The sequence below is a fragment of the Indicator indicator genome, chromosome 11 (assembly GCF_027791375.1).
Source record: "Indicator indicator isolate 239-I01 chromosome 11, UM_Iind_1.1, whole genome shotgun sequence".
Taxonomy (NCBI): Eukaryota; Metazoa; Chordata; class Aves; order Piciformes; family Indicatoridae; genus Indicator; species Indicator indicator.
Genome location: NC_072020.1, coordinates 18,743,726 through 18,980,306, shown reverse-complemented (window position 1 = coordinate 18,980,306; position 236,581 = coordinate 18,743,726). Strand labels below are relative to the sequence as shown.

The window sequence follows — 236,581 nt, the reverse complement described above, 5'->3', positions numbered from 1 at the left end:
CAGTTTGTAAATGCACTTCTCTAGTAAAACCGCTGCTTGTCGAAATAACTGCGATTAGGAAATCATGCACTGTATCGATGGTACCTGCCTTAATTGCTGGCTTGTAATTGGCAAATAGGTTGTTTCAGATTCTTATTTACTTCATTCAGTCAAAAAACCAACCAACCAAACAAAAAGAGATTAAAAATACCCTAAAAGAAAAAAGATTTTCCTTAATTTCTTGGTGCCTTGCACAGTGTTTAGAAAAATGATGTATTTATGAAGCTAGAAATAAATCTTTCAAACAGATGCACTCATGGTGTTCTGTTCCAGAGGAGCCAGGTGCAACAGGCTTCAGCTGGAGACTTAGCTTTAAGGTCAAATGAACATTTGGACACGGAGGCTAGAAGAACACCTGCAGCTTGAGAATAAAGACACCTGAAGTGTCCCCAGTGTAGGAAAGACATCTGTTGCTGAAAAACTCAACATGAGCCAGTAGTGGTCCCTTGCCGCCCAGAAGGCAGCTGTGTGCTGGGCTGTATCAAAACCAGTGAGAGCAGCAGGACAAAGAGGGGATTCTGCCCCTCTGCTCTGCTCTGCTGAGACCCCCCCCACCTGCAGCACTGCCTCCACTTCTGATGCCCCCAGCATAAGAAGGACTTGGAGCTGTTGGAACCAGCGCAGAGGAAGCAATGAAGATGACCAGAGGACTGGAGCACCTCCCCTGTGGGGACAGGCTGGGAGAGTTTGGGCTGTTCAGCCTGGAGAAGATAAGGCTCCAGGGAGACCTTAGAGCAGCCTTCCAGTACCTGGGGGTGGTGAGGCTACAAGAAAGCTGGGGAGGGACTTTTTGCAAGGGCTTGTAGTGATAGGATGAATGGGGAATGGATTGAAGCTGGAAGAGGGCAGCTTTAGACTGGAGATTAGGAAGAAATTATTTACAGTGAGGGTGGTGAGACACTGGAACAGGTTGCCCAGGGATGTGGTGAGGCCCTGTCCCTGGACAGATTGAAGACCAGACTCGATGTGGCCCTGGGCATCCTGATTTAGTTGGAGGTGCCCCTGCTGACCGCACTGGGGTTAGACAAGATGACCTTTGAGAGTCCCTTCCAGCCCAACGCATTCTGTGAATCTGTTCAGTCCTTCTGCCCTTCTTTCTAGTAGAGGATGGAGGCAGGGGCAGAAGGGTTGAAGATCTACCATCTCCTTCATGAACATGCAGCCCAGGCTAAACCATTCCAAAGCATGTTGCAGCTCTGCCCAGAGAGCCTGGGAAAGATCTGTGCCCATAGCAAGCTTCCTGCAGACACAGAAGGTTGTATTCCTGCTCCGAGAAGGTTCCAGGCCAGACCATGTTAGCTTGCCTTACAAACAAACTGAAGGTCCTGAGGACAAGTTGTCTGTCCTCTTTGGGTGTCTGCCTGAGTTGTGCAAAGCGTGGGAGGGCCAGGATCAAATATAGCCTCACTTGCTTCTTGCAGCCCAGCTGCCTCCTCAGGAGAGCACTTCCAGAACAAAGAAACAACAAGAGGCTGGTGATGTTACCCATCAGCAGGAGGGGGGTGGCCTGTCCTGGAGCTGCTACCTCTCCCATTTGTCCAGCAGAGGCTGAGGGATCTTTTCTGCCTGGTCCCCAGGGAACAGGTTGGCTTGGAGCTGGCTTGAAGCATCAGTGGTTGCAGGCTACTGTTGTGAGCAAACATATCATGGGCTCCAAAAATAGCCTGGGCAGGTTTTTCTAAAGGTGCTGAAAGTAAGAAACCTGACAAACTGCTCCACATCTTCCTTTAGAGGGGACAGCCTGCTCAGGCACTCCATGATGTACACATCATCCTGAGCAACTCGGTACTCCAGCATGTGCAGAGGTATGGACAGGAATCATGGAATGAGTTGGGTTGGAAGGGACCTTAAAGATCAAGTTCCAAGTGCCATGAACACGTCTGCTAGCCCAGCTTGCTCAAGGACCCCCCAGCCTGTCTTTGAACACTTCCAGGCTTGGACCCTCCACAGCTTCTCTGGGCAACCTGTCCCAGGGCCTCACCACCCTCATGGGGAAGAATGGCGTCCTCATAATTTAACTTCAGTCGAGCTGCTTCCAGTTTGAAGCCATCACCTCCATGCTTTTGTCAAAAGTCCCTCTGCAGTTCTTCCAGAGCCCCATTCAAATACAGGAAGGCTGCTCTAAAGTCTCCCTCTTCTCCTCTCCAGGCTGAACAAGCCCAACTCTCTGACTTCTTCCAGCTTTGTTGTCTCAGCACTTGGACTGTTTGCAGTTGAACTATTTGCCTTTTTTGCACAAGCTAGAAGAGGATTTCCAGAGACAGAGATGATCTGTCAGTGATTTAACAGTTGAGGATGCAGACATCTCGAGACCTTTGTATCTTAAATGTCTCCACAGAGCTTCAAATGCAGCAACTAACCCAGAAGCAGCCTGGGGTGAAGTGGTTTCTTTAAGGCCACGTGCTCTGGTGCTGCTTTCTGCTTGGGCTGCAAGCAGGGGCAGCCTCTCCCAGCGTTGAACACGAGGACGTCAGCTTGCTGTGCCTCTGCCTGTGCATGGCTTGTGAGCCACCAATGGCCAAAGCCCTTCCCACTTCCATTTTGCAAGGCCTCAGCCTTGCCCGCACACAGAGGCAACACTTAGGTGGGCTTTCTTGAAAGGAAAATGGAGAAACAGGAGAAAAAAAAGACCACCAACCTGGAGATGATGTCTGTACTGCTGCTTTGTGGTGTCTTGGCCCGCTGGTTATCAGCATTCACCTTTAAGCTACAAAATGCTGCTGGTTCTTCAGGACAGTTCCCAGGGGAGCAGAAGGAACACAAGGCTCCAGTCTCATGGAGCCATCAGAAGGTCAGGAGATGCATCTCAGCTGTGTGATCCAGGGCAAGGTCTCCCTTACCACAGCCCACCTGGGCATGCACTTTGGCCAGCTGTTGACCAGCAGCCCCAGATCTTCCTCTGCTGGGCAGTTTTCAGCCATTCTGCCCCAAGCCTGGAGCCTTCATGAGGTTTTTGTGATCCAAGTGCAGGACCCACACTTGGCCTTGTTTAACCTCATACAATTGGCCTCAACCCATTAAATCCAGCCTGTCCAGATCCCACTTTAGAGCCTTACTACCCTCAAGCTCCAATCAGGTTTTCTTCAATGAAGCCTCCACCCATTCAGGCCCTGAAGCCACCACTGAGCACTGACCACGCTGCAACAGGCTGGGTTTGATACCTTTTATTGGCAGCAGCAGTGTCCTACAGGGGACCCATGGCCCCTGTGTCAGCCCATTAGTGTTAACTTGCATGCCAAGTACTGGTGACCAACCTGGCCTAGAGCTGCAGTGCCTAGAAATAACCAGCATCTTTAAGAACAAAAATGAGGGAAGGAAACATCAAGCCAACCTTCACAGCTGTGACACCTTAAGCAGCAGTGCTGTCCTGTGGCTGTGTGGCCATGGAAGGACAGCGCGGCTCTCCCATTCCGCTCATGCTTTGGGGTCGTTACTTTAATGCTTGCCAATAAATAGGTTCCATGCAGCACACCGCAATAAATAAGGAGCAGCAAGTTCTGTAGAGTACACCCATTCATAATGTAAGTCACCATGTGAAACACCACATCTAAAAGCCTTTGGCCCAGGCCCAGACAAGTGGAGCACACCACCACATCTGCACGTAATCATATCTGCCTTCATATGGATTCAATAGGGCTGTGCCAGAAGGGCAACGCGAGCACGAGTTTAACCAGGGGTTCCTAGCTATTAAATACAGCTACTAAGTAGTTAAAAGGCAACAACTAAACCCATAAAGGGTTGATTTGTCTTCTCTTTCTTACTTCTCAGACAGAAATATAAAGTATGAAAACGCTCTGGAGATCATCAGCCTGGTGTAAAGCGGTGGGATTAGCATGGAATGCTTGGAGCAATACTGGCACGTACACTGGCATCAAAAGCCACAGCAGGACTGACTCTGACACTGGATGCCGCCTGCTCAGCGGGGTGAAGCTGCTGGGCCGGGCTGCTCCTTCTCCTCCTCCCCTAGGCCGACAGCTCCACTGCCCCTTCCTCCTCGCTGTCTGCGCGGTTGGCACGGATCTCCACCAGGGTCCGAGCGAAGCGGGTCCATTCGTCATTGTGGGGAACAGCCAGCTGGGGGGAGAAACGAACAGGGCGTGAAAAGACCATGTGGGGAGACCATTTTGGGAGGCCTTGTGCTCTGGCCCAAAATAGAGGCACTTCCTTCAAGGAGAGCTTCTATCACAAGCAGTGCTGTGGTGGTGCAACACTGTGCTGAAACGATTTTCCTGACAGTCATTAAAGTTCTTATTAGTAAAACAAATCAGAATCATGGAATAAATTGGGTTGGGAAGGGACCTTCAAGATCATCCAGTTCCACCCCCCTACCATAGGCAGGGACACTTCCTACCAGACCAGCTTGCTCAAGGCCTGAGCCAACCTGCCTTTGAACAGTGCCAGGCTTGGAGCCTCCACAGCTTCTCTAGGCAACCTGTTCCAGTGCCTCATCACCCTCATGAGCAAGAATTGCTTCCTAATGTCTCATCTCAATCCAGCTTTTCCAGTCTGAAGCCATTACCTCTTGTCCTGTCACTCCATGCCTTTGCCAGAAATCCCTCTCTAGCTCTGCTGGAGACTGCCCTGAAATTCTGGAAGGCTGCTCTAAGGTCTTGCTGCAGCCTTCTCTTCTCTGGGTTGAACAACCCCAACTCTCTCAGCCTGTCCTCACAGGAGGGGTGCTGCAGCCCTGTGACCATCTTTGTGCCCTTCTCTGGACCCACTCCAACAGGTCTGTGTCCTTCTTGTGCCTCTTGTGTTTAGTTACCCTCCTCTATGCTAAGGATTTGCCAACCACAAGAGACAGTTTCTAACGGAAATGTGACACCAGCTGGCTGCTGCATCACTGCTCTGACTTTTCCTATCATGATGCAAGATCCACCTCCATGTAGCACCACTGATGACTCTTAATGAAGAGCTCCTGGAACATCAGGCTTCAAGAAGGATGTGTCATCTAAACAGCTAAACTTCCAGACAAAGCACTGCAGTGCTATGGCAGAAGAACCCTGCTGTCATTTCCAGCTGGATACAGCACTGCAGTTTCTGGAAGATAATAGAGTGGAGATAATAAGAAAAACAAACCAACCAAACAACAACAACAAAACAACCTCCAAACCTCCAAACAAAAAGGCCAAGCAGTGTTCTCAGACTCAATCTTCGCACCAACTCAAACCCCAGACAACAGCAGCAAGAATCCCGATGAGCCATGCACATTTTTACTGCTCTCTTAGAATCACAGAATAGTTTGGTTTGGAAAAGACCTTTAAGATCATCCAGTCCAACCATTTTCTAACTCTGCCAAGACTGGTAGCTGTGCCTCTGTACCCACTATGTGGAAGCCACCTTGGCCCTCAGTAACAGGTGTGGCTGCAATTCAGGGTTTTCCTTTCTTTGAATTCCACTTGTTGCATTTTTCCCCAGGAATGGAGACCAGAGTTACAGGTGTAAATAAATTTGGGGTTTTTCAGCCTGGAGAAAAGAAGGCTGACAGGAGACCTTCTCACTCTTTAAAACTCCCTGAAGGGAGGTTGGAGCCGGGTGGGGGTTGATATTTTCTCCATAGTAACAAGTAATAGGAGGAGAGCAAATGGCCTCAAGTTGCACCAGGGGAAGTTTAGTTTGGATATGAGAAGAAACTTCTTGACTGAAAGGGTTCTCAAAAGTCTGGAACAGGCTGCCCAGAGAGATGCTTGAACCCCCATCCCTGGAGGGGTTTCAAAGAGGCGAGGATGTGGTGCTGAGGGACATGGTTTAGCCCCAGCCTTGGTGGAGTTAGAGTGATTGGACTGGATGATCTGAAAGCTCTTTTCCAACCCAAATGATTCTGTGAATCTGCTTTGGAACAGCTGCCTCTTGGGCTCACATGCAGGGATGTAGGTCTGCTATGGTCCTTGTTTGAAAGACAGCTCTGCTCTGGGAGAAACCTTCAGCAGAAGGAAATGTGACAGCAGGATGGAGGTCAGTACACAAGTACCTGTAACACAGGTTTGGTGACAGCCACACACCTATACAAGCTCCTCCATAGTAAACTATGGACCAGTGCAGAGATCCTTCTGTCACAGCTGCAACCCAAACTGGCTGTGCAGCAACTTCCCTGCTTCGGTCCTAGATTTAATCTCTTCTGATGTGCAGGGCACCATCACTTATAAAACTCTAGAATGAAAACATGGAAGCAGTCTCTCTTAAGGAGTAAAATCATTAAAGTGAAACAGCATCTCAGGCAAAGGACTGACTGAGTTTAATAAAACTGCATCTCTCCTTGTCTGCTCAAGGCCTAACCAGCATGACATGTATGAAGTGGCTGAAGAAGACAATGTCAGTCCACAGAAAGAACAAAAGGAATGCATCTATGGCATTAGCATCGTTTCATTTCCTTTACTGCACAGCATGGCCACAGACAGATCAAATCCAAGTGCAGCCTATTCAAACTTGGTGTCTCAGACTTGCAGAGTCTTCCCACAAATGTATGCATCACCTGTTGTTGTTATCATAGAATCATTAAAGTTGAAAAACGTCTCAAGATCATCACCTGACCTTCTATCCAATACTGTCATGGTGATTAGACCATGTCCCAGAGTGTCCTGTCTACATGCTTCTCGAACACCTCCAGGCATGGTGGTTCCACCACCAACCTGGGCAGCCTGTTCCAATGCCTGACCACTCCTTCCATAAAGAAATTCTCCTAATGTCCAACCTAAACCTCCCCTGGTGCAACCTGAAACCATGTCCTCTCATTCTATCACCTGATATTAGGGAGAAGAGACTGAGCCCCACCTCACTCTGACCTTCTTTCAGGGAGCTGTAGAAGGCAGTGAGGTCTTCCCTCAGCCTCCTCTTCTCCAAACAACTTGGCATGGCAGGGAGGTTGGAGCAGATGATCCCTGAGGTACCTTTGAACCTAAGCCATTCTATGATTATTCAGAGAAAGGAGATGCTCTGACCAGACTTTGCAAAGGCGTGGAGTAACAGGACAAGGAGTAATGGCTTCAAACTGGAAGATGCAAGACTGACGTTAGCCATTAGGAAGCTACTCTTGCTCATGAGGGTGGTGAGGCACTGGAACAGGTTGCCCAGAGAAGCTGTGGAGGCTCCAAGCCTGGCAGTGTTCAGGGCCAGGTCGGATGGGACCTTGAGCAAGCTGGTCTGTGGAAGGTGTTCCTGCTCATGGCAGAGGGGTTCAAACTGGATGATCCAGATCCTTTCCAACCCATACCATTCCATGATTCTGTGATCCGTGTCAGCTAGTGGTGGGCTCCCCAAGCAAGCAGAGCAAGCAGAACAGCAACAACAAAACAGCTCCTGAAGACACACATCAGCGTAACTTTCATTTTCAGATCATTCATACACTTTCTAGTAACATTCACTCCTTGGTCTATTAAAATATAGATATATTTATTTCCTCTTTTATATATCTATATCTCTCTCTCTCTCTCTCTCTATATATATATATAAGGAAAGATTTTGAGACCAAAAAAGTCCTCACTTTCCATGTGCCTCTAAATGGAATCCATCCAGAAGGCTGAAATCAGATATTACAACATATTGCAAGAGTTTTATGTATTCCCCTCCTATCCATCTTTTTTATGGCTGAGAGTTTCAGCTCCATTTGTCCAAATATCTGTATAGCTCCAGTTCCCCTGAAAAACCACTTTCCAGCAAATGAATTATTCATTGAGGATATTTCCCTTTATCCCTGGCTCCTTGCCTTCCGTGGAGCCTTTAAATCTTTGGGATGGGTGCAGACAAACTCTTCCTGCCTTTATCCCTCCATGCTTTTGTCCAGCACAGCTCTCCTCTGAGGGCTGGGGACTCTCCCAAGGAGGAGCTAAAATGCAATTGCAGCAGCCTCCACTTTGGAGGACCCTGTGTTCCATAGGCTCAGAGGGAGTTGTCCACATTCAGCCTACTGCATTTCTTTTGAATGACTGCACCTATGGCTCAACCTGTCACTGAGACACTGGGTCACACCCTGTAGTCCCAACCACCCAGTTAATAACCATGCTTGATTTTGTCTTCACCTACAATCACAGGAAGTTAGGGGTTGAAAGGGTCTCAGAAGATTGCTGGTCTAGTAGGAGGTGTCCCTACCCATGGCAGAGGGTTGGAACTAGATGATCTTCAAGGTCCCTTCCAACCCAAACCATTCTATGATTCTAAGATCACCCTGTCCAATCCCCCTGCCTGATTCAGACTACTCAAAACAAAAATAGCTGTGGGAAGTACCTTGAGTACTGGGTTCAGTTTTGAGGCACTCACTACAAGAAGGACATGGAGATGCTGCAACAAGTCCAGAGAAGGGCAATAAGCTGATGAAGGGTCTGGAGAACAGGAGTGGTGAGGAGCAGCTGAGGGAGCTGGGGATGTTTAGTCTGGAGGCAGAGGAGGGGTCTTCATGCTCTCTATAGCTCCCTGACAGGAGGTTGGAGCCAGGTCTCTTCTCCCTAGTTACACGTGATAGGACAAGTGGTAATGGCCTCAAGTTGCAGCAGGGGATGTTTAGTTTGGATATTATAAGAAAATTCTTGATTCAAAGGGTTCTCAAAGACTGGCACAGGCTGCCAGGGGTGGGGGGTGCCTGAATCCCTATCCATGGAGGTGTTTCCAAGAGGCAGATATGGTGCTGAGGGCCATGGTTTAGCCCCAGCCTTGGTAGAGTTAGAGAATGGCTGCACTGGATGATCTGAAGGCTCTTTTCCAAACAAAACAATTCTGTGATTCTCTGAACCTCCTCAGCACTATCTCTGACTGAGGGGTTGCTTTGAAGGGGTGGATTTTTCCAACCACAGCAGTCTGTAATCATTTCTACAACACACACCTTGTGGACACAAGGTGTAAAAGGAGAATCTGCAAAGGAACCATGGCTGGGGAGGACCTGTCAGAGCCTGTGGGCTGCAGCTGGCCAGATTGCCACATGCTGGTTTCAATTAGACATTTGCAGGCAAGCCTGCATGGTGGTCCAGGGGATACTCTGAAGGTGACAGTGGTTCCCAAGTCAAAACTCTGTGACCCACTCAAACACATGTCAGGGGAACACACTGCTTGCTTAGGTTTGTGTCTAGAAACCCTTACTCTGATCTAAGTTGATGGGTTCTGTAGCTAGGCACCACGTTCTTCTGACTGGCATGCACCTTTGGGTTTGTTGCTCTTTGGAAGTAAAGGCTGATCTTATTTTAGACAGCCCTGTTTGTTTGTCTCTGCTCCAACCTAGCTGTATTTGCAATAAAAACCTATATGAAAAATGAACGTTCCTCTCTAAAATACTCTGTTGCTCTTCTAACTCTTGAGAAGGGCAAGTTAACCACTCTTGGAATAGACAGCTAATGATTAAAGCTTAGAAAATATTCAGATTAATTTGAGTTGGTGGAAAACAGCCAGTCTGGTAAACTAATTTATTGACTGACATCTCAGGCTTCACACCAAGTAACTTGCGTATGTGTTTTATCACCATTTTTATATTCTTTCAATTTCAAAGCATCATCTAATAAATACAACTTTGGGAGAATAGAACTTGTGCTGTTTTCCCTAAGCAGAATTTTTGTCAAGCTATATTGTTCAGATCAGCCTCTGAAACGATAGCTACTGTATCACCATCTAAAATGCTATCACCCTGTCTTCAAAAAGCAAAATACTCTGTGCAATGGATTAACATCTGAATGTAGTTATTATATTTTTAATGATGACAAAAATATCATAGAATTGTCAGGATTGGAAGGGACCTCAATGGTCATCTAGTCTTGACCCCTCTTCCATGGGGAGGGACACCTCACTGCATCAGGTTGCTCAGAGCCCCATGCTCCTTGACCTTGAAAACTTTCAGGGATGGAGCTTCTACCACCTCCCTGGGCAACCTGTTCTAGTGTCTCACCACCCTCATGGTGAAGAACTTGCTAACATCTAATCTGAATCTACCCACTTCTAGTTTAGCCTGAAGGTGGTTGCAGGAAAAGTGGAGTAAAGAATCAGGTTAGTTTTCTGGATTGGAAAAAAAAAAAAACAAACCACGTGCAGAATGAGGATTGTAATGCTTCCAAACGAAAAACAAGAATTAACAGTTCCACTTTCAGCAGCTGATCCTATCTTCCAGGCTTCCACAGATGTTTTATCCCTCCCACTGAGGTGAAAACAGGTACAGAAATGTAAATATTACATCTCTTGATACGCACACACACACTGAGCAGGCAGGCGTGCACCTCTTCTGGCCCCACTCTTTCCCTCCCCAAATCAACTACAGACCACCTTTGATATTTTTCTCAACCTATATGGATTTTGTATTTTTTTTTTCCCCCTGAAAAAAGCCTGTATTTTTCCAGGCAACACCCTGTGCCACACACATGGATGGAAACAAAGTGGGAGGTAATATGCAAGGAAATGGCCACCAAAGTAACCAAGAGCACCCTTTTCACATAGCTGCAGTCCCACTGTCGTTAACTCCGGGGAGAGCCCAGCATCACTGCTAACAATGGATGAAACCACTGGCAGGAACTCAAACCCTGCATGCTGCTTGCAGATGATTTTAATAAGACACAGTGTTTGGACCACAAAGGATACACTCCAGAGTAGCTCTCTATATATTTGTTTACTTAATTGAAGGGGTGGAATACCATAGGCAGCCTAAATGCTGCATTTATTCTATGCACAGCAGTCAGTCTAGTGCCACAGACACACTATACGCCACCCTTCCACGAAGTTAATTACTTAGCCCTCATCTAGATTAATGTCTGTTGTGATTTATTTCTTTGCAGTTCACCAGCAGGGTCTGATTTAACTGGTGCTGCCATAGTAAAAAGAAGACAAAATATTAGCTTGTATGACAGGGGGAAAAAAAAGGCAAAAAGCTTAATCTCAAACAGAAACTGAATCCATTTGCAGCAAACTTTGACTTTTTCTCCTAAGGAGAACAGTAGCTGCTGAGTTGTGACACAGTTGATGGTAAATTATGTTTTGAATACCAAGCAAACAATGGTGTTATTTTAATAATTTATATGTAATGTGCAAAGATACACTGAAGAAGGGGCCTGCATAGGAAGATCGAAAGCATTTGAATTCATTCTTTTCTAAACTCTGTCCTCTTTTTCTGCAGCAGTCATTTTGATGCCAGTCTAACAGGAGAACAGCCTGCAATGTAGACCCTGAATTAGACGTACATGACACATAAATGCATCTTCACAGAACATGAAGGCTGCAGACTGGAACACTTCAAAGATAGGAAATGTCAGAGACAAGGCTAACTCCCTCAGTCGGAGCATGCTCTTCATTCTGTGTTATGATCCTGTCTTTAATCTCAAGGAAAAATGTAAGAAACAACAAAACCTGTGCTGGAAGCAAACACCAATTATGAAAAACTTCAGCCTGAAGGATGAAAACTTGGTAGGGCATATGGAAAAGAAAACAAGGAAGTGGAAAGGATCTTTAATTGCAGACAATGCTGCAGTTCCACCTATATAATATCAGAGCTGGCTCAGGCTCTCCTGAATTAACCAGAAAGAACGATCAGAGAATAGTTTTGGTTGGAAAAGACCTTTCAGATCATCCATTCTCTTAACTCTACCAAGACTAACCCATATCACTCAGCACCACATCACTGCCTCTTGGAAACACCTCCAGGGATGAGGATTCAACCACCTCCCTGGGCGCCTGTGCCACTGTAGATGTCCAAGCTATGAGGCAGATCACACTTTCCTCAGTTAATCAAAATGCTGCACTGGGCATTGACCCCAGAGGATAAAGCACTGAGTCATCACCAGCTGTCCTGAAAGAGATGACTGAAAGTTGAAATGTAGATGATTCTGTTTCCTTAGATCACTTCTTACTTTCAAAAGAAACACTTGAAGCTATAAGCTTATAGCCTGTTCTGAAGCACACCAGAGTGCTTCTACCAGTCCCCAGTGGGGATCCTCTCCTACAGATCTTCTCAAGTGATCCCTTCCATGGCAGGGACTATTGGCCTGTTGAAGTTCTAGGAAAGAGATTTCTAATCATTAATCAGCTACAAGAACAGAAGGAGCATCTGTCACACTTCAGAAAAGCTAATAATTTTGCTTAAAAAAAAGGTGGTGCCCTAAAAGCTCTTGCAGTTCCAACCTTTCCACCACTTCTGCAATGCTATCATTTTACAGGTTGATTAAGAAACACCGTGAGGCACACTGCCTGCTGTTCATCTCCCAAGGGATTCCAGCCCTGCTCTGAATTGCCATTTCCTCAAAGTCACTGAAAGCTCAGTGAATAGGAAGAAGATATGCAAAGAAAATATGCAGAACAGGAATACTGTGTCCAGTTCTAGGCGCCTCGGTTCAAGAAGGACAGGGACTTGGTGGAGAGGGTGCAGCAAAGGGCTGCAAAGATGATGAGGGGACTGTGATGAGGAAAGACTGAGAGAATTGGGGCTTTTTAGTCTGGAAAAGAGGAGCCTGAGGAGATCTCATCAATGCTGATCACTTAAAGGCCATGTGTCAGGAAGAGGGGACCAGGCTTTTTTTCAGTGGTGCCCAGTGACAGGACAAGGGGTAACAGGCACAACATGAACATACGAAGTTCCATCTAGACATGAGGAGGAACTTCTTCATTTTAAGGGTGACAGAGCACTGGAGTAGGCTGTCCATAGAGGTGGTGGAGTCTCCATCTCTGGAGACATTAAAAACCTGCCTAGATGTATTCCTGTGTGACCTTCTCTAGGTGACCCTGCCTTGCCAGGGGGATTGGACTGGGTGATCTCCAGAGGTCCCTTCCAATCCCTACCATTCTCTGATTCTGGTAGAAAAAGAATTCTCACAAATTCTGTTATCAGTTCTCATTATTTCACTAGAAAGCTTAAAAATACCAAATGGATGAAAACTGGAAGGTAAGGAGCCTTCAACCCACTGCTCTTTCCAATATCTACATTTTTTTTACTGACAGCTACATTAATTGGAAGAGCTGTCCCATCATTTTCCCTTGAAACACCAGAGCTGCAGCCTATGGGCAGCTGTGCTGGCAGAGGTGCCTCCCTGGAAGTTCAGCTGAATGAAGGGTTATTGCCTCAGGGAAGAAATAAATCACGGTGTCTTCAGCTCAGCTTGCTTCCTTTCCAAACCAAGCCAGCCACATCCACGCCATGATTCACGCCACGAAATCTGGCAGAACAGGAACTGTGAAGGACTTTTGCCACAGCTTTCTGGCTCCCACTTGGCAAATGGCCTCTCACCAAAAGCAGCTTATGAACTGCACAAAGATTTTTTGGTTTGCAGGAGAGCTGCTGCTTTCCCTGAGATTTTGCACACGATCCATTAGCAGCAAAAGCTCATCCATGAAATAGCAGGGGGTTTGTTTTGTTGGGGTTTTGTTTTCATTTCAGACAGACTTTTTTCCATCACTCTAGGCTGAAGGATACATTTCACATTTAAATTAAGCACTGAATATGAAATTTTAGGCACTGAAGAGGATGTGTTAAGGCCCAGAGTTATCCTCAGTTGATATTTTAGGTTTAACTGTTACTTTCCAAGTCACGAATTAAATAGTTCTTCATGTTCAAAACAGACCACTTTGCAAATCATTTAAAAAAAATTGAAAATATAGTTAAGGATTCTCAGAATGAAAACTGCCTCTGGATGTGACAGGTTGAAACCACAGAAGCATCATGAAGAAAATTAATTACACAAAGCAGCTCTTGCTTCAGAAGTGCAGAATGATAACACATGAATGTCAATGAAATTTGCAAACTGCTGCACACACACTGAGCTCAAAACCGATTTTTGCATTGGGTGCTTTGCCCCTTTCTGTTACTTAAAGCTATGAACATTTTTCTGTTACACTTCTTTGCACATCAGAAAGAGGGTAAAAGCTTTCAGAGGAATTATCACCCAACAGACTAACTAGTTATTTAAAACACATACTCTCATACTGTTAACATGTAGTGACTTCAGCTCTGAATACTGGTGGGGGATCAGGATGCAGGGTCAAGATTCATAGATTGACGGAATGGTTTGGGTTGGAAGGGACCTTAAAGATACCTAGTTCCAACCCCACCTTCCACTAGACCAGATTGTTCAAGGCCTCATCCAGCCAGCCTTGAACACTTCCAGGGAAGGGGAATCCACAACCTCCTTGGACAGACCAGCTAAAGCACTGGCTCATCTTCCCCTGCCTCATCTACAATGACCACAGAAAGCCTGGACCCAGATTATCTTTTCCACTAAGCCTCATGAAAGGTTTTCAGGAGAAGCAGTAACTGAGGAGCCAAGAGTAAAGCCACTGGTAGAGCTGATGTGCTAAAACATACAGTGGAGGGACTGGCATGCCCAGTCTGGAGCCTGCCTTTCTCCATTCTCTCCTGACCTTTACAGTGTTTCCCAGCTCAGCAGGAAAATACTGTCAGGAAGATTGTCACATTCAGCTCTCCCTGCTCCCCCTCCTGCAGAAGGGGAATGATCTCTTACAGCTTCTCTTCTGCTGCTCTCATCACTTCATTATCTGAGTGCCTTCTAATAGTGCATTAAGCTACATGATTAACTCCTGTCACATGTGGCTTGTTCCCTCTGATCCTCTCTGCAGGGGGAGGATCTGGGCCTTTGCAAGGGAAAAGGAAACACACGTCGGCTTTACAAGTAGTGTGCCAAGGAATCAAAAGTACTGGAGCCAGCTTTCTGTTGGTTGGTTTACTGGTTTTCTTAAAGCTTTTTATTTCACATGATGAGGACTTGAGGAATTCTTATAAAAGATGTTTGTATCATAGTGGAAACTCCTGTCTTTTTACCCCCATTACATTCTCCAAGGAGCTAATCAGCTGCCTCTGGAGAAATACTGACATCGTTCATGAGAAACAACTGGGAGGTGAGGATGAAGAATCAATCAAATTTTTAGGATGATGATTTGTTCCTCCTCCTCCCTGTCTGTTTTCACTCATGTCCATTTGATTCCACTCTCTAATCAACAAAAGAAAGGGCATCTTCATTAAACATCTGGTACTTCCTCCTGTAATTTTAACAAGTCAGATTAAACCAGAAGGCGAATTCCGTGTTCAGTGAGATGTATACTGAAAGAGAAGCAGCTCTGTCACCAGGGACGAGTGTAGCTCATAGCACAGGCAGAAGAGTGACCCTACAGGCCAGGTGTGGCCCACTGCTGTGTCATACACAAGAACATCACAAAATCTTGTTGACAGGCGCCACTTCCAGAGGCTGTTTGTCCCACTGGCCCTACCTGCTCTGCAGCTTCAATATTCTTCTAATCTTGGGCTCAAATCCATGGCCAGTGTGCAGCCACATGATAGTGGCAGCGTGTCCTCAGCTTCACCAGTTCTCCCTCTCTGGCCCCAAGTGCTCCTGTATCTCCAAGTACATGAACCATCCGTATCACCACCAGGCCTCAGAAGTCTTTGGCTAGCCACACCAAGTTCTTCACTCTTTCTGCTCTCCCAGTAGCCCAGATGCACATCTCTCACTGGTATGTTTTAAAAAATACACATTTTTATACAAGAGGGAAATTGGTTTTGAAGTCAGCTTTTCAACAACATTGGGTTTATGAAGCTGCTTTGTAAGTCAGAAGACCACAAAGAAGGTGACTGAAATGGGCATAGAGACAGCAATGCTGCCAGATTTTCAAGAGGTGACAGGGAACGAAAGGGCAGCTCCAGCCCTCAGCAACAAGCCTTGGGTAAATAAGATGAGTCAGATCATTGAACCACAGAATCCTTTTGGCTGGAAAAGGCCTTACAGATCATTGAGACCAACCATTCTCTAACTCTGCTAAGTCTAGGGCTAAGCCATGGCCCTCAGCACCACATCACTTGTTACTAGGAAGAAGAGAGACCAGCATCCGCCTCACTCCAACCTCCTTTCAGAGAGTTGTTCAGAGAGTGAGTAAATCTCTCAGCCTCCTTTTCTCAACACTAAATAACCCCAGTTCCCTCAGCTGTGACTCACCAGCCCTGTCCTCTGGACCCTTCATCAGTTTCATTGTCCTTCTCTGGACCTGCTCCAGCACCTCAATGTCTTTCTTGTAGTGAGTGCCCCAAAACTGAACCCAGGACTCAAGGTGTGGCCTCACCAGTGCTGAGCACGTGAGGCTCAGTACACTGTGGCTGTTTTCCCTCTTGAAAAGTACTTCCCTAACCAAGATCATTACTAGGAACACAGGTCTCAAACTTACTTAGCTATCAAAACAAACTGAGAGAAGAAAGTAACTCAGAACCTTTCCCATTTTTATCAGACTAGCACAACCACACCGACAAGCACCCAGCCAGGAACAGGAGTGCACAGAGGTATTTAGAGGCAGAAGTGGACACATTTCTGTGTCTGGATGTAGCCAAGCCCCATTTTAAACTGTAAAAGTACATAAATGCTTGGCTTTTAACTTATAACAACATTGTTTTTCTGCAGGAGAATAACCCAGTGCTTACATAAAGACCTCAAAGCATTTAGAGTAACCTAAAGTAATGAATATTGTAATGAGAAACACAAGTATTTAGGGTGATAATGACTGGACTTTGCTCTACTTAGATCAGCTCACCCCCTATGGAGGCTACCAAAGCTTAAAGATTTTATCACCCTAGTAATCAGCAATGGGTAATGGCCTTCATAAACCACAGTAATTAAATTGACTGATTTCAAACTAGTGCATTTTTTTCATTAGGGGAGTTCTTATTTAACCTACTTCAAAAATCCCTTTGTGGATACTGGCTGTATCAGTCCAAGTTCAAACAGCAAGGGATGGAGAGCTTGTTCTGTTCAATATTTCAGATATTATTCAAGTGAAAAATCAGAAGTTTTATTTGGTCATCTTAAAGAGCTCCCAGTTTTAAAAGTTTCTCAAGACTGAAGATTCTAAAATTGAGGACAGAGGGGAAGTACATCAAAACCTTATTCTCTTTACACTTTCCAACAACTCTGATGAGATTCTGCTTTGTTAAAACACACTTTCTAAATTGTTTGAGCACTTTGCAGGAAAACCTGGTTGTAAGCACAATCCCTTCTCTATTCACTCAAATTTGCATTCGTGATGTGTGTGTGAGCCATTTGTCTGTGGTCCATGAATACCTGTAACTCAACACAGATTTTAAAATACAATATTTTATGAAGAGTCTCAACTCTGCTTTTGTGGCAAAAACCCCTCCGTTTCCTAACTCAATATATTGTCTGCAGGAGCTTTATGATGGCAGAAGTAGACCTACTGGAAAATCCAGCTGGATAACTACTCTGGGCTACAGCAGGTTTTAACAGCATGAAGGAGATGCTGGATGTGTTTTCCATATGATATCTATAGTGAAACACAGGGATCTAAAGACTGGAGTACAAAGTACCAACCTCACTACAAGAAAGACACTGAAGTCCTGGAGCAGGTCCAGAGAAGGCAATAAAGCTGGCGAAGAGTCTGGAGAACAGGGCTGGTGAGGAGCAGCTGAGGGAACTGTGGTTGCTTTGTTTGAAGAAAAGGAGGCTGAGGGGAGACCTGGGTCTTTACACCTTTACAGAAAGGAGGGTGGACTGAGGTAGGTGTGAGTCTCTTCTCCCTTGTAACAAGTGGTAGGACAAGAGGAAATGGCTTCAAGTTACACCAGGTTTGGATATTAGAAGAAAATTCTAAACTGAAAGGGTCCTCAAAGCCTGGTGCAGGCTCCCCAGACAGGTGGTTGGATCCCCATCCCTGGAGATGTTTCAAAGAAGCAGAGATGTGGTGCTGAGGGACATGGTTTAGCTCCTTACTTGGTAGAGTTAGAGAATGGTTGGATTGGATGATCTGAAAGGTCTTTTTCAACCAAAATGGTTCTCTGATTCCATGACTCTAACCCTTTCCCACTCTATCCAGAAAATCAAGTGACTCAGTGGCCATGCTGGAATGTGAGAGCTGCTCACAAATATGCATTCCTCCCTGACTCGAAACCTGAGAATCCCAGAGGACCTGTTAAAGGCTGCTGAAACTAAAGGAAATTATTTTCTAGGCACCAGTGGGATATTCCTTACGGTATCACTTCATCCACATATTTCAGGCAGCTGCCAGCTTGTCCCTCACTGGTCATGCACTTGAAGATGACACACAGCATTGATACCCATCATGGAGCAAATGGGAAATGCACCAACAGCTAACACAGCAACCTGAAAAGAGCTTGAGGAGATACAGACTCTGAAACCTAGTGAAGTCTGGCCCCTGCCAACCCCTATGATTTTATCAAAGCCCCATGAACACCATTCTGATTCCACTACAAGGAAACAAGGCCAGAGGTAATAACTGGGTAAAGAATCCCATATAACTGCTTTCTTTGGCAAGGCCAGCCCTTCTAGAAGGTCTGGGGAAAGACCTTTTCTTCTTTTTCTCCAGTTCTACCTGTCATACTGATCACCCTTTAAAAGCATGACCAGAATGGCGATCTTTCAGATAGCTAAAAGAGATGCAATAGTTTCTCCTGTAACTAGTTTTACAAAATCCTGTACAGTAATGACTCCTTGTGATGACATTTTCAAACTCTCCAATCCTGTGCTGCAAACTTGCTTTTTAGCTTGTATTACAATCAAATAAGAAATCATTGATCTACAGTTTCTATCTATTTATTCACAGTGCAAGCAGAATATGACCTGGAAGACATTAATGGGGACAACAGGAAAAAAGAACTAATGGAAGGTGGACGAGAAGCTGTTTCTTTCACAACCAAAGGTGCAAAGAACATTCTCAGTAAGCTAGGTAAGCAACAAAGATGGTTGTTAGAGAATATTTCTGACAGCAGCAACTGTGTAACCTCACTGAAGCATGCAGAATGGGAGCAAGCTTTCTAGAAAATGTATCTACAAGACAGACACGCAGTTAGCTCTAACTATCAATCATCTGGACAGGTGAATAAATCTCTAGGCAGTGGTCCATGCTCTGTTCACATCAGCTCCTACCATATTACAGAACCTTTGCTGCCCAGTAAATAAACCCACAGAAACTAAAATAGGTTAGACATGCTACCACAATAATAACATCTCAACTGCCAAAGCAGCAGAGGTTTGAATATTTAGGTCTGAGAGAGAGTCAAGTGCATTTACAAGGACTGGTTATATACTCTGGTTAATTCATACAGCTTTAAGATTCCATCACACTGAAACAACCAGATTTTCGTCTGTTTGGCTGGGGTTTTTACTTCATTTTATAATTCACAGTCTTTAAATCAGTGGTTACTGATCCACAAGAGCACCTCTCTGTCAGCCTGTTGCAGTCTTCCCTCCCCTGGAAGTGTGTGTGTGACTCCCATTACTGCTAATGGGCATAAAGCACAGCATCGAGGAGAAAATAGACCCCTCACTGTGAAAATAAATGTGTTCACTTCTTTTCAGACACCATGCCAAAAATCAAACAACTAAAACTACATACTCTAAGGAAATAACATTACATGGCCTAACTGAAAATCTCACCCTTATTTTTAACTACCTGGTCATGGACCCTGCCATATTCTCCATCTTTCTGCCATTTCTTGGCTCATAAAAACCATGACTAGACAACACATCCAAAAACTGGACTGCTACAGACTCTTAATGACTGGAGAGGCTGTTACTCACTGTACAAGCCCTCAGTTCCAGCCTCTTGAGATGCAAAAGTACTTCTGCATCTCACTTAAGGCTTTATAGTGAGAAGACTTGTGCTGGAGAATATATATGAGCACCCTTCTTTTTTAAACTAGAAAAGGCCACCAACAACCCAGCAGCCCTGGTAGCATCTGAAGTTGTTGCAGTCCAGAGCACCTCTCTTAAATTTGGTACACTGATTACTGCAGAGCCTGATGCTGCCAAAATGAACCAGGCAACAAGTTAATGAGCTCCTTCATTCATTATGGATGAGGAGGAGGGGTTGCAATGGCCCAGGACCTGTCAGCACTCATGTGGATGGACATCTATCTGTTTGCTTAAGCGTGGATGGAGCTGGCTGGAGATGCTGGGGCTCTGCAGGGGCAGGGTGTGCAACACCCATGAAGCAGAACACTTTGTGTAACACTGATCTGGACTCAAATAAATACTGCTCAATTACTCTTTTTCCTTTTCAGGTCTCTCTTTGTGATCTGAATGCATCACTGTGACTGATTTTGCAAGCTGAAGTCAGAGAGGAAAGGCCAAAAACCTCTTCTGCACAGAACACAAAATCTTTCTTCTGGGTGAGTTTGCATGGATAAACAATCCTATGAATGTTTTGGTGCATGATATGCAAAAAGAGACATTTCTATAGCCTGTCTAGACTGCCAGGCAAGATCAGGTTGTTCTGTCATGAAAGACATTTCCACAGCCTGTCATATCAGTTGGAAGACAGAAAAAAACCCCACCTTTTCAAAACAATCATGGAAAACTGAAAAAATAAATACAAACAGCCTGACCTGCCAGTGTTACAGCAGAAATCTGAACACAGTAACCTTAGACAATTCAGAAATTATGCTAACAATAGAGCAAGAAGTTTCAGCAAACATTTTTGAGGAAAGGCAACTCCTGCACAAGTGAAAGCAATCCAAAACCATGAGTCATGCACAAGTAATTTTGCTGCGGGCCATAAAATCACTTTATGAGAGGTACAGATAATTCTGTATGTATTCTATAATGTTTCCCTACTGTGTAGAGATGGATATCTCAGTATCCTATCAGAGATAATGATGGAAAACAAATTCTCCACATAAAAGCTGATTGCTCAGAGATTCACCCTTTCATTCTTCCAAGGGCTTGTAATGCCAGCAGAAGGCTCTATGCCACACTCCTCAACAAAGAGGTAGATCCCATCAGTGCCAAACAGGCTGCAGTTCAGGTGGTTTTCATAAGATGTAGTAGAGTGAATTGAAAGCAGCCTTAGACAGAGAACGTGCACCCTGCTACTTCTCAGCACCTACTGAGTCTTTATCATACATGGAACCACCATCCCACCCAGTGACACATCTCATTTCCTGTTAGTACTTTTGCACATACTCAGACATATTCACAGTTATTTAGTATTCTGTACACATCTTGATAAGAAAAAAAAAACAACATAGAATCATAGAACTGTTGAGGTTGGAAGAGACCTCTGAGACCTCTGTGATCAAGTCCAACTTCTCACCTAGAGCTCACAATCCCACCACTACTGCTAAGCCATTACCACTGAACCACACCCCTGAGCAACACATCCACACATCTTTTTAATACCCCCGGGGATGGTGACCCCTCCACCTCCCTGGCCAGTCTGTTCCAATGCCTGAGAAACCTTTCTGGGAAGAAGTTTTTCCTAATATTCAACTTGAAGCTTCCTTGGCACAACTTGAGCCTGTTTCCTCTCGTCCTGTCACTTGCTGCAAGAAGAGACCAACCCCCACCTCACTCCAACCTCCTCTGAGGTAATTGTAAAGGGTGATGAAGTCTCTCTCCCCTCAGCCCCCTTTTCTGAAGGCTAAACAGCCCCAGCTGCCTCACCTGTTTATCACAAGACTTGTGTTCAAGGCCCTTCACCAGCTTTTATGACTAAGCCAGTCATGAAATAAAAGATACTGGAATATAAAAGGTGAACCCTTCAGGACCAGCTTTGGAATAATGCAGCTGCTTTTTGCACCTCTTTTTCCAATTGTGCCCATAGAGCCATTAAAACCATTTTAAAAAACACACAAAACTTTCAAAGAAGACTTTTCTTTCTTTTCTAACTCTAGTTAATTCTTTAACATGATAGCTTGAAGACTGACACACTCAAAGGGGACTCCACCGAAAGAAATCTGGCTTCCTCTTTGGAGGTGCCCTGCTCAGATGTTACAATACATGATCCTGTCTCAAAGTTGGATGTGGCATTCTCCAGGAGCCAAGCTCTAACCAAAAACCAAACCCCCAAACAATTTTACCTCTCCAACATCATAGATCCATATGCGACCTTCTGAGTCACCAACTGCTACCTCCTTCCCAGCCTGGGCCCAGCGCACACGGTTGAGGGCAGAAGCTCCTTCTATGGTGACACTGGCTGTGGGAACCTGTCAAAACAACAAGAAGGACAATAAAATCAGGCTGTCTGCAAACCCAGGGGTCAGTTTTGAATGTCCTGCTTAGCTGGGTGAGTCAGAAGTCCCTTGGTGTTGCTGGAAGTAACACACAACAGTCATTGAGGGAAGCACAAAAAAGGGTTCATTGTTTTTTCAATCACATGTGCTAAAAGGAGGAAAGAGTAAAGATCGCCTGGAATGAGCAGGGAAGAGTTTTCTGCTGTAAAGGGCAGTAAATGAAATAGTCTTTTCCCCCTTAACCTTGGAGACACACAAAACCCACATCTGCTTCCGCTGAGAAAGTCAGTTACTTATGACCAAGAACCAATGTGGCTTCAGTCCTGGCCTGGCTCCTGGCCTCTGGCTCAGGCCCAGATAACCTGAAGGTCAGCAGACACATCCCTGTGTTCATGCTGACTCATCCTTTAAAACCATACTCACCTCTGTGGCTAGATGCAGAGGTCACAACTTAGGTATTAGAGCAGAAAATCCTGAGCTAATCACTTCAGAGTGAGGATCCAGCAGTAGTGAGAAGAGCTGAGCTGACATTTAGGAACTCCTACAACATATTCCCACAATTCTCTTTTACGTCCCCAGGAGAGTTCTTCTGCTTTAAATACACCTGGATACTGTCTAAATGCCACCCCCCCCCCTCCCAGCACCAAGTCAACCAACTTAACAGGTGATCCACAAGAATACACAAAGACTCTGGTTAATGTGTGGGATGAATAAAGCAATGAGCAGGATCTTAGCAGAAGCATTTGTAATCTGTGCTGGAATGAGGGCATCAAAAGATGCTGCAGGAAGAAGGAACTGTGTGGGTGTTTGTCCCAGATAGGTAGATCACTCAGTTGATTTAGGTCGCCTCATAAGACAAATGATGGTAACCTGCAAATCTGCTAGTGCTCCACCCAGCCACCTTTAGTAGCAGCCTAAAGATTGGCATGATAGTCTTCCAGAAAGGCTTTTTAGCTTTAATGGTTTTTAGCTTTAATGCTTTTCAGGTCAGGGCAAACCGGACAGGACAGGTGCAAAAGCAGCTCTTCCACCAGACCCATCTGTGGGAACAGGCCGTGGTCACATGGTGAGATGGGGACATGGGGGTGTCCTGGCATCTAGAAACAGACATGCTCTCCACAGCAGTCACAGAATCACAGAGTGGTTTGGGTTGGAGGGGACTTTCAAGATCACCTAGTTCCAATCCCCCTGCTGTAGGCACAGACACCCCCTGCTAGACCGGCTTGCTCAAGGCCTCATCCAACCTGGCTTTGAACACTTCCAAGCTTGAAGTTTCCACAAATCCTCTGGACAACCTTTTCCAGTGCCTCACCACCTTCATGGGCAAGAATTGCTTCCTCATGTCTCATCTCAGTCAAGCTTCTTCTAGTTTGAAGCCATTACCCCTTGTCCTGTCACTCTCCAGGCAAGAAAAGAGAGTTGGACAGGAGAGTCCAGGCTGTCTCTGGAGCAGTGACAGGTACGCCTGTCCTCATTGTCAGCACAATGCAGCATACGCAGTAATAAAGCAACCTCAAGGTGGTATTAAAGCCTGCTGTGCAGTACCAGACACTGACACAAGATGAGTGACAGTAGGAAACTGAACCTTTGCAGACTTCCCAAGACTCTCCTTATGGCTGCAGCCTGTGTGCAGCCACACCAGCAGCAGGACAAGAACTGGGCAGCAGGGCTACTTGCTTTGCTCTTTTTTTCCCTGGAGATTCCCAGCTCCTCCTGCTCCTCACCGACCTCACCGACCTGGACACAAGGCTGCACAACCAAAGTGGCACCTCGAGCACAATGAGCCTGCCGAGCTAAAGTGCAGCCTCTGCAAAGGGCTTCCCATAGCATCCTGAGCACTCCAAGTGAAATCCAAGAGGATTTTGTTTGCAAAATGATGAAGAAACAGTTTTGGAGAGCAAAGAGAAAGCAGATACCATCCTCACTCCCTTCAAAAGTCATTCAAATGCAAATAAGCTACTGGACTCATCTCCCTATTGTGCAAGGTCCTATCCCAGGCAAGTATTAACCAAAAAAGCTGGCATGCTCCTCCTGCTCCTGTCTCAAGTCTGTTACAGCTTAGTGGGCAAGAATCAGTGTCCCAAACCTGACATGGGGTCACTGGTCCATGATGAAATCAGTGGAAAACGAGCAAGTTTGACTCCTGTGATCACTGATTTCTAAAAAATAATAAAAAATAAAAAAATGAAATAACTTAAAAGATCTTAAAAATAAATTTCAAAAAAAGAGTCCATTTCAATTCCAGCTAAAATTAATTTCATAACATTTGGAAATGGGTTTCTTCAAAGAAAAACAAAATGCCACATTTCAGAGGACTAGTGCACTAAGCAGCAACATTTCTCAGCAAGCTGTAGATTAAAGATACTTGTTTCACATACAACTAGACACAGCGTATATTGGAGGCACTGAATTTTCACCAAATCTTTCAGAAGACATAACTCTGGAGCTGGGGCTGAGGTGTTGTTTGTTGGGTGGTTTTGTTTGTTTGTTCGTTTGTTTTTTCTGTTAATACAGCATTCCTTCAGTGTTCCACAGGAAAATAAGCAATATTCATGCCACAGACACAAGACCACAGCCAATGCTTTTTTCCCAAAACCTGATGGTTTTGTCATATACTGCTACTATTCCACAAAGTTATCTACCCAAATAAAAACACAGTGATGAAACAGGCTTGAAAAATCTAAATAAAAATCTTTTCCTCCAGTATAGTCTAACCAGAGGATCTTAAAATAGCTTTGCCTGCTCTTGGTAGTGATAGGTTCAATTACACATGCCCATTTTAGATTTCAGAGAGAAGAATTTATTTGATAATGGCAGCATTAGGGGGGTTTTGTTTGTTTGCTGGGGTTTTTCTGTTGTGTTTTTGGTTGGTTGGTTGGTTGGTTGTTTTTTTTAAATCAGGTTTGAAATACTTTCCAAAAATCTCCTAAAGTTGGTGCTTGTCAGATTCTGTAACGTTTTGGAGATGCAATTTTAGCAGGTAGCAGATAAAGGAAGACGCAGTCAGAAAAAACCTGCACCGTAAGAATATTCCTTTTGAGGTTTCACTTTTATTGCTCACAGAGTGTCAAAACCTGCTTGCAAATGTATCTGTTGCCTGCTTCTAGAAACAGCCACCATCTTCACGCTTTGAAAGCTAAGGAATGGCATGCAAAAAAGGAAAAAAACCCCACAACCCAGAAAACACCTGAATGGGTTGGAGCACAGCAGAAACAAGCAAGTTTGAATGTCGATTTAATACCAGGTCATAAACAGGACTCATCAATAACTTACAGATTTTCTCCAATTTTGATAAAAAAGATAAATGTTAGGGATACACAGGTAAGAAATTGACATTCAGGATCCTGAATCCTTCTGCAAAATTTCACTACACAGCTCCACAAAAATAATATTCAGTTGGGAAAAGAAATCAGGAGTAGGCAAGTAATATTTTTAATTTTTTTTTCTATTCATTTATGAAATATAAAATAAAATGTGATGACTTCCATTGCTATTACAAAACCAGTTTCTGGTGTCCACAGAGCAACACTAAGCACACAAACACTCTTTGCTACTTTGAGAATAGTTACATTGGTTAACTCTGTTATACAATCTTATTATTTTAGTTATTTTGATGAGAAAGCACCCAGCTTTCAGGAGAAATGCTTTGACTAAATCTGGGGAGTAACACCAGTGGAAAATGTGTTATAGCTCAAAAATCTGAAGGCAGCATTTTGTAACTAAACCCAGGTGTTTTCTTAATTGGTTTACAAAATAACTAATAACGTGGCTTATTATTTCCCCAATTAAACAAAACCAGGTCTCATTAATAACAGTAATACCTAGCTCTTACACAGCTAGTTAAACATTTTAATATCATTTTCTACTGTTCACAAATACTTTGCCATCTTGTTTCTGAAATCTAAAAGCAATAATGATCTAAGAAATGAGTGTTGGAAGATTTCTTATTACAATAATGCTGACAAGGACTTTTTCCCAGGGGGAAAAAAAAAACCAAAACCAAAAACGCAGTGCAGACTTAAATGGCATAATCAATTAGAGAAATCTTGAAAATTATAAACTCATTATCACCTATCAGAGAGCTGGTAAAAGCAAACAAGGATCACTCCCAGTTAGTGTTTACAGGAACTGCTTACATTTATCTCTCTCAGTGCTGCTTCTCCCACACAACAAAACCTCACATCTAGCCACAATCTGCCAGTTTTATCATTTACAGATATTTTTAAAATTTGTTTCCTCAGCACTCAGTAAGGAAACCAAATGGTTATTTCTGACTCCAGAGAACCAAATGCAGTTCTCACAAAAATACAAAGCTCAGATACCACAGAAATAATTCTAGCATGATCCTTACACCAGAGCTGATTTTGACCTCTCAAAATCATTTGTGAAATCAGGGATGGTCTTGCAGGCAGAGTTGGATTGAGCTTGATTTTTTTTTCCTTAATGTTGCTATGTATTTATATGTAAACACACAGAACATATATCAGCAGTTCTCTCTGTACAGCCTTATTATTGATGGGAATGGGATCAAGCAGACCATACTTTTTTTTTTTTTTTTAAAGAAATTATAGTTTCATTGAGCTAAATGGCAAAACATCAGTGGATTTCAAGCAGAGCAGGATTGCAGCCCTAGTATGTGGGGAAAAAGGTTTTTTTTCGTTTTTGATTTGAGTTGGTTTTTTCCCCTCAAAATGCTGGGGTTTATGCTCTGTGTTTAAGCCTGCATTAATGAGAACACCTGAAGGATATGTCCCTCCCTTCCCAAAATAAATTCTGAGGAGCCTCCTCCTGTATATCCTCCAGCTGTATGTACTCTAATTAAAAAGGCTGTGCTGCTTCCTGCTCCCTGCACTTCAAAAGGCCTCACTGCTCCCCTTGACAATGCAGCGCCCGGTGCTGGTTCCTCTTACCTGTCTATGCTTATTTATGGCAAGCACCATTCACTGGAAGCCATAAACTGTGCCCATATTTTACTCTGTCTGAAATGTATAGCATGTATACATGAAAGAAATATTTAATGATCAGACTAATCTTAAAAAAAAAAACAAACTGTAAAAAATAGGCTGTATGGGGGGGAAATACTGCAGCTTGCTCTTTGGTCATCTGGTTTTTGGAAATAAAAAGAAATTGTCAGTTAATATATGACTTTTTTTTTTTTCCTAATAGTCTGTTTTTAATTTTACATGGCATTAAGGCAAGGCTTCAGCTGTGGAAAAAATATTTTGATTTTTATGCTGAATAATGATTGCTGGCCATCTAAAACTGACCTCAAACAACATGACAGGTTTTCTCAAAACCATTTTTTAGGGGAAATTCAGAGGTAGAAAAAATAGTATCAATATAAATCTGCAGATTTTTTTTTAATCTGAAGTAATAGCAGAATTAAATTAATTACTTTTTAAAAACCACAGTATTCACCATTCTCGATCTTTGCAAAAAGCAACCTGAGTAAGCCTTTCTTGTCAGGGAAACTCAAAGGTACAATGTTTCCTCCCCAATAGTCCCTGCTACTAGCTAGCAGCAATGGAAAGAAAACTTGTTATTTTTCATTTGCATTTGTGCTTTTAAAACTTTCCCAGTAACTTTTAAAAGAGAAAAGAGGTGAGGGTATAAAAATCACAAATAACATGTAAGAGAGATGCTGTGTGCTTAAAAAACTCAAGTGATTCTGACTGGAGGTGAAGGAAGACTCATGGGTATAGGGCTTGCAAGTTGTAATCTCCAAAGGATTCAGAGCACAGGACAAATCCAAAGAGGAATGAACTCTCCTACTCAGACACAAAACATCTCTAGAGCACAGGAGGCTTGGAGGCGAGCTGCCCAGCACCCCTGCCCATGCTGCAGGTGGGAGTGCTGACAGGCCTGTAGTGGCTGTGGCCAGGCTGTCGAGGGGTGACTACCTGAGCCCTGGGAGAGTTGACAAGGGGTAACTACCTAAGCGAGGGGAGGGCTGCCAAGAGATGACCACCTGAGCAAGGGAGGGCTGACAAGGGGTGACCTCCTGAGCAAGGCGAGAGCTGACTGAGGGGCGACCTCCTCAGCAGGAGGAGGCATGCCAAGGGGTGACCACCTGAGCAAGGTGAGAGCTGGCAAGAGGTCATCCTCTTTTTTGATGCATCGGGATGCATCAAAACGTGTCTGAAACATGATGTGTTAGAAACAGGTGGGGGCAAAATAATAGTAATAAAAAACAAACAAACCCAAAACACTACAAAACTGGTGCGGTTTAAAAGTGCACCTTAAAATAACAGAGACAGCAGGGAGCCTCCTTTTCCCGAGTCGGCACCGTGGCTTTTTTATTTGCGTTGGCTTTCTGCCGGGGGTGCCGGAGTCGGCCCTCCCCGTCCCTGACAGGTACCCGAGTGCAGCAGCGGCAGCAGCCCCGCCGAGAGGGAGGCGGGAGAGAAAGAAGGGAAGAAAGGCGGGCGGGAGAGGGGGGCGGTCAGAGCAACCGACAGCGGGACCTGCCCTCCCCGCCGCGCCCCGGGGCGCGGGCGGCGGCCGACGCCGAGCTCCCCGCGCCTTGAGGGCCAGCCCAGCGCCCCCGGCCTTCACAGGGTTAAGGTCTCTCCCGGCAGCTCGCCGCCCGCCCGCCCTCGCCTCCCAGTCACCGGCCGCCGTCGGGCCGCCTCACCTCGGTGTCGTTATTCAGGTTCCACAGATCCAGGCGCCCCATCCCGTCCACACAGGCGAAGAGCGCGGGATGCACTGGCGACCACATGACATCGTAGACATAGTCGGCATTGTCTTCAAAGGAGTAGAGCGGCTTGTTGTGCTGTAAAGCAGAGAGAAGCATGAAGACTTCGTGGCGCTAGTGCTGCCCGGGGCTGTCTGGCGAGTCTAATTAAAAACTTTGCACATTTACAAAGTGTCATAAAACTTCCCCAGATGAAAGGTCCTGGCGAAGGGTGGGGCTTGCGCTTTAATGGGGCAACAACTGTCCGGTGGGATAAATTAAATGCCCGGCGTGAGCTGGGTGGGACGCGCGGGTGACGGGGAGGCGAGAGCGAGGGGAGAGCGCTCGCGGCCTCTCCCGCTGCCGGCCAGCACCCCGGTGGCGGGAGGGAGTGGTGCGGGAGGCTGGCACCCAAGCACCGCTGCGCCCGCTCCAGCCAACCGCGCTTGCGGTCGCCCGCGATGAAGGACCGTGAGAGCGGCGGGGAGCAGTGCGATGCCCTCCGCGGCCCTTCCGCGCACCGCGGGCGGCGCCTGACACCTAGCGGCGGGCGGGCCGACCGAGCACCCGCGCGCAGCTCCACTTTCCGCCTCTCCCCTCAGCGCCCCATTTCCCGCCGCCGTCCTCGGGGCCCTTCTTCCAGCCGTTCCCCTCGGGCCCCGCTTCCCACCGCCGGCACCTCTCACCGCGGGTACCCCTGCCCGGTGAGGCCGTCAGGGAAGGCTGGCATCTCCAGCGGGTGGGAAAGAAGTTCGGAAGTACATCAGGAATAAAGTGTAATTGTCCGTCATGAATTATTCATCGCATCTGGCTCGTCTTAATTTTTGCATAATGGTTTCGCTAATCCCCGATCAATTAATGGGAAATGAGATTTGAATGAGAATGAAAACTCCAGAGATGAAGGGAATTAAATATTCTCATGGCTTGTGACAGGAAGCTAAACAATGGGACTTCTCCGAGTGTCTCCTGCCTCCCCCGGCCCTGCCGCCTCCCTGGCAAGCGGGGCACGGTGGGACAAGGGCCCGCAGCCCCCCGTCCCCCTTCTGCAAGGAATAAGGCGAAGGTCCCAGTCCTGCCTGCGGAACATCTCTGCCAGGTCCCTCTGGAACGTTCCCTCAACCCTTTTACAAAGGAAACAACATCAGGAAGGCCTCAATGTTTTATGTACCCATGCGGTATTTGTCTGTAGAGGGGGTAATGACAACTATATAATTTTTTACTTATGTGTTATTAATTTAAGAGATAAAGCAGTCTGTTTAATCTATGTTTACAGCTGGGCCCTTGCCACTTGATTTTGGTCCTCTTGCACTACATGCTGGCTTTGCCAGATGGTGGGGGTCAAGCAGTGTGGTGTTAGTGTTCTTTACTACTGTTTGGTAAATAATGTTGAAATATTTCTGTTCATCACAGGTATTTAAAAAAACCCAAATTATTCAGAGATCTAAAAAAAAAAAAAAAGTTACAAAAGAATCCATTCTGTGGGCTCACTTTCCCTCTGCCTGAATTAAGGAAAGACACTCCGAATGATTTACAGGACCAGGTCCTTAATGGGTTTTGTACATTTCCTAAAAATAGTAAACATTGACAAAAAATGAAACTGGACCTTGAGCTTATTAACTGACATTTCTACAACATTTTAATTTCTTTTGCCAAGCTGGAGTTATGCAAAAGAAAAGGGGGAAAAATATATATTAAAGGAATATTTTATTAGCTAAACAAGGTCTTGTTCTCCAACCTGCTTAGTGTGGGGTTACTTATATGTGTTAATGGAATTGCTTACTTGCCTGTGCCAAAGCATTTGCAGGGTTGAGGGCCCAATGCAGGCTAAGCTTTTGAAGAGGCAGAGAGATTTCATAGGAAATTTCCAAGTGAATCCTTACAACTGGGTGCTGGGAAATAGTATTTAGAGTGGGCCATGCAGATCCACAATGTCTGTCTGCTGTATTGTACATTTTCACTGAAAACATCTCATTTAGGTTCAAATATCAGCTAAACGCTGGGAAAATGAGCATTGTACACATTAGGGTACTGAAAAGAAATCTGTTCAGCTGATAGATGGCTGCTGTTTTTCTTAATCATGGGAAACGTGCTGCAATGTCATTTAACATGCAATGTCATGGAGAAGTAACAGAATTCAACAGAATTCAGAGGACTATTAAGACATCAATCAATCCAAGGTGAATTTCAATCAGCATTTCTTTTTCATCAACATATCCAAACTTGTCTGCCACTCTATTTTCCAATTAATACCTAAAGACCAAGGCATTGAAAGGAAGGGTCAGAAGCTTTGGTTCTAGTCTGCACCTTGCTGTTCACACCCCTTTTATTGTCTCTGGCAAATAGATTTAGCTGATGTGCCTCAGTTTGCCTTGTTAGCAAAATAAAACCACTTGGAGAGCACTGGTATTTGAGGTGGAAAGTACAGCTGATAGACAGCATGTGTTGCTTTTACCATAACAGTGGAAATATTCAGTCAGATGGGAAATCAGAGGGAAAATGTAGGCAACAGGAATTACACAACTTTTGAGAAAGGCCTTAGACACACAAGTGGACATGTTCCTATGTGATCTGCTTTAGGTGATCCTGCTCCAGCAGGGCGGTTGGACTTGATGAGCTTCCAACCCCTACCATTCTGTGATTCTGAGATGAGTTTGGAGTGGGACACTGAGAGGAAATAAGAAATTTGAGCCAGGTGAGCAGCCCAACCAAAAGGCAAAAATAACGGCAGCATGATGGGAGAAACAGGGAGACCTGTGATGAGGTACAGGTAGGCAGTGGAGCTGAACTACCTTCCCAGTGCTCCCACTATCTCCCCTCCCAGCTTGAGCAACCTTCAGTGGTGAAAAACAAAGTATTTCCCATACTGTGTCTTTTTGCCTTTCACCCTTTAACACAGAGGAACATAACTGCATCAGTCCAGGCTGGAGTTCCTTTTTGCTTAGCATCCTGTCTTCAGTCATGAGAGAAAGTGACCTTTCTTAAAAGCTGACATTTCATCCCGGTCTGATCTTTCCCCCTGAGAGCAGTTATGCTGATTTCATTGTGTAGCCTGGATTTCTAAGGCTAAGTGTGTATATAAATGTGTGCAGGATTTTCTCACTGGAACCCCGTTAACTAAGGGCAAAGAGCTGCAGAGTTTTTCAGTGTAAGGATTTGTGAGTAAGGGCCAACACCCACTACTCTCAGAGCACGATGAAATGGAACCACATAGAGGTCACTTTGTAGCAGTTTTAAATTACCAGCACTTCAGACTTACACACTATATAACTACTATGTAGCTATTATTATAAAACAACTGGAATTTAAACTTGACAAGCTTTCTTAAATACCAACCCATTCTCTTTTTCAACAGACAAACTTGGGCCAAACCTACTACAATCAGGGGATTGAGTCCATCATCAGTAAATTTGCAGATGACACCAAGCTGGGAGCAGGTGTTGATCTGTTAGAAGGTAGAAGGGCTCTGCAGAAGGACCTTGACAGGCTGGACAGATGGGCAGAGTCCAACATGATGGCATTCAACAAATCCAAGTGCCAGGTGCTGCACTTCGGCCACAACAACCCCATGCAGAGCTACAGGCTGGGGTCAGAGTGGCTGGAGAGCAGCCAGGTGGAAAGGGACCTGGGGGTACTGGGTGACAGCCGCCTGAACATGAGCCAGCAGTGTGCCCAGGTGGCCAAGAGAGCCAATGGCATCCTGGCCTGCATCAGGAATAGTGTGGCCAGCAGGAGCAGGGAGGTCATTGTACCCCTGTACTCAGCACTGGTTAGGCCACACCTTGAGTACTGTGTCCAGTTCTGGGCCCCTCAGTTTAGGAAAGATGTTGAATTGCTGGAGCATGTCCAGAGAAGGGCAACGAGGCTGGGGAGAGGCCTTGAGCACAAGCCCTATGAGGAGAGGCTGAGGGAGCTGGGACTGTTTAGCCTGGAGAAGAGGAGGCTCAAGGGTGACCTCATTGCTGTCTACAACTACCTGAAGGGAGGTTGTAGCCAGGAGGGGTTTGGTCTCTTCTCCCAGGCAACCAGCACCAGAACAAGAGGACACAGTCTCAAGCTGTGCCAGGGGAGGTTTAGGCTGGAGGTGAGGAGAAAGTTCTTCACAGAGAGAGTGGTTGGCCATTGGAATGTGCTGCCCAGGGAGGTGGTGGAGTCACCACCCCTGGAGGTGTTCAAGAGGGGATTGGACGTGGCACTTGGTGCCATGGTTTAGATAGGCATGAGGTGTAGGGTGACAGGTTGGACTCGATGATCTTTGAGGTCTCTTCCAGCCTTCTTGATTCTATGATTCTATGATTCTACTTATCATAGAATGGTTTAGTTTGGAAGGGACCTCAGAGATTACCTGCTCCAACCTCCCTGCTGTGGACAGGGATGCCTCACAACTACCTCATCCAGCCTGGCCTTGAACATTCCCAGGGAGGAAACATCACAACCTCCCAGGGCAACCTATTTCAGAGTCTCACAACCCTTGTACTGAAGACCTTCTTCCAGTCTAAACCTGCTCTCCCTCAGCTTCAAACCATTCCCCCTTGTCCTATTGCTAGACACCCTTATGAAAAGTGCCTCTCCAGCCTTCCTGTAGCACCCCTTCAGGTACTGGAAAGCAGCTATATGGTGCCCCCAGAGTGTTCTCTAGGCTCCCTCAGCCTATCCTCATAGCAGAGGGGCTCCAGCACTTGGATCGTATTTGTGGGCCTCCTCTGGACTCATTCCAACAGCTGTGTCCTTCTTATATTGGGAATACCAGAACTGGATGCAGTTACTTATTACTGAAAAAGAGAATTTGGGGTGAAAATGTGGTCCTACTGAATTGATGGGGGTTTGCCATTGATTTCAACAGGGCAGGATTTGAGCATTTAGTGGAAGAAGGTGATAAAGGCAATTCCAAGACAAGTGGATTTGCCTCATTTACTTAAGCACCTCAAAGTATCTATTGTGGATCCTCAGTGCTTGTAGACTGGTATTGTTCAAAGGAACAATGCAGAGTGAACTTGTAAACACATGGGAGCTGTCTAGGAACTGGTGTTTGTCTATGAGATAAGAAACTTACCAAAATAAATACTATGTATTTATATAAAAAGATATTTCCCCCCCTCCCCATATAAATCTGACCAGTCTATCCCACTTCTTATTTGCATAGAAGAATGTTCTTTAATCCAGGAGGCGCCACCCGTAAAGCAGCTAATTACCCATGTAAAGGAATGTGGACATGTCCACAGGTTTTAACTAGCATCTGACTTCTGAGAGCCTTGGAAAAAGCTATTGGCCTTGCCTCTTTCATGAAAGGAGCATTTTACACCTTGGCACAATTCCTGTGGGAGTCAGCTGCACCTAAAGGTACTTCTCTAGACTGTTCCTTCAGCAGTACAGATGTGTATTCTGGGGTATCCCCTTCTTTCTTTCTTTCCATTTTGAAGACATTAAGTCAAACCTGTACTTCCAGCTCACACTGTACTAACAACGGCCATGAGTGTTGCGTGGTCTTCTTAAAAGATGATTCAAGCTAACTGGGTTTTTCTAGGTGTCCAGCAAATACGACAGATTCATTATTCCTTGGCATAGAAAATTTCTGAACAAGCTGATATTTGTTTAGGCTCAAGCTTGGGCTCTTGGGCACTTGGAATGAGAAGAGCCAGAGTGGTCCTGAGCAGAGTGGCTGCTCTTGTGTCTGGCCCTTGAAAAATTAGGGAATGGAAGATTGAAACTAGATGATAAGGTCCATAGATAAGGAATTAGAGGTCCCTAGACAAAGAACTAGATATTAAGGTCCCTTCCAACTTAAAACCATTCTCTAATTTTATTTATTTGGCCCCTATAGGACCAAATATTCTACAAATATTTTTATAGCCTTTACTCATTTGAAAAATAAAACAACCAAAATACCTGCAAAATGGCAACAAAGGAAGACATCTCTTCCAGCATAAATAACATGGAGGCAAGCAAAACTCTGCTGTCTTTAAAGCAAGTGCCATGGTGTCACACCAACCAGAGGGATGCAGAAGAAACTGGGACAGGGCATATCTTGTGTGACTTTCACTCCTGTTAGGATCTGAGCTTTTTCACTGTTTTATTGACCCTATCTGCTAGGTCATCTTGATCTTAAGAGAGACATCTTACTAGTTGGCTGAATCCAGGCTCATCTTTTCCTTTCTGACCCTGCCAGTTAGCCAGGCTGACCCAAAGGATGCAGACAATATAAATAGAAATAAAAAGCTGCTAGGAATTGTGAGCCAAATACTCCTCAAATCAGCTTTACTTTAGTCTCGACCTTTCCTCTTTCAACAGACTCCTTCTTGGGACACCAGCTGAAGCTGTTTGGGGCTTACTTGTGCATATCACTTGTGGTGGGGATCAAGTCTGCTGTGTGTAAGGCTCTAGTAGTCTTGTAAGCCTTCATGTTCTCCACTTCTATGTGGTCTTTTTATTCAGGCTGATGGATCTCCATAGGAATTTTGCCAGTTCTGACTACCACATTTCTCCCAAATATGTTTTCTAATTGTTATGATAATTTTGGGTCATCCAGTAGTTCCTAATTTAATACTACTCTTACAAGACTCAACTGAGTTCAGATTATGCTAGCTCCTGAAAGCTACAGCAGTCCCAGGAACTGTTGTGAGATGCCATATATCCAAGGTGCTCATTACAGGTACATCCCTGATGGCACAGCAAAGCCTGTCTGTGTTCTCCCTGAAGAATATTCTTATCCCACAGACCCCAATCCTACACAACTCACAATGTGCAGTCTGCTCTATCTCTTCCAGGACCAGCCAGACCTTCAAGGATGGCAATGGGAAAGCAAAATGGGGATGCTTATGCTCTTCAGCCCTGGCCACCCAATGTCACTGGCTAACTGAGGTGCCCTAAATTGAGTTATATGAGTAATGGCTCCTTCACCTGTCTTTAAATTCCTTCCAGCAGCCAGATTTAGTGTTGAATCATGGGTGAACCTCTGGGACTCAATGGATGTTTGACTGGGCTGTGATTTCACGTGTCATCTCACTGTCTATTAGTGCACAGAATCACATCTAAACTGCATTTTTGGGCAAGGGAACAGGCTTCATTTTTACATTCAGTAGCAACATAGGGAAAGAAATTAGTGTGGAAATGACCCTTACACCTCACAACCCTGTTTTGTTTAAGTAGCATTACTACAACTAGTTGGCTTTGGGCGTCCTAAAAGTGGCAATCAGGGCAGAAAACTGCTCTTAGAAATGAATTGCTCTTGCAGAAATGCTGAAGCTGTTGCCTCTCTTAATCGCCAATAATAAAGTCCAATATTTTTTGCATAAACATGTGGGAATTATTATAGATGGAGGAGGGGACAAGGATGAAGCCAAAAGGAAAGGGGCTATGGGAGCAGACCAAGTCTGCAGATAACATGATGATTACATATTTGTGGTTTCCTTCAAAGTCAAAGCATCATGGGTGAGCATACAAGAAGGAATCAAAGGAAAAAGAAAAAGCTGGATGATTGGCACAGGCTGTTCCGATGAGAACTGATCTTAAAGGCTAATGCTGTGGCATAGAGGATAAAAAAAGAAAAAACCTGGGTAATCGGACATTACCTGAATTGCAGGGGCATCAGAAAAATCAAACAGCAGAGCTTTTGGGGGTCTGTGGAGGCAATCTGAAAGCTATGCCAACAGGTGTACGCTATACTTGGTTAATCTTCCTTACCTGTTTTAAGTGCTCTGCAGAGGTGCAACACATTCCAGCTGTACTGCCTAGACTTCAGTTGTTTTCTTCTACCTTTCCACTTGCCTGGTGGAGAAAGACCTTTGTATCCTCGAAGAAAAGAAGCAGAAAGCACAGCCTTCCTCTATACCACTGCCTATTAGCTGAGGAATTATTTTCAGTGAGTTGTGTATAAATTGTATTACTTGATGTCTAATGTAAATTTGAATCGATGACACCTGCTTGCAACAGATGATTTCTGCAAACATCAGAAGGTGTGAGGCCTTGAAACTTGACAGAACAGACTTAAAGTTTTTATGAAGAAGCTAATGAGCAGACAGGTTTATAGTGAGGCACCAAGGAGAACAGTATTCCCCAGCTCACTTTTCTCCCCAGTTCCTGCTGGCCAGGCTGGTGTATGCTTGTTTCTGTGCTTTAGATCATCCAGGTTCACTCCCAGGCTCTAGCCCCTCTTATTCCACACTTGCAAATGCTGTGCCTACAGGTTTCCTCTGCTTGAGGTTTAATGCCTTCTGCTCCACTCACCCACATCAAGCTGGGCGCAGCGTGGATGTCAACAACAGAGAAGCCTGCACAGGTATTTGCCATTTGTTCTGTATTTTCCTCAGCCTGCTGACATCATCACACATTATAATCACATTTTCCACCGTTTAGTTAAAACATGCTTTAAGCAAGCCAGCACTACTTCTTATGATACTAGCCATGCATTTCAGTCCCTTTAGAAATGCTATCATTTCTTTTGGGATTTCAACCTATTTCTAAAGATGCTTCAACTACTTCCTTTCAGAAGCTCAAAACACTACTGGTCATATTGTCCTTGCCTAGCAAACTGATTCACAGTTTCTGTAGGTCATACTCATGCCTTTCTGTGATTATATTCCTACATTTTTTTTTTTCAGAGAAGGAGTTGGGGGACTTGCTAAGAAATATGAGCAAGGTATGGTTTCCCTAGAATGGTGGAAGAATCACCAGAGGAAACACTGAACACAGAGTGAAATGCTGAAGGGCAGATTTGGCCTTCTAATTCTAGTTGTCACTCCTTGTTTATATCCTGCATAGGTGGGATCAGGGAACAGAGCTGAAGAGTGAGTGGGATGCCTTGGGAAGAGCTGGATCACTGTGCTAGTGCTCTGCTGTCATGCAGGAGAGGTGGTGCCTCATGCACTTAGGTCGTGAGCCTACTCTTGTTGGAGACTGATCTCCCTGCTTCAGGTCTCAGGTTATTGAAGAGAGGTACTTTGTCTCTAACTGTGAGGCAAGGAGAGGAGTGGGAAAATTTTAACTGCATTTCCCACTCCTGTGATTCTGACTGGAACATTCAATATGAGGCCCCTGAAAATTCGATTTTTTTTTTTAATGGAAAATGCTGTTTCATCCCAGGGTACTCAGCCCAGTATTGCATGTGGACTCAGCCAATTACCAGGCTGCTGCAGTTCCAGCTGCCAGGAATTGCAGGCAGGAGCATAGGAACATTGCAGGATGCCTGACACAGCCTGATATTACAGCACTGTCTGCTGAACAGTCAGGATTAGTATCTGTAGCTGCTGCCACCAGGATGCCTGCGGAGCTTTCATGGGTCAGCAAGCAATGGTTTTGAGGCTAATTATTCTTGAAGAGAACTCCATCTTGCAGGATATTGCAGGAACTCCATCTTTTTACTGACAGTAAAAGTCTGCGACCTGGCAGAGAAAGGATGAATACATGAAGCAGATGGGACAAAATTTTCACTAGGGAAGAAGTCCTGGGTTTTATATTTTAATAAGTTCCCTGAAATGTTTCACTGTTACATGTGAGCTCAATCCTCCAGCATCATTCTGCAGCAGAACAGACAGTGGGAGGTTTGCAGTTTGATTTCAGGGGAAAAAGGAATGACGACTTCGGTTTGTACCCTGAAATTCAATTCTGCTTTCTATGGGCAAAGGAAGCTTTCACTGCTACAGCTGGATTTATGCTAAGGGTTGCTGAAATAGTTTAGCCCACTGAGTTTTTCAGCACAGCTTTGGTATTTTAGATGACTGTTTTATTTTTCTGTGTTTCACAAAGACGGAGCATGGTTTGTGAGAGTAAAATGAAGTATGTTGGCCAGCTGAAGAATATTTTCCTATCACTCTTCAAATATGGCTACACCAAAAACCAGAATCATGAGAAACATTTCATGTGAAGAACTTGGGGCTAATTTCAAGCCACCTGACTTCACTTTAGTTTTGCTCTTTAAAATTACCTAGAAAATACCATAATCATCTTTTTTATACAGCTGGATGAGAGCCAGACCTCTGGCTCCAGAGGTAAAGGGCGAAAACTAAAAAAATCCTGTCTGAACAGGCAACTCCACCCTCTTCCCAAGTCAGCTTGGCCTTTTGACAGAAAGTGAGCTCTGAAGCAAATTCATTCATTGCCTTGCTTTTGGATCAAGCTCAACATTCTGAACTCACGCCACAGAGAGACAGTTTCCATGAAATCCAGCGTGCTATTTTATCACCCTTTGTCTTTCTCTGTAAGCAGACAGAATTAGCATTTGGACAGTGATTAATCAGATGAATCATTTGAATTGCTTTTATCAAAGAGAAAAGGCAGCACTGGAAATGCAGTGTTGTCAAAAAAGGAGGGTGGCTGCCCTATGAGCAGAGTCAAGATGGAGATCTGTGCTGTAATGCAGCAGGAACAGGGACCCTTCTAGCCAAGTAACCAAAGTAAGAGGAATGAAATTACCCCGAGAGAGACATTTGAGCCCCAAAAAAATCAGTGGGTGGGAGGAGTGGTAAAGGATTCCACAGAGAGAAGAAAATAGGGAGAACTGTCTGTATTCATCCCACCTACTCCCAAACCAGACTGAAGTCTTGGTCTCGCTCACAGTTCGTTGTTTCTTTCCCCCTTTTTTCTTCTTGATGTTATTTCTTCTACCTTCCTAAAGTCCCCATACTCTTTTGCGATGGCACTAGACGCAGATGCAAATCCAGATTTGGTGATGTGGTAGTGAAGAATGTAGGTCAGCATTTGGGCAGAACACACCACGGCTTTCTTCTGCTTATATCTCAGCTATTCTTTGAGTGGCATGGGTTAAAGAGGCTGATTCCTTCCTGACAGTAGTTTGGGAGAATCCAAAATGAGAAGATAGACCCAGGAACTCAGAGATGCTGCCCCATCTGCCAGTTTAGAGGTGACCTGAGGCTGTCCAGATGCAAGAGAGCCATCAAAAGCTACAACAATTAATTATTTGCCAGACTAGGGCTCCTGTGTAGTCAATGGTGGGAAGCAATGGTAATACCTTCAATAAATGTCTAATGTATGTGTTGCAATTACTTCTTTCCAGTGGCTGCATAAGAAATCAAAGTATGGAGGCCCTAAATAATAAAGGATGTGCAGTCACCTAAAATGCCTCATGTGTTAATGTGAACATGGCCATAAGGATTTAAGAAAGATTAGAAAATAACACTAAAAGTGAATAAATTCAAGACTGAAAGTAGTGATACTTTCTGAACTTCACAAAGTCCAGCTCCCATCTACACTTGGGGATATGCAAGTAACCTCTCCATTTCACTCTTGGGTACCTGGCTGATCCTGTTACAAAGTAGGAGAAGTAGGGTTGGCCCAAAGTGGACAAAACTGGTTTTCATTAGAAAGTGTCAGCACATTAAAATCAAAGCTTTACTCTGAGAAGATCCTACTTTCAGTGAAACCAGAGTTACTCACGGGAACAAGATACATCTCAGAACAAAATGGTAAGACCGTCACAGCACTTCCTCCTCTCAGGGAAGACCTGTGTTCCAGTCCCACTCAGGGAGACCTTTGCAGCATGGCTTGGTGCACAAACCCCTGGCTTACAGGATGTTCTTATGGAGCTCCTACACTCCTCATGGCTAGCTGCATATTCATTGGTGTAGGCCCATCATCTATAAGGCAGGGGAATGCTTTACACCATTTACCAGCAACACAGGATCATAGAATCACAGAACTGTTTTGATTGGAAAAGGCCTCTAAGATCATTGAGTCCAACCATTGACCTAGCACCACTATGGCCATTTATGCCACATCCTGAAGTGCCATGTCCACACATTTCACCAACGCCTCCAGGATAGTGACTCCTCCACCTCCCTGAGCAGCCTGTTTCAATGCCTGACCACTCTTTCAGCAAATAGATTTTTTGTAATATCCAACATAAGCTCCCACTGACACAATTTCATACAATGTCCTTTTGTCCTATCACTTAATAGTAGAGAAAAGAGACCAACACCCACCTCACACCAGCCTCCTTTGAGGGAGTTGTAGAGAGCAATGAGGTCTCCCCTCAGCCTCCTGTTCTCCAGACTAAACCCCAGTTCCCTCAGCTGCTCCTCATAAGACTTGTTCTCTAGACCCTTTACCAGCTGTGACTCTGATCCACTCTAATTATCTGTTATGGGACTTCACTAAATCAACTCATTGACCCCAGCATTGCCAGTTACAATTAAAACAATTTTCATGAGAGAGAATTCACCAAGTTGTTGTACTCAGTTCATTGAGTTTACTGTCCTTTTGTCACAACTACAGGTCTGACTACCTTTTTGTCTAGATCTTTAACTTCAGGCAGTGCCATCTCTAACCCAAGAGGCTCACCCATTTAATGTGATGCAATAATACTAAAAATCTGAGCCATAGCCAGATATCTTAATACATAACATCTGTCATGTAAAAAAATAAAAAGTTCTTAATCATGAGAAAAGTGATGGCCTGACCCTGTTATTGTAGTAAACTAAAAATTGCCCACTTGTGAGCACATTGGTTTCTTGGTGACTAATCCACACCATCATGCAATGCTTTGATTCATTCTGCTGCGCCATTTTCCATCACAGAAAGTTTGATCTATCAGGATGATCCCAACAGATCCTACCAGCCAGGCTTTTGAGGAAGGAGACTGAATGAATAGAGATACCTATCCTAAGCACCTCTACATGCTTCTTTGCATTGTTCTAGTGATAGGCTTCAGACTGCCCACAGACAAGGGCCTCTAGACCCAATTAAAAACAAAGGAGTTTGAAGTCATATGCTGATACGAAAGTGCAAAGTAAAATAACTTACTCCAAGAGTCAGGAGGATTGGGTCACGCCAAGGTAATAAGTAAACAGATGGGCAAAAGATACTGAAGGTACAGAAATGCATGCAAAAGCAACATAGGATAGAAATGTGAAATTTTGCTGTTCAGAATGTGGTTTGTAAAACGCATGACAGACTGCAGAGTGGAACAGCACAGGACACCAAAAGAAAAAAGCAGAGTGTGAAGAGCCTAAAGGAGGCTAAAAAAGGAGAGGGTCTAGCAAGGAGCTACCACTGATGCACTCAGTGAGTGCATCATCCTAGTGGTGGAGTCACCATACCTGGAGAAGTTAAAAAAACATGCAGACATGGCACTTGGGGACATGGTTTAGCGTGCATGGTGCTGTTGGGTTGGCAGCTGGACTTGATCTTTCCAGCTGAAATGATTCTGACACGCTAAGTAAGGCAAAACTGAGCAGGGACGACACAAAAGCAGGGAGTCTGTCACTGAAGGCGTGTGTCCTCTGGTACATTGAGTCCTTGCTAATGCCTGTGTGGTAGTCCTGCTACCAGTCTGCTCATCTCTGTCCCTCCTGATTATGGCACTCACCACCATTACTTAAATGTTAGGCAAGGAGGAAGATAAGCATGGAAGAGGTTACAGCCATGCTGTTACACGTACTCCAATCTTTCCTCAACTGTCCATCTGAGTGTGACCTAGGCATAGATGCAGGAGGAGAAAACCAGTCATTAGCACCTCTAGTCAATGGAAGAATAAGAGATAAAGAAGACATGTGAAGGATGAAAGAGGTAACAAAATCTATCTCTCTGTCCATACATTTATTGACTCCATGTGCAGCAAACAAGCTGTCTTCTAGGCTTTAGTTGAAACAGTCCCAACAGTCCCAAGGAAGCTCCTCTCCCTTGACACAATATGTGAAGACCTGCACTCCAAACAGCAATTGCTGCAATAATAACAATACTTACAGTTCATCATTTAACCTCATGCTATTCCTTCATGAGGATTAGTGCTTAATTAATTAACAACACTTAGCATTTCCACTTAGCAAGCCTCATAGAAACAATACCTAATTAAGGGCAGAGCTCTGCAGACACTTCACATCAGGACTTCCCTTTGCCAGATCTGCATCCATGATTTGCTCACATGCTGTAGCACGAATTCAAGTTGATAGACCTTTTGACTTGATCAGGAACCAGATAATGCCCTGGCTATCAAGTGACTATCTCTGCAAATTTCTTTCCTCCTGCTTCTGGTTGCTTACAGTTTACACAGGGATCTAATCATTGGCTAACAGGACAGGTGATAACGTGAACCTTGTATTAGTGTTATCTACAAGACCTTCTTTCTTTTCTCAGTGCAAACCTTATTCTCAGTCACCTGGTTGCACTGCCTTTGGAGGGAAAATGTGTTAACCACAAAACCAGATAAAATGTCAAGCCAGAGTTTTAAAGGGAAATGTTGCTTTCAATCCATCAATCAAATACCTGTTAAGAAAGTGCCTTTCTTGTAAGCACCCCAGGGTGCTACACAACATCAATAGACAATACAGACACAGAGCTTTTATGGTTCACTTTACAATTGGAACTTGACTCTGAACCTGTGAAACAGAAAGGAATTGAATTTCATGACCAAAGAGGATAATGTGCACAGGATTAAGCAGACAACACTGGTAGAAGCAGGAAAGCAATGCAGCATTGTATGCTGATAGAGAGATTAAATGTACAAATGAGAAACCAGAGGAACAAACCGTTTCTGAGTAAACTCTCCTAAACCAACACCCAATGCTTTGTATCAATCCACTATTTTTTCAGAGAATCAAACATGCTGATGGGTTTCTTCAAAGCCCACTGACTGACCAGGCCCTGACTGAACAAAGAGAGCCCTAAATATATAATAGCTCTGGCCAAGAGAATTATCCAGACAGCATCACATCATAGAATCACACCACACAATCATTTTGGTTGGAAAAGATCTTTGAGACCATTGAGGCCAACAATTACCTAACTCTACCAAGTCCGACGCTAAACCATGACCTTCAGTACCACATCTGCTTCTTTGGAATGCCTCTTGGGACGGGGATTCAACCACCTCCTGTCTTTAAGAACCCTTTCAGGGAAGAAGTTCCTTCTAATATCCAACCTAAATCCCTCCCCTGGTGCAACATAAGGGCATTTTCTCTCCTCCTTTCATTTTTTAGTAGGGAGAAGAGACCAACCTCACCTGGCTTCAACCTCCTTTCAGGGAGCTGTAGAGAGCCAGAAGATCTCCCCTCAGCTAAACAACCCCATTTCCCTCAGCTGCTCCTCACCAGCCCTGTTCTCCAGACCCTTCACCAGCTTCATTGCCCTTCTCTGGATGTGCTCCAGCAGCTCAATGTCTTTCTTGTAGTGAGGGCCCCAAAACTGAACCCAGGATTCATGGTGTGGTCTCACCAGTGCTGAGTACAGAGCGACAATCACTTTCCTGGTCCTGGTTTATGGAAAGAAACTTCTGCCAGAGTGAAATTGAAAGTGTGCTGGTTTGAGGCCAGACAGATCGTCTCTTGCCCCAAAAGGGACAAAAGAATGACACTCACACAAACGGATTGGAGAGTGATGGAAAGTTTAAATGGAAAAGCAATTGGTGAAGCTACAAAAGACTACAAAGGATAGTGCCAAGATTATCCCAAAAGCATACAGAACCCCTCACAGAATTCCCAAAGCTTCCCAATCCTTCCCTTCTCCCCACCTGAGGGTAAACCCAAACCCCCATGGCTCTTTGTTCCCCCTCCCACTGCTAGGCGAGTCTCAGGCTGGCCAGCTCTGAGACTGCCCCCCCGCCCCCTCTCCATTCTCCTCCTGGCATTAGGCCTAGACAGGCCTAAGTGGCCTAGAGAGATACTCCCCTGGCATTACCCGATAAGAGAGAGAGCATCTCCCATGGGGGCGGAGAGGGAAGAAAGAGAAAGAGAACGGGTTTGCAGATGGATTTATAGGGTGCAGGATTTATGGGTAGAAATACGCCATTTCCTGTGTCCACCCCTATTGGGTGGGCACCCAGGACACCAGAGGTGTATCTCATGTAGCAGTGGCAGGGGGCACCCAGCCTAAACTGCCACAGAAAGAAAAAGAAAATATTCATCACAACTCAAGAACTTGTCTAGTGTCTCAGAGGATGTCCTCACAGCCTGGGGCTGCTGCTGCTCAGCCCTGCTCCAGAAGAAAGCAAGCAATCCAGTACAGCATCATGGCTTCCAGCTCTGAGTGGAGCTGTCGTGTGTCACATACACATCACAGCTCACATCAGCTAAGTCAAACAGCCTCCTCCTCAGGAAGCCCCTCTTCCCAGATGAGCCACAGCTTGATAGTAGAAATGTAAATGGTTTGGATCTTTGAAAACTGACTGTATTGGATCTGACCTAACCATTTCAGCAACAAATTCTTCCACAAGGATAACTGTGCAGTGCTAACTGCAGTGTCTTTGTGTCCAAAATATGCTGTGCTAGAGTTACTGCTAACTTCTAAAATCTCAGGGGCTCAAAATAAAACCCATGTTTTATTATCATTTAATATAATTTCATCTAAGCTGCAAATGGGTGTGACCCTTGTGGCCATATTCAGCATCAAGCTGAGGGTCAGATACTCATCCTAGACTTTTCTGAACATCTGTGTTTGGAATTCAGTACCTGTGTTTCAATTTCTCAGTCCTCACAGACTCTTTTCCCCTTACTCAGCTCCAGCTTCACTCCTCCAATACTTCTTTGCCAGCAGTTACCACTGTCCAGGACTCCATTATCTCAGATATCAAACAGCCTAGCCAGCCCCAACCAGCTAACATCTAAACTCTCCATCACATGGTTACCCTTTTTATATCCTTGGTTATCCTGAGGTTTACCACCCAGGACCCATCTCAGATCCATTCCAGAAGGCCCAGGATTACTCCCCTGGACCACTTCTGCATTGGTTAAGATTGGGTTCACTGGTGTATGTGGTCACATGCAAATCAGGTAAATTATCCACCTCTTTGTTGAATGAGTTAGGTCCTAAAATGTAATACTCAAACAAAACCTTCAGTTGCGGTCAGTGTGGGTCAGGAAAAGATACCACCTGTTAATTAGCATGCAACTCGGGTAAGACCATTAACAAACTATGAAAACTGATTCCAGTTCTTGTCTAGGAAACTGTGCTTCTGTTTGCAGCACAAGGCTCTCACATGAGCCCTTCTGTTCCCTTTTGTATATACATTTGCTGTGCATCTGTCCTAGCACCTCCAAGCACTGATGCCTTGGAAGAACACATGCTGAGATACTTCCTGACTGGGCTCAACTTCCAGCACTTGAACTTTGCCGGGTGCAGTTCAAGATGTGAAATAAATACAGGCATGAACACATGAATAAGACAAAAGCCTGGCAGCTCCCTCCTCTGGCATATGACAAAAAGAGCTGATTAGATGACTTATACTACTGGGATTTTACTGCTCATTCTCCTGTGTGACTCAGCCTATACAAGGAATCAGGTTGGTTTCTTTAGTCATAGAATCATAGAATGTTAAGGGTCGGAAGAAACGTCTGGAAATCATCAAGTCCAACCTCCCTGCCAGAGCAGGATCACTTAGGGCAAGGTCACACAGGAAGGCATCCAGACTGGTCTTGAAAGGCTCCAGAGGAGGAGACTCCACAGCCTCTCTGGGCAGCCTGTTCCAGTGCTCTGGCACCCTCACAGTAAAGAAATTTTTTTTCATGTTGAGGTGGAACCTCCTCTGTTCCAGTTTGTATCCATTTCCCCTTGTCCTATCACAGAATGCCATTGAAAATAGACTGGTCCCTTGTTCCTTGACACCCACCTTTCAGATATTTATAAACACTAATAAGATCTCCACTCAGTCTTCTCTTCTCCAGGCTAAACGGCCCCAGGTCTCTCAGCTTTTCCTCGTAAGACAGATTTTCAGTCCCATCACCATCCTCACAGCCTCCATTGGACATTCTTTAGTATAACCCTGTCCCTCTTGAGCTGGGGAGCCCAGAACTGAACACAATACTCCAATGTGGTCTCAGCAGGGCAGAGGAGAGGGGGAGGAGACCTGCCCTTACCTGCTGGCCACACCTTTCTTACTGCACCCCAGGATACCATCGGCCTTCTTAACCACAAGGGCACACTGCTGTCCATGAATAACTTGTTGCCCACCAGGTCTCCAAAGTCCTGCTCCATAGGTTGCCATTACCCTGTATTCCTATAGTGCTATGGGGTGTTGGGGTTTCAGAGCTCCACAGATCTGTGTATTCATTGCTGTTGTTCATAATGCCCTCCACGTAAGAGGTCAAGGAGATACCTCAACAGAGTAGTCAACAACCCATCCATGGTGATCACGGATGCAAGCTCCAGCATATATTTCCTCCCTGCTTCCAGCAGTCAGTGTCAATTTGTACTTTGTGACTATCACAGCCTCCTAGGGCAAGGAATTTCATGAGTGACATTGATTAAGATGAACATGCTTCCCCTCCTGCTTCATCACAGCAAAGTGTTCCTGCAGCTGCACCACCACGGTGTGCAGCATTAGCCTTGCAATTTAGATTGCACAGGGACTCCTGGCTGGATTGTTTGATGACTTACAGTGTAAGATATCCCCATCTTGCTTTGTGGAATTGCTCAGTGCTAGGGTTCATACTGAAGTGCAGGCCAGCTGAAACTACCATTGAAAGGCATATTCCAGGGTGAACACGGCTGACACAGTTACACTAGGTCTACATTTTACTTATCATTCTACCACTACACCTGTTCTAAGCACAGCCTCTCAATGAATTGATGCTTAGGATCTGGTGGAATGAAATACTGAAATGTTGTGACAGTGGCATTTTCAGAAGTTGCATTTCCCAGCCCACCCCAGCTCGGAGTTCTCACCTTTGTGGTCCACAACTTGACTGTCCAGTCAAATGACGATGTGACAAAGAGATGGGAAAAGTCAATTGGACCCACTGCCATGTGACAGTTGATTCCTGTGACAGGTCCTTGGTGGCCTTCAAAAATTTCCCCAATGCCAGCTTTACTGCAGGAAGAAGAGACATTGGCATGATTCAGAGAGTGGTTTAACATCTGGTGATTAAACATTTTTCTTTAATCTTAGGTTCCTGTTTCCTTTTACAGTTCCATTTAATCTGTAAATCTCTCCTTTCAGTAAAACCTTTGCCTGCAGAGGTTTACTTCCATGGGCACAATTAATTAATTCTCAGGATCCATCACAGGGAGACTTTTAATTCTGATGATTTGCCTTACTCACTTTTACATACACTACCTACTACTGTAGCTCAAATAACATTTATGTATAATTATAATATAATTCTAAATTATAATTATACTATATCTTATGCCTCTGAGTAAGCCATTATCACAAAGAATAACCATGAAAAAAAATGCAAATATTTTAATGACAGATCATGAGCAATTCTTTTGCTCTTAGATATCTAAAATAACTTTCTCCAGCAGTCAATCAAGTTACTAGGAAGCCAATCATTTTGCATGAAGAGTGAAGGAACTGTTGCTGTGATCAGGCATCCTACAGCCATCACTTTGAAGAAGGGGATGTGTGCATTTCATCAGCCTGAGGCTGGAACAGCTCTTAGGAAGGAAAAGCACAACACTGTGTAAGGAAGCAGAGATATGCCAGATCACTTGTCACTGCTGTCTCCCAGCACATGCAGAAAGAGGGGTCATGAAATGACCCTTTTAGTTACCTAGTAGAAAAAATGCCAGTGGAAGAAAATACATCAAAACTAGCCACAGCTCTGACAAAGCTGCCAGCCCTGTGCCAGGGTGAAGGCAGCATACCCAAAGAGATGAGGAGCTGCACGAGAGGAAATTGGTTCCTCATACTGCTAGCGTGGTGTCCCCTCACCTGTTCTAGTGACCATGACAGCATGGCTTCTCTGGAGACTTTCAAAACCTGCCTGGACAAGTTTCTGTGCAACCTGATCTAGGGGAGGCTGCTCTACCTGTGGGTTGGATTAGATGATCTTTGGAAGTCACTTCCAACCCCTACCATTCTTCTGTGATTTTGCCTGCTCATAGATTTCAACTATCTGTCTAAACCTCTGTCTCACCTCACAGGTGAGAAAGAGAAATTCTGAGGTCCCAGTTGTCTCTTCTTCAGGCAGATATCTGAAAAAGGTAAAGGCAATCAAACCCTAAGAGCAGCCTTTGCTTCCCACCAAGCAGGCAGGGAACATGGGGCAACTACCCCAGTACAACAGGCTGTTGCACAGATGCTCAGGGTCAGGAGACTCCTGTCCTTGACATGCAAAGTAGAAGAGTACAGATACCATTGATCCAAGGGAAAAAAAGACATCCACCACTCTCCACAGACACTTGGCCACCTCACACCCATACAGGTATACAATCTTATTTAAATACAAAGTGCTGAGCATCACCTTCCATGACGACAGGCTGTGTAGACTGTGCCCTCTTCACTGCCCACAACAAAGTTATTGACGTCTCCGGTTGGGAAAGCCATTCCTGTAACTGCCACTGGTTTGGACTTATTGTACACCAGCTCCATGCTCTCCTAACAAAACAGATCTGTGTTATTATTCTGCGATCATTGTTTTGTTTCCCTGGTTTAAGTTTTATTTTCTAATTCATTTCTAAATGTTACATGGTGTGCTGGTTTGAGGCCAGACAGATCATCTCTTGCCCCGAAAGGGACAAAAGAATGAGACTCACACAAACGGATTGGAGAGTGATGGAGAGTTTAAATGGAAAAGCGATTGGTGAAGCTACAGAAAACTACAAAGCATAGTGGAAAAGAACATCCCAAAAGCATACAGAGTCCCTTACACAATTCCCAGAGGCTTCCAATCCTTCCCTTCTCCCACCTGAGGGTCTACCCAAAACTCCCAGGGCTCTTTCTTCCCCCCCCTCCTCATTGCTAGGCAAGTCTCAGACTGGCCAGGTCTGAGACTGCCCCCCCCTCCATTCTCCTCCTGGCATTAGGCCTAGTCAGGCCTAAGGGGCCTGAGATACTCCCCCACCGTTACCCGATAAGAAAGCATCTCCCACGGGGACAGAGAGGGAAGAAAGAGGAAGAGAATGACTCTGCAGATGGATTTATAGGGCGCAGGATTTATGGGTAGAAATAGGCCATTTCCTGTGTCCACCCCTATTGGGTGGGTACCCAGGACACCAGAGGTGTAATTTATGTGGCAGTAGGAGGGGGCACCCAGCCTAAACTGCCACACATGGGGAGCAGGAGGGGAGGAAGAAAGTATTTGACATAAGACTTCGGTTTCTACAAAGGATGAGAGATAATGGCCTTCAGTTGTGCCAGAGAGGTTTAGGTTTGGATATTAGGAAGTTTCTTTACTGAAGAGTGGTCAGGCATTGGAACAGGCTGCCCAGGAAGGTGGTGGAGTCACAATCCCTGGAGGTGTTCAAGAAATATGTGGACATGGCACTTTGGGACATGGTGTAGTGGGCATGGTGGTGCTGTGTTGACATTTGGACTTGATGATCTTGGAGTCTTTTCCAACCTTAATGATTCTATGATACTATGACACTGCAAGAAGATGCAGTGCCATGAACCCCATGGGATGCACTGGTCCTACCATCCCCAACAGTGTCTGTCACATGTTTGAGAGCACCTGGAACGCACTGGTCTTTGCCACATCATCTTCAATCAGGCAGAGATGACAGGTGAGAATTTCAAATCAAATGGTGCAGAAACTAAAGATAATACCTTAATGGTTACACTTGCCAGCCCCAGGGTCTAATGAACCATGCAATACCCTTCTATTTACAAACCTTTTGGAAACAAATCGTTTATCAAGCAATGTATAATATTGTGTGCTCCTGAGGACTGTGCCATTTGTCCTGCTGCAGAACAAAATGAAAAACTGGGCTCCTGTCATTGCCACCATTCTAAGCACTGTTTCTCAGGGATTTGCTGAGGTAACCAGAAACACTCCCTCTAGACCCCACCATCAAGCTAGAAACCAACAAGGATTTTTTCATTTGGTACAGCAGCATGCTTGGTTTTGCTATTGCAAATGCAGCCAGCATGAACAGTTCGTGGCCGTTGCAAGATGCACACAGTTGGAGCAGGTTCTGCACAGCTTTGTGGTTGTTCAGCCTAAATGGAGCAACCCAAGAATCCACAGAGGGGCTGAATGATGTAGCCATTCCCATTTTTAGCTATTTAAATGGGTATGGTTTCTCTGTTTAAGCTGCTGTTCTTCTAGGGCCAAAGCCTGTGGAATAGATTGCCCAAGGAGGTGGTGGAGGGACCATTCCTGGAGGTATTCAAGAAACTTGTGGACACAGCATTTTGGGACATGGTTGGTATTGGTTGATGATTAAGACCTGATGATCTTAGAGGGCTTTTCCAACCAAAATAATTCTATAATTCTGTGTTACTCAGAAGGGCTTTTTGCTGTAGCTAAAAAAATTGGTCATCCCTTTTAAGAGGAGAGGGCTGCTAACCCCTACTTGGTTTCTACTTCTATTTGAAATACATTTTGTTCTATTAAAAAGGCAAAACAAGACTTGGAAATTCACTGGCAGAGTGCCTGTGGATCATATATCTTTGTGAAAATCTTCTGGAATGAGATAATAATTTAGTATTTAGACAATTTGAACTCTCTTCCCAGTGCCTACACCAAAGCTGTACAGAGATGCTCTGGATCTGTGTCTTTGGAATGTTTCAGACTGTCACACATCAGCAACACTCTGCTCCTACCAGTTTAAAGCTATGGTATGTAGCTTGACATCAAGTCCTATGTCTTTATTCTCTACATCCCCACAAGCCATGTGCCATCCTCCAAAAGTACCCAGTCTTTCTGGACATTAACTGTAAAGGGAACTCAATTTACTGCCTTAGACTTAACATGGGCCTAACTGTTAGATGGCTCACATTAGGACAGAGGAGTCCCACCTCTTCAGTGATGCTTTGGAATAGAAATTGTGCTACTCCAGAAAATAATGCTTTAAAGATGCTTTGCATGGACCTTTCTCAGAATCAGATTCTTTGTTTTGTTTCCATTATTCTAATCATTGGTGGTTTGGACAATTTTCTTGTGTTTCTTTTCATTTCTGATAAAAAGAATGGAAGGAGGAGGAGAAGGGAACATTTCAGAGTGGGAAAATTTGTTCTAAAACTTTTCATTTGCATTATTTGTTGTTTTGGCTACTGAAGGCAAAGGAAACTTTCTGACTGTGTGCCCTGGAAGGCTGTGGTGCCTCAGGAGTGTTCAGCAGCAGCAGTGCAATCGAGTCCATATTTGTTAAACAATGCTGTAGATTAACAACAATTCCTGCCATGGGTGACTTCTGTAATTGCTCTGCTTTAAAATGGATTATTTCATTTTCACTTGAAACTGACCTATGTATTAAGGTATTACAATAATTACATGATTTGTGGTAAAGGAAATGGGGCTTGGCTCTTGGCAGAGACTGCTGGAAGCAAGCTGTACTCTTTCAAGTGCATCCCTTGGTTTTAGTTTGTAAAGGATGTGAGGGTTTGGGGTTTTGGGAGCTATGTTCCATTAAGCAGGTATCCTACTCTACGAAAGGTGCATTTTCTTTTTTTTTTTCCCATTTATAGGTGAAAAAAACCCCACCTGTGGAGTTGAGAGCATGTCCAGGCTCCAGGAGCACATTTTGCCGTCTGTAGAGACGGTGATGAGATTGTGCGCATTCTGCGTTCCAACGACGTTCACACAATACACAGGATGCTGAAAACACAGGAACGTGGAAATCAGAGCCATTCTCACATCTGCAGGACCTCACATCTTCTAATGTCTCAGATGCTACCTTAAAGAATGATTAAGTGCTCACAGAACACCTGGAAAATGCAGGACTTAGGTTTTCATAGAATCATAGAATGTTTTGGGTTGGAAGAGACCTTAAAGATCATTCAGTTCCAGGGCCCCTGCCATGAGGCAAAAGCAGCTTCCCCTACACCATGTTGCTCAAGGCCTCATCCAACCTGCCTTTGAATACTTCTAGGGAGGAGGTATCCACAAATTCCCTGAGTAAACTGTTCCAACGTCTCACCACCCTCATTACAAAGAATTTCTTCCTAATCTCCAGTTTAAATCTCCCTTCTTCCAGCTTCAATCCATTGCCCCTCACCACTACAAGCCCTTGTAAAAAGTCCCTTCTCAGCTTTCTTGTAGGCTCCTTTCAGCTACTGGAAGGCCGCTCTAAGGTCTCCCTGCAGCCTTCTCTTCTCCAGGGAGAACAACCCCAACTCTCTCAGCCTGTCCCCACAGAGAAGGTGCTCCAGCCCTCTGATCACCTTCATGGCCCAGACAGGAATTGTTTTGGTTTAATTTAAATTTTAAGAGGTACATTATGCAGGTGGAAATATTTTCAGTTTCATTTTCCTCATAATAATGGTTTAGCATCAGACTTTTTAGACTTAGATAATGGTTGGGCTTGATGATCTTTTCCAACTGAACCGATCCTACCGTTCTATAATACAACAACCCAGTTAAGTAATACTGCGCACCCACAGGGACACATATTCTACTGATGGCTTTTGACACTGAAAATAACTGGCAGAAAGAGGGAAATTGCCCATAGATTCAAAAATAAAAGCTTTATGCAAGAAAATAGCTGCATAACACTCAAACTTCCACAGAATTTGGCTTGCATGCTAAATATTTGCGAATGTACTCCAGCTGAAAAACGTGGACAAGTCCATCAGAATTCTCCAGCTCTGGCCAATATGTCTTTTTAAATCATCGTTATAAATGTAGAGTGACTAAATTTAGGGTGTTACACCTGGGTCACCACAGCACAATTATTCCATAGAGGATGAATTATACTTAGTATGCAACAATGAAACTTAGCATATTCCTTTTCCAAGGAACCTGGTAATGTTTTGAGCCTAAAGCCTCATCTGGAGACATAAAAGGGATGGTTCAAGTTCAGCTATCTCAGAGAGAAGAATCAGACTGAACAATAAGATTTAATTTCCTCTGACTGGTATCAGTGATACTGCTAAATTAAGGGTAAGACAAATACACAAGTCAAGCAAAGAAAAACTGCATTTCTCTGCCTCTTTTGCCAACAAACAGAAGATCTGCATCTTCAGGTTCAAGAAAGGTGGACTTGATGATCTTAGAGTTTTTTTTCCAACCTTAATGATTCTATGATTCCAGGAAGAAAAGATACTTTTCACTAATACTTTACCTATTAAAAGAAAATTAGGACCACCTTACAAGAGACCCCTACAGAACTTCTAAGCCAGCTGCATGTAGTGTTAGAAAACTAAACCTAGCATTTGTCCTGCTGAAAGGAATGGCAGAACTACCACTTATTTTAGGCAATTTTAAGATCCAACTGCAGGTCACCAACCCTTGGACCTTCTTGCTGCTCAGTGGTGAGCTAATGACTGCAGTGCTAAGCATGATTAGCATGTGCTGCTGTGTGAAATAAGCAGAGACCTATTTTTTTTCATTGGTGTTTGAACTCCAGTAGTCCAAGCAGACAGGAACAGAGTAGGTGGAAGGAAGCAAAAGCAAGCAATGGAGTACCCAGAATATTTAACAGGGAGGGAGAGAGCAAGTCATATCTTTCCAGTAGCACCTCAGTGTGCCAGGTCTGGCTTTAATCAGGGCTACCAACCATCAATTTCATGCACAATAAAACTCATGGCAGAAATGAAAAGACCTAAGAAAAATGGATGTAAAAGACAACCAAGTGCCTGTAAGAAAAAGGCTAAACAGGATCCTTCCTTTCAAAGGGTTGCTGCCAGCTTGCTTTTATTTACTTTGGAAATAAAATCATCATGCAAAAGGGTTTTGTCTTAATTAAAATTTCCTGTTATCCCAAGTGCAGATGTGTGGTGGGTGTGAAGGGAAATTAATGAGTAAGCTGTGGGTAGAATTCTCTTTCCTGGTGAATCCAGGGGCAATCAGTGATGCTAAACTTCAAGAAGGTTTTAGCCAGTGATAACAACACATTCTATCTGTTTCAAATAAACTGAGCAAGAGAAAGAAAAGAGAAAATTCCTTTTTTCACATATGGCATCAGTTCAAATTAAAAAATGGCTGTTCAGCTCATGGATCTAGCAGCACACAAAGTAACACTGCCACAGCAGTTGTCTTAATTTAATCTTTTTTTTTTTTTTTTTTTTTTTAAATCTTGGCAGCTAGGATTCAAACCAGCCTCTTTCAACCAAGACTTCATTTACAGTTTATGTAAGTGATTCCTATAGAAAAGAACATAAAGCAAGCACTCTTTCATTGTAAAATCTGATCACTCCTTCAAACCATCATATTTCCTCATGTTAGGCTGTGTAAACACTTATTTATACCAACCCATGACAGCATAGAAAGTGCCCATCCACAAGTGAAAGTAATTTATATTTATATTTGCCAAAAGCAAAACATCACTTATTGTCCTACTGCAATAATCAAACCAGTTTCATGTATAATTCCAGGAGGTACAATTTTTGTCTTAAATGGTTGGGGGTTCTGAGTGTAAACAAATTAATTCCTGTCAATCTTTTCTTTTCTACTAGATTTTGAGTCCCAGTTGTTCAATTTTCAGTGACAGTCAGCTTCTTGACACTAGTTTTCTGTTCTGCTATATCTACATCTCTAAATTGCACTTCCAGAAGAGACTGTTTCTTTTCCTGCAGATTTAACATTACTGGCAACAAAATGAGCAGAAACATTAGGGAAATGAAAAAGCAATGTTGAAGTTGCAACCCATGACACAACTCATTATATGACTACATGAACATACATGATAGTGGAAATTGAGGGAACAATATTTGTGCTGCCTGGCCCACTAAATGTGTCAATGCACACCTGCCATTTCTTGATATGAGACTTGCCATCATCATCATAGAATCATAGAGTGGCTTAGGTTAGAAGGAACCTCAGAGATCATCTACTCCAACCTCCCCACCATGGGCAGGGATGCCTCTCAGCTAGACTCAGCTGCTCAAGGCCTCATTGAACCTGGCCTGGAACACCCCCAGGGAGGAGGAATCTACAGCCTCCCTGCGCAGCCTATTCCAGAGTCTCACCACTCTTATATTGAAGAATTTATTTCTAAGATCCAGTCTAAACCTATTCTCCCTCAGCTTCAAACCATTCCCTCTTGTCCTGTCTCTAAACACCCTCATGAAAAGACCCTCTGCAGCCTTCCTGTAGGATCCCTTCAGGTATTGGAAGGCAGCTCTAAGGTCCCCCTGGAGTCTTTTCTTCTCCAGGCTGAACAACCCCAGCTTCCTCAGCCTGTCCTCATAGCAGAGATGCTCCAGCCCTTGGATCATCTTCATGGCCCTCCTCTGGACACACTCCAACAGCTCTGTGTCCTTCTCGTGATGGGGACACCAGAACCGGATGCAGTATTCAAGGTGGGGTCTCACTAGAGCCCAGTAAAGGGGAAGAATCACCTCTCTGTATATTTTACATTAATTCTTGTGCTGTGGCTTCTAGAGTTGTCTTTTAACTCCAAGGATAATGTTGTCACAGTCAACTAAAAACTGAACCTTGATCTGCAAATCCCAAAGATAAGAACCCCAGAACTGTAAAAGCTGGAGGTGCAGAAGATCTATCACTTTGTCTGATCCTTCACTCTGCTACAACAAGATTACAATATGCCTTGGAAAGGAAGATCATCTCCCAACTTGACAGTACAAAGTGCAATGATTAAGCACGTACAGGAGATGGTTGTACTTATCTTTTGCCTACTTCTTTCCCTTGGACTAGATGATCTCCAGAGGTCCCTTCCAACCCCTACCATTCTGTGATTCAAGGGCCACACTTTAGTTTTCTTGTGTTTGGCAACCAGCATTATAGACACAGCTACACAGATACACTTCCTCTGAGGACCATTCCTGAGGAAAGGAAGAGGTGACTTTTGTCCTTACCGTGTGAGCAGCAGCAGATAAGGGAGTTCTCTGAACCGGAGTGCGCCTGTGGCTGCGGTTATCCCACAAGACAATCTGGCCAGAGTATGTTCCACCAACCACCAGGTTTGGGTGAAAGCGAGCAAAACAGACAGACATCACAGAGGACTGGAATAAAACAGGTAGAGAAGAAGGAGAGGTTACATGGTCAATCATCTTCAATTGTCTCCTTAAGGAAACATATTGGAATTAGCATTTTGTGTTTTAGAAACCACGGTGTGAGCTCAATTCTCGTTCCTTGCACGCCAGTAGTTCTGCTAAAGCCAACGGGACATGTGCAAAGGGCTAATTTTGACCCTAAAAGCTGTAGTTCCAGTGGTCCTGGGGAAAATACGCACCACAGGATGAGTATTAGCCTGATGCTAAAAACATCTTCATGACAGTGATTGGGAAAGTGCTTAATTTCATCTCCAAAAGCGAAAACTTCAAGTAACCAGCTGCCCACTCAGCAGAAGCTGGCATCCTGGCCCATGATTTCTCATCAGAGAGACCTCTTCTCATTTTGCTCCTCTAACTTTTAACTCAAACAATTTGAGGTGACTTTGTGATAGACCCTCCAAAGTTCACCTCAAGGTGTGCTGCCTTGACAGCATCAAGCTGACAACCTGCATTGTCTCATTGTGGCATCTATGATTTCTCTGCTACTAAGAAGTCATCTTCTGATAACAGAGGGAATCACACTTTCCCTTACAATGAGCAGAAATCGGTTTTTCTTCATTTTAATGACAGCTGGGTTGCTTTTGTACATTTTCTGTAGCTGGGGATGCTGAGGAGCCAGACTGGAGAGGTCTAAAGAAGGGCAATGAAGCTGGTGAATGGTCTGGAGAGCAGGGCTGGTAAGGAGCAGCTGAAGGAACTGGAAGAAAAGGAGACTGAGGGGAGATGTTCTTGGTCTTCACAACTCCACTCTTGCAGCAAAGAATTTTTTTCTTAATATCCAACCTAAACCTCCTCTTGCACAATTTCAAGCCATTTCCTCTCATTCTATCACCTGATACTAGAGAGAGACCAACCCCCACCTCATTGCAACCTTCTTTCAGGGACTTGCAGAGAGCAGTGAAGTCTCCCCTCAGCCTCCTTTCCTCCAGACTAAACAACCCCAGTTCCCTCAGCTGCTCATCACCAGCCCTGTCCTCCAGACCCTTCACCAGCTTTGTTGCCCTTCTCTGGACCTGCACCAGCATCTCAATGTCCTTCCTGCAGTGAGTGGCCCAAAACTTGAACCCAGTACTCATGACGTGGCCTCACCAGTGCCAAGTAGAGGGGTACAATCACTTCCCTACTGCTGATCACACCATTCCTGATCCAGGCCAGGATGCTGTTTGCCTTCATGGCCAACCGAGCACATTGCTGACTCATATTCAGACCACTGTCAACCAACACCCCCAGATCCTTTTCCACCAGTTACAATGTGGTCAGTCATAGCAACAAAAGGTAGCTTCCAAACTGATTTACAAGTAAGAAAACCCACCTCTGAGTAAGAGAACTTCAGCACTGCTAAGAAGGGCTCTATACTCGGCTACAGTGCAGCTGCCATCCAGTTTCCTCAGATTCCCCACAGGTTATAATTATAAGGACCCTACAGCACATGTTCTACATTTTAGCTCTTTGTTTAATGGCTTCATGAGTTGTTTTAATCAGCCCCTCTCATTCCTTATAATGAAGCTGACAGATATTCTTACATGAAGTGAAATGGCCAGATGATTTTAAAATAGCACAGCTCCACCACTGTGTACACCCCACAGCAGCTACAAGGCTCCACATGTATTTTAAGAAACCCCAACTCAAACAGTCCTTCCACAACAAAGTTCTCAGCTTGCCCCAGATGAACTTGGGAGACCCTGAAGCAGGGCAAAGAAGCCAAGTGGACAGTGTATTTTTAAATGTTGTGTTTTCATGGTTAGCATGGGGTTTGGAATCCAGAATCCCAGAAGTACAGTCGAATGGTCAGGACAGAAACTGCTGAAGTGTGTTTTTCATAAAGTTCCAAAATAACCTGCAGCCATGACATGGCCTTGAGCCCTCTGCACTGCTTCTTGTTTTACGTAGCTCTCCCAAGTAACTTGCATTCTTCAACTGGTGAAATGTTCACATCCTTTTAATTATTTCAATATTATTTTGCTGCTGAGGAAAAACTTCTGTCAAAAGATGAGAATTTAATGATTTAAGGACTCTGCTGCGTAGCACTTAATACAGTGATTATTTTCTTACAGTTAATGGCAGTACTTGGATGAGTAAGGGCTATAAGATCCAGCCCATTCATTTAACAACTTTAAAAGCATTCATTTCTTAGCCTTAATGGGAGAGAGCAGCAGACAGGTCTCCATTCTGTCTGAACAGCTCTGTGCTCAAGGAGGGCAGCAGAAACCATAACCCTGTAAGCCTCTTCTGCCCCCAGGCTGCCTCTTGTTTCCCAATCAGGGCTTTGCCAGTGACTTCAAAGGAGCAGGAACCAGCACACGGTCAGGTTTTAAAACAACAGCTTTGCCCTTCTACCACACCTTTCTAGGGAAATCTCACAGCACTTTCCAACAACCATGGTAAAGCTTCCCAGTTTTTCAGTCAGGCATATCTCAGAAGCTGTAGGAGCTCAGTTACAGAACCACAGAATTGTCAGGGTTGGAAGGGACCTCAAAGATCATCCAGTTCCAACCCCACTGCCATGGGCAGGGACACATCACACTAGATCAGGTTGCCCAGAGCCACATCCAGCCTGGCTTTAAAAACTTCCAGGGATGGGGCTTCCACTCCCTGGGCAACATGTTCCAGTGTCTCACCACTCTCATGGTGAAGAACTTTTTCCTAATATCCAATCTGAATCTATCCACTTCTAGTTTTGTTCCATTCTCTCTAGTCCTAGTCCTATTCCTCCTACCCAACATCCTAAAAAGTCCCTCACCAGCTTTCTTGTAGGCCCCCTTCAGATCCTGGAAGGCCACAATAAGGTCTCCTCAGGGCATTGTCCAGACTGAATAACCCAAACTTTCTCAGTCTGTCTCAATTGCAGAGGACAGAAGAAGCTCATTTCATAGTATGTGGCAAGAGTGCATGAAAAAATATAAGAGGGATCACGTCAGGAGGTAATTCCACAGGGAGTTTTGTGTCCACAGTGTATAAGCAGCATTTAGAAGAGGAGGTTCTCAGTATTATCTTTTTATGGGTGCCACAGAGCATCTGTGTCTGCAGGTTGTTGGCATCTGTAAGAGACAGGCAAGCTGCAGTGTTTGGTCACCCTCTTTTCTCTGCATTGCAAATAGTCTAGTGGATTTAGCTTTCTCTGCCTCTCCTCAGATTTCCCAGCAACCCTAACAAAATATTTCTGATAATTCTGGCCTTGTGATCTCCCACACAGATTTTCCACTCATGTATCTTGGTGATGGATTTCTGGGAGGTACCACTACACTGGTGCAGCTGCCACATCCCCTGTGTGTGCTCTGCCTGTCCACAGAGGTGAGTAGTTCTCAAAGAGCTTGAGGAATGAGCCTGAATTACAGAATCACAGAATGGTGGAGGTTGGAAGGGGCTTCTGGAGATCATCTAGTCCAAGCCCCCTGATAGAGCAGGTTATCTTAGATCAGGTTGCACAGGAACACATCCATCAATGTTTTGAAAGTCTCCAGAAAAGAAGACTTCACAACTTCTCTGGGTAGCTTGTTCCAGGGCTCTGTTATCCTCACAGTACAGAGCTTTTGCCTTATGTTTAAATGTAACCTCCTGTATTCTAGTCTGTGCCCACTGACTCTTGTCCTGTGACTGAGCACTACTGAAAAGAATCCAGCCCCATCCTCATGACCTCTACCCTTTAGATATTGATAAGATCCCCTCTCAGTCTTTCCTGTCTAGGTTGAATAGCCCCAGCTCTCTCAGCCTCTCTTCATAATAGAGGTGCTCCACTCCATCATCTTAGTGGGCCTCCATTGGATTCTATCCAGTAGTTCTCTGTGTCTCTTGACCTGGGGAGCCCAGAACTGGACACAATACTCCAGGTGTGGCCTCATCAGGGCAGAGTAGAGGGGGAGGAGAACCTCCCTCAACCTCTGGCCACACTCTTCTGAATGCACCCTAGGAGACCATCAGCCTGCTTGGCCACAGGGGCACATTGCTGGCTCATGGTGAGTTTGTTGCTCACCAGAAAACTCAGATTCTTCTCCACAGAGATGCTTTGCAGCAGGTCAGTCCTGGGGGGAGGGGTTATTCCTCCCCAGGTGCAGGACTCTACACTTGCCCTTCTGGCTGCTGTCAGCTCGTCTCAGCCTGTACATATAGAAGTGCAATAGAGGTGAGGGGGCAGTGGCTTTGCTCAGCAATCTCTCCCTCCTCCCTCCCCCCCTCCTCCCTTCCTGCTGAAGCACTCAACTCAAACAAGCCCTGAGCCCTCTTCAAGTGGCTAGCAGAGCTGGTTTTCATTTCAAAAGCTTAATCCAGCCCAGATTTGGATTAATGATGGCATATCCCTTCAACCACAGATACACATGCTCAGGACACACAGAGAATTTGGATTCTCCTTACTAAGAAGCCTGACCTCAGTACCCACATCTGATGTGTGTAAGGCCCCAGAGACTTAGCTGACTGTGCTCATGTCCATAGATTTGGATGGCACTCTGCCCAGCCACCAGTTGAACAAGTTCACAAAGAGCTGGGTGCTAGCAATAATGACTTTCAACAGGTAATGAATACTGCATCCAGCAAAACCTCTTCTGCAGGAAACCACCCCCGTAGGCAGCACTGCCATACTGGTGCCATATGCCTACACTTGACACCAGATGGATCTCAAAACAATACTTTGTCAGTGGGAAGAAGCGATCTGAGGAGTTCACAGACATTTCTAGACTCCAAAATACCAGGTTATGTTGCAGCAGGCACTCAGGAAACTCCTGGGTTGATTTTCTAGCTGAGTAAACACATGTGAAAAAGCACTACAGGCTGTGGTGACCAACTACAGGTCAGTCTAACATAGACAATAGTGAGAAATAAAATGAGCTGCAGCTGAGGTGAAGAGGCAGATCCTTTTCCATGCTTGAAGGACTTGGCTTAGAGGGACTGAGAGCAGAGGGACAAAGCTGTGGTACTGACAATTAGCTAGAACTGTGAAAAGATTCTATAGGAACTGAAGAATAGTCACTGCACCTCTGACCACCTATGCCCCCTCTTCTAATGTATAAATAAATACAGACAAAGGCCAAAAGTACTTGCACAATTTCCTCACAAGCTTTTGCTCTCCCTTCTCTTTGCTCACCAAGAACAGCATTTAAAGACTCTGAACACTCCCAGTCACCTTGAGAGCTGCTCTTCCAATCTTAGAATCATAGAATGGATTAAGTTGGAAGGGACCTCTAGTCCAACCACCCTGCAGCACAAAGGAACATCCCCCACTACATCAGGTTGCTTGGGGCCCCATTGAGCCTGATCTTGAAAATCTTCAGGGATGGGGCCTCCAGCACCTCCCTGGGCAGCCTGTTCCAGTGTTCCACCACTCTCATAGTAAAGAACTTTTTCCTAATGTTCAGTATTTTTCTGGCTAGGCAACCAGGAGACCATGTCCTCATACTCACATTGCTACACACACTTATCTGTGTCCCCAGAACAGACATGGGTGATATACATTAACTGCAAAGGTGGATTAAAATCATCATCTAGAAACAAAACAGGAACTGAGTTACTAAATAAAGCCCATTGTTGTTGTTGTTGTTGTTGTTGTTCCTACCAGGCCAAGGAGTGAGAATCAGCACGGAAAGCAGTGGTATCGTATCTGAACATTAGTTTGTTTGGTTTAGAGCCCTATTTCACCCTTTTTGCAATACCAAGAAGTTCTGAGATACCTTCAAAGAGGCAATTCTAGGATGATAATGCCCTGGCTAATGAGATCATAGAATTACAGAATGGTCTGGGTTGGAAGGGACCTCCGAAGGTCATCTAGTCCAATCCCCTCTGCAATAAGCAGGGACATCCTCAACTAGATCAGGATTTGTACACTGAAACATGAATATGTTCCTTCCAAGAGATTTGCTTATTTTTAGTATCACCTATTACAAATCTGGATTATTTCTGTGTTTCACATAAATGTCTAAGTATAATTCATAGTAATAAGCAAACAACAGAGAGGATAGCAGCAGAATGACAACTGGTTTTCCCCATTCAATTTGAAAAAGTACTTAAGACACGATTTCTGTGTATTGGAAAGCTTTACCAAAGAGATTAACTCTTAATTCTAAAAACTTAAACGTCAAGACTTCTGTCCTGCCCCCAACAACTCTCTTCCTATTCAGTTAAGAAATAACATCTGAAGGATTTTGTTCTAGAGATTATTTGTGGCTCCATACAAAACTCTTCTACTAAAATAAAAGCAGTTGACATCCTTCACATATTAAAATAAATAAATAAACCCAAACAAACCCTTCTTCAAACCAAATGTCAGAATCCTGTTTAATTAAAAATAAAAAAGGAAGTTTATATTTGGTTATGGTGTGTGTTGACATCTATCCCTTTGATTTACAAGAGTAGGGACTGGAAAGAGCAGATTGCTTTATTCAAGAGAAAGAAAGGAGGGGGTGGGGGGACCCAGTGTGACAGGAAAGAGTGTAGGATGTATTAACTTCAGTGCTTGTTAAAACATGAAGGATTAATGGTAGAAAGGGAGGGAAGAATTGTGAACGTCTCCAGTTTAGGATCTTCAAAAATGTTTGGGGATTCTAAGAATGTCTCACCCAACCACATGAAAGCTGTGCAGAGAGAGTCAGCCACACGACTGCTCTAAATCCAAAGCTGGTATTGCTCCACTTATACCATCAAACCAATGGAGCTGAGATGTAGCCACAAATTAAATTTATTTTTATTGAAAAAGTACTAAGTCCTTAAAAAGGAGGAAAAGAGTATGTCAGGAAACGCAGCTCTCTCTTAGCTGAGTTTACAGGGTAGGTAGCTGCCATCTAACCTCAGTGCTGACAACTGAGCATTGCAGCAGAATCACAGCATTCTGCCCAAGTCTGCAGAAAGGCAACCTCCAGCCTCATGCCTTCGTTTTAAGCAGGGCAGAAAGCTGAAGCTTTCTACTTTCATCTCTGTCAGTGCAGGTTCAGCCCTTGTAACTACAAGAATTAAATAATCAGAAGAAAGTCCGCAAGATGACTTGCCAAAAGGGAATCTGCACTTCAGCCCCTGGAAAGAGCATTTGCTAGAGTTCTTCATTCGGTGGTGTTGTCATGACTCAGAAAAACAGCAAAACTGCTTGCTGTGCTGCAAAAGCAGATAGACATGATCCCTTCCAAATGTGAAACAGGGAGATCCTGTCTGCTTTGATCTGTGACTGCAACAACCCACCAGTGTGCTAGCCCTGTATTACTACACCTGTGTGAGAGCCTAAGGATAGAGTCTTTGCTGAGTATCAGACTTTCCTCGTTAGATTGACCATCAGAGAATTAAAGCCTGGAGAAATAAGGACCAATTTCATACCAGCAGCTTTCATGGTCATAGGATCAAACCCGTAACATCCATGTGCCCACAAAGCATGTCCTTGGTGTGTCTGCTTTATTTAGGTCATGATAATCCAACCGTTATACAAGAGCATCTTGTTTTGATTGATTCACAGGCCTGAAGTGATGGATCTGCACTACTGTTGCAGACCTGGAGAAGCCTAACAGCAGCCTTCCAGTACCTGAAGGGGGCTACAAGAAGGCTGCAGAGGGACTATTTTCAGTGGCCTGTAGTGATAGGATGAGGGGCAACGGTTTGAGATTAGAGAAGAGAAGATTTAGATTGGATGTTAGGAATCAGTTCTGCACCATGAGGGTGCTGGAACGTTGCAACAGGTTTCCCAGGGATGTAGCTCAGGCTCCTCCCAGGAGATATTCATGTTCAGGCTCTATAAGGCCCTGAGCAACCTACTCTAGTTGAGGATGTCTCTGCTCACTGCAGGGGGGTTGGAGGAGATGACATTTAGAAGTCCCTTCCAACACAAACCATTCTATGATTCTATGAATTTGTGTGTCTGTGGGTGCAGTGGTCAGAAATGCCATTGAGTAAGAAGCAGATCTTCAACTGAAGACTGTTCAGTTGCATTCTCCCAACACAGAGCTGGTGGCAGAATGTCCCTGTTTACTACTAGAAATCCTTTAGAAATCAGTTATCACCTACATGGAACATGACAAAACAGAAGCTGTGTGGTGTGTTTCTATTGACACTTTTGAATCTGTTTTCATACAGAAGGAAATGCCAAGAGATTTTAGAAGTTAAAATCTTTGGTGAATTGCAGCCAGAATAATTTTCTAGTGGTGAAACCTCTAGAAAATGTGTTCTGCACACATTTACATTTAGTCACCATGATTTCTGTTTGAAAAAGCATCTCCAACACAAAAGGTGTCTATCCATGCACCCGCTGGTTGGTGAGACAAAGGTATTTAGGTGTTGCAAAGTGCAGCCTTTCTCTTCATCATTAGGCACTTAACCACATTTGTAAATCTAGCACTGGAAACTTAAAGTACTGTTTATATTTCCATGTATTATTATCCACACCTGTGGATGGCAGGATAGAGATAAAGAAATTAGCGTCCATAGTAAAAAATAAACTAGGAAGAAGAGTTCAGTTTAGCCTGTTTTGGTCAATCTATTAATTATCATAAGTCTTTGGTGGGTTTGGTGGTGGTGGTGGTGGTGTTTTTGGGGGGGGGCTTTTTATTTTGTTTTGGTTTGGCTTGGTTGGTTGGATTGGTTTGTTTTTTGTTGTTGTTTGGTTTTGGTTCTGTTTTGGGAGGAATATTTTAAGCACTGCAAAATGAAATACAGATCTAAACTAAAGCCCTCTCTAAACACTGCAGTTAGGCAACTCCAGGCAAAAGCATATATGAAGGTGAAGCCACTTCTATCTAGCAAATGTCTGCAAAATCTGTCTGGGAGGGACAAGTCCAGGTCACTTTTCCTGAATTTCTTCTGCATATTCCTTGATATTATCCAATACAAAACAAAGTTACAGTCTTGGCAGCTCAGCACCATGCTCATAAAATATGACAGCCACTGGGCTTGAGCTTCTTTTTGTAGCACACTTCTTCTCCAGGCAGAGTCTGTTTTCTACTGGAACCATGATGTGGCCTCAAGAGTGAGGCTCAAGAGTCGCTTTCCAGAGTGTTTCCCACCTAGCACTATGCAAAAGCAGAAGAGTGAGGTATGAGCTGGGCTTGCCTGGCATCTTGGTGTCCTGGACTCTTCCTGTCACAGATAAAGCACAGCAGATAACCACTTGATGGCAAGTTCTAGAAAAAAACACAGTTGGGCTTTTCACAGCTGTGATGGTTTGAAACTGTCTTTTTAATTTTTCCTTGCAAAGTTCAGAACAGAGAAAGTGAAAGAGTGTAAATAAGTCACTATTGGGTGTAAGAAAGCAAAATACTGATTGTTCTAAACACTTCCATTGGATAGATAGAAATGTTTAAGAACTATTACCCAAAACAAAGTGGGCACTCTGCACATTCTGCGCTCTGCAGTGGGGGCAGTTGCTGGGCTGTCTGGCTGCTGTTTCTTCTTCTCTTCTGGCTGAAGATAACACACTGACCTTGGCAGCTAAGTTAACAACTTTCTGCTCTAACTAACTCTGCTTTCTGTCCAAGGGGGGTCTGGGGGGAAGCTCCTGGGAGAGGGAGGCCCCTTTGGGAAGGGTCCCTTTGGGGGGAAGCAAAGGGAGATCGGTTGTGCTTTTTCTGTTGATTGTATATATTTGTGAATGTTGTGAATTTTGTATATTTGTACATATTCATTGCATTTCATGGTAGATTTTAGACTCTGCTTGTAAATACAGCTTTTCATTTGCTTCCAGACTGAGCTAGCCTGGTTATTGTCGGTGGTGGGGGGGCGGAATTTCAGCTCACACCGACACAACAGCACAGAGAGATGGATAAATTCCAGACTTGGAGAGCAGGAATAGAAACATGAGTTGTTCTTGAGCTGTGGTGGTAGCTTGGTGGTTTCTATGGCAGCAGTTCCCCAAACCATGCATTTGATCAATCAAACTACGTGAAGCCACAGATTAATTAGAAGCCAGGACAGATGCTGCAAGAACTATTATCTACAGCTCAGCCTGTGAAGCTGCTCCCAAGAGAGCTGCAGATAAATCTCAAGTGTAGCACTCAGTCCAAATCCTCACAGTAAATGCACAGGCCATGAGAACCCTGGCATGGTTGGAAGATCAAGAATATCAAACCAAGAACACTTTAAATAGCCAGCTGAGGAAATAATTTATCTCTGTACTTAAGTCCATCTTTTCTCAGAAGTCCATAAATTCATAAATTAATTATAGTCAATTCCAAGTTCTGCATGACTTCAGTGACTCAAAAGCCTGCACACAGCCAAGAAAATTGGGAAGTGCTTTCCTATACAGGGCTTCTGAGAGACAGTGACCTTCTTTTCCAGGGAGGAAAAAATGATGCCATGATGTTCAGCTGGTCCTGAGAAGACTGCGGAATTCAAGAATGTCATGTCTCAGTTGACTTCTGCATAACCTCAGAGGGAGGGAAGGGAAAAGGAAAATGGAGCACAGAGAGTCAGAGACAGACTCACTGAATTGCCAAGGTTGGAAAGCACACATGTAGACTGTTCAGTCCAACACCTTGTTCACATCAGGGTCAGAGGGTGCAGACTGCCCATGCTCATGTAGTTAGGTTTTGAGAATCTCTGTGGATGGAGACCCCACAACCTCTCTGAGCAACCTGTGCCAGTAGTCAGTCACCCTCACACTAAAAGAAGGATTTTCCCTGCATTTAAATGCAATTTCCTGTATTTCATTTTGTATCCATTGCCTCTTGTCCTGGGTGCCACTGAGCAGGACCTGGCCCCATTCTCTTTAGCACTCCTTTAAATATTTAGACACACTAATAAGATCCCCCTGAGCCTTTCCTTCTGCAGGATGAGCAGCTCAAGCTCTCTCAGCTTCTCCTCAAATGAGATGATCTGGTTCCTAAATCATCTTAGAGGCCTTTTGCTGGACTAGCCCCAGTATGTCCAAGTCTCTCTTGCTCTGGGGAGCCTGGAACTGAATGAATCTCCATTTACTGTACTCTTTACTTATCAAAGATCCTACAAGTCTTTCACTGAATGGAGCTCTGCCTGATCCTGGAGACAGGTCATTTGGGTTTCCAGGTTACAGCTAAATGACAACAGTATTATCTTATTTTACTTGTTTCTAAGCAGTTGGCATTTTGTACTCTGTAGTCTGTTTCATTTGGGCAAACTTCTATGAGTTCACTGTCAAAATAATTACAGTAATTTTTCTTATCTTTTTTATTTAATTGCAGCTTCTAGTGAAGAGTGACAAGCTGTTATATTTGCCCAAATCCATCACTTTCACTGATCTATCATTTATAAGCAGTGTCACTACATAATTTGGAAATAATTGAAAATTAATTAAACATTGCACATGGATATGAGGACTGAGAGGCACAGATAAACAGCTTGTCTAGGGGAAACACAGGAGGTAACACAGGAAAGTCTGTAAGAATCATGGTGGGAACATGAGATGCCTTTGCACTGCTCACATCTCCTACAGTATATTACAGTACAAATTCTGATCTGAGCAGCCTGGCTCTGCACCCATACAGCATCAGGGAGCAGCTAAGGCCAGAAGGAAGAGATTGCTACTTCCCATTATAGACCAAATTTTCTCAAAATGTCATTTTCCTGAAGTTTTACATCCCTTTTTTCTCACCTGAAAAGTTCAGCTCTTTGGTTTCTGCTATTTGGTTCCATGAGTGGTCTTGTAGAGGAGAAAGGAATGAGGTAAGTGATTTTCCAGTCTCAGGGTCAAAGCCTTAGTTACCATAAATCACCACAGCTATGCCAGCTTACATTTGCTGACTCCTGCAGTAACAGAGAACCACATCTTGCTAGGTCATCCACTCTCACCAGTGATGGGACATTTTATAATGTACAAATAAGAATGGCTTTACCACAGACAACTCACAGCAAACAGCAGTTCTGCACAACTTCCATACAGCAGTAACTCAGCCCAAACTTTGGCTTAGTCTATTTATTTATAGATGTAAACATGAGATGGGAAACATCAAGCATATTCTTCTCCCCATTATGACTGATGGCTCAATATATGTTCAGGAACAACGTGGAGCTGAAGTGGAATTCTGTGCCACTCAATTCAAGAAAGATATTGAGGTGTTGGAGCAGATCCAGAAGAGAGCGACGAGACTGGTGAAGGGACTGCAAGGAAAGTCTTATGAGGCTGAGGAAGCTGGGGGTGTTTAGCCTGGAGGAGACTCAGGGGGACCTTATCACACTCTACAACTATTTGAAGGGAAGTTGTAGTAAGGTGAGGGTCAGGCTCTTCTCCCAGGCAACTTGTGACAAGAGGGCATGGCCTGAAGCTGCACCAGGGGAGGTTTAGGTTGGAAGTTGGGAAGCACTTCCTCATGGAAAGGGTAATTAAACACTCAAATGGGAGGTGGTGGAGTCACCGCCCCTGGAGGTGTTTAAAGAAAGATTGGATGTGGCACTTGGTGACATGGTCTAGTCAATATGGTGACGTTAGGTCATAGGCTGAACTTGATGATCTCAGAGGTCTATTCCAGCCTCAATAATTCAGTTATTCTGGAATCAATATTTGTCTCAGCTACAAAAATACCAAACACTGTAAGAGCAATCAAAATGAATTAATCACAGGTCCTAATGCATCCTGGCACATACTGCTGTGGAGGCAATGAAAACAGCTCAGATCTCTCCAATGTGACAAGATTTTTAAAGCATATTGCTCCTTGCATGTAGGACATTTGCTTGTCATCTCATGATAAAATAAATGCACTTTAGCTTTTCTCCTCTGAGATTTTTCATCAGAAAGACAGTCCTGTTGGAATAGAAAAATTCACTAGGTAGATCTGTTTTGTGCAAGTTAAATCTAGGGTATTTGTCATCGTTCCTATTCTGTTATTGTAGTTATATAATGGATTGTGAAATCTTCACAAAACACTGCAAATGATTTCATACAGGCACTTATTACTAAAAACTCTCAGTTTTTATAATCATAGGATAGAATCATAGACTTGTAGGCTCATGGAATCATAGAATCACAGTCATGGAATGATGGAATCATAGAATCATAGACTCATGGAAGCACAGAATCATAAACTCATATTGTAATGGAATCATAGAATCATAAACTCACAGAATCACAGAATTACAGGATCATAATCATGGAATCATAGAATCATAAACTCATAAAGACACAGAATTATAGGATCATAGACTCATAGTGTCATGGAACCATAGAATCACAGACTCAGAGTCATGGAATCATAGAATCATAGTAGAATCATGGCATTATGCAATCATAGAATGCACTGGGTTGGAAGGGACCTTTAAAAGTCAGCTAGTCCAAGCCTCCTGCAGTAAGAAGGGACATCCCCAACTACATTGGGTTGCTCATAGCCCCATCAAGTCTGACCTTGAATGCTTCCAGGGATGGGGCCTCCAACACCTCTCTGCCCAACCTGTTCCAGTATTTCACTACTCCCATTGTGAAGAACTTCCTCCTAAGGTTCAAGCTACATCTGTCCTGCCCCAGTTTAAAACCATTCCCCCTCATCCAGTTGTCACAAGCCCTTCTAAACAGTGCCTCCCCAGCCTTCCTCTAGGTCTCCTTCAGATATTGAAATGAAGCTATAATGTCTCCCAGGAGCCTTCTCGTCTTCTTGGCTGAACAATTCCAACTCTCCCAGCCTGTCTTCATAGGAGTGGTGCTCCAGCCTTTTGATCATCTTTTCATCATAGAATGCACTGGGATGGAAGGGACCTCCAAAGGTCACCTAGTCCCACCCCCATGCAGTCAGCAGGGACATCCACAACTACATCAGGTTGCTCAGAGCCCCACCAAGACTGACCCTGAATGTCTCCAGGGATGGGACCTCCACCACCTTCCTGGACAATCTGTTGCAGTATTCCACTGCTCTCACAGTAAAGAACTTTTTCCTAATGTCCAATCTAAATCTAAATCTAAATCTAAATCTACCCTTCTAATGAGAACCATCACTATAGTGACAGCAAATATGATGACACTACACAAAGCAGTGCTCAAACAGTAAGAATTACTGGCCAGTATCTGGGGGAGTTGGTAGAAACTCCTCTTTCTGCCACTTTCCAGAAGACTTTCTGCCTCATGGGAAATGACTTCCAAGGATAATATCAGTATCTCAGCCAGGGATAACATCAGTATCCCATGCAGCCAGCACGTGCTTCTGCTTTCCCTTTGTGGGAAGCAGGGAGTGTTAATCATCATCAAATCAATGTTGCCCATGTACAAAAGATCTTTTGAGGGACTTGTCAGTCATCCAGCTGTGGGGCCAGAGGATGGAAAGCTGTTGATTTTAGACCTAAGGCAGAAGACAGTTGTATCCTGGGCTGTAATGATGGATTCCTTGGGTTTGGGGGCCTTTTACAGCACTTTAAAAGAGTAACTGTTTTATATTTTGTGCCAGGTAACACAGAAAGAGGCTTCACTCTTCACATAGAGCTCCCACAGAGACAAAAATCATGAGGTGAAATGATTTTCTTGAGTTTGGACCAAATGTACTCTCCATTGCAAGGAGCTTGCACTGTGAGCAGTTACATAATCCAAACAGAGAAGTCATGCCTATGGCTGTTTATCTGTAATTTGCAGTGCAGCTAGGGAATTGCAGGGTATTTTATATCCTCTAGGAAAAAAGAATTCTGTGGAAGGATCCCAGTGACTTATTGATTTCACATCTGATCCCACATTTCTTGTTCCCCCAAAACTCTGTCAGCACTGGGAGTTTCAGATATACAAGACATACTTTAAAATGCAATGTTCACAACAACAAAGGAAAGTTAAGGATTTCCTCCCCCCCCTTCCTTCCTCCCTTTTTCTTAAAATATTTCACACGAGGTCATGCTGAGATGTAACCAAATCAACCAAGCTAAGCTACAAAACACCTTCAGGAACAATTGCAGGAATGGGCGATTTTTTTTTATTCTCTCTGTGATTTTGGGATAGTGTAACAAATTTGCATTTTTTATGAAGAGAGTTTTTCAGTGTTCTGAGTTGAATGAATCCTGTCATGTGTTTTGAAGTATCAATAATCTAAGCCATCTGCAAAGAAATGGTTTTGCAAAGGCATCTCCTTCAGGACACTCTGTGGATTTTGTCACTGCTTGAGGTTTTGGCAAACCATCAATATCACTATAATTTTCTTTTATGAAATGTAATTTTTGCCTGAGATTTTTTTCCCCCTTAGTTAGCTAAAGCTTAAATATACTGCATGGCGAACCCTTCAAATCCAAAGGTTAGGATTTCTCCCAACTGCATTATTTGCATGGTGCATATTAGATGCCAGTAGTTCAGAAAGCTACAGAGCAAGTTAGCAGTAAAACAGTCTTTCTTAAAAAAGAAGGCTTGCTGTATTGGGTAGAATCATCATAGAATGGGCTGGAAAGGACCTCCAAAGGTCATCTAGTCCAACCCCCCTGCAGTCAGTAGGGACATCCTCCATTAGAGCAGGTTCCTCAGAGTCCTGTTAAGTCTGACCTTGAATATCACCCAGGATGGGGCCTCAACTACCTCCCTGGGCAACCTGTTGCAGTGTTCCACCCTCATACTCTTCATATTTGGTCTGAAAAGAAGAATTCATTAACTTCAAGAAGAGAACCAGTATCTTAAAGTGCAGATTCATTACAAACTGCTATTTTAATACTTACTACTATTACTAGTAGTGACAGCATATCATTTATGCATATGACATTCTGCCCCCTCCAAAAAAAGGACTTAAACACAGGAACCTCTTAAAATTCTCTATCCAAGAGAAGCACATTTGTCACTTCTTAATTCTTTGATTCATAACTGAGATCTGATTTTCAGCTGAGTGAGATGATCCCTGTTAAGCACTGCTCGAAGCAAAGGAGCAGTCTGTTGCTGGCAGACTTTGTACGTATGAAAACAGTCCTCAAGCAATTAAAAATGTTAATTGCTAATAGGGAAACTGCTCCCTCCTTCTGTACTGGCTCCTAGACTGATGGGATAGGGCATATAATTAGGCTGTTACAATGTACACACTGGCTTTGATGGATGTGTTGCTCTTCGGGGTTCTGCATGAGATACCCAACTGGGAGGACTGGCTGATACACCAAAAGGCTGTGCAGCCATTCAGTGAGACCTGGACAGACTGGAGAGCTGGGGAACCTAATGAGCTTCAACAAGAATAAATGCAATGTGTCCCTGAGGCCAAGAGGGCCAATGCTATCCTGGGGTGCATTGAGACGAGTGTGGCCAGAAGGTCAAGAAAGGTTATCTGCCCCTTCTACTCTGCCACGGTGAGGCCACATCAGGAGATCTGTAGTCCAACCCTCTGTTCAGAGCAGGGTGAGACTAGACAAGGTTGCTGAGGGTTACATCCAACCTCTCTTCAAAAGACACTGATGGAGGCTCCATGACCTGTCTGAACAACCTGCTTCAGTGCTTAACTGTCCTCTAGGGGAAATTCTTTTGCTTCCATGCAGTTTGAACCTCTCTTCTTCCACTGTCTCTCATACTTCAACCAGGCACCAAATTTCAGTGGCTATTCATCAAACCCACTTCTCCTTTGTAGACCAGTTCTGTTTTAACATATGGACACTTTTTAATGGAGAAAAAAAAAGCACAAAAAAACAACAATGACAAAAAAACCCCAAACGACTTTTCTAAAGGCAGGTTTGTGTTTCTTCAAATTTGCAGTCAGCTCAGAGCCATGACTTCTGTGAGACTTCCAGCACTTTAAAGACCAACCACAGATGCCCAGAGTTCCTCTCACTAGAAACTGAGGAAACTAAACAAGTCAGCTATGCTGCTGGTTCTTCAGCTGATTTTACTTATGAAATTCTGGGATGCTTTTGGAGGAAGTTTAGGGTCTGTCATTTCTTTCATGGTTCTAAAGAGATGAATCCTTACTTGAAGCTTAGATAGGAGCAAAGAAGTGAGGAAGTCTTTGTGGAAAACCATCAACATAATTTCCAGAGAAGACCTGCTTAATTTGTTAAGTATTCCAAGCATACTTCATTGACAATTAAACTTGTAATAAGTTTTAAAGTTCTGGAGGGACTGAGCTCTGGTCTAGCTTCCAGAGAGAAAGAAACTCAAGGGTAAGAGAAAAAGGAGGATATTAATCACTAGTGCAGTTACCTCAGCCCACTCCATACACAAGTCTTGTGGATTTGGGTGCTCCGTACCTCTAGAAGGCAGGCTGCTGGAATAAAAAAGTCTATCTGAAGGAATTTATGCTTATTTTGAAAGAGCAGGCAACAACAAAGGAACCAAATCAGGGAGGAAAAAAAAGGCAACTGCTGCCAATATCAGCCACTAAATAAAGCCCTTCACTTACCTCAGTGCATCTAATTCTAAGATAGGCATTTCTGACTCCATCCATTCAGTTGAAAAGGGAAAGACCACACCAGGATAAGCAATGAAGAGTGGTCAAACACATAACTTAATGACAGTGTATAGAAGCCACTACAAAAAAGCTAGGGGAGAATGAAGCATTTTGTGGTGCAGCTGAGTGGCTGATTTCTGTATCCAAGCCACCAATATTTTCCAAGCATGGACAGCTTTTCTTGAAATCAAAATAGAAAACACAAGTCTCATATACCACAAAAAAAAAAAAAAAAAAAAAAAAAGACAGTTTGGTAAAGAGATGGAACGAACTGGGTAAATCTGACTGCATGGCACTTTAGGAAAAGAACAGAAATAGCTGCAGCTATTAAAAGTGATACACAGCTGAAATCTTGTTGTGATTATGCTAAAAGTCAATCTGATTCCTTGAAAGAACTCTTAAATGGTTACTGGTTCCCCAGATAAAAGCTACTTCACATGTGCTTTCCTTCCTTAAGAATACTCTCAGTGGAGTCACTTCTGAGTGTCAGATTTGTTCTTCTCACTGTCCTTTTGAGACATTTGAAAAAGACATAGCTGAGAAAGAGGAAATTAATAGATCAGGAAATAATCTATACTAAATCAAAATGCAGCCAAGGTAGTAATCTTTTCTTGTTGCTGCCATCCTTAGACTGAGTGCAGGAAAGGAGAATTCATTACACTTTCCAAACACAATGCAGAGTCCTCCAAATCAGGAAGTAACCTTCAATTTGGTTTATTTACATGAAACTAAAATCTTTAGCTGTCTTTGCCTCTCTATTCTCTTGAAGCCATGGATGTTTGAAGCTGAGGTCCAGGTATCTCAACTGACTTTAATAACCTCTCTTTACTTCCAGAAGAAAGGAAATGGTTTACAATATACTGAAGTCCACTAGGCACATTGATTATTTCTTTCCCTTCTATCTTCCATCTCTGTGGATCAGCTCTAACCCAAAAGTTATGAATTATAGCAGCAGTGCTGTATCCATACTAACAGGCTTTGCTCAAAGGAAAGGCAGATTTCCACTAGACTAAGTCTGAGTTTGCCTCACTCAACCAGGTATGTTGAAACAAAGTTTCAGATACTTCTTCATATCACTGGCTTTAAAAGCTTAAATCAGTCCACTGGGAAATAGAAACAACATCATGGGCAGAGGTCATAGAATCATTGAATGCACTGGGTTGGAAGGGACCTTTAAAGGTCATCTAGTCCAACACCCCTGCAGTAAGCAGGGATATCCACAACTACATCAGGTTGCTAAGAGCTCCATCAAGCCTGACCTTGAATGTCTCCAGGGATGGGGTCTCCATCACCTTTCTGGGGAACCTGTTGCAGTGTTCCACCACCCTCATAGTAATGAATATTTTCCCAATGACCAGTAGTACATAAAAAATAAGCATTGCATTACAAATAATCCTTATAATGAATGGGTGATGGGGATTTTTATTTGTTTTCTCAGAGGCAAAGGACATTAAGGACATGCAAGTCCTTTCTAAGAAAGCACTAAGACTGAGAAGCATCATTGCCACTCAACCACAGTATATGAATGTATAAGGACAGCTCTGTGCTTTGCATAAATTGATGTAGAACTGAGCTCACATTGAGTCATATCACCAATAACCTGTGCCACACTATTTTTGTTGTTGTCACCTTCACCTAAACACAGACCAACAGTAGCTGAGTGTGAACCACTGTTTAAAATTCTCCTACCAAACCGAGGGAGAGTCAATGTCATTTCCATGCCTTTGCTGGAATTCATTCCCTCTCTGGATACTGCCAAACCAACCCAACCAGGGATGACTCATCTGAAGGGCCTCATAAAATACTTCTGAAAGGCTTGGGTTTTGCTTTTGGAATGCACTGGATTACACTAAGAGTTTGTAATGCTCCAGCATGGGGCAAGAGGACATCCCTGACTCTTCCCTACAAGGACATTCCCAGCCAGCACTCTGCAATGTTAGCTGCATGCTCAATGTATTCCTGACGACCTACAGAAAGCATGGAGCACTCATTCCTTTGGCAAATGATATCACCCTTCCACTTTGATTTTGCTCCTGAGACAACATTTTTTTTGCTTGCATAGGAAAACAAATGAACAAATTGCTCGCTCCCTCACTCTTCCTTCTTTTCCTATTTCTAACCTTGTGGTAAAGAGATGTATGATGAGCTGTAGAGGAAAAAATCTGTGGCAGTCCTAGCTAAAGTGCTGTCAGCACATCACTGGGTAAAGTAGAAATATAAAAACCCAAAGAAGGGCAAAACCCAAACAAGCAGAAGAAAAGAAATATTCCACAGGATGAGAGAGTAGAAGCCAGTAGGAGCCAGCTACGTTTAGAAAGGATTTGGCAGATCCCATGGCAGTTCACATGAATTAATGAGTAAAGAAAACCGCTTGGCTGATAGGAATTTTCCCCTTAATTTATGGTAACTAAAATTGAACCCAGTATTTGTAGCACAACATACTGTAGAATTGTGAAAAGCCATTGTTCTGGTTATGACAATTTCAACATCCTGAAAAAGATTACAAAAAGTCCTAAGAAGAGGTACAGAAAATAAAGAAATCTCTCTTCAATCTGTGTAATACACCAGGAAAGATAGAAAAACTTTATGGTTCCTAGCTTCAAGAAGTTACCAGATGTACACAAGAGGTATCTGAAGTTCTACCTGCTGAAGTTCAGCCAGTTCTTTAGCTGATACCCAGAAATACTTCACATTCTATTTCTGTTGATGCTACCACAACGCCTGAGGAGGAATTTCTTTAAAGTTCCTCAGAAATGGCTATTTATTGATTTTGCATCTCAGAATTAGCTTGCACAAATTCCTCAACAGTCACATCTGAAATGAGTTTCTACTTGTCTCTATCTCACTCTCTGAGCCCAAAAATAGAAAGGCAAGTGTTATATTAGTCAGCACCACAGGGTGTTTATTAAGACCAAGTCTTTATAGACAGACTTTGGAAAGAATATAGAAGTCCACTGGAAAAGTACACTCAAAGTACCATCACATCTGTAATGATAAGGTGTGTGTCAATCTCCAGCTCCTGGGCTGGACTGTTACAAGGTCATGTGTTGCAGAATGAAAATTGGGCCCATCTCACAGAAGGCCTAGAGGGGGGACTGAATCAGGATGGGATAAGGGAATATTTCTCCTGCGAAATGGTAATACAAATGATATGGGGCTGGCTAATAACACAGTTGGTTTCCACTAACTAACAGCATAACATGATCCACAGAACTGAATTCCAGACTCTGAGCTATGTTTTTTTTTTCTTATTTTCCATCTGAGTCAGTCAGAACAAAACCTGTGTTCAAGACACCAAGTCTCATGTTTTTTCCTTCCCCATTTAATCTCATGTGGGTATCCTCATCTGATCTGAGATGCAGAAGAGCTTTCATATATCAGAAGCCAAACAATGGTGGTTCAAACATAGATACAACTCATAAAGGGCATATAGTGCAAATTATCTGTGAACAGTTTGACCAACACAATAAATACTTCTCATGAACAGAAGAACTGACTTCATGTAACTGAATGATGATGAATCCAGGATGCATGTGAGAGCACAGTGCCATGTGTGCTTCTCAATTCACAGGTTTTAAGGTGCCAGTTATAAAAAGGGGGACATCCAGCTTCATGGGAGATTCAGGCAGAAGCTCAGTCAGGCCAAATTTCTGGCCACCACTTTGTCCTGAGTGCATTTTTCTAGTGGAGAGTTTAGCCTGTCTCAGTGCTCTCAGTTTAGTGAGTCATAACTCCCTTGTTGAAGTGTTCTTACTTTTAAAACCAGATAGAATTTTTAATCAATGGAGCATATTGTTATGTCTGTAGTCAATCCCTCCTCGGTGTATTCAGAAGGGCAACCTTGAATCTAGATATTAGCTTGCAAAATCACAGGATCACAGGATGTTAGGAGTTGGAAGGGACCTCTGGAGATCAAGTTCAACCTCCTTGCCAGAGCAGGTCACACAAGAATGCATCCACACAGGGCTTGAAATTCTCCATAGAAGCAGACTCTACCACCTCTCTGGGAAGCCTGTTCCAGTGCTCTGTGACTCTTACAGTGAGTAAGAGTCACATTGAGATGGAACTTCCTGTGCTGTAGTTTACATCCACTGCCCTTGTCCTATCACAGGGCACAAGTGAGCACAGGCTGTCCTTCATTCCTGACCCCCAGCCCTCAACTATTTATAGGCATTTATTGAACTGGGCAGCCCGGAACTGGATGCAATATTCCAGTTGGGACCTCACTAGGGCAGAGTAGAGGGTAAGGAAAACCTACATCTATCTGCCAGACACACTCTTCTTAATGTACCCCAGGATACCGTTGGCCTTCTTGGCTACAAGGGCACATTGCTGTCCCAAATCAATCTAATTTCAGGATTATTCTTCCTGAAAATGCAATAGGCAACCTCTTCTCTTAGATATTTCATTTAAAACGTTAAGCTGCATGACCATCCTAGAAGAATCTGAACATGGGATCTGAACTACAGTCTTAAGCAATCTAAAAGAACACACAACTCTGCTGAATATGATATCCAGAAAAAGACAAGTTCTCATTTCAAAGGTAACACACACATACATATATATGCACATAAATCCTTATAGCATGTTTGTTGTGCAGGCCTAGACTCCTTGTGAAGTTGTTTTGCAGTAGAGCAAATTAGAAAAACATGCCCAGAATTAAAGGTTACTTAATCGGGTTGAAGCAGTAACTTCAAATCCAGCAACTCCCTCCCACTATGTTACATCTGATAATGTCCCCAAGTCCAAACATAAACTTAGTTCAAAAAGATGTTTGGTCCTTGAATGTAAAATGACACTTAGCTTACACAATTAGTCAGGTAATACATATCCTTCCAAAAGAAGCAATTTTTACCACAGAATAATCTGCATTTCACTAATCTCAGATTGTTAAATTCTACGTGCTGAACCTTTTCCATATGGCTTTTGAATACCTCTGCCCTGTATTTAATTACCACAGAAGGATATTAATGAAAGGTTGGAAATTTGGCCCACTTCTTGTTCCCCAGTTTGGGCAGTTTGATGGAGATAGAGATGACGAGCAGAATATTTTAGTTGATACAAGGCTGTGCCATTTCACATGCAAAAGCAGTAGCAAAAGAGGAGTAAACAGATAGGATCACAGGATGTTAGGGGTTGGAAGGGACCTCTGGAGATCCCAACCCTAGAGCAGGACCATAGAATCCAGTGCAGGTTGCACAGGAACACATCCAGACTGGGCTTGAAAGACTCTGCAACCTCTCTGGGGAGCCTGTTCCAGTGCTCTGTGACCCTTACAGTAAAGTTCTTCCTCATGTCAAGGTGGACCTTCCTGTGCTGTAGCTTACATCCATTGCCCCTTGTCCTATCACAGGGCACAAGTGAGCACAGGCTGTCCCTTCCTTCCTGACTCCCAGCCCTCATCTATTTATAGACATTGATTAGATCCCCTCTCAGTTGTCTTCTCTCGAGACTGAACAGCCCCAGGTCTCTCAGTCTTTCCTCATAAGGCAGTGCTGCAGTCCCTTCACTGTCCTTGTAGCCCCCCATTGGACTCTCTAAAGTAGATCCCTGTCCCTCTTGAACTGGGCAGCCCAGAACTGGATGCAATATTCCAGGTGGGGCCTCACTAGGGCAGAGTAGATCTCCAGAAATAAACCACCCAATTATTTCTGAATTGTCCAGAGGCTTGTAAAATAGCATGGTCATAAGATAGCACTGAGTGAAGTGAAACAAAACTGGTCTGCTAACATAAGGGACAACCAGACAGGAACTGGTGGAGTAGTCCTTGCAATGTAGACCTTTTCTATTAGGCTGTAAGACAGACATGTGCCCAGAAATGCAAAGCCTTCTGCCCAATTTTCAAGGCAAAAGATGATACTGAGCAGAATCAAGGCTAGAGTAGGCAGCTTGGAGTGCAGAGGATGCAAGGAAGCTAACGTGGGTGGGAAAGCATATGTTGCTGCCTGGCTGAGGAAGTGGTACACCACAGTTACTTCATAAGTGCAAAGGCTTTATAAACTAAATCTCCTAGGGACTGTTTTAAATAGACAAAGAATGACACGCAGCCCTGACAGCCTTTCAGCATTGTTTGAGGAGGCTGCTTGCCTTCTGAAAACACTGGACTGGCAAGATTGTACCTCTTCCAAAAACACCTATTTTTATCCTCTAGCTCTTCATAGATGCACCATGTAGTAAACTGTTTTGTCTAGTGTGAAATTAATGACTTCCTCAGTCTTACCTGGCAATGGAAAACATATTCCGGTGTGGTTTTCTTGAACTTCATGTTCCAAACCAGGGCTACCCCATCAGGCTCATGTGGAGCATCTTCGTTATTGTTATAAGATGCAACCATCAACTCAGGATACTGGAAAGGAAAGAAAAGCAAAAGCAAACTTAAACAAGATGGATGATGAAGAACCTATGCAAAATGAGATGAGACAGAAATAATCTGCACTAAATGTGCAATATCTGGTTTCAATTATGATACACTCTAGTCCCATCATGGTATTCAGCTTCTTCTTGATCTTATATTTGCCTCGTTCTTACAGCTCCTGCTCCTTGCTCTCTATCAGTTACTCTCAGATACCACAGAGGTTGTTTTCTGTTCATAAAGAGAATCCAAAGCAAGGCAGAGAAAAAATCTGAAAGCTTGAGTAATTCTAACATACTTAACCATTTCCCCAGGGACAAACCCTTGTCTTAACTGATTTTGATACCAAAAACATTATCCCCATAGCACTGACTGGCTTTTATTCTGGAATTCACAGGTTTTTCAGCATCCCTGAAAACGATTCTCTGTTATTTCACTCTTCATTCTTCCTATTCACTTACATGAAGAATCAACTTGAAAGCTCTTCTTTTAGCAAACAAAACATTTCCTTCACAGAAGCTCAATTTTGCAAGATGCTGAGGTCACTTTGTAAAGTACAGGGTGACCTCCAATTCCACTGGCTCAGTAAGACTGATGCAATGAGCACTCTAAAATAAGATCTGTATTGTCTTGTACACCTCTTATCCAGTGGTGGATCAAAGTAGATACAGAGCAGACCTGTGTATTTGCTGTTTATACCTATCCACATCTAGCCACGCACATGTAACATCTTACATGACAAATCACATTTTCACTTTCTGTTCATGACTTTGTATGGTTTCAAAATACCATAAAAAGTGACAATTTGCCTATAAAACATCAGTTTCTGCCTAGACCACTGCACCCAGTTGTTCACTCTCACATCTGAAACTAGGCACCTCTGTCTTTCCTTCTAAATAGTCAAAGCAAAGCAGTGGACCTTATGGGATGTCCAGAAAAAAGCACCTGGCTTCTACAAACCAATGTGCCAGCAGCCCAAGCTCAGCAGGATCCATACTAAGCTAGGAATGCTTTCCCTTGAATTTTTTCAATGGTCTTTGAAAATTATTGTTACTTTTTGCTTTTCTCAGGTAAATGCCTGCCAAGCCATTTACCACTTTATAAGGGAACAGTGCAGCTGGGAGATGTAAAGGAAGCAGGGCAAAGAAACTGTCAATAGTGCTGTTGGAAGCTTTGAATTTGGTCCAAACCAGGCATTTGAAAACTAAAAGGAAAAAAAAAACACCACCCTTTATATCATTATCTGAACCTCTCTGCTCTCAAAATCCATTTGGAAGGAATAACACACACAGCTATAACTTTTGCCATCAGCAACTGTTCTTTCCCACTTTGTGTACACTTCTGTGGACAATACATCATGGGGCTGATGATTTCTATTCAAAGTCATTGTTTCAAATGAGCCTGGCCCCACGTGTGGGAGAACCAGCAATGACACATGGCTCCCAAAGCTGCCTCTTTCCCATTTTAGGGTGGCTCTGACTAGGTTTTAGCTGCATCCTGGCAGACTCTGGCTGCTTGAACACCTTGTAAGAGCAATTTAGCACCCAAATCACTTGCATGGGATTTAGAGAATGGCGCAAACTACCTACCTCTTCTCTCTCCTAAAGAACACTTTGGGACGTGGTTTAATGGCTGTGGTGGTCTTGAGTTGACGACTGGACTCAATGACCTTAAAGGTCTTTTCCACCCAAAACAATTCTATGATTCTATGAACAGAGGGAGTCTTGAGGGTGGTTTAATCCCACACCCAATACACCACCTCTCTGGACACAGCTGTGCCAACCTGCCCTCCACTTTTCTCACTCACCTCAACCCCCTCTTCTTTCTCCCGCAACAGAGATTACAACCACTTCCGAACAATGAGCTCAGCTGCCCCTTTGAACCTTTTCACCTCACACTGGCCCAGGTCCAGTAACACCAGGCACAGCAGCCTCTTGCCAGGGCATTTCATTTTGGCTGAACAGGTTCAGTACCATTTGCACAAGGAGCTGAGCTCAGGAGTCATGAAGGAGCAGATACCTTGGCAGACAGAAGCAATCAGCCCTTCTACCAGCATGATTGCAGCCAGATAGGGTGTGTGACAAGGTCTGAAGCACCAGCTTAGAGACACTTTGGAGTTGGTTCACACTCCTGGGATGTTTAGCAAGCATGTTCTTGTTGGCAGCATCTCTGGCCATAAACAAATATTGACTCAAACCTTGCTGGTCTATGTATAGGTATTGCAATCACAATTTACGTATCTGACTGGAAATACAGCTTGAAGTAAGATGCTGGGGTCACACCTAGCTGGGCACCCCTATTATGAGGCTTTTTGACTCTTAAAAAAGCACCCTAAATGCATGCTAGGATTGCACACTCACTGCTTCATTCCATCTTGCATTTACAGAGTTTTGCTCCTTCCCAGGTGCCCAGCTGTCCTGTGACTGCAGCTGAGAACAATGTGGAAATGGTTCTGTGGGAAACAATATTCAAGGCTGCTGCCTGAGAGTCCGGGGACAGGCCAGTATCCCTGAGACTGTGGTGTTCTTGGCTTTAGGTGAGCTCAGTTACTGCCTCATGGATAGAGCAAGGTGATCCCGCTCTGTTTCTCTGTTTATACTCAATCTGCTGGGTCTTTCCCTTAGATCCTTGATGAACCATCTAAGCCCTTTTCCCTTTGCTCTGCAAAAGAATCAAGGGCTAATGGGTTAGCTTTAATGGTATGAACGATCCCACATGTTTGGGACCGTATTTTACATGTGACTGGGAACAGAATAATTTATTTAATCAATGCATCAAGGTCCTTTGTGTGATTAAGCTTCTATTTGCCTCCAGGCTGTTTTGCAGCAATGCTTTTATCACGGAAAATTGGGCAATGTGTTCTGCAGCTCCCAGGAGTATTCAAGCCTTCCTTTGGCATAGTGGACACTGCCATGTCCTGGAGCATGGGTGAGAAGCAGAGCTAGTGGTTATGTGAAATACCTCCATGCATCTCCAGCTCCTGCCCCAGGACACACCTCAAAGCAGGCAAGAGAGGAGGCAAGTCCCTTCTCCCAAGCTACTGTGGGGCAGTGTCCAGAAGCCCCTGGGCATTGAGACACTACTGGGGTAGAGAAGCCCAGGCCAGGGTGCCAGGGAGCTGAGTGTGAGGAGTTAACAGAGAGAAAGGCAGGAGGGGCCACCCTGGAACAAAGAGGTGGGAAGCAGAACGTGCCTGGGAGCCCCAGGGGCTGAGCAATTACATTTGGCAGTGCTCTTCTGAGGCAGCTTTTTTTCTTGCTGCCCTGGGAATACAGTAAGAGCTGCCTGTTAGGAAAACATCAGATAAGAATTCCATGTAATTTCCAGCCCCTGAACAAGTGAACAACATAAGATAAGTGTTTCCTCAGGCTTATATTCGATTTCTGTGGAAATCCATATGTGCTTAAAGGCCACCCACATCACACCAGTGCATACCTGTTGTCAAGCTGACATTTGGTATGAAAGCAAAGAGATAAAGCCTTCACTTCACACATGGGGCGTGAGCTGGATATTATAAGATGCCTCTCTGCAGCTGGCTGTTGTGCACCACATCTGGTTGGACAGGCAGACCAGTACAGCCTACCAGCAACACTCAGTGGGACCCTCCAACTCCTCTCCTCCCTGCTTGCTGGCCAGCTTACCTGAGAAATACCTGGAGGGATGGAAGCAGCCCCACTGCCATTCCAAGGGGAAGGAGAGAAGGATGGGTGTGAGAGTCACTGTGCTCCTCACCCACTGCCTCTCTCCAGCCTCCACACACCATCTGGGGACTTGGCCTCATGTGTCTACCTGCACATCTAACACGGTACAGAAGGAGCAGCTACTTCAAAGATTAGGTTATGCGAAGCTTGTTCTTAGCAGTGGGCTGAGCTACTTATGCAGCATCTTTGCTACCCACAGAAGGCTGCATCATGGCTCTGAACACACCAAAGAATCATAGAATTGTTTTGGTTGGAAGAGACCTTTAAGATCATCAAGTCCTACCATTCTCCAACTCTACTAAGGCTAAACCATGTCCCTCAGTTCCACATCTCTGCCCCTTTTCAACACCTCCAGGGATGAGTATTCAACCATCTCCCTGAGGAGCTTATTCCAGGCTTTGAGAACCCTTCGGTGAAGAAGTTTCTTCTCAAATCCAACCTAAACATCCCCTGGCACTACTTGAGGCCATTTCCTCTCTTCCTGTCATTTGTTATTATAACGGCAGAAGAGACCAACCCCCACCTGACTACAACCTCCTTTCAAGGAGCTGTAGAAAGCAATGAGGTCTCCCCTCAACCTCCTATTCTCCAGACTAAACAATCCCAGTTCCCTCAGCTGCTCCTCACCAGACCTGTTCTTCAGAGCATGCCTGAGGCTGGCTTTGGGGCCAACTAGGCAGACTGGCTTGTATTAACACTTTCCAAGTGTATGTCCTCCTGAAGAGACTTTGTTTTATCTGTACTGTGGACCATGGAGCAGAGTCTCCTTGATTTCCTCCACCGGGAAACCAGCTGCTTTGCACCAGGCTGGAACAGAGAAACAGGCTAACAGGGATGAAGCAGAGAGGATGAGGGGGACTGGAGAGAAACTGACATTGAATTTGACAGGACCTGTGAAGATGGTGATGATGATGATGATGATGTGTGCGCACTAATCCTGGCTCTCCAACAAAGTAATTAATTAACCTGGTTTCTGTGCTTTGCTGATGTGGCTGTATTGGTTTGCAGAAGCTTAAGCAGCTCTACCATCAGTTTTATTTTGCAATATGACATTGCTTTGTGGTGCACAGAACCTGGATATGTTCCAGAAACACTGCTTCAGTGTATCCCCAGGCCAGCTGTAGTCCTCTTCCACTGCTGGAAGAGAGGACCAGCATTTTTCAAAAGACCTCTTTTCAATCTTGTCAAGCTGTTCAGATACTTCCACATTCTGAGTTTTAATATATTAGAAAAAATATTTTTATTTCTCACTTTCATTATTTATTTTATATATTATTATGTCTAACCATTTATTAAGTCATTTGCTAAGCATTTAGTAAATTATTTTTAATTGCTTTAATTTCAAATCTTTTGCCCTAAGAAAATTTCCAGGTGCTGAAGGAAGGGAGGGAGAAGGAAACATAAAGATTCCTTCATCTTAGCAGGCTTGTTAACCTATGTATTTAATACAAGACTCTGGTTGGGAAGACAAAGTAACATACCAAAAAAAAAAAAGACATCTTCATTACTGACCATTGCTCTTTGTGAAGAAATATGCATTCAGTAACTGTTAGCTAAGTAATCATGGAATCAGTAAGGTTGGAAAAGACCTTAATAACATAACACTCTGCAGAATGAAGAGCAAACTGAGGCAGATCTTATTTTTTTTGGGGGGGGAGAAGTTGGAAGGGATGTAGAAACATCTCTCAGCTTCACATCTTACCTGAAGAGACCAATCCATACAGGTGACGACGCGATGCTTTGACCAGTGCTCATCATAAAACTGACGGTTAAAGGAAAGGTTGGCTCCTGCTTGAACATCTCTGTGTGGATTTGAACAAAGTGACAGTTGGTAAGTATCAGGGTTTGAATGCTTTGAAAAGCAATGTAAAGGTTTCTGAGTACCTCTCAAACTTCTGCCCAGCCTGGGGAAGTCTGCCACTTCAATTTAATTGCTCTCACTGAACTGCTTTCACAGAGTCATAGCATGGTTTGGGTTGGAAGGGACCTTAAGGATCATCTTCCTGCCCCTTGCTGATCTGATAACGAATCTGCACCAAGAAACAAATTTTACAAATTTTCCTGACTCTTCTGGGTAGCTGACTCTCTCAGCCACCTGAGAACTGAACCTGGCCCTAGCATTCAGCTCTGCTGAATCTTCACCTCCAAGCTATAACTCTTTTATATTTGATTCCTGAAAACTTAAAGTTGCAGCACCTCCTCCCAGTGATGAAGATGGTGGGTGTCTTCTAGCAGCATGAGGATGGGCTGAAGCTCAGAGCTGGCCCAGCATCACCACACTGATGCATTTAGCTGCTCACAAGGAGTATGCTGTAGAGTACCCTCCAGTAAGCAACTTCAGAACAACACAGCTACTGATTTGTAATGAAGTTTCAAGAGATGTGCATCTGTTGAAATGTAAATACTCCCTCTCCTCCTAACATCTTCTACTCCCCTATCAGTTGCTGTATACACAGCCTGTCACCTCTTGTCTTATGCGTTTAGACTGCAAACACTTTGGGAGATCATTTTCATCCACACAATGCAGAGCAGAGTGGGATCCACAACAGATCTGAGGCAGTAATAGAATATAAATACATCTTAAGCTGTCATGATACAGGCACACAAGAACATACACGTGTACCTACACACAGACATGTGTGTACACACATTCACCTGTTTCAATTTTTAATGCTTTTCTTCAGAATTTGAAATTTCATCCCCCAAATGAAACAACAAATTAAACCACCTGCATGACCTGTCACAGGAAAAAACTCAAAGCAATAAAGCATGAAGATATTTAACAAAATAAGTTTGCTTTATGAAGCACTCAGGCCTTCAGTGAGGTTTTAAACTTCTCTTAACTATAAAAACATTTCACTTAGTTTTAAAATTAAGGCTTTCTGGCATTGGAATTAATTTTATACAGGTTGCTCAAAAAAAAAAGCAAACAAACCCCAAACTGACCCATCTTTCTCTTCTACATCTCTGCCACTGTAGTCGAAGAAGATGTCTGAATCTTCAGCCAAAGCTCGTTCAATTACACGTATTGTCCGGTCAAAAAATATCAGGAATTCTTCTGAATGGAGAACTTGTTGTTTTTCTTCTTCTGTCAGTTCTCTAGGAGGAGCTTGAAAATGAATAGATGTAGTCAAGGGTATGAGATTTCAACCCTTTCCCAATGAATCAGTATCTACAGTGAGTTTCTTTTGACATGAAAGCTTGCCGTAGCAACATCAAGACAAGAATCAAAGCTTTGCTCTTAAAATCATGACTAAGAATTTTTAAGTGTATTTAAACATACTCCTGTCTGTTCCTAGAATGTAGCATTTACATAGAGGAGATCCTATATCCTATATATTTATTATTCTGAAACGAAAAACACTTAAAGCCCTCAAATTAAATAAACAGAGTGTTCCCATTTCAGGAAATGGCCGTGACTGACATTTAGGCAATGCCTAACTCAGAAAAGCAGAACCCTTATGTAACAGGGGAGTTGTCAGAGGAGCCAAAGATAAAATAATCTTCTTAACTCATACTACAGCTCTTTGTGTTAAAAGTGCTCACATAATCTCTTCCTTCACTTCTTCCTGTTTCTCTTTGGTGTCACTGATAAGTTCTGTCGTTCCTTTACAGCTTCTCTCAAGCAATGAAGTAAATAACAAAAGATATTCTCTGAGGCAGCAAAATGGAAAGTAATGTACCAAGTACCAGCTTCTTTAAGGCAGTTTTATTTCCTTACAGAGGAATCTTAAGAGCCAAAGCAAGCAAAACCACTGAGCTGAGGCTAAAGCTGCACTGGGATGCACCCATAAGGATAGCCTGTCCCCCACAAGATCAAGTTGCTTCTTTAAAGGTAGGCAGAGATGCTAAACCTTTGCTTCCAAACAAATATTTGCATTATGGACCTTCATTTGAAAAAGACTCTTTGCAGGATACACTAAAGGTACATCTCCATCACTTTAATGACCTATTGGCAAATCCTAACTTAAATGTGAGCATCAGAGGGAAAGGAATTTGGGATGCTGCTGTTGCTGCAGTGGAAAATTCTGTGCTCAATTACACCAGCAGGGTGATACTGATATTGCGGGAATGCTGTATATCATTTAACTGCTTTCAAAGCATCATTTCAGTTAGATTAGAGAACAACTTCCATTTCAAAAATGCCATCAGTTTATTCACAGTTGCAACTAGCTTCGATTCCCATCATGAAAAGCACTGTTGACATTGCAGGAATTATGCAAACAGAGAATCTTGTTCCAAACCTATAAGTAGGTAACCAATCCATTGTAAACAGATTTATTGCAGATTTACAGAGGCTCAGAGTTTATCTGATGATCAAAGGTCTCTGGCTTTACACTACAGATTTGAGGTGTTTACTTGTGAAAATGACCCTTGCAGTCTCCTTAGGCCATACTGGGTTAAAACACCAGCAGCCAAAGCAGATAATTCAACCTGGTTCCTCAGAGAACACTCAGTATACCTTTAAGTTTAACTCACAGCCCTGTCACATATACCTGATTTTAATTAAACAATGAGTGACACAGTTTCAAGCTGTAGTTTGAAATTATTTTCTAGTTGCTGTGCCAGGTCACACAGCTGCTTTCAGCTATCAGGGAGATACTCACCATTTGATTTTCCTGTGGTTAACACTAGATTCATGAGGTCCAGTGCCCAAGCACAAGGTCGTTACCAGCCCCAGGGCCAAGGATGAATTGAAAAGTGCAATGAGCAGGACTAATGACATGGTCAGATCACTGCAGTACTCAGGTCCCCAATTTTCAGTGTACCTGCTTTCAGAGCACTCTGTGGTTGGGAGAGGCTGTTATCACCATGCTTAGGTTTGCCTCACCTGGTCAAAGCATTAGCTCTGAAAGACAAAATCCCCCTGAACTATACCTGGGCTAAATACAGAGGGTAGGAGAGATGCAAAAGGTAGAGGAGCAATTTGTCCCTCAGGAGAGGGTTGTGAAGAAGCTGTGAAGTTAGAAACTTTAGCCTTGATGATCTCCTATGGTCTTGGCCCTATGCCTCCTACCACATGGTCCCTGTGGAGCTCCACATATCCAGAGAATATCTACATCCCCCTGCATGGTCCCCCTGAGTAGCAGAGCAACAATTACCAAGGCAGGAGCACAATTTGCCTCTAAGTGCTTTAGACAGAAGAAATTCATGTGAAGAAAAAGAAAAAAAGAATGACTAGCAAGAAGTCCAGGCTGACCTATTGCAGCATCCACTGCTGAATAGTAATTGGCACTAAGGGATCTCATCTGGCAAGGGAGCCTGTAATGAGGCAATATCCCACTGTCACCACTAAAGCATCGCTTCCTGAGAATCAAAGACAACAAGCATGACAATGCAGCAAAATGGCCTGAAAGGGGAGAAAATAACTGCAAAGGCAACTGGAAAACTCATTTTAAAACTGCCCCAAATGGTAAAAATTATTTGCTAAATCAAACCCTCTCTACAGCTTGAAAATATAAATTTATTACTCGGCCATTTGCCAACTATAAATGGCAAAAATAATACAACCCCCAAAAAATCAATAGAAAGGGAAAAGGCAAAAAAAATAAACAGCTTGGGAGCTGTGGAGTGTTCCTAAGCAATGGAGACACACATGGACTGCAGTTCTTCCTCAGCAAAATGTCCCTTGCAGTTAGCAATGATCTGTGGGAGGCCAGCAGTCTATTAAACCCTCTTCAGCATCAGAAAACACCTTGGTTCAAGTTTGCAGGGAATAAATCAGCTTACCTCATTCATCTGACTGACACACCAGATGCCCCCTGGCAATATTAAGCTTCATATTTTAACCTTATTTTCTTCTTTCATTCGGCTGCCTCTGAAGTTTTATTTGAGGCAATCTCTTCTTAAAAGAATGTTAACATCATTACTTTTTTTCCAGTGTAAAACATTTCTGTAACAACTGCAAATACATGAAATACAAGCAAGAAAGCCAAAGCAGGCAGGCTTGTTCTTTCAAATATGAAGATTTTCTAACCATTTATCTTTCAGAGCTGCTTCCATTTTCCCCTTGTTCCTGCTCCCTGTCTGTCCATTATCTCAAATAAAATAAAAAGAATCTGTGTAATTTTCTGCAATTTTTCTTCCTATCTGGGAGCTTACAGTTACTTTGATCTCAGCTTTCAGGAGACACAGGCTCTCTTCAAGAAAAACTCTGAAAAACGTAAGTAGCTGATCAAAGTAATTTTGTCTTGTTTTGTTTTGTTTTGTCAGAGGGACCTATGTGATGTGACAATACCTTCAGAAATTTCTTCTAAGAATACAAGCATTTGCCTTCAAGGATCTGCTCTCCCTGGTGTAAAAACCAACCAAACCACATCTAATCTTCTGTGCCTCACAAAGCCTGGTGTGATTCTCAGCATAGCGGTGCTAAACGTTCCGTGCTTATTGCCTGGAGTGCAATGACAGCTCCTGCAAGGGAAAGCCTCGACTTTGCTCTTGCTCCTATACCAGAGCTTCATGATGAACTATTGTGCCTGTGAGGAGCTGAACCTATCTGCAGCCATGAATTGGTCACAGCAGAAGAAATCAAAGAATCGTAGAATGGTTTGTGTTGGAAGGAACCTTAAAGACCATCCAGTTCCAATCCCCCTGCCATGGGCAGGGACATCTCCCACTAGAACAGGTTGCTCAAGGACTTGCCCAATCTGGCCTTGAATACCTCCTGGGATACGGCATCCACAGCCTCCCTGAGCAACCTGTTCCAGTGTCTCACTACCCTCACTGTAAAGATTTTCTTCTTAATCTCCAGTCTAAATCTGCGCTCCTCAAGCTTCAATCCATTCTCTCTCATCCTATTGCTACAAGCCGTTGTAAAAAGTCTTTCCCCAGCTTTCTTGTAGGTCTCCTTCAGGTACTGGAAGGCTGCTCTAAGGTCTCCCCAGAGCCCTCTCTTCTCCAGGCTGAACAGCCCCAACTCTTGCAGCCATAGGGAAGATGATCCAGTCCATGGTACAGCAACCACGTTCTGCCTGATGGTCACTAAACATCCCATGGACACACTGAAACATGGATGGGATCATGTAACCAGAAGAGAGTGATGTCCAGGTGGTTCTGTGGTTATGAGAACGAAAAAGACCTCTAAATTACCAAGTCCAACCATGGATCCAACACAACAATGCCTGCTAAACAATATCACAAAGTGCCATGTCTACACCTTTTTGAACACCTCCAGGGATGGTAACTCCACCACCTCCCTGGGCAGCCTGTTCTAATGCCTGACCACTCTTCCAAGCAAAGAAATTTTTCCTTGTATCCAACCTACATCTGCACATCTGTAATGAAAGACATAGCATGCTTGTGCATGAGCAAAAAGGTCTAGAAGATGTAACAAAAATGGAATGTGACATGAAAACAGATTTGTTCAACATTTATCCCTGGAAAATAAGAGCCTTTTATTACTTCATGGGATTTAACATGATCCTCAGAAATACTCTATTTCAGATCAGGTCTTTTGCCTACAAATTTCTTTGGACTGAACAAAATTAAAACATTTCCTTCAGATCTTTAGAAGCAAAGATAAAAAATGCTGGAGACTCATTGTTATCTGGCAGAAGCAGGTTTGTCATAAACATAAATAGTTCTGACAACAGTGCAGGATCAAATTCAAAAATGTTTAAGTACTGGCATTGGAGCCTTCTCCCAAGGAAGCCCAAAAGCTATTTAACAACCAACTGAGCAACAAAACAGAAAAAGGGGAAAAAAAAATAAATAAGGAGAAAATAATTATTTAAAATACTCTCCTGAAACCTCAGCAACTGCAAAAACCTGACAAAAGAAATGAACTCTGTTGAAGGCAATAAAAAAAAAGAAAAAGCAAAACCTAACAAGAAGAGCAAATGAATGGAAAAAAGGATGAATTAATGAAACCAGCAGAGCAGGTATAAGCCCAGAGATACAACAAGAGGCAGAAGATCCATAAAACCCTTTTAAGAGCTGCATTATTTCTTCCATCCTGTATTTAAACCCATGTGAATCGTAGATGTGTTGACAGCTGAGGATGGTGGAAAGGTACAGCATGAGAACATGAGGTTCTAAGGGCCTCTCAGCAGCTTTTCGCCCTCGTCTGCCCATAGCTTGTGGTACTGTTGTTTCTTCTCACTTTCAGGTCAGGTTTGATAAGTGCCTTATCCTGGTTTCATGTGAGCTGTATTCTGGTTGTGCTAGGGCTAAAGTGCAAGACCCTTCATGGCACAATTGGTGAAGATGTAAGGGGAGATTTCCAGGTGCATTTATGGATTTTTCGGTTCTGGAGTAGCAAGGTGCAGAGCCTTTGCTTTGAAGCACTGCCAGTCAGGGCTGTTCCTGTTGATTGTGCTTCTGCAGGGGCCATGCTGAGCAACATCCCTGAGTACACCTGAGCTGGGCTATCAGGATGGGTTGACGTAGCTGAGCTCACTGTGGTGCTGGTAGCAGTGAAATCATGCTGTTACAGCTATTACAAACCTCGAAGAGATCACAGGGGCAAAGCCTGCAACCCTGTCCTGCTTCTTCAATGCTGGTGCTGGCTGATCTAGTGTAATTTCTCACTTTCTTCTTTCTTGACCCGTGTTCCTCCCTTTCCTTTCTTGACCTCAGCTCCTCCCTTTCCTCACCTTGGGACTCTGTTTTCAGTTTTCAGTGATACTATACTTCAGAATGTAAACTGGAATGAAGCTTGCACCCTCCTATTGCAGTTCTTGCTGAACAATGACAGAGTCTTGTAACACTTAATTGAAGACCTAAACCATCTCCTCCACCACAGCCTGCTGCAGGGACAGATGAGCCCCATGCACAGGGCCAGGGCAAGAGATAGCCACAGCAGCACTTTGAAGCTGCACATTTCAGCCTTCCCCAGCACAGCCTTTCATGCAAGTTTCTGTGTATATAGTCAAGGCTTTGGATAAATGCAGGTTGAGGCTCACCTTCAAGACTCTGCCCGTCCCACTGTTGCTGTGGTTTCTACTGACACAAAGAGGTGCCTTAGGTGGAGCTCCAGAGCTCTCTGGTGGTGGAAAGCCCCAACCCACTTGATGCCACAGTTTGAGACTTTGTTTATATGTTCAGGAAAGGCTGGGAACAGGCAGAACCCAGCCCAGTTCATCAACCATATCCCACACTTCGCTCTTCCAAACAGCTGGGGAGAGCACACACCGGAGACATGGGTGGCAACAGGCAGCTCCATGGAAGAAACACAAGGGGGTCCCAAGGTTTCATATGATTCAAACAGCCAACAGACCAGGTCCTCACCTCCCACTCCAGAAACACTTTGGGGAGTTCAAACTGCTACTCTGCCCTTAACATCTCCATAGCATTCCCAATGTTCCATATGCTTCAAACAGCCAACAGACCAAGGGTTCACCTCCCACTCCAAAAACACTTTGCATGGTTCAGGATGCTTCTTGGTCCTTAGCACCTCCATGGCACTGAAATGCTGTTGTGCCAGGCAGTCTGCCCTATTGCAAGTGATTCATCATGTGTCTTATGGTGATGCTGAGACAGGTCCAGAAGTAGAGTCAGACCCTGCAAACAGTTGTGTCTACTGTTTGCAGTATCAAACTATTATCCTACCAAACCCCACAGAGGAACTCTGGGGTGTCTGAGGGCAAGATAAGGAAATGAAGCATGCAGTAAATGTCTGTAGAATTAAACTGGACTACCAATAAACCTCAGAGAAAAAAAGAAAAATCCAACCTATCACATTTCCTCTTAAAAATGTCATCATAAAAATAGAGCACTCCTGTCCTGTTGGCTTGGGGAGACTGAATAAACTGGATCCAAGCTTTATTTTTTTTTATTCTGACCTATTCTTGAGTTATATTGATGAAAAACTGTCTTTTGCTTTCTGCACTTCTCTCTCCCATGTTTTTTTTTCTTACACTCCTATAGCTCCAAAAAGGCCACGCTGATTTTTTTTTTTTTTAATCTGTTAAAAAATGTGCTCCCTGAGCTGAAACCAAATTTCAGCCCAGAGCAAATTTTTATGGCTGGGTTATAAATCCCTGAAAAACAGGATTCATAATGGAAGTGCTGACACAGCCTTAACTGCTCTAGAGCAGTGTGAATGGCGCCACTATAATATCTATTAGAGATTCTTTCAAAAGTTTGCAAAATATTGTCTTGCCTGGCAGAGAAAAAGAAGCCAGAGCACTTAATGCCAACATAAACATGCTTTTAACCCATTATGTGCTAATTTGCAGGAAAAAAAAAAAGGCAGCTATTAATTCTGAGGAGGCACACACAGAGTGCAGCACCAACAGGAAATGTTCTTCTAAACTCCTGCTTGACTTGTAACATGGTTTTAATCACTTCCATGAAACACAAACGATGGCTTCAAACTCCAAACGTTGCTCAGAACATGAGAAGGGTGATTACAACAGAGGGGAAAATGGCATTTTTTTGGCAAAAAGGCTAAAGCCAACAGGGAGAGAATGACACCAAATGCTGAAGAATGGGACTCTGTTTTCTGTCAGTGTAGGGATGACTGCTTCATTTGATGGCCATCAGCACACCACTGGTTTTATCAGTCTGCAACAAGTCCTGCAAGTCAACTTCACTTCTGTGAGGCACTGAGGATGTTTTCTTCTTCCTTGAACCCAGTCAAGTGTAAGCACCTCACAAAGCTCGTTCTGCTAAACCAAGCTGTGCCTTGATTCTCCAGCCTGCAGTGTGTGTCTGACCTTAGGGCTAAACTAGCCCAGGTGATCTGGGCAGGGAGGGGGTCCCTGGAGGGGTCTGCTGGGCATGGAAAGGGAGCACTGTCCCAAGACTACAGCACAATGAAGAAATAAAAGGTGTTGGCAGTGGCACTTGCACAGCAAAGTACATAAAAGGCTAACTTGAAAGCCCATGAAAAAGTGAAATAAATCAGTTTAGGATTGTATTCAGATTTTGTCCTCTCTTCATGCAGGAGTTTTTCCCTCCAGCACTAATGTTGCTTTTATGTGGAAATAAACGGGGGTAGGATTGGCTGTAAACTGAGGGATATTCAGTAACTAAGAACAGTGCTTATGCACTAGGTGCAGTGGCACTGGTTTTCATGCTTCCTGTTGCCATCAGCAGAAGACACCTTGTGTACTGTGTTAGGTCCAGTGACTGCTAGACCTATCTGTGAATTTACCCCCCAGTTTTGGGAGGAAAGGTAATTTTCAGTAAGTTTTTCTGTTTTAACATATTTCCTGCTTATGTCTTCATTTCTGCCTTTGCAGACTCTTGTGTGAGTCCTGTTCCTGCTGTCACCACTGCTCCCCTCCACCCATGGCAGCGGCAGCTGGGGGCAGTGGAAGAAGAAGAGGGGTGAGGATTGAGAGGAGTGGGTCCTGAGAAGGGCCACTAAGATGATCAGAGGGCTGGAGCACCTCTGCTATGAAGGCTGAAAGAATTGGGGATGTTCAGCCTGGAGAAGGGAAGTCTTCAGGGAGACCTTATAGCTACATTTCAGTATCTGAAGAAGACCTACAGGAAACCTGTGGAGGGACTCTTTAGAAGGGCTTGTAGTGATAGGACGAGGGGCAATGGTTTGAAACTGGAGCAGGGGAGATAAAGGTTGGACATAAGGAGGAAGTTCTTCACAAAGAGAGTGGTGAAATACTGAAACAGGATGCCCAGGGATGTGAATGAGGCTCCATCCCTGGAGACATTCAGGATCAGACTCAGTGTGGCACTGGGCAGCCTGATCTAGTTGGAGGTGTCCCTGCCCACTGCAGGGGGGTTGGACAAGACCTAATGCAATCTGTGAATCTGTGAGTGAGCTCCCCTCTCTGTTTCTAAAAGGACCTAGTGAGCAATGGACACTGCAGGATTGATGGCATGGGTGATGCTCTTTAGATGGAAGAAAGATCAATTTATAATCAAACCAGCATGGCTGGTACTGCAGGTCACATCAGTGTGTGAGGAGAGACAATATGAGCACTATCCACCAGACTCAGGTTTTGGGGACACTTCTGTAAACCATGAGAAGGGAGCATCCACTGCTGTATTCAAGTTAACAATTTGATGGGCTCCTCTCTGTGAAATGACTCCGTATTTTTTCCCATAGTGAGATCTTTTTTTAGTGAAAACAAAAGCCAGGGCCACAGAATAATCTTGATAACGACCACCATAGCACAAAGTCACTTAGACTCTACTTGAGGAAGCTACCTTTCAAGAAGGTAAAGTGAGCAGTCCTGGCAATACAGAAATTGCTGAAGAAGTAACTCATTTCCTCTCACATTGGAGCTGCTGATATTTTAGCTCTTCCCCCTTGACTCCACACAGGGGTGAGCATTGACTGCTCAAGGTGACACACCAGAACTGCAAATTATCTAGTAAATTTCCAGATGAGGAAGACCAAATATCACATCCCTCTTCCAATTATGAAAGCTAGAACAAGTCAAGAGAAGCAATCAAGAGAAACCCAGCATATCTACCATGTCCAATGTTGATGAGAGCCACTTCAGCAGCTGTCTCTTGTCTGCACCAGAAAGAAGTAGCAACTTGAATTTTTATCTTTTGGAGAATGTCTCAGTCCACAGAAATGGATAGAGGGGGTGGACCTGCCTGGTTTCAGCTTTAACCTTAAGTAGGGGCAGCTTCTACAAAAAAAAAAAAAAACAAACCAAAAACCAAAAAACCAAACAAAAAAACCCCACTTGATTTTGACAGTGAACATTTTCCAGTGAAATGGTTTTCTGCTGGAGGATTTCTGACCATCACAAGGTTTAAGTTTGCTCCTCTCAAACAAGCAAACAGTTATGGTCTTTAAGTACTTCTGAAGACCAACCAATTTTATGGAGCTGCTGGAATGCCTGGTATTCCCATTTTAAATCTTTCTTGTAAGCAGGCTATTTCAGCCAGAGGACAAGTAACTACCAGTCCTGGAATCCAAGAATCTCTACTTTGTTCCCAGACTATGCGGATGTGTAGCTTCTTCTAAACAGATGAAGTCTTGTGCCTTCCACAAGCTTCTCAGACCTACCAGCTGAGTCACTAGGATACAATTTTCTGCTTTTATGTTGTTCATATGGTTTTTAATCAATAAAACTGGAGACTGGTTTGATTTTGCAGTGTTCTCAATAATAGAAACTACCTATGAGAATAACTGTTTGCAGGATCCAGTCCTTTAAAGCTGTAACAAAATCCTTTTCATTTTTTCAAGTACCTTCTTTCACTTCCTGCTTCTGGTCCTGATTTTGTGTCTCCAAGTCATCCTGTGCTTTGGGCTCCACCAGCTCTTCATCATCTTCATCCTCTAAAATAATAAAAATAAGAAGGAAGAAAAAAGATTTGTAAAAGTCTCCTCTTTAAAAGAAATGGAAATAGTGTGATCTGCTTTATGAATACAAACTGCTAGTAAACACAGGTAAAGCAAAGTGGAATGGAAATGTCTACATCTGTACTCAGAGGGACACTCTCAGACATTTCCCCCCCAGACTGCAAGACAATCTGCTAACACAGGGCACCTGCCACTTCTGTTCCCTGTGGCAACTTCCCATCTCAGATGTCAGCTGAATATCTCCCTGACCTCACAGATGACTTCTTGGATGGCATAAGAACAGATGCAAACATGTTTCAGCCTGGCAGCTATTCCACAGCTGGGACACCTGCTCTCCAGACACCTCATTTCCAATTCAATTCTCACCAGATTAATTTGTCTTTTGACCTACAGGAAGGGGTTAAATAGAAATCTGACCTCAGGTCAGATGCCACTAGCAAGTAAACAAGCCTGGTACAGTTCTGAAAAGTCATCACCATCAACTAGGAGAACACAGCAACCAAAAGTGGCATTTGGAGCTTAAAAGCCATTCTTGCATTAATAGGAATTTAATGAACACTAAAATTTGACACATGTCAGTTACTACTGCCAGATGTTTTAATGACCTTGCCTGACCTATGCAAATGCCTCTCTCCCTTCCTCTCTCTCCCCACACTCACATGTTCTCATTTTATTCAGCAAGGTAAACCATTCATCCCCTCATGTCTCTCTGAAGTTATAAGGGTTCTCATTGTCCAGACCAAAACATCATACAAGCAGAGCTGGAAAGACAGTGGTACACCAAAATTACCCTCATAACCCAAGGCCAGCACCCAACCCCCTCACACACTTGAGAGGGCAGGGATGCTCAGCCTTCTAGATTTGGTGAATTACAAAGATTGAAAATAGATCTGATCCTAAAAAAATAAATTATGGCAATTGACAACTAGCATCAGCAAATGCACAGGCTATGAAGGAAGTATATTGGAGTGATTCTGCGGCTTGATGTACCTCCAGGCTCCACTGGCACCCTGGGCTTGTCCATCATATGAAAGAACACATCCTGGCCCTGGGGCTGCAGTTCCTTCAGGGCTTTCTGAGCAGTCTGCCTGTCACCAAATGGCACCTCTCCAGGCACACTCCCTGCTCTTCACACTGCCATGTTAACATGGCCTGAAAATGGGCAGGGGGCAACATGTCAAGCTTCTCCAGCTGCTCATCTACTGGCACCTTCTCCTGTGAAGGCTGGCTGCAATCAGGCCTGGCTTCTTGGGGAGATGTTGGTGCTGACAGGTTGCATTCAGCCAACAGTAACAGGCAGCTGCATTTTGTTTTCAGTAATGTAATAAGCACCATACTGTTCCCACCATGTTGCCTACACTGGGAGTTCTCCCCGCCAGAAGCCCAGAGCATATGTTGCTAGCTGACATCTTGGCTGGAGAGCATGGCTTAGCCACTTACTGTTAGGAAGTGTCTCATCATGGCCAGACATGCTTTTCCCTCTTGGGAAAACAAGGTGATCTCAGCATAATCTCCCTCTACCACTAGCAACTGCAGGGAGAAGAAATGGAAAGCTTAGCTCTCCACAGAGAGGTGGGATAACCATGTGCTCCTCAAGATGGGAAAAGAGGAGAAATCCAGCATGGATGGGCAGGCATTTCCAGAACTAAAAGTACCACTAAGGAATGCCACTCTTTTATGGATTTTCCACACCATCAAACTTGGGGTAGGGAAAAGGCAGGGTGTTCAAGATGCCTCCCTTTGATGCCTCACTTGACAATTATGTTTCCTAGGTACCCTATGTAGAAGGGCTACAGAGAAGAGCTTTTAGAGAACAAGTCAGGATGTTTGACTTCAGCAGGATAGACGCAATGCTCTGTCCACTGCTGGAAAGACAGACAACATCCCACACAGTCAGCAGAGAGTCAGGGAGAAAAACTCTCCTGCAATACACACATAGGAGAGGTTAAAAAAAGATCCTTCTGCCACTGATGTGTTCTGCTAGCAGAGCTGGGGACGTATGAAAGAGAGAGGCACTCCCAGTTTCAAAGGACAGATGAGAAATGTGAGAAGAGAGAGGAGTGAGCAGCAGAGCAGCGAGGGAATGCTCTGCCAACCTCAGGTACATATGCACCCACAGATAGGATCGCAACGGTGTGCAGATACCTGCGCACAGACACACTTATGGCAGATACTCAACAGAGCCAACTCCCACAAGAGTTTTGTGAGTCTTGCATCACAAGTTTTCATTCCCTAGAGCATCAGCCCTTGGAGCCAGCTGTTTACATAAGGATTTCAGCTTCCATTTTTAACCTCTTTCCAACCTGTCAGCTTGTTCCAGGATGTTTGAGAAGGGAAATGATTTGAGAAAACCTGCAGACAGCAAACAAAACCCCAACGATATTTAAACAGACAATCTTGGGATTTTTAAGGCAGCATACTATGCATTTTAATGCCTCGCTTGTCATTTGGTAGTGGATAGGGACAATGCAGAAAATACGGAACTTGAGATTTAGTAGTTTTCAGACTGAGGTGAAACAAATGTATAATCTGTCCTCTAGAAGTCTCTGATCCTTGTGCTTTTGGCTGCGTGGCTATAGCCCATTCCTGCTTCTAAAGCAGAGTAGTTACGAATGGCTGAGGCACAGTTGGAGCAGGGAGATGTACTGATACTTCAGCATTCATTAAAGTAGATCTTCTTCACTTCCATTCCTTGCTTCTCTGGGAACAATCGAAGTTTCCCTAGATCTAATTGCAGCAGAAAAAAATAATTAAGGGCTATTATATTCCTGTGAGACAGGTGAGGCACTGGAATGGGTTGTCCAAAGAGGTTGAGATACCCCATCCTTGAATTGTTCAAAGGCAGGATGGATGGGGCTTTGAGCAACCTGATCTAGTGGAAGTTGTCCCTGCCCATGGCAGGGGAGGTGGAACTAGATGATCTTTAGGGTCCCTTCTAAGCCAAACCATTCTATGATTCTATGATTCCATTACAACACATGCAACGCCTCCTGCCAAGGGGATACACATCAACTAATTAGTTTTACTAAGAACACAGTGCAAGAGCTTTTAGCAGGTAACCCACAGTTCAGATTCCCTTATTTATGTAGAGAGAAATGCATACGTAGAGAGAAATGCATACATAGAGAGAAATTCAGATAAGAGAATGAAAAGGTTGTGAGCAAAACGCTAAAATGTTAGCAAATGCCAGAACTTGGGTTGCTTGGGCACGATTAGCTCCTTCCCCCTCCCCATGTGTCGGCATGATGACATCATTCTGGAATTTCCTCCTTCTTGAGAGTTTGGCCTTATTTTCTGGGTGCTCAGTACAAGACACCTGGGGCCTGGAAGTGCAGAAGTGCTGAGAGCTAAAGCCAACTGGCCCTGTGCTTTGAGTGGAGAAAGTGCTAGGGAAATGTTACACGTGCCAAAGCTCCCACATCTCTCAGCTTCCACCAAAGTTGTCATTCTGACATTTTTGTCATTTCTCTCCCTGTGTTTCAGTGCTCTTGTATGATGGTGTTAATCCTGTGAAGATAATAATGTTCTCACCCTGCACAGATTTGTTGCAGAGATATGTTCAACAGGATTTGGAGCATATTAAGATGGTATCATGGCAGTAACAGAAGGGAAAAAAAAACTTAGAAGGGGATTAATATTGTCTTTGCTTGGTGTTAACACTTGGACCATGTGCATTAATGTGAGATCTGAGGCTAGAAAACCAAATGGAAGAAGATAAAACCTAAAATAGTTAAAAACCTGCCTCCCCATTGACTGACTGAAAAAAGAATCTGTTAAAGAAAAAAACCCTACATGTTATCATGTAATGAAAGAGTCCACCATTAGTAAGTTTGCAGACAACACCAAGTTGGGAGCAGGTGTTGATCTGTTGGAGGGTAGGAGGGCTCTGCAGAGGGACCTTGACAGGCTGGACAGATGGGCAGAGTCCAACATGATGGCATCCAACAAGTCCAAGTGCTGGGTGCTGCACTTTGGCCACAACAACCCCATGCAGAGCTACAGGCTGGGGTCAGAGTGGCTGGAGAGCAGCCAGGCTGAAAGGGACCTGGGGGTGCCGGTTCACAGTAGGTTGAACATGAGCCAGCAGTGTGCCCAGGTAGCCAGAAAGGCTAATGGCATTCTAGCCTGCATCAGAAATAGTGTGGCCAGCAGGAGCAGGGAAGTCATTCTTCCCCTATACTCAACACTGGTTAGACCACACCTTGAGTACGGTGTCCAGTTCTGGGCTCCTCAGTTTAAGAAGGACATTGAGATACTTGAACGTGTCCAGAGAAGGGCAATGAGGCTGGGGAGAGGTCTCAAGCACAAGCCCTATGAGGAATTTGAGGGAACTAGGGTTGTTTAGCCTGGAGAAGAGGAGGCTCAGGGGAGACCTCATTGCTCTCTACAACTACCTGAAAGGAGGTTGTAGACAGGTGGGGGTTGGCCTCTTCTTCAGTGACAGAACAAGAGGACAGTCTCAATCTGCACCAGGGGAAGTTTAGGCTTGAGGTGAGGAGAAAGTTCTTCACAGAAAGAGTAACTGGCCATTGGAACGGGCTGCCTGGGGAGGTGGTGGAGTCACCGTCCCTGGAGATGTTCAAGAGAAGACTGAATGTGGCAACTGGAGCCACGGTTTAGTTGTCGTAAGGTGCTAGGTATTAGGTAATAGGTTGGACTTGGTGATCTCCGAGGTCTGTTCCAACCTGGTTGATACTGCGATTCTGTGATTTTGTGAAAACTGTATCATCATACATATTCAAAGGGCTAATTAAGGACGCCCAGGAAACCTGCATTCTGGAATATCCAATGCTGCTCAGCTTTGCAACCTGAATGTGGTACTGGGGGACATGCTTTAGTACCAGGCTTGGTAGATAATGGTTGGACTTGATAACCTGAAAGATCTTTTCCAAGTGAAACAATTCTATGATTCTGTGATACTCAGATTGGATGTTCCATTACAATAATTGTCCAGGGAGATGATGACACTTCTGTTGTTCCTGAAGACAAACAGCCTTTCCCTGTTAAGACATAGCTGAAACTGGGAAGTTTAGAGAAATAACTTTTTAACTGCTTGCATTACAGCAGTAGGAGTTGTCTTAGTCACATTTGGCAACCACAGAGCTGCTCCTAGCACCAGTAGTGAAACACTGCTCAGAAGATCTACATCAGAACCCAACTGTCTTTTAAAGGAACCACATGAAAAAGAGCTAGTAACAAAGTATGTAGCTGCTGTGTAACACCCCTCCTTTGTAGATCTCAAAGGACTTTTCAAGAAGGGCAGTTTTATTATGCCCATTTACCACACAGAAGCCAACAGATAGACCCACTCATTGCAGATCACTCCTTAGACCAGCAGCTGAGTCAGTAGAGGGTTGGCTTCAGAGTTTCAGCCTAGAGTCCTGCCCACTAAGGCCACTCTGCCTTTTACTGTAAATAAATAATTATTGAATGGGAATGGTCATTAAATACTCAGGTTAAAGATGTTTGCCTGCTGAAGCTTGTGGAGCTGTATGTGGCATTAACATAGACTGACAGAGCTGGACCAAATACCGTTTCTTCTTAACTCAGAGATGATGGATCCCCAGGCTCTAAAAGGTGGCCAGCTACTCCCAACAGTGTTTTGTTTAACATGACAAAGTAAAAGCAGAGCAATTGTTCTCAGCTTGTATTTAGCTTGAACACTCCTGCTTCTGTTCCAGACCAGAAGTGGTCTTGTTTCTCTACAAGCTTGCCAGAAGTGGTCTGGTTTGTCTGAAAAAGTGCCTGTTTTATTCCAGCTATAGAAGTTGCTCTAATAAAAAAGGGTGACCTTTTCCTACAAACCTGGTTTTATTTAATCTGTGTGCAAACTACTAGTTTTCAAATATTGTGCAACTACAGGCTTCAATGAGTCTGCTCTATGCTTGATCTTCTCTTGGCCTCCACAAGGATGGATCACCTGTTTGCAATGGCAATAAACGGAGGGGAAAGCCCTGTAAGAACATGGCTAACACCCTGGGCACCTGCAGGAGAAATGCCTAGGTGTGCTGAACTAGATCAAATGTTCACAGAGAACACAAATGATCTCAGAAAGTCATCTTCTGCATTTCTACAGAGCTGGATTATTTATTACCTACTTGGATTTTCCAGGGTTTAAATCACTGTATTTATTTTTACAGTGTATAAAAACACACCAGGTACATTCAGGACAAACTAGAACACAGTAATTACATCTTAGAAGACTGCACATGACACTGGCTTAGGGTTTTAATTCTTGAGATGAACACTCTTGCGCTTAGGTTATCACATTCTTTGTTGGTTGGCTGAGGTTTGGGTTGCCAGTGTCCAGCAGCCACCACTAAGTAGCTCTTTTTTTTTTTAACCCTAGGATTTATGTAATTACAGCTCCCTGCTCTGCTAATACAGGTACCACCAGTCAAACAGCAGGCAGCATGGTGTGCATTTTTCTGGGGTAGAAAATGTACACCTCCTCAGACCAGCATCTCTAAGATTAGCTAAGCTGGAGCTTCTCTGTGTTGATTTGAGTATTGACAGCTACACTGAATTAGGCTGAGAGCTCTGGTTTTAATTCTGGGTAGGTACAAACAATCCCTTTACTAAAGGCCTATCTTTAATAATAACAATTTAATTAGCATCACAATTACATCTTTTTTGGCCTGAGTCATTGATCTATGGGAAGCCAGTGGGTTATTATATGGGGTTTTATATCAGCATGGACCTTCCTTCAGTGCATGAAGATCAGCCATGTATATGACACATTCAATAAAATTAAGTGTCTTCACAAGAAGCAAACTTGATATTTGCAACTACATAATGGCTAATGGCTGGACTTGATGATCTTCAAGGATTCCATGATTCTATGAAATAACAAAAACTGTTGTATCACTTCTATATTTACAACTGTTTCAATTAATTTTGCTGTTTTGGTCATGAAAGAATTACAAACTGAGCAAGGACAAGTGTGTTGTGTTTGTACTGATATAAGCCTTGATCAAACAAGTTGAGTACTACAGAATCACAGAATGGTAGGGGTTGCAAGGCAGGGTCAGCTAAAGAAGGTCACACAGGAACACATCCAGGAGGGTTTTGAATGTCTCCAGAGATGGAGACTCCACCACCTCTCTGGGCAGCCTGTTCCGTTGTTCCATCACCCTTGAATTGAAGAAGTTCCTCCTCTTATGTTCAAGTTTTACCTGATACTCCTTGTCCTGTCACTGTGCATCACTGAAAAGAGTGGCCGTGTCCTCCTGCCCCCCACCTTCTAAGTACTGATCCAGCACTGATGAGATCCCCCTCCAAGTCTTCTCTTTTCCAGACTAAAAAGCCCCAATCCTCTTTTCTCATGAAAGATGTTCAAGTCCCCTAATCATCTTTGTACCCTTTGCTGTACCCTCTGCAGCAGTTCCCTATCCTTCTTGAACTGGGTTGCCCAGAACTAGACACAGTATTTCAGATGTGGCCTCCCTAGGGCAGAGTAGAAGGGGAGAGGAACCTCCCTTGACCTGCTGGCCACACTTAATGCACCCCAGGATGCCTTCTTGGCCACAAGGGCACATTGTAGGCTCACAGTCATCCTGTTGTCTCCCAGGTCCTGGTCCTTTTTCTCAGAGCTGCCTCCAGCAGGTCAGCACCCAGCCTGTACTGGTGCAGGGCACTGTTCTTCCCCAGATGCAGGACTCTACACTTTCCCTTATTGAATTTCATTAGATTTCTCCCTGCCAAACTCTCCAGCCTGTCCAGGTCTGGCTGCATGGCAACACAGCCTGCTGGAGTGTCAGCCACTCCTCCCAGTTTCATATCATCAGCAAACTGGCTGAGGGTCCACTCTGCCCCTCCATCCAGACCAATGATAAATATATTGAATAGGGCTGGACCCAGTACTGACCCCTGAGGGACACAACTAGCCACATGCCTCCATCTAGACAACTGCCCCACAATGTTGGCATTCCCTTTTTAACCACATTCTTTCCATCACTAGCAAAGCATGCACCAAGCAAGGGAACGCTTAACTTTTTCAAATAGGATTGCTTGACATTTTACATTTTTCAAAATCTATGATTTGCAGTCTGGCTGAATGACCTATTTTTCATATAATGTAATTTTTGGAAATCTGTCCAGTTTTTTCACTTTCATCTTCTGACTGCCCTTTGAAGCAAGAAGAGAATTAATTCATCAGTGGATTTTGTTTGCAGAGTGGGATGTGAGACTGGACGTACATTGGGCACATGTTAGTCATCCCAGATGGAAATATCCTTGCATGTGGGCTCTTCCTGGCAATAGGCAGCTGTCTCCTAAAACGTATTTCACTTAGCCAAAGCAGGGAAGACTACTCAATGCTGAACACTGCAAAAAAACAGAGGGGAGCAGATCTTGGCCCAAGCTCTGTGCAACAGACAACTAATTTCAGATGAGAAAGATACTGAAGTGTGCATTGGACAATATAAGGAAGTTCCAAGTCATCCTTCCAGAGTTCCCAATCCCTGATATGACACATTCCCAGCACACCAGGAAGAAGTTCTTTACTATGAGGGTGGTGGAACACTGGAAGAGGTTGCCCACGGAGGTGCCGGAGGCCCCATTCCTGGAGGTATCCAAGGTCAGGCTTGATGGGGCTCTGAGCCACCTGATCTAGTGGGGGATTGGACTAGATGATCTTTAAAGGTCCTTTCCATCCCAGTGCATTCTATGCTTCTATGATTCACAGAGTCACAGAATCAACCAGGTTGGAAGAGCCCTCCAATCGACTAGACCATGGCACTAATTGCCTCATCCAGGCTTCTCTTGAATATCTCCAGGGTCAGCAACCCCACCACCTCCCTGGGTAGCACATTCCAATGGGCAATCACTCTCTCAGTGAAGAACTTCCTCCTAACATCCAGCCTATACCTCCCCTGGCACAACTTGAGATTGTGTCCCCTCGCTCTGCTGCTGGTTGCCTGGGAGAAGAGACAAACCCCCACCTGCCTACAACCTCCCCTCAGGTAGTTGTAGACAGCAATGAGGTCTCCCCTGAGCCTCCTCTTCTCCAGGCTAAACAGTCCCAGCTCCCTCAGCCTCTCCTCATAGGGTTTGTGTTCCAGACCCCTCCCCAGCTTCCTTGCCCTTCTCTGGACACGTTCCAGTACCTCAACATCTCTCTTAAATTGAGGAGCCCAGAACTGGACACAGTACTCAAGGTGTGGCCTGATCAGTGCTGAGTACAGGGGAAGAATAACCTTCCTTGTCCTGCTGGCCACACTATTCCTGATCCAGGCCAGGATGCCACTGGCTCTCCTGACCACCTGGGCACACTGCTGGCTCATGTTCAGCCTACTATCAACCAGCACCCCCATGTCCCTTTCTGCCTGGCTGCTCTCCAGCCACTCTGTCCCCAGCCTGTAATGCTGCATGGGGTTGTTGTGGCCAAAGTGTAGAACCCTGCACTTAGCCTTGTAAAACCTCATCCCATTGGCCTCTGCCCACCCATCCAGCCTGTCCAGGTCCCTCTGCAGGGCCCTCCTCCAACAGATCAACACCTGCTCCTAACTTGGTGTCATCTGCAAACTTACTGATGATGGACTCAATTCCCTCATCCAGATCATCAATAAAGACTAGGATGGGGCCCAGCACCGATGCCTGGGGGACACCACTAGTGACAGGCTGCCAGCTGGATGTGGCACTATTCACCACCACTCTCTGGGCCCGGCCATCCAGCCAGTTCTTGACCCATTTCAGAGTGAATCTGTCCAAACCATGAGCTGCCAGCTTTGCCAGGACAGTGTCAAAGACTTTGCTGAAGTCCAGGTAGACTCCATCCACAGCCTTCCCCGCATTCACCAGGTGGGTAACCTGATCATAAAAGCAGATCAGGTTGGTCAGGCAGGACCTGCCCCTCCTGAATCCACGCTGGCTGGGCCTGATCCCTTGACCATCCTGTAGGTTCTGTGTAATTGTACTCAAGATGTTCCATAACCTTGCCTGGCACTGAAGTCAGGCTGACAGGTCTGTAATTTCCTGGTTCTTCCTTCAGGCCCTTCTTGTGGATGGGCATCACATTGGCCAGCCTCCAGTCATCTGGGACCTCTTCAGTGAGCCAGGACTGCTGATAAATGATGGAGAGAGGCTTGGCCAGCTCATCTGCCAGCTCTCTCAGCACCCTAGGATGGATCCCATCTGGCCCTACGGACTTGTGAGGATCCAAGTGGCCCAGCAGGTCCCCTACCGCTTCCTCCTGGATTACAGGGGGACTATACTGGTCCCTGGCTCCATCTGCCAGTTCAGGAGGCCAGTTGTCCTGAAGACAGCCTGTCCCACTATTGAAGATTGAGGTAAAGAAGGTGTCCTCAACCTTTGTTACTATATTCCCCTCCGCATCCAATATGGAGTGGAGGTTGTCCTTGCTTCTTCTTTTGCCATTATTATAGTTATAGAAATATTTTTGATTCTCCTTTATGGCAGTGGCCAGCCTAAGTTCTAAATGGGCTTTTGCCTCTCTAATTTTTTTCCTACAAGATCTTACCTTGTCCTTGTGAACTAGTACAGTGAAGTTGTGCTATCTAATGACCGTCAGATTAAAATAGAACATTAGGAAAAGAAAGAGTAAAATTGGATGGATGGATGAATGAATGTCTGGAACTATCATATGGCCACATTACCTAAAAGGCTTGAACAGAAGCATGTGACAGTCTTCCTTCACTTTCCACCTATGAGATTTTTAACTGTCTGAAGAAAAAGCTCTGTCTGCGTGTTCTGTGACTGCTGTTCTACAAAAGCAAGAACAAATCCCAGCACTATGAGAACTTCAAGCCTAGCATGTTCAAGCTCCCCTGACTTTTTGTTACCTTGAAGTGCTGTGGTGCCCTTGCATGAAAGACAGGCTTCACCTACTGATAAAACACAGGCTGTATGAGTCACAGTACTTTTACCAGACTCAAGTATATTGACAATCTTTTGGAAGAAAATGTTGGTTTAAAGTTTAATCGTAAAGTAATAGAAAGTTTGACACATTTGCCACTTTAATCTAGAAGATTGCAGGACACTTCCCTGTGGAATTAACTTATTAAGCCTGAGTTTTCTTGCTTCTTGCAACATGGAGTACTACTCTTTTATCTCTGCCACATCTCAGAAGGCTTTTCTGATCCCATTTCTTGTTGTGAAATGCAAAGCTATGTAAAGTTCAACTCATCCCAGAAGGAGCAGGTGGCATTGCCAGGCATTACAACCAGATCCCTGAAGCCCTCCTCTCAGGCTTCAGCCATCCTTGCACTAGCATAGCAAAGGAAATCCATATTTCATGCCAAAACCAAACACTGCAGCTTGGCTGACTGAGAGGAGTCATTTAGTTCAGAAAATTTATTTAGCTGACAACATAGGTCATGCCTGTACTCTTGCCACTTAAAAATTTGTCTTGAAATTTACTACACTTCCCTCTTAAAACAAGCAGCCCCTAAGTAATTTTCACTCAACATTTCTTTTTAAAGCTCTCCTTAACAATTACCACATTCAATTACTCCTGGACTCTCAGGTCTCCTGGAGTATGATTTTTTTCAAAACCATCTCCTGATCCAGAGTTCCACCACTCAGCTGCAGTCCCTATGACTCTTCCTGACTTGTGTTTGCAGGCAGACTTCTTTTTGGTGTATTATGAAGACAGATCTTATTTTTCCATTTTGTGACAAATGATAGCCTATCACAGCCAAATGGCAAGAAAATGTCACAGAAAAAGAAGTGTTTTACTGTTGCATTTCACTAAGATCCTTATAAAACTATCCAGATCTTGTCACAGCCCTGATTGCAACCCTTTGCATTGGTTCAAGTGTTAGAATCAATGCTTCAGAATACAGTAATTTCTTTACCAATAAAAATGGAAAACTGTCTCTGATTCTTCAGGGAAGCATTTCTCTAATCCAAGAAACTGATTTTCCAGTTACTTGGCCTTAGCAGAGTTTTCAGTTGTGGTGAGAGTCTCAGAATTCAAAGTGTCCCTTGTTTTTAGTTTCTGGTCGGTCTAGACCAGACATGGATTTTTCTTTCCTCTTTGGACTGTTGCAACATCACACTGGTTGAAAGCATTTTTCAGTCCCCTGAGAACTAAACTGCAGAGAACCCCACTGGAGTCATCATCTCTTCTAGCTGATTCCCTTTTCTCCTCTTCCTCCCTCCTCAAAGTTCATGCTCAATTCTATTGTGATTGAAAACATTTCAGTTGGAAGATGTAATACAAAAAGAAAAGTACACAAGTTTCCTTTTCTTGGGCATGGTTGGGTCTTCAAATAAAAATGTCAACATGAAATAATGGTTGAACAGCAGAAGCCTTACAGCAGCATTTACAGACCTCTAGCTCCATAACCAAATAGCATAAATTAAAGATATCCTGCTACAGTATAACTGTGGTTGTATTATCCTTAGGGAAGAAAGGGATGGGGACCCTCTGCTTCTGTGGGGGAAGAAGGGGTTTCTAAACCATGGAGGTTTTCACAACCAATGAAATCTGTAAGGATTTCCTCCTGCTGTGCCGCTGGAAGACATCCCAATGTCCCAGGAGTGTGAAACGACTCCTGCTTGGGAAAGGGCACGGAGACACGTGGCAGACTTTGTGTACTGGGCCTGCTCAAGTCATTTTCAAACACTCAGATCATGTCAGAGTGTTAAATCACAAAAGCCTAAGTATGTTAATGAAAACCAGGCCCCACAACCTATGGCACCAGCAGCAGCTGTAAAACAAAAGCTGCTTTCACATTACACACACACATACACATGCACACAGATGATGGACCTGGCACTTGCACAGTGCCTGGTTTGGAAGGCAGTCACAGAAGAGGTTACTTCAGCTGGGCACTAGGCACGGAAAACCTTAATACAATATAGACCAATTAAATTGTAAGGGATTTGTACTGCTGACATACATAGGCTAGGACTTGTAGACTTGTTTAATCCAAGTGCAAACGACTTTGGACTCCACAGGCCACCTCTCCTATTTTCACTGTGTTTTTGCTTGAGCAAGATTACAAAACCTTGCTATTATGGAAGAAATTGAGTCTCCACTTCCATACTTTGTCCCCAACCCATTAAACCACACTAATGTGCTTCAGGTTGCATTCTCCAGCCCTGACTCCAAGCTTTAACTTCTCCTGCAGGCATTAGCACAAGTTCTGGCCTTTTGTAATTTCTCCTTTATTTTTGGGGCTATGAGATAACATTTCAGCCCAAGGCCCTGAAATTGACTGTGTGGCTACATAGTTGTTTGTATGTCTGTGGATGAACTTTCAACTTCATGGCATCATTAAGGTTGGAAAAGACCTCTAAGATCATGAAGTCCAACTGTCAACCCAACACCACCATAGCCATTAAACCACAGGCCAAAGTTCCATGGCCACCCGTTTCTTGAGCACCTCCAGAGGTGGTGACTACACAACTTCCCTGGGCAGCCTATGCCAATGCCTGACCACTCTTGCATTAAAGACATTTTCCCTCACATCCAACCTAAACCTCCCGTGGTGCAACCTGAGGCCATTTCCTTGTCTCTCTGTATTCTTTGACAATTTATGAATATAAATCAACACTTCAGATGAAGATGTTACTTTTGTAACTGTAATATGTGAAAGCATAAACCTCTCCTTTTTTACACAAACCTCAGCAGAGAGAAATGGAAACAAGACTGGTGATGGACTGCAAGTATAATTGGAAAAAACAAATATATTCATAAACAATTACCACAGCAAAAACACAAAAGACTCTCTCCCTTTGTCTCTCTGACACAAACAGGCATCTGCTTTGCTCATCGCCTCAAAACCAATCATTAGTCATATGACAGATGTATTTTACATGAGCAAAGCTTCCTTTCAATATTTGTCTCTTAAAAAAAGGCAGGGAAAATAATTTTATTAAAAAATTAAGCTACAGAAAAATAGTGAGGTCAGGGCTCATTACTCAGATGGGAACTGAACAGATCCTGCTTCACTGTTTCCCACTGACGCCAGTTCACCTTAAGTCCCTGGTGTTAGGTCTGATTTGCATCAGTGTGTGTGAAAAAGGAATTCCCTCTGACAGTTTTGAACTTGTTAGATTTTAATTTCAGGGGTTTTTGTCCTGCCATACTGGGAGAGTAGAGGCTTTCTCTTCTAGTGTCTCAGTTTCAAGGCTATCGAAGCGAGCAACAGCCTTTGGCGGTGGGGAGAGCAAGGTGCAAGCACATCAGCTACTTGCTCAAAGGCACTCCTGAAATAGCTGCAGGTGATGGAATCAAACCCTGGTCTCCTGATTCCTAGGCTGATACTTCAGCCACTGCTTCCACCAGGGCATGAGATCACGGCTCAGCTTTCATTATATCAAACCAGCTGTTAAATAACATAGCCGGTTTCTCCCAGCTGCCTGCTGCAACCTGTCTGGTGAACACCTGGCTCCTGGTGCTGCCATCCCCCACTGCTGGTGGCCCCCTGGCCACAGGTCCTCCTCCCTGTCCCTTCACTTCCACAGCTGCTTCCACAGATGCTTGCACCTTACTGCCTGCCCCAGCGGCCCCTTGCCTTTGCACCACCCATGGTTCTGCTTGGGGTCACACTTTCAAGTCTCCCACCCCTCCAGGTGGGCCTCTTCCTTCCTCCTGGCCCCTCTCCAGCTTTCCTGGCATCAGTATTCCTCACGCAGATATCAAAAATCCCCTACTTGCAACCCAGGGGTTTGTGCACGCCAAGAGCCATACCCACCTGCAGATACCTGTTTGACACAGATGAACACTTCAAGGTCTTTCTAAGAACTTGGTTTGTAAGACATTAATTAAAAAAAAAAATAACCCAATTCCCCCCCCTCCCCCCCCCCGCTTCAAGTTTCCAATTGCCATGGTTATTATCCAATGCAGCCAGGAGGAACAGAAATGTTTTTTTTCTGTGCTTAACCTCAATGGTAGCTTCAGATGTCTAGTTGGGGTACACAGTTTAGTTGGCTCTGCAGTTGGGGTGCACTGGAAGATTAAACTGCATTGCAACAGCTCACTGGAATATGCCTCCCTTTCCCCACTTCACCGTTCAGGCTCATCAGGAAAGTAATTTCTGTGATGACTTTCTATCACACATTAGAAAATGGATGCTTTGAAGTTCTGTACAAGGGGCTGCCTCTACATCAAAATCCTCCCTTTGCTCCTGAAACACTGTAAAGACCCTCTCCTCACCCAACTCACAGGTACAAATGGGCATTAAGTCAGGGGAAGCAAATGAAAATGGAGATAAAATAAACTGGGTCATACTACCTCATAGTTCTTCACTCCAAGAATTATAGAATAGTATGTGTTGGAAGGAATCTTAAAGATCATTTAGTTCCAAGTCCCCACCGTGGGCAGGGACACTTCCCACTAGACCAGGCTGCTCAAGGCCTGGTCCAGTCTGGCCTTGAACACCTCAAGGACAATCTGATTTGGTTGGAAAAGACCTCTAAGATTGAGTCCAACCATCAACCTATGATCCAGACAGGTTTGGGGTTTTTTTGTGGGTTTTGTTTGTTGTTTGTTTATTTGGAGGTTTGGGGTTTTTTGTTTTGGTTTGGTTTGGTTTGGGGGGGAGAAGGTAATTTTGGGGAGAGAAGGTGGAAGATAACAGGGCTGGAGCCTTCTCTTCTCCACTCTGAACAACCCAAACTCTCAGCCTGTCTTCACAGGAGAGGTGCTCCAGCCCTGACACCATCTTTGTGGCCTCCTCTGGACCCATTCTAACAGTTCCATGTCCTTCTGTGTAGGGTGCTGTAGAGCTAGACACAGCATTCCAGGTGGGTTGTCACAAGACAGAGTTCTTTCAACCTGGAACAAAACTATATTCTGAAATCTCAAATCTCCCAGCAGTGCATGAAGAAGGATCCTTCTGGGCCTGACTTTCATGCTGTAGTGCCTGAGGTGATGTAGTCTTAGTTGAATGGTGTTGAATCAGGCTTTAAAATCTGATATCAAAGCAACACAGAAGCACAAACTGAACTGAGGGTAAGGATGTCTTTCATCATAGTAATGACAAGATCTCTTATCCTGTGATCAGATATTCTCTCTCCTATGACTTCAGGCTAATAATTTGTTTTAGATGGGACACGCTTCAAGTCATGCTCCCAGTACTGAGTGTCTGAAGGCAAATTTCACATCCATGTCCTGAGAACAAGGTAACAGACAATAGGGACAGATCTACTTAGTTACATTTGAAACACAGCCCAATACACCAGACAGTGCCAATATTCAGAGGAGATATGCAAAGGGGCATTTATAACTTTTGAGGCCTGCTCCTGGTTTTTTTTTTCCACAAGTAGAACTCCAAATGAATAGCACAAACACATTACAAAGCCAACAAAGTACTACCAATTTGCTTTAACAGATCTTGCATGGAGAAATAACTCCCCAAGCAAGTCTGATGAGCTTCTCAGAAACTATTGCCTCAGTTGTCTGTACTGTTACAGAGTTGGACAAAAAAGGAAAAATCCCCACAACAGAGCTGTTTGCTTTTGGGGGTGAGCTACGTTCAGCAGCCACAGCAGAACAAATAGAAACTGTAAGCTTTCCACTGCATTAATGAAACTTCATTCAAAAGGTGGAGAATAATGTTCTTCAAGATGGATAATTCACATAAGCTGTGTGATTCAGGCACTCAGGTCTCCACACCACCTCGGGATTTATGTTTTATTTCAGTTTTCATCAGACTGCTCATGAATGACCAAGGACAAAAGAGCATGTGTGCATTTTTCTTTCTCACAAGTTCCTGTTAATGAGGACTCTGTTGCATTAAGACAATCAGGATTGTCTCTGGCAAAAAGTGTTGAGCCAAGGTGTTTGTGCCTGCATAAAATTAAGCCACAAGTAAAGCACTTATTTCTGACAGCAGATTTATAATAGTAAAATCCCAGCAGGGATGAAGAGTTAGAAACCCCTGTTGTAGCCTTTTTCATAAACTTCACCTTGATTTAGTGTCTCAAACAAGTAGCAGGAAAGGCTAACAGCAGAGGTAATCCTATCATCTTTGCTCCGACAGCACTATTCCATCTTTTTGCCTTCTTCATGCTGCTAACACGAATTCAAATCATCTGTGTTTAAAGTTAAATGCAGTGATTGACAGATCTTTGTAGTCTCAGTCCATACTGAAGATTATTCTAGATACCTATCAGTTATTACTACAAGCTCTGTCTGATATTCAATACCTACAGGGAAAATTGTTTTTAACAGTGTAATGTCTGATCTATTTTGAAAGCTATTTTAAAATAAGAAACTAACTATAACCAGGTGGTTCAAATCCAGACAGGTTTTGGGTTTTTTTCCTGGGTTGTTTTGTTTGTTGTTTGTTTATTTGGAGGTTTGGGTTTTTTGTTTTGGTTTGGTTAGGTTTTGGGGGGGGAGGGTAATTTTGGGAAGAGAAGGTGGAAGATAACAGCAGAACTCTGTTATACTGCAGTAACAACCATGATTCAGAGCAAAACACAGTCAAAGAAGCAGAATTTTGTTTTGATTCCATGACATCAATTTCTGCAAAAACACCTAGTCCAGTAACCAAGGACAAAGGAAAGTTAGGATTTTGCTCCTGGCTCATTGTAGAGACTGATGACAGTATGAGTTAATTGCTTGCTGTCATGAACAAAAGTCACTTTAGAGCTCAGTTGCTATGCTAGGAAACCAGGATGCTGGAAGAGAACTCTGGGTGTCCTACATGTCTTCATGTGGACACAACTGCAAAATGAAATAGTGATTTCAGTGCTCAGACCATCCACTGTGCTAAAAGGCCAGTAGTGCAGAAAGGCAGAAGGATGTCCTCTTTAATAGCCCCTGAGCTCAACTCTGTCACCCCCACAGCTGGGATGCAACCATAGCCTTGCTGCTGCAGATTGCAGCATGGCAGAACAGGCTGCTTTAGGCATGAGAAGGTCAGCCAGTTGGGTAGGAAAGCACCCCAGTAAATGACCCTGCACCATGCTGCCATCAGCAGTCACCCAGTCAATGGCCCTGCACAGATGGGGGGGAAAGTGGAAGCAATGCCCTCCCACATGGGCAGCCCACCAAAGACTGAAGATGGGAGGACTAATAGTCAGGCAATGCCAGCTGATGCCCTTCTTCAGTTCCCTGAGCTGATTACTCAGAGCCTGTCTCACCCTTCCCCACGACTTGGTTTTGCTGCTGAAAGATTTGAATAATTCTGGCTGACAGTGTCATGCTCTCAGTGCTTCCCCTACAGCACTGAAATGTAGTATCAGGAAAAGAACAGAATCCTAGAATCATTTTGGCTGGAAAAGACCTTTCAGATCATCAAGTCCAGCCACTAACTACCAAGTCTGGTGCTAAACCATGTCCCTCAGCACCACATCTCTGCCTCTTTAAAACACCTCCACCAGGGATGGGGATTCAACCACCTCCCGGGGCAGCCTGTTCCAGGCTTTGAGAACTCTTTCAGTCAAGAATTTTATTCTAATATCCAACCTAAACCTCCCCTGGTACAACTTGAGGCCATTTCTTCTCATATTGTCACTTGTTACTAGGGAGAAGAGACCAACACTCACATCACTACAAGAGGAGAAGCTTGGCACAAATAGCTCTTAACCTCCACCATTTTTCAGAGCTCCTACTAACATGACTGAGATCACACCCAGATCATTGTGATACTTGCATAACTTTTTGCTTACTGCTAAATGAATCTGAAAATGTTAGATGAGGGCTTAACAGTGCTGCTCATCTCACAGAATCACAGAATTCTCAAGAAAGTCTTTCCTGGTTTTGTGATTGGGATGTGAGGAGCCAGCACAGCTCTTGTGTTTTGGCTGTAAACCACAGTAGAAAAAGAATAAACAAAACTGGGGAATGGAGCTTGTGTGTGTTTGGTTAGACAAGATGGTTCAGGCTTCTGAATTCCTAGTTTCTTTTTCAAGATTTAATTTATCCCTGGTTGTTACTCTCTGTGCTTAGCAATGAAAAGAAGTACAAAAGAGATGAAAATACAGACTTTACAAAGCCAGACTCTGCCCCTTGAAGTCAAAGGCAGTAAAGGCATCAGTAAATGCCTCAATAGTTTGGCTAAATGGGAAGTCACAAAGATGGGCAAATTCCATCAGCAGAATGACAGCTAAAAATAACCTCACATGGAAACGTGCATGGAAGTTCATTTTTCATGCATTAGGCAAATCAAATCCAATCAGTTTTTACATTCTCAGTATTGTCCCATTACATTACAAGGGAGCTGAAAGACGACAACAATTTAAACAAAAAGATCCTCCCCTGTTTGTCAAGCTGTCATTTTTCCATCTGCAAATAATGAAACATAAGCTACTCTGAAAGGGAGAGAGATGGAAGGGAATGTGTTCCATGGATCTGTGGAGAACCACATAGAAACACATACAGAAAACGAAGCTGCAGCACAGAGCATTTCCTGACCTCCTCTTGGCTACAAGTCTGAAAGAAGTCTCCAAGGCAAGAAGCATGAAAGAGCTTAAACAAGAAACCCTTCAGAAGTACAGCTCTTTGCTGCATGAATACCACAACACAGGGAAAATCTGCTGTGTAGGAGTACAGTCCTCCCACTTGAAAAGAGCTGGTAATGCCATCATGTCACGGAAAGATTTTCCTCATGGCTTTTGTGCATTGAAGGCATTAGCAAAGTGGGAAAAGTGTGAGCTGACAATTGTGCGAGAAGCAAGGCTTCTTAATTACACTGTAAAGCAGGTCTCACTTCAACATGCAGCAGAATTAATGGGGAAAAGACATGTCTTTGCATACAAATGGAGGCAAAATCAGTGCAGGTTAATCTAGCAGACAGTATGCTGCAGAGCTTTTTACAAATCTTAAGGAGATAAGCTTCAGCAACGGCGCGTAAATATTACTACTGCTCGAGCTTCCTCCTGTAGTGTTTGCTACAGCAGTACTCACCAGCTCCCTGGGCTACCTTCTGGTTGGACCTTCATACAGTCAGTCCAGTGTTTGGCCTAATGCTTTGTCTTGTCCTGCCTGTTCAGCATTTCCCACTTCACAGACTTCCGGCTCAAGATGTGTTGACTCTTTCCTATTTAGCCATGTCTGGATGCCTGCTCACGTTCTGTGTGCCATGTGGTTTCAACCAGTTACATCCATCCTGCTTGCGGAGATGAGATTTGAGCTCAGATCAGTGTCTTGCCGTGTTCCCACCAAGGCGAGTTTCACAGCTGTGCTGGACTGCAATTCAACAATCAGGCAATATGGAGCATTAAGGCATTCAGCTCAAACTCTGAACCCTCATGACAACAGAAGGCACAGCCCAAGTGTCAGAGTCAAGAACTAAATCCAGGGCTCTGTATTTTATCTGATATCTTACACACAAAGCTGTGTAAGCACCCAAAGCCAGCATAAGATCTGCTGGATTTCAAATCAGTAGCACTGCCTGAAGACTACACCAGGAGGATGTCAGCTTTGCTGTTAATGCCAGACTTGCTGGCTATGCTGAATATAAACATGCTTATTCATATCACTTCCTTTTGTTACATGTTGGTGAATGGCAGCCTTCATCTCTCTGCATGTCTTTTTTCTCGTCTCGGTTGGTGTATCAATCACATTGCAAGGACTAAAGAATATTCTCTACAAATTAGCAACACAGACTGCTCACGGAGTACAAAACCCTCACATCAGATGAATACCAGAGACACATTTCTCTCCCTGTCCTACTGATGGAATTCAGATTTAAAGGCCAGACTTGCTTTCTTTCCTTGCCCTTGGAAAACTCTAAATAGCATTATTCTCCTTCTGCCCACTAATCCTTCAAATGGCATTTTCTTCAACTAGCATGCTTTAGAATTCAGGAAACATGTTTTTCTTTTCCTTCATTTGCCATGGAAGTTCTCTGTGATCCACACAAACCACAACCTCTGGCTCCTGTGACCTGTGTGCACAAGGTGTAGTGTCCATGTGCAAGCAGACACATGCACTGGTGCAGTTCAGCACTCCCCCTTGCTTTTGGCTATGCTTTAATACGACAGGCACCAGGACCCTGACATGTAGCAGTAACAAGCTGTTCCAAACATGTTTTTGTGTTTTGTTTTCAGAGGAGGTAGGGTGGGGACACAAGGGATGCTTAATCATAAAAATGCTGAATATTTAAGCCCTTTCCCCCTCCCACCACCCCATTTAAATCAGCAATGCAGATGGAATGAAATACAACTCGGCTTTCAAACATTTTCCTATTTAATTCAATTTACTTCTAGATTGATAGCTAAACTCAAACCAGGTTTTTACCCCTTTTCTACTGGATGGGGAAACAGAGATGAACAAGTTCCCTTTGAACTCAGTTTAGAATGTTTCTGGGGTTTCCTATTAACCAAAAACAAACAAAAGAAAGCAATTATTAAAGTGGTCCATAACCTATTTCCAGTAGAGGATTGCATTGAAATGGGGTGAAGAGCTGAGTCCCTCTCCAAGTCTAAGGGACAGGTGTTTCCAGGAACAGACATGTGGGCTGGCTGTCTCAACAAGAGGACAAGATCTTGACTGCCATGTAAGAGAAACATCACACTGCTGGAGTGAGTCTAGAGGAGGGCCACAAAGATGATCAGAGGGCTGGAGAAGCTCCCTGGAGACAGGCTGAAAGAGCTGGGGATGTTCAGCCTGGTGAGGAAAAGGCTCTGGGAAGACCATAGAGCAGTATCTGAAGGGGGCCTACAAGAAAGCCAGGAAGGAACTTTTTACAAGGGCTTGTAGAGATAGGATGAGACGGAATGGATTGAAGCTTGAAGAGGCTAGATTTGGACTGGAGATTAGGAAGAAATTCTTTACAGTGAGGGTGGTGAAACACTGGAACAGGTTGCCCAGGGAGGTCATGGAAGTGTTCAAGGCCAGGTTGGAGGCCTTGAAAGTCCTGGTCTAGGGGAAGATGTCTGTGCCTATATGGCAGGGGGGTTGGAACTAGATGATCTTTAAGGTCCCATCCAACCTAAACCATTCTATGAATCCATGAATGAATCTATGAATGAACCGTTTATTTTTAGAAGCATGCTTTCTGCATTTATGAAGTGCTATGAGGCAGTAGGAACCGTGACTTTTGGGGTAGGTGGCTCTGAGAAGAAGTCATGGGTATAGATCACAAGAGGTCAGACCAAGAGGTGAAACTACTGCACCACCCATTGTTTGTATCATACCAGTTGACTTCTGGGAGGAGTGACACTGAAGTAACACTTCATCAACTACTTTGGGAAAAACATGAGTAAAGAAAATAGAAACTGACAACAAAATCACAATTTCCATTGATTCAAGTGATAAAAGTCACCAGCTAGGCATTTCTAATACTAAACAGGGAATATTGGGACTTACTTTGAGTGATCCTTCAGCAGAACACAAGAATTAAAGGGTTGTGGACACAAGAGAGTTCACTTGAGGGAAAGAACTACCTCAGTCCAACCCTGACTGTGAGCCGATGCTGCCAATAGCTCCATTATCAGAGATGTTTGATCTCCACAAATATCAATCTTGCCTCTTTCATAAACATTCATTGCATTTTAATACTAATTTCTTATGTTTTTAAGTTTGGTGTTGGTGACTATCCCAGAGTTCCGATGTTACTCCAAAGTTTAGAGGATTTCATTCCAACATCAATGTTTTATTTTTCTGAAAGTATACTGGAAATTTCACCAGAAAATTTTTTCACTCTCAAGTCTCCACATCATTCAGGTTTCATCTGGGACAGAGCAGCTTGCTCACATTTTTCTTACGCAGGTTTACTCAAGTCCAACAGGTAATACAGGAAAATGATTAGGGGATGACCTTCAGAGGTCCCTTCCAGCCTTGACCATGTTGTGGACTAAAAAAATATGAGTGGCTTGAATTTTGGACAGAAGATGAATCTGTGGGATTTCTGATTTGAACATTCTTATTGCCAGCACTTCTAATAAAATGCTAAAAGCGTTTCTGAACAAACAGCTACCCTCATAGTGTTTGCAGCTAAAGTATCTGTCTCATCCTTTTTGATAGCCTGAGACCAACATCTCCTCCCTGGAGATGCAGTTACCTGTATCTAGGAGGAAGGACTGTTGTTTTACTTCTACAATTCTTCCAGAGCCTACAATAATGAAGCACATCTAGAACCTCCTTTACATTTCATTTCCATTCCGGGGATAATTTTACAACCCACGAGCACGGCTCAATTTCACACCTCTCTCTTAATTTCAGTGAGTGCAAGTTCAGGCACAAAGCCAGCCCTGCTTCTAAAGGGCTCAGCTCTGCAAAGTCTGTTCATGCTCAGTTCCCCTCTGATGTTTGGAAGCACCCAGCCTCCCTTTAGAAGCACTTTACAATTCAAAAGGGAGGGTGAGCTGGTTTCTGTTCAGAAAACTTTGCTCTGGCCTTGTTTGCAGACCCAGGCCTTCCATGTGCACAGGAATGCCAGAAGCACACAGGGAGAGAAAGGTCTGTGAGGCAAATAATTTAGAAATCAAAAGGTCATAATCTACTACTTAAAGTATTTTGTGGATTAAATTACTGAATAATAAGGAAAGATGAGAGATTAATGGCAACCTGGTCCAAAGCCCCCTATTTATACCCAGGCCAAATAAAATGGCAGGCAGGTGCACTGTATCCCTGACTCTATAGAGGACTTCTGTCTGCCCCTCACTTTTCAATCCCATTAAAGTTATTATACAAGCTTTTGTAAAAAGACAAAAAATACTTCCCAGAGTTAACGACAAATATATGTTATCTTTAGTATTTACCTCCATCAATTACATTTTTTTTGGCAGTACTATAGAACAATGCAGAGCAAAAAAACCCCAAACCTCCCCTCAATCCATTCTAAGCAGAGCTCATTCCAAAATTACTTTGATCTTTGTTTAGAGGAAATCCAGACAGACTATTAAAATATTTTCCCCCCCTTTCTTTCTTCCTGGCACTAACAATCATCTGAGATTTTTCTATTTTTTTTAAGAATTTCCAGAATTTTAATTCTGTTCTCTGTTTCGCCACTTTGCTGCCATTCACAAAATTTCCAGAACAGAGAATGCTAACATAGCAGTAAATAATTTCTAGATAAAATAAAACATGTATTTCTTGCCTCCGAATAGTCTTTTTTAAAGTTCATCTATAGATGAGGCTATGCCTTTTATAACTCCTGTTCCAAAAGCTCTTCCACAATTTTCTATTGCACAATTATACTTTGTTCTGTAACAAAGAGAAAAGCCTAAACAAATTAATTTTCTGGCAACAAGTTTGCTCATTTATAAAGTCTCTTAAAAACATGGCAAAAAAAAAAAAAAAGATGCTCTGTTAGAAATTTATTACATCAGATCCTGATTTTATTTCCCCTAAGTTAAAGTTTTATGTGATAAAGAACCACACCAGAGAACATCAACAAAGACCAGAAGCTGAACATAATGGACTTTCTAAGCTATACCTTAAACAGCAGAGCAACTATTGTAGTGTTCAAGTTAGAAGGAAGAGTAATGACTGGGGAAATAAATACAGATGCAGAGAAATGGCCTTCTGTGGATCAAATCCTGTCTGATGGTAAGGAGTTGGTAACTGAAAACTGTTCACCAGAGTACACAAAGTAAGAAGGTGACCTTAGTCTAATTCCTAACTTTAATGAAATTAAGCTTTTGGTGCAAAAAAGGCACCATTTTTTGGCAGTCACAAGATACCTGCGATTTCAAACTGCATGAAATATCTTTTAGCACTTTGCAAGTCCAATGGGAGATCCTGGAAGTGTTCAAAACCAGGTTGGATGGGACCAACATGGTCTAACAGCAGGTGTCCCTGCCCATGTCAGGAGATTGGAACTAGATGATCTTTAAGGCCCCTTCCAACCCAACCCATTCTGTGACTCTATGACATACAGAAAATGCAGCAGACATGATTGCAAAGTGAAGCCCTACAGAGAGGAACACACTTTAAACCACTAAAAAGTGTGGGAGGAAAGGAAATAATGGGAGCTCAGCTCTCTAATTCTTTTTTAGGCCAAACCCTCCTAGAAAATCAAGCGCAAAGGCTGAGTGCTCAGCACTTTGGGTAACCAGGCTATTTGTTTAAGTGCCTGTACACAGATTTATGAGCCAAGGTTTCAGCTGTTTATAAATCCTTAAGCACAAAAGCAGAGGGTTAATATTCCAGAAGTGCTCAGTTCTTAATTATATTTAACAAAATTAGGTGCAAATCTATGCTGTAGAGAAGGTTTTCAAAAGACCTCAATACCAAAGAACTCCCAGCAAGGCTGCCTTGAGGCTTCTGGAGAATCAATCACAAAATTTGCTTATCTCAGACCTAAATATATTTACAGGCATGACCCTAGGCCTCTACTCCTAAACACACTAAAAGTTAACTTTTGTGCCTACGACTAGTAGATGCACTGTGTAAGACCAGTCCTGTCTCTGAGGCCTCAGCTCTGCACCTTCAGCTCCAGTGAATTTCCCCAACACACAGAGTTCTGAAAATTCTTATTTCAGTGCAAAATTGCCATCATAATGTGAGGGCTGGAAGGGTTGCAGAAGACATGGGTACATCAGAGGTGACCCAACCACCCTTTCTGTGTGAATCCATGGTCTCCAGCACATCCCCAAGTTCAAAACGTGAGGTGCTGCTCTCATGGCATGCCTGAGAGGAGACCATATCACCATTTTCCTGAGGACAAATACATCGCTGAAAGAAATCTTGAGGAGGGGGATGGAGAAAGGAACAGAGGGGTGGGGAGGAGGGGTGGAAATAATTTTTAAAATGAGGGGAATCGACTCAAACCAACCTAAGGAATATTTTTCTTATTTTAGCACAAAATGTTGACAGAATCAAATGTGGGATTAAAAAACCCAGCCTTCTAACGTGCAGTTTCGTATTACCTCCACAAGAGTTTTGATTCCACTTATGAGACTTCCCGAATGAAAATGCTGGCTGTGTGCCTGCCTCCAAAATACATTTTTTTTTTCCCCTCAGCAGAGTGGATTTAGCAGTTGTCAATGCCACTTCTTTGCTAGCCAGCAAAATACGTTCATACTCACAGCAGGCAATTACCGTTCTTTTCTCTGCTGGTAAGGGGTATGACTTCACTCCTAGGCCTAAGATGCCTGGATCCTTTCACTGTTGCGTAGCCCAGTTAGCCAGCATATTTAACTCTTCAAGCAAATGGAACAATTATTTCCTTTCTTTTTAAATGGTTTCATCTGAGGATGGTTTTGTAAACAGGCAAATCTGTGTTACACATTTTCAGCCTAGCTCCAAGGGGCACCGGTTGCTGGGAACACCATCGAAGGAGGGCCACCTCGCACCGTGGCTTGAAAACCACGGTTACAGTCAGCTCTCCAAACACAGAAACATCAGGAATCGGATCCAAGACTTCTTGAAGTTAATGGGAGCCTTTTAATTAGTTTCAGTGTCTTTAGGGAAGGCCCTCAGGGCAAATATTCCTTTTTGAAACTTGTTCTCCAACTCCTGAGGCCAGGAGGTGGTATTTTTGACGCATACACAACAGTGCTGCAAATGCTCCCAAGCACTCTTATTACCAGCCCCAAACCACAAAGGGGAAAAAAAAAGGAAAAAGAACAACAGGTCTGTAGAATACAAAAACCTGATCTGCTTTGTCTGATAACAGCAAGAGTAGTTCAGAGAACACTGAATGGGACAAAGCTAACAGATCTGCACCTCACTCACATCGTGCAGACAGGGCTCATTACTGTTAGTGTCCAGATCTGAGTAAAGCATAACATGCTAATCACTGAGAGGTGTCACAGGAGAGAAAAGAAAAAGAAACAGAAACAAGAAGAAAAAGAAGAAGGAAAGAAAAGGGGAAGGGGAAAGAGGAAGGAGAAAGAGAATAGGGAAAGGGGAAAGAAATGAAACATTTAGGGTCCTCATAAAAAAGTGGTTGCAAATTCAGCTGTATAAACCAGCTGCCTGAAAGTGCTGGGCTCAGAGATTTTCTGTGATCAGTCAGATCTTGCAAAGCACAGCTGGGAACTTTGGGGCTGAAGTCCTGGATATCCACGTTCATTTCTAGAACACAAGGATGACATCTTTCCTTGTCAGATAGAAGCAGCACGGTGTCTTATTTCTGCTACTGCACAACACTCAGGCCAAAGCCAGCATTGTGCTAGAGACAGAAAGCCTGACCTTGGTCACACTCTGATATTCGTGCAACACAGCTCCTTGCTCAAAGAAGCAAAGTTAACTGTCTTACCCCGTGTTTGTGCCATGAAAAATAGAATCAGAATCTGCACCACAGTACATGGGCTGTAACCTTCCAGCCCAAATATAATCCTGAACTGGAGTTATGTAGAACAACCTGTCTGTACCAGAAAATGCAGACAGCTTCTTAAGGGTTACATTTCCTTTTTACATACTTCTACATCAAAACCATATTGCAGCATGGCGTGGGATTCGAACGCATCCTACAAAAACAGGCAGCATAACTCTGATACTGAACTCCAGCCCAGTTTTAATTGACTGCCAGCTCTCAGCCACTTCCTAAAGCTCCAAATAGCCAATAACAATGGTGTAATTTCTGAATGTGTGCTTCTCTTAGCTGGAGATGAAATCTGAAGACTTTGGCTTGCCTGTTGTAATATAAACATGATCTCTTAACTTTGTGAAGGCAGCAAAAAAAGAATTCAGGATGGCGGCAAACAGGCAGTCACTTATTAAGAGGATATCCCTGAAGTATAAACAAGCCAATGTTTTCATAATTCATTGACAAATAATTTACAGTGCTGCTGGTGAAATCCCTTAGAAACCTCTTCAGGCACTGGCAACAGGGTAGGCTGATAAGTATTTTTAATTAATGCCACTGTAATCATGCATTCCACACACTTAGGATAGTGTTACCATGCCAATACTTAACAGCAAAATGGCTTTCTGTGCATTCTACAGTTCCCCAAAACGTGACTCTACAAAATCCAGAAGCAGCAGTCTTGGGCAAGAGGACTGTTTGATGACAGGAATTTAGGTGAATACTAGACACTCTACATCGTCCAGCTGGCTGCCAACTGACATTTTTTGGTCTTAGGTAGGTGTCCAAGAGCAGTCTCACTAACATTTCTAGGCTTATCATGCCAGGCAGTGTTGATGGTGTAAGTCATCTGTTGAAGTAAACTGGGGGCTCATGAGTCCCTTCCTTCACCCCATGGGTTACTCCCCATTCTGAATGTCCATATTCTCCCAGTTCTGCAACACTCACTAACACCTCCAAATACCTTCCATTTCCTCTGCAGAAGCGTCTCAGTGACATCCTGACCCTTCCTGTCAAGTCAAAGTAAATTTTTAGGCCCACGCTAAAGACTAAAACAGCTATGCTAAGGTCTGAAGGACGCTCATCTTGATAGCAGTAGCCCACAACAGGAAGCAACACTAGTTTTGTTTATTTACAGCACTGGCTGAAAACGGCAGTGAAAAACATAATGTCACTTCCCGAAGCAGGCATAAAGATGCAGGAAAAGATGCTCTCTAGGCAGCCAGAGAATGTCGCTTTGGTAGCAGCAAGGAGGCCACCTCTGTCACTCTGGGAAATGCACTTAAAGGAAGGCTGAGTTCCAGTGCTGGCTGCCAGTGTAAGGGGAGGGTGATTTAGTAATTATTACTCTTGTTCATTAGCGTTTTGTGCCAGCAAGCTTGCAGAATACTGGCACTCTCCCAAAATATCTCCAGCGCTGAACCGACATCACAAAGCAGCAGAGAGCAATGATGCATCATCACCTCCCCACACAGCAACATGACATGAACAGTCACTAAAGAACAAGACAGTGACTTTATCACTGAGTAATTTAATTGATGACTTGAGCTCTAAATAGCCACTTCCTTTCACCTCCTCAGCTGCATCCCTCCTTCTAAAGATGTCACCCACACTAAACTAGCACTTACTGTTGTGATAGTGATTGATGCTTCATGGCAGCAAGTAGCAGGAAAGAACTCAAGTGAAAGTTCATTAACCTTAAGCTAATGCATTTCATGTTCAAAAAAAAAAAAAACAAACCCACCAAACACACCAAACCGAATCAGTAGAGGAGGGAAAACAAATTTGATTAGCAGGAGATGATCTGTAAAACATCAGGAATGCCCGAAAGCCAGATGGAGTAAAGAGTGAAACAGGAAGATGGAGGAAGCTAGAAGAACAGAGGAAGAAGAGAATACTGTCTTGGAGCACAAGACTGGCAACACAATAAAAAACCCAAGATGCAGGTTTCCTAAGTGTTTAGTAGACAAAGTAGACATCTGTCCCACAGATGCCTAAGTTGTTTGCCTATTTTGTTCTTTTTCAGAAAAAATCCAAACATATGGAGAAGCTGAGGGTAGAAGCGGATATGAAACCATGCCAGTTTATGACTATTTCATAGCAGCATAGAATTAACCAGGTTGGAAGAGACCTCCAAGATCATCCAGTCCAACCTACCAGCTAGCCCTATCCAAGCAACTAGACCATGGCACCTCATCCAGTCTTCTCTTGAACATCTCCAGGGACGGTGACTGCACTATCTCCCTGGGCAGCCCATTCCAATGTACCATGACTCAAACGACCTTTGTTGGTCAGCAGCAGTTTCAAGATAACTTGAGTGGTCAGGTTTCTCCTGATCAGATTGCAGAGAAGCTGTGAACTCATCTCACAGTTTCACCAAACTCAGTGATTGTATTGGAGGCTGGCCAGAGGGTTCTCCAGTAGCTCAGACACTGACAGAGCTACTCATACATCTCTGCCTTTCCCACCCAGCCCCTTCTCATTTCTACTCCAAAACTTCTTTCTCTAGTCATACCTTGAATCCACTTTGTCCTTTCGTGCAAGTGTATTCTGTATATCCTCTACTCAGACAACTGGTCAAAAGATTCCAGGTGGATCAGGACAGAAACCAAACTTAGGACCCTTTCTATATTTCTAGGTATTGTTACCTAACAAGACTAAGCTTTCTTAAATCCCCAGTAGTAGTGGGATAGAGGCAAATTCTCACAGTGCAACTCAGAATTTCACAGTCTTCAAAAATACCTCCGAATTTCTTCGTTCAGTCTCTAAACAGAGTAGAGATGTGGAACATGCCGATACTTGAAACTTAGAACTACCACTTGGTTAATTATACAGCTGATTATGTACGACTCTGTTGGCTGACTTACACATAAAAGCCTGGGCATTTCAGTTAAAAAAAAAATAAAAAAAGAAAATAAAAAGTAAAATAAATACAAAGACCTACTGCCACAGCGTGGCAGGAGCTAGAAACGATGAGAAACAAGGTCTTCTGGCTTCATGTGTGGCATTTACAATATGGAAAACTCCATGCCACACATGAAGTACAGTAGAAGGAACAGAAACAACAAAGTAGCTCTTGGTTTCCTTATTTAAACACTTCAGCTACAGCTGGAAGCTCCTCTTCTGCAAAACCAACTCAGTCAGCACAAGCCCTCTGAACTTTTTCACCCAAGTTGCCTTGCAGAAAAAAAAAAAGTTTCTTGCTTTACAGAAACTGAATTTTGAAAAGTAAGTGCATCTATTTCGTGAGGTTGTTGAATTTGGGAAACCAGAGCTACACCCAGATAACACTCCTTTAAAAAAAATAAGTCTTTTGTGCATTTTGATGGGGATGGCTGCTAAAAATACTCCCATGCAGCTGTTTCATTTGCTGTAGCTGGAATGTTAGTTTTATACTTTTAATTGCTACTGTACAAAATTCTTTGATTGCATTTGATGAAATTAAGATTTTCAGTGTCTAATGATTAAACCTAGGGGAAAAAAAAAATGTAGCCACATGTTAGTTAAAATGTAAATTGTCTGTGCAGGGAGAAAGGCAGGTAAATCTTCTGAGACAGTTGTAAAAGATCGAATTATAAACTTCATACAAACTGTTCATTCTACAGTCTTCTAAAGGTCAAGAAAAGGTTTTCTCTTATTAAAGAGTCTAGATCCCAGTCACAGAAGTTTTGCACTTATTTCTGAGGACAAACTATGTCCCTGTAAAAGCAAATGCTACATTTTCAAAGACCCAGAATAGTCTGGTTTGGATACACATAATTTTGTGGATGCAGTTTTTACACACTGGCCCTCAGGCACGCAAACACTGGGATTCACATGGACAAAGCCCACAGCTGGGAGTGTGCAAATACACATTTGTGTAAATAAGAGAGATGTTTACAAGAGCAGGCAGAGCTTAGTGGTTGAGGTGTTTTGCCATGAATATGGAGACAGAGACTCTGAATTCTTCTGGAGTGATGCCGAAAGCCACCTGCAATTAACCAGATATTCTTTTGTGTTTTGTATCCTGACCATGTCAACACAATGGCCTGCAGAGGAGAGAGCAGAGTTCCCAATTTTAGAACATCAGAGCCCTCCATGTACAATCACTGTTCAATTGCAGAATATTGGCAGAAGATACATGCCACAGATCTTCCGTCTGTAAATTTTGGAGTGCTCCAGAATTTTCAGCCCTACTGTAAAGCTGTGGTAAGAGCTGTGCACATCAGCTGACATCTTTCCTCTAGCTGGGATAGGTGACTGTTGTGTCAACAACTCGGGTAATGAGGCTGATGTTCACATTACCCTCTGGAAACTCCAGTCTACCACTCCAGACAACATTACTCAAGCATAGAGCAAGCCATATGAAAGGGAAAGCTGAAGTGCCAAGGAAGAAATAGAGAATGTATTAATAGAAGAACAGACTTCAGGAGCATTTGTCCTCAACAAACCTCTTAGGAACCACAGCAACAACTGTAGCATGCTGAAACCTACAGCAGATTCTGAGTGTTGGTGCAACTGCACTACAAGCATTGGACTTTGCTGCTAAATAAAAATGGTGCATCAAATTCACAAGCTGCACAGTGCCCCCAGGAATTGAAGAGAAGCCTCTGCTCCTGTGCATGTATGCAGAAGGCTGTACTTAATTCAGACACGCCATTTTTTATTTCCTTATACTTGTACATTTTTACCTAGCAATTATATTACAAAGGCATGCAGGCAAAGGACAAGCACACAAAGCACACTCTCTTTCCACTTTTTTTTCCCTCCCTGGAGAAAATGCCAGGATTTGAAATGATCTCTCTGACTGATTCTCACAGGGCTAAATTGTACCTTCATTTACAAATCTAGCATATTTCCTACAACCAAACTTTTAATTAACTTAAATATTTTAAGTCAGGCACACTTGATTCTGCCTCCTGAGTGCTATACACTTTGCTCCAGTGTAACAAGCTCTTGTTATACACATATATATAATAATACTGCAAAAAAAAATTTTATCAAGTAAAATCTTATAGTACCCCAAATGAAAGCAGTATGAAGTCCATCTTCATGTCCCACAGGTTACAATAGAAGTGGCATGCACATGTGTGCATCTGGGGGTTTTAAGTTCCAGGGGGTTTGTTGGTTTAGTTTTGATTTGTGTTTTTGGGGGGGGTTGTTTGATTGGTTGGGTTTTAATTAGTTTTTTTAGGATGGGAAATAAAGGAAAACATGCTGTGTTAATGGGTGCAAAAAAAAAGTGGCCTAGTTTTCTAGCCCAGAGATCTGAGGTGCTGTTACAAGACTCAGAGCAAGACTGGGATCAAGAGTCATGCAAACTCTGTTTCTGCAAAGGAGTTGATCATGTATTAGGAAAAATTTCTTTTCTGCAAGACTGGTCAGACATTAGAATAGGCTGTCCAGGGAGATGGTGGAGTCACCCCACCCCTGAAGGTGTTCAAGAAATGTGTGGACGTGGCACTCTTGGACATGGTTTGATGGCAATGGTGGTGTTAGGCAGACATTTGGACTCGATCTTGGAAATCTTTCCCAACCAGAATAATTGTAAGATTCTCTGGTGTGTCTATATGACATGTTACTAAGGGTGGGCAGGGTATAAATGTGGGACAAGAGTTCCTGTATCTGCCCAAAATCCCTGTGCAGCCAATGATCATTCATGATCCTTGCTGCAGCCTGTGCTTGTGTACAATCCAGAACATGCAAGAGGTAAAGGATGAGCTCCTGTATCCCAGCTGCCCTAGATATGGCCAGTAGTGCACAATATGGAAGTGGGAGCACAGGGCATTGTGCTTTATAGCTCAGCCCCTGCCCCATCTGCCTACAAACAGAATGGATGTAGCCAGCATCTATAGTATAGTCTCACACTTTCCTTGCATTGCTTTCCCTGCTACAGACCATAGAGGAAAAATCATGATTTGTCTAATCTCTGAGTGTGTAGCCATGGCTAGAATGGTTTTAGGAAATCACAGCAGAAATATTTAGATGCATTTGGATCCTTAAAGGCTCCTCAGGACTTAAGTCAGTCCACCCCTATCCTGCTAAATATACGCTTGCAAAAGTTAAAAGAATGTTATCAAGAAAGCTGTGATCTTCCCGCAGTCATCTCAGACATTTGCTAAATCTGCCCTTTTCCGTGGTGTTTTCTGTGATCAGTCTGATGCCTGCAGCTCCAACAGGGTAGGAACATCAGGAGCACTTGTTTATACAAGACACAGAGAGCTGTCTACATTTCAACACTCTTCTCTTTTGATCTCACACACAGTTTTTTACCTGTCGAGGCTAAATTTTTAACTATGGCCACTTTTCCCATCATTTCCAGAAATCCCAACTCATTAACATTAAAATCAAATTTCTCCTGACAGACTGAATTTTTTTGTGTGCTTGTCAATGAATGCAGGAAAAAAATAATTTTTCCAGTTTCATGTTTAATGTTTCTAGTTAAATAATTAATATTGCCTCCTTCTCTGGAGATTTTCAAAACCTGCCTGGATGCATTCCTGTGCAGACTACCCTAGATGATCCTGCTTTTGGCAGGGGGGTTGGAGTCAATCATCTCTGGAGGTCCCTTCCAAACTTTAACATTCTGTGATTCTGTAATGGCACAGGCTTGACAATATTTTTGTGATACAAAGTTTAAATAATAACCTGGAGAGATCCTCTCTCATTGCATACAATCCTGAAGACAACCCAAATTGTAAAGTGAATGCTGTGGAGCCTGGGAAGATATGGGCCATCTTTTTGTTTATTGATTTGTACCAGAAATAAAGATCAAGAACCACTCCAATGTTTTCTCCTGGGTTTTATATTAAAGATAGAGGCTGATTCAAATTACTACGAACAGCAAAACCCATCCAACTCTGGGGCATGACTCAGGCTTTTTTTTTTCCTTTTGAACTCCCAGCCCAAAAGCAGCACACATGATAGAAGGCTTGGGGTCATTTGCCAACGCACCACATTTTTCATCTTGTCACAATACATCTCGTGCCAGCTAATCAGCCAGCCAAGAGTGGCACCCAGCAGCTGCAAAGGATGCTCAGCACCTCCATTCCCAGTAGGTGGGAAAGCGCTGTGTAGGGAGAAGTTTGGATAGGTGGAGAAATGCTGTTTCTAATAAGTTTTTTGCGGCAAAGCAAATGAGAACCCTGAAGCCTTACAACAATATTGTAAAAGATAATGTAGCAGTGTCACAGAGCCTTTCAGAAACAATTAATTCAATTACTTTCAATGTTCTTATGCAAGCTCTGGCATGCAAATACTGCCAAGTCTGTATAACCAAAGCCAAAGGCGATGAAAGATCCTGTACAAGCTCAATTCCTCCTCCCTATTCCTCCCCCAAATCCTGAAGTTGCCAGGGTTTCACAGATGTTTGGAGATCATAACACAAGGACAGAGGATAATTAGTAAGGTCAGCTGGAAAAGAGGCAACGTAAACATTTTTTTGGGCTTTCATGAAGGGTGGATCTCAGAATAGGAACTTCAGGCTGACAGAAAAAGGAGATAATCTAAGTCCATTGCTCTCCTACACTGTACTTCTGGCTTGGGGTTCACAGTGACTTCTATATGATTCACAGTTCTCTTACCTGCTGATTCTGAAAAAGAGGATGGTAAAGCCATATAAATTCTAACCTGGCAAGAATAAATTTACATTAAGGAATACATTAAGGAAGAGATATTCTAGAGGATTTAATCAAACCAACTGATCTTGTTCCCTTTGGTTTCATTATAAGAGAGCAGCACACTCTACTGGCTGTTTCCTTGCAGTTTTCTAGAGAAACCTCTGCAGGGTACTGTAAATATCTTTTACTCGTACTGACAGTACAGCCTAGCTAGAAAAAAAGAGCTCTGGAGGACATAGGTGTCAAAGCCTGCTTCTGCCACCAGCTCGTGTTACTCAAGGCAGATAACTTACAACACTGCATTTTCTGTGTTAGAAGAACAGGGATGTCACCAACCACTGCAAAACACAGGGACACTCACAATTTAAAGGCACAAACAGAGAGGTTTAGCACTGTTGTTAATAAATTACCAACAAAAATACAGTTGCAGAGGTTTAAATTTCATCTTTCATACCAGCCCAGTTGTATAAGATTCTTCGACATTTTAGCACAGCAGAGTCTCACGGGGATGCCTGCCTGTATACTTATCAAGATGTTTGTGGTTAAACTCCTTCTGTTCTTTAGTTTTGCGTCTCTGTGCAAAGACATGATTTTGTCTGGGAAGTATAGCACTGATGAAACTGAAGACTGCTATTTTGCTGATTTTGCATGGAGTACATTACAAAGAGATGTCAGTCACCAGCATGAAAAGTCCATCTCAGAGGCATGTGTTCTACATGCCAAGTTGTGTGCTAGACCACAAGAAACAGTTAAACTGGTGCTCTAGTGTTGTGTGAAGCTTCTGTTCTTAGCACCCCAGTACACAGAATCCAGTTTCAGGTCATTGATTGGTTTAAGGTGTTTTTCTTTGCAAAATATACTGATTCAGTACATTCCAAAAATGTTAACTCTTGAAAAATCAACTTGCATACTTAAACACCCTTGAATGTCACATACAGGGAATTATTTTTTCAGGGTAAAATGATTTAACAACAACAATAGTAAACCCATCAGTTTCACAGCAACTATCAGTAGTCATCAGTGTACTGCAATAGTCTAAAACAAATCTGTGACTTTCATTTTATGCAACCCTTTGTAGTATTTCACTACTACAGATAGATTTGTTTCCTTATCACAGCTTTTAACTAACTTCAGGAGGACACATCTTCATTGTCCAACTACAGCTTTGCATGGGCACAGGCTACTTCTAACATTAATAAAAGAAACTTCCTCACTAGAAACATAGAATTAAGGGAGAATGTAAAAAAACTAGCAAACAGATTGTACAAATACTTTTGTTCATATTTACACCAAAACACTTTTATGATAACCTGTTTCTTCAGTATAAATTCACTTAGCTTGATTTTACATTTTTGTTTTCCTTTCAGATAAAGGAACATAACTAAACTCTCACAGAGTCTACAAAAGAGACAACATGATTGCAAGAGACTTCCAGGCTTTTATTTTGCAGAGAAAGAGACAATTCCCTGGGGTTACTGAAAGTCAAACTGGCTCTTATGTGTAGCTGTAATTTTTAGTTTATATGAAAACAAATCAATACTACCTCCACAAAAATCTGATTCTTTATAGTGGCACTAAACTAAACTCCTCTTTATCGTGTTCTCAACAGAATTTCAAGCTTTCTTCTTCTGTGTTTACAAAAGATGACACTCAGCCAATTGCACCTATGAACGGAGTGCTCAGCTCTTTTGTCTGGGAAGCTGGACAAGAGCTTCCTTCATGCAACTCCTTCATTGTGTACAAAAGAATATGATTATATAAAGTATCATTTCAAGAGAGGTAAGACAGTTTTCAGAGAATGTCATATTGCACACACCAGCTAAGGAGGGATGAAATTTTCTCCTGCAAAACAAGCTAAATCCTCTGGCATTATAATTCAGCCAGCCAGACTTTAGCTCCTTCATCTTTAGGGCTTGACTCAAAACTTTTTGAAGTCAATAAAAGACTTCCCCTGACTGCAGTAACTCTGCCTCAGATCCTAAAACATGCTCCTACACCTTTCACTCACCCTTATGCCTTCCCTCCTTCCCAAACCGTGGAACCAGAGTGGATGTTTCATGGATCAGAGGAGCCTTGGGCTAATCTAAATTACTTGAACTAGTATTATCTCCCAGAGAACTAACTGGCGGGGACAGAGCATCCATAATGGGCTCAGAAGAACAGTTGGCTTGACACAGCAAAGATTTTTAGTGTGCCAGAAGGAATTCATATTCAGAAACTAATTCAGCTGTTTTTATTTTACTGGTGGAAAATAAGGCCAGGTTCTGGCTGGAAACAACTCAGAATTCATCTCAGAAAACAACTTTCTCTCAGCCCTGCATTCCTTCTCAGCCATAGGGACCTACTGAGAGCTGGGCTCTTGGAGCCCATCACTGCAGGAGAGCATGCACAGCTCTCTGCATCCCAATGACACCAGTTAAGCCAGCAGACACAATAGTAAGGGTTGGATGCATAAGGACTCTCCTTTTATGTGGCGATTACAATCAGCCTGAATTTACAAAGGTAGAGTTCACAGTGCCCGTTACATGTTTTAAGTGTCTCTAAATCTGACCAAATCCTAGCAGGATACCATCCAGAACCCGGGGTTCCTCTCAGAGAGGTGCTGCCTTTCTCTTTTCTCTTCTATAATCTGCATTTCCATGGTACTCTAGCAGCCATACATTATTCAATAGAGCATCGAGGGTCCTTTTCCCCTTCATATTCCCACTACAAAGAATTATGTTTCATTGTTATCAGGCCCAATGCAATGATCAGATGGTATGGACCATTGGTCAGAAACAGCTCTCCCATGTCAAGTGCTTGTCTCAAAGCCATTTGACCACATAAGCATTTCCTGCAATCACACTGCACCTCACTGGCAGAGGTAGTATGTAACTGCCTTCCAAATAAGAAGTGAAGAGCAGTTGAAAGGAAGATTTTGCATTTAGTTCAGCACTGCAGAGAATACAATGTGCAAAAATACCACTCTCCAAATCAGAACCAAAAGGGTATAACACAGACAATCAATCTGTAAAGCTGTACAACCACCACAGCCACTGTCTTTTTGGTGGGGGGTTTGGGTTTTTTTTGTTGTTTTTTTTTTTTTGCTAGTTCCTGCCCACTAATTTCCTTCTTTTCTTCTGAGTGCAATAATAATATTGCATGGGTTTATTTTATTTCTTTGCCTCTTTTAGCATTGTTTCAGTTGGAAAAGACATCTAAGCTCATCAAGTCCAGCCATCAACTCAACACCAACTTGGCCACTAAAAGGTGCCATGTCCACATATTTTTTGAACCTCCAACAACAGTGACTCTACCACCTCCCTGGGCAGCCTATTCCAGTGCCTGACCATCCACCAACCTGCCAGCCTGATTAGACATTTTCCATTCTAATTAATGGATTTGTGTGAACCACATGAAAATGAGAAGCTCGTTCTTTGTTTCTACCTTTTACTGTTTACCAAATTTGTTTAAGCAAACTTTGTGTGTAATCACTGAGCAAAATTCTGGTGCAGATATAGTAACAAAATTCCCTTTTAGGACTTTAAAAAACTCAGCAATGTAGAGAAGAAGTCTAATGATCATATCAGCTCATTGTCAAACACACAAGAAGATATTCATCTGAAATTGATCAGGAATTGGGTGTTAATAACTGCCAAAAATGCATGGAGTTATTTCTGTCCTGACACTTAGTATTTTTTGATCTCTTGATGAAACTTCAGCACAGCAAAAGAGAAATCTTGCTGCAGCCTGCAGCTGAATGAAATAGAAAGCAATCAGGCGGCTGTCTAGCACCAGTTGCATCATCTAAATGTAGAAGAAAAAAAATTGACCACTGGAAACTGATTACTAAGCAAATAGTCAGCTGCATGGGTATGTTTCTTCTCTTTCCCAAAGTATCTTTCAAACACTTTGCTTGCTGTGGAACTTGCCAGACAATGTGTAACTGAGGACTGTGTTGGTAGGTCAATGACCACTGACGTGTTCTCCACTCTTGATGCCTGCTGATACAGGCAGAGTCTGTTCCTACATAAATTTAGTCCAGTTTAAGCAAGCAATCTGGGCTCTCCGTGTGGTCAAGAGTCTGAAATAGGCATCACCTGAAGGCACCTCATCCCACCTTTGATTCTCATGTTGCTGCTCTCTAGAGATGTCCCTACTACTAGAGATGTCCTTGACTACAGGCAAGCCTGGCAAGTAACAGAAACAAGGCACTTCATGGTGAGCTGGGTAAGACAGGTGCCATGTTCTGTGATCAGGCTGCAGCTGGGGTCTTCAGAGGGGCTAGCCCAAGAAGTGATAGACATGGCATCCCTTCAAGTCTTCACCAGGGGCAACCAGAAAAATGTCAGGAGACTACCACTCACCTGGTGAATACTCCGTCCTGGGCACCATCATTCTTACTCTCTCCTTACAAACAATGGGTTTTGTCTTTTTCTGCTTTTATCTACATGGACTTGATCCATTGGTGAATATGAGAAAAGTTTGTGATATTTGGAGGGCCAGGTGATGCTGAGGGCACATTTCAGGTACTGGTGTGACTACAACTCAGAGCTGCTAAGCTGCACCTTGAAATTCCTGTCGCACTGTACAAGAGAAGAGCCTGTGCAACTGAACAGCAGCAAATTCAGACCTGAAAAGAGGAAATGCTTTTTTCAAATAAGGTGTAATTGGACCTTGGAGCTTATTATGACAGGATGTTGCTGGGGTTATGGTCTTACAAGAGTGTATGAATGTAGTGAAACAGTAGTAGTGTCCAGGGCTGCAATGGTTAATGCTAAAAGGAAGATCATGGGAACAAAAAATGAAACCTTATGCCTCAGATTTAAAGCAATCTCAATTTACTAAGAGAGATCTTTTCTGAGTGTGATGAAAAGAGGGAGGAATTATCCACCTCTGCCTGCTCTGAGCTGCTGAAACCTTTCTCTGAAATGCAGCATTCTGGTTGTCACTGAAAATAAAAGTGCTCAGACTTGATCCAGACTGGCATTTATGTTTCTGAGTATCTCCCGTAGATTGTATTCTACAGTAAGGTAACACTGTGTGTGAGGTGGTGTTGTTTATGGGCAGGACATTCAGATGGATCAATTCGGTATTTGTTTAATGACAGATGTCTTTTCAAGCTGTGTATATATTCACTTCTTATAAAGTGTAATTAGACTTTGGAGCTCATTAACACATGATCTCCCTGGGGTGTATGTATGCAAGAAAAGATTTTGTATTTTTAGCTGTCTCTGAGGACCGCAAAGATCACAGTTCAGACAGTTCAGGCAAGGATATTCCTCTGGGAAGATGGGAACAACTCCCACTGATGCTGGCAGAGGCAGCACATACAAAATGAGGGTAACACACAGCCCGAAAGAAAACGCTGAGGGCAACAAGGGGCGGTTGTATATACCCACAGAGAAGGTTTCAGCCATGTGAAAATAAGACAGGTTATTGTTAGCATGAGGTGAGAAATTTTCCCCTCATCAATTAATAGAAGGCTTGGAATACAGAACATGCTGACTTATGCATTTTGCTGGGGAAATAATTAGAAATCTTTTCTTACTGCAAAGGATACAAGTGGATTTAAAACCTATCATATTTTTGATGACTAAGTTTCCTCTGTATGGAAGAAGAGGTATAAATATTGCATTTGAAAAACGTCATGTTGCTAAAAAAGCTCCAGTTTCACTGGGCTAAAATATGAATGTAAACAACAGGTCTGTCAGACATGCCTGTAACATACTGCTTAACACTGCTAACTTATAATATGCACCTATTATTGTTAGTTCCCTTAATGAAAGAAAGCAAAGACACTGCATAAATTCTTGAACACATGTTTCACTTTTCCAGCTGCCTTGTGCTGTAGAACATCATGCTAACAAGAAGTGATGCTAACAAGAAGCTAAAACCAGTGTAGCAAATGGGGCATTTAAATATATATAAACAGACATTCATATATAAATAGAAGCTGGTTATTTTGGGGGAAATGAATGGATCCCTAGGCAGACATATTTCAGGTTAATATTACCTATATTTTCCTACATGGCAACCATTACAGCCCTGCTTAATCAGAAAAATAGTAATAATAAGAAAAAGGGTTAAGTTCACTGCTAAAATGGAAAGTCAATATCAGCTATCATCTCTTCTAGGTTCAATACGAAATTTTGTCTGTCAAGCACAGGGAGCAAAAAGAAGATGAATTTTGACATTTTTCCTCAGTCACTTCCAATCAAGGCTTGACACCTCTACCTGCTAGCAAAAGGCCTGTGTCCATGTTCAGGCCATTTCCATACCTGTCACTGACAGCATCACAAACCCCAAATCTGCCTTATCATTACAAAAAGTATATTTTACTACCAGCCCCAAATATGCTCTACTGGCACTGTCTCAAAGAGATTATTTTCGTTCTTTCCTGTACCCAAATCCATGTTTTCTGCTGTGATTTTCAATCTCCACTCAAGTACAGAGCACCTACTTCATTATTTAGTGAGCGGGGCAGCTCGGTGTTGCAGCAGGGTGGCATACATCTAACTACCACATCACAGAACTATCACAGAGTCATAGAATGCATCATAAAAATGGTGTTCCACCTGCACTTGAGCTGGCACTGTGCCATTATGGCCAAGAAGGCCAATGGCATCTTGGGGTACACTAAGAGAAGTGTGATCAGAAGGTTGAGGGAGGTTTTCTGCTCCCTCTGCTCTGTGCTGGTGAGGCCTCACCTGGAGTATCATGTTCAGTTCTGGACAAAGAACTACTGGAGAAAGTCCAGCATGGGGCATACAAGGACAGGCTGAGAGAGCTGGGGTTGTTTAGCTTGGAGAAGAGGAGTCTGAGGGGAGAATCTTATTAATGCCCACAAATATCTAAAGGATGGGTGTCAGGAAAATGGGGCCAAACTCTTCTCAGGGGTGCCAAGTGACAGGACAAGAGGTAAATGGCTCAAACTTGAACATAGGAAGTTCAATGTAAACACGAGAAGAAAATTCTTTACTTTGAGGGTGGCAGAGCACTGGAGCAGGCTGGCAGAGAGGTGGCAGAGTCTCCATCTCTGGAGAGTTTAAAGGCCAACCTGAACATGTTCCTATGTTATCTACTTCAAGTGATTCTGCTCTGGTAGGGAGGTTGGACTGACTCTTCTAACCCCTACCATTCTGTGATTCACACTGAAGAATGATCGCTATGCAAGCTTTAAGTTATGCTCTTTCCTCTGAAACAGAAACAAAAAACTAAAATGAAACCAAGAGAATGGCATTAAACAGGTTGAGATGTTAAATACATGATGACGATTACTTAGAAGCCTGTAGGCTGATCAAACAAAGTGGGAAAACTGACCCTTTGAACTTCCAACCTACCGTGGGGGGTGGTTTCTGCTGCAGTGATACGCTGTTTAAATCCTATGGCTACAGTCCATCTGCGGTTCACTGGCTGTAATTACAGCTTTAATACCGTAACTGCAGCAAACAAGTCCCGTGGTGTATTAGACTAAACACACCAGGCATTCTGTCCTCTTGACTACAGCCTGTCTAACGGCATTGCAGGCTCCAGCACATAAGGCTGCTCTTGGCCATGCACTCTGAAGCAGTTAAAGTTGGCCTGAGCTAGTTCCAGAGGAACACCACTCCAGCCCAACTGGGCATTGGACAATTACTTGAGAATATCATGTAGGGTTGAAACTGATATTTATCTAGTGATTGAAATCAGTTGGGAACTCAGTTACTGTTGTGTCAGCATTATGTCTTTCCTGGAGCCTTCAGCACTGTTGGTTTGGCTCATTCCTACACTGGGCATTTCCAGCTGGGCTGACGTGGCAGCTGAAGAAGCAGCATACTGAGTGTATTTGTTTGGGTTTTGGTTTTTTTTGTTAAAGTTCACTCCTTATTCTGGCCTCTCTCCTGAAAATAAAACACACACAACCCACATCAGGAGAACTGAATTTGCTTTGACCATCCTTTCCTCTTCTCTTCAGAAGTCTGCCCCTGCTCACCCCTCGCCACGTGACAGACAGGAGTCTGACCCAGAGCTGGGGACTTGCTTTGAGACTCTTTTATTGAACATGTTGAAACGCATGGCCTCATCTCTATAGCTTCCCAAACAGCAACTGATGTCTATGTAGGGTGAGTGACCTATTGAAATGTCTTGATCAGATGTTCTGGTTCTCTCTCCGCTGTTAAGTGGCCAGTGGAGCTCCTGCTGCCACGTCTCATGGTGCATGTATGTAGACCTCTGTAAATGTCCCTTTAGTGAGAGGTTTTGTCTATCCAGCCCTGCCCAAAAGACCAACCTTTGAATAGCTTGAGTCTTCCTTAAATCCTGCACTGAAATGAGTCATTAACACTCATTAGCTTTGTCCTGACCAGCAGAGTAGGAGCCATTTCTTTTTTCCAAGCAGGATTTTACTTCTGCTTTCCTTCAGTAAAGCACAAATTTTCCAGTGTTCTGACTGTATCACTTGGTCCGTGAAACCTTTCAGTCCTGCCAGCTGGACATTTCTTTCCTTTGCTCACTTTGTAACTTTCTTTTTGGCATCTTTCAAACTCATTATTCATCATTTTCTCCTGCACACCAGGTTTATGCAAATGCACAGTGACCCAGAATACAAAGAGACCTGACATTTTGTCTGCAGGATGGAGATAGCTGCTGGTCTTTACAGCAAGGCCATTCCTTTGCTTCCCTACTGTCCACCCCTGTTCCCCTGTAAACCCCTCCCTTCCACAGCTCCTACTTTGTAACCATGCTGTCCTATAACCATCAAACATCTGTATACTACTTCTTCAGTTGGAAAGCTCAGGGACACTGCCCTGCTCTTGAAGGAACTGCAGAGGCTTGAAGGGGGCATGATGTTTACTTGCCTCTGCGTTAAGTAAAAAGTCCAAGTTCCTGACCACAAAGAAAATAGAATCACAGAAAATATCCGGTTGGAAGAGACCTCAAAGATCATCCAATTTAGGGTCAATCCTAAACCATGTCCCTAAGTGCCAGGTCCACACACTGCTTAAAAAGCTCCAGGGATGGCAACCAGTGCCCTGGGCAGACCATTCCAGTGTTTGAGAACACTCTCTGTGAAGAAATATTTCCCAGCATCCAGCCTGATCCTCCCCTGGTGCAGCTTGGAACCATTTCCTCTAGTCCTGTCGCTTGACACCAAGGAGAAGAGGCTACCCCCTCCTTGCTCCAACCTCCTTTCAGGTAGTTGTAGAGAGCCATGAGGTCTCCCCTCAGCCTCCTCTTCTCCAGACTGAACAAGCCCAGCTGCCTCAGACACTTCTCATAGGCCATGTGCTCCAGGCCCTTCACCAGCCTCACCGCCCTTCTCTGGACACGCTCCAGAACCTCAATGTCCTTCTTATCGTGAGGAGCCCAGAACTGAACACAGTACTTGAGATGTGGCCTCACCAGTGCCAAGTACATCTCTCTGTTCCTGCTATCTACCATGTTTCTAATACAGCATAATGAAAATATAATTAATATAAAGCAAGCGTATTCTTAGGGCAACTATTTGGAAACAAAAGTCTAAATACCTTCGTTTTGTTTCATTTTTAATGCAGGAGAAATGGTAGATTATATAATTACTCAACACTACCTTACACAGCAACCAGAGTCTAGTGGGAGCTATTTTCACTAGCTGCAGGTAGAGTGCAAATCACTTACGATCTCCTACCACAACGACCAGCCAAAATATTCAGTCATTTCCTTAAAATATTGAAAGAGTACTTGGCACCTAGTTTGGCCAAGGAAAGGAGACTGCACATGAATATTTAGACTGCCACTACATCCTCAAAATAATGTAGGCTAGAACGTTAAAAATAATATATTGCCATTAATAATAACAGCAATACTTCACAGGGTTAGAAGCACTTTTCAACCTGGGTTATCAAAACACTTTACAAAGGCAGTTAAGTAAGTGTTATTATATCTCTTCTGCTCTGAGGTGACAATGACTTTGTGTCAGTTGTAACTGCAGAACAATCCAATACTTATCCATTATTCAGCTTCCCAAAATAACCTGTAATTCTCTAAGCAACTCTAACAGGAAAACAGAGTTACAACTGGGGCAACTGAATGATTCATCCAACAGTGAATTTAACAGCTTATTACCACCACATTGCACTCACACTGCAAAGAATAGTGATGTGCATCTATACAGCATCTTTCAGCCTGAATGATGGCAAAGCACCGGACAAACCTCTCTGAGGGCGGCCGCATGGCAGCATAATGCAGCCATCTCTGGGAAGGAATGCAGACAGCATACTGAAGCAGACAGCATAGTGAAACAGAAAATTAAAGAAAAATCCTACACAAAGCTTAGCTTTTTAAAAGGCAAGCTGAAAAAGGGGGTGTAAATTCTCTTTAGTGGAGAAATACAGCAGAGCTCTTGTCGGTAGGTGACAGGAAAGTTCCGTGAGACAATCAGTTGGAGAACTCTGTGGGGTTTCCTAAATAAACACAAAAGCCAGGGCCCCAGCAGGTGGCCAAGTTTGATATTCAAATCATTAACATTTTACATGTGGAATTTTCATTAGGACAAGGTTACCACATGATGGACAATCTGTATATATTTGCAGATGTGGCATGCAGGGAAGTCAAACCTGGGCAAGGAGCATAATTCACAGCAATCTCTGGGCCCGAGAATAGCTGAAGGCAATGTCCAATCAAAGTAGTGTCAGTGCTGCACTGGGCGAATAAATGAGTTGCTTTGACAGGAAATTCCAACAGCAATTTTAATTCTGATCAGGCTTCAGGAAGTGGAAAGAATAAAAACACATCAATTATAGTGACAGGAAGTTTTAAATCACATGGCAAGCAGCTGCTGCCAAAGGACACGTCTGCCAGTTTTGTTAAGGAGTATGGCATTTTGGTGAGACCAATACCTTACACCAAAAATTCTACAGGCTGACATCAACCCCTAATTGTATGTTACCCCGCTATGAGGGGAAGGAAAATGACACAGTGCAGACAGCACACCATCTTTACAACAAATCAGAAAGACTGCTTGGGTTTTTTTGTTTGTTTTGGAATCCTGACCCAAAACGAGCATATTTATAACAACTGCAGCACACACCACCAGCTAATGATATGGAGCCTGTGGAAGACTACCTCAATAAAGCAGAAGACCCCAGCAGCAAGGCAGAGCCCAACACTTCTTGAGTCAGCCTTAGGCTGCAGAATGATCAGCACTTTAATCGTCTTACATATGCCTTGGTTTATTTTCATTAATCCATGTTGTAAATGGTGGCCACTGAGATAAATCAGTGAAGCAGTAGGAGGAAACTTGAAGAGAAGTTTGATACCAAGTTCTTAGCTTATGGTGCAGGGACAGAGTCTATCTCAAACAGCATCCTTCAGTTCATAGACTCATAGAATCAGTCATAGATTGGTAGAGGTTGGAAGGGAATTCTGGAGATCGTTGAATATAATCATGCTGGCAAAGTAGGATCACCTAGTGCAGGTCAGACAGGAACACATCCAAACAGGTCTTGAAAGTCTCTAGAGAAGGAGACTCCACAACCACTCTGGGCAGCCTGCTCCAGGGCTCCATCATCCTTACAGTGAAGAAGTTTTTCCTCATGATGAGGTGGAACTTCCTGTGTTACAGTAAATGTCTATTGCCCCTCATCCTATCACTGGGCACCACTGAAAAGAGCCTGGTCCCTTCTTCTTGACACCCACCTGCCAGATATTTATCAACATTAATAAGGTCTCCTCTCAGTCTTCTCTTCTCCAGACTAAACTGGGTTAGGTGGTTTTCCATATCCCTGTGCAGCACCATGTCTAACACCAATGAATCCTGGGCTAGATTTCTTATGTCAGAATACAATGAAGATGGGCTGGGAATGGTGTGGTTGGGCTGGGGTGGGCATGGGGAGGAGGTCTCACGATAAGCTTACAGGCTGCCTAGGGGGGTTGTGGAATCTCCCTCTCTGGAGATATTCAAAACCCACCTGGATGTATTCCTGTGAGATCTGGTATAGGTGATGCTGCTCTGGCAAGGGGGGTAGACTAGATGATCTTTTGAGGTCCCTTCCAGACGCTAACATTCTGTGAATCTGCGATTTTCCTTCTGTTGTATTATGATTCAAATGGCTCTCACATCAGAGCAAATCATTCTAATGGATGCAAATGGTTCTGGCCTCTCAGGTCCACTGAAGCGGGTTCCCTGGTAACCCTTTATTTAAATGACCAAAAGTGTCAAAGGGCTCAGAGCTGAAGACTGGGTTTTGTGGTTTTTTTTCATATGGGTAAGTATAGGGAGAGAAAAGTTTGCCCTCAGAGAAGGAGATGTTCCTGAGTTTTGCCAATCATGTAGAATCATAGGATCACAGAATGGCTTAGATTGGAAGGGACCTCAGAAATCATCTTCTCCAACCTCACTGCCATGGGCAGAGACACCTCTCAATTATACTTGGCTGCTGAAGGCTGGATCTAACCTGGCCTTGAACATCACCAGGGAGAGGGCATCCACAACCTCCCTATGCAGCCTATTCCAGAGTCTCACCACCCTTGTGCTGAAGAACTTCTTCCTAAGATCCAGTCTAACCGTGCTCTTCCTCAGCTAAAAACCATTTCCCCTTGTCTGATTGCTAGACACCCTCATGAAAAGTTCTTCTGCAGCCTTCCTGTAGGATCACTTCAGCTATTGGAAGGCAGCTCTAAGGTCCCTTCAACATCTTCTCTAGGCTGAACAACCACAGCTCTCTCAGCCTATCCTCGTAGCAGAGGTGTTCCAGCCCTTAGATCATTTGTGTGGCCCTCCTCTTGACTTGCTCCAACAATTCTGTGTCCTTATGATGGTGACACCAGAACTGGACACAGTATTTGAGTATCATATGGACACAGATAGGAAAGTATATTTTAAACTGAAAAAAACCCCAAAACAAAACAAAAACTCCACACAAAAAAATTATACAAAAAAACCCCACCCAACCATAAAACCCAAACAACTCAAAACCCGCAAGAGCAGCAGAAATATTTATGCAGATTTAGCAAAGGTCACCCCAAAGTGTGTCAGTTTGACAATGCTGGCAAGCTCTGTATAAAGCTTTACTTTTCAAAGAGAATATTTTTCAATAGAAAAGACTACTGGAGGAAAGATTTAAACCTCAATCTACACCAAAATTTTCATGATGTCTTTGGAGACAGTGTGAATATTGGATTCCAAAACACAGGAAAAAAAACAACACCTGTCAAGATAAGACCTGATACATCTTCTTATTTCATTTGAACTTCTGCTTAAATAGTAAATGAAGCTAAAACATAGAAGCGCTCAGAGTTTCCTGCCTAATTATCCACATTCAAATCTCTCCTCAGGAGAGATTCTGTAGGCTTTGATCCAGGGATTTTCAAACATTTAAGGAAGATATAGGAGCCAAATCTCCAATTTCTTCTGAAAAAATATAAATATATATAGATATATAATTTCCTTATGCTTTTAAGCATATTCAATACATGGACAATCTGGCCTGAAGCCAGAGACAAAGAAAACTGCTGGCAGACTTCTTAAATGTCCATTATTTTTCCAAGTCTGTTCCTATTATTTTTTATCTTTAGAAGATTCTCTTTACATTCTGATAGAATCAGTGTTTCCAATCCAACAACACTCAAAGGATATCTATAGCATAGCTTGCCAACAGCATCCTGGCCTCAATCAGCAATAATGTGGCCAGCAGGACCAGGGAAGTGATTGTCCCTCTGAACTCAGCACTGGTGAGGCTGCATCTCAAATACTGGGTTTAGTTTTGGGCCCCTCACTACAACAACATTGAGATGCTGGAGTGTGTCCAGAAAAGGGCAACAAATCTGGTGAAGGGTCTGGAGAACAGAGCTGGTGAGGAGCAGCTGAGGGGACTGAGGTTGTTTAGTCTGGAGAAAGAGAGGCCAAGAGGAGACCTCAGTGCTCTCTATAACTCCCTGAAAGGAGGTTGGAGCTGGGCGGGGGTTGGTCTCTTCTCCCTAGTGATGGAATGAGAAGATCTGGCCTGACATTGTGCCAGGGAAGTTTAGATTGGATATTAGAAAAACATTTCTTTATTGAAAGAGTGGTCAGGCATTGGAACAGGCTGCCTGGGGAGGTGATAGAGTCACCATCCCTGGAAGTGTTCAAGAAACATGTGGACTTGGCACTTGGGGACGTGGTTTAATGGCCATGGTGGTGTCAGGTTGGACTCGATGATCTTAGAGGTCTTTTCTAACCAAAACAGTTCTATGATTCTATGGTCTTATTAAGTCCTTTTTTTTCATGAAAATCAGCCTTTTTCAGCCTAAAATAGCATGCCAGTCTATGTGCATACAGATACATATCTTTTCCCATGATGCTGTGATATTTCAACTGCAAAGCTATATAACAATGCATCAAAAATCACTTGATTCATTACATGTTGCTGCCCTGCAACAACCTATATGACAAAGACAGTAAGCTTAGAAGAGTGTGAGAAATTCATCTTTAAGGAACAGGGCTGAGTCCCCAGACACTTTTAAAGGAAGCAAAGAAAAAGAAATGGAGATTTATATATACAGACAGTTATGCAAAGAATCTCCTAATGACTACTCCAGCATTAAATCACTTTGTGCTTCACTAAGTCCCTAAAATGGACAAAAGACTGGCACAAGCTTTTTGGTTTTGTTACTCAGTATTGTCCTGTCAACCATAACAATGAAGATTTATGAAGACAATTGCTATGAAGATATGCACACAGGTTTGCTTCCAGAGTCCAGCATTGTCTCAAATCACCTAAAAGTTTCCCACACAGGTCACCAAGAAGCATCCTTTGAACGACAAGTGTCTCCTGTAGCACATCCTCAGGTGTGTACCTTGGCTGTACCTTGACCACCTATCACAATGTTCTCAGCAGCACCATTTTATACAATGCCCTTGTGGTAGGACGGATTATGCTGCATCCTTAGGAGAACTGAGAAAGCTCCCCTTTTACAAACTAAGCTCATTCTTTAGCCCCCAGTGTTGCTGTGGTAGTTTCATATGCCAGTAAAACCTGTTATAAATCAGATTCTCATGCCTCATCCTCCTCTGTTAATTAGCCACTTTGTGCAAAGTACAAGTACATGGAAAGAAATCCTTGGTTTCAGTGGGTTTACTTCTTTCCTGCTTGATTTCTTTTCTGCTTTTAAAAGCAAGACTACAATCAACACCTGGACTCAAATACTTTTTTGTGGCCCTGTGTTTCTCCTTATGTCCTTAAAGGACTCATGGCTTCACTGTCAAACCTGTCACTGTTCACAGGCTGATGAAATTCTAGCAGTGCATCATGAGCATAAGCAGCTGAAACTCAACCCTTGTAGTCCCAGGATTTAGTCCTTCTCAGGCTTCTTTAACTTTGTTCCCAACACTGCTTGCCAAAGGTAACTCCAGAAACAAAGGGTACTAGTTAAACATCATGTTGTTTTAGAGCTGAAGACCACAGGACTATACACAGGAGCCTCAAAGCCTGACCCCTTGACAACAGGTTGCCCAGGGAGGTTGTGGATGTCCCCTCCCTGGAGGAGTTCAAGACCAGGTTGGATGAGGCCTTGAGCAACCTGGTCTAGTAGAAGGTGTCCCTGCCCATGGCAGGGGGGTTGGAACTGGATGATCTTCAAAGTCCCTTCTCCCTTCCAACATTGCCTTTCAACATTCCTCTAAGTTTTTCCAGTCTCTGCAAAACCACTGCAAGTTCATAGACTACGTTACTGAGACTTCTCCAGGGACCTTGCCACTCCCTGTAGAGATGTGAGTTCTTCCTAAATTCTGGTCCCGTGGTCCAAGCCATCTTGCTTCATTCATTCCTTCCCTGGGGAACTTGTTCAAGATTCTTGCACAACTGAGATCTCGGCATCAACAGAACCACAAATGACAGCTCTGGACTTCAGTTTGGCCACCCCCAGACTCAAGATTTTGAAAGGCAAGTGCTTGAAGCAAATCAAGGCCTTACCTCTTTTAGCAAGACTTTGCTTCTTGACAGAAGAAATATTGACTGAACACATCTTCAGGAAAGGAAGACAGGTCGTTGCCCTTTTGAGATACTCTGCATGAAAGCCCCACCAGCAAGAGAGATTCAGAGGACTAGAATTCCACTAACTCTGACCAGCTTGTGGCAGTGTCTCAGCGCATCTCATCAAATGCACTAAAACATTTGCTAACGTGACTGCCTGCATGCTATTATTCACTTTTATTACAGCAGCACCAGGAGTACCCATCAATACAAGGACCTTGTGCCTGGTAGAGATGTCAGTGTCCAGTGTGTTAAGCTGAGGTTATTCAATTTCCCACTCCCAATACAAGCACCAAATTCTTCATGGGACAGCAATGTGCCCTTGTGCCCAGTAAGGCCAGTGGTATCCTGGGATGCATTAGGAAGAGTGTGTCCAGCAGATCGAGGGAGATTCTCTTCCCCTCTACTCTGCCCTAGTGAGGCCCCACCTGGAATACTGCATCCAGTTCTGGGCTGCCCAGTTCAAGAGGGTCAGGGACCTAATTGAGAGAGTCCAACTGAGGGCTAACAGGAATGATGAAGGGACTGGAGCACTGCCTTATGAGCAAAGGCTGAGAGGCCTGGGGCTGTTTAGTCTGGAGAGGGGTAGACTGAGAGAGGATCTAATAAATGTCTATAAATATCTGAGGGCTGGGTGTCAGGAAGGAAGGGAAAGCCTCTGCTCACTTGTGCCCTGTGATAGGACAAGGGGCAGTGGATGTAAACTGCAGCACAGGAAGTTACACCTCAACATGAGGAAGAACTTCTTTCCTGTAAGGGTCACAGAGCACTGGAAGAGGCTTCCCAGAGAGGTTGTAGAGTCTCCTTCTCTGGAGAATTTCAAGCCCTGTCTGAATGTGTTCCTGTGTGACCTACACTAGATTCTACAGTCCTGCTCTGGCAGGGGGGGTGGACCCAAAGATCTCCACAGGTCCCTTCCAACCCCTAACATCCTAGAAAACAACCAGATAACAAGACCCTTTCATGTCAATGCGCCCTTTGCAAAGACAAATTCTCAGAAGTATGGCTCATAAAATCCAGACCACAAGGACTGTTTCTGGGGGGAAAAGAAATAAAAATTCATATTTATGCATTCATGCATGTGTGTTTAACCAGATACATAATTCACTTAAACTTAAGAGACCTGCTTTTAAATACTTCACCACTGTGTCATACCTTGGAAACTACCTCAGGGCTACTAGGAAGGGGGTTTAAACATCCCTCAAATAAAACACATCATTATGCATTAGAGGAAACTTCATTCATCAGAGAAGAATGGCACACCAGCTGGAGGTGAACACCATAAAAACCACATAAAGTTTTAATTAAATTCATTAAAAATTCTTTGTCTCTCACTGCATTTGGAGACAGATAGAGAAGCTTTTAACAATGGCCAGCACACAATCAGGTTTGTCAAAACGAATAATAATAGAAAAAAGCATTTTTGCTTACCCTGGGACATTCTGGAGAAGTTTGAGTAAGTATTATTTTTAATATGGGGCATTTAGAAATTATTGCAAGATGTGTCTGGGCTTGGAGCAAGAATTGCTGTTTCTAGTGTTCGTTGGATTGATAAAAGGTGTTAATAATAAAAGGCACATTTTTAGCAGCTGACAGTTAACCTGGAATATAGGCAAGTAGCATATTTTCCCCTTAAAACACATATATGTATACATGTACATTTAGCAGGGTCTGTTGCAGTAGGACAAGGGGTGATGGTTTTAAACTAAAAGGGAGAGATTTAGACTACAGCTAAGGAAGAAACTTTTTACGATGAGGGTGCAGGTTGCCCAGAGGTGGTAGATGCCCCATCCCTGGAAACCTTCCACGTAAGGTTGGATGGGGCCCTGAACAACCTGATCTAGTTGAAACTGTCCCCGCTCAGTGCAGGGGAGTTGGACTAGTTGACCTTTAAAGGTTCCTTCCAACCCAATCCATTCTATGTCTCTGTGATATATAAACCCGTTGTTCGTGACCAGCATTTCTTTGCAGCATGTCTCCTATATCCCATCCTGCTAAGTACGATGTACAATTACATCTCCTGCCCTTCAGACCTAGCAATCTATCAGCAAAGCAGGATACAACAAATGGATGTTACAGCATCAGATCTTCTCCTGCAAATACCTATGTACCTGATGTCAGAAAATCAAATATGCCATGGCACATCCTGAGCACACAGCATGCCTAAATATTTGGAGGATGAAGCCTACTAACCAGGGTAAAAGAGGATAGCTATGTGGTTGCTTAGCCCTTATATAAATGACTTTGTTTTCCAAAGCTGGAAAGCCTTGCAAAATACTTTTATGTTTAATCAAATCCAAATAAAATGATTCTACAATGTACTGAAGGGCTTCACATGATGAGCCAGTGACAATGTCAGCTATTTAGACTCATGGCAAGTACTTCATTTTGATCCCAATCCAGGTCCCATTGAAGTCAGTGGGAGCCCTTTCCCTGATTGCAACATGAGCCTTTGTTACTAAATTATCCCAAGCCGATGAACTGCAAGACAGAAAAGTTACTTTTACTGACCATTCCTAATCCAGACTTATGCTTATTAAGGATAATTGTAAACTAGTACTAACTAATTCACTAATTAGGTCTGAAAACATACTCACTGCATAGCTAATACTTAAGGTTGGGTATTGAAATGCTCTGATACATGGTGATAGAGCACTGGAGCAGGCTGTCTAGAGAGGTTTTGGAGTCTCCTTCTCCAGAGAACTTCAAAACCCACCTGGCCGTATTCCTTTTTGATCTGCCCTACGTGACCCTGCTTTGCAGGGTTGTTTGAGCATTCTAAGATTCTACAATTCTATGATACAAAAACAATCACAGGTGAAATGAGCAGTCCCATGACCTATGTGGTATGGCTGAAAGTGGGGAAAGAGCCAACAAAAGCATCTATCTCCCCTCCTACACCTCAGCAAACCAACTTGTAGCTTTGTCCATTGCAGAGACAGGTTGCTATACATTTCGGATTTTAGATGATGCTCTTTGGGGCAAGGAATTTGACAGGGTTTATTTCTACCTCTACCTTCACTACTTAAGTAAAAGGTGACAGAAGCATACATTTGAACAACTATAGAATAGAACAATTAGCTTGGCAAACCAAAATTACTGTTAGAACATAAAGTGTAGCATTAAGTCTACACAAAAAAGTATTCTGACTAATATGAAAATGCTATTTAATTGAAGAAACAAACGAACAAAGTAATCTTCTATCTTTTTCTCTGTCCTATTGCTTTTGACTCTCAGCTGTAGAGGTGCTGTCCTCCATTACATAGGTTTCAGATAAAAATAAGATGACTCCTTTTTCACTTTGCTTTCACACAGGCACAAGCAGCTTCAAAGAACAGATAAGAGATGAAGAGGCTGAAGAAAACAAATAATGCTATTTGTAACAGTCTCATGGCTTGACAGAAAAACACTGCATAACACATTCGCCCATATTCCCATCATAAAATGGCAGGAATTATCTCCTCAATCACCTGAAAATGAAGCTAGTAAATGAAATGTATTGGCCATATCTTGTAAACAGTGGAGATAGGCACAAACAGAGGGTAATTCTTTCAGTGTTATGATAAACTGCAGGAGGGGGAGATTGAGACTGGAGATTAGGAAGAACTTCTTTCCAGTGAGTGAGGGTGGTGAGACACTGGAACAGGTTGCCCAAGGAGGCTGTGGATGCCCCTCCCCGGAGGTGTTCAAGGTCAGGTTGGATGAGGCCTTGAGTAAGCTGGGCTAGTGAAAGGTGTCCCTGCCCATGGCAGAGGGGTTGGAACTGGATCTTGAAGATGCCTTCCAATCCAAACCTTTCTGTGAATCTATGAAATACAATAAATAAAGTAGATTGCCTCATGAAAGGGTCTGTCTCACTCTTTTGGCCATAAAGCCTACACAAATAAGCTAGGTCCCTCAAGGTAGATCTACTACATGTGATTACACTGAAACACTGAGAGATCTCAGTAAGGAAGTGGTTTTAAGGGACACAGTTTAGCACCAGGCTTGGTAGAAAATGGTTGCAATTGATGATCTTTTCTAACCAGAACGATTCTACAAGGATGTAACCAGTTAGCTTAGCATCAGTCATACTGCCAGAGGAGTTAGCTCTGTGACAGCTAAAAATCCTAATAAATTTAGCTATTGTAAGTTCACTTAGCTCATCTTCAACTGTTAGTGGTCCCCACTATAGGTAAATGAAGAGATAAACCTCCATCTGCATATCAGCTGTAACTTAGGTTGTGATTTCCTCTGAGTTACACATCCAGATTGTAACAAAGGTCAGACTCCTGACATTCAATCCATTGCTCTGTGCCCTGTTGCTTGTCAGGTGGTGAGATCCTGTAGTGGTCAGCTTTGGATATACATCTATAAGCATCTGCTCATGTGCAGATATAATATAGATAACACATTATCTAAATGTTTTATCTATAGCTGTACTTAAATAACTTTATAAATACATCTACAACTTTTAAAAATAGTTCAGTCCATAGACTACAGAGACAAAGAGAGAAAAGAGGGACCAGATTCATCTCCTGTTCACTTTCTGCAGGACAGATGTCTCCCAAGCGTGTAGTACTAGCAGTGCACACTCAACCTTAACTCCTTGAAAATGGAAGCTCACTTTGTTCACTGGACACTTTTTCATGACTGCACAGCTGAAACCCAGATATAAATTTATTACATCTCAGCTTAAACAGCAACTCGCACATCCTCAAAATGTACACCAACACTTCAGTGCCTAGCTCCTAGGAACCTTGTCTGTTTGGAAGTCTACAGCCCTGAATCCAAGCTTTCCACAATACCTGATCTAGCACAGCATAAAATGAAGACAAGGAGAGATCCTTGTTCCTGGTCAGTCCAAACTGTAAGCATGTCCAGTTCCGGTGTCCCCAGCATAGGAAGAACACAGAGCTGTTGGATTGAGTCCAGAGGAGGCCACAAAAATGATTCAAGGGCTGGAACACCTCTGCTATGAGGATAGGCTGAGGGAGCTAGGGTTATTCAGCCTGGAGCAGAGAAGACTGAGAGGGGACCTTAGACCTGCCTTACAATACCTGAAGGGATCCTACAGGAAACCTGGAGAGGGACTTTGTCTTAAGGGTATCTAGCAACAGGACAAGGGGGAATAGTTTCAAGCTGAGGGAAAGTAGGTTTAGACTGGATCTTAGGAAGAAGTTCTTCAGTACAAGAGTGGTGGAACTCTGGAATAGGCTGCATAGGGAGATTGTGGATGCCTCCTTCCTGCTGCTGTTCAAGACCTGGCTGGATGAGCAGCAGCCACGCCTAGTTGAGAGGTGTCCCTGCCCATGGCCAAATCAAGTAGTTCCATCGGAAACTTGGGCACAGACTGAAGGATTGCCTGGGCTACGGTCCATACCTCACCTCACAAAGCTGTGCTGGGTTCATCTTTCTTGGCCTCAAGCATTCCTCCAAGTGAATCCCAGCATGTCTCACACTCACAGGTAAGAAGTGTGTGAAAAGCATGCTAGAAGAGTTTATGCTGTCTCACGGTATAAGATGATGGGATAGTTACCATAGTGCACTGTGAGCCTGATAAGAAGCAATATGGGTACAACAGACTCCTCCAAGAGATTCTGAAGTTTCAGCATGGGAGGTGAGATGACCCACTCCGTACCATTTGGCATAGGCATCCTGGACCATTCTCTGGGATCACCACCAGAAATATATAGCACTATATAGCTGACCTGACAAGAATCAAGTTCCTACCTCTCGTCTAGGCAAACATCTACCACTTCTCAGCATCCTCGGCTGGGTCTCCTCCAAGGAAAGGCATTTACCACCAGAAAACACAAGAGGGACCCAAATTAGCCAACAAAAACATTGCCTCAGATCCACAAATGCCAAGGTAAGAAAGAATAGCTGCTCTAGATATCCAGAAACACATCAGTCCTGTGTCATGATGATAATGAACATTCAGCTACAATATTAAATGCCATGCTTCTGATTTCTGGTCCAACAACTTATCCCAGATCAGACAGTGCTTTACTGCTTAAATCATTTGCCTACTTGGCAAAGGGACAGCTGAATTTTGGCTAGTAAGCTACTAACTTTTCTAAACACATGTATGTTTTGGGGGCAGGTGGCAAGGATTTAGTAACAGACGTGGCAGCAGAGGTGGATTCCATGAGAAGAGACCAGGGACTGCCCTGTGCCAGAAATGGATGGTTCCACAGCAGATCCACTGCAGGACACAGCTGAGCCCATCAGCCATGCTGCTGGTGTCTCTGAGAAAACATATCTAAAAAAAGGGCAAAACACCACTTGGCAGAGAGAAGAATGGGGGGCAGGGAGCCAAGGGGGAAGCATCAGAAGCAGATCTCTGAGCACTAAGATGAGAATAGTGAGGGAAGAAGATGCTCCAGGGGCCAGATGAGATACTCCCCTGCAAAGCATGGAGAGAGACCATGGTGGAGCAGCAGCTCAGAGAGAGGACTGTGCCAGAGCATATCCACACTGTAGCTCACAGAAGACCCCACACTAGAGCATGTAGGTATTTCCTAAAGGAATTGTGGTCTGTGGTCATGCTGGAACCGGTTTGGCCTGAAGGACTGCAGCATGTGGGGAAAACCCATAGTGGAGCAGAGGAAAAGTGTGAGGAGGAAGGAGGAGCAGAGAGCAGCTTCTATGGGCTGATCACAACCCACTGTACCAAACTCTGAGCTGCTCAGCAAGAAGACGTGGTAGAGGAGCTGGGAATGAAGGACTGAAGTTAAGCCTGAGAAAAAGGAGAAGGGGAAAGGTATTGTTTCAATTTTGTCCTTGTTTCTGACTATCCAAATCTATTTTAAGTGGCAATAAAGTAAATTATTTTCCCCCCACACTGAGTCTGTTTTGCCCATGATGGTAAAACCTAAGTGATCACCTGTCCTTATTTCAAATCATGAATTTTATCTTCTAATTTTCTCCTTCTGCTCAGGAAGACAGAGCAGCTTGGTGGGCAACCAAAGTCAATCCAGCACAATGTGTTATATCTCCCAGCTTCCTTTTGTGAAGACAAGAGCCCAGGGCAGTTTTGAGCCTCCCCTATGGAAGGTTGGTTTGAGCTGTGTTTTCAACCTGCATATTACTTGTGCTGCATCATCAGTGCACAGAAGGTTCTTCACACAGTCACAAGCAAAACCTTCAGTGCTTTCTGTGTTTCAGCATGTTGTTGCTGAGTAACTGGTGCCTAGGAGAGGGAGACCTGAACATCTGGGTGGTGGCGACAAGAAACAAAACAGGAACCAACCAAATTTCAAAAATTCTCCAATTGAAGACCTTCAGAAAAAGTTCAGCTCCAAACTAAGTGAATCGTAGAACAGTTTGGGTTGGAAGGGACCTCCAAAGGTCATCTAGTGGTGAGGTCTGAAAGTCCTCGAACCTCAGCAGCAGCTGCGACCAAGACCAATGATGCTATTCGTAAGTGCAGGGACCAGGAACATGACCCATTTTGAGCTCTGATGTGGCAAACTTCACAAGACAAGTGGGGTGAGGAAAGAAGAAACAAGAAAAGAGCATCCACAGCAACACCACACAATTAGAGACTTACAGCAAGTGTGAAGCTTCACATGCAACATATTTTAGAAAAGAATAATTTTTCATATTCTGTGAGCCTTACGTAGGGAGCTAACTTGCAAGAAGACCAAGCACTGTTTTGGAGATCTGTGGCTAGGACATACATCTGAATGAATTGTGGTTCAGAGTGACTTGATGGCAAGTTTATTTAAAATAAGATAGATGGCCAAGTGGCATCCTGGTTGAAAAGTGACATTGTTTATGGAGGCAATCTATTGTATTGCAGCAAAAGAGAATTCCTGCTTCTATTAATAGAGGCCAATGGGAATTCCTGCTGAGACTTTTGCTTCACTGACAACCATTTAATTGAGCTTTGTCTTCATCCAGATCCTTCCTTCCATTTTCATTGTAACTCTTGGCCTCTGTGAGTGAGCAAAAGGATTCTCTGGAAAGGGTCCAGCTACTATTGATTCTGAAGGAGGGATTTTCAAGTACTTCATATGAGATCTACAATTTGTCATAATAAATACAGCACGGATTTACACCACCTTGAGAGGGAGAAGTGGGGCCAAGGGCTCTGCCTTGGTGCTCAGGCCAGGCTGTGAAGATACACTTGGCAAAAAAACACCCAGCTTGGGTGCATTCTCATTCATCTTTATGGTAGGCAATAATGTGCAATGTGACAAACCCTCTTCATTCTACCGAACCCAACCATTTGGCTCCCTCTCCAGTTAGTCTGAGGGTAAGCAGCTGACACTTCTCTGTCCAAGGCAGGTGGCTTCTTCGATGGAAATGAGCCAATTAAAGCAGGCTATAGAGGGTCACAACTGTTCTTAAGCTGTGGCTCAGCTGTAGAACAGAGAAATCTGAAGAACAGGAGAATTATCGGCTGCATAGTTTTTGACCCAGTACTTTAGTAGCAAGGGTTAAAACTGAGGAGGGAATTCTGGCACATGAATATTTTTCTTTTCTTTTTGTTGCAAGTGCCAAGAAACAAACTGAGAAATGTGAAGTAACAGAACACTCAGGGTTTTTTTTCCCCTGCACATCTTTTTAACACTACTAATGAAGGGCTTTCCACATTATGGCCTGTGTCTATTCCAACCCTGATTTTGTACCTACTCAGAGGATTAGAAAGATTAAGTGCTAATTAGAGCACTGAGGATTAATAACTGCTGCTTCTGCAATGCACATTTTTTTCTTCATCTTTTCATTAATTCCAGTGGAGATTGGTCCATCTTACAAAGTTTGCCAAAGGCTACTAAACATGCAGTACAAGGTGCTGGGTATTGGTTTTCTTGTAAGTACTGAATAGGCAGCATCCATTAGGCTAAAGAAGGAATTATAGGGATGGTAGGTAAAGGCATGTTTTGTTTCTGAGGAAAACAAAAGGCTATGTCTTCATTGCTCTGTTGGAAGCACTTTTTTACATTTTTCCTAGCTTCTGATGTGAACATTGTAACATGGACAACACATTGTTAATTCAAAGTGTATTCAGGTACTACTGAAATGATTCGCATGGTAAAGTGAGAACCAGCAACAGGGAAAAATGGCAAACAGAAGAACTGGCCACTGCCTTTTCACTGGCTTGGCTGGGGAAATCATGGTTGCTGTTCATTAGTGAGAGAGTTTCCCTTTCTTCTCATGCTAAAGCCCAGTTGTAACACACTGATTGCCATATGTTTACAAATAAGTTTAGAACTATTTGGTTGTTTGAGGGGAACACGTAAAAAATCAGCTCAGTACAGCAGTTTCCAGAGAGGAAAGACTTGGAAGAAGGTTTTCATTTCCAGCTAACAAAGGATTCAATTTGCATACAGGTGGTACAGGGCTTCTCTCTGAATTCATGGATCACTGCTAGTTTCAGATGTCACAAAGATGGGTCAAAGGCACTGTGAGATGACTTGCAGCTAGCTAAAGGAGTTTGAGGTCAAAGCTCTTCTTTTTTCACTGTGTGACACCAGATGTACCAGGGTCTCAGTCAATTATGTATTTCCCACTGCAACCAAAAGAGCAGGCTGGATTCTGCACAAGGGAGCTGACTACCACATTTCTTCTTTTATTCTGGGATAGAGTAACCTCCCATCTCCCACCTCTAAAGCAAAGATGATCCATTAGGATCAAGCAGGATCTGCAAGGAGGGGAGGTAGAGCATGGTCCTTCTCCATGCAGATTCTGCAGCGGCTTTGAAAACAATTTGCTTCCATGCACAGAAGGACAGTTGCACAACAAACCCTTCCAAGGCAGCCACCATGTGAAAACTGGTTCCTCATTTCACTGAGAAAGCAGTTAACCTTTCCAGTTTGCTCCTCAGCTTCTGGAGACTCAATTTAGAGAAGATGTAGGCACAGCTGTGAGAAGTCTGCTCTTCTCCTCCCAGCCTTGTAAAAAATGACAACATGTGTTTCTTGGGCTTGCATTTAATGTAAGGGAAACCAGGGTCTGCAGAAGGCCCTGGGCTACTTTGGGGCAGTAAACTCCCACATACATGGCCTGGTTGTCAGGAGACCTTCCCAGGATTTTGTTAAGATTGTGGAGGAGCTTCAAAGAGTCAAACTACTCTGTCCCTGTGTAATGAAATGATCAGGATCAAAATCTAAGCTCCCTAAAAAGTTTTTCTTCCTCAGATCTTCTTTACTGTGGATGACCAGAGCCAATCTTCTCTCTGTTAAATCAGTTCTTAGTAGATAATTCCCAGAGAATTACTGCTGCTTAACAAATTCTCAGATCCGCCTGTTCAAAAGAGTTTAGCATTAAGAGGGCACTGAAAACCATTTGAAAACCATCCTGAGTATAAGAAAAACCTTTTCCTAGAAGTCTTCAGAGAGGATCTGGGAGGGGAGACAGGAAATGGGAACAAATACTGCAGCAATGAGCACTGATAAACATACTGGTAGAGTGTGGATGTACCAGGCCACTTTCTACAGATGTAGTGGGACTGTCTTACAGAAATCCTGGTTTAGCCCATATGTGCTACCTATGTCAGGAGACTGGACATTTGATGTCTCCTCCTACCCCCAAACACCGAACTGTGCATGACCACAGGCAACAGCCTCTTGATTCTTCCTCCAATAAGAAAACCTTGTCAATGTTAAATACATTATTCTACCCAAGAAAAAACACAGAAGCACATTTTCCAAAGCCAAGCCCTTTTCTTAATCCTGTACTACATAAAAATACCATCAGCCAGCTGATGAAGAAAGCCTTCAGTGCTATATACCTAAGATATGTAGCCTGGTTGGAGTGGAACACAGAGCCACCACACCTGGTGCCAGCCTGAGGTGGCTGTCCTGGAGAATATGTATTTTAACAAACTCTACTTTGCTAATTGTACTTCAGGGAGGTATGTACTTCTCCCCTCTACTTTGCTCTCATGAGACCCCCACCTGGAGTACTGCATCCAGTTCTGCTTCCCCCAGCACAAAAAGGACAGGGAACTCTTGGAGTGAGTCCAGAGGAGGCTGTGAAGATTGTATCAGAGGGCTGGAGAACCTCTCCTGTGGGCACAGGCTGGGGGAGCTGGGGTTGTTCATCCTGGAGAAGGGAAGGCTCCAGGGTGACCTTAGAGCAGCCTTCCAGTACCTGAAGGGGGCTACAAGAAAGCTGGGGAGGGCCTTTTATAAGGGCTTGTTGAGAAAGAACAAAAGGGAATGGATTGAATCTGGAGGAGGGGAGATTTAGACTGGAAATTATCTAAAGTCAGGGTTGTGAGATACTGGGACAGGTTGCTCAGGGAGATGGTGGATGCCCCCTCCATGAAGGTGTTCGAGGCCAGGCTGGATGAGGCATTGAGCAACCTGCTCTAGTGTGAGGTGCCCCTGCCCATGTCAGGAGGTTGGAACTAGATGATCTTTAAGGTCCCTTCCAACCCAAGTCATTCTATGATTGGTAAGAAAAAGGGATTGCAGCTAATTTCAGTAGCATATTATTCCCCTGGATTTTTTCCATAATACCTATAACTGAATTTTAAGGCACTTTTTTAAATGTCTATATATAAAATGTTTTTTTTTTCCCAGCTTTTTATATAGCAGCTTCATTTATTCTCACATTTCTGTCATCAGCCTATACATTCTCACCACTCAAGCATCTTCTGTGAAGTATAATCCTTGTCTCATAAAAGATCAGGAAAGTGTTTTTCCACCACTCACCCCAGCATCCCTGAGGCGGAACATGCCAGTTCATCACTTCACCACCAGAGAGCACTGCCCGAATGCCTTTGGAAAAGTTTTCTGCCCAACTCAAAAAAAAAAAAAAAATTAAAAATTGCACCTTTGAAATCTTGTGATTTAGGCAAGGGGATGGAGGTGTGACAGGCATAAAGGGGAATTATTGAGAGACTGTTACACAGTGCAACGCCTCAGATCTTTGCTCCGCTTTGTTCTAGTCTCATCGACTCTTGTACAGTCTGGCACAGCAGCACAAAATAAGCTTTGTTGGTTTAATCAAACAAAGCAGTCTTGAATCAGGGTGTTTATGCCAGCTATTGAGATCCACAGTGTGGCTCTGACGGATTGAGGGTTGGGGGGGGGAACCAAACTAGATTTTTATAGCTAACTAAAAGCACTCAGTGATGCACGATACTGCCCATCACAGACCATAATATGTCCTGCCGAATCAGTGCCCGTTAGTACTAACACTCAGCTCTGTATCTTTAAAAACAGTTCTGCTTTAGTACCAATTCATTCTAGGTTGTCTCCTCTTTTAGTAGTAATTTCTACCCCACTCCTGCTCTGCTTTCCAGCAGCACCTTTTCTTTATGACAGAGGGTTCTCTGCACTCCCCTTAGTTATTGCCAATGTCCTTTCAATAACAGATATTGCCCTGTATCCTGACATGTATGTTTCAGGCATGTTGATGCACAAATCTACATCTCCATTTCCTATTAAATGAGAGGTTGAAAGCTATTCCTACATCCAGCCTTGTCTTTGGACTGGAGCTGAGCTGTAAGAATGTCTAGAAGGGGAAAGCCGAAGTAAGCTCTTTAACTTAACCTCCAGCTTCTGATCCATGAGCTCCAGACAGACTGGGCATGGGAAAACTCAAGTATGATCTTGCTTAGTTCTAGGACTGGCTTTCACAAAGCTAGAGCTGAGCTACAGTCAGACATGGGAAGGCAGAATTTGCTGCGCTGGAGGTCTGCTGCACATTATCTTACTGGAAGAACAGAGCCAGAGCTCCATACTGAATAAATGTGGAAATCTCAGTCCCTGACATTCTAAGTAAAAATCTTAAGGATTTCTTCCATGGAGAGAAGCCTGACTCGTTTTCACAGCACTGGGGCTTGTCAGTTCTAGTCACAGGTATCTCCACATCCGATTACCAAAATCCAAAGGAGGACACAGTCCTACTAAAAGTGTCAATGTGTGACACTTTTAGTCACATGCAGTTTAGTCGCTAATGAGAAACCTACATTAATATGTCTGCACAAAGTGCTCTGCTATCAGGCTGGCCAGTGAAGAACTGTCAATGCAGCCAGTGGCACCTAGAGAGTGAGTTTTGGGTTACCCTGCAGTAATCACGTTTAGTATCACACACAAATACCTCAACTCGCGTGTCTTGGTCTCATGAAACTGTGAGCAGAAATCCCCTCTCCTGCTTTAAAAAGAATAACTTTGGGGAACATTAGCTGTGGTGGGTTGAAAATTCCCCCCAGCATTAATTTTGCCAGACTAGCTCAGTTTGGAAGCAAATGGAAGCTATATTTACAGGCAAAACTACAATCTACAATGGAATGCAGTGAATATGTAGAAATATACAATATTTACAATATTTACAGGTATTTACAATTAACAAAACAGCACAAGGACCCCCCCCAGCCAAAAGACCAGGGAAGCTGCCTCCCCGTCTCCCCCTTACCTATCCTGTACAAAAGGGAAAAGAGAGAGAAGCAGAGATATATTAGACTTAACCAAAGTAAGTGATGCAGCCAAGCTCAGCAAAGCCTGGATGTAGAACCCACCCCAGCCTCTAGAATTTTGCCACTTCACAGAACAGTCTGTGGGACAGAATGGGTTGGAAGGGACCTCCAAAGATCATCTAATCCAATCCCCACTGATGTAAGCAGGGGCACCCTCAGTTAGATCAGGTTGCCCAGAGCCCTGTCGAGCCTCACCTTGGAAGTATCTCCATCCCTGCAGATATTCAAGTGGAGTGGAAAGCCTATTTTTCCTGTTCCCCCAGTATTCAAAATATCCTCAGTGTTTGAACACAGCAGATAAACAGATGGATTATGGAACTGAATTGCATTCTTTGCCAGAACTGGGCAAACATTTGTGACATAGGATGAGGTTATCCTGCTCAGGAGGTAAGTATTTGATTTCTTCACATGAACAACCATCTGTTGAAGCTACTAAACAGGTGAAATACACAGGATCTCCACTGTTCTGGAAAGTCAGATTTTCTTCCCCTGAATACAGGATCTACTGTTTCAGAGATACATTTCAGACCAATCTCTTTGCATTAACTGTATGGCAAGCCAGGGAAGTGAGAATATCTCCATTTATCAACAGAAAAGGAGTTTTTACTTCATAAAAGAGGAGTAATAACATCCCTGACACTGGCCAGCAATGCCAGAGACCTCACAGACATTCGCCTTCTTACTGCTCCCTTGTTATTGAGGGGTGCCAGATGAGAGCAGTATTCCCTTCTCAGTGCAGGGACAGTGTGGTCATTTCCTTACTGAGGTTTTATTTCTTGGCCCATTAGAGCGCAGGGGAACTGGAGCTGAGGCAGGCATCCTGCAGAGGTTGAATGTGCAGGCTGTCTTCCTATCTCAAAAGGCGACATGCAGACCTCGTCCCACTATTGTATGGCGGTGAGAGGTCAGACCATGGCTTTTCTGGTGCTGAGTTCTCCTAAGTGTGCCTTCAGCAAAGGGCAGTTCTGCAGAGCTTTGGAGACTCCAACCATCAGAAGCTACATGGGGCTACCATTCTGGGCCATGGTGAGAGTCTTTCTACAGTGAAGGAACTTGTTCCAGAGATCTCTCTGAAAACATTTGGCATAGCCTAGGTCTTAATCAACTCCAGAATGGAAAAAGCAGCACAAGCAAAATGCCTATGGATCCCTAAATTCAAGTCCAATTACAGAAGGAGGAGGGAAAAAATAAAGAGCTTTTTTTCCCCTCAAACTCCAGAGCCAAAATCTCTGTTTATTAAGTCAAGGAAGAAAAGGCTGAAGCTTACTGTGACCTAAATAAAGCAAAAGAATTAGGTATTTGTGATCAAAGGGTTGAATGATGCATATACACGTATCTCTAAATAATGGGGTGGGTGGGGGAAATGACATGTCATTATTCCTCTGAAATAAAGCAAATTACCTGTTCTGAAAAGAGGAGTTAATCTGTTTTTATACAGTGAAGAATAATGCCACACTATTTCTTCTAAAATTAGCAGCTGACAAGCTGAGACCTCAGTGCTCATAGCATCTGGCTCTCTGGCACCACACTGTATTTGGCACAACGAAGCTTTCCTTTATCAGTTTTGTAAGGTTTGGTGGGGAACAGCCACTACCACAAAAGCAGGAGGTCTAAGGTACCACAGAGTTTCTTTCTTTCTCTCCAGAGAAGCAATGCACAGAAAACCTGATACTGACATTTCAAAAAAAGCTGCAGAGCTTTGAATAGACTCAAAGCCCTCTGTTACAGAATTACAGAATGTTAAGGATTGGGAAGGACCTCCAGATATCATCAGGTCCAAGTCCCCTGCCCAAGCAAGGTCACCTAGGGCAGATCACACAGGAACATGCCCAGGCTGGCTTTGAAAGTCTACAGAGACAGAGACTCCACAACCACTCTGGGCATCTGGCTCCACGGTTCTGTCACCCTCACAGTGAAAATGTTTCTCCTCATGTTGAGGTGGAACTTTCTATGTTCTAGCTTACATCCATTGTTCCTTGTCCTATTACCAGGTGCCACTGCAAATAGCCTGTCCAATTCCTCTTGACACCAACCCCTCAGACATTTATAGACATTGATAAGATCCCCTATCAGCCTTCTCTTCTCCAGACTAAACAGCCCCAGGTCTCTGTCTTTCTTCACAGGAGAGATGTTCAAGTCCCCCACTCATCCTTGTAGCTCTTTGCTGGACTTTTTCCAGTAGATGCCTGTCTTTCTTGAATTGGTGGTTTAATTATGCAGGAAAGATCTTTCCAACCAGCTGCACCTTTCACCAGTTGTCTTCCAAACCAGAAGGAAGTGACTGATAATCTCATCCTAAAATTCTGCATTTCCAGTGTCCAAGGCAGGCAGCAAAAACCCTGAGTTCTTAAAGTTGAAGTAAGACCCATCTAAATAAATAAGGAGTTCCATGGGGGTATTTTGTTTGTTTATTTGTTTGGTGGTTTGGTTTGGTTTTTTTTTTCTTTTCTCCAACTCTAAGGCTTCAGTTACTGAGTAACTGAGCACACAATCACAGTAATCACTGAACAATTTCTCTTGGGAAGATAATGGCTATGTTTTATCACAGAAATGCATAGGAACAGCATAGAAACTTCTCAAAACTTTTCTCCTGAGGAATTACCCTTTGTTTGCTGACAGTATGAAGCCCTCAGCATTCACAAGGAGGCTTGGGAGATTGAAAACCTGAGAAGTCATTTCCATCAGACATGGGAGATCAAAATCACAAAGCTTATCTACCTCCTAGAGAGTTTCCAATTAAATTAAAATGGAATAACCAAACTTTCCTCACTATCCTTTACTGATGCAGGGTCACAATCACATCCAAGTTACATGTAGAGAATTCCCTAGCAGGAAATAATAAGTTACGTTTTCTCTCCCCCATGCACCCTAGGGGTGGTATTTTCTCTGTATTTAAATACAAAAACTTTATTTTTGTTAATGGTTTTTCCTTGATTTTGCTGACACAGAGAACATGAAAGATAATAAAACAAATCCAGTCACCCAAAACACTTATCACCATTTGACCTTTCCCAGCACAGGTTTGGCCTAGGCAGTGTAAAGTGTCTGACTTTTTATATTTACACTTAATCTTCTTTCATACAAGTGAGGAATAAAAGCTTCCTCTGTGTTGGGACAACCAAGACAAGCCACATTGCCCACTGTGCTCGATGTCCTGACTGCAACCTCTGCAGAAGCACACTGTCGTTTGGGGTTTTTTTAACTCAAAGGACAGAAGGCTGTCTTCTTGTCTACCCAAGCAAAGCATTTTGCAATAGTTGAAGAACTCCTTGGAAAAAAAGCAAGAAGTAGTTATTGGAAGACATTGTTTCGTCAAGAGAAGTTAGCCTGTTCAGAGAGGTGTGTCAGCTAACGAGTGCTGGAGTTGCAAGTCTGAGAGTTTACCAACTCATCAAAGCCATGTCTTCAACTCCTCTTATCCATAGGGTCATGTACTGGATAAAGGACCCATGCCAAGGAGAAAGGGCATCTCCTCCATCTGACCTAACTATAACTCCATCATAATGCTCCAGTGCTGAACATCTACTGGTCTCAAAGTAGGGAGGCAAGGCCTCAGAGGCAAACCTCATTGGCTTTAGCAGCCGTTAGAGAGACAAGCAGAGATGAGCTGGTAGCCCAGCTTCACAAAACAGGCTGGCTATGTTTATCACTGCACCTTCCCTGACACATGTACTCACTTAGATTTACTCACACATTTGCAACCTACTTGAATCTTCTGTATGGAGCCTGGTGAAGATCTACACTATCTCCTGCAGGAGAGCACCTGATTGTTGAACTTTTCTTGACCCCTGGTTGTTAATAGTAAAAACTACAATCAAGACTGTCTTCAGTTTTTTCTTCTTCTCCCTGTAACAGTGTGTAAATTACCTCAGCCTAATATACAGGTTTACAATCGATTGCCATGGTTTCAACTGACCTGAAATCAGTGTTCTGCAGTTTGTACTGGCAAATGTGTAGCCTAAGGGACAGATAGATCAGCATTCTCCTATTAACTACTCCATGTAGTTACTTGCCAACAGGAAAGTGAAGCAGCTAACAGACAGCTCCATGAGTACAGATAATATATCCAGAGATACGGATAGTATCAGCAGAGAGAAAACAGGACTATCCACATCCAAGCATCTAAGCCTCAGCACATGGAGCTGACCTGGAACTTCTCTTAAAATTCACCTATTTCCATTACACTGATCAAAATATCTGAGGGCAACTTTCCCTCACTGCCTCTTTACAAAGCACTGAATGAATAACTTCCTTGAGAAAGCAAGAAAAACAGAATAAAGCACTATTCTAATGATATTCATAATGATTTATTCAAAAACATGTTCTCATAAAACTGCTGAGCACAGCCTATTGTAAGGCAGAAGTACTTTGGTCCTACCTAAACTTCAAGTCATTATTATAATTATTCTCACCAGCACATCCATTAATCACATAAACAATACCTGGCTTGCAGAAAATGTGTGATAAATACCTATATTATGATTTACTATTATTTTTCTTACATTCTTTAACTTGAATGCTTAATGTCTGTGAAAATGGTTTGGGGGGGGAGGTGGGGTGGGAAAGAAACAACAACCAAGCCAAACCAAATAGCAAAATAATCTTACCTTCAGACTGATGCGTGGCAAGAGGTGTCTGTGTCTCCTTGGAGTATGATACCACCTCCCGAGGTAAGAAATCGACCTGGGTGATCTTTGACACCCCTAGTTTGTGCAGCCTGCGTCTAAGATGGAATACATGACATCAGAAGGTTAGTCGTGTCAAATGGAAACCAGCAGCAGCAACAATTTGCTTTTATGAGCAGGATTTAAAAAAATAAACAACCACACTTCAGTTTTTGCTAAGGTGAAACACAACACACTATGCATGGGAAGGACCCAAGCACAGGGAAGAAAATTAACCTGGGAATCATTTGCCATAATAAAGCAGTTACTGAACCTCTAGATCATGCTGCTGAGAGGGACTGAAACGGGAGAAATGAACTGCTTGTGCCCCTTGTAACAGGCAGCTAAATCCTCTTTTGTACCATCATTACTGAAGTGTTCTGCCTGCTCAAAAGAGTTAATCCTCAGCCTGAGATACACAATAGTGGGAAGGGCTCAGGGGGTGTAAACCAGGCTGGATTAGAAGTGTCAAATGTTCACCTAAGAGCAATAACAGAGATTTTAACTGGCAAGGTGGGTGACTTCCACAAAGATGGAGATTCTCCCTTCTGCAGGAGTCATTAGTAGTACAGCTGAAGTAGGCTTATCATTAGTAGAGCCCTAATGCAAGGGGAACTCTGACACACAGCTGGAACAAGGCAAGTATAGTCTTCTTTTTTATTAATTCCATTTCTTTAAATAAATCATGGAAATAAATCACTAAAGCCAACTAACTGAGAGTAAAAGGCAAAGAAGAGACAGCTGAATATAGTCACAAACACTTCTAGTCATACACAGTTCACTCAACAATGTAGGAGGAGGGATCATTTTATTTCTTGAATATTATTTGACTGTCTGTAGGGAGGGGAAAAATAAACAAACAGTTGTAATGGGCACCATGTTTCTGAGCTGCCCTGTCATTAGAGAGAGAGTAATTTGGAAAAGCAGAAGATTCATACACATTATCCATATCCTCTCCATCTTCCAGATTGTCAGAGGAACAGAGGTCAAAGGGGGGTTGGATCTAATTCATTTACAATGGTTTAGGTATTCAATTACAATTGATGGCTGCAAGGTAATAGGAATCTCAAAAGGAAATTGTCATTATTGGTTGACACCTACTGAACCTTTCAGCTGGTTAATGCTACACCAGCTATATATTTTTCTAATCTCTCTCACTGGCTGAGTTGTTATTAAGCTGAATGCAATTAGATTCAGCAGGTAATCAGTATGAATCAGCCATATCACGTAACAAAAACCACTAGAGCAGAAATAGTTGCTACAGCTCTGAGTCTTTCTTCTTTTTCAAAGAGGGGGAAAAAATGGCAAGTCTTCCCTCTTACAACCATCTGTGACTTTGCCAATATGAACAAAAGCTTTGACTGTCTGAAAACCTTAAAGAAAACCTTCTACATCATTGCTAGGGGCAGAAAAACATCCAGAGCTTTGTGATATACATCAGTTAATGAAAGTTTTGGTAGCTTTACATTGTGTAGCTGATTTAGGTATGAGTGAATTCGAGCTTGAATAAATATCTCACCCCAGGAAATCTTGTGTATGCCATTCCCTTCTTCAGCACCACATCTGCAAGCTCTGTTGCCTGCTTGGTCAGTCAGACATTCCTATGTAACCAGTCCCCTGATGCCTCAAGCTACTAGTTCCTTGACTCAGATTCTTAAGCCTTTTGCTTTAAAAGAGCTTCTGGGCAGTGGTATTGGTTAAGTGTAAGCGCTAATTAATTATGTGTCTCACCTGGGCCTAATTAGAACTTCACCTAATTCTAACAATGGTTTCACATGAGGTCACTCTGTTACTCCTCAACTGCCTGAGGATGGGGGACACCTGGAGCATCCTTTCAGTATCTGGACTGTACCAAATATACACTGCAATGTTTTAGTTTCTAGTTCTTTTAGGGGCACACTAAGCTGTCTGTTGCTTTGCCACCCCCATTTTCATCTGACGTACTCATAGTTTTTATCATTTACATTGTGCTGGATATTCATTTTAGTGAGCACATAACCTTTCAAGGATTCCTTTCAAAACTGCCTATAGGATGCAATTAGGATGACAGTAACTAAAGTCCATGCATTAAAAATTATTCCCTCTCTGTAGGTGCTAGAAAGAAGACATGTAAGTTAGAGGTGTTTTGCTACACACATAACTTAAGTCTGCCTTGGTTTTGAAGACCATTTTCATTCAAAAGGGGCAGGACTTCCATTACAGAGTGTACCTCGTGGATTTGCTTCTTTTCTGTCTTTGCACCAACCACTTGAAGTCTTGTGGCTATACTCAGGGTTATCTTTTCATGAGTCAAATAAAGGAACTTGCCTTGCACAGTTGTTTGAGGAACCTTGCTACTGGGAGTGCTCATCTTTTAACCCAAACCTCTGGGAAACACCAGCTAAAAGGTTTCCTTACATCAAAACAGTTCAAAAAATCAAGGATGTGGTCCAGTTAAAGCAGTAAAAGGTGGCTCTACCTAAAGCAAAAATTACAAATCTAGCACTCCTGGATGTGGAGAAACCATTCAGAAAGTATCTCTGGATACTTTCCACTCCTCCTGGTCTTTCCTGTGAATACTCCTAATAGCCCTAGCTGCAGCTGGGAGCACTGTCAATCAGTAGTTACAGGGAAATTTTTGTTTTTCTTATAGAATATTGAATGAATTTTACATGAACTAGTATAAACCATAAGTTACTCGCCTGAAGACTCAGACAGGCACTCCCTTGACTTCATAGAGCAGTTTCTTCAACATAAAGATTTGATCTGGTCTATGACAAGCTCTGAAGAACCTGAAGGACTGCTACCTATCTACCTGTTACCTGCTATGTTTTCTAAAGAAACAATTTATCCTAAATATTTCTTCAGGTAGGCATTTCAGATGCTTGGGATAGAGGAATTCCATCTCAAACTAGAAAATATTAATTTTTAGCTGTAGTAGAATTTTAAAAATGCTTGATTGGCCTGAACTCAGCTAAGATGGCAATTACTCTTGCACTATGATTGTGTTCAAATGCACAATTATAAGCACGTATACAGAGCTCCTGAGGCAAAAGGGGAAATTTTAACTGCATGTGAAAACAGCATAACTAAGGCAGACAGAAAGAAGGGGAGGAAGAAGTAACTTACAAACGATTCAGAACAAAGTCTGAATCAACAGGGACAAACAAGACCAATGTAACCATACACGCACATTTTAAGTGCCACAATAATAACATTTCATCTGTAATGAAATAGTTATTGGTATTGCATTTCAGGCAACAGAAATAGCAGCTTATCTTTTCACAAGCTTCTTTAAATACTTTTTTTTATTTCCAGAAAGCTGGCTTTGCTGAAGCTTCTTATTGATGCAACTGAAAAAAGGAAACTTAAATTATGGTCTTTTTGAGTCAACAAAGCAAATGAAAATCACATCAAACCAGCTCAGCTAGGAAGCATTTTCAACATAATCCTTGCAAAGAAACAACAAATAAATAAATAACAAAAAGAGCTGACATATACCCAAGTTCAGAGTCAGACTGGAGCTGTAGCACTGAGGGGTCTGTATCCCATTGCAAGGTCCTAAGGTGGTAATCAGCCGTGCAGCACAAAGGGGAGGGGGGAAAAAAAAGAACACACAGAATTAACATAAAGGATGAACAAAACCCCATCTCATTAGTTACATGCTCTATGTAGTACATTCAACCTCCAAATGCAAGGGACAGCCACAATATGTCAAACAAGGTTTGCATGTCAAACTGCAATAGGGCAGGCAGCTTATTAAAGTTACATATTACTGGTAAACAAAGGGAAGAAGCTGGGTTTCCTTTCAGGTATTGGTTAATAAAACTTTTATTTTCTTTTTCTGAAAGATTTCTAGCTCTAACTATGGTTGATGCGTTCAAAATAATCTATAAAATCTGCAGGCACCATTTGTTGTCATCATATTTTTACAATAAGGTGGGCTGAGCACTTGCCATAAACTCCACTGCTCTCCACTCACACTCCTGAGACTGACAGCAAGCCACCTTGTAAAGCACAGTGCTCTGGGCACCAACATCACACAGTGCACATGCCAACAAATGGCACATTGACACCAGCTCTGACATTTGAGACAAATAAATAAATACATTCTTCTTCTTTTCCTCCAGAGAAAACTTCTGGAGGAGAGGAGAGTGATACATCAGGGGAAATCAGGTCTGGGACAGTCTCTTAAGGGACTGCTGTCACATGGGACTGTCACCAAATGCATGGAATGCTCCAGAGGTGTGATGCCTGTGATGATGATGTTGCTTGCATTGCAACTTGTCATGCTACCATCTCTAAAACTCTTTGCAAACACTCACAGCCTTTCTGGAGTGAAAAACCTAAAAGCCCCCAGATTAGAAATACAAAGCCTGACATATTGAGGCCAAAAGTTTCAAAAGTGCCCACTCATTCCCTTGGCTCTTGATTTAACTTTATTTTTTCTCCCTTGGGAAGCTGCATCTCATATGCAAGAAAACTGCCAGAATCCATGACAGAATTAGGAAAATAAGTTTGGCTCTTGAGCATTTTGCTGCAGTATGAACACTAGATTATTCACTGCTCTTACTAGCAGAGGCTAAAAGCAAAGCGCTCCGTCACTAAAGCACCAAGTCATGCAGACACTTTGGATAATGATGGTCCTCAAAATTCAAAACTCCCCTCATTTCTCCTGAATACAAATTCTGAGGATACAGAGAGCAGAACATCAGCCAAGCCCACATGTGCAACCCTTCACACTCGCTTTACACCAGCCTTTCTGCAACAATACAACCTCTGCCAGTGACTTGCTCAGACAAACCAACAAGTTATTGAATTAGGTTAGAGATAGATCTCTTAAAGCCATATAATTATGCTACCTCCTGCACCTGGAAAACTCACCCACCCTATTCCCAGTGTTAACTCACTCTCTGGAGACACAAAGGCATGTGCTGCACTCTGTCATGTCAAGAGTGAAAGAGAATCAACCACAACACTGTACATACGAAAAGAATGAGTAATTGCAACATGAAGGTGCTTTCCCATGCAACGTAAGGGCACTTGTTCTCCTCAGCTTCTTATGATCCACAGTGCTGTGTACTGGCAGGAAAGACTTCACAGTTATACAAAAAAGCTTCTCCAGGATGAAACTGGGTCAGAGACAACACAATACAGTAATAAAGAAAAGATTTTTTGCCTTGTAATCTGACTGTAGATCAAGACTGTAGGAAAGTGGACATAAAGATCTGGATGCCTGATGCAAGGCAAAGGCATCAGTGACTAATGCATTACAGATCTTCCAGTACAAATGCCACCCATATGAAAATTCCTCTTGTCATGTCACCAAAGTCTGTAGCATGTGTTAGGACTGGCTATGTGAATTCCAGTTTCTCATCACAGGAGCTACTTACAGGTGCACATCCAGGTTTTCCAAACATTTGAAAGAAAACATACCTAACTCATTTCACTTCCACCTCCCTCCCCACCCACTTTAAGACCTACAAAATTTCCCAAGGGACCAGGATTATTCCATCAGAAAGGTCTCCATCATCATCTGATCAAAACAAGACCTTGCAACAGGTTTCTAGAAAGGTACCTCCTCTACGTTCCACCTCTAAGAATTCAACCCAGGTTTCAAGAGAGCGTACATTTACCTGGTAGCCAGCTGAATACCCAAACAAAACAAGTTTAGAAATCTTATATGCTCAAGACAGCGTATAAGGCATCTGATCTTATAAGGTCAAGACAGCACTCAAATCCCCAAAATATGACAACAGCAACACTTATGGTTTAGGTCATCACTTGTAATGGAGATGTGTTCTTCCCTTAAGCACTTCATTATCTGGATTCTGACACAGAGACTTAGCCATTCTGGACATGGCTAAGTACTTTTAATACCAATTCTGGATGACCCCCGATCACACCTCTTTTAAAGGATTTTAGTGCTAAATTCGTGCTCCAAATAGTGGTTGTTCTCGCTGTGTCACTGTGTTCCCACTTGCAAAGGCTTGAAAGATAGATAAGGAAGCAATCTGTTGTGCTGTCCTCTCCATCTTGGCTGAGAAACATTATAGCAGGTAGTAGATCCTCAGGTTTCAAGTCCCTAACTCTAGGAAGCAAAGAACTCGGCTCACTACACTGGCTTGGTGCAGGGTGGAGAGCACAGGGAGTGACTACATGTTTCAAGGAACGATATCGATTTGTCCTTTGCCTCTTCCTGACACCTGAAGAATGTCTGCAGATCAAAATGAAAGTGAGTGAACAGCAAAGACATCATCTGGGCCTGCAATTTATCCAGTTTCCATGGTAATAACATTGAAAAAGAAATAAGATTTTTTCAAGGATCAGCAACTCAGAGACAATGTTGAATAGCTCATGCTGTCCTCCAGACCAGGAAATTAAAGCTAATCTCTTTGTGATGAGCAGACGTTGCATACAACATTCCTTGATTTCTTGGGTGAACATAACATCTCTGCTTGTTCTGCTGTGGACAGTTCTTAGTGGGGATTGTGAAACGCCATTGGGTCTCAGTAAAAAAGTGCTGCCAGTCTTTCTCTGATCTACTGCCTGAGTTCTTTCTCCAGAGATTTCTTCATGAAGAAAAAGATTTTGGATTGGATTTTTCTTTTTTTCTTTTTTCTTCATACAAGAACAGTGCAATTAGCTTTGGGACTTTTAGTCACCCAAAGACATGGGCAGAGGGAGCAAAGTTACAGCCCCTGAAGAGAAGTGCATGACCTAGAACTGCTTGACTGATAGGTCAGGGAGGTAGAGAATGTTTCGGAGAGCTCAGGTTGGTGAAAGTCCCCTTAAATGGATTCAATGGATTTTGGTGCAGATCTACGTAAGAGACACAAAACCTGAAAATTTTTATGGGGACAAGAGATGAGCACCATACCAACCAATTTCCAGTCCTTCCACAAACCTCCTGCAGGCCATCTGAGCTCTTCCAGTAGGTGAAGTGAGTGTACACAGCATGGGAAAGGTCCCTGGAAACTCACTGAGCATGAGCAGCAGAGCCAGGACTAAGCCAGATCCACCTGTTCCCACCACCCCAACAGCACAGACATTATTTTTAATCACAACTATCCAACACTGTGTAAAAGCTACTTGTTGTATCAGGCTCCCACATAGTGGTGAACAATAGCCCTGCCATCAATCTTCCTCTTACATGTTCAGTGTACAATGGCTGCCCTTGGCTGATTGCAGGATAAAAAGCTGGAACTATTATCAAATAACAGATTGTGCTAAAGCAGAATGAAGGGAACAAGGAGGGTTTAGACCTTGCACTAAGTAGACAAAGTACAAGTGTTATTACCTCTCTTTAAACTGATAGGCTTTCACTCTCTTCCTCTAGACAGGCATATTTTAGTATGCTATTTTTTCCTCTCTCCTGTGATCTCAGTAATGTATTTTTTCCCTTGCATTTAGGACAGTATCAATGAGAGTGCCGTTTTGGCTCTTAGTGCTAAAAAAGCACCAAATGAATTTGACACAATCCATAAGCAGGAACAACCTGCAGAAAGAAACCACCAAGAGGAAGAAGCCCAGATGCAGTACATTTATTAAAGACTTGGATGGTAAAGCTAATTGCTACATTTTTCTATTCTGAATTCATGCCCATAGCACCAGGAAAATATTCAGAACGCAGTTTTAAGAGGACAGAGACCGTTGCAAAATCACAGAATTGAATTGTTTCCGTTGGAAAAGACCTCTAAGATCATCAAGTCTGATCATGAGCCTAAGACCACGTCCCAAACTGCCATGTCCACATGCTTCTTGAACACCTCCAGGGATGGCAACTCCACCACCTTTCTCAGCAGCCTGTTCCAATCCCTGACCACTCAGTCAGGAAAGAAATTTTTCCTACTATCCAAACCAAACCTCTCCTGGCACAATTTCAGGCCATCTCTTCTCATTCTATCACCTGATACTATGGAGAAGAGACCTAGTAAGAAAAAACAAAATGTAAGGTTGGAGGTGAAAAGAATTTGACCAGAACCATTCTCTTTTCTGTATTTATTATTACCACTGAAAACCAGGCCTTCTGCCATCTGTTATGATGCCCTGTGGAGCCTTACCTCCAGAAGATTTTATTCTGATTGCATAATGTCAGTTATGTAGATTAAAAATGTGGAAAAAAGCCTGAAATAAATAAACTAAAAATAAAATAAAATATTTAAACTCTTTTGGAAAGCTCCCAACCTCAGAATGCATTAATGAAGCGTGGAGTCTGCCATCTAAAACTGTCTGGAACCTTTGAGAACTTCTCAGCTGATTTAAGCAACTTTGGGTCTGGCCCCAGTGACAGTATATGATGTAAGGCACCACTGCCAATACATACACTTATTCAATCAGCATCATAAAATGATATTTAATATCTGGAATCATAGCCAAATTGTAGTACAATTAGGCTCTGCTAAGTGCCAACTTTCTGGTAAGTCCAACACATTTCATTCAACCAGCATGCAGCATGCTGGCAGCCTAGTTCTGACTCTGCTTCCCTGAAGCTACAATCAAATCATCCCTCATCTGTTGCAGAAGCTGCAGAACGTGTCCTGTGTGACTTCTTTGCTCCCTCTACTCTCCCTTCCCAGGTCAAGAAGCAACCAATCCTGAAAAGCCATGCTTTGGAAAAAGGCTGCTCCCAGAAATGACAGCTAACCCTGCTTTCCCGAGGGGCCACTTGCAGGGTAGAAATCTCTTTGCAGCATTGCAAATCACACCTGCAAGCAGAACTGGAGGAAAGAAAAGCACCATATTCTGGCATCTGCTGTCACCAAGAGCTTGTGCTTTCCAGACCAGGAGAAAACTGCACTGACAGAGTAGTGAGTCCTGAGGTCTCTGCTGAAGTGAGATATCCATACGTGTCCCTAATGAAACACCATTAGACCTGACAGGTCTCAAGCCCAGCATCTTCCCTTGCAGCACCAGCGATGTCCTAAAATGACCCTTTGTGTGGAGAAGTAGCTGTGCCCTCATAACCCTAAAAAGCAGTGAAGGAGGGTGCCACGACTCCATGGATTAAGCTGTGCTGAGGTTTGTGGAGATCAAAGGCCAATCCCATTAAGCGGAGCAGAGATGGTTACTAAACTGAGAGATAAGAATTGAAGGAGAGACTCACCCATAACATATGAAGTCATCCACAGCATGTGAAGTCTCACAGCACCTTTGCTTACCAGGGTAAAGCTTCCAAAATGATCTGAATGTTAGGAAGAAATGACTAGTTTCATTTTTTTTTCATTTGGGTTAGCAGGGAGTCTTAACATGACCATGAGTACACTACCTTCCCCTAAACGATGTGCTCCAGCAACAAAACATATCACCATGAGCCCTTGGCACAGGAACAGAAAGACAGGAGACTGCTCCACGCAGCAGTTCTGAGCACACAACTCAGGATACACTCCAACTCTGAGGAGGTTTAAGAGGTGGTTGTCTGGGGGAAATAGCAAAACTAACTTGGGTGGGTGACTTGAGAAGGTCAGTAAAGATGGAGCCCGATTCTTCTAGCTGGTGCCCAGTGACAGGACAATGGACACAAACTGAGAAATGGAAATTCCCCTCAAGCCTAAGAAAAGTCTTCATTACTATGAGGGTAGTCAAACACTGAAACAGGTTGGCCAGGCAGTTCGTGAAGTCTCTAACCTTTCAGATACTCAAAACCCAACTGGACAAACCAAGCAACCTGCTCTAGGTGACCCTGCTCTGAGCAGGGAGGGTCAATTATATGACCTCCAGAGGTGCCATCCCACCTCAGCCACTCCTGGTTGTGTGATCTTGTGCTGCCCCTTTCATCTCCCTGCTAGCAGCTGATGAGGAGCCAAAGGGTTGTCTGCAGTGACAGGAGAGCTATTTGAAAGCCTGCAAGGCACAGTCTGCTTGTTGCTTTCCTCTATTCTAACTTCAAATGCAACTAGCAAAAAAAGTGAATTGGGAAAAAAAAAGGCAACTCAAAAAGCCTCAAATTGCAAAGAATAACAGGATTTGGGATTTTTGCTTTGATGCAGAGGAGCCCCATAAATTCAAATACAGGCCTAGATTGCAGTTTCCTAAAGATGCAAAATTGTTTCCATTAAGAACTGTGCACCTGCACATGGGTGAAACAATGAAAACCAGGCTCCAAGCAGTTTCTCACAGAATCAAAGAATCACAGAATGGTAGGGGCTGGAAGGGACCTCCAAAGATCATCTAGTCCAACCCCCCTGCCAGAGCAGGATCACCTAGACCAGGTCACACAGGAAGGCATCCAGGCAGGTTTTGAATGTCTCCAGAGAAGGAGACTCCACAACCTCTCTGGGCAGCCTGCTCCAGGGCTCTGGCACCTTCACAGTGAAAAAGTTTTTCCTTCTGTTCCCATGGAACCTCCTCTGCTCCCGCCTGCACCCAATGGCCCTTGTCCTATCATTGGACATCACTGAGCAGAGCCTGGCTCTGTCCTAACACTGCCCTTTTGTATCTTTAAAAGCATGAATAAGGGCACCCCTCAGTCTCCTCTTCTTCAAGCTAGAGAGCCCCAGTTCCCTCAGCCTTTCCTCAGCAGGGAGATGTTCCACTGTCTTCAGCATCTTCGTGGCTCTGTGCTGGACTCTCTCAAGCAGTTCCCTGAGGTCCTTCTTGAACTGAGAGGCCCAGAACTGGACACGATAATCCAGATGTGGCCTCACCAGGGCAGAGTAGAGGGGGAGGAGAACCTCTCTTGACCTACTAACCACAACCCTATACAACTGACCATGCACTCCAGGATGCCATTGGCCTTCTTGGGCACAAGGGCACATTGCTGGCTCATGGTCATCCTTCTGTCCATCAGGACCCTCAGGTCCCTTTCCCCAGAGCTGCTCTCCAACAGGTCAGTCCCCAACCTGTACTAGTACATGGGGTTGTTCTTTCCTAGACCCAAGACTCTACACTTGCTCTCTTAAAAGTACTGGATGCAACTGTGACATGAGATCTATTTTAAATCAGCAGAATACAATACTTCAGATGTGCTTGACTGTCTTTTTAAAACACATTTACAAATATTTGCACTAAATTACAGCCCAGTATTATCTGCAATTTCAATATGCAACCTACCATGTAATTTAAGGCTGCAGTGACTTAGTTATTCAATTTTAAAGAGTTCTAACTACTTTGGTGTGCCAGTTTGTTCAAAGCTCCTACTTTGCTGTTGATTAATCAGAAAATCTTAACTAAGAAACTGTTGGTGATGTTTAAAAATCTGTATGTGTATAGATAAGCTGCTGTTTGCTTTCAGTCCTTGCATTCAAGATTTTTATCATCTTTTCTCCGCTATAATTTTCACTTTCTGATATGTGCCATACACATCAAGAAACAGAAGATTCAAAGCTCAGAGATGGAAAAGTACCACTTGCTCCAATTGATGTTTTGTATTTAAGCCACTATTCTGCTGCCATCTGTGCCCTGTTTTGCTGATCTGTACCACTTTGACAGGACTGGCAAAAAGAAAAATACCTTCCTTGTGCTACTTGTTTGCTGAAGCACATTATAAGCAAGATGGCTATCAGCAGCTAGGGAGGATTTGTGCCTCTCAACAAGACACTCATTGATGCTTGTAGAGCTGTATGCTCCAGCACCACTCTGACTTCTTGTCTTCAGAGCTGGGCTGCTGATCATAATAAATGTCATAACACATTCGGTGAACAAGGAGTTTGGCACCCCTCTTGGAGCACAGCCAGGCACTTGGGTTTTGCATTTACACTTCCAAGCAGGCTGACACTTCTGACTTCCAGCCTTCACCAATAAAAAGAGCAACTATGACCTTCCTGAGAGCAGAGTGCCATCTTTCAGCTGCCTGGCAACCACAACCCTTCTCAGAATGGCTTCAGTTTAAAATATTCTTTTTTTTTTTCTTTAAAGCTATATTCATTAAAAACCACAGACAGATAATATTTAAAATACATATATATTACAAAATTATTTTTAAACCAAGGCTTTGCTGCTAAATGGATTTCAGAATTTTCAAAATCCACTTGACTTTATAAACCAGAATGAACAATTCTGGCATGCCTTTGATTGTCAGAACATACCACAGGATCAACACCTTCTGGATTCTCATTTCACCATTCTACTAACTGAATCAACAGATAAATTCATTCTGCTGAACATATCTGGTGTCCAAGTCTGCCCCTAGATTCAGACCTACCTTACAGACTATAGCCTCCTGGCAGTGTAATAAGCTGCCTCATTCTCACCATGCCTGTGGTATAGCTACAGGAATCTTACTCTGCAAATTTATGCTGGTTTACCAAGAGCTTCACTGTGAGCAGCAGGCTGGAGTTGAGAGAAAAGAAGGTCAAATAGAAACTTCTGCTGAGCCTATGAACTGACACAGATTTACTGTACATGATGGAGAGCATGAACAGTCCTTTGGAAAGTGCAGTAATAAAAACACATGTTCAGGAGGGGGAAGGTACAAGTTGTTTTGCTCTTGGTTTTTAGACCAAAAGTAAGTCTATACAACAAAACATATCACCCTGCTCTTGCAGAGGGGCTGGACTAGATAACCTTCAGAGGTTATGCTGTGAAATGATCACAAATTTAAAGAAAGACCTAGCCAGGAGTTCTACATGTTATCAGCTCCATCAGATACTTTAAAGGAACCACAGTAGTCACATTAGGACACTTTATAGATTCACAGGTCACAGATTGCATCAGATTGAAAGAGATCCTCAAAGGTCACCTTGTCCAACCCCCCCTGCAATCAGCAGGGACACCTCCAATTAGATCAGGCTACTCAGGGCCACATCGAGTCTCATCTTGATGGGGCCTCAACCATATTTCTTGGCAGCCTGTTCCAGTATTTTACCACTCTTACAGTAAAGAACTTCCTCCTGATGTCCAACCTAAATCTGCCCTGCTCCAGTCTCAAACCATTGCCCTTTGTCCTATCGCTACAGGCCCTTCTAAACAGTTCCTCCCCAGTCTTTCTGTAAATCTCCTTCAGATATTGAAGTGCATGTCTAAGGTGTCCCTGCAACCTTCTCTTCTGCAGGCTGAACGACTCCAATTCTTTCAACCTGTTTTCATAGAGAGGTGCTCCAGCCCTCTGATCATCTTTGTGGCCCTCCCTGGACCTACTCCAGCAGGTCTATGCCTTTCTTGTGTTGAGGGCTTCAGAGCTGGACACAGCACTCCAGGTGAGATCTCACCAGAGCAGAGGGGTAGAATCACCTCTCTTGATCTGCTGGCCACACTGCTTTTGATGCAGCCTAGGATGCAATGAAAGGCCATGGAGGTGCATCTAAGGGAAGACTTCTCACAGACTTCTAGGGGCTTTGGATACAATCAAATAAAAGACAAAGTCACCATTATTAGTCAAATCTAGGAAAGACAATCCACAACCTTTCAGAGAAATCAAAGAGGTAATGTGAAGGCTGGAACCTACAATGTTTAAGTCTACTATTATTCAGCTGAAGAAAATGAACGATTTCAGTCAATTTTTAATTTTTGCCTCAGTGCTAAAATCCAGTAATTATTATCTGAAAGAAGAGATGATATTTCCTTTCCTTTATACAGTTTATTTTGTTCTGGAAACAGCAAAATTACTCCAGAGTGGGTAAGATTTTTGGTACAACTATGTTGAAACAAGAGCTCACTGTATGAGTTAACAAAGTTTTTCATATCAATAGGCAAAATGTCAAAAGTTTTCAGGACCCAATTATCAGACTTCCAATAGAAAGGCTCAGAAATTATAGTCTGATTTTGAATGACTTAAGAAAATAAGTACAACTAACATTTTTTAATCAAAATCAGTTTTAAATGGAAACCCCAAATGCTCTGCTTACAAAGAATTTAACATTGGATATTTAGATTGTTTCGAAACTCTTTAAAAAAGAGGAAGAATATCTGGAGATTTACTAACACCTTTCCAGTGGCAGCAATTCCCTTTTCACAGATTGGAATCATAGAATCATAAAATCACAGAATCATAAAATCATGGTCTGGGTTGCAAGGGACCTCTGAAGGTCATCTAGTACAAGATCCCTAAACTGAAATAGCTACTCAGTTACTGAAATAGCTACTCAGAGCCTATTATTATTATATTTTTCCAGATTAAACATAAAATTGTGAATGGGGCTAGTGAAGGAGAAAACATCTACACACAAACTGTACCAGTTGAATAATGCTAAACACTTTAACATAGGAGGTGATCTCACACAATTTAATTAAATCAAGATGAAATTCTGTGCAAGAGAAGTGTCTAAGCTGAGCTGGCCTTAGCAAGTAAGTTGTAAGAGGATTAGTGTTTTAGTCCCTAAAATCATCTGATTGTCTGACTAAACATATGCATGATATGCCTGGAAATAATGACAATGAGGTAAGTACAGCTGGGCTGATAACATAAATGTTTAAGTGGGGCTTTATACATTCATATTATTTTCTTCTGGAGGCTGCTGGGGCTCAGGTTTCCAAGGCATTTTATGAAGCACCCTGGGAATGGCAATCTTTCCTTCTCCTTTAATTTATAGCATGGAGATGCTTGCTAATGAGAAAAATAATCAAAGATCTGGAGGACTGAACTCTATCCATCCTTTAGGAATGAAAGCATGAAAATCCTTAATGATGCCACAGGCTCACATGCTAAAAGGATTGCAGATGATTCTAATTAATATGGACCATTCTGACTTTGGAACTGGCACACAATGAAAAACACTCCCTGCTTTCTAGGTCAGATACACAGACACTTGAAAGCAACTGCCAAATATCAGTCCCTAAGGTGTCTGCTTATGCTTACAGGGTGAAAAAAAAATAAATTGGCAGGGAGAGGCTTCAGATACCGAGGGCTAAATATACACTGAATATTAAGGAGAATGATTGTGGTTCTTCTTGTGCAGGGATAAAAGGAGGAGAAAGACTGTGAAGAACGTGCTTTTTTCCAGCTTAATATGCTTACCTAGGCAGAGCAAGCTTATGCAGGAACAAGTTCTTTACCATGAGGGTAGTGGAACACTGGAACAGGTTGCCCAACAGTAGTTGAGGCCCTGTCCCTGGAGATATTCAAGGTGAGGTTCAACAAGGGTCTGAGCAACTTGATCTAGTTGAGGATGTCCCTGCTTACTGCAGAGGAGCTGGACTAGATGACCTTTGGAGGTCCCTTCCAACTCAGACCAGTCTATGATTCTATGATGTTATGATGCTCTGATGCTATGATTCTATGACATGTGCAAGCATCTCAACACAGCCACACTCATGGAAGGAGAACTTGCCAGCCCTGTTACTGTCCTATACGTGAGCTGGGGACAGGAATCATGAAAGACATGCAGCATCACTTTAAAAAGCAGGAGAGTTCCTAGGACAAAGATAGCTGAGATGGTCAGGGTGTCCCCAGGCAAGGGTAGGAGGCTGACACTGTCACTCCTTCATAGATGCCAGCATGATTCAGGTCAAGAAGGCTTAAAGCAGAATTTGGCCTCTAACACTGCTGGAAACTGTGAGACAAAGCATGTGTGCCAAGAGATCCTCACAGGAAAGAATTCAGCATTCTGGGGGTGTGCATTTCTGCCTTACCATGGAATGGCAAACATCCCATACCAAGCCCAAAGCTACCAAAACAGAATGGCAACACCAGCATCCCACAGGTTACTCTGCTTGCCTTAATAGCAAGCAAATGGCTTTCTTGACTCTGCACTGTGAAAGACTCACTAGAGAACAGAGTTCCCTAGGGTTAAAATCTTTAAAACACTGTTCAAGTGAAGGTCACCATAAAGTACTTATTTTCTCTCAGTCTTTCCTGTAGCTCCCTCAAAATCTTTACATTGTTCTGTGCTTGCCTTTGGCTTAGCCTATTTATGAAATATGTATGTCACTAAAACAGTAATTTAAAAGCCACTTTGCCCACATAAACTGATCTTAAAAAAAACCCCACACTGTACAAAAAAACATAATCTGCTATTAAACAGCTACAGCTGCTGCTCCTGAGGCAATACAGCACAGGCCCTCTTGGACTTGAAGAAGGATGCCTATCAGTTGTGAATCTGGTAACACAAAAAAATGCTGGTAATGCAAAGCTGAGAGGTAATGATGGAACAGTCTCATTGCACAGGACCTGTCAGATGAATTTGCTTAATGACAGAGTAGGTAAGCCCTAGGCAGCATGGTTCTGTTAGCAGTGGGTTTAGCACATCTTACAGAAGCATGGTGTTGTTAAAGCCTGCAAGGGATATTTTCTGTAGCTAAAGAAAAGATAGGAGATAGCCAGCATGGACTATAAAAAGCAATCTATTACAATAATCCTGCTTTCCCTTAAAAAGGAAATTGAAACCCGGATCCATCTTCTTCTGCCTTCTTTACATAAACAGTAAACTAGGCATTTAAAAGGGACAGTGGCATTCTGATACCCTTTGTCCAGAAACAGAATGGCAAGGGTTGAAAGGCACCTCCAGAGATCTAGTCCAACACCCCTGCTAGAGCAGGTTCACCTCAATCAGACTGCACAAGAACATATCCATCTTTGAACATGCTTGAACATGTTTGAAAATCTCCAGAGGAGACGGCACAACCGCTCCGGGCAGCCTGGTCCAGCGCTCCATTGCCTTCACAGGAAAGCTCTTTCTTAAGTTCAAGTGAAACCTCCTGTGTTTTAGTTTGTGCCCATTGCCCCTTGTCCTATCACTGGCTACCACTGAAAAGAGCCCAGTCCCATCCTCTTGACTTCCACCCTTTAGATATTTATCAGCACTGAGAAGATCCCCTCTTGGTCTTCTCTTCTCCAGGCTAAACAGCCCTAAGTCTCTCAGTCTCTCCTCTTAAGAGAGATGCTCCACTCCCCTCTTCCATCCTTGTGACCCTCCATTGGACTCTCTCCATTTCCCTGTTCCTCTTGATCTGGAAAGCCCAGAACTGGACACAATAGATCATATGTGGCTTCACCAGGGTAGAGCAGAGGGGGTGAAAACCTTTCTCAACCTGCTGGCCACACTCTTCTGAATGCACCCCAGAATCTGTGTCTTTGTATATCTCAGAAGGAGGAAATGTTTGGGTTGGAGAGTCAGGCATGAAGCAACACAGGATTAACACAAGTCTCAAGTGTGTGTTTAGATACTGCATTCTAAAGAGAACACCTAATAACTATACAAAAATGAGTAAATAATATGCTGCAGAAAAAAGGGACTGCAATTATGTCTGTTTCTCCCTGCACTGGGACAACACAAGCTGAGGGTGAACATCAACACAGTGAAAGAAAACATCCGGGGTGGGGGGATTTATACCCAAATAGCTCCAAGTGTCCATGGTAGATGGAAGCAACTCAGAATCACATCTGATGAAAACATACATGAATGCAGACTAACATTGTCAGCAAACCTCAGAATAGAATGAGTGAGAAGAAAACACACTCCTGACTCTCTATCAGTAAGGACATCCAACCTAATGCGACAGCTGCTCCTATGTTCTGTGCAATAAAACTGGGAATGCGTTCAGAGGTCAGAGGAACTGTAAGATGAACTGACACAATGGACAAAAAATTATGCCAACAGCCAAAGGCAGAGGTGATATTGCTGCTCCTCAGAGAAAATTCCTCCAGCACAGCAGACAGATGTCCTATTTCTAGGATTGCTCTGTGTTGTATTTTAACCAGAAATAATTAAAAAAAAAAAGTGATGATGAGGTAATCAAGATTCCAGAATGGTCTAACTTCTATGTCATATCAGTGCTACAACACCTCTCTTAAGAAATCAAATTTCCCTTTATTTTTCATTGTCTTTGCTACCTAATGCTAGGTTTAAACTCATTGTCATCAAAACATCCATTAAATATTTACAGCTTCATCTAAAGGAGGACTAACCCTGCTTTACTGAAAGTGAACTTCACACCCTGAAGGAAGCTAAGCAATTTCAGTGCATCAAACACATCTCAATGGCATGGCAAGATAACTCAGGTAAGAATTATTTAAACTAAGTATTGTGTAGTGTTCTAATTCAAGTAAGAATGGTAATTATAGAATGAGTAGCTGTAGCCAGACAAACCCACCAATACAAATGGACTGTGAGATAAATAGTACAAAATAATCCGCTTTGCATTGTTTTACAGCAGATAAAACACCATAGTGAAGTAACCATCCTTTGAAAGAAGCTACCAGAAGATGAAAAATACTTCCTTTCATCTTTGTTTTTATGGAAGCCTGCAAAATAATCAGGTATCTAAATGTATGGGCATCAAAATCTGCAAGTTAGAAAGTAAAAGAGCACATATGAAGCTGTTGCAGAAAGACAGACAACCATTAACCTTTAGACGTCCAAGACAGCTGAGGCTGATGCAGTTTACTGAGCACATGAGAAGTGGGAAAGCTTTTACACAGCCTAATGGGATTCTCTGTTTGGGTACAAAATGCATAGAGGGAAGTGCTGCATGCAAAGGACTTCACTGCACACACGTTCACACAACCCAGCTCAACAATCAGTGGGATGCTACTGTGCAAACCTGTCATTGTAGGGTAAGGAAGTAGATGGGAACATAGAGGAGCAGCAGAAAATAGATAGGAAAAAATGGGCCACACAGATAATTCAAACCTTGGTCCACAACTCATCAAATCATAGAACTGCTGATGCTGGAAGAGACCTTTGAAACCATCATGTCCAACCACCTGCCTAGAGCTTGCAGTCTTACCACTACTGCTAAGCCACCAGCACTAGACCATGTCCCTAAGCACTCTTTTAAATACCTCCAGGGATGGTGGCTCCACCACCTCCCTGGACAGCCTGTTCCAAAGCTTTCTCTGAAGAATTTTTTTTCCTAATATCCAACCTGACCCTCTCTGGAGAAGCTTCATGAAAAGCCTCCACATAAATAACCCTGAAGAGGCAAGATTAAGTTTCTCACTGTGCTGTAGCTCAGGAGCTCTTAGCAAATGACTTTACCTCATCCCCTTCCTTCACAGCATTTACTTGAACCTAGTGAACTGAAATTTACATTTCGGTTGTGCACAAGCTGACTATCAGCAATAGGACACTGGGCATCATAAAATGCTTGCAAAAAACTAAACAAACCAAAATCCTTATCCTGAAGAAGCTAAGCATGCTCTATTTCAAGGAAAAAGAGTCATAGAATCATACAATCATTTTGACTGGAAAAGACTTTAGGAGAGTCATGTCTGAAGACATCATAACAGAAGGCCTTGTGAACCCATAACCCATCTACTCAGAAATAGGTACCTGTTCAGGCAGTGTTTGTCATTTTCCTGTCTTATCTGTGCAGCACAAGCACCAAAGCCATTAGAAAAGCAAAGTGGGGTGTGCAAAGCAGTGTGGAGACAGGCAAGCTGCTCACTGTGCAACAACAGGTGCCCAGTGAATTACTGAGAGCAACCAGAAGACTGAGAGAGGCACATACCAAACCTATTTCTTCAGAATAAAGGTATGGTAAAATCTTCCAGAACCAAAGTAGAGCACAACTCTGCCTAGCTCGAACTGATCCCCAAGACCAAAGTTATCTCTCTTGTCCAACTGAAAGCATTCAAAGAAAACTGTCAGTGGTTTCTAGCACCATTATTCATGTAACATCTACTCATCCTTACAGTTGCTGCCACGGTTCAGGGGGAAGCTGGAACGCTTCTGCAACCTAGTGTTAGTCGTAGTGAAAAGGCTGGGACAAAGAGTGGCACTAAAGGTCAAGTAGCTAAAAAAATCCCCTTTGAAACCTGGGCTGCACAGGACAGAAATGGTTCCATAATTTAGTGGTATTACAGTCTGCCCTACACCTTCTCCTTATAAGCTTAATGGCATCAGGGAAATGACACTGTTGCTCTAGCTATTGTGCTGAAGATAATGGACAATGGTCCTGCAGGATAGAAGCACTGCTAGTCTGTAGATTGTATGGCAGAAGGGACCATTGTGACCATGCAGCTTTTCTTCCTGTGCAACAAAAAAAAAAAAGCTGTATGACTTTTCTGAACGAGTTTTTGTTTGACCTGTTGTCAGCCTGTGGCCTCTCAGCCAATGACCAGTGATAGAAGGTCCAGTAGAATTTTTAGGTAAACTGCTCTGGGAAGAATTTGTCTCACCATTAAAATTTTATAAAATGTTTATGGTTTTATATTTGTTTAGCTTCAACACCAGACACTGTGCTGCTCTTACACATGGCCTGCTGGAGCCCTTTTGCTCCCCATGTAACTACTAACCTTGATGAACAAGTTAACAGTTCATTTTCATCCTGGGAAGACTGACATTAGGAAGAAGTTCTTGACTATGAGGGTGGTGGAACACTGGAACAGGTTGCCCAGGGAAGTGGTGGAGGCTTCTGGAGACATTGAAGGTCAGGCTTGATGGGGCTTTGAGCAACGTGATCTACTTGGGGATGTCCCTGCTTACTGCAGAGGAGTTGGACTAGATGACCTCTAGAGGTCCCTTCCAACCCAATCATTCTGTGATTTTAAGTCTGTGGCTCCAGAATAGCAACTACTTAACACAGTTCAAATTCTCCAATTCATCAGTTGCCCTTCCTGCAAAGTGGACATCAGAAACCTGCATTTCTGGCTAAACTACACTCACCATTCTGTGAGAAATCACAAGTACCTGCCAATCAAAACATATTTCAGATACACTTGGTGATATTGAGACCAATATATTAAGTCTGATAACTACCAGAAGTGCCAACAACTCATAGAAGTATGAACCCAACCTAGTTCTTCACCAGAAAGTGCTGCCTCAAATGGGATTGTATGAAGATCTCTTGCTTTCTCCAAAGCTTTCAGCAGGGCCTCTCTCCTGTGATGACCAAGATGACTACATATTTTTTTGTTTTGGTTTGGTTTTGTTGTGGTTTTGTTTGTTTGTTTGTTTGTTTTTGGGAGGGGGCTGTTTGGTTTTGTTGTTGTTGCTTGGGTTGTTATTTTTTTTTCTTTTTCAATATCTGTATCTTCCTCTGGAGGACACTTCAGCAGTGAACAGTCAGACTGACTGCAGGCAGGATGTCTGTGTGAGCTCATTATTTCTGCAGCAGCCTTAGCAGCGACAACAACAGATGAGCCACAATCTCTGCGACCAGGGCATTAGCAGCTTTGGATCTAATCTCCTCTCCTCTAATGCCTGTGCTCAGTCTACTGTTGTATAGCAGAATGAGGAGAAGGGGAAGATCTTCAAAGCACTATGGCATGAGAGGGGATCCTGCAAAAGTGGCCTTGGAGAGAGCAAAATGGAAGGATGCATTTAAAAGAAGCAGAGTAGCCCTGCTAATACAGATCAGCAGGCATTCTTCTATGCAGATGCCAGGTCAGGAGTATGGCCTAGGCATCCCTCAGGGAGAAAACAGCAGAGACATTTAATCCTTTCTACCCACTGTGATGACAGATCCGCCAACACATTTTGCTCTCCAGGTTTGATGGCTCTATCATGCATGCATGTTCGAGTGTACCCCTTCACACATCAACACACTGAGCACATCTGCCTGCACCCAGTGACAAACTAATTGCCACTCAGTGCTATCCACAGGTTGCAGAGATTCCCCAGGGTCTGGATCAGACATCACTGAATTTCCAATACCACAAACCAATTGCTCCAGGCAAACATCTGCAAGCAGCCTTCCTGACACAAAACACAGCCCTTTCAATACCAGAGAAGATGGCAAGCAAACTGGTGGACTACAAATAAGGTCTTGGGATTCCCACTGAATTTCTAGTGTGGCCACAAAAAGCCAGAAATGGATGCAAAAAGAAAGCCCACAATGCAGTACAGCATGAGCTTTGAAGAAGTCAAAACTCCATTCTCCTCTGTAAGGACACATGGTCACATGCTTCCACTGCTTGCTGCTGACAGAGTCAAAGTGCTACAGTAGGTCAGAGCAAAATTAATTCCTCCAAGAGCATTTCACTACTATAACAGTAAAAAAATTACACCATTAAGTTTCAGAAGAAAACCAGAAATCCAGAAGTCTCCAGTCAGTGTTGTCATAGCTCCATGTAGGACTGTAGGAGCAGCTCATACTTTGCTTACAAACCATTTTTGGTCTGCTCAAAGTACTTTGATTTGCTGAAGTCTGCTGCATTTATTTGTGAATGTAGCATTACACTATTCTCTGTGTTCTGAGCAGTCATATCTTCAAGGCTAGGGCTTTCCTACTTAACAACCTCCATTTCTTCTAGAGGGTAGACCTGGCAGAAGGGCTGAGCAGATCTCAGCAACATCTGTGCAACATGCATATTACAACTTACAGTGCCTGTATTTGGCTTAAAAAAGTGTGATTTTTCTAAGCAGAAGGCTGGTGTGGTATGAGTCTGGTGACCTGAAGATCTGTGACATTACTGCTGATGTCTGTAAAGGCATGGTGTCTACTCCTGACAACTGTTAACTGTGGAGAGCAATTGCTGTGTTGTGAAGCCATTACCAGAGTCTTGGCTCACAGATCTAGCAGCTCAGCTTTATGTTGAAATAACTTGATGAAAAATTGCTATTAGGACCCATGTTTTACACTTCCCAAAATACACAGCATAGCTGTTTGGACCTCTTCTTGCTTGAACATATGCAGCATCCTCCCTTCTTTTCTGCTCCACAGTAGGAATTACTCAGTGACTGACACCGCATTTGCTGTTTCAACCATACCAACAAAGAAGGTTGCTCTTGTGCCCATCCCTTACACACACCCCACCACCCCCTTCCATGAGGAAGAGAGCTGCAGAGCTCCCATTCTGCTCGAAACTCTCTGGTATCTGTAGTTTCCAAGGCAGAATTGTCACTTGGTCCTGGGGTGTTTCAGCCTGTTTTTGTACAAGCACTTCCCTTGGCATGTCAATGCCAAATACTGTGATGAACTGTAAGAACATGAGGAAGTCTGGAGTTACACCTGGGAGGACTTCAAGAGGGGCTGGTGATATGACCAAAGATAACTTACATAAGCAACAGGTTCTACCACTTGAGCACTTGCCCTTGTTTTCAGTGTATATCCACACAGAATGACAGCTTTCTGTGGGCCATTTTGGAAGCATAAATTCAGCTCTTGCTTCCAACATGAGGTTTGGGGCACATAACTTCAGATGCGATTGCTGTATAAATTTATTTACCTCACCTCAGAGACCAGTCTTACTGGATGGTAACACACAGTGGCAAAATCAGAAAGAAAAGTGCACATTAGATTCAGCACATTCTCATTTTCAGAAGAAAAGATAAAAAGGGGGAAGGAAGGGCAAATTAAAAAAACCCACAACACATTTATTCACCACTGACTCTAGGTCTTACCTTCCTAGGGGTCCCAGATCTCCCGAGTCCTGGCTGCCTGCATCACTGGGTGTGCTCACTGATTTCGAAGAGGGAGACATAGGGGTTGGGACTAAATAATGAAAATAACAGGTATCCCATGTTAACACATGCAGCGACTGCACTGATGAAGAGCAGTGTCAGACAAATCAAAACCAATGGACCAAAATGATAGTGGATGAATGAGGAGGTGAGTTTGAAATGGTGAAAGCAAATAAGGAAGGAAAGAAAAAGAAAAGGAAGAGAGTCAGGTGAATGTTAAGTCGTTTGGAAATGTTAAAACTGATATGAATTTAGACAGGGTTGAAACCCCACTGGGAATCTACAGCAAATCAGTGGTGGAAAACAGATAGTACTCACTTTCTTGGGTAGAATTTAAAGGTGACTTGCAAAAGGTTTTAAGGGTATGAAGAAATATCAGGGGCTTGTCTTGTCATAAAACTAAGTGAACTCTTCTGGAAAAGTCAAGTAGGCAAGAGAACAAGCATACAGTCCAAACAGTAAATTTAAATCAAAAGCCAGTGTCCATAAGAGATGGTCTAAGGCTGCAGAGTGGAAATGCCATCAAAAATAAAAGCTAAATAAGGAAATCCAGCTGACTTAAAATCATTTCCCAAAGATGATGAGAATACACATTAGGCTGCTCAGTAATTTAGGTCATCCAAAGTTTCCATTTTGGGTGGGACATGATTTCAATGCTCAGGGAAAAGTTGCCCTTGGTTTAGGTACTGTTATCCCAAGCTCTAGAAATTATTTTCTCTCTGGCTTGCCAGGGCTTTTGCAGCATATTTCATGCAAAGGCAGTTTTATTTCCTGAAACAGGAAAGGAATTTCATAGCTCCAGGTCAGCCTGAGTTAAAGCTCTTCAGCAAGGAAATAATAATTATTTTTTTTTTAAAAGTTCAAATATCCTGATTTCTTTTAAAATGGTTTCTCAAAATATATTTAAACTGCAGCAATGGCTCCAGTCCAGATTTAATGCAAAGTGGCCATATTGAATAAAACACACCAAAAAAGGGGTTTTAATGCAAGAATGAAGTTTGCCATTTGGTTTAAATCATTTGAACTCTCTCTCATAGATTTAACAGAGTAAAACTTTAAACTGTTCTGTTCTGCTCTGTAATGCGTAAAGACAGACCCATCAAGAGACTGGGATTTTCCATGTGGCCAAACATTTCATGCAGATTCTCACCAGAGGCTGTCACAGGAATGACTGCATCAGGAAAAGTGAATTCATCTTCGTGACAGCCCCTTGGCAGGTTACAGGTATGTCATGGCTGCTTGGGCACTTCATATTCACAAAGTGGGCTGAGTATCATCTGTGTATATGAAGCATAACTAAAGCTTCCTTTGTATATTAATTGTGAGTGTCTAGGCAGGGAACGAAAGAGGACAAAATATTATTAATTTAAATCAATTTATATGTGAATTTTTGTGTTCTTTTGATAGTAGCAAACTAACTAAAATAAGAATTGATAATTGGCAGCATGAATATGTGTGATTAGTTCATATGATAAGGAAGTACATCCTCATTTTTAGATAAAAATGAATATATTAAGGTATATTAAAGGCTAGGACATTAAAAATGTATCTCACCTTATAATCTCACAATATAACTAACAAAATATATTTTATGATACAAAAATAACCTAGTCATTACTTGTCAGACAATTGTGAGAAGTATTTAAAAGCTTCAGTCACAACTCAGAAAAATATTAACTTTCCTCAGTTTTGCTTGATGCAAGTTATTAATTGAAATTCCACTTCAGAATGTCACAATCTACTCGTGTATGCAGCCAAGCATCTGTATAAGGAGCTTTTCTATTTTATCAGATTTGGAGACAACAGAGGGAAGGAAGGAGGCAAGGAAGGAGGCAGGGAAGGAGGCAGGGAAGGAGGCAGGGAAGGAAATTTCTCACTCTAGGGCCACCCAGTAAGTGAGACAGAGTGTAATCAAGGTAACAAACATGCAGCTACTCTAAACTTTGTCACATATATTTTTAGACTGAGGAGTTCAGATTCTAGAACTGAAACAACAAAACAAACAAACAAACAAAAAAAGAGGTCAAGCTCATGAAACCAAAGCTAAAATCTACACTAATGATCTGACAATGAGTTTTTTGCTAATTTTTTATTTCCCCTCTCCAGTTTTGCTTGATTTTAAAAGAAAATGAGCAGGAGTTCCCACATGACTGTGCTTATCCTTCCTTAGCAAAAGGTTAATCTGAATTTTTGCAACGAAACTCAGGACCGAGGAAGTACAGCTTTTATAGTACTATTTTGTGGGTCACCAGATAGATGTGAAAGAAAATAAAACAGTCCATCAGGAAAGAAATCATCGGTGGTATGCAAACCCAACCTGCATTACCTTCCCCAAAAGTTCCTGAAGGAATGAAACAGATGTTTTTGGCAATGACAAGCACTCAAAATGCCATGAGCTGGTATATGAGAATGGTATGGCAGGCATTCAAACAGAAGAGTTCACTTCACTAACACAGCCAAAAAACAAAGAAAGCCAAGCATGCTGCAATAGAAAGAATGCATTCACTGTGGCAGAGCTGAATGCTTTACAGTGTGCTTCTTTTAAATACCTAGAGGTGGTTCTGGGGATATACCAATGCTCTGTAACAAAGCTTCGGTCTCTCTTCTTTTGCGGTCTAGGTCGGAGTCTTCCTGAGCTGGCTCCTTCTTTTGCTGTAGATCAGCCTGAGTTAGAACAGAGAAGTTTCATCCACATACAGTCAGGTGTGTGGAAAATATTTCTATGCACCACTGGTTGGGAACACTTTCAAATTCACTTAGATATGCTTAGATAAATTAAAGCTTTGATAATTTATACTGCATATATCAGTATTCCTGAATGAACAGGAGAACTGATCTTTGCAAGGAATTTTTGATGGAAATCTTCTGCTTCTCACTTATCAGATGAAACTTATTTAGCTAATTTACAAAATTTATAAAATAGAATCATAGAATCAGGGACCACAAGGATCACCTAGTTCCAACCCCCCTGCCGTGGGCAGGGACACCTCACACTACATCAGGCTGGCCAGAGCCTCATCCAGCCTGGCCTTAAACACCTCCAGGGATGGGGCCTCAACCACCTCCCTGAACAATCCATTCCAGGCTCTCACCACTCTCATGGTGAAGAACTTCTTCCTCACGTCCAGTTTGAGTCTCCCCACTTCCAGCTGTATTCCATTCCCCCTAGTCCTATCACTACCTGATAGCCTAAAAAGTCCCTCCCCAGCTTTCTTGTAGGCCCCCTTCAGATACTGGAAGGCCACAATAAGGTCACCTGGGAGCCTTCTTTTCTCCAGACTGAACAGCCCCAACTCTCTCAGTCTGTCCTCATAGGAGAGGTGCTCCAGCCCTCTGATCATCCTGGTGGCCCTTCTCTGGACACATTCCAGCATCTCCAGATCTTTCTTGTAATAGGGGTTCCGGAACTGGACACAGTACTCCAGGTGGGGTCTCACCAGAGCTGAGTAGAGGGGGAGAATCACCTCCCTTGACCTGATGGCCACACTTCTCTTGATGCAGTCCAGGATCTGGTTGGCTTTCTGGGCTGCAAGTGCACATTGACAGCTCATGTTGAGAACAACAAATATCATCACCCTGAATAAAGAAAGCCCTTTCCTTCTCAAATCAAGAAATAAAATCCCATTGAACCTCAGTGATGTAGCCACACACATTTGGCTTACATTTGGTCCCGAGCACTTGTTGGCAATAAAAATACTTTCTTAGAAATTCCAACATTTAACCAAAGCAAAGGAAAGAACTAACATTTCTCAAAGAGGATTTTGGCAGCTCTGGGCACCAACAGCCAAAACTAATGGTCCACAAGACCCCTCTCTCTTTTCTTATATATCTATACCTCCTTGGAGCTCTCACACATTACTGTTCTCCCCTCTCTGAAGGGAGCAGGTACTAGCACCTAGAAACTGGAAGAGCAACATCTGCATTAACCAGAATACCTTCTATTTGGGTCATCGTTCCCCAGTTCAGTAGGGTGTAAAGAAAAACCCTGATATCCCAGCCTAGTGGCTAGAGCGCTATTGAAAGAAAGAGGCTTGCAGCCTCTCCCAGATGAGGGAAACGAACCCATGTGCCACCCCATAGTCTAGTGCAGTAACGCAAGTAGAACAAAATGCAAGTGGTTGTGTCTGTTATGTTGTCATGTCTAAAATGTCTGGAGGCATCTGTATCTATACTTTGAATCCTCAGATTGCTTCCAAAACAGCTGACCCATCTAGCCTCCACACAGAGGTTGTCCTTTCTGCTGAAATCAGACTGTGGGGCACAGGAGACTTGCACAGTGCCTCAACCTGCTTTTGATGCTAGTTCGTGTACAACATAAACCCCTGAAGTTCAGAAGCATCCCCATGTTCTCCAGTTTTGACACAGCTACAATGCAGAAGGAAATTGCTTTTACAGACAAAGTTCAGGGATAACCGTCTGCTCAGCTCTTCCCATAAGCTAGCTTGAAGCATATCACAGTACGTAGGGTTGTAGACAACTCTTTTGCACCACTGTACATGTCTAAGCACCTAAGTGAATGTTAGACTTCACTCCTGGAGATCATCAGGCATCACAGTGCATCTCATTTATAGCACCACAGTTAGGCACTGCAGCATAATCTGTAGAGCTGGGTGTCCTGAACTGGATCTGGCTATCGGGGCCAATGGAAAGTTCCAATCACCACAAGATCTCCACGAGGCATAAAATCAGAGGCAAGGGACAAAGGAAAAGGGCTTAATAGCTTCCTCGAGTCATCAGCTTGGCTCTCTTCCCTCTAATTCATTAGCAGGCTAGTAATGAACATTGAAAATGTTAACATTTAAAGCCCTGCTTACAGAGGACGCCCCTAGTGACTCCAACAGCCTCAGGGGGGGTGTGCTGGTAAGTGCAGAAAAAGGGCTCAAATTAAAAAAAAAAAAAAAAAAGAGATTAAAAAGACAGCCAAAACTGGAAGGCTGATTTCTGGGATCACATCACATTTGCACAGTAATTCCATGAAATTCCTGTACGATATTAAAGTGTCAGTTTAAAAAGAAACCAGTTATTAGTAAAGGATAACAGGTGCTTTAAACTATAGTAAGTGTTGACATTTGAAGGAAAGGAAATGTAATCACTTAATGCTTCTCTGACTTTGCATGAAAATGAATATCCACTCCCTGTCAATTCTCACCTCTATTCCTGTAAGTGACTGAATACAAAGAAGTACAAATCCCTTAATGAAAAACCTAATGCATATCATCAAGGACAAATAAACTAATATGTCAATCAAACTCTACCAGAACTGAAAGATGCACCCATGCCAGCAGATGAAAATGCAATTGCAATTATGTTTTCCTTTGCTGGAGAATAGTAATTGGAAATCTGTTACCTTAGCCAGTAATCGAACTAGCCTTCAGAGTCCAAAAAATACATATTTAGATTGTAATGACTTGGAAAAAAAAGAAAAAAAAGCAAGCCCTCTTTCTGCCTTTTCCTACTCTCCATTGTCTTTCTGTTGAAGGAAAGCCCAGGAAAAAAGCATTGAGGCAAATCAATTTTTCTTTCTAGGCACACATACACATCATGCTGTCTACACTGCTGTCATCTGACAGTGCATTGGTTTTAAAAGCAAATCCCTCACCCCAGCTTTCTTGGCTAAAAATAAGCATTTTGATTTTCATGTTAGACTGGTGTGGCTTTGAGGATCTCATTCCACATGACAAATACTTTGGGGTATACAAGGCTGAGATGTCAGAAACTCAGCAAGCCCCTTCCACAAGCAGGAGCTATCTAAAAGGTATTTTTGCATACTTACCTCTTTCTTCTTCCTTTCTTCCTCCTTTCTTTTCTTTTCTTCTCTTATCTGAGCCAAACGCTGCTTTTTGCGCTCAAGTTCAGCTTTTAAATCACTTTTGTCTGACATTTTGACTCTGCTGGAAGCAAACACAAGGAAATCAAGGTGAAAACACAACTAAATATTTTTCCTGTTTACTGAAGAAAAAAAAAATAACAGTGCTTCTAAAATTACACAAATACATTTCTGTGTAAGCACTGGCCCTTGGGCTTTACTGACATTGTAGAAAGTAAGATGCTTGTTTGACTATTTTAATTTCAAGAAATAGACCAAAATATCATCAAACCTGGAATGTATTTTCAAGTGACCTTTACTAGAAAAATGCCTTTGTGAAGTAAACCCATTTTTCATCTGCTGTTCAAAAAAATGCTTTAATGCTCTCACACACCGAAGCTAAAGCCTTTTGATTTTCAGCAGCTTCAGCAATGCTGCCAGACTGCAGGACCCAGAGCCACAAATGGATTTCAGTTCTAAGTATACAAAGGAGATCTGCCCCAAAGCATTTCCACATATCTTAGACAAGTTGTAATTTTACTAACAAAAATTAGAAATTGTAATATATATTGCTTCTGCAGGTGCCTTGGACCTCCCAGGATCTCCCCCAGTGCCACTGGTACAGCCCCACATAGACCATCAGCTCAGTCTCAGTATCCTTCACATATTCACCCCTCTGGGAACCACCCTCACCAAATTGGGGGCTATCCTGCACTGGAATCTCCTCCACCCTTTCCAGGCAAAGCTGGGCCATTCCCCTAAAAAAGCTGTAGACAAGGCACAAAACCAGGCAAGCCAACAAACCTGAGCTTCTCTTCCATGGAGCAGCATGTTGCTCTGCCAAGAGGCTTGTGCCCAGATCATCTTTCCAAGAGGCAGAAGACATGCCTAATACTCTTGATTTGACTCCAATCACACAAACTTTGCAAAAGCATTTCTCCTGAGCTGCTGAAACACTTCCCACACCATTTAGTCTCACACACAATTTTCTTTAGGACAGTGATGTGAAATCATAGAATCGTTTGGGTTGGAAAAGACCTTTAGGATCATCAAGGCCAAACATTCTCTAACTCTGCCAAGTCTGCTGCTAAACCATGTCCCACAGCACCACATCTCTGCCTCTTTGAAACACCTCCAGGGATGGGGATTCAACCACCTCCCTGCTGAGCCTGTTCAAGGGTTTGAGAATCCTTTCAGCCAAGAAGTTTCTTCTAACGTCCAACCTAAACCTTCCCTGGTGCAACTTGAGGCCATTTCCTCTTGTTCTATCATTTGTTACTAGGGAGAAGAGACCAACCTGCACGTGGCTCCAGCCTTTCAGGTCATTGTAGAGAGCCAGAAGGTCTCCCCTCAGCCTCCTTTCCTCCAGGAAAACACTCTCTGTCAACCCTATGCTGCTATGTGAGCCTTGAAAATGAAAAGTAAGGAGACGTAAAGCGACATCAGCCAGAAACAGAGACAAATCTCTGAAGACATTACGATACCCAATCTTTTTCTACAGTTTTAAAACCCCAACACTGTTGCACAAGTGTGTAACTTAAGCCAGAGATGATTTATTTATTTTCTAACATCATAATCATTATGGGTTGTCATCTAATTGCATCAATGCTCATGTTCTTATTAGCATTTGATGATCTCAGAAGTCCTTTCCGGTCTGGATCAGAGGTCTTGATGGTTGGACTCGATGATCTCAGAGGTCTTTTCCAACCAAACAATTCTATGACTCTATGATTAAAAGGCAATCTTGACTGATATAGGCATTCAGGAAAAGAGTTAACTTTCCTCTTTGTTCACACATCACTGCCCACATCCAGCACTGCAACCCCAAATCAATCAGATCAATGGCACTGCCATATACATGCAATGGAAGTTTATTGTTTGCTTGATGCATGGGAAAATTTAAAGAGCACCTCTCTGGTGAGCAGCTCTGGGAGTTCTCAGTGAGAACTCCCCACACATTACTGCCTGGGTGGGTGGATGACTGGAAAGCAAATTTAGATGCTGAAAATTCTATGGCACTTTCATCCACCATGAATTCTTCCAATCATCAGCTTCTTCCTCCAAAAAATAGTAAAAGTTGAGAAGGGAGATGAAGCAGGTGAAGAGTCTGGAGAACAGGGCTGGTGAGAGCAGCTGAGGGAACTGGGGTGGCTTAGACTGGAGAAAAGGAGGCTGAAAACTTCTTGCTCTCTCTAAGTCCCTGAAAGGAAGCTGGACCCAGGTGGGGATTGGTCTTTTCTCCAAAATAACTAGCAATAGGACAAGAGGAAATGTCCTCACATTGCACCAGGGGAAGTTTTGATTGGATATCAGAAAAAATTTCTTTCCTGCAAGAGTGGTCAGGCATTTGAACAGGCTGTCCAGGAATGTGGTTGAGTCCCCATGCACAGAGACGTTCTTGATGTGACTCTGGCAGCCTGATCTAGTTGGAGATGTCCCTGCTGACTGCAGGGTGGTTGGACAAGATGAGCTCTGAGGGTCCCTTCCAATCCAATGCAATCTGTGAATTCTGGCAAGGTACCCTGCAGTCCTTTCAAGGCCCTGGGGACTCCAGGTCAACCCACATCAACTCACAGTAAATGGGAAAGCTGGGAAGGACATGAAACTGCTAACAAACTGGACCACTGGGTGCACTGGGCATGTGGAGGATTATAATTTCTTTTCTCTTCCATTACTTTTGTCCTGCTCATGATGATATTGGTTTGAATTTGAGACAGAGAACTCACCTGTCAGTAAAACTGCATTTGATATCAAGAACACCAAGTAGCAGCACCTCAAACAGCATTAATCTGTGCAAGCAGCTGACATCAGTGAGCTATTTTTGAACATGAGAAATGCCCAGAGCAGAAAACAAGCTTTTTCATGGCAGTGCAGGTAGTATTTTGCCTAGCAATCTGCTAAGGATTTGTGGGTCTCTCACAGCTATGGCTGAAATCCCACTTGAAGTCATTTTCCTAATCTGCTGCACACATTTGAATTCTGATTCTGAAGTTTCCCCTCAGAGCCTTTTTGAACTAGACAGTTTTTTGCATCCTTTTAGTTCTGTAGTTTGGCAACAGAGTGAGAGAGCTCCTGTTTCTATGAAAAAAAAATGCAAATGTGTTTTAAGGCTTATGACAGAAAACCTGAGGGTTTAGCATCCCTTTCAAGCTGTTTGTCAGATATCAATGAACTGCTTTCTGAAAACTCATTCCCTCAATGTCAAGGAAGCTAACTGGCTTTTCCTGATGTCAGCATGGATGATTTAGTGCCTGGCCCCTTCTTTACAATGCTCCAGTCAGGGTGATCAAATCCTATTAGAACTTTGCCCTGTTTTTAACAAAATAGATCTTACACACAACAAAGACCATGTATTAAATTTCCTTAAAAGAATGCTGCCAGAGCTGAGTTATAGAAAGAAATTAATCTCAAGTTACTTTCATCCTGCATATATTACAGTCATGCCTTAGCCCCTCCAAAGAGCTTCAAACTGGTTATTTACAGCTCTCTTATGAAAAGAGACTGAGAGATCTGGGGCTCTTCATCCTGGAAAAGTGAAGACTGAGAGGGGGATCTTACAAATACATATAAATATCTAAAGGGTCACAAGGATGGGGCTGGGCTCTTCTCAGTGATAAGACAAGGGACAACAGCTACAAACTACAGAAGGTTTCACTTGAACTTAAGGAGAAACTTCTTTGCTGTGAGAGTGACAGAGCACTGGACCAGGCTTCCCAGAAAGGTTGTGGAGTCTCCTCTGAAGACTTTCAAAACCTGCCTGTGTAACCTGATCTAAGTGACCCTGCTTTATCAGGGAGGTTGGACTAGATGATCTGCAGAGGTCCTTTCCAACCCCTGCCGTTCTGTGATTCTGTGTGAGGCTGTAATTTTAGCACAAATTAAACACCCAGGGTATGTAACCACCTTTCTCAGATGTCAGCAACTCAGCAACAAGCAAGGAGGCTAACTACTCATCATTCTACTTGGCACCAGCAATACAGTTAACACTCTGTATTCATGCACTGGGAACTACTTTCTAATAATTGCCATTCTGAGTGCCCAAAGGCATGCCACACAAAGAGAGATTAAGGCAAACAGTAAAAAAGATTTACCCTATGTGGTGCAGAATAACAGCCTCAGGCTTATATATGACCTAATCTTCTTCAGCCTAGGAGATGGCATTGGACAGAGGGAACCAGTAAGGAGCACATTTGCTAGTGAAGCAATTAAATCACCTACTTGGGAGAAGGAATGCATAGGAACAAACACACTGAATGCTGCATTAAATGTACAAATAGTACCCATAGCACAGCAACAGCCTTGTCAGGGGAGGTGCTTCATCTTATTTTGTTTTTTTGTGTGGCCCAGGTTAGTGACAAGTGACACTAAAAGAAGAGAGTTCTCACTCCAGAAGAGCTTATCACCCATGTGCTAACACAGGTTGTTGTGATGCAGCAGGATATGTGGATGTGAAACATCTTGCAGAGAGATCACTCACCTGCACTCTTTGAGTCCTGTTTTGGGCACCTCACTACGAGAAGGACATCCGAGGAAGAACAAAAAGCTGGTGAGGGGTCTAGAGGACAGGTCTTATGAGGAGCAGCTGAGGGAACTGGGGGTGCTTAGTCTGGAAAAAAGAACGCTGAGGGGAGACCTCATTGCTCTCTACAACTCCCTGAAAGGAGGTTGGAGTGAAGCAGGGGTTGGTCTCTTCTCCCCAGGAACAAGTGATAGGATGAGAGGAAATGACCTCAAGTCGTGCTAAGGGAGGTTTAGATTGGAGATTAGGAAAAATGTCTTCACTGAAAAGGTTGTAAAAGATTGGAACAGGCTGCCCAGGGAAGTGCAGCGACTGAGTCACAATCTCTGGAGGTATTTAAAAAAGGTATAGATGTGGTGCTGAGAGACATGGTTTAGTGGTCGCCTGACAGTGTTGGGTTAATGGTTGGACTTGATGACCTCAAAGATTCTATGATTCTATCATAATGCTGTTTGCACAAACTTCTCTGCTGTACAGAACATGTGCAGAACCACTCCGCTAGGTTTATCCCACAGCTAGTAACATTTCACAACCATTTCATCAGAGCCAGTGACAAGCACATAAGCATGGATGACGCAAACAGCATTTTACCCTCAATTAGATTAAAAGCCATGCAACATACAAGCCAATAGACTTATTACAGTTTTATGATAAGCTACAGGATCTTTGTCAATTGTTAGTATGACAATATTTGAGCAGATTTTTTTTTAACCATGTATATGAGTGCTTAACAGCAGAAACTATCACAGGCATCTACAAAAAAAGTTTACTACAACCAAAAACTAATAAGCTGATGCTTGCCAGATGAATAAAACCCAGAGTTACAGGGGTAAAAAGAGTGGCAACACATGCGTTATAGCTTGGACTAAAGGCAAGAAAAAACAAATACAACGTGCCAAATGTATAATGAATGAAATAAAAGCAAAGGAAATTACATCAGTGTGTACTTTTTATAAGCAGAAAAAGAAAATAAGACACAACATCTCCCTCCTCTTAAAGCCTCTTTACATCTCCTACAAGAGGATCTTGTCTCCATGCTGTCACCAAGCTCACCTAAAAAGAAACCTGAATCTCCAAATCTGGTAGCAGATTTTTTTAAAAAGCTACAGAGTTTACTGCTTTTTGGTGTTTGGGGGATTTTTACATGCCCTTCATTCAGCAGGCTGCATTAAAGTACAGCTACACTCACCCTTTCATGACCCTCGACATCTTGCCTGTTTTGTGACTTTCTGTGTCATCCTTCTCATTATTATCTCCATTGCAATTACCAAAGGAGTTCATTAAATACTGTTCCATGTGGCATCAGTCATCCTATATAACTAATTATAAATAATTGATTCATTCATATACTTTCCTGAACGAAATAGGCAGCATCTAGTGCTTGTAAATGCTCTACATGTATTATTCATATGCCTGCATAAAGAGCCAGTTACTCTTGAGTCCAAAACTGTTTGAAAGGCAAAGGAAGCTGCACAACAAAACACATTACTCAGTGATTTCTGGGTTTAAAGAATAGGTTTGTAGAGTGGGAGTACTATTACTATTGAAACTACTACATATGGAGTTTTCTACGAGGTAAAAAAAAAAAAAAGATTCATTTCTATTGCCATATTTATCTCTATTTTGTACAAGCTAACACATTTCCTACAGTTAGGAATATCATACATTTTTACAACACGAAAGAAAAATGCCCATGGGATCTACCTATGGCTTTTACAAGTGTAAAGTGTGCATTCAAGATATGAAATTGTACAAAGCAGATAAAGAGCTCTGGTCTGCAAGAAACCAGAGAGAGCATAAATGCATCCTAATCCATGGTATTTGCTATCAAAATAGTGTTTGAAACACACTTCAAACAGGGAAGAGGGACTAAAATCATCTTCTTGACATCCATTTTTAAGTAAACATACAACTACTTCCTTTCATTGTGCATCAGAATTTGTTCTTGACTTCAGCCAAATAACAGAAACACTTTTGTTAAACAGGCATATCAGTGGTTACAAGATCATAGCAATGGGCAAATAGTTGGCACTGCAAAAACTGCATTTGCAATACTTTAATGAAGCTCTTGTGTGAGAAATTCAGGGAAACACTATATAAAATTGAAGAGACTAAGTAATTTTTTTCTGCATAACCTTGAGGCAAAACAGTCAAGCTTTTTACGCTGCATCTGTGTATTTATTCACAAATAAAACCAGTTGTTAAGTGTTAGATTTCAGCAAATTTTTTTTTTATCCTTCAGCTTCTGAACGTTTCTAGCAGGTGGACAAAAGTCTTGCTTTTGTTCTGTACAGGTTTACAAGTCCCAGCATCCACAGATTTGGTTCTGTGCTTCCTCCTGGTTGCTATGCAACAGGTCATTGCATCTCCAGCCTATATATTTTGAAGCTGAGAGGGTGTAAGATGTGTACCCACAACTTCTCAGTTATACATCCCTTCCAATCTATCACCACTCTTCTTCAGAATTCAGGTACAGCAGAATTATAGGGTCTTTGCACAGCAAATCTCTATTGTTGTCCATCCTTCTGGCACCAGTGTCAGTGAAGCACCACCTCCTCATCACCTCATTCTCTTAGGTCACCTTAGCCTCTTAAATTTACCATGGCCTTTTCAATTCCAACAAGCACAGTTCCATGGAACAGACATCTAGGCTGAAGAGACATCAAGGAAGAGATATCAAAAGAACAAGCTGCTGCTAACAACTCCCTGAGATACACAAGAAACACACAACATTCCAGATAGGATTAGGATGAATTTATGTGCTACATACTAACAGGTCACTCTAGCACAGCCACTGCCTGTTTCCTACCAAATATGCTCCCTTTGTATTGAGCTCCACAGAACTGCCTGCAAAGAAAATAAGATTTTAAATAGGTCTTTTCAAGTGTCTTGGATTTTCCTTCAATAAGCACTAATGAGAACATTTTAGACTGCACAATGATGGCAGACATCTTGCTTGAAGATGATCCTCAGTGATGTAGGCAATCCTGCTCTGTCTCAGCAACCACGCTCCAGTTAAGAAGAGAGGATGTTATTAACAAGACAGCTAATTGCAAGCCTGACAACATTCTGATCTTGTGGAGTATCAGGCTTCCAGATATTCATAGAATCAAAGAATCATTTTGGTTGGGAAAGACCTTTAAGATCATCAAGTCCAACCATTATCTAACTCCACCACGTCTGGTGCTAAACCATGTCCCTTAGCACCACATCTATGTGTCTTTTAAACAAATAACAATGCTTAGTCAGTTCCTTCTTTATCAGCTTCTGGTTTTTGTCATCATAGAATCATAGAATAGTATGGGTTGGAAATGACCTTAAGGATCTGGAAGGGACCTTAAAGATTATCCAGTTCCAGCCCCGCTGCCATGGGCAGGGACACCTTCCAGTAGCCCAGGTTGCTCAAGGCCCTGTACAACCTGGCCTCGAACACCTCCAGAGAGGAGACATCCACAATCCCCACAATCCACAATCATCTAGTTTGGCTGCAGTAAAACACAGGGCTCCATATGTGACTCTGCATAAGGATGGGAATAGATTTACCACAGTTCTGAATCTTTGTGACTCTACATTCCTCATGTATTAAATGGTCTTACTGGCTGTACTATGTTATCTTCAATGAATTTCCCAGTTTGCTTCAGAGAGGAACCGCAGGACCTAGCAGATAAGAAAGTTTTCTGACATTCAAAGAGAACCAAACGCAGGCTATAAAATTGTAAGATTTTAGAGATGGGTAATGTCAGAGAGATTACAGAATCTAACCCTCAAGATGCACATCATTTACCTAGAAAAAGATAGCCCTGGATTTTTGTTTCTGATGTCAATTTCTTTCTCATGTACTTCTTATATAATGCTCAGACTTCAGGATCTGCTGCTATCAGCACTTCTTCAAAACCTATCAAAAACATCTGGTTCATCACAATAGTACCAAAGTAACTCCCAGGAGTAGACTTCATGACTTACTAAGACCAAATGTAGAATTTCATTTCAATATGAGTATAATTCACGATTTACTAAGACCTAACATAGAATTTCATGTCAAGATGACCATATTTCATGACTTGCTAAGACCTAACATAGAATTTAATTTGAAGGGGAGTATATTTCATGACTTACTAACACCTAACATAGAATTTCACTTCAAGATGTCTGCTAGTCTATCCTAGAACGGAAAGAAGACTCATTTTCTCCATTCTGAAAACATTTCTGACATTAAAACATGCATTTCCACTTGTTATGGAAGATAAAAACCACCCTCTCCAACTTTTCCACCCTTCTCCTGATATACCCAGTGGCATATGGCCAGCAAAGTGATACTTAAAGCCATTTGCCCAAACATGAAAAATGCATGCTCTAGTGTCTGCCTCTTAACCCAGTTATGACAACTACCTGACACACAACAAAGACTGAGCCACACTGCCAGCGTTCAGGCTTTGCAGCAAGACTAACCCAGATATCACTTCTTTCTTAAAACAAAAATTTGCTTTGTGGCTGATGTTTGTGAGGATGTAATTAGGCCAAATATCTTTCACATTTATTTAATCTCTGAAGTCAACACACCTAAGTACTTAGAAAGCAAGGCCGAGCCATGTAAGAAATATGCAGGGTATCTCCTATGACTTCCGCTCATTTTAAGGAAGCAAAGTGGAAGAAACAACCATTTCCTTTGCACTTACCAGGGCTTACTACCAGTACTTACCAGTACTGATAAAGAAACGTGACTGATCAGAGCCAGCCTTAGCCAATCATCTCTGGTGATCTATATAAGTGGAAAAATGTATGCCCAGTTAAAAAGGCAAGATAACAAATGCACAAGTCTAACAGCATCCTTTAATGGACATACAAAGAAGTGCGAAGAATTCCAATACGAGAGAGGACTGAAAACCAAGATGTCTGTCTTCCATTGACCTTCTCTTTCACTAAAGCATTCCACCCAAATGGGAGAAACATGGGTTTGGGGGGGTTGTTTATTTGTGGCAGGGGGAGGTGGGGGGGAGGGATTGGAGGGGTTTTATTCTGTCTTGAGAGGACTAAAACTCACTTCCCTAGGGTGACTGTTGGTTAATGGGCAAGAAAGACTAGAGGAATGGAGATTGCATTCTTAATCATTGAAGTTGTTTTCTATTCTTTTCTTTTCTGCAAAGGTTCATTGGACCAGAAGAAGCAGATGCAGGAAATCAAATATTAGTCCCTAAGGGAGGCCCCTGGGTTCTAGTCTCTGTTTCAGAGTTAGTTTATGTTACATGCCACAACTGTTTAGTTTAAAACACAAAGCTGTATTTAGCATCTGAAGCCCAAGACCTCTCTTTCTTGCTGTGTGCTTGAAGGAAGGTGCTGAAGAGCACTTTCTCTTTTCCTCACATGTTCTGTTGCACCCAAAGAGTCTTTAATACTTTTAGACTTAATGTGGAGTAGTTTCAATGGGAGAGACTGGGAGACTGCAGAAGATAAAAAGCTCGCTGATTAAAGCAAATATCTCTTAGGCAAAGGCAAAAATAACCTGAGGCTCCTATACCTTAGATGAGTCTTGTTCAAATTAGGGTGCACTAAAAGAAGGAGCAAATCTATAAGCAGTTGGTTGGATGGCTTGAGAAGTGTGCCTGTGTGAACCTCATGAGGTTCAACAAGGCCAAGTACAAAATCTTGCACCTGGGTTGGGGCAACCTCAAGTATCAATACAGGGGGCAAGAAGGAATGAATATCAACTTTGTGGATAAAGACCCTGAGATGGCAATGTGTGCTCACAGCCCAGAAAACCAACCATGTCCCAGGGCATCTAAAGCAGTGTAGCCAGCAGGTCAAGAGAGGAGATTCTGCGCCACTACTCTGCTCTGGTGAGACCTCACCTGGAGTACTGGGTGCAGAAATGGTGTACCCAGCACAAAAAAGACATGAACTTATTGAAGCAAATCCAGAGGATAGCCACAAAAACAATCAGAGGGATGGAACACCTCTTGAGGAGTAGGAAAGTCCTGAGGATTAGGGATTAAATAGTTGCAATACCACAAGACAGAATCAAGGAAAAACCAGGAGTATGCAGGTAACAGAGTTAGACCTGTAGCAAAAATGGATCTGATGTGATTTGAAAAAGCAGAGCAGTCCTAGTGCTCTAGAGATATAGACAGTATTTTATTAAAAACAATACCAAAAATAGGAAGCCAATGACTTTATAGTTAATCCTAATTCATCACTTGAGTTTAGTGAGGTCAGAACCTTTCTTGGGAAGAACTTGTAATTAAAGTTTAATTTTTTATTAAAGCTTACTGAATCAACACTGAGCAAGGACAATCTCCATTTAAAGGCTTCAAAATCAATAGCAGCATTGACTAATATCAATATTGCATTGGATCATCATTTTGTTTGAAAATACTCACATGGCACCTATAGGTTTTTTTTTATTTCCCTGTCCTCTGGTTCATTGATAAGCAAATAATAAAACCCAGTTTGTGTTATGTACATAAAGGAAGGGCTGCTGTAAAAGCTTTGGAGAACTAGTAAAGTGCCATTTTGTTTTTTACGTTTTAGCTCCTTCCAGAGAATATAATTTATCATCATCTTTTGAGTTCTATGCTTTAAACACATAAGCAAAACCCTGAAGCTCAATAATTTAGAGTTCCAACTTCACACAGGGTGTTGTTAATACATTCGCAGAGGTCCATAAATGCTGAGAAACTCTCTTCCCTCTGTTTCCTTCCTATTAATCAACTTTCTGTGCAAAAGAAAATATTGTGGGAAATAATGGGATGGTTTTCCCACAGGCTCTTTCAGTACAAACAGAGAATGGCATCACTGTTGGTTTGGTGGGTTTTTTTTGTCTCCAGTACAATACCCTCCTATCCCATCAGCACAATTTTTTGGGGGTATTATTATTACTACTATGGAGATAGTGAAAGGCAGGAATACAACATTCACAGGCTCTGCCAAGTGCAGCAGATTACGTACATGAATGGATAAGTGCACACCAGGGGGTATGATTTAGGTCAAATTTCTTGTTTCATTTCTAAGGTTATAGATTTTTAAGCCCTTCATTGTTTAACGCATCACACAGCTTACACCCATACTAATATATAACATGAACTGCCTTTTCTCTAGTCTTTCTGCAGAAGAAATTTATGTTCCTAGGCAATGAAGACTGGCAGAAGTTGACAGTCTGTAATAAACTGCTATGAGTGTGTCACAAAGTTCTGTGAGCAGTCAAAGGACAATGAAAATAAGAATTCATTTAGGGGCAAATTGAGAACTGAAATCCTTGGGGATTATGATACAAACCACCTTCTGGTTCAGCAACTGCTCAAAATGTAACTAGAAACAAACTGATGCAAAAGGAAAAAAAAAACAAAACCACCAACCCAGTCATACCACTGTGAATGGTGTGATTAATGAAAACGGTGCTTCTTTTATACTAGTTAAAGAGAAGACAAACACATATTATGAAGCAAGTCACATGAGTTTAGACAGTTCCCCCAGCTTTGAGCTGTGACAATCAGAGAAGAGATTCTTTCAAATGTTCAGCCAGTGGAACAGTCCTTAAAGCAGGACAAACAATTTCAAACTTGTTTGAAATCATATTATATAGTAGTCTGATTTGTTTTGTCTGTTTAGGGTTTGTTTGTTTGGGTTTCATGCGGATTTTTTTTTCTTTCCTGTGACCCTGTTTTGTTCAATATTTTAATTTCTGAAAATAAACATTAGCAAACATTTGAAATGTCTTTGCCCCAATTACCAAGTGACCTGGTAACCACCCTGATCCTAACAGTGGTGGCCTAATGTGAAAAAGATGAAAACAAGGGCATGCCTTGAATAGTATGGATTTAATACTGCCATCTCTGGGCATGAAAAGCTAAGATCTGTGCTAATGGATACAAAAAGGAAGGGCTGAACAGTTTAAAGCAAGACAGATTCATGCGTTCTCTGCCTGTGGTCTGGGACCTACAGTGATTACCTTTCATACTGACATAATATTGGGGGAGAGCTTTTTTCTATCAAATTCAGTTGAAAATATTAGAATCAAGCATTAGGAAACACTTGGGGATATTGATATAAACAGATAAACAAGATATCCTCCATTATACTTATTTATATTTAATCACATTTGTATCTATGCTTTATTTAACTCCCCATTGTTCAAACACAAAACACATCACCTCCTTCTGCTGTACTGAAATGAAAAAATGAACAACTGAGGAGCAGGATTTGGAATTATCACCACTGATGGAAGGTGAAAACAACAAGGAACTAAAACCTGCTCTACCCTAGGGAGAGAAGACAAAAGGGAAGACCAGTAAGGAGGGAATATGGCACTAAGGCTAGTATTCATAGATTCACAGAATGGTTTGGGTTAGAAAGGACCTTAAAGAACATCTAGTTCCAAACCCCTGCCATGGGACACCTTCCACCAGCCCAGCTTGCTCAAGGCCTCATCCAGCCTGGCTTTGAACACCTCAAGGGAGGGACATCCACAACCTCCCTGGGCAACCTGCTCCAGTGTCTCACCACCCTCACTGTCAAGAATTTCTTTAAACTCCAGTCTAAATCTTCCCTCCTCAAGCTTCAATCCATTTCCTCTCCTCCTCTCAGTACAAGTCCTTATAAAAAGTCCCTTTCCAGCTTTCTTGCAGGCCCCTTCAGGTACTGGAAGGCCACTATTAGGTCTCCCTTATTGAGGAAGAGAGAAAAGAATAAGCCTCAGAGAAAGATACGAAAAAGGAAAAGAAACATGAAGAGGAGAAGAGATCGCTGGCAACAAAAAGCTACGTCTTTAAAAGATTCTGTTTGCAATTGTTTTCTGCCAAGTGGGAGTCAATGAGCCCTCTGCCTCTGCTGAATTACTCATTAATTATTCTAGGGCTAAGCAGGGACAGTCAGCCAGCACCCGGGCAACACACAGGGTAGAACTGCACTGGCTCAGAAAGGCTCCAGGGAGCTTTGCCCCTCAGGTTGATGCAACCTGCCTTTGCAAATCAGGTAAGCAGATCCATGTTCATGGAAGCAGTGTTAAATACCAAAAGAAGGTAACATGTGCTTTCAATCTCAGATTAACAGCCAAGAATCACAATGGTCACCTGAGCAGCAATTATTCATTGAGTAACACAGATAGGCACACCGGTCAAAGCAGCAGTTACACAGGATCTCACCCAAGGTCCATTAAGTCAACATAAAGATCCTCATCAGCTTCAAGAGAGTTGGGAGATGTCTCATGGCTTTCAATGTACATAGCTGGCTCCTGGCATCACTCTGGAAGCTAGAGTCACCACCAGAGAAGCCATAGGGAAAGTCCTATTCCTGTCAGCAGCAATAATGTTGAGTCCTCTGCCTTCAAAACTTTGGCATGGAATTAGAGTGTGTTGCCCACAACACACTTTCAGAACTGTCATTCCTGCTGCATGCCTTCTGCTGCTTCCATGCACTCTCAAGACTCACCATGATGTTTTTTCCTCAAATGGGTTAAAAAAAAAAGTGCTGACAAATCACAGTAAAGAGAAGTGGTATAGTTTTGAGTTCAGGAGGAGTCAGTATGTCACAGCTCTCACAGATGATCAGAGGTGTCTTGTGTCTACGAGATCTAGCAGCTCTCACATCAGTCTGCTTCAGAGCTTTCCCACAGCTCCTGCCATCTGCCTGGAAGTAGCCATTTCCCAGAAAAGCTGGCAAGATAATGCCACCTAAAATGAACAGTACTGGGGGAGCAAGCTCATGTAGACTCTACGTTGCCTCATTTTGTGTGCTTGCAGATGGCCAAGTGAACAACTGCTCCCAAAGTCATGTCTGACTAAAAAGATCTATCATGGTTCTAGATGGCTAATTAGCAACTAGCAAAAGCGACATATTGTGCCTATCTGAGATTTAGACTGAGCCAAGGTCTAAGGCTGCTGCTGCAGCTTTTCAGATACTTCCCCCCCCCCCCCCGCCCCGATTTTTCAGATTTTCTGGGGGTTTAAGCAGTGTTATTTCTGCACTACCATTTCTGACTGCTTACATAGGTCAGCTGATTAGAAGACCATACCATCCCTCATCTGGAAAGCAAGCCTACTTATGGGACATATAAATATCTATTCACCTGTATAGCTGGTGGTGCTCAGATGAACTAAAATAAGCTGCATTGGCAAAAGCACAGTTTCATTAATACAAGCTGCATCTGTACTAAGGGCACTTTGCCAACATGCTCCATCAGTATTCCTCCTGGAGAGTGTCCCTTTTACATGCAGACTACATCTTACAGTCATTATGGTTTGTTTCATTTAAGGTTTTTGAAATAAAAATATGAAAATATCAGATGAGTATTGCACTGAGGTCATGATGTCTGGCTATGGCTGCAGAAAGCCTGACACCGTACCTCTGCAGACAGGAATTTCCCCATGCACCTCAGTGAAGATTCCAGTGTCAACTCCCTCTACCTTCTCTGAAAATTGAAGTCCATGGGTATGACAGGGAAGAACTTTTTAACATCCCACCAGCAGCTCATTTTGGCACTATGCATCAGGACTCTGAAAGATTCCTAATTACTACTACTGTTGTTGGTCAGACCAAGCCAACGGAGCTCAACAGGGCACCCAAGGCATAGCACTAGTTAATAAGCCTGATTAGTCCTACAGAGAGACTGTGAACCTCTGCAAGAAGCAGCCAGGTTTTTGGAGCTGGAAGGTACCACATGACTACCTGAATCACAGAATCACAGAATGTTGGGGGTTAGAACAGACCCCTCAAGATCATCTACTCCAACCCCTCTCATAGAACAAGATCACTGAGAGTAAATCACACCGGAACACATCCAAGCAGATTTTTAATGCCTCCAAAGATGGAGAATTGATGTTGGCAAAGCTTTGAAAAACAGCAATGCCTTTTTTAACTCTTAGGTTTTTCTGTTTCACTCCCTCATCTTCTTCCTTCCCAGCCCACTTCAGCTCATCGTCCAGTATCCTGCAACAGTGAAACCTCTACCACAGCCAATTGTATCCAGCGTTATTCAATACTCCTTTTATCTCTTCTTGCAGATTGGAAAACTAATGGCAACCAGAAATTATTCTTGAAATCCATGTTACAAAAGGAAAGGAGACCAAGAGACTTGATCTGCCAATTTATTTGAAAATAAAGCAGGTAAGTTCTTGCTGTAGCATTTGGAGTACCTACACTGGGGACAGCTGCTAAAACAAGGCTTTTATCTGTGAGAGACATAAGTGGAACAAGGAACCTGAAGCTGGAAAAACACAAACTGGAACACAAATGCATTTCAGTAATGAAAAAAATAGCCACTGAAAGGCATCACAAAGGAGGGCAGCTCACTGCCCTTCCTCCTATAGAAAGAAGGAAGGTCAGTTTCTCAATTTAAGATCTGCAGGGTACAAATGAGTGTTTGCCTGACTATTCTTAGAGAAGCCAATTTCCAAACTCTCAGTAACCACTGCGTGAGTAGGGTGTGGTTTACTGCTGCTCCTTTAAAGACTCCTCTCCTAAAGCATGGATAAAGCAGCACTGCAGTTTTAGGGTAAATTAATTTGAGGCAGAAGCGTTTAGAGCTAGGAGAAACCTAGCTAATCCAACTCTAACCAACCTCTTGGACCTCCGTATACCTGACCCTCAGAAGCCTTTCACATATCAACAAGAGAACAGTAAATCCTAATCACCACAATAATTTGTATAGGGAGAAGAAGAGGTAACACATTTTATACATTCATGGACTATAAATGGATGGGTTTGGGAAAAGAAAATGAAGCAGAGGACAGTTATTAGAATGAGCACTCCCATGGGTGAAGACCTGGGTGCAGCCTCAAGGTTTGTTTTGAGGAAACCCATTCTTATTAGAATGCTACACAGAAATTACAGAAGGAATTTTATCCAGCTTCATTAAGTGCAGACACTGCTACTAGAGACACCCTCTCAAATGGAAAGAAAGTAAAAAGAGGAAATTAAAAGAATCAGGAACAAACACACAGAACTTCTTCCCAGTAACTTAGTAAGTACAAATGAAGCATTCCAACAAAGTACAATGGTAGTAACAGAAACTAAATTCCTTGGTGGCTCCGATAGTATCACCTACCAGGTGATAGATGGTTCTGGGATTTGGTTTTCCATTCTGAAACAGGTTGTGCAGCACTTGCTTCACAGTAAATACCATGCCACTTCAGAGGTAACTTAATGTCCTGATGCAGAAGCAAGGAGCTGACAAACTCCTATATGTCAGATAAATTACCAGGTGCGAGTGCCAAAGCCATGTGCCCACTTCACAGTGGGTCTTTCCATATCCCCTCTATAACAGCAGGTTAGATTGCTTAGTCTGATGAGAATCCATACTTTATATGTATTTATAATTGAAAATTTGTACTGTCAATGGCAATATTGACAAGAAAACGTTGACAGGAAAACATAATTTGTTCTGGTCAATAAAAGAGGGGCTTTAGCCTGGAAATATCGAGGGGCCTTATGCTCTCTGCTGACCCAGGGGGATTCCCGGAGTGATGTAACCACAATTACACCCTTTAGACAATGTCTTTCAATGGGCTACCTACGAAAAAGAGCCTCTCGTGGATTCCCTCCTTCTCTCAGCCTTTGAGGGAATTTCCTTAGAAACGGGAAAAGCTCTAATTCCCAGGCTGCTGTAGTGCTGGACTGGAGCAAACCCGCTGTTGCTCAGGCTATGCAAAGAATTAAAGATGGGAAACTTTTTCCCACCTTCCTTTGCTTTAAGCTGCTCGGGCTAAGCCACAACCGGGGAGCCTGCGGCAGCCCCTCGCTGCGGAGCGGCCCAAGGGCATGCTGCCGGTGCCGGGAGGAGCCGCAGGGACCGGAGCAGGTGCCGCTGAGGCCGGCGGGGTTCACCGCAGCCCTTCCCGCCCGCTCCCTCTCCGGAGACGAGCTGCCGTGTTGGGAAAGCCGGGGCAGGGCCGGCCGGTTCCTACGGAGCACCTGCGGGTGCCCTCCAACCCAGCCCGGGCCGGCTGCACCGGTTGGCATCCGGCGGCTGCCCCGAGGCTCCGCGGCCGATGCGCAACCCAAACAGCGTCCGCTCTGCCCGGCTCCTCCACCGGGCCCCCAAGGGGAAGCCCCCGCTCGCCCCCTTCACCGCCACATCCCTGCCCCGCCGGCCCCCGCTGGTGTCTTACCTCTACCGGCGCCCTAGAGATGCGGAGCTCTCCGAGCCTCCGCCACCGGAGGTGCTGCGATTCGCCCCGCCGCCCGAAGGGCTGCCGTTCCGCTACAGCAGGACCGCTGCCGCCGGCTGAATGTGCTGTCTCACGCTCGACAGGCTCCTCCCGAGAGCTGCCACTGCTGCCGCCTTCCTCCTCCTCCTGCCTCCTCCCCTCAGCAAGTCGGGCCTGGGGTGGGCTGCTCTCAGATCCCCTCTCCGTCACCCCTGCGTGCCACCCCCACACTGGCGCAGGTTCCCCGCCTGCAGCAGCCTAAGCGGCAGCTGCGTGCCAGCCTGGCGATCTGCCCAATAACGGCTTCTTAACCAGCTCCACGACAGCCTGGCCATCGCCCACCGCTGCCTCCGTGGCATGCTTGCCACCATCCCCATGGCAGCAGCCACCAGCCCCACAATGGCTTAGCCATTACCCTCAAAGCTGCCTAGATAATCCCCCCCCCCCCGCTCCATGCCAGCCTCCCCACCACCCCCATGGCAGCCTCACCATCACACCACCCCCACCCCCACGGCAGCCTCACCATCACACCACCACCACCCCCACAGCAGCCTCACCACCACCCCCACAGCAGCCTTACCATCACACCATGACGACCCCCTCAGCAGCCTCACCACCACCCCCACGGCAGCCTCACCACCGCCCCCACAGCAGCCTCACCATCACCCTCACAGCAGCCTCACCATCACACCACCACCACCCCCACAGCAGCCTCACCACCACTTCCACAGCAGCCTCACCATCACCCCCAAGGCAGCCTCACCATCACCCCCACAGCAGCCTCACCACCACCCCAAGGCAGCCTCACCATCACCCCCACAGCAGCCTCACCACCACCCCCAAGGCAGCCTCACCATCACCCCCACGGCAGCCTCATCACCACCCCCAAGGCAGCCTCACCACCACCCCCACAGCAGCCTCATCACCACCCCCAAGGCAGCCTCACCACCACCCCCACAGCAGCCTCACCACCACCCCCAAGGCAGCCTCACCACCACCCCCACAGCAGCCTCATCACCACCCCCAAGGCAGCCTCATCACCACCCCCAAGGCAGCCTCACCACCACCCCCACAGCAGCCTCATCACCACCCCCACAGCAGCCTCACCATCACCCCCAAGGCAGCCTCACCATCACCCCCACAGCAGCCTCACCATCACCCTCACAGCAGCCTCACAATCACCCCCACAGCAGCCTCACCACCACCCCCACAGCAGCCTCACCATCACCCCCACAGCAGCCTCACCACCACCCCCACAGCAGCCTCACCACCACCCCCACAGCAGCCTCACCATCACCCTCACAGCAGTCTCATCACCACCTCCACAGCAGCCTCACCATCACCCTCACAGCAGCCTCACCACCACCCCCAAGGCAGCCTCGCCATCACCCTCACAGCAGTCTCATCACCACCACTGCGGCCAACCCATCAGTCCTGTACAAGCCCACACGACCATCATGAGGGCAGCAGGCTTCTGCTGGTGCTGTCCCTTTGGTTTCCCAACAGGCAGAGAGCTCCAGAGCAGGTGAATGAACCTTAGACAAGAGCAAGGCTGCCCAAAGGCTGAGGTTTTGGGTTGTCCCTGTTTTCTTACACTACTCCTGTGGTGGCAGGTACCTGAGAGGAGGGCTAGACTCCTAGCAGCACACTTGCTTCTCTCACCACAGTGACACATTCATCTCCTGGGAGAGAGCAGCCAAGCAGTGCTGTTGGAAGTAGTCCATGTTCCTGCAGATTGCATCCACCTTTGCTGTGGATAACTCAGCTTCCCTCTCCCTCTTATGGCACACAGATATCACAGAATCAATAAGGTTGGAAAAGACCTCAAGGATCATCAAAGTCCAACCTGCCACCCAAGACCTCATGACTACTAAACCATGTCACCAAGTGCCACGTCCAATCCCCACTTGAACACCTCCAGGGATGGTGACTCCACCACCTCCCTGGGCAGCACATTCCAACCTCTAACAACTCTCTCTGTGAAGAACTTTCTCCTCACCTCCAGCCTAAACTTCCCCTGGTGCAGCTTGAGACTGTGTCCTCTTGTTCTGGTGCTGGTTGCCTGGGAGAAGAGACCAAACCCCTCCTGGCTACAACCTCCCTTCAGGTAGTTGTAGACATCAATGAGGTCACCCCTGAGCCTCCTCTTCTCCAGGCTAAACAACCCCAGCTCCTTCAGCCTCTCCTCGTAGGGCTTGTGTTCGAGGCCTCTCCCCAGCCTCGTTGCCCTTCTCTGGACATGTTCAAGTATCTCAATGTCCTTCTTAAATTGAGGGGCCCAGAACTGGACACAGTACTCAAGATGCAGCCTAACCAGTGCTGAGTACAGGGACACAATGACTTCCCTCTTCCTGCTGGTCACACTATTCTTGTTGCCCCACACAGGAGGAAAACACATCCTTTGGTACCACAGTCTGCTGTATAATAAAGTGATGTCCTAGACTTACTGTTCTCCAGCTCTCTGATCCAAGAGATCCAAGAGGATCTTATTCCTGGAGCCATATTTGGTTCATTTTGCTGGGAACTGCTAACTCCAGCCAGTGTCATTTCAGGTCCAGGGCCTGTCCTGGGAAGACTGAAGTATAGCCAGACTTCTGAAAAACCATCAAGGGGCCCTCACTACAAGAAAGACACTGAGGTGCTGGAGCAGGTCCAGAGAAGGGCAACAAAGCTGATGAACAGGGCTGGTGAGAAGCAGCTGAGGCTGAGGGAAGACCTCACTCTCTGCAACTCCCTGAAAGGTTATAGCAAGGCAGGGGTTGATCCCTTCTCCTTAGTAACAAATGTTATGACAAGAGGAAATGGCCTCAGGTTTCACCAGGGGAGATTTAGACTGGATGTTTGAAGAAACATCTTGATTGAAAGGGTGCTCAAACTCTGGAAGAGGCTCCCCAGGTGATTGAATGCCCATCCCTGGAAGTGTTTCAAACAGGCAGAGATGTGGTGCTGAGGGACATGGTTTAGACCCAGCCTCAGCAGAGTTAGAGAATCATTGGACTGGATGATCTGAAAGGTCTTTTTCAACCCAAATGATACTATGGTACTGTTCCATGATTCACATCACCTTCAATTCCTGCCAGACCCAGATGGACTTGCACCTGGCCAGGAGAAAAACAACTCTGAAGAGGACCAAGGGCATCCATTGCGGGTGAGGTCACCGTGGGGAAATAACAGCTTGTCAATTTAACTGGAATTGAAGCAGGAAATATTACAACTCCTTATTAAAACCAGACTTTTTTCCAAATCAGACACTCTGAATTAAGTTTCAGAAACTGCTGTTTGCCTTTTGGAAATGTTTGCCTTAGTCTCAGCTTTAGCATAAATCCCAGTGAGTTTGTTTAGGTTTCTTTGGATCGTGCATCATTTGCAAATTCCCTGCAAACTCAGCAGATTCCTCTAAATTGTTCCTGACCCAAGAGGCCTTGGGGTCATTTAATATTCCTGAATCGACAGATCAGACTGGTTCTCTGTGGTGCTCAGTGAGGTTCTGCTGTTGTTAACATGCTGCCACACACACAGAACCATGATGTCATAATATCATATACTTGCAACATGGCATCCTAGAGTGGATCATGCAATCACATTGAGTGATGATATCAGGCATACTGATCTAGGTCCTAAATCATAGAATCATAGAATGGCTTAGGTTGGAAGGGACCTCAGAGATCATCTACCCCAACTACCCTGGCATGGGCAGGGACACAACTAGGTTCAGCTGCTCAAGGCCTCATCCAAGCTGGCCTTGGACACCCCCAGGGAGGATGCATCCACAGCCTATTCCAGAGTTCTACCACCCTTGTGTTCTCTGAAGGAATAAGTCATTTCCCTACAAGTGATGCTCTTTTTTCTCTGACCTCATCCTCACCATTGTCTTCTCTAATCTTCCACAGCACAAGCTCTCACTGTTTCTGTGGATTTCCTGTTCTAAGGACACAAATTGTGTTATCACTAATTATAAATAAAATATTGTATAAATAAAATATTATAGATAAAATATTGGTATTCCAGCAAGACAGGATTATAGTCATTTTTTACAGAAAAAAAAATCATTATGATTAATGATGTCTTTTGAACAGCACATCGTGAAAACCATCCAGTCCTTTCAGCACAGCCAGGATCTGTACTAAGTTTACATTTTCCAAATAAACACAAATCCATGCTATTATCCAACTTGTTCTGTTCTGGCAGGGGGCATTATCTGATGATGTTTTGTCTTAATTAGCAGGTGACTGTGCAATGGGGCAGGGTTAAGACTCTTTTCAAAATGTTAAAGTTCTCACTTTGTGTTGTAGCATCAAATTATTACGTCAGCAGAGGGCAAACCAGTCAGCAGTTCTACACCTCTGAACAGCTGCCTTCTCCCCAGCAGAGGTCAGTTGTACCTGGACACATAGAAACCATGCTGTCATCTAAACAGAAATCAAAGATGAAGGGCAAGTTTGGGGCTCATCACAGTCTGTGGATTGTGTGGTAAAAAAATTCATTGGTCACCTGTCTTCCCTCTTCTATCTTATAGACACAAGCTGCACTAGGGGAAGCTTAGATTGGAGATTAGAAGAAACTCCTTTATTGAAAGGATTCTCAAACCCTGGAACAGGATGCCCAAGCAAGCAGTTGAATCCCCAACCCTAGAGGTGTTTCAAAGAGGCAGAGATGTGGTGTTTGAGTGACATAGTTTAGCCCCAGCCTTGACAGAGTTAGAGGATGGTTGGACTCAATAATCTGAAATATCTTTTCCAAGCAAAATTATTCTATGTGAAAATGTATTGGTTTCTGTGGATATAAACAAGTGCAGTATGTAGTTGATTACGAGACTTGAAAAGTTCAGGGGAAAACAATTTGACATAATTCCTTTTTGAAGTTACTTTATATAGAGTTGTTCACATGGAAGTTATCAATGAAGGCTGACATAAGTTGCTCTGACAAACCCATGATCATTTATGATGCTACATGAGACAAAGAATTAGTAGTGCATTGCATTTCCCTGCCTTAGCAGCAACTCCTACTCCACAAAGAGCAGTAGCAAACAAGCAAACCCTCTTGGAAGTTTATGCCACTGGAAGATTAAAAATTAATTTCAAAGCAGCCATTCCTAAGGCTTAATAGAAATAGCAGCACTTTTTTAGCTATTTTGCATGACAGGCTTCACCTGGGCTCTGCAAATAACTGTTACGAAACACCTTCCAGCTTTTCAAAGGCAAGGATTTAAACAAAAGATCAAAAGAAAGACTGAAAAAAAAATGAAAAGAGGCTTTTAAAAAGTGTAGAATATCACTTCTGAAGTCAGGGTTATCATTAGGGCAGTAAAGTCAATACAGGGCACTACTGCACATGGCTTTAGGAATCTTTTCTTCAGAAGGAAACCAGTCAGGTAGTATTGGAAGAAGATGAAAAGTTAAGAAGAAAGTATGGGAGAGCTTTGTTTACTGTTTGCTAAAACCAGTCTGTTGTCCAAACAACCTATCAAGGAGAAATTTCTGCAAGCCTGAATGTCCACAACAGTTGCAAGAATATAAATCATATAGATGGTGAGTGTGAATGCATCTAGTACACAGTCACAATAACCCCTCTGTCCATTGATTTGGTCTACCACCAGCTCCAAAATCTTTGCAGAAACACATGTTCAAAGCTTAAAAAGCATGTATCTTAAAAAGGACAATTTATTTTTCAGAAGGAAAAGTCACAACTAAGAGATGTGGTACAGAAGGAGAAAGTAAAGGAGGTCTGTGATAGATGGTTGGGTTCCATATTGTTCTGGATTGGGGTTGCTCTTCAAAGATATTGCAGCTGTGTGCTCTTAGAAACAATTATTGCAGTGACAGGCCCTTTTCTATGCCTCCTCTTGATTTGTCCCTCACTTTTCCTAAACATTGGCAACAAAGGGATTAGTGAGAAGGCCAGAAATATTAGTTTCAATAAAATTTTGTGGAGCCATGGGTAGGTAACTGAAGAACTTAGAAGACACAAGGTACTGGTTTCAGGATTTGCAATGCCCAGAGTGTGCAAGGAAGAAGCAGCAAGGCTGCAGTGGTGTATTTTATTTTTGCTGCTATTCCAGCAGCAGAAAAGGAGATTAAGGGGGCACAAGAACACACTGGTACTTGCCAGAGAGGAAAAACAGAGCAGCATTTACAGAAATTTCTTGACTGAAAGGGTTCTCAAACCATGGAACAGGCTCCCCAGGGGGATGCTTGAATCCCCATCCCTGGAGGTGTTTCCAAGAGGCAGAGATGTGGTGCTGAGGCCCATGGTTTAGCCCCAGCCTTGAAGAGTTAGAGAATGGTTAGGCTGGATGGTCTTAAAGATCTTTTCTAACCAAAATGATTCTGTGATTCCATGATTCCACATTTGAGACTCACCATTACACAATATTCTGGTTTTGGTTTTACACCAAACACACCATTACTCAAGATTCTGGTTTGTAACTGAGGCATGGAAATGACAGGCAAGAAAGAAAGCCTCTGCAAATGTGGTTCCTGCCTCTGTAAATAGCAGGTGTTTGACACATAATGGGACTGGTTCCTTTTATTTGAAAAGGTTCAGTGTTCTGGGAAGGGCTTGGAAATACAGCAGCAAAGCAGACACCTTGGGAAAGAAATGGAAGGTTCTGGGAGACAGTTCTCCAAGCTTCAATGAATCACACGATTGTTTTGGTCTGAAAAGACCTTTAAGATCATAGAGTCCAATCATTATCTAACTCTATCAAGTCTGATGCTAAACCATGTCCCTTAGCCATGGTTGCTTGGACTCAGTAGCCTGTAGAGGACTTCAGGCTTGGAAGAGAAATGGACCTGGGTAAGAACTGGATGAGTGGGTTAGGGAACATAGCCTGAAATACTCTCTTAAAACCCAAACTAAATAGGTGTCTCCATTCAGCTCTGTTTTGGGTTCCTGATGACTTAAAAACTCCTTCTCTGGAGACATTCAAAACACACGTGGATGTGTTCCTGTGTGACCTGCAATGTGTTGCTGCTTGACCTGGCAGGGGGGTTGGACTTGATATTTCGAGGTCGGTTCCAACCCCTACCATTCTGGGATTCTGTGATTCATTGAAGGAAGCAAAATAAATGGCTGAGTTTACAGAATTATTTACAGCATACAGAGATCTTTACAATTACAGAGTCCTTTTTACAAAACTGTCTGATTCCCCCACATCACTTTTTGTCTGAAATCCAATCCTTCATGTTTGAGTGAAAACACCACCAATTTGCATTTTTACAGGCATGAAAGGATGCAACATTTCTTTATAGGATTCCTGAGTCCTCCCAAATATCAAATTGAAGTTCAGCTTTACCAATCAGAGTTAAAATCTGCAGCACCTACAAGGTGATCCATGAATTTAATACATCATGAAAATGTATTAAAATGTATGAAAGCAGCTATGTCCTATTTTTGACAATAAACTGAATCTTAAGGCAAACTTTTCATCTGGTTGGAAGTAGAAATGCATTATGGAGAGATCATAGAAGAAAGCTATTTCTCTAAAAATGTCTCTTTGAAATGAAAACTTATTTTTCAGGCTTAGTTCTGCTCAAGACAGTCATCTTTGCTGGTCTCCCCATTATGCTTTAAGCATGAACTGGAGGGACTAATTGGTGTAAATTAATAGGAAATTGTGGCCTTAATGACCCATCTATAGGGACAACAGTAATAGGTGCTAAATATAGTAGTAATCTGGATCTCCTCAGAAGTGGCTGTCACTGTGCCAGTGCACAACAGAAGCTTCCAAGCAGTGTTCTAGCTGTTTCTGCCGTGATCTTAGAAAACCACTTACCTGGGGCCTGAGATATCCAGCCCTGGCCATGGCTCCCGTTCTTCAGCCACAGTCTTCTCATCCATACCCATTGTTTGCTGACAAATAAGCCTGTATTTTTCACTCTCTCCCTCATTTTTCCTGACTCAAAGTCTCCAGATGAGGATAAGCAGCTATGCTTGCCTGGAGGCCCAGATGACTCTCACAGAGGGAAGATGAAAGCAGCAGCAGAGAAATAAAACAGTTTAATCTTCTTAAAAGGGGAGAGCTGATAAAACAGCTTTCAATTGCTGCTTGGTTAAGGAAATTTAATGTTGCAGGGTGTAAGCATGATTATTTCATTGTTGCTTCTGATCCCAAATAGCTGTCAGTGCCTGGAGTCGTAGCTGGGTATGTTTTTTCCCATTGAAATCTAAAAATAAATGGTGGTGGAGTTGGAAAAAATTACTTCTGAATGCAATGAGCTTTCAGACACAGCAACCACCTTAGTGAGGAAGCCTGCAGGACAAGACATGGCAGCACAGACTGTGCCACCAAGACAATGTGCATTAAAATTGAGCAGACAAGCGGCCTCCACAGCCAGGCTTTTGGAAGATCAAATCACTTATGCGTTTCAGGCTGAGTTAGGAGGCTGTAGCCAGGACTGCTTAGAATGAATTCAGCAGGGCTCTCTGTCCTCAATTCGTGCCTGAGGAGAGCACTGCATGGCTGTGGCATAAAGAAGGTAAGGTAATTTGGGATCCCTTAACTCATAGGACATAGAGATTATGACTTGGGTTTGAAAGTAGGCAGGCATCTAGTGCCAGTTTAGACACTGTGGTGCATGACAATTATTCATCTTGACTGCTTTCCCACCATTTTTGAACACAACCATCTCCTGCATTGAGATGTCTGTGCTTGGGAGGCAGCTCAGTTCTGACACCTTTGATTTGAGGGATGCCTGTGTCATTCTCACATATATACAGCTGACACATGTCCTCTAATCCATCCTCCATGATGCAGACAATTCATGCCCAGTGCCATCCTCAAGGTCTGCTTGCCAGCTCTTTCCAGGCATGACAGAACCATGTCTGCACCAAAAAGGCATCTCTAGAATGAGGTGCCAGGAGCAAGAATGAACCTTGTCCACTTCTAATAAAAACTTCCACCCTCTTTTGCTTGGCCTAGAGATTGGTGAAGATCACAGAAGAGCTGCAGACAGAAGGCTTGTTTAAGGAATTGTACACAAGATGGATCTAAAGCCAGTGCCAATTAGACTAAATGGGGATTAGGGAGAGTTAATGCCTTGGAATGAACTTTGTCTGGACAGGGTCAGAACAAGCAGCTTGGGAAGATACAGCGAAAGGTCCAAGAGCAATAGTACAAAGGAATGAGGGGGTTCTGAAGGGATCTCTGCACCTCACTTGTTTTCTAGGAACTTACCTATAAGATTTTGAGGAGGAAGGGTCCGCTGAGGTGGTAGCTCCAGCTCTGTGAATCAATGACAGCAGTCACAGCAGAATCATTGCCCAAGCAATGGTGGGAGCTTGTGTTACACAGGGGTCTCATACTTTGGGGAAGAGCATGGACTTCCAAGGCTTTTTTAGCACAAGGAAAGCATTGCGTGGTACATGGGGGAGAAAGTGAGGTGTCTCAGCAGCTGCCTTGGCAAACAAGCGAGGACTGCTGGAGCACTACACAGCTCCACCTGCAGTCTTCTATGCCTCTAGGCTTAGCTCTGAAGGAGCAGAGCAGCAGGATATCTGCTGCATGACTGAACACAGACCTCAGCTTTGGGAGATGTCTGTAGCCTAAATGTGGCTGACATCTTTTAGTCAGATGAGCTACACATCAACCCTACCCACTCATGGTAAAGTATAAATGCCCTTTTAGCCACTTCAGTTCTCAAAACCTGCTCCCATGTGGAGGAGTGGAGGTTTTGCGGCAGCCTTGGGACTCTCTATTTCACAGGTCAGCCACGACATGCCACCAGTTCACATCTCAGCAACCCTTCCCATTCCTGTGTCAGTGGCTGGTGTTGCCTCTTCTTCCTCAGGCTGCACCTGCCTTGCAGTGTTTTCTCTAATACCTTCTTGTACATAATTGCCTGTCAGCTGCCTGCCGTCTGTGTGTGCTTCCCAGATCTCACGGCCACCCAGCAGCACAGCTGGCAAGTCTGACACAGGTTGTTAGTGCCTCTTCTCCAGGCTGAACAGCACCAACTCTCTCAGCCTGTCCCCATAGCAGAGGTGCTCCAGCCCTCTCATCATCTTCATGGCCTCCTGTGGACCTGCTCCAACAGTTTGATGTCTTTTTGGTGCTGGGAGCACCAGAACTGGACACAATAATCCAGGTTGGGTCTGACCAGCTCAGAGCAGAGGGGGAGAATCACCTCCCTGGTTCTGCTGCTCACACTAGTTTTGATGCAGCCCAGCACATGGCCACCTTCTGAGCTGCCAGTGACCACTGCCAGCTCATGCTGAGTTTTTCATCAGCTGACACCCCCAAGTCCTTCCCCTCAAACCATCCTCAAGACACTCCTTGCCCAGCCTGTATTCATGCTGTTAGCAGTGTGCTATTAATACAACCATGCTAACGCCAAATGATGCTAACATGGAATGATGTTGAAAGCATTGTAAGCAGATTTGGAATAAAAAAATTTTCCAAAAGTGCTGTAACTGTCCCCCAGTCTGTTACACATCCAAAAAATCCTGTTCTGGGGTTCCACAGGGCAAAAGTAACTGTGGCAAACCAGATCATATGAAGATCTAGGAGGGCATTGCTGTTTTTACACTGTATTCTTATGACAAAGGAGTTGTTTGCAAGCACTCATTAGAGTAGATGGATTTGTAAAGGCATATTTCTTTCCCCCCACACCTCTAAAAAAAACCCCAAACCCTTGTGGTATTAATATAAGGAGACAAAGAGTTAATAGAAAACTATCTGTAAAAAATGTCAAACTGTGCAAGAGGAACCATTACTTACGTGCCTCACTCCACACTAGGAAGATGAATCTATCCCCACCTCAGCATGGGTTTCTAACCATGACTGTGATGAAAATAAAAACAGCTCTGTGTATGTGTCTAGACAATACACCTATCATTCTTCCCAGTAAATATAAATATATGGGAGGCATGGCCAGATACTCTGCTTCCCACTGGTTCATCCTATATATGTCCTTCTATTATGCCTACCCTAAAGAAAGGCAGCTAGTGTTCTACTTTTTAATAAAGGCTTGGTTATAATATCTTGCTGATGACAACAAGCTGTGTGGTGTAGTTGACATGCAGGAGGGAAGGGATGTCCATCCAGAGGGATCTTGGGTGTGCTGGCTGATGAGAAGGTCAATGTGTGCTTGCAGCTCAAAAGGCAACTGTGTCCTGAGCTACATCAAAAGCAGCAGGTCGAGGGAGGTGATTTTTCCCTTCTGCTCTGCTCTGGTGACCTTGAAGATCATCAAGTCCAACCACTAAATTAATTAACTACACATCATTATCATTCGCCATCACACTTTTCAGGAAGATAGGGTGATGAGAGGGCATAGCTACATTCCAGGGCAGAGCACAGACATGGTATAACAGAGTGACTGCAACAGCCACTATCCACTGTTCATTCTTTTTTCCATTTAAATTCTTGTTTAAGCACCACGTTTTATGTCGAATTTAGGAAAGAAAAAGAATAGCCCTAAACGACTCATTACAAAACCACTGCTTTTGTTTCTTGTCTCTGTATTTTTAGCTGGTTCACATATTGGTGTTTTGATGTGTTTGATATACCACTAGTGAAATACAGTTCTCCAGTCTTCTTGATTCTCCTGTTTCTTCAAGTTTCTCATTAGACAGAAGTACTCTCATTAAGACTCCAGACACTGACTGGTTGTTAACATTCTGAAAAATAAAACACCTCATAAAATGTGAGACTCCTGATAAAGCTAATAGCATAAATAGACTTAATTACTGCTGTGCAGTAACATATTACCACTAGGTGGCAAGAATCCTCTTGGTCACGGCAAGAAGCTGGCAGGTAACTCCTACTCACGAGTTTAGTGCTAGTATTGTCTTCTGTCTTACACTTAACAGTTTCAAACCTGTAGTGAAACTGATCCTGTCTTTGACAAGGTCACTTGGGGTTATTTTGAACTTTGTAATAGTGGTGCACTTAACTCTGCCACTCTGGTAAGGAGTTACAAAGAGAAATTAGAGGCAAAGCAAAAAGACAAGGGGATGGCAGTAGATATTGTCTACCTGGACTTCAGGAAGGCCTTCAGCAAGGCCTTCAGCACTGTCTCTTATAAGATCCTCATAGAGAAGCCAATGAAGCATGGCCTGGATGAGCAGCCAGTGAGGCATACTGAACGCTGGGCCCAGAGAGCAGTGAGCTGTGGCACAAAGTCTAGTGAGACACCAGGAACTAGCATCATACCTCAGGGGACAGTGCTGGGTCCAGTCCTTTCTCAATGCACCCCAGAAAGACAACTTTCTGTTGTCCATTTAAGATGTTTTGAGTTGTTCTCCTAGAAACTTGGGCTTATAAAAGGTGCTTGTCAGCTCTAAAAACGTTTCCTTCCATTTTTGTACAAGGAGCATACCCAGGGATTTAGTGGCAATACTGTTTCCCATTCATTTCTTAACTGGTATTGACTGAAAGAAAAGTACAGACTTCCAGCTAGTGCAAATTGGAACAGCTTTGGAAATTCTGGATGGAAAATTTGAATGTCTATAATAATTTCAGAAGAAGAATCTTTTCCTTTTCAACTATGTAGTATTTTCCTAAAAAAAATTAGAGAATTTGTCTGTGTTAAAAAAGAGGTATAAGCTTGACCAGAGACCTAAATTAGATCTGACAACAATGTGTTTTGAATCCTAAATACCTAATCTATTTCTGTAGACCTATATCATGTTTTCCCTTAGCATCTCTGCTCAGAGCCAACACACAAATCATGCTGCATGTGGATACGTGGTCACATGGAGGCACACCAACCTCTTAGACAAACACAGATGAAGCACAAACTGCTTCTTTCCAAGGTGGGCAAAGATGTGAGTGTTGTGGAAAAACTGACAATTAGCAGCTGAGAAAAACAATGTGTCTTCAATGAATTCAGGTGTAAGGAGAGAGAGAGGTCCATGGAACAGTAAATACTATTTCCCTTTCCATTGTGTTCATTGCAAGGTGACATTTAACTGTCTCCAAGAGTGAAATAGGAATGCCAGGCCACAGTTCTCATACATATGCTCTTTCTGAAGAATGAACACCTGCAACTGCCATGCCTCTGACAAACTAATTTCTCTGAGCTATGTTTATTCATCTTTCATACCTTTCTAAAGCTAAATCATTTCTATTTATGTGAATTAGTAGCTTTGGGCTTATGTCATACAGCAGATGTAAACCAGATGTAATCCAGAATGGTTGAACCTGATGATCTTAGGGGTCTTTTCCAATCAAAAAGATTCTCCTCTCCTCCCCTCCCTTCCCCTCCCCTCCCCTCCCCTATTCTACTCTAGTCCACTCTATAGTCTAGTCTAGTCTATAAGGACTGCCATTCATAGTCCTGTTCTGAATCCAAACCATTGCCTATAACATACTTTGTGACTTTTCACTGAAATCAGTTATAAACCATTGTCTTATAGATAAACCAACTCTCACCCGAACTCTAAATTATATAGGTGGCAAAAACTACAACAGGGTTCTTTCCCCAAATGTAAATTTAAAATAACCCTTTAGGTAAAAAATAGTAATAGGCCTTGATAGGACCAGTATATGGGATATCCTTCCTAGGAGCCTATACTGTATGGACACAACTGGGATGGCTTAGTAAACTATCTGACATGTCATCCATGTCTAGCCTGGGAACCTCACAAGAGCTATCTAACAAGAATGTGGTGGCTCATGGCCCAGCAGCTGATTGAAAATAAGAAAGAGGCTTTCTTCACTGAGATCCTGCATAAAGCAACATTCACTGTTACAGACTTCCATGCAGAGCTCCATTCCACCTTCCTAGTGTTTTCTTACTACTTAGCACAGGACACCTGCAGAAGAGACAGGTAACACGGCTGTGTCATCAGCAGTTCCAGGGTTTGGTGACCCTCACTTCCCTGCTGATCTCAGAGTGCACTCAGGTGCTGGGTGCTCACAGCAGGGAATCATCAGTTCTTCCTCCTCTCCTTTGCCCTGGTTCCTGGCACCAGATCTCCCTGCTGGCCTCTCTCAGTTCAGATATTCTGTTTCTTTCATCTGACAGTCCATTACCAATGATAGACATGACAGAGTCAAGGCATTAAAAAAAAACAAACAACAAATTATTGCTTATTTTATCTAGGAAGAAGAAAGCATGCACAGAGAAGGATTTCAAAACAAGAATATGAATGTTGTTTTATTTTTCCTTGCTGTAAAGGTGATCAAAGTCACTGCTTTCCTCAAGTTAGGCAGTCATAAGAACAAAAATTTTCAAATGATTGAATTTGTAATGGGCTCTATGATCTTAGAGATCATTTCCAACCAAAACTATTCTACGTTGGAAGCTGGGCAAGGAGCAAACCAGATTCCAAAAACACTTTTCTGAAAGTCTTTAAAACTCATAGAAAAAATTAAAATCTAAAGCCTAAACCTGACTTTCTTGTCAGTGGGCATTTTGCCCTCTCCTGTCCTACAGAGGTTTGGTCCAGTTCCTACTGAAGACTACAGCTGAAATGACTGGAAACATTTAAGCATGAAACATGAAGCAGACATTGGATTAGGATTTTATCCACAGTTGTTCACACACTATCCAGTAATTGGAAACAATACATCTGCAACTTCTACCTTGCTGGAAATTTAACCCATCATTTCAAGGACATCCCAGTGAAACCCTCTAATATCTCACATTGCAGTACCTATGCATACTAATAGTTGCAGGTGCAAGAGGATTTCATTCTGAAAATCATTCACTTGTAGGTGAACTTTGCTGTTATCTGAAGTTCTGAGCACAGAACATTACAACAAGCTCTTCAGCAATGCAACAGTTAGTGAGCACACCATGCATGTCCTTTCCTATAAACAACCTCTCAGCCTATTTTCAGACACTCAGACAGATGTCAGGTCCCCAAACACTTTAAAAAGCTTTTCAAAGCCTGGGTTGAACTCTGCCAGTGGCAGCTTGGTTTCCCAGTCACTACACAGAACAAAACTGTACTTCAAGCAGCAAAACTTTCTCATAGGCCATGTAGCAAATACACACAGGACCTGAGATCAGATAGTCCACACACTTCTACCAGAACTGGGAAATGCATCCTTTTGACCATGCTGTAAGCAGTCTATCAGACACAAAATTAATAATTAAAATACAATTAAAAATAACTTTCTTAATGGAAAAAAATGGAAGAGTAAGGGAATTGTGTGTATCCAAAAGTAGGCACATTTCTCAGTGTTCTTCTGGAAAACATGCTTATTAAAATGGAAAGAGGAGGCTGGGGCAGGACCAGACCGAGTCCCTTTCCAAAGGTAGCTATGGAAAAACTAATTCAGCTGGTGTGATTATGGGGGAGTTGTCAGAGGCTATTTACATGAAGGAGAGCAATGCTTTTCTGGCTCTGGCCTGGACCTCGTTCAGCATTGCCTAGCATCTGGCACTCCCTGGTAGTATCTGTGTCATGGGATATACCCAATGACATGCTACTGCTTTTTTGGTCCCTTATCAAGATGCTGAGTGACACATAAAATGCCACCTGCAGAATGATGGTAATAAACATGCTGACTCTGTAGCACCATGAGAGATACTCCTAAGGAAGTTAAAAGGTCACCTGCATAGCTCATGCATTTGAAATGTAACCTGCTATATAGCAATGTAACTAGGATGCTAAGGCATGGATCATATCCTGCAAGCTGATCAATACTAGTATAAACTGCATAATGCTGATGGGAGTTCAGATTACCTTAACACAAACAGCAAAGAAAGAGCAGCCAGAAAGATACCCAGAAGCAGGGCAGATAGTGTCCTTGTCACAGCACTGAGAAAAGAAGCAGGACAAAAAGCTTTGGATGATCTGCATCCATACCTTTATCTGGCCCCTTGAAAGGTTGGAAGGTATTTCTTGACCAGAGAGGGGAAAGTTAATGGAAGAGGTAGTGAACAGATGGAAACAACCTGAAGGGAATTATGGTCAGATGAAGGTGGTGAGTTAGGACTTCCTCAAGCAGGAGCATTTAGTCTCTAAGGTATATAAATAACACACTTGGGAAACTGCAAGTTGCAGGTTGTAGCCTTGTTTTATTTGGCTGTCCTAACTTTAACTAGGGTTCAATAGATCCATTTTTTCAATTTCAGACCATTAGAGAGAAGAAGAAAAGGAGGTTGTAATTTTTTTATCTTGACTACCTCATGATCTTTTCAGCACATAAAGGTCACCTACAGCAGACTTCAATAATCACACTCTTTACAGTTTCCTTAAAGTTCATCATTTCACTGAACCACTTCACAGGTTACTAAACCAAACCAAATTACTGCTCAGCAAGAGTGAATTGGTGCCTTTCCTATATAATTTTATGTGTTCCCCCTAGGTCTTCCATGCTCCAAGGTATTCAAGCATCTGGCACAAGATTTGAAACCTGAACTGGCTGTAAAAGGGCTAGAATTATCTGGATGCTTCAAAAAGTACAATTTGAGATAAATTTCCCCAGGAATGGTTAAACAGGGCACACACATCCTTTTTTGTTTGAAAGAGAAAAATTGGGAAGTCAAAAAAAAGCTGTAAGTGGTCACTTTGAGTGACTTAGGGTAGAAATTTATCCCACACTTTCAACAGTACAGTTAAATTCAGGATGTTGGTCAGACCTAGTACCTCATTTTTCAAGGTGTTATGGATTCACCACTCTAACTGAAGTCCCTCAAAACTGTGGCCTTTATTAAGGATCCAGAACTGCTCATGCAAAATTACCAAGTGCTTTTCAAAATGTACCCACCACTCCTTTGAGTCTTCCTCATGAAAAGGGAAGATCCCATATCCATTTACTGTGTTTCACAAGAAGAGTCAAAAAGTTAATGAAGGTTTGACTACAACACTTTTAATGGGAAATGTGATAGAAATGTCTTTATTCACTTTCACAAAATCTCAGATTTTAACCAAGCTTTTATAAAGCTAATTTTCATTAAAAAATCCATCCCAGCTAGGATTCCTCATGTTGATTTGACTTTTTAGTTGAAATGCTTACAATTTAAAGACTCTGTCTTTCCACATATAAGAGGACATTTGCATACATATCACTTGATGTGCATGCTGTAAGACAGCTCAAAATGATAAAACATCATTTAGTTCAAATCCCCCTGCTATGGACAAGAACACCTCCTACTAGACCAGGTTGCTCAAGGCCCCAGCCAACCTGCCTTTGAACACTTCCAGGCTTGAAGCCTCCACAACTTTTCTGGGCAACCTGTTCCAGTGCCTCACCACTCACCACAAGCACGAATTGCTTCCTAATGTCTCATTGAAATCTATTTTGTTCCAGTTTGAAGCCATTACCCTTCATCCTGTCACTCCATGCCTTGGTAAAAAGTCTCTCTTCAGCACTCCTGGAGGCCCCCTTCAAACACTGGAAGGCTGCTCTAAGGCCTTTGCTTCTCAAGGCTGAGCAACTCCAACTCTCTCAGCCTGTCCTCACAGCAGAGGTGCTTGAGCACCTCTCAAAAGTTCATAAAAATTATTAGAGATATACTTGTTTACTTCAGTGAACATGGCAACAACCATGCACTATCAGTTTAAGTACCCTACTCAAATTGTTGTCTTATTCTCACTGGAACTATCTATGCATTTCTGAATTCCAGGTTGTTCACCTTGAGAGAGGTGATTCTGCCACTCTGCTCTGGTGAGACTTCACCTGCAGTACTGCATCCAGCTCTGGAGCCCTCAACACAGGAAGGACATGGACCTGATGGAGAGGGTCCAGAGCAGGGCCATAAAAATGATCAGGGGGCTGGAGCACCTCTGCTACAAGGACAGGTTGTTCAGCATGGAGAAGAGAAGGCTCTGGGGACACCTAGTAGCAGCCTGCCAGTACCTGAGGGGGGCTACAAGAGGGCTGCAGAGGGACTGTTTGCAAAGGCCTGCAGTGACAGGATGAGGGGTAATGGTTTGAAATGAGAGCAGAGGAGATTTAGGTTGGATGTTAGGAAAAAGTTCTGCATGATGAAGGTGGTTGAGCACTGGAACAGGTTGCCCAGGGAGGTGGTTGAGGTCTCATCCCTGGAGGTATTCAAGGTGAGGCTCAGCGGGGCTCTGGGTGACCTGATCTAATTGAGGATCTCCCTGCTTGGTTTGGATTAGATGATCTTTGGAGGTCCCTTCCAACCTGGGTGATCCCTTGATTGCATGATAACTTCTTTACCACTGTTTGTTAAGCTTCAGTATATAAGGAGCTGCAAATAAGGAAGAGGTATTCAGGCTTCCTCATAGGATATCTGGAATGGAAAGTAGAGGGAAAACCACTGCTCCAGAGGAAATCACTGCCCTCCCTCTCAGCATTTGCTGAAAGCTAGCAAGGTCTCCTGGGGTGGTTACCAAGTTGGCTGGAAAATCTTCTAGTGGTTTAGAGCAGCTTTATTGCTTGATCTGAATATTAGAATTTCCTAACATTTCTTCAGTACTGGATGAAGCAAAGAACACACTTATATTTCTTTCTGGGAATGAGGAACTCTCCAAATATTCAACCCTGCTTAAATATGCATCAGTAATGACCAGAAGCCATGAAATGGAAGACTTGACAATTCACACTTCAACAGTAGTTGTGTGAGTGTGTAAGAGGAAATTGCAATGCTTCCTATCATTCATCAGGTGTAAAGGGAGATCTTGCAAATTTCAGTGAATCTATTTTTGTGCAGTGAAAAACGATGTTAATAACTTTTTCCATCTCAATTCACAATTCAAATGGTTTCACAAGATGTAAAGATATTTTTCATTTCTATTTCACACACTGTATCCTATTGTTACTATGCTGATTCATTTTCTTTCAAAGGTGGCTTTATGAAACCAAGGCCTGCAAACATATTGTTGATCATTTGTGTCCAGGTGTTACACTCCACGCAGCAGGAAATCATTTTGAGTTATAGGTAAATGTGTCAGTCAGTTAAAACTCAACTTTCCTCCTTCAGTATTTTTGAATGTCTAGGTCTTTCATAGGAAAAGACCTTTAAGATCATCCAGTCCAATCATTCTCTACCTCTACCAAGGCTGAGGCTAAACCATGGCCCTCAGCACCACATCTCTGCCTCCTGGAAACACCTCCAGGGATGGGGATTCAACCACCCCCCTGGGGAGCCTGTTCCATGGTTTGAGAACCCTTTCAGTCAAGAAGTTTCTCAAAATATCCAACCTAAACTTCCCCAGATCTGATGAAACCAGAAAACCAAAATGCTTTCTGATATCAGCCTCTGACAAAATAACTATAAGTAATGGTTCAAGGCTGTTGTTCTGAGCAGAAATTCAAGCCATCACACCCACTTCACCAAGTGTCCTGCAACAGTCAACAGTATCAAGGGAAGCTGATATAAAAGAATTTAGCAAAGACACCTGACCTTCACACAGAGTGGTCCACAGTTAATAAGAAAAGCAGTATGTGTATGAATTTAAAGCCTATAATTACTGTGTGGGTTACAGGGGAAGCTAGAACTTCTTCTTCTTAGGGTTTTGCATTTCTTAAAATGTCTAACCCCAAACTTTTACATTGATCCACCTTGTTCAACTAACTCCCTTCCCATAACCCTACAGAAAAAGATAATTGTTTTCTGATTCTGCTATTTAGGCCTTAAAGGGTGTGTTCTCTTAGTAACATTCACTTTTCTTCTCACTTTTCACAAGTTGTTCACCTTTCCCCAGGTGCTCTTCTCCAGAGCAGGGCTGTTCACAGCAACAGCAGCCATGATCCAGAGTGGTGGCTGTCCTGATGATACCGTTCCTCCCTTTTTTCCCCTCTGCATAAGCAGCTGCCATAAAGGATGCCACATTCTCTTCCACAAGAGCTGCTATTTAGCCAGCTGAGGCTGGAGAAAGACCTTTTTTTGTCTAGCTATAGACTTCGGATCAGTGCCAACCCACACAGAGTGCTCACCTCTATCTTCCCTGCCATGGTGTGCTTGGCCAAAGAGTACCATTCACCATTCTCCTAGATAGTGAGCAGCCTCCTGGATTCACCATGCTCCAGTGACGTGGGTAACAAAGGCAGGGATTGAGGAAACAGGGTGTCTGCTGCTGAGGGCTGCTGGGTTGCTGTGTGCATCCTGCTGTTTACAGCTCCAAACAGCTGCTGGCTGGCCACAGCTCCAGCCCTAGAACCAGCTACTCTACTCTTGAATTTTGCACACTATGAACAGACAGAGCAAGACTGTGCAAGTGCCAGAGCAGCTGCAGGACCTTTCCCCCACTGAACTGGTGGCTGGGATGGGCATGCCAGCTTGTTTGTGTGTTGCTCCACAACCTTTCACCTACTTTGCCTATTTTGGCTGCACCGGGAGCCCTCTGCAGCCCAACAGCTCCCGTGGCTGCAGCTTCGGGTGACAGAAAGATGAGAAGGAAGAGATATGACCCTTGTTTGTAATGCTATTTTTTTTCCCATGGAAAGGGCTGCATAAATGTTTTGAACACAAACTTGTTAGTAGATTAAAGGATCAAACCAACTGCACAAATGCAGACCTATCTGGAAGCAGAGGGCGAGTGCTTTGCCCATGGTGCTGCTGGAAATGTTACTAAGTGCTGCCAGCCCAGCTCATGACCTTCAGTCATCAGACTATTCCTTCTGCTCACATTCAGAACTTTCTAGTGCCACCATTAATTGCACCCTGACCTACTGTTCCTCCTGGGTCATCATTTAGCCTTCCTTACAAAATTACAAGTTGCTTTTGTCCCTTGCAGAAAATGTTATGTGCATTTCCCAAGGAAAAAAACTTCAATCATGTTGCCTCTTCATCTGCTTGCCAAACCACACCTCCTAACCATTTCAACCAAAACTGAATAGACAATCAACTTCCTAAAAACTTTGAACAAACTGATAGATGGTTTAGGGATGAGAGATTCACTTTTTGGTCCACATTGAGGAAACTCATCCAAAACTTATTCTAATAGAGAGCAGCAACCCCACCAGTTGTCATTGCCTGTATTCTGACTGGTCAGGAGAGGGCAGCCACCTCAGCACAGTATATTGTGTCTCCAGCCCTTTTTGGCAGGAGGGTTAGGAAGAAAAGAGTTAAATTGTGTCCCCATGGAAAAAGAGGTAAGCTAAAATGAGCCAAGACGCTTTCTATTAGACATCAGCAATACGGCCAGTTATCACCTGTTCTGGCCAGCCAGGAACACAGCTCTGACTTAAGTACAGCACATTGTGTCTCCGGCAGCACGGAGGACATGAGGACATTAAGGAGCATTGAGGGGGGAGGCAGATCATCGTGATGGATAGCAATTAGGAGACAAATGGAAGTGAGGCCAGGCTTCGTTCATTCCACTCCTCTGGACCCAGCTGTTGTGCAAAAACCAGAAGGTTAACGCAGCTCCATTTTCTTAAGGATGGTCAGCAAAATATGGCTGTGACTGAGCAGCTGAAAGCCTTGTAAGTGCCTCTTCAAAAGGGCAGTTCAGAAGAGGAAAGTGAACACATTAAAGCAGCAGAAGTGAGACCCAGCCTGATAAATGATGCAGTTCAGAACCTAGCACTGTCCTTCACCATCAAAGTGCTGTTCTCTGACACCTGCACTTCTGTCACATGTACTAGGACTTCAGAAGAGAGGGGGGAAACAGTGGTTTGCAAGAGGAAATAAAGCAAGAACAAACAATGCTGCAGTCAAGCCAGATTGCAGAGTTATTTGAAGTGGTTATGGCTTTTACAGCCTGGTCTTCTCCATATGCAGCTTAGCTGACAGTGAATCTTGATATATTGTAACCTCTGTGCCTAAAACTTAGCTGTCTTGCCCAGCATTCAGGGCATCCTAAACAATTATTGCCCAGATATATCATTTATGTTTGCAGGAATGGAAAGTTAGATTCTTCAGAATCTACTGTAATACATAACATATCATCTTAGGAACAAGTTCTGCACTGTGAGGGGGGTGCAACAATGGAATGGGTTACCCAAGCAGGTGGTTGGGGCTCCATCCCTGGATATATTCCAGATGAGGCTCAACAGTGCTCTGGGCAACCTGATCTAATTGAGGATGCCCCTGCTTACTGCAGAGAAGGTTGGACTAGATGAGGGTCACCTGCAACCCAAACCATTCTATGATTCTATATTACAAAAAGCGAGGAGCAAATTTGCATTATAAAGGCAACATCCTTCTTCCAGGAGCATATTGGAGCAGTAAAACTCTGCTAGCCATTGCCTTGCTGATGTGTAAAATTCTTGTAGAAGTTTGGTTTCCTTTGAAAAGCATCCAGGTTTTGAGTTGCTGGAACCTTGCCATTTTAATAATTGGGGAAAGCAACATGCTTCCTATTTTTCCTGTTACAACAACTGCGCTGTTTGTTCAGAGATAAACTGAATATGCAAGAGTTTTGTTCATCCCTCACTGGAAATAACTACCAGGGAAACTATGAGGATACAAGTTGCTGTAAAGAAAAGGAATGTAAACAACAGGAATTGTTCCTAGCAGGCTTTTTTCCTCATACAAAATAGAGTATGTAATATGCCTACTCACAAAGGTTATCAAGTTACTTATATTAAGCAGGGCTGGCACAACAGCAGACTAAAATAAAGTATCTCAACAGGAGCAGAAATAGTGACTTTATAAACTAAAATAACTGCATGGTGCAGAGGACTTTCTTGAGGGCCATGGAAATGATCAGGGGGTTGGAGCACTCTGCTACAAAGACAGGCTGAGGGAGCTGGGGTTGTTCAGCCTGGAAAAGAGAAGGCTCTGGGGAGACCTAATAGCAACCTTCCAGTACCTGAAGGGGACTACAAGAAGGATGGAAAGAGACTGTCTGCAAAGGCCTCCAGTGATAGGACGAGAGGCAATGGCTTCAAACTAGAGAAGAACGGGCTTAGATGGGATGTTAGGAACAGGTTCTTTACCATGAGGGCAGTGGAATACTGGAACAGGTTGACCAGGGAGGTGATTGGGGCCCCATCCCTGGAGATATTCAGATTGAGGCTCGACAGGGCTCCAGGCAGCCTGATCTAGTTGAGAATGTTCCTGCTTACTGCTTACTACCATTCTATGATTCTATGATTCTATGACTTTATGACTCAGATTTTGTTGTAAAGTGTTAACCTTGAGATTCTTACTTGCCATTGATTAATGGCTTCAGGTAGAACATAACCACAAAGCTATCCTTCATAAGCTCCAGAATTTAAACAAATTTGTGTGATATTTTTACTTCTGTGAGTCATCTGCAACTTGCAGGCAAAATTAAAACAGTTGAAAACAAACTTCATCTATTGGAAATGTTTAACTTCTAGCAAATACAGGAAAAAATCAAAATGCTTCCATTTGTTTTTGTTAGGTGTCTCCATTTTGCTTCATTTCACATTTCCTATGCCAACACTCAATCACTAGGGTAAAAGATAATATGTACAATGGAACAATAACAAAGCTACTCTCCAAATAAAATAATAAACCAGGGAACAATAAAATAATAAAGCAGAAAATGCCGTGAGAATTGATCAGTAAGCAGGGATAACAGATATCATGACTAGGAAGGCAAAAAATCAGATTTTAATTTTAAAAAATCTAATGATAAATTAAAAGTCTTCTTCTTTGCCTTTTAACTAAGTGTATGTGTTTCTAGTTAGAAATTTTTAAAAAAAGAGTATAAAGAGCATATATATTTCTCTGTGTGTAGAGGTATAAGCATCTAAACATCAGGCTGAGGAGTTGCATGAAAATATTAAGACTACATTCTGTTGTAGCATTGTTTTATTGCACCTGTTTCTGCTGTTCCTGACCAAGATTTAAGATGTCAGAAGTCCTTCTCCAATGCATTATGCAAAGCCTGCCTTTAGAGTCAAGTAGTCTTGGTGTCTTGGGGAACAGCCAGACAGCACTGAAGATCACAGCTCCCTTTCCAGTGAAGAGGAGAGATGTCCAACCTTTTCTCAGCTCATCTGTGACCCCGAAAGATGAGCTGAGCAAGAGAGAGCTGTTCATTCTGCCACCTCTTAGGTCAGCTCTGCAGAGCGTAAATAAGGGTCACATGGTGATTTGGGACCAGTGCGTCACCAAAGCAGCTGTCTTCAGATACATGGCCACTGTTCATCCAGATCACAGTGATGACCTACAAGTCAAGCACCCTGAACCCTGTGGCTAGGATCTAACTTTACTCCCTTTGCACCTCCATCATTCTCTGTGACAATGCTGGACTTTCAGGAATTTCATGAGAAGCATCCCCTGCACTTTGCGCAAACAGAGTTTTCCCGTAGAGAGTTTCCCCTTTGGTTAAAGCTTTGGCCAGGCATTGGAACAGGCTGCCCAGGGCAGTGGTAGAGTCATCATCCCTGAAGGTGTTCAAGAAACGTGTAGACGTGGCACTTTGGGAC

The 236,581-nt window shown here is 43.3% G+C and overlaps 1 protein-coding gene across 4 annotated transcripts; it reads right to left on the bottom strand.

The window, feature by feature from the left end:
• Nucleotides 1-4,002: 4,002 nt before the first annotated feature.
• On the bottom strand, nucleotides 4,003-194,784 carry DYNC1I1 (dynein cytoplasmic 1 intermediate chain 1). 4 transcript variants are annotated; one of them, XM_054385165.1, is made up of 16 exons: nucleotides 194,677-194,784; nucleotides 191,453-191,567; nucleotides 188,844-188,985; nucleotides 169,183-169,242; nucleotides 165,646-165,761; nucleotides 96,838-96,927; nucleotides 86,667-86,829; nucleotides 85,423-85,522; nucleotides 79,888-80,013; nucleotides 56,230-56,376; nucleotides 51,956-52,069; nucleotides 48,773-48,906; nucleotides 47,250-47,394; nucleotides 28,605-28,745; nucleotides 21,818-21,943; nucleotides 4,003-4,113 (listed from the first exon to the last, which is right to left on the bottom strand). In XM_054385165.1, the coding sequence occupies exons 1-16, from the start codon at nucleotides 194,782-194,784 to the stop codon at nucleotides 4,003-4,005; spliced, it is 1,938 nt and encodes a 645-aa protein (XP_054241140.1). The 4 variants fall into 4 exon arrangements, with proteins under 4 accessions (XP_054241140.1, XP_054241142.1, XP_054241141.1 ...); XM_054385167.1 differs by having other exon boundaries at nucleotides 188,844-188,934; XM_054385166.1 differs by lacking the exon at nucleotides 169,183-169,242.
• Nucleotides 194,785-236,581: the final 41,797 nt, after the last annotated feature.

Coding starts and splice junctions, on each gene's coding strand:
- DYNC1I1 (XM_054385165.1), bottom strand. CDS start 194,784: ATGTCAGACAAAAGTGATTTAAAAGCTGAACTTGAGCGCAAAAAGCAG. Junction 169,243..188,843: donor GATCTGGGACCCCTAGGAAG/GTAAGACCTAGA, acceptor TTACCACCTTAG/GACCTTGCAATGGGATACAG. Junction 21,944..28,604: donor ACCTGAATAACGACACCGAG/GTGAGGCGGCCC, acceptor TTGTTTTGACAG/GTTCCCACAGCCAGTGTCAC.